This window comes from Thermobia domestica, chromosome 17, assembly GCF_964235325.1.
Source record: "Thermobia domestica chromosome 17, izTheDome1.hap1.1, whole genome shotgun sequence".
In the NCBI taxonomy this organism is placed as follows: domain Eukaryota; kingdom Metazoa; phylum Arthropoda; class Insecta; order Zygentoma; family Lepismatidae; genus Thermobia; species Thermobia domestica.
Genome location: NC_137470.1, coordinates 171844951 through 172133308, shown reverse-complemented (window position 1 = coordinate 172133308; position 288358 = coordinate 171844951). Strand labels below are relative to the sequence as shown.

The following is a 288358-nucleotide window of genomic DNA, read 5'->3' as shown; positions in this document are numbered from 1 at the left end:
ACCAAAGTCATGTGAAAGGATAATAAGAAAGAGTTGAGTGATTCATGACTGTCACCTTTTTGGAAGAAGATATAGGCCTAAATACCGGTGTCAAATCACCTACAACAAAATTTCCACGTTACCCATCCCGGAAGTGAAAGTTGCTACTGTTCTGTGTGTGTGTGGGGGGGGGGGGTTTGAAATTGTGTGGTCCTGTGGCAGTATAAGAATTCCAAAATAAAAATCTAGGGCCATTTGGTTGTAGTGCGACATCTTCAAATTTGAATTTAACTAGCTCAGAATCTTATCCAATTTTTGCCCATTTTTGTCCATCCAAGAAAAAACAATTGTACCATTCAAATAAACAAGAGAGGGCTATTTCAAAATTTCGGCCACTTCGATCACCTGTGGTGCGACATCTTCAAATTCGAATTTTAATCAGCTCAGAATTGTGTCGAATTTTTGAATATTTTTACCATGTCAATAATTCTGTACCACCAAAATTAACAAAGGAGGGTCATTTAAAAATTTAGCCATTTGGATCACCTGTAGTGAGACATTTTCAAATTTGAATTTCAACTATCTTGGTTTTACAAAAATTTACAAAAATAGGAAAAATTCTAATCTAGTTGGAATTCGAATTTAAAGATGTCACATTACTGGTGATCGAAATGACCAAAATTTTGAAATAGCTCTCCTTTGTTAATTTGAATGGCACATTTTTTATGGTACAAAAATGTAGGGAAATTGGACAAAGTTCTGAGCTAATTAAAATTCGAATTTGAAGATGTCGCACTACAAGTAATCGAAGTGACCAATTTGTGAAATGATCTTCCCTCGTTTATTTTAATGGTACAAAATATTTTGTTGGTGGTACATGAATGCACAAATATTGAACAAGATTTTAAACTTGTTAAAACTCGAATTTAAAGATGTCGCACTACAGGTGATCTATGTGGCCAAATTTTGAAATCACCCTCCGTCGTTTATTTGAATGGCATAAAAGTTTTTCTTGGTTGGACAAAAATGGACAGAAATTGGACAAAAATCTGAGCTAGTTAAAATTCGAATTTGAAGATGTCGCACTATGAGTGATAGAAGTGGCCGAAATTTCGAAATGGCCGACGCTCGTTTATTTGAATGGTACCAATTTTTTTCGTAGGTGGATAAAAATGGACAAAAAAATTGGACAAAATTCTCAGTTAATTAAAATTCGAATTTGAAGATGTGGCACAATGAGTGATAGAAGTGGCCAGAATTTCAAAATGGCCCTCCCTCGTTTATTTGAAAGGCACAATTTTTTCTTGGTTCTACAAAAATTGCACAAAATTCTGAGCTAGTTAAAATTCCAATTTGAAGATGTCACACTACAGGTGATCGAAGTGGCCGAAATTTTGAAATGGCCGACGCTCGTTTATTTGAATGGTACAATTTTTTTGTTCTTGGGTGGAGAAAAATGGACAAAATTCTGAGCTAGTTAAAATTCAAATTTGAAGATGCACTACAGGTGATCGAAGTGGTCGGAATTTTGAAATGACCATTTTTTGTTAATTTGAGTTGAATTGAATTTAAGTTTAACGTCCCTTTCAGCAACGAGGCTATATGATACGGGACCTACTGATTAACGTGCAATCCGAATCACCTGAGCTCCTGTCGGGAATCGAACCCGGGTCTCCCACGACAAAGGCGCATACGCTAACTGCTTAGCCACGAAGGAGCTTTCTTAGTTAATTTGAATCAGGGGCGGATCCAGGACGGACTTCTGGGGGGCGGTGGGTTGTAATACTGCTACTTAGAGCTACTTTTAAGAGCTCCGAACTCTGGGATGTGTTTTATTTATATATAAAATAAGAACGTTTCCTCTTCTGGGGGGGCAAAAGCCCCGATCGCCCCCTGGATCCGCCCCTGATTTGAATGGTACAACTTTTTTCTTGGGTGAACAAAAATGGACAAAAATTGGACAAATATGTTACACTACAACCAAATAGACCCGAAAAATCTTCTGAAACAATGGTTTGAAGTTGAGGACGTTAACAATTCAAAAATGAAATATATTTTGCAAAGTGTATGCTAAACAAGTAACATTTTCAAAGTAAGTAAGCTTGTTTTCAGAAGAGGACATTTCTATTTTGTTCGGCAGCAAAAGCTCAAACTTCAGCAGTGCTCTATTGTTTGGCCTTCTTATATTTTCATAACAGTTTCAAGTCTGGTAAGGAGTTTATACAACTATTAAATAAGCCAGATGTGGCCCCTTTTTTTCATATTCGACAGAGTTCATCCCAAAGAAACCGTTGAAAAATGTATTTCGGGGAGGAATGAACAACATTTTGAAAATGAGCTGTAAATTAATTACAATATTTCCTTTACAAAATCTAAAACCTGTCGCAGCAATTACTTTCTGAGATAAGTTCCCAAGTTCTCCTTTAAGGAATTTATGAGAGTATTTAAATATAAGCTTGTGTTGCTTTGATACGCACCTCGGTCTCTCGAAACGAACTTTCCTACTAAGTCTTCTGTTATGTTTTCGATAACTTTACCTTCTTCCCATTCATACTCCATTTCTCGCTCAAAACACTTTATTCCATTTAAAGTATCAATATTATACATTGTAAATTATTGCTGTTTAATGGACAATGTTACGCCAGAAGAAAATATTCTAGGATTTACACATAATTGGATTACAAAAACTAAGTTCAAGTGGATTTATTTTCTTTTAAACAAGAACATAAGGTTTTTGAATACAGGCTTTTAATACAGTAAAACTGCCTTCAACAGGCTCCTTTTAAACGGAAATTTATTTTAAACGGAAATATTTCACGGTCCCATGAATTTAAAGGTTAAAAAAATGTTAAATTCTCTTGATTAGACGGAACATGTGTTGCGAACAACAGATTTTCAAATATATCTTTAAACGGAAATTTTCAAGTTCCGAAATGCAATGTTTAGAAAAATTTTAGACATTCTGTGAGAGAAGTATATGAACTACGTTGTCTGTAGAGGTCTTCGTTTACTTACTACCCTACTTATACATATAACCTTTAGTACAAAGCTATGTAAGGCCCCAGATACCGTTCGACTTTTTGAACGAACTGCAATGTACATAGTAATTTCTAAATACCAATAACTCGTTCTTTAGCTGGTCTAGAGACATGAAACAAGGAGCACAATACAATAGATCAAAAGGGAGCCAAAAGTAGAGGGAGGAGCGCTGAAAAGGGCATAGTATCTACTTTCTGTCTTGGCCTTTGAAACCGTACGTAGTTTGTTTGTTTACTAAGTTTTATTCGTAGCATAAATAAATACTGTAATTGAATACGGTAGGCCTATGTACATTTTATTTTATCTCACTATGTCCACTATGTACCTTACTGATTTTTTAAGCATAGATCTTTCTTCGTTAGCTTTAAAGCCTTTAACGGAGATTTTTATGAGTCCTGCTCAATTTCGGTAGGCAGGTTTTACTATATGCTTATGCCAAAAATGTTTATTTACTTCTCTGAGTATATTTATTCTTTATTGACAGATACTTGGCGCATTCTTTTTATTTGTAAATTAATATATATATATATATATATTTCAAGACGCTGTGAAAGCTTGCGGAGCTGAAAACATTAAAAGCAAACTTGCGTTTATCAATAATCATTTCAAAGATCATAACGAGATTAGAAGAGCGATGATCAGGACTTCGTAGTCCATTTAAAGTGTTTGATTCAATAACGACACAGACGCCACCAAGACCAACCGGACAAACATTTCTTCGAAACGCACAGTCAATAGACGCAAGAAATCCTGGCATAAAATTCTTGTCCAATGCAAGTACTGGTAAAGTGTTTCTGGGAACAACGACAGACGAATTTAAGATTTATCGGCAAGTAACATTGCTTCTTTGAAATACTGTCTCTTAACGCCCCGTGACACGGAAGGAATATTTTTGATGTACAGTAATGTTTTGACTGATAAATGCAGGTTTTTGTCAGAAAATACAGAAAACTACATAGTTGTGTATTGTAGCATGAATGCATCATAGTTATGCACTAAGTATATGTAGTTCAAGTAATACAACATTTTTCTCTAAAGATAATAAAATTTTTCATTTAACTTTAGCTTTTGATTGGTGCATATTTACAATTTTTAGTGCATATTTGCATATTTTCAGTGCATATTTTCGTGATTTTTAGCGCATATTGGCATGCATATTTTGCCGTTTTTTAGTGCATATTGATCCGAAGTCTACTGATGACATAGCATCGTTAGCGGAGAACGAAAAGGACTTGCATGAAGCAATTTCAAACTTTAACTACCAATTGGAAAAAGCATGCAAAATGAAGATAAATAAGAAGAAAAGCAAAGTGATAAAGTTCACAAGAGCAGAACAGGAAGAGACAAACGTATGGCTAGATGGAGAGAAAATCGAAGATGTTAAGACACGAACGTCTAATATCCTCGGTAAGAAGAAGTGAAAACGACGTATGTTCCAGATAGCGCAGGCTAAACAAGCATTCAATAGAAGAGGCAGACTGCTAACATAAAAAAATTTGTCGTTGGACGTTCGTAAACGATTTCAAGTCTTTTGTGAGGAAAATACGGTGAACTGAGAAATAATAACCTTTTCCATATTGTATTGCACAAGGCGTTTTACTTCCAGTAAACGCTTCTTTTGGAATGGGTTGAGAAATTAACACTTAGTCTGCAAGAGTACTCTCCTAGTACAACTATATTTTAGGCACACACTAAATTTCCTCCCCCACCTCAAAGTGCTTCCATTTTCACACTGGTTCTTTTATTTTCTCTAGTTTTCTCGCTTGTTACGAGCTTCAGAATTCTTTCGTTGTTGTTTTGTTATTTCGGAGATAAGGTTAAGGCGCATAGAGCAGAAATCCTGAATGTGAGGAAACAGGGTTTTATTGCAGAAGATCAAAATTGAGTGATGAAACACCTTAAGCTTGCTCAGTTGTTTTACGTTTCTAGAACAATGGAGACAGTTACTGAAGAGTTGGGAATTAAAGGGCGGATAAGTAAAGAAAATATCAAGCAGCTGTCCATGCGGTACTGATTCGCTCGTTGATCGTAATATTATTCGAGTGCACAGATGCAACCATTGTTTTAAAGTGACCAAAAGTGTCAAGGAAAGATTGATCCTTGAAGGCTTTTAAGTATATGTACGGAGCACTCGTCGCAAACTGAAGTCAGCCTTAGCAGGACAATAGTCCGCGTCACCCGAATTGGTGTGTGGCACCAGCCAATAAGCTAGCAGTGCGCTATTACTAAACCTTCAGAGAGGAATCTAATCACCATTGATTTTGTTCGTGTTTATGGACAATTGTGAATGATTAGATTCCTCCCTGAAGGTTTAGTAACAGCGCACTGCGAGCTTGTTGACTGATGCCACACGCCAATTCGTGTGACACGGACTATAATGACTCGGCGCACAGTCATGAAGCCCTATATTTTGCGGCAAATCATAAGGTTTGAGTTACTTGAGCTAAAAAATATGAGCAACAATATCAAACGTATTGACAGACCTGCTTTAAAGATTTCTATCATAAATTTCGGATCAAATTTCAGAAGCATGAGTCATGGTGAACATTTCTATTGATATATATATACAGTTCCAAAATTATGGGACCTGCTGTACTTCCGTAAAATTTTTATAGAGGCAGTTGGAGAGTACTTGAAATTACATGACCGTACCCAAACTCCCTCTAACCGTACTAAATTTCTTTGTGAGTACCTTACGATTCTGAAACATGTATTTTTGGACAGCGCATATTAGTTTCTAAGTGAAGTCTTGACCCGACTACGGTATGTCCCATAGTTTTGGAGCTATGGACCTTTAAAGTAAAATTTTGATATTTTCGGCAGCCTAAAATTCCGAAAGGAAGCATTTGTGCACCCAGAATGGTCTATACTTTTTGTCTTATCTTGGTGTCAGGAATCACCTCCCAAACGTTGTCGGTGTTGTTTTGTATGTTATATATATATTGCCAGATAACCACCATATACTGCGCTATAACATACTTTACAGCTAGCTGATTACGAAAAGCACTTCCATTGGATATCAATCGTAGCAAATACACTCTATACAATCATTGTTTTCCGCTGATATTCAGAGAATAAAATCCATTTAAGTTCTCTGAATAAGAAATGCGGAAAAGTACAAAGTTGGACAGTGTAGCGTGAACAGTCCAAAACGGTTGTAAAGTATGAATAGTACGGTGAAACATCAAATTTTTTGGCCAAAAATTCTGGGTCTAACGAGGAATGAACTTATATAGGTCCTGAATTGTGGTTAGTAAGAAATTGAACAACTCTTCCTGCAAAACACTCTCCAGCTCCATGAAAGACAATCTTGGAGGAAAACGAGACACCACAAGGTTTTCTAAAATACTATGTAGTGACTCAATGGTGTTAAGAATGGAAATGAAATTTTTCAGTTTAACGTCCCACGTTTAAGCCCTTTAGGCTAAGGGAGACGATGATTTAGAAAAACGAATGATAGTGAAAGTATTGGTGGAATGAGAATGTGGGAGGAAGTGGAAGTACCCTGAGAAAACCCACGGACACGATATTCTTCAAAAAATTATTTGGCCGGGAATCGAACCAGGGAATTTACGCGCCAGAAATAAGCGTTCTGTCATTGAGCCACCGTCCTCCTCGATGCGTTGAGATTGAATGATTGTGGAGCCCCAGGGGAGATAAGAACGTTGCAGGTTATCCTCCGCAAATCACGCTTGACAGTCCTAGCCGTATAACCAAGAGTCAAGTCATCTTGGTAAAAACCATACCTAGGCAGGACAGTGCTTGTGGAATAGGGGAGGACGTGGTTCCATACAATTTGCTCGTAAAAATTGGAATTAATCATACCTTACAAGGATATAATAGGCCCTGCAGATAACCACCATATTGTCGTCCATTTTGTAAAAAAAAAATCTTCATGGTTAGTAGAAGACATTACAGAGTGTAGGCCTCATGTCGTCTCTATCACACGTATAAATGTCCTTTTGGAGGTGATAATGTGAATATCGATAAATCGGACCGAACGACCGTTTAAAATGCTCTATAGTCCAAGCTATTTGGCCCTTTTACTATCAGAATCGTTTCACTGGCATCACCATGAGTTTGACTATAGCAGCGTCAGCACTAATATCTATTTTGTAGAATTCAAGGATGGTAGAAAAGATAGGATCTGCCCATATGTATTTTTATCATGTTAATTAAATAAAAAGAACAACCGAACATCGGTACGTCTGATTGGCTACTTTCGTTTCCGCCATGAATGTTGACTCAAAGCATTGCGATCTTATTGGTCGGAGCGGATTGAATGGGGGTAGAAAAACTGACGTTTGGTTTCACGATTTTGTTCATTATAGGCAGATCCTCTATTTTATAACATCCTTGGTGGAATTCTCTCCGCACTTTTTTTTCTTTGTTTGTGTCTTTTGCAGTAATTTTATTGGCAGTTATCTTCTAGATTCTTTTCTTGACCTGGCCACAATTTGTTTCAGTGACCTTCTGTCTATGTCTGACAGGGTGGCCTTTCGAACACTGTTATAATCCCTAGAAGTGATTTTCTCATTAACTCTGTATGCCCTTATGACATTGGAAACAGTGATTCACGATACTAGCACAAGACTTGCCACTTTCACCATAGACGCTGCCACTAAGCAGAGATAACCAACAATCTGCCCTCGTTAAAAATCTGTAAGGTCTTAAATTTGAACACACCCCTTCACACTACAACATTTACCTACCAAATGAATACTGGAGAGAGTTAAATGATACAAACAAAATACGTGAATAATAAAACACGATCGCTAACCGTAATGCGTGTTATATAGACGACTCCAAAAGTGTATTACTACCTGCAATTCTCCCTTTTTTGCAATACTAGGCGAAACAAAAACAAGGTCGTTCGGGTGGTTGAGAATTAGAAAGACGTTGTACCAAACCTCAATTTTGTACAAATAGATCGGTGTGGCAACCTGCTAAAAAGAGAATAAAATAAATTGTACACATTGACGATTTTATTATCGTTAGGGCAATTAATGACATAAAATGTTATAAAATTAAGTAGTTCAAACAAAATGTATGGTGAGTAAGAGATATTATAGGAAAGCAGTTTCTCTCGTTTTTCAAAAACAAAACACCTCGTAAAAAAGGTTACATAATGTAAATGTTCAATATAAAAGCCTAGCAGCACAAAAGCAAACATCTGCACGAAATGGAAAGAGAGACAAACACAGACTAAGGGACACCATTGGCATAGCAGACTTGCGCAATGTAAGGAGATGGGACCCTAGTTGTAAACACAATTGTTATAATAATAATAATAATAATAATAATAATAATAATAATAATAATAATAATAATAATAATAATAATTATTATTATTATTATTATTATTATTATTATTATTATTATTATTATTATTATTGTAAACTCGTTTCATTTTCAAAATCTCTCACTCTTCCCAAGAGCATGTATGCATATGGCGGTCAGTTATGCACCTTTTTCAATGAGCAGTTCCAAAGGCCAAAAGGGATGGAAATCTCCGAGAGAGAGCATATATATATATATATATATATATATATATATATATATATATATATATATATATATATATATATATATTCTTATGATAAATTCTAGGTCAAAGTTCGTAGCAATGACTTTTGACAGGTGCTTTTTGTTACTTTTCTCGGGAACAGAAAAGTTTTGGCGCCTAAGAAATTGCCATATGTAACATTGCAAATTTGCAAGTGGATTTATTTACATTGCAATTTCTGGTAATAAAGAAATTGTTATTAGTAGACATTAATATAATAAGTTTTATTACTTCATCTATCGCAAGTTTTAGTTGCTCTCTATACCTCCCCACCCACGAAGATCAAAATCAAAAATTTAGGATATGAAATATACTTGAATCAACAATCAAAATCTAAATGTGATCTTCCATTACAGTACCCAAGGCTGAGGGAAAAGGAATAAGCCCGATCAAACATTTTAAGCCAAAAAATTGTTAAAATAAAAGTAGTTATACTTCCCCCTTAATAGAAAACTATCATTCTAATTTATCTTTTACTTCTCTTTCTGATTGTCATCAGAGATCAGCGACAGTACACATAAGCAATATACTCTGTATACTTCACAACTAGGAAAACCGGAAGATGAAATTCCTGTGATATTAAAGTGTCAGAACGCTTTACAAAATAATCAGAATTCATTATCCCTATTTTTATGAGTAATTTTGACTACAAGACAAATAGAACTATAAATTAGAGATATCATTCTTTTTTCTCTCACACTAAAAGACTTCAGCATTTTTCTATGACTGTCATTTTCTTTTTAAATATACGTTACCTATCCCAGACTAATTCTAGCAAATGGAGTTTCGACATAATAGGTACCGGAAAGAATAAAGTTTGTCGACTCTCAAATCTCGACAGTTAGTTAGAAGAGATTCCACAATTCACGTCATTATTTCTTCGTTACTAAATCCCTTCTGGTCTACTCTATTCATGGTGACTTACTGAACTTATACACTCCGTATAAAAAAGGGACAGCTAACACCGTGCAGATAGGCAATCCAATATACAACTTAATATCCCATAATCGTGTCTGGTGAAGAAAACCCCATCTCTGTCCTCTAATCTTCCCTAACATATTAAAATCAGCAACAACATGAGCACAATTCTAGTTTCAAAATATACATGTATTGGTGTCAATAAAATGAAATAATAAAAATGACACGAAACGAGATTCATAAGTTGATTTAGGGAGAAACTTAAACATATCTCAATTTAAAAAATGAAACCAATAGGTACCTCTTATGGGTACAGACAGAGAAAGAAAAGGAGATAGAAGAAGAAAAAGAAAACGGAACACAGATAAAAAACTGTAGGATTTAAACGAAGTAAGAAAATAACCTAACATTATAAAGTTCCGTTTCCAGAAATCCAACAGTAATATACAGTAGAAATAATGGGTCTAGGTCAAAACTCTTACAGTCAAAACTCCCACAATCAAGAAATGTCACAACCCTCACACAATCGGTCATAATTCCCACACAAATGGACAAATCTTCCAAATGCACGAAGGGTCATAACTCCCACAGCCAAAACCCCCACACTCAAGAAATGTCAAAACGCTCACAGAATCTGTAATAACTCCCACATTAATGGACAAAACACCCACACATAGCAACGGTCACAATCACCAAATAAATTGACAAAACTCCCACACAAATGGACAAAGCTCCCACACGCCAGAAATTGTCACAACCACCATAGAAATGGACAAAACTCCCACACAATCGGACAAATCTCCGACACTTTGAACTGATCGTGTTTGAACGTCTTGTAAGTTTCACACGCTGAAAATAATAAAAAGAAGTACAAGAGTGTTTTGACCGTTCGTGCATTTAAGAGATTTCTCCATTTGTGTGAGAATTAAGACCGATTATGTGGGCGTTTTGACATTTCGTGAGTGTGGGAGTTTTGTCCATTTGTGTGGGAGTTATTACAGATTCTGTGGACGTATTTATGTGGCAGATTTGCCCATTTATATGGGAATTGTGACCATTGAAATGTGTGGGAGTTTCGTATATTTGTGTGGGAGTTATGACCGCTCTCTTTGTAGGAGTTATGATCGTTCGTGCATTTGGGAGATTTTTCCATTTGTGTGGGAATTATGACCGATTGTGTGGGCGTTTTGACATTTTCTGACTGTGGGAGTTTTGGCTCTGGGAGTTATGACCGTTCGTGGATTTGGGAGGTTTATCCATTTGTGTGGGAGTTATGACCGTTTCTGTGGGCGTTTTGACATTTTCTGAGTGTGGGAGTGTTGGCTGTGGGAGTTTTTACATGCTCCCGAAATAATGTCTGTTTTTTATATATTTTTAAGACTATTTCAATATATAGGGGAAGTTTGAAAAATTCATTAAGTCACATTCAAAATTAATACCAAATTTGGTGGTCAAGTTAAATAATCAATTTCCAGTGAAACAGTAGAATTCTGAGACACCTAGGATCATGCAAAAAGTGGTACACACACACCCTTTCTTTGCGCGTGCTCCGGTCGAAAATCCGGTAGTTTTCATTAAACGTACTGATTCGAATCTAGTAGGGAGCAAAGGCTATACCTTCCACTCCAGACTACTAATGCAAACTGAACAAAAAACAAAAGTAAGAACAAAGAAAAAAAGAAAAATGAATGAGTGCTATTTTGCTCCTAAATTTCTATCAGAAAGAGCCTATATTAAAAGTCCACAGTGTATCATAATGAAAAGTTACAAATGTTTAAAAGGAAAATTGGATGTTTGTTCCTTATAGACGAAGCAAATTTTGCATAATTACCATTTCATAAGTGGATAAAACAAATGAAATTATAGAATAGAAACGAATTAAAATAAATAAAATCTCTCTTGAATTAGTTAAGTAGGTGGCCATTTTCTAGTCATTTCTCAACATTTGTCTGAACGTATATTTTTAAAAAAATGAATGTCTCAGCAAAATGCAGAAGTCTTCTATAGTACAAAACATACAACGTCGTTGGCTTCCCGCGCTTAAACCTGTTCGTCACTGGGGGTATGGTAAGAGGATAGCCAATCACCACAGACCATTTACCGCGCTCAGCGAGCCACTAGTAAAAAAGCTAGCAACTTCCCATAAACATTACTATAACTTCTCGCGGGAAGCGAACGACGTTATACCTTCCGTAAATTAGTCTCAGAGAAAAAGAAAAGAAATCTCTCATTTCTAGTTAACCCAGAATTTATCATAAGAGAGCTTTTTTTTCTGTCTCGGAGATTTACATCCCTTTTGGTTTCTGGAGCCGGTCATTGAAAAAAAGTGCACAAGTGACCATTATATGCATACATGCTCTTGGGAAGAGTCAGAGATTTTGAAAAAGAAAAGAGTTTATAATAATAATAATAATAATAATAATAATTATTATTATTATTATTATTATTATTATTATTGTTATTATTATTATTATTATTATTATTATTATTATTATTATTATTATTATTATTATTATTATTATTATTATAACAAGTGGGATTAAAACTAAGGTCCCATGTCTTTTGCTTGCAAGTCTGCTACGACAATGATTACTCTTAATCTGTGTTTGTCTCTTTACCCGTTTCGTGTGGATGTTTGTTCTTGTGCTGTTAGGCTTTTTTATTAAAACTTTACATTATGCCCTTTTCTTTTTAAACGAGATTTTTTAAAAGAAGATAAGAAACTGCTTTCCTCTGATGTCTATCGATAATTTAACTAGGAAATAATTATACTATGATAATTTTATTGAAATTTATCGTAATTTGGCAGATGGCAAACACTGTGGTAATTGAAGAAGGAGGGAAATTCCCATTCACCTCTGAACAATTTCCAGGAACCTCGTTCCCTTTCGCTTTCTAGACGGGGTGAGGGAACTTGGTAATGGCATGTGTAATAACCTTCATGTGTAATTACAAAAATTCTTTTTATAAACAAATAAGAAATCATCAGTTTATTAGGCTTTAATTGATAATTTATTCACAAGATTCCCTATCGAAGGTGTGGTAGATGAAGTTACTAATCTCCATGAGTCGACATTGCCAACTGACATGGTCGAAATGGAAAAGGTATTGCATGGTGATAGATAGATGATACTTCTTTCTGAGTATTTCAAAACTGACCAAGAAAAATCGTTATCAGACTTAAGTCTAACAAGCAGACTGTCGATGAGGAGTTGCAGAAATCGGGTAGAAGTATTATCAATTTCCACGACAGAGTGCGAACGAGGATTTCCCCTTATGAATTTACAGATGACATATTAGAAATAGACTAAGTGCTCAAACATTGTCTAACTTGTTGTTCATCAATGTTAATGGCGCACTACTAGACAAGCTCAAAGTAGACGAGCTAGTTATTTCTTGGCTGAAGGTTGGACATCATTCCGCTGCGGATGATTTACTACGAAAAAGTTACAAACAGGAAATAAACCCTATTTCAGGTTTATTTTAAGGTGGAAAATTACGAGTTATGGAAAATGTATACTTGTATTACTAATGGCTTATTTGTGTTATTCAACTTTGTACCTAATTTTTAGTAAGTCTCTTCTTTGCTTTAGGTAAACTACGTTGAATAAATATTCATAATAATTGCAATTATGCATATTTGTAACTTAAATTTAACGTGGTGTTTTAGTGATTACACAAATTACAATTATGAGCACACTTTATGGAGATGCTCTCACATAGGGTACCCAAGCACCTTTATACACTATGGAAAACTGATTTTTATAGTTTTTTGTGAGAAAAATACTGTGAACTGAGAAACCATAACCTTTTCCATATTGTACAAAGGTATTTTCCTGCGAATAGAAGTTTCTTTTGGAATGCGTTCAGAAATTAACACTTGCAAGAATACTCTCTTAGTACAAGTATATTTTAGGCACACACTAATCCCCCCCCCCCACCTCGGACTGTTTCAATGTCTTCACTGACAAACACTTTACCATATTATATCGTAAAGGTCAGATCCACCGTTATTGTAACAGATTAGTGTTTGAGCCATTGACTAGAAATACAAACTCCGATTAGTGACAATTTCACAGTCTTGTTTTATTACAAGTGTAAACTCTTTAGTCAGTACAGAAGAGGCCGTGGATCGTGTTCACAGTTGATGAAAATGGATTTTGGTGAGTCAGAGTAGGTTACAGTGGATAAGATTGGTTCATGGTGGGTGGTGGGTCACGGTGGGTGGTGGGTCAGAGTGGGTCACGGTGTGCCAAGGTGGGTCATGGTGGGTAGTGGGTCAGAGTGGGTCACGGTGGGTAGTGGGTCAGTGGGTCATGGATCACGGTGGGTGCTGGGTCAGTGGGTCGCGGGTCAAGTTTTCATTAACCCACGCCAACTCTGCCCAGAACACACAAGACAAGAAATTTCACGGTAGCTAAAAAAAAGTACACCGTGAAGCATTCACCTCTGATGCGTGTGGTAGTCGGTTCGATCTCGGTTAGTGCCATGTGAGCTTTGTGGTGAAAAAACGAATGTGTCTGTTTTCTAGGAGTTGCCTCGTATCCTACCACTTTCTTCATTCTACTAATTTTCCCATCATCATTCATTCAGCGTGAGCCAAAGTTGCCTAAACGTCTTAAAAGTAAATTCAGAAAAGATCACAAGGCAAGAACAAATAGTTTGCAAGATAATATTTCTCTGCTGTTCGTTGTCTGATTCTCCTCGACCCTGACTTCTTTATTTGTTTATTTATTTATTTATTTATTTACATTCTGAAACATTGAAATTTATTTGACGAGTTTCAATATACGAATATACAGTAAATTGCTCATAGGTACATCGAAGACGAAGACACCTGATTTCATATATTCCAGAAAGATATACCTAGGTATATACTTTGATTTCATATATTCCAGCCTTTAGGTTTTGCAGTGTTAACCCAGGCCAATCCAAAGACTACTTTCCAATTTAGCATGTTTAGATTTGTTGCAATTACGAGGGTCACTACGAAAGTTTTGAGATGTGAAATAACTTACATGCTTAAAATCAATTTAACACTTACATTTTCTCAAAGTATTCACCATTACACTGTACACACTTTTGCATCCTCGAAAACCACTTTTGGAAGCAGTGTTGCCAGTCTTTTTTTCAAGTGTTGAAATTTTTCTCTCGTAAGCCACTACAGCTTCTTCAGGGCTGCAAAATCTCTTCCCACACATGCGATCTTTGATCCTGGGGAACAGAAAAAAATTACACGGGTCCAGATCAGAGCTATACGGCGGATGAGTCATAAGTTTGATCTCCGTAGATTCTAAAAACTGAACTGTGATGTTGGCCGTATGTGCGGACGCGTTGTCATGATGATGCAGGATCTCACGCAATCCAGTTCTTGGACGCCGTTCCCGAAGCTTCTGGAACACTTTTGTTAGGCAAACAGTGGTGTATCACTGAGCAGTAACAGTCCTTTGTTCTTGAAGTGGAACAGTTGCAACTTGGCCAGATTTGGAGAAGAAAGTTGCGACCGTCTTCTTCCCCATACATCGCGGTCGCTTCACTTTCGTGAGTGGATTTTCGTCTGGAAAGATCAAACTGTACACTGGCGTTTACTTTAAGATTCAAATTGATAGATCCAAATCTCATCACCAGTAACAATGTCAGAGACGCGTCGAGAATTGCTTCCATCAAATCTTGCAAGCATTTCTTCACACCATTCCACACGCATGTTCTTCTGCTGTTCAAAGTGTGAGGCACCCAACGAGATGAAACCTTCCTGAGCCGAAGATGATCATGAAGAATCTTTTTTTTTTTTTTTTTTTTTTTTTACTGTTGGCGATCCAATGTTCACTGTGGATTCAATGTACTTAAAAGTTGTTCGAGGATTTTCTCGAATTATTTGTTCCACAGCAGCAATGTTTTCATCTGACAAAGATGTTGCCGGACGTCCAGCTCTCTCTTAATCTTTAATGATGTCCGGCCTCTTTTGAATCCACCAAACCACCAAAAAATTGTAGCACGGGAAAGAGCAAGGTCCCCAAATGCCCTCTCCAAACGGTCAAGGCTTTGTGTCTCGTTCAAACCAGTTTTGAAATCGTAAAGGTTCATTGCCCGAAAATGTTCCCTTTCGAGCTCCATTCTAGACAGCCGAATATTGCTCACATCAACAAACAAGTGAAGGCGATACGGCCTCGCCGATAAGCGAGGCGAGTTGAAACTTTCTTCGCTCTGGATACCACTCCGAACGCAATTGTTAGAATTCAAATACTGTGCCACAATAATGCGTATCTCAAAACTTCCGTAGTGACACTCGTAAAAAAAAAAAAAGCTTAGAACAAAATAGTTTTATTGAGTAATAAAAGTAGGATCACTACTAACAGAGGAAAATCACACTCACGAAGAAATTAAATGTCGACTGAAAGCAGGGAATTCGTGTTACTATTCGGTTCAAAATCTCTTGTCGCGAATTCTGTCAAGGAATCTGAAGCTTAAAATATACAAAATGATAATCATGCCTGTTGTTCTCTATGGTTACGAAACATGGTCGCTTACTCTGAGGGAAGAACATAAACTGAAAGTATTTGAGAGCAAAATCCTGAGACGAATATTCGGACCCAAGAGGAACGGGGATAGGGAATGGCGGAAACTTCATAACGAGGAACTACATAATTTACACGGTTTATTCAACATTGTTAGGGTCGTCAAGTCTAGGAGGCTTAGGTGGGCGGGTCATGTAGCTAGAATGGAAGAAAGTAGAAACGCTTTCAAAGTCTTGACTGGAAGACCAAACGACCATTAGAAAGATCTATGCGCAGATGGGAGGACAATAGTAAGATGGATCTCGCAGAGATTTGAATACAAAGTAGAAACTGGATTCAGTTAGCTAAGGATAGAAGTCAGTGGAGAGCTTTTGTGAACGCGGCATTGAACCCCCCGGGTTCCATAGGCCATGGAGTTAGTTAGTTTTTAATAAAAGTACTTAATTCAAATTTTATTGGTTACTGCACAATAAGCTCTATTTAAAATGCCATAGTACTGGAAGCTGAATGACACGTCGGAGGAAAGAATGCTTGGGGGACATTCTACATCCCCATTTTACAAATCTGTCCCCATACCCGCGGGGTCTGTGCCCCTATATGGTGTTCGCCCCGTTTGTGTAACATACTCATGACGGTACACCCAGATTAGCTAGTAGTGTAAAAAATGATTTTTGGGTGGCCATTTTCGATTAACGATGGCGACTTTTTAAAAACATTTTCTTATATCGTCATGATCTATTCGTGATCGTACAACGTACACTTTCATACCAAGCCGAGCGGTCTGCGGCGATATACCATTGGCTCGAAGACCCCGGGTTGAGTCCCGGAAGAGTCATGTGTATGGATTTTAACAGCACTTGTCTTTTCATATCAGTGTCAGGGGGCGAAATCGTGCAGGAAAAGAGGATTTCAGTCTGAAAAATTTGGAGAGAATATGGTTTGGTATCCTATTTCTTTTTTGTTAATTATGTTCTTCATTGTTCAAATTTTGCCCGTTCTCATGATATTTTCTGCTTTCGACGGAGTTCCATGAATATTATACCAAATGTTCTTTACACTTATCAAGTTCGAAAGGTTTTATGTGTCTGTAGGAAACCGTTTCTGAAGATAATTCAGGTTCTAATTAATATTATTCATTAGGAAAGGGAAGTATTCCCCTCCTCTCAACATGGAAGCGGAGGACAATTTCGCACTCTGGTCAGATCCAGCATTTCCGCGGAACAAAACAAAGACCCCCTGTAAAACATCTTCACCTTTAAGTGTTATCGCTAGTATCGTAAATTTACTGAATGCAGATAACAATTTAAAGGGTTCGTCGACAATATCTTGGCTTTCTTTGTCCTTCGCCCCGCTTCCAAACGAAGAGCTGAATTTTACAACTGGTAAAATGGTAAAAGTATGTGTGTATGTGTGTGCACGCGCGCGCACGAGAGAGAGGGAGAGAGGAGAAAAAATTTTAGTTGCAATATGACGTGCTTCAATTGCCGTTTTCGGTGCATTTAGCAAAAAGAATAAAGACCACTGTGAAGAATGTACCCAGTTTTCAAATTGAATGGATGATGGTGGTAGTTCGGTTTCTTGAGCTTGTAAAAATCTTCCCTGTCTTTGTTTTGTTTTCATCATTCCAGCCAGAAATGAAAAATAAATAGACAATTCCTCAGTTTACAGCAAGGGGAATTTGGGACAAGACATTAAGGATGATATTTCCGGAAGCTCATGTATCACGATTGTTTCATTCAATAGACAGATGACGACACTTTTCTATGAAGGTCATTCAAAATCTTTTCTCACAAAGGGGATTTTCCTTTTGCAATCTATATGACCACTGGCAACTTCAATCTTTGCCTTTCCCACCAGCGTTTGCATTTTCGAAACACGAGACGTCTCGTCTCGTGTCTCGTCAAAAAGGGTTCCGTCTCGTGTCTTGTCTCGTGGCAACACTAGTCTCCTTAGAAAAAGTACACCCCAAAATAACATTTTTGGAAGAAACAATGCTCCAAACTAATATAAAAATTCTCTAATCGTTAACTTTTGAGACAAGTGCCGTCACGAAAAGAACATGATAACTTCACATTTTCCAATTTCGGGTTTAGTAGTGATAATGTTGGTAGGAAATGATGAAATCTTTACGATAACTCCGGTTCAGGCAAGAATGTTATAAAACAGGCAAGGATGCTATTTTATAAAATACTTGGGTTCAGGAGAACAGCATGGTAAGCGACGATGTTGTTTTATCTCTCGTGTAAAATTTATAAAATACCGTAAGACTTTGCACATCAGGGGTTACTTTGCACAAAATATGAAAAGAGTTGCACAGTCCTCTCACGGTAAAACAATGAACTGCAAGGAGGAAGTTTTAACTGCCATCGTAAACTAGAGCATCTAACTGTATTTTAGCTTTGATGTTGGGGGTTAACATCAGTTCTAATTATCCGGTGGGTTTTCTGTTGTAGAGGTATGGAAAACAGTCATTGTAAAGGCCGAAAAAAATTGAAAAATATCACCTACAAGAATTTCCGTCAAAGGGTCTGTCCTAGTAACATAGTGAAATCGGCCCTTGATCCAAATTGGGTCACTATTGAAATAAAAGGTTACACTTGACCTAAAACTACCTTAGAAAATGACCCCCTACCCCCCCTTACCGAATTATTGTATCATACATGTCAAAATTCAATATTTTTAAAAAAAAACAGTGGAGGTGGTCGAAAAAGTTTGAAAGTTTCACAGATTGAAGATACTATCTAGGTGTAAAGGTGCATTTTTTTTTAAGACCATTGATGCATATTTTCTTTATTTTTCTTTTGCGTGTTGAAAATTTCTAAAAAAAAATATGGAAAAAAAATTGGGGGTGACACGTCGCTGATTTTTTGGTTAAAAAATTTGTTATACTCTTAGCAACAACATATATTTTTTCGGGGTCTGAAAGTGATGGCAACATTGTCAAAAAGAAACAATTTAACCAAACGTTTTTTCACACAGTTTTTCCTCCATTTTAGGGCCTCATTGTGAAGGCCCCTTCAAACAATCCTTTTCCAAAGTTCATAATTTTCATTTCTCTTGTGTCACTTCCGCTTCTGTCGTTTTTCGGCTGCTTTGATTGTGTCCATTTTGGAATAGAAACACCAAATATATCTCCATAACAGTTCTTCCACTTCAACCGACTCTTGCAGAACAAAGTTACATAGCTCGCGGTAGAGAGCGTCACTGTGTGCGGCCAGGCTACTGAAGCAAGCACTGATAGATACGAGGAACCGGCGCGAGGTGTGTGTAACTTCGCTGTGCAAGAGTCGGTTGAAGTGGAAGCACTCTTACGGAAATATATTTGGTGTTTCTATTCCGAAATGGACACAATCGCGGTACGATAGTTCGGTACGGGGAGGGGGCAGAGGATCATTTTTTTCTTTTGAGATAGCTTTAGCGCAAGGGTAACCTTTTGGGTTACTAGCGACCCAATTTGGATCAAGGGCCGATTTCACTATCTTACTAGGAAAGACCCTTTAAGTCAGCTTCGTAGAATACTACTGTGTATAATGGAACTTTGATGCAATAGTTGAAATTGAAATTTGAAACGTTTTAAAGTCATAAAAAAGTAAATCTGAGAGAAGGCCTGTAATCGGGGTTACTTTTCACCGGTCCAAAATACCTCTTAGAGATTAAATTGTTACCTGCATTCCAAATTTAGGCAAATTTCCTATTTAGGTAGATGCCGGAATGAATTTTCTTGTTGGAAAATAAATTATGAACAGTGGCGCATCTAGAAAAATAGTTTAAAAGGGGTTCACTCACAAAGGATTGTTTTTTTTTAAAATCACTAGAGTTTTTGGGGGGGTCTTGAAGCTTATAGCAAGGAATGACTAACACTACGTTTTTTAAAAAATCATACGATTTGGTTGGGCTTCAGCCTAAAACCTCAAACCCCGTAAATCTTCCACTGATTACGGTTGGGATGATATTCTTGGACATAAGGAATAACCAAAACAAATCAGTTCACGTGAATTTTCTTTTCCTGAGTTGGTATTTTTGTGGGACAGATGCTAAACTATCAGAATGTAGTTCCTGTGCCGGTACGAGAAAATACATAATTTTCTTTACAAATATTGGTAATTCATAGTAAGTATCGATACCGGTACCATCATTCTAATATCAATATTTGTAGATTACATGCATTTTTTTTTGTGTAGAAAATGAAATGTATAAATACTGAAGGGAAAACATTGCACAGAAACATTATGTTCGTTTGTTCAACATACTTTTTTGTATGTTGTGCAAAGTACTCTCACCTATGGGGTTACTTTGCATCAGAGTTTATATTTCAATAACTATGGCCACACTAAGTCCTTACTAATGAACTTTCACTAATATTTTCCTATATATCTGGCTATTATATATTTAAAATACGGCGTTTTAAATCATTACGTTGTTACATGCGATTTTCTTTAAAATTGCTTAAATCTTGTGGGAAGTAACCTCGTCTTACGGTAGTGGTTATTAAGTTCCATCGATGATCCCTTGTGTACTGTATGTTCAGATGGTATTATGGATATTGGTTATTTCATCCACCTACACAAGTATGTATGATCAGGTGACATTTGGAATATACATGATTATATCAACCTAGAAAATTATATATGTTGGATGACATTTTGAATATTTGTGATGCCATCTATCCATAGAGTTATGTTTGTCTGACGTTTGGAATAATAATAACCTGATCCACCTGATGCTGTTATGTATATTCAGCTGACACTTGTAATATTCTTGTTTTCATCCATCTATATGTTTGGGTATATTCAGGTAGCATTTGGAATATTCACGATCCCATAGACCCAAACAATTATGAATGTTTGAGTGACATTTGGATAATAGTATACTAATCCACCTACATAAGTATGTATGGTAGGGTGGCATGTGGAATATTAGTAACCCCACCAATCTACTCAATTATTTGTTGGGTGATGTTTGGGGTATTGAGTGAGGCCATCCACCTTCCCAATTATACATACTCGTGTGACATGTTGAATACTGGCGATTCCTTCAACCTACATAATTTAATGTACGTTAGTTGATATTTGCAATACTGGTGATCCCATCCAATTACTTAATTGCGCATGCTCTGCTGATATCTTGAATATTAGTGATTTTGTACACCTACACAATGATATATGTTCACATGACATTTGGAATATTAATGATTCCATGCGTCTACAAAATTACGTACCTCCGGTTTCTATTAGAAAAACTACTGAGATCGTTAACCTTCATATTTGCTTGCATGCTTATTAGGGTCTTATTTCAAAATTCGAGTGCTAATCTATTTTCTTTCCACTTACGCAATTGCTCTGAAAGGAACAAACCATGAATCTAAAGTAACATTAGAGTATGAGCGTAGTTGTTCTTAAGTAAAAAGCTAAGATTTTCTTTAGAATCTGATGATTTCAAAAGGTTTAATCATAGTTGATTTCTTGGAAAGCCGCTCTTAATCTAAATCAACATGTACGGCAGTGCATGGCAGCTAAGTTCCGCGGAGAAAATGAAAATTGGCCTGCACCACCGTAAGCAAGTTATACACGAACAGGAGTTTTGGGTAAAATCGCCGATTTCGAGGCTCTGTAAACACGAACCTTTTAAGGATAGAAACATGAGATTTAGAATTTAAGGAGAAATCCCAGAGATGTGCTCATACACAAAATCCTACATTCCTACCTTCAACCATATTTGATTACTAGACCCCTATAATATGCAGTTTTCAGGCTTACTGACTCACTCATCAATTTGATTAGGTACTTCCCAATAAGATAGAGACATGAAACTTTGCATAAAGGTACCCTATAATGACTTGAGTATGAAAAAGTCCGAAATATGAAGAATGTGAAGACACGGATTAAAATAGTACTTAGCGTTTTCAAATAAGAGTACTAAAAATGAATAAGCTAGTATCCACTTTTGATGGCAACTGTATGATACTTGGCTTTTAAACATTTAGCAAATCAACATATGCTAAATACTGATTGCTGACAAAACAAAGAAATAATTCGATGAAGTTCCCTTTCATATGTGTATAGCATGATGCTTATAAACGATACCTTCGATTCCCGATGGGAACTCATATGGTTCCGATTCCACATTAATCAGTAGGTTCCGTCTAATATACCCTCGCTGAAGAAAGGGACGTTAAATTCAAAATGAAGTCAACTCAAAATTATTGAAAACCATACTTTAGACCAGACTGTGGTCCTGTCAGCCTGTGGTGCGCGTACTACTGGTGATAAGCGAGCGTCAGTTCCTGGTACATACGACTTATGGTGGTATTAACAATTAATATGCTTTGGTGGTACATCGGTGGAAAGGGTTGAGGACCCTTTAGATGTGCACTTTCAAGGTTATACAAATATGTAATAACATAATAACATAATAACATAGACATTATCATAGACAAGGACGCGAGAGAATAGCTAATAGAAGAGGAGCAGATAACAACAAGATGGAAGAAATACACTGAAGAACTCTACAGAGACAGAATGAACGAAGAAGAGATACAAAAGGAAGAACACGTCGATGAAAATGAATTAAAGCCATCAATTTTATACTGCGAATTTGACAACGCTTTGGAGAAAATGCAACATGGTAAAGCACCAGAAATAGATCAAGTGCCAACGAAAATGATTAGAATCTCGGAATAGCAACAAAGTAGCAACTATTTAATCTTATTAATGAAATGTACTTCTCGGGAGAAATACCAAAAGACTTCGAGAAAAGTATATTGGTGCCTATAACGAAGAGAAAAGGCGCACAGAAATGCGAAGAACACAGGACGTTAAGTTTGCTTTTCCATGCATCAAAAATACTGTGCAAAATTATTTCACAACAAATGGAAGGGAAAATCGAGAAACTATCGGAGGACCAGTTTGGATTCAGAAGGAAAAGGGAAACAATGGAAACAATACTAAGTAGACGGTTGGTCATGGAATACCACATCAGAATAAAAAAAACAAATTGTGATAGCATTTGTAGATATTGGAAAAAGCTTTTGACAACGTAGATTGGAATATCATGTTCAGAGCGTTGAAGAATCTGAAAGTGGTTTACAGAGACAGAAGAATAATATACCAACTTTACAGGAACCAGACCGCTGTTACAGGAAGAGAGCAGAAGGAAGCAAGAATAACTAAAGGATTAAGAAAAGATGTAGACTTTCATCCCTCCTGTTCAACGTCTATATAGAAGAGGTTATGGGAGAATTCTTTGATAAAAACGAGAAAGTCGTAAAAGTAAATGGCAGGTTTTCAGAACAATAGGGTATGCTGATGACATAGCATCGTTAGCGAAGAACGAAAAGGACTTGCATGAAGCAGTTTCAAACTTTAACCACCAATTGGAAAAAACATGCAAAATGAAGATAAATTAGAAGAAAAGCAATGTGATAAAGTGCACAAGAGCAGAACAGGAAGAGACAAACGTATGGCTAGATGGAGAGAAAATCGAAGATGTTAAGACACGAACGTCTAATATCCTCGGACAGAAGAAGTGAAAACGACGTATGTACCAGATAACACAGGCTAAGCAAGCATTCAATAGAAAAAGCAGACTGCTAACATAAAAAATGTGTCGTTGCACGTTCGTAAACGATTTCAAGTCTTTTGTGAGGAAAATACGGTGAACTGAGAAATAATAACCTTTTCCATATTGTATTGCACAAGGCATTTTACTTCGAGTAAACGTTTCTTTTGGAATGGGTTGAGAAATTAACACTTAGTCTGCAAGAGTACTCTCCTAGTACAAGTATATTTTAGGCACACACTAACTTTCCTCCCTCACCTCAAAGTGCTTCAATTTTCACACTCGTTCTTTTATTTTCTCTAGTTTTCTCGAATGTTATTAGCTTCAGAATTCGTTCGCTGTTGTTTAGTTATTTCGGCTATAAGGTTAAGGCGCATAGAGCAGAAATCCTGAATGTGAGGAAACAGCGTTTCATTGCATATGATCAAAATTGAGTGATGAAACACCTTCAGCTTGCTCAGTTGTTTTATGTTTCTAGAACAACGGAGACAGTTACTGAAGAGTTGGGAATTAAAGGGTGGATAAGTAAAGAAAATATCAAGCAGCTGTCCATGCTGTACTGATTCGCTCGTTGATCGTAATATTATTCGCGTGCACAGATGCAACCATGGTTTTAAAGTGACATAAAATGTCAAGGAAAGACTGACCTTTGAATGCTTTTAAGTATATGTACGGACCACTCGTCGCAAACTGAAGTCAGCCTTAGCAGGACGATAGTCCGCGTCACCCGAATTGGTGTGTGGCATCAGCCAATAAGCTCGCAGTGCGCTATTACTAAACCTTCAGAAAGGAATCTAATCACCATTGATTTTGTTCGTGTTTATGGACAATGAAGGCATGAAAATGACAACCAGATAAAGACCAAAATGCTAATTTTACAAGAGACGTAGAAAACAAAACCAGATAAAAATATTAACTGAGTGAGAGTGATAACAAGGTAAAGACCAAAGAATACTTACGTATATCCAATATAATTGCTACAACATGGTTGGAATTAAGTGTAACTCTTAACTGTACAATATACTTATAGTTAATAATAAAAAAAACTTTATTTTTTATTATTACAGAACATTATTACAGAAATATAAAAATGCAAATGGAGATATCTGTTTTTCACACTCACTAAAAATGTCTGCTACTTGTTCATATCTGTATCAATATCACTCGTGTTATTTTCAATTTCTACACAGTGAAAATTGACATACCATCCTTTATAAATGTTTGGAAGTATTTGGAACACAATTTGCGCACATCTTGCAATTTCTTTGCGCTAATTGGAAGGGAGTTGTAGTAAGCTCGAGGTGCCTTGCTCAGATTTACTTCACTAATGTCTGCAATCTTCTTGACTCCGATAAAACAATCATATTCTATTTCCGGAGAGTGTCCGTGGTATACGCAAATGTTTTTGTCTTCATACTGGAAAACCTTGTAAGTAGAGATTTTGAACGCCTTGTCCGCATTCCTTATTCCTAACGAACCAAGGTGCCAAGAAATTATAAAAGTCATTGACCATGTTTTGCTGAACTTTTATGACGCAAAACTTTTTGGATGCTCTCTGAACAAGTGAATACCATTCCTCCAGTAGTTATATACTCTTTTTGGCGTCTGAGTTTTTCAATCTGTGCAAACTGTCTGTCACATGGGAGAAACGAGTGTGCTCGTTCTGGATTGTGATGAACAATATTTTCAAATTTCTTAGTAGTAGCAAGTAAGGACAAATACTGGACAAGAGTGTCCTCCACAGTTGTCTGTAAAAATGTATAGAGTTTTTACACTAGGGTCCACGAAATTTTCGATGTAATGGTAGGAAAGACACACTTTCATTTGCTCCCTTTTTTGTGACTGTTTCATCATACATGTACATTTTTGATGTTCCTGTCTTCGCAGAATAAATGCACTGGTTATAAATCCATATTTATCTATTGTAGAATATTTCTCCAACAGGTAGAACAGGGAGAAGGAAGTTCTGCTGATAGTCTAAACACAAAATATCGACTGATGGATCTTCCTGGGCTTGCTTGCTTTTTTCTTTCAAGTCATCATAGAATTTTTGTGCTTTTAACAAATGCACCTCTCACACTGCAAGATCATTATATCCTCATCGATTGCTCTATCTATTTTGACTTTTAATTCGTCGCAAGTAGGACACACATCACTGCGAGGTTTACCAAAAGCTAATTTGAATGTGATGCTAAAACCATTATTATAATATTCGTACGAAATTTCTGGCTTACATTTGATCCCTTGAGAAATATTATGGAAAACCTCTGGTTCATGTTTCTCCAATTAAAGTTCATACATTTTTTTTACAGTAAGGTCCGGTTGTAAATATTCTCTCTGAGAATCTCTTCGAGAATAGTGTGATTTCCTGGTAGGAAAAGATTTGATGTATTCTATTACTTGACGCGCAACATTCTCTGGCTTTTTACTAACCCTGGAACCAGTGTTTCTTCCAGACATGATTTTAGGGGGGCACTGCCTCCCCGGAGCTCTGAGAGTGCCCCCCCCGGGAGGAGACCAAAATAATACGTCTATAATATAATAATAAATAGAATAATACCAGCAATGACCCCCCCGGAATACGAAATGTGCCCCCCGGAACATTGTTTCTGAAAGAAACACTGCCTGGAACCCTCAGATTTCCCTCTCATATCCATCGGAGGCGTGCTACCGACCATTTTGTATAAGGCAAGCCTTTCAACCAAGCCAGAACATATTTATTCAGAAACTGAGAACGAAAACCAGATACATCCGGTCTTTGTCTGGTTGTCATTGTCAACAAAAAAACGGGTAAGTTTAAAAGCCCTCTGGTGGGGGAATGGGTAAGCATACAACTCTTGTTTTCACACTCACTGATAGACCACTGAACATAGATTTCGAATATATGGAAATCTCATTTTTGAGAAATTGGTCTTTATCTGGTTGTCATTTTCATGCCTTTAATTGTGAATGATTAGATTCCTACCTGAAGGTTTAGTAACAGCGCACTGCGAGCTTCTTGACTGATGCCACACACCAATTCGGGTGACGCAGACTATAATAACTCGACGCACAGTCAGGAAGCCCTATATTTTGCGGCAAAACATAAGGTTTGAGCTACATGAGCTAAAAAATATGAGCAACAATATCAAACGTATTGACCGACCAGCTGTAAAGATTTCTATCATAAAATTCCGTTCAAATTTCAAAAGCATGAGTCACGGTGAACATTTCTATTGATATATATATATACAGCTCCAAAACTATGGGACCTGCTGTACTTCCGTAACATTTTTATAGAGGCAGTTGGAGAGTACTTGAAATTACATGACCGAACCCAAACTCCCTCTATAAAAAATGCTTTGTGAGTACCTTAGGATTCTGAAACATGTATATCTGGACAGCGGATACATTAGTTTCTAAGTGAAGTCTTGACCCGACTACGGTATGTCCCATAGTTTTGGAGCTATGGACCTTTAAAGTTCAATTTTTGATATTTTCGGCAGCCTATAATTCCGAAAGGAAGCATTTGTGTACCCAGAATGGTCTGTACTTTTTGTCTTATCTTGGTGTCAGGAATCACCTCTTAAACGTTGTCGGTGTTGTTTTGTATGTTATATATATATACTGCCAGATAACCACCATATTCTGCGCTATAACATACTTTACAGCTAGCTGATTACGAAAAGCACTTCCATTGGATATCAATCGTAGCAAATATACTCTATAGAATCATTGTTTTCCGCAATAAAATCCATTTAAGTTCTCTGAATAAGAAGTGCGGAAAATTGCAAAGTTGGACAGTGTAGCGTGAACAGTCCAAAACGGTTGTAAAGTATGAATAGTACGGTGAAACATCAAATTTTTTGGCCAAAAATTCTGGGTCTAACGAGGAATGAACTTATATAGGTCCTGAATTGTGGTTAGTAAGAAATTGAACAACTCTTCCTGCAAAGCACTCTCCAGCTCCATGAAAGACAATCTTGGAGGAAAACGAGACACCACAAGGTTTTCTAAAATACTATGTAGTGACTCAATGGTGTTAAGAATGGAAATGAAATTTTTCAGTTTAACGTCCCACGTTTAAGCCCTTTAGGCTAAGGGAGACGATGATTGAGAAAAATTAATGATAGTGAAAGAATTGGAGGAATGAGAATGTGGGAGGAAGTGGAAGTACCCTGAGAAAACCCACGGACACGATATTCTTCAAAAAATTATTTTGCCGGGAATCGAACCAGGGAATTTACGCGCCAGAGATAAGCGTTCTGTCATTGAGCCACCGTTCTCCTCGATACGTTGAGATTCAGTGATTGTGGAGCCCCAGGGGAGATAAGAACGTTGCTGATTATCCTCCGCAAATCATGCTTTGACAGTCGTAGGCGTGTAACAAAGAGCCAAGTCATCTTGGTAGATACCATACCTAGGCAGGACAGTGCTTGTGGAATAGGGGAGGACGTAGTTCCATACAATTTGCTCGTAAAAATTGGAATTAACATACCTTGCAAGGATATAATAGGCCCTGCAGATAACCACGATATTGTCGTCCACATTGTAAAAAAATTCTTCATGGTTAGTAGAAGACAGTACAGAGTGTAGGCTTCATGTCTCTATCACACGTATAAATGTCCTTTTGGAGGTGATAATGAGAATATCGATAAATCGGATCGAACGACCGTTTAAAATGCTCTATAGTCCAAGCTATTTGGCCCTTTTACTATCAGAATCGTTCGGAACGATTCACTGGCATCACCATGAGTTTGACTATAGCAGCGCCAGCACTAATATCTATTTTGTAGAATTCAAGGATGGTAGAAAAGATTGGATCTGCGCATATGTATTTTCATCATGTTAACCAAATGAAACAAAAAACAACCGAGCATCGGTACGTCTGATTGGCTACTTTCGTTTCCGCCATGAATGTTGACTCAAAGCATTGCGATCTTATTGGTCGGAGCGTATGGAATGGGGGTGGAAAAACTGACGTTTGGTTTCACGATTTGGTTCATTATAGGCAGATCCTCTATTTTATAACATCTTTGGTGGAATTCTCTCCGCACTTTTTTTCTTTGTTTGTGTCTTTTGCAGTAATTTTATTGGCAGTTATCTTCTAGATTCTTTTCTTGACCTGGCCACAATTTGTTTCAGTGACCTTCTGTCTATGTCTGACAGGGTGGCCTTTCGAACACTGTTATAATCCCTAGAAGTGATTTTCTCATTAACTCTGTATGCCCTTATGACATTGGAAACAGTGATTCACGATACTAGCACAAGACTTGCCACTTTCACCATAGACGCTGCCACTAAGCAGAGATAATCAACAATCTGCCCTCGTTAAAAATCTGTAAGGTCTTAAATTTGAACACACCATTTCACACTACAACATTTACCTACCAAATGAATACTGGAGAGAGGTAAATGATACAAACACAACACGTGAATAATAAAACACGATCACTAACCGTAATGCATGTTATAAAGACGACTCCAAAAGTGTATTACTACCTGCAATTCTCCCTTTCCTGCAATACTAGGGAAAACAAAAACAGGGTCGTTCGGGTGGTTGAGAATTAGATACGCGTTGTACCAAACCTCAATTTTGTACAAATATATCGGTGGCAACCTGCTTATAAGAGAATAAAATAAATTGTACACAATGAGGATTTTATTATCGTTAGGGCAATTAATGACATAAAATGTTATAAAATTATCTTACTTAAGTAGTTCAAACAAAATGTATGGTAAGAAAGAGATATTACAGGAAAGCAGTTTGTCTCGTTTTAATAATAATAATAATAATAATAATAATAATTATTATTATTATTATTATTATTATTATTATTATTATTATTATTATTATTATTATTATTATTATTATTATTATTATTATTATTATAAACTCGTTTCCTTTTCAAAATCTCTGTCTCTTCCCAAGAGCATGTATGCATATAGCGGTCACTTGTGCACTTTTTTCAATGAGCAGTTCCAAAGGCCAAAAGGGATGGAAATCTCCGAGAGAAAGCATATATATATATATATTCTTATGATAAATTCTAGGTCAAAGTTCGAAGTAATAACTTTTGACAGGTGCCTTTTGTTTCTTTTTTCGGGAACAGAAAAGTTTTGCGCCTAAGAAATTACCATATTGCAAATTTGCAAGTGGATTTATTTACATTGCAATTTCTGGTAATAAAGAAATTGTCATTAGAAGACATTAATATAAAAAAAATTACTTCATGTATCGCAAGTTTAAGTTGCCCTCTATACCTCCCCACCCACGAAGATCAATATCAAAAATTTAGGATTGAAATATACTTGAATCAACAATCAAAATCTAAATGTCATCTTCCATTACAGTACCCAAGGCTGAGGGAAAAGGAATAAACCCGATCAAACATTTGAAGCCAAAAAATTGTTAAAATAAAAGTAGTTATACTTCCCCCTTAATGGAAAACTATCATTCTAATTTATCTTTTACTTCTCTTTCTGATTGTCATCAGAGATCAGCGACAGTACACATACTTTACATAGTATAGCAATATACTCTGTATATTTTTACAACTAGGCAAACCGGAAGATGAAATTCCTGTGATATTAAAGAATCAGAACGCTTTACAAAATAATCATAATTCATTATCCCTATTTTTATGAGTAATTTTGACTACAAGACAAATAGAACTATAAATTAGAGATATCATTCTTTTTTCTCTCACACTAAAAGACTTCAGCATTTTTCTATGACTGTCATTTTCTTTTTAAATATACGTTACCTATCCCAGACTAATTCTAGCAAATGGAGTTTCGACATAATAGGTACCGGAAAGAATAAAGTTTGTCGACTCTCAAATCTCGACAGTTAGTTAGAAGAGATTCCACAATTCACGTCATTATTTCTTCGTTACTAAATCCCTTCTGGTCTACTCTATTCATGGTGACTTACTGAACTTATACACTCCGTATAAAAAATGGACAGCTAACACCGTGCAGATAGGCCATCCAATATACAACTTAATATCCCATAATCGTGTCTGGTGAAGAAAACCCCATCTCTGTCCTCTAATCTTCCCTAACATATTAAAATCAGCAACAACATGAGCACAATTCTAGTTTCAAAATATACATGTATTGGTGTCAATAAAATGAAATAATAAAAATGACACGAAACGAGATTCATAAGTTGATTTAGGGAGAAACTTAAACATATCTCAATTTAAAAAATGAAACCAATAGGTACCTCTTATGGGTACAGACAGAGAAAGAAAAGGAGATAGAAGAAGAAAAAGAAAACGGAACACAGATAAAAAACTGTAGGATTTAAACGAAGTAAGAAAATAACCTAACATTATAAAGTTCCGTTTCCAGAAATCCAACAGTAATATACAGTAGAAATAATGGGTCTAGGTCAAAACTCTTACAGTCAAAACTCCCACAATCAAGAAATGTCACAACCCTCACACAATCGGTCATAATTCCCACACAAATGGACAAATCTTCCAAATGCACGAAGGGTCATAACTCCCACAGCCAAAACCCCCACACTCAAGAAATGTCAAAACGCTCACAGAATCTGTAATAACTCCCACATTAATGGACAAAACACCCACACATAGCAACGGTCACAATCACCAAATAAATTGACAAAACTCCCACACAAATGGACAAAGCTCCCACACGCCAGAAATTGTCACAACCACCATAGAAATGGACAAAACTCCCACACAATCGGACAAATCTCCGACACTTTGAACTGATCGTGTTTGAAGTCTTGTAAGTTTCACACGCTGAAAATAATAAAAAGAAGTACAAGAGTGTTTTGACCGTTCATGCATTTGAGAGATTTGTGGATTTGTGTGGGAGTTATGACCGATTGTGTGGGCGTTTTGAAACTTTCTGACTGTGGGAGTTTAGGCTGTGGGAGTTATGACCGTTCGTGGATTTGGGAGATTTATCCATTTGTGTTGGAGCTATGACCGTTTGTGTGGGCGTTTTGACATTTTCTGAGTGTGGGAGTTTTGGCTGTGGGAGTTTTTACATGCTCCCGAAATAACGTTTGTTTTTTATATATTTTTAGAATTATTGCAATATATAGGAAAAGTTTGAAAAATTCATTAAATCACATTCAAAATGAATACCAAATTTGGTGGTCAAATTAAAAAATCAATTTCCAGTGAAACAGTAGAGTTCTGAGACACCTAGGATCATGCCAAAAGTGTAACACACACACCCTTTCTTTACGCGTGGTTCGGTCGAAAATCCGGTAGTTTTCATTAAACGTACTGATTCGAATCTAGTAGGGAGCAAAGGTAGTAGGTACCTTCCACTCCAGACTACTAATGCAAACTAACTAACTAACTCTATGGCCTATGGAACCCGGAGGTTCAGTGCCGCGTTCACAAAAGCTCTCCACTGACTTCTATTCTTAGCTAATTGGATCCAGTTTCTACTTTGTATTCCTATCTCTGCGAGATCCATCTTAATATTATCCTCCCATCTGCGCCTAGGTCTTCCTAATGGTCGTTTTCCTATGGGTCTACCAGTCAAGACTTTAAAAGCGTTTCTACTTTGTTCCATTCTAGCTACATGACCTGCCCACCTAAGCCTCCTAGACTTGACGACCCTAACAAAGTTGGGTAAAACGTATAAACTATGTAGTTCCTCGTTATGAAGCTTCCGCCATTCCCCATTCTCGTTCCTCTTGGGTCCGAATATTCTTCTCAGGATCCTGTTCTCAAATACTTTCAGTCTATGTTCTTCCCTCAGAGTAAGCGACCATGTTTCGCAACCATACAGAACAACAGGCATGATTATCGTTTTATATATTTTAAGCTTCAAATTCCTCGACAGAATTCGCGACGACAAGAGATTTTGAACCGAATAATAACACGAATTCCCTGCTTTTAGTCGACATTTAATTTCTTCGTGAATATGATTTTCGTCTGTTAATATTGATCCTAAATATTTGAAAGTATTCACTTTATCAAAAGTATTATTTAATATTTTAACGCCTCCACAATTTGCCGTATTAGACTACTAATGCAAACTGAACAAAAAAGAAAAGTAAGAACAAAGGCAAAAAGAAAAATTAATGAGTGCTATTTTGCTCCTAAATTTCTATCAGAAAGAGCCTATATTAAAAGTCCAGGTTGTATCATAATGAAAAGTTTCAAACGTTTGAAAGGAAAATTGGATGTTTGTTCCTTATAGACGAAGCAAATTTGGCATAATTACCATTTTATAAGTTGATAAAACAAATTGAATTATAGAATAGGAACGAATTAAAATAAATAAAATCTCTCTTGAATTAACCAAATAGGTGGCCATTTTCTAGTCATTTCTGAACATTTGTCTGGACGTATGTTTTTAAAAAATGACTGTCAGCAAAATGCAGAAGTCTTTTATAGTACAGAAGATACAACGTCGTTGGCTTCCCGCGCTTGGACCTGTTAGTCACTGAAAGTGTAGTAAGAGGATAGCCAATCACCACAGACCATTTACCGCGCTCAGCGAGCCACTAGTAAAAAAGCTGGCAACTTCCCATAAACATTACTACAACTTCTCGCGGGAAGCGAACGACGTTATATCTTCCGTAAATTAGTCTCAGAGAAAAACAAAAGAAATCTCTCATTTCTAGTTCTGTTAGTCTCGTAGCTCTGAGTCTTTGGCAAAACTACTTATAGAAATAAGAACAATGAATTATGATTATTTTGTAGAACATTCACTTTAATATCACAGGAATTGCATCTTCAGGTTTGCTTAGTTGTAGGAAATTATATAGTATATTGCTATACTATGTAAAGTATGCGTATTGTCGCTTATTCCTGATGACAATCAGAAACAGAAGTAAAAGATAAATTACAGTAATAGTTTTATGTTAAGAGAAAAGAATAAGTACTTTTATTTACAATTTTTTGGATTAAAATATTTGTTCGGGTTCACCCCCCTCCCCCTCAAACTTGAGTACGGAAATGGAAGAACATGTTTAGATTTTGATTCCAGTATATTTCAAGCATCATCTCTCGGATGTAGGCATGTGCGATACGTCGATATCTTCGATATTGATATTGACACACACCAATATTGGATACAGAAAATATATCAACATCGATATACTTATATCCTAAATTTTTTATATTGATCTTCGGTGTGAGGCAAGGTAAAGTAGGTCCCTAAGACCTGCGATGGGTGAAGAAATAAAAAAAAATACAATAATGTCTTCTAATGACAATATCTTTATTACCACAAGTTGCAATGTAAATAAATCCACTTGCAAATTTGCAATATTATATACGTTCATTTCTTAGCCGCCAAAACAATTTTGATCCCGAAAACAAAATAAACCGAAAAGCACCTGTCAAAATCAAGTGGTTCGAACTTTAACCCAGAATTTATCATAAGGCAACTTTTCTTCTGTCTCAGAGATTTCCATCTCTTTTGGCCTTTGGAGCCGGTCATTGAAACAAAGTGTACAAGTGACCCCTAATGCATACATGCTCTTGGGAAGAGTCAGAGATTTTGAAAAAGAAAATAGTTTATAATAATAATAATAATAATAATAAATATTATTATTATTATTATTATTATTATTATTATTATTATTATTATTATTATTATTATTATTATTATTATTATTATTATTATTATTATTATTATTATTATAACCAGTGGGTTTACAACTAACAACGGAACCTTCCGAAAATGATAGTTGCAGTGAAAGATATGGCCTATGCCAATTGAAAGAGCTGTAACAGAGATGAGCATTCCCAAAAAATTAGCTGCCCATAGCAATAGGTTCAAGAAATATAAGGGCTGGAAGTTAGGGAAACAGCAAGGTTGGACAAAGGGGAAAGTGTAAATTCCGCAAGAAAGGAAGCACGGCAAAATAGAATGCTGACAAGTGATGTATAGAAAGAGACTTGCCACAATAGGGAACAAATGGAGGCCACCAGTGGGGTTAACAGTGTTGCCAACTGCAATGAAAAGTACATGTTTTGCAAAGAGCAATATATGTAGTGAGTGTCATGTAGAACAATATTCAGTGTCATGTAGAACATAAGATATGACGTGTATAATCAGTGGTACAATCTAACAAAAGAGAATAGAAAAAAACAGAAGTACGAAAAATACGGAAAAGACGAAATTGACCATAATGATCACGAGCTGTGCATATTAGAATGAAGAAAACAAGAAGCACCGACTATGCAGGAAACCGAAGTACCTAGAGTCGAAAAAAAAACGAGTTCCAAAGTTGGCAGCACTGGCCATGAAAATTCAGGCAATTCTAATATAGTTAGGCCACTCGCTTCACTAAAAGAAAATTCTGGCAAGAGGCATTAGCCTTCGCATCATTTGTACATGCTCGTCCACATTGCACGTGCAATTGTTCGATGAGACAATGGTCCAAACATAAGATACATTTGCAGTGAGCACAGCGGAATACTGCCAATCCGTCGTACATGGTACAATGATCGCCTGTGAATGTCTCGAAACAGTACTCTAGAGGTGTCGGAACCTTTGGTGGTCTTTCCATCACATATCCACACCAGTAGAAAGCAAACATAATCAAAGGCTTGATCTGCTGTGTGTTGCTGTCTGCAGTACTATCACCGCCTATATGATGTATCCAGAGTGTCCCACCTATCTCTGCGACTGAAATAGTTTCAAAGCGAAAAAATGTGACACATCCAGTTGTGCAGTAATGTACCCATGTCAGCGGCCGAGAAACTTCTGTGAGACGCAAGTGCCCCCAAGTCCCCCATCATAGGGTCCCAGGGGCCAACTTCAAACTTTCAAAAAGCACCATCGGTCGAGTTATATTTGTTTCGATAAATCATGGAATATGCAACAACGCATATCAGAAATATTTACTATATGGGATTTCAAAATGGCCGCCAAAAGTATCTGCTCGGCGACAAGAACAACGTGCATTTTTGGCGACCATTTTGAAACCCGTGCTTCATATGTCAAATGTTTCTTATAGGCGGTGTTGTATTTATCCAGAAAAATATCATCCGCCCCCTGTTCTCATTTGAAATGTTGCGATTGTCCCCTCGAGCCATATGACGGGGACCCTGGGGACTTGCTTCTTACAAAGTTTTCTTGGCCTTCGACATGAGTACATTCCTGCGCAATTGGATTTGCAAAATCTCTTTTTGCTTCGATGCAATTTGAGATCACAATGTTCGATGCCATGTTAAAACACAACATATATTTATGGCGGCCATTTTGAAAAACATGCTTTATATAGCAAATGTTTCCTATATGTGTTGTTGCACATTCCATGATCTATCGAGAGAGGTACCACTTGGTCCCTGTTCCCATTTGAAAGTTTGAAGTTGGCTAATGGGGCCCTATGTTGGGGATCCTGGGGGCACTTGTTTTCACAGACATTTATCATCCCCTGACATTGGTACATTCCTGCACAACTGGATCCGTCACATTTTTGTTCGTTTCTCAAATCTTTCAGGTCACAAAGTTTGGTGGGACACCCTGTATATTCCCACATAAGACCGAACCATGACATAATGTTTACTTCTGTTATAGGTTGTTGGCTCAACCCAACCATTTCATTTTCCCCGACTTGGCATTGCCTCAATCACTCTAGCATTGATGCATTCCGAGTGATGCCTGTTGCCGGAATTTTCTTTTTGTGAAGCGAGTAGCCTAACTATATTAGACTTGTCTGGATGTTCATGGCCAGTGCTGCCAACTTTGGAACTCGTTTTTCTTTTCGACTCTAGGTACGTCGGTTTCCTGCATAGTCGGTGCTTCTTGTTTTCTTCATTCTAATATGCACAGCTCGTGATCATTATGGTCAATTTCGTCTTTTCCGTATTTTTCGTACTTCTGTTTTTTCTATTCTCTTTTGTTAGATTGTACCACTGATTATACACGTCATATCTTATGTTCTACATGACACTGAATATTGTTCTACATGACACTCACTACATATATTGCTCTTTGCAAAACATGTACTTTTCATTGCAGTTGGCAACACTGTTAACCCCACTGGTGGCCTCCATTTGTTCCCTATTGTGGCAAGTCTCTTTCTATACATCACTTGTCAGCATTCTATTTTGCCGTGCTTCCTTTTTTGCGGAATTTGCACTTTCCCCTTTGTCCAACCTTGCTGTTTCCCGAACTTCCACCCCTTATATTTCTTGAACCTATTGCTATGGGCATCTAATTTTTTGGGAATGCTCATCTCTGTTACAGCTCTTTCAATTGGCATAGGGCATATCTTTCACTGCAACAATCATTTTCGGAAGTTTCCCTTGTAAGGTCCCATGTCTTATGCTTGCAAGTCTGCTACGACACTGATTTCTCTTAGTCTGGGTTTGTCGCTTTTCCCGTTTCATGTGGATGTTTGTTCTTGTGCTGTTAGGCTTCTATATTAAAACTTTACATTATGCCCTTTTCTTTTTAAACGAGATTTTTTTTTAAAAAAAAAAAGAGAGAAACTGCTTTCCTCTGATGTCTATTTCTTACCATTCATCTTGTTGAACTGCTTCAGTAAGATCATTTTTTAACATTTTATGTAATCCATTGCCCTCCCGATAAAAAATCGTAATTCTTAACAATGTATTTTCTTCTCTTATTACCAGTTTCCCACACTGATATATTTGTAACAAAATTCAGGTTTGGTCCAACACCTATCTAATTCTCAACCACCCCAACAACCCTCCTTTGTGTTACCTACTATTGCAGGAAAGGAAGAATTACAAGAGATAATACACTTTTGAAGTCGTGTATACAATAAAGCTCGAAACTGTTCACTTTATTCTGTACTAGCTGAAATACCCATTCTTCGCATGGGTCAGATAAAATATCTATGTAAACAAACTGAACAACGAAAGAAAAAATATCGGTTAAAAATCTGCTACTTTCACTTATTCCAGTAAATGCCCCCTGCAAGTGACTCTCAGACCGCATCCAAAGGTGCCTGAATTTGAAAGACATCGCTAATGGAAGTGTCACCATTGATCTCAGCTACCGCGGAAAGTATGAATTCGAGACTAATATGGGTATTTTCCTACTACTTTCCAGATGAACTCCCCCTTCCCTGAGATCCCTGTTTCGAATTTAGAAAAGAACGCTTTGTCTTTGTCTGGGGCCTGGACACAGGTACCTGTGTCCAAAATTTGGAACCCCTCGGTCCACTCGTGTAGTCTCCAGGCCGCATAGAAACAGACAAACATACAAACTCTGTATTTTATTTATATTAGAATATATAAAAACTTAAATAAAAGATAAGTACCACCGTAATAGGATTTCTCGTTCCCATTCCTTAAATTAACTACCATTCAACAGTATGCAATTACTGAACAAATTATTTGTGCATTGTGAACAAAATTGTTATTACTCATTTGAAGAACATTTCCTGATACCCTCCACCCTGAAGTTTAAATTAATCCTTCCAGGCTTTCTTTAAAAAAAATTGCTTAAACCATACAATAGATTTATTAGTGTTACATTTATGCATCACGAACAACATTGCCTGCGTAGTTTGATAAAAAGAAATCGCCGAAATGAATTTAACCTCACAATTTCTAAGGGACGTTTCAAAGAAGAATGATTTAAGTTCCTTTTCCTTTTAATTTTTCGCTTCTGTGAAAATAAAGTATGAAGGGTACACGCAATAACGATCTAAGTTCATTTTTAAACTTTGTGAGAAAAAGCGATTTAAAAGTGTTAGGACCATTTTAAGTTTGTTCTCGACAATTATTACGTCTGCTTTTTTGTTCTTAAGTGATTCACAATTTTATTGAATAATACAGTCATTTAGATTACAATGATTAACTGTTACAAATAAAAAAAAAAATACAGAGAAAAATACAGAATCTTTCTTGAATAAACAATACATGCTTAGAGATATTATTTCACCTTGTCTCTTGTTTGTGGGGGATGTCTTTACTGAAACTTACTCACTGTCTTCGCCCACCTTTTTTACGCGTGTTCTCAATAAACTGCGCTTCTGGCCCACAGATTTGCTTCAAAAATTGCAAGTCTTGAAATTTTGTACGGGAAATTCGAATCGGCTATCCCTGCTTCAGCGGAGGCATTAGATCTCCTTTCAGTTCTCAAAATTGAGAGCTTTCTATGATCTTGTATGTTTTTTGAAGGTGAACCAGTATATCCATCTTCTTCAGAAGAAATTGTAAAATTGATATGAACAAAAACACCAGAGGTGCAAAAAGTGCAGCCAAGTTCGTCAGCCTCAAAAAGTGTTGAGATGAGGATGGATGAGCCAAGTTCCTTGGCCACTGCATCTGAAAGGAACACTGGGACTTGGCGCGAGGTGTCTAAGATATTAGAATACATTAAGATGTCTGTTCCTAGTTTCACGGCCGGAACATTTCAGCTCTAAGGCTAGTGGTGACCCCCAAATCCACCACGCTCACAAACACCATCCCTAAGGCTCGTTAACATCATTTACTTTGACACTTCGTGGAGGAATATAAGTTTTCTTGTCTGGGTTTCGAACCACCAATCTTACTGCAGTATATTGTATATGTGCCTTAGCGCCTTAGCAAAGTTGATATTCCTAAGGTTGATGGTGGTTCCAAACCCACCACGCCCACCACCATTATCCCTAAGGTTCCTTAACATCATTTTCCTTGACACCTCGCGCCAAGTTCCAGTGTTCATTTCAGATGCAGTGGCCAAGGAACTTGGCTCATCCATCCCCATCTCAACACTTTTTGAGGCTGGCGAACTTAGTTGCACTTTTTGCACCTCTGGTGTTTTTGTTCATATTTCACTTCTTTTTGTAGTTCACCATGTCAATATCGTATATTGGGATTCTCAATTGTGGCATATTGCTTGATTTAAATTTAAAATTGTACATTTTTAAAGGAGTCATAATGTGTCACATACAACATTAGTTCCCAAGGGCTCTCCCACCGGGAATCGAACCCAAGACCCTGTACAAGAAAGTCGCACATGCTAGCCACTAGAACAGCGGGGAGGATTTATTCTAATAAATATCTGTCAGAGCGTTATATCCAAACGAGATTCCAATTCATTTACCGGAACTACAAAATCACGATCGTTAAAATCTCATTTTTCATTACCTAAATGCGAAGAGTATCAACAGGGCCCAAAACCCTTGATCCTGAATCCTCGCTGCTACATCACTAGGCATGGCTGATGTTTCAATATACTTAGTTGTTCTCTACCTTTTCACATTGCGAAATTACGGAGTTCGTTACATGACGCGCATGTTGCGCAGTTTCATACTGCCTCAGGTATTCTTTCCAATGATATACACCTTTCAAATAGCTTGTAAACTTAATAATATTTGCCACCAACATATCCTAACTGTATATAAAACTACATGAACTGACATAAATTAAAGAGGTGCTTCCGGTTGACGTGGAAAGTTGAAATGATGAAGGGGAATGAAGAATTTTCCCATGTTATTTAAATGGGTCTTTTTTCTTTACATATAATCTCATGTTTTAGGAACTTGGAATTGGAATAAAAAATTCGGTATGCTTGTACGTTTTCATTAGTATTACCTAAGTAAATCAGTAAAAAAAAACAATTCCAAATTTAAAGTGGTTTTATGGGGAACTGAAAATCTTTCCCATGGTACGTATTTATATGGGACACCTTTTACACCCCAAAATTATACGGCACTTCCTGTAGGGCTACAATGATTAAATTTGACATGATTGTAGTTTTTCGGAACTAACCGACAGAAAAATTGAGGAAACTGAATATTTTTAATTTTTAGGGAGTCTAAAGGGAGATGAAGAAATTCCCCATGCTACAGGCCCTTTTTTTGGACTTATAATATCATATTTTAGGTACTTGAAATTGGAATACAAACGTGAAATTCGGTATGCTTCAACGTTTTCGTTAGTATTACCTAAGTAAGTCAGTAAAAATTAAAATTTCCAAATTTAGAGTGGTTTTATGGGGAACAGAAAAAACCTTTTCAATGTTATTTATATTGGACGTCTTCTACACCTCAAAATGTTTAGGCACTTCCGGCAGGGTTAGAATGATGAAATTTGGCATGATTGTAGCCTCCCAGGACTAACCAACAGGAAAATTGCTAAAATTGAATATTTTTAATTTTTAAGGAGTCTAAAGGGAGATGAAGAAATCATCATGTTATTTAAATAGGCGTTTTCCTAGAATACAGAATCTTATTTTTTTAGATAGTTGAAATAGGAAAAGAAACTTGAAATTCGGGAATTGTAAGCTTAAGAGGTGTGAAGAAGTAGGCCAAGCAAAGGTGAGGGTGTGGGGGGCGAACCTCCGATGGGCAAATTCAGGAAATATGAAGAAAAAGGCACGAAATTCACTGTTGATGAAAAGGCTGATACGTAAGAGATTTTCACACTGTTCAGAGATAGAGACACGAAGTATCAAGAACATTTTTACATAACGACTATGGTAACTATAATATAGCTCTGGTACCAATATATTTACGAAATCGGTTACATTTTGTTGCTAGTCTCACATAAATTCGAACAATTGGATTTCTCATTTCTTCGAAAACTTCATTAATTTTAAACATTCTCACCTCTACATTATCTTACATATCAAATTAATTTCAATATGTATTTAATACCAATGACTGCAATAAAGGAAAAATATTCACCGAAAAAAGACAAAATATTGGCTTTCCTTTTCTGGGTTTCCAACCACAAAATTTACGGCAGTATGTACGTGTCTTAGCCGACGTTTTTAAAAGTTAACTGATTCACAGAACGTGACTCATTAACTTCCTTAACTACTTATTACTAGCTTTCACTTATTTTACTCGCACACTGAGAAAAACTGTATGTGGCGTACGTATAAAACATTTATTACATGTGTAAATCCTGTAGTTGTTGGACTTAACGTACACTAAACGTATGACTGAAAAAGTATATTTTAACGTACTTTCCGTATAAGTGTTCCGAATAAACGTACTTTCCACACGAAGGAAAAGACTGTATGTAGGCAGTCAGGATCTCACATACAGATGGCCGTATGTAACTTATAACTGACGTACGTAATGTACGGAAGACTATTAGATGTCAGACATCCTGCAACGACATTGTGTAACATCTAAGCGGGAAAGAGGGCAGTACGTATGTACCATATGGATAACGTATGTTAAGTATTGACTATGGGAAATTTGATGAGTGAGTGAGTGAAACTATTTTTTTCCTGGCTAAGGGCAGTTTTTTGCCCAAAAAAAATTTTCATAGTACATTCCTCAGATTTCGAACTTTTTCCATATTCAGGTCGTTATAGGGTACCTTTATGCAAAGTTTCACGTTTCTATCTCATTGGGAAATACCTAATCAATTTCTTGAGTGAGTGAGTGAATCGATTTCTTGCTTGGCTAAGGACAGTTCTTTGCTTATAAAAAATTTCCCATAGCACATTCCTCAGATTTCTGACTTCTTCCATACTCAGGTTATTGTAGGGTACCTTTATGCAAAGTTTCAAGTTCCTATCTCATTGGGAAGTACCTAATCAATTTGATGAGTGAGTGAGTGAAACGATTTTTTCCTGGCTAAGGACAGTTTTTTGCCCATAAAAAACTTTCCATAGTACATTCCTCAGATTTCGGACTTTTTCCATACTCATGTTGTTATAGGGTACTTTTATGCAAAGTTTCAGGTTTCTATCTCATTGGGAAGTACCTAATCAATTTGATGAGTGAGTGAGTGAAACGATTTTTTTCCTGGCTAAGGACAGTTTTTTGCCCATAAAAACTTTCCATAGTACATTCCTCAGATTTCGGACTTTTTCCATACTCATGTTGTTATAGGGTACTTTTATGCAAAGTTTCAGGTTTCTATCTCATTGGAAAGTACCTAATCAATTTGATGAGTGAGTGAGTGAAACGATTTTTTTTTATGGCCTAGGACAGTTTTTTGCCCATAAAAGTTTCCCATAGCACATTTCTCAGATTTCGGACTTTTTCCATACTCAAGTTTTATAGGGTACCTTTATGCAAAGTTTCACGTTTCTACCTCATTGGGAAGTACTTAATCAATTTGTTGAGTGAGTGAATGAATCGATTTCTTACTTGGCTAAGGACAGTTTTTTGCCTATAAAAACTTTCCCATAGAACATTCCTCAGATTTCAGACTTTTTCCATACTCAAGTCATTATAAGGTACCTTTGTGCAGAGTTTCACGTCTCTGTCTCATTGGGAAGTACCTAATCAATTTGATGAGTGAGTGAGTGAAACGATTTTTTTTCCTGGCTAAGGACAGTTTTTTGCCCATAAAAAATTTCTCATAGGACATTCCTCAGATTTCGGACTTTTTCCATACTCAAATTGTTATAGGGTACCTTTATGCAAAGTTTCAGGTTTCTATCTCATTGGGAAGTACCTAATCAATTTGATGAGTGAGTCAGTGAGTCAGTGAGCCTGAAAACTGGATATTTTAGGGGTCCAGCACTCGAATATGGTTGAAGGTAGGAATGTGAGATTCAGCGTATGAGTACATCTGTGGGATATCTCCTTACATTCTAAATTTCATGTTTCTATCCTTAACAAAATCGTTTTTATAAAGCCTCGAAATCGGCGATTTTACCCAAAACTCTTGTTCGTGTATATTATGCTTACGGCAGTGCAGGCCAGTTTTCATTTTCTTCGCGGAACTTGGCTGCCATGCACTGCCGTGCATGTTGATCTTTGAGCGAAAGGGAATTTTTTTTTTCTTTCTATCTCTTACCCAAAAAAATGTCCATTACCGGAAAAATTCCGACTTGCAGCTTATCACAATGAAAGGCTCTGGTGTTTTCCGTGCGTGTTCAATGACCTCATGCTAGTCATTACGTGTTTCACATTTTGATCGGGTATTTAATATGCTAACGATTTTGTCACATTCTAAGTATGAATGGCCCGTCACTGGAAATGTAACCCCAATGCTCTGAAACCATTCCGTTGTGTGGACCCGAAAGTGAAACAATCGAAATATTGTTGTAGTTCTTATTCTGCCCTGGGTAGGAATCGCAGAATATGTGCAAGTCACTAACAGTGTTTGAAACAATTTACGTGCAGTAATACCACAACATGGAGTAAACTTTATCCGGATTTCATCATCAAACTTTGTGCAATCATCTCCAGTGACATGACTCATGGCTCGAATCCGTTTTGATGCAACCGAAACTCGCCCATATGCTTTTATTTCTTTCCACTGAGCTCAGCCTTCGGTGCAGGCTGTTTATCCGAACCAGAGTTTTCCATTGCAAAGCACAGCACTCGATGGTATACGCTAGCAGAACAGAAGTCAACTGACAAAACGAAGGTGAACTAATGTTATGCACTGATATTGTGTTATGTTCAAAAGCATGAAAACACACAACGAAACGTAAAGACAAACGAATTCAACTCGTTTTTTTATTGAATCAGTGGCACTATGGAATTGAGGATTTCAATCGTTTTACCGATGGACCTGTGGACTTTGATCTTTTTTCTAAAGTACACGATCCTTCAGAAGCTAAATTCCAGGGACATTGCTCACGTTTTCGAAATACAAAGTTTACTATGGATTTGATACTAAATATCGGTTATTATGGATTATTTTTACATATCTTGGTAACCCTTCCCGCAGGTGAACCACGGCCCGTACACAATGTTAGCTGAATTTCAAAGTCATTGCTAATGGAAGTGTCACCATTGATCTCACCGACCGCGAAAACTATGGATTTGACACTAATATCGGTCATTTTGGATTATGTATATATGTCTCGATATACCCTCTTCGCTATTCACCCTCGGCCCGCAGATGAATGGGGTGAATTTGGAAGTTAATGCGTTCAAAGTTTCACCATTGATCTCATCGACCGTGAAAACTATGAATTCGACATTAATATCGGTCATTTTTTTACTACTTTTACATGTCCGCGGCCCCCCAGAGACCCCATGGTTCCAATTTTTAAAAGAAGGGCTTAGTCTTGATCTGGGGCCTGGACCAAGGTACCTCTGACCAAAGTTTGGTAACTCTCGGTCCACTCGTCTCGTCCGCAGGCCGCACACAAATAGACAGACAAACACACAAACTCTTTCTTTTATTTATATTAGATTAGATGAAATTCGATTTTTTTCACGATTGCCATACTTTGTTTTCTCTTGGCCCATATCCCTCGAAACTAATTAAACCTAAGTTGTGCTTCTTCCACCGTATCAAAAATCAAGCACCAATCAATCCTAGTATAGTGTTGTCATAATGTCTTGAGCAGTGGCGTAACAAGACGGGGGCAAGGGGGCATTGCCCCTCAAAGTTCTGGTAGAATTTATTGAGAGCGCTCAAAACGCCTAATGATTACTTTGCCTTTTTTAAAGACGATTGAAGAATGAAAAGTTTATGTACAAACGCAGTGTTTTGTATGCATTGCCAAATCTTCGACAAAATATAGAGTGCAGTGCTTTGTATTATTAGGGTCTATAACTAATGGACAATTTTTCTGTTCCTTTTGTGCTGATCGTCTAGGACACCTTTGATACAATAAAATAAAGAAATAAAAATTATCTATATGATAGTCAAGCTGCAAAATAAACATTTTGTTAATCCTTTCTCGCCCCTCATTATGTACGGGCGACATAATGCTTCGATAGAATAAAAGAGGAAATAATGTTACAATGACGGAGCATTGTAAATATCTTAATTATTCCTTTCTTCGCCCCTGACTGTATAGGGGCGCCTTCAATAGAATAAAAAAGAAATAGTATTGCACCAAGGGCGCTGTAGATATATTAATTATTAATTTTGTCGCCCCTGATTGTATAAGGGCGCCTTCAATAGAACAAACTAGAATGTAATATTGCACCAAGGGCGCTGCAGATTTATTAACTATTTATTTTGTCGCCCCTGATTGTATAGGGGCGCCTTCGATAGAACAAAAAAGGATATAATATTGCACTAAGGGCGCTGTAGATATATTAATTATTCATTTTGTCGCCCCTGATTATATAGGGGCGCCTTTGATAGAACAAACAAGAGTGTAATATTGCACCAAGGGCACTGTAGATATATTATTTATTTATTTTGTCGCCCTTGATTGTATAGGGGCGCCTTCGATAGAACAAAAAAGGATATAATATTGCACTAAGGGCCCTGTAGATATATTAATTATTCCTTTTCGCCCCTGATTGTATAGGGGGGCCTTCGATAGAACAAACAAGGATCTCCTCAGCTACCGCGCAGGGAACAGACCCCGAAAAGACTAGAACACTCGCAGACACCCGCGAAAAGTTACCAATTCAACAGCGCAGAAGAGAAATTACGCGCAACCTATTATGTATGTTTGAACAGTATCATTTGCAAAATTGAGTCGATTCCATCAGCCTGAACTGAAGAAATATCGTGCAATAGAGGATGTAATTGTGGAAGATAACTTTTCTCAAGACATTAGTGACATTTTAAAAGTATACTATGTCAATCCGGACCGACTACAACTACAGATGCAACAGTTACTCACCACTATTCCCACTTCAAAAAATCTGAGAGGCCTGCTTGAGAACTTCAAGAAACTTTGTAAAGAAACAAGAGAGTTGTTTCCTGAAGCGTTGAAAGTCCTTCGTCTCCTGCTTGACATCCCGGCGACATATGCAACTGCCGAGAGAAGTTTCTCAATGTTGCGGCGTCTCAAAACTTATCAGGCAAGATTGAACCATTTTGCTGTTCTTAATGCATACCCAGACAGGCTTGGCTTACTGGACCTGAAGAAACTGTGTAGAGAATTCACAAATAGCTACTACCGCGGGACTATCTTCGGAAAAGTATGAATTCTGCTCTTTGAAGTGTGCAATTTTTGTGTCGAAATGAGCTATAGGATCACAGTAGGTCGTTATTTTTTACATTGAACATTTAATCAAATTGAAACTATATTATTCCGTTCTTCTTAAATATATTAAAAGTTGGATGTTATGTACGCAAGTGTTGAAAAAACGGCTTTCAAAAAAGTTTTTTCCACCGCTTTTATGCCTGTAAAAAAATTTGATTTTTTTTTTTTTTAATATTTCAACTTTAATGAAGAAAGTACTTTCCATCTTTGTTCCCCATTATAAGAAGAAAAAGAGACTTAATTACTGCATTCTGAAAAAAAATAAATGTGAGTTCAACAATCAAGAATAATCGATCACTCATAAGAAAAAGAAGGGTAAATATATTAACCCTTTGGGAACTTTTGGTACAGATCTGAACCATGGCGTCGACTTTAGGAATTTGCTTTATAAATCTCTAGTAAAGCTTTTCACACAATGTTTTTTGCATTCATTCAAGCGAGGAAGCATCAAAAAATGTGTTTCATGGGCATTTTGCAGTCACGCTTGCGATGCCTGGGGGCAGTGATGTTTGAAAAATGGACGAAGAAAAAAAGAAAAGGATAATTTTTAGAGCTCTTTTTTTTTTAAAATCCTAACACATCGCTATTAAACCTAGGATCATGGCCTATACCCAGTTGTGTTCATAATAAAGAAATGTTTTCAACTGTACCACTCAAATTTCCCTATTATGTACCAGAAGCGGGAATCTCCCGCCCAAAGTGAAAAAAGGGGATTTTTCAGACCTTTTCCTTTTTTGGGGAATTCCTACCACCATTTCAAACAAAACAAGGTACAAACCATGATCGTAGGGTAAACAGAGATTTTTCAATATATATATATATATATATATATATATATATATATATATATATAAATTTTCCCGCTATTACACATTTTTAGCAATATGTTTAGTAAAGTAGCTACAACTTATCCCTATTTGTCGTAGGATCATGGTTTGTACCTCATTCTGTTCGTAATGATGCAACATTTCCAATGGTACCATTACCATTGCTCTGTCATTTACCTGAGGAGATAAATTTCCGAAAAAGTTAATTTTTGAAAATTTGAATTTCCCGCTTTTCTTTATACATTTTAGGCGTGAATTTCTCCCCTCAGGTTCATGATAGGGACATGCAAGTGATACGATTTAAAACGATGGTTCATTACAAATAAAAAGGTACAAACCATAATCCTAGAATAAATAGTCTTGGTGCTAGAGCTGATTTACTAAATTTCCCTCCCCATTTTTGAGTAATAGTTACTAATGTGTTGTTATTCAATAAGCTCTAGCGTCAAGAGTGTTCATTGTAGAACCATGGTTCGTATCTCGTTTTATTTGTAATGAAGTAACGTTTCGGACTGTACCACTGTCATGGCGCTAACATGTATCTAGGGGAAAAATCTCAAAAAGGTTATTTTTCCTGACAAAAATCTCTTTTTTCCAATTTGAGCGGGATTTTTTCACCTCTGGTACATAATGGGGAAATTTGAATGGTACAGTTGGAAATGAATTTTAGCACCAAGACTATTTACCCCAGTATCATGGTTCATACCTCGTTTTGTTTGGAGTGAAGCAAAGTTTTCTTTTCTTATTTGGTAACATTCGCATGTCCATGTTGTGTACCGGAGGGAAGAAATTCGCAGGAAATGGGGACTTTTTAAAAAAAAATCATTTTTTTCCCAATTTGGACAAATTTTATTGTCTTAGGTACATATTAGGAAAATTTACAAATTAGGAAAACACTGTTTCATCCCGAACAAAACGGGGTGTGAACCATGATTCTACGATAGTCTCGACGCAATAGCTGCTTGACTGAAAGTCTAAAATTTACCTTAAAAAATGGAAATCCCAAAAGGGTTAATGTATAGGGTTTTCTAGTTCGAACGAATTGTTTGTACAGCTCTTAGAATAATATTTAACGACGAAAAAAGTTTTAGTGAAAGTTAGTGGTAGGAACATCTGTTCAGAATAGTGGTTTAAAGTCTCGAAAAAAAAGTTTTTTTTTAAAAAAAAAACATCTTTTCCATGCTTTTTTGGCTTGGGATTTTTTTCTTTTAATATTTCATATTTAGTGAAGAAACAACAGTGTGTTCCAGCTTTCTTTTCCCATCATAACTTAAAAAAAAATACTGTATTCTGAAGAAAAATAAAAGGTAAGAGCCACCACACTAAGCTTTGTTGCTCCAGTTCCTTAAACTAAATAATATTATGCACCTGCTATTAGTAAAACATTTTCTTCTGAAATATGAACAAATTAATTATGAACCTTTTCAGCTCTAATATTAGGTATTGAAGAATATCTGAAACAATAGTGTGATACTTTTTCTTGTCTGCCAGTTTGACTTTAAGCAACCCAAACAACACATTTCAATATGTATAAATGTCAAGAACTTGATATCATGGTTAGGCAACCAACGTGGGACTTATGAGATGCTAGTTCTGTCAAAAGTGCGAAAATTTCCGTTTTCTTTCCAAAAGCAGTTTTTTTAAATGAAAATAAAGCACGTCTCAAAAATCCGGCTATTTTGCATCTCAAGTCCGGTATATCAATACAAAGTGCAGTTCAATCATGTACTAGTAAAATAAGAAAAGTGTGCATGTAGGTGAATTGTGAGATTCTATTGATCAATTTAAAATTTTTTTTGTGGTTGTGATATGTCTTCAGTCTATGAGTTCTGGAGAGTGAGAATGTGGCTTTAGTGCCGGACGTATACGGAACAACCATGTCGTACTATTTAGTGATTAACTAATAGTAAACTGTACTTCATACGTATCCTGAGGTCTACTAGTTTTACTAATGTACGACTCTTGTGTTAAATGAATACATTGAGTTGGTGAAGAAGCTGTCTTTACTTCAAGTAAGTCTAATATTTTAATTTTTTCAAATGTATAGCTGATTTCGTAAATTGCAATTACACCCCCCACACACACACACACATACACACAAATACACAACAGTAATACTGTAAAGATTAGTGGAAATTACGCGCTGTGATGGGGGGCGCTGTTGAGAGAGGGGCGCAACAAAAAGACTTGCCCCCTCCTATATTTGAAATGTTATTACGCGGCTGGACTTGAGCCGTGGCAAAAATGCGAACTAAGGCTCACACCCTCGACACATTCACGCGTTGAGCCAATAAGGGTTCAGCTGTTGCTAAGCAAGAGAGCCTTAGCTAAAGGGAGTGGAATTCCTTCAGCCGATAACACCGCCTGGAACGGAAGAGTAGGTGTTAATTCAATGTGGTATATCTATAGCATTCATCCATCAATTGCAAATATTAACAACAGATGGCTTCTTCAAAAAAGTGTACTGCAGAGTGCTGCCACCAACGTCCTTTCCCTGTACTAAGAAGCTGAAATGGAAGCAGTCGTTATTACGTTTATGGTATTATCAACGAACTTAAAAAGTTCGTTACTGAATTCTGTATGTCTGTCTGTCTCTCTGTCCGTCTACCTGTAATTTGTGATTTTTCTCTATTTTGAACCCTGCATTCAATGGAGGATCATGGGGCCACGGTGGCTCAGTGGTAGAGCGTTCACCTTTGGTGCTTGGGGTCCCGGGTTCGATCCCAGCTCCCGCCAAGCGACCTTTGTGGTGGACAAACACCGTGTGCATGGGTTTTCTCGGGGTTCTCCCATTTCCTCCCACTTTCTTCATTTCGCCATTTCATTCCTTACTCATCATCACCATCTCCTTTAGCCTAACCGGCATAAGCGTGGGACGTAAAACTCGAAAATTTCATTTCATTTTTTCGATGGAGCATCAAAAACTATCTGAGAACGGGATTAAATTTTTCGCGTCACTTCTACCGTTCCCGAGATATTGGCAAAAAAAATATACTCGATTTCGGGAGATTTAAGGAGCCATATCTCGGGAATCATAAGTTACTGACTGTATAGAGAGATGATATTGGTGTTGATCAATACCTAAAAGGATGGTAAATATTTTGGTACCAAATAGTAACCGATGGCCACCGATCAAATGGCTACTGGCCAACTGGCCACCTTTCCATAGATATTGTCCAAAATTTTTCGAATTTCGGAATATTTAAGGAGCCATATCGCGGGAACTGTATAATATTTTGCGAGAAACAGAAGAAGGTGCGGATAAAAAGATTTATATGTAAAGAACAATCAGTTATCTTTCCGCTCCATCTCTCCATTCTTTTTTTAAGTTCTTTCTGCCAACGTTCTTGGAGCATTCTCAACTGGTTATAATATTGTATCCTATAAATTGACCATGTTCTTAAAGTACCGGTATAAGTTGTATGGCAGCAAGACATGTTGAAGAGTACAACGAATAGTGGAAAACAGCAATATTATTTTGAAAAGTAATATTGACTGACAATGGCACTGAGAATTGACATCTGACGTAATCAAGACTTTATTTTGCGGACGTGTTAGAGACGAATGAGTGCTTTGTTACTCAAGTGGACTTAACTTAAATGGGGGTTAACAGGTGGCGCTAGAATGGAAAATTTGAAAGTTAAAAAGATCGCAACTTCTGGCAAATACTTATATTTTCTTTGTTTCAGAAGTTGAAATTTTAAATTTTAGAGAAAGTTTCTTGTAAACATGAATATTTCTCAGATTTTCTAGTAATATAAAACTGATATAGCACCACAGTTCTTGCTCTAATTCCTCGAACATCATATCACTAGTAATCTGCTGTGTGCGTGATCAATGACTGGTGAACAATTTGTCATTTTGATTTTATTTTTTAAAGGGCATTTATGGGCGAAGTATGCTCGTGTCCCTGGAAACAATTTCTTGAAAATCTATGGATCAAGGAAAACCTTTACCTGTTCGTTCAAATAGCTCAGAGGAATAGCACGTAAGTTATTCTCTAACTTTTTTGCTGGCATCTCATTGATAAATAAATTCAGTTTTTTTTTACATGTCATACAGAAAGGAAATAAGTTACTTTCTGAAGTATCTTTCGTGAATATACCCAGAATACGGGATCCTTAAGGGCATCCAAATACAATGCTTTTTTTTTTTTGTTGTTGTTGTTGAAAACTTTCTCCGAATCTTGCATACGAAAGAGTCACGTTTGAAAAGCCTAAATTCATTTCCGTCGTGCATCCAAAGCAGTCGTTCTTTCAGAAAAAAATGTTCCGTGGGTAGCACACTTAGTATTCCGAGGGGGGACAGCTGGTACTGATCTATTTATTATTATATTATAGACATATTATTTTGGTCTCCTCAGTGGCAGTGCACCCCAAAAAACATTTTTGGAAGAAACAATGCTCCAAACCTATATAAAAATCCTCTAGTCGTTAATTTTTGAGACAAGCGTCGTCACGGAAAGAACATGATAATTTCACATTTTCCAATTTCGGGTTTAGTAGCGATAATGTTGGTAGGAAATGATGAAATATTAAAGGGTAAAGTACGATAACTCCGGCTCAGGCAAGATTGTTATAAAACAGCAAGGATGCTATTTTATAACATACTTGGGTTCAGGGGAACAGCATGGTAAGCGACGATGTTGTTTTATCTCTCGTGTAAAATTTATAAAATACCGTAAAACTTTGGACATCAGGGGTTACTTTGCACAAAATATGAAAAGATTTTCACAGTCCTCTGACGGTAAAACAGTGTACTGTAGTGAGGGAAGTTTTAACTGCCATCGTAAACTAGAACATCTAACTATATTTTGGCTATGATGTTGGGGGGTAACATCAGTTCTAATTATCCGGAGGGCTTTCTGTTGTAGAGGTAGGGAAAACAGTCATTGTAAAGGCCGAAAAAATCAAAGATATCACCTACAAGAATTTCCGTCAAAGGGTCTTTCCTAGTAGTATAGTGAAATAGGCTCTTGATCCAAATTGGGTCACTATTAACCCAAAAGGTAACCCTTGACTTAAAACTACCTTTAAAAAATTGACCCCCTATCCTCTCCTCTTACCGAATTATTGTATCATACATGTCAAAATTCAATATTTTTTTTAAAAAAAATAGTGGAGGTGGTCGAAAAACTTTGAAAGTTCCACAGATTGAAGATACTATCTAGGTGTAAAGGTGCAATTTTTTTCAAGACCATCGATGCATGTTTTCTTTATTTTTTTGCATATTGAAATTTTTAAAAAAAATGTAAAAAACATTTTGAGGGAGGACATCGCTGATTTTTTGGTTTAAAAAAATGTTATACTCTTAGTCACAACAGATATTTTCTTCGGGGTCTGAAAGCGATGGCAACATTGTCAAAAAGAAACAATTTAAGCAAACGTTTTTCATACAGTTTTTCCTCCATTTTAGGGCCTCAATGTGATGGCTCTTCAAACAATCCTTTACCAAAGTTCACAATTTTCATTTCTCTTGTGTCACTTCCGCTTGTGTCGTTCTTCGGCTGCTTTGATTGGGTCCATTTTGGAATAGAAACACCAAATATATCTCTATAACAGTGCTTTCACTTCAACCAACACTTACACAACAAAGTTACATAGCTCGCGGTAGAGAGCGTCACTGTGTGTGGCCAGGCCAGTGAAGCAAGCACTGATAGATACGAGGAGCCGACGCAAGGTGTGTGTAACTTCGTTGTGCAAGAGTCGGTTGAAATGAAAGCACTGTTATGGAGATATATTTGGTGTTTCTATTCCGAAATGGACACAACCGAAGCAGCCCAAGAACGACAGAAGCGGAAGGGACGCAACAGAAATGAAAATTGTGATCTTTGGCAAAGGATTGTTTGAAGGGGCCCTCACAATGATGGCCCTAAAATGGAGGAAAAACTGTGCGAAAAACGTTTGTTTTCAGTTTTATTTCTTTTTGACAAAGTTGTCATCACTTTCAGACCCCGAAAAAAATATATATTGTACCTAAGAGTATAAGAAATTTTTTAACCAAAAAATCAGCGACGTGTCAACCCCCCCCCCAAAAAAAATCTACATTTTTTGAAATTTTCAACACGCAAAAAAAAAAATTAAGAAACTATGCATCGATAGTTTTGAAAAAATGCACATTTACATGCAGATAGCATCTACAATCTGTGAAACTTTCAAAATTTTTCGACCAACACACTAAAATTTTTAAAAAATCAATTTTTAGCATGCATGATACGATAGTTTTTAAGGGGAGAGGGTAGAGGATCATTTTTCTTTTTAGGTAGCTTTCGCTCAAGGCTAACCTTTTGGGTTAGTAGCGACCCAATTTGGATCAAGGACCGATTTCACTATCTTTCTAGGAAAGGCAGTTTAAGTCAGCTTCGTAAAATATTACTCTGTATAATGGAACTTTGATGCAATAGTTGAAATTGAAATATGAAACGTTTTAAAGTCATAAAAAAGTAAATCTGGGAGAAGGCTTTCTCAGTCCGTAATCGGGGTTACTTTTCACCGGTCCAAAATACCCCTTAGATAGTAAATTATTACCTGCATTCCAAATTTAGGCAAATTTCCTATTTAGGTAGATACCGGAATGAATTTATTGTTGAAAAATAAATTATGAACAGTGGCGCATCTAGAAAAATAGTTTGAAGGGTGTTCACTCACAAAGGATTGTTTTTTTAGAAAACACTAGACCTTTGGGGGGTGGGGTTCTTGAAGCTTATAGCAAGCAATGACTAACATTACATTTTTAAAAAAATCATACGATTTGTTGGGCTTCAGCCTGAAAGCCACAAACCCCGTAAATCTTCCACTGATTACGGTAGGGATGATATTCTTGGACATAAGGAATAACCAAGGCAAATCAGTTCACGTGGATTTTTTTCCTGAGTTGGTATTTTTGTGGGACAGATGCTAAACTATCAGAATGTGGTTCCTGTGCCGGTACGAGAAAATACATAATTTTCTTTACAAATATTGGTAATTCATAGTAAGTATCGATACCGGTACCATCATTCTAATATCAATATTTGTAGATTACAGGCAGTTTTGTGAAGGAAGGGAAATGTATAAATACTGAAAGGAAAACATTGCACAGAAACATTATGTTCGTATGTTCAACATACTTTTTTGTATGTTGTGCAAAGTATTCTCACCTATGGGGTTACTTTGCACCAGAGTTTTTATTTCAATAACTATGGCCCAACTAAGTCCTTACTAATGAACTTTCACTAATATTTCCTTATATATCTGGCTACTATATATTTAAAATACAACGTTTTAAATCATTACGTTTGTTACATGCGATTTTCTTTAAAATTGATTAAATCTTGTGCGAAGTAACTCCGTCTCACGGTAGTGGTTATTAAGTTCCCTGGCTGATCCCTTGTGTATGTTCAGAAGGTATTTTGGATATTGGTTATTTCATCCACCTACGGAAGTATGTAGGATCAGATGATATTTGGAATATACATGATTATATCAACCTAGAAAATTATATATGTTGGATGACATTTTGAATATTTGTGATGCCATCTATCCATAGAGTTATGTATGTCTGACGTTTGGAATAATAATAACCTGATCCACCTATGCTGTTATGTATATTCAGCTGACACTTGTAATATTCTTGTTTTCATCCATCTATATGTTTGGGTATATTCAGGTGGCATTTGGAATATTGATGATCCCATAGACTCAAACAATTATGAATGTTTGAGTGACATTTGGATAATAGTATACTCATCCACCTACATAAGTATATATGCTAGGGTGACACGTGGAATATTAGTAACCCCACCAATCTACTCAATTACTTGTCGGGTGATGTTTGGGGTACTGAGTGAGCCCATCCACCTTCCCAATTATACATACTCATTTAATGTACGTTAGTTAATATTTGCAATACTGGTGATCCCATCCACTTACATAATTGTGTATGCTCGGGTGATATTTTGAATATTAGTGATCTTCTACACCTACACAATGATATATGTTCAAATGACATTTGGAATATTAGTGATTCCATGCGTCCACAAAATTACGTACCTCTAGTTTCTATTAGGAAAACTACTGAAATTATTCACCTTTATATTTGCTTGTATGTTGATTAGGGTCATATATAAAATTTGAGTGCTAATCTATTTTTTTTTCTACTTATGCAATTGCTCTGAAAGCAACAAACCATGAATCTAAAGTAACATTAGAGTATGAGCGTAGTTCCTCTTAAGTAAAAAGCTAAGATTTTCTTTAGAATCTGATGATTTCAAAAGGTTTAATCATAGTTGATTTCTTGGAAAGCCGCTCTTAATCTAATTCAACATGCACGGCAGTGCATGGCAGCCAAGTTCCGCGAAGAAAATGAAAATTGGCCTGCACTGCCGTAAACAAGTTATACACGAACAAGAGTTTTGGGTAAAATCGCCGAATTCGAGGCTCTGTAAACACGATTCTTTTAAGGATAGAAACATGAAATTTAGAATTTAAGGAGACATCTTAGAGATGTGCTCATACACAGGATCTCACATTCCTACCTTTAACCATATTTGATTACTAAACCCCTAAAATATGCAGTTTTCAGGCTTACTGACTTACTCATCAAATTGATTAGGTACTTCCCAATGAGATAGAAATATGAAACTTTGCATAAAGGTACCCTATAATGACTTGAGTATGAAATAAGTCCAAAATGTGAAGAATGTGAAGACAAGGATTAAAATAGTACTTAGCGTTTTTAAATAAGAGTAGTAAAAATGAATAAGCTAGTATCCACTGTTGATGGCAACTGTATGATACTTGGCTTTTAAACATTTAGCAAATCAACATATGCTAAATACTGACAAGGCAAAGAAATAATTCGATGAAGTTCCCTTTCATATGTGTATAGCATGATGCTTGTAAACGATACCTTCGATTCCTGGTGGGAACGCATATGGTTCGGATTCTACGTTAATCAGTAGGTCTCGTCTAATACAACCTCGCTGAAGAAATGGACGTTAAACTCAAAATGAAGTCAACTCAAAATTTTTGAAAACTATACTTTAGACCAGACTGTGGTCCTTTCAGCCTGTGGTGCACGTACCACTGGTGATACGCGAGTGTCATTTCCTGGTACATACGACTTATGGTGGTATTAACAATTAATATGCTTTGGTGGTACATCGGTGGAAAGGGTTGAGAACCCTTTATGTGTACACTTTCAAGGTTACACAAATATGTAATAACATAATACCAAAAAGTACTGCAATATTTTTTCGGTAGACAGCAAGTTGGTATTCTCTTGTTCTCAAATTTTCTCAAGGTTTATCGTGAAAAAGAATGAACGTAGCAAATGAGATGTTACATACGAAAACGGAAAATATCCATTTAATTATCATTACCTGCTTCTCCAAACTTCTTTTAGTTTGTGTTTAACTCAGTATAGCGTGTCCAGTGATTCCAACTTTGGCTGTTATAAAATTCCATCTCACGAGGCAGAAATTCCCATTTTGCTTTCCCATGCTATATTAATTACAGAATATTCAAAACTTACAAGATATAGAAAGTGAAACTACTGTATGTCATTCACTTTCTTCAAGATATGAGTTAATTGTCAGCAGATTCCGGTCTTTCATGTTTATTAAATAGTTTGGGAACAAGTATCTTTCTTAATTGAAAGAGATATTTGAAAATAATGACGAAAATATGTATATTTTGTTATCGAAATTTATGGTTTATGTCCACAAAGCACATCAACAGAGAAGTAAAGAAGGCCAGTGAAAACTGGATAAAGAACTTGTGCAAGGAAATTCAAGAAAATATGGTCAAAGGCAACACAGAATCGGCATATAGAAAGGTTACAAAACAGGTCGGTTAGAAAAAGAAATGCATAGACTTTATCATAGACAAGGACGGGACAACGATAATAGAAGAGGAGCAGATAACAAGATGGAAAAAACACATTGAAGAACTCTACAGAGACAGAATGAACGAAGAGGAGATACAAAAGGAAGAAGACGTCGATGAAAATGAATTAAGGCCATCAATTGTACACTGAGAATTTGACAACGCTTTGGAGAAAATGCAACATGGTAAAGCCCCAGAAATAGATCAAATACCAACGGAAATGATTAGAATCTCGGAACAGCAACAAAGAAGGAACTATTTAATCTTATTAATGAAATGTACATCTCGGGAGAAATACCAAAAGACTTCGAGAAAATATATTGGTTCCTATCACGAAGAGAAAAGGCGCACAGAAATGCGAAGAACACTGAAAGTTAAGTTTGCTTTTCCATGCATCAAAAATACTGTACAAAATTATTTCACAACGAATAGAAGGGAAAATTGAAGAACGACTATCGGAGGACCAGTTTGGATTCAGAAGAAAAAGGGAAACAATGGAAACAAAACTAAGTAAACGGTTGGTCATGGAACAGCACATCAGAATAAATAAACAAGTTGTGATAGCATTTGTAGATATAGGAAAAAGCATTTGAGAACGTAGATTGAAATATCATGTTCAGAGCGTTGAAGAATCTGAAAGTGGATTACAGAGACAGAAGAATAATATACCAACTTTACAGGAAGCAGACCGCTGTTACAGGAAGAGAGCAGAAGGAAGCAGGAATAACTAAAGGATTAAGAAAGGATGTAGACTTTCATCTCTCCTGTTCAACGTCTATATAAAAGAGGTTATGGGAGAATTCTTTGATAAAAACGAGAAAGTCGTAAAAGTAAATGGCAGGGTTTCAGAACAATAGGGTATGCTGATGACTAGGCTTCGGATTTTTGCATATTTGCATGTTTTTTTCCTGATGTGATATTGATATGCTCTTTAAACAGAAATTCATTTCAGCTGTTTTGGGGTAAAATAGCAGAGTTTTATAGTGCATATATTTTCATATTTCGGAGGTTAGTGCATGTTTATGTCGTTACTGCATATAAATGCATATCTAAAGGAACGACCAAATTGATAATTTTTAACGTCCAACAACTTTCCTCATAAATAAAATTTCAAGTTTCTAATATAAATGCACTCAATATCTTGAAATAATTTATTGTTGTCGGTTTAGATTATCTACCAAAGTCATGTGAAAGGATAATAAGAAAGAGTTGAGTGATTCATGACTGTCACCTTTTTGGAAGAAGATATAGGCCTAAATACCGGTGTCAAATCACCTACAACAAAATTTCCACGTTACCCATCCCGGAAGTGAAAGTTGCTACTGTTCTGTGTGTGTGTGTGGGGGGGGGGTTTGAAATTGTGTGGTCCTGTGGCAGTATAAGAATTCCAAAATAAAAATCTAGGGCCATTTGGTTGTAGTGCGACATCTTCAAATTTGAATTTAACTAGCTCAGAATCTTATCCAATTTTTGCCCATTTTTGTCCATCCAAGAAAAAACAATTGTACCATTCAAATAAACAAGAGAGGGCTATTTCAAAATTTCGGCCACTTCGATCACCTGTGGTGCGACATCTTCAAATTCGAATTTTAATCAGCTCAGAATTGTGTCGAATTTTTGAATATTTTTACCATCAAGAATAAATTCTGTACCACCAAAATTAACAAAGGAGGGTCATTTAAAAATTTAGCCATTTGGATCACCTGTAGTGAGACATTTTCAAATTTGAATTTCAACTATCTTGGTTTTACAAAAATTTACAAAAATAGGAAAAATTCTAATCTAGTTGGAATTCGAATTTAAAGATGTCACATTACTGGTGATCGAAATGACCAAAATTTTGAAATAGCTCTCCTTTGTTAATTTGAATGGCACATTTTTTATGGTACAAAAATGTAGGGAAATTGGACAAAGTTCTGAGCTAATTAAAATTCGAATTTGAAGATGTCGCACTACAAGTAATCGAAGTGACCAATTTGTGAAATGATCTTCCCTCGTTTATTTTAATGGTACAAAATATTTTGTTGGTGGTACATGAATGCACAAATATTGAACAAGATTTTAAACTTGTTAAAACTCGAATTTAAAGATGTCGCACTACAGGTGATCTATGTGGCCAAATTTTGAAATCACCCTCCGTCGTTTATTTGAATGGCATAAAAGTTTTTCTTGGTTGGACAAAAATGGACAGAAATTGGACAAAAATCTGAGCTAGTTAAAATTCGAATTTGAAGATGTCGCACTATGAGTGATAGAAGTGGCCGAAATTTCGAAATGGCCGACGCTCGTTTATTTGAATGGTACCAATTTTTTTCGTAGGTGGATAAAAATGGACAAAAAAATTGGACAAAATTCTCAGTTAATTAAAATTCGAATTTGAAGATGTGGCACAATGAGTGATAGAAGTGGCCAGAATTTCAAAATGGCCCTCCCTCGTTTATTTGAAAGGCACAATTTTTTCTTGGTTCTACAAAAATTGCACAAAATTCTGAGCTAGTTAAAATTCCAATTTGAAGATGTCACACTACAGGTGATCGAAGTGGCCGAAATTTTGAAATGGCCGACGCTCGTTTATTTGAATGGTACAATTTTTTTGTTCTTGGGTGGAGAAAAATGGACAAAATTCTGAGCTAGTTAAAATTCAAATTTGAAGATGCACTACAGGTGATCGAAGTGGTCGGAATTTTGAAATGACCATTTTTTGTTAATTTGAGTTGAATTGAATTTAAGTTTAACGTCCCTTTCAGCAACGAGGCTATATGATACGGGACCTACTGATTAACGTGCAATCCGAATCACCTGAGCTCCTGTCGGGAATCGAACCCGGGTCTCCCACGACAAAGGCGCATACGCTAACTGCTTAGCCACGAAGGAGCTTTCTTAGTTAATTTGAATCAGGGGCGGATCCAGGACGGACTTCTGGGGGGCGGTGGGTTGTAATACTGCTACTTAGAGCTACTTTTAAGAGCTCCGAACTCTGGGATGTGTTTTATTTATATATAAAATAAGAACGTTTCCTCTTCTGGGGGGGCAAAAGCCCCGATCGCCCCCTGGATCCGCCCCTGATTTGAATGGTACAACTTTTTTCTTGGGTGAACAAAAATGGACAAAAATTGGACAAATATGTTACACTACAACCAAATAGACCCGAAAAATCTTCTGAAACAATGGTTTGAAGTTGAGGACGTTAACAATTCAAAAATGAAATATATTTTGCAAAGTGTATGCTAAACAAGTAACATTTTCAAAGTAAGTAAGCTTGTTTTCAGAAGAGGACATTTCTATTTTGTTCGGCAGCAAAAGCTCAAACTTCAGCAGTGCTCTATTGTTTGGCCTTCTTATATTTTCATAACAGTTTCAAGTCTGGTAAGGAGTTTATACAACTATTAAATAAGCCAGATGTGGCCCCTTTTTTTCATATTCGACAGAGTTCATCCCAAAGAAACCGTTGAAAAATGTATTTCGGGGAGGAATGAACAACATTTTGAAAATGAGCTGTAAATTAATTACAATATTTCCTTTACAAAATCTAAAACCTGTCGCAGCAATTACTTTCTGAGATAAGTTCCCAAGTTCTCCTTTAAGGAATTTATGAGAGTATTTAAATATAAGCTTGTGTTGCTTTGATACGCACCTCGGTCTCTCGAAACGAACGTTCCTACTAAGTCTTCTGTTATGTTTTCGATAACTTTACCTTCTTCCCATTCATACTCCATTTCTCGCTCAAAACACTTTATTCCATTTAAAGTATCAATATTATACATTGTAAATTATTGCTGTTTAATGGACAATGTTACGCCAGAAGAAAATATTCTAGGATTTACACATAATTGGATTACAAAAACTAAGTTCAAGTGGATTTATTTTCTTTTAAACAAGAACATAAGGTTTTTGAATACAGGCTTTTAATACAGTAAAACTGCCTTCAACAGGCTCCTTTTAAACGGAAATTTATTTTAAACGGAAATATTTCACGGTCCCATGAATTTAAAGGTTAAAAAAATGTTAAATTCTCTTGATTAGACGGAACATGTGTTGCGAACAACAGATTTTCAAATATATCTTTAAACGGAAATTTTCAAGTTCCGAAATGCAATGTTTAGAAAAATTTTAGACATTCTGTGAGAGATTAGGTATATGAATACGTTATCTGTAAAGGTCTTCGTTTTCTTGTTACCCTACTTACACATTTAACCTTTAGTACAAAGCTATGTAAGGCCCCAGATACCGTTCGACTTTTTGAACGAACTGCAATGTACATAGTAATTTCTAAATACCAATAACTCGTTCTTTAGCTGGTCTAGAGACATGAAACAAGGAGCACAATACAATAGATCAAAAGGGAGCCAAAAGTAGAGGGAGGAGCGCTGAAAAGGGCATAGTATCTACTTTCTGTCTTGGCCTTTGAAACCGTACGTAGTTTGTTTGTTTACTAAGTTTTATTCGTAGCATAAATAAATACTGTAATTGAATACGGTAGGCCTATGTACATTTTATTTTATCTCACTATGTCCACTATGTACCTTACTGATTTTTTAAGCATAGATCTTTCTTCGTTAGCTTTAAAGCCTTTAACGGAGATTTTTATGAGTCCTGCTCAATTTCGGTAGGCAGGTTTTACTATATGCTTATGCCAAAAATGTTTATTTACTTCTCTGAGTATATTTATTCTTTATTGACAGATACTTGGCGCATTCTTTTTATTTGTAAATTAATATATATATATATTTCAAGACGCTGTGAAAGCTTGCGGAGCTTAAAACATTAAAAGCAAACTTGCGTTTATCAATAATCATTTCAAAGATCATAACGAGATTAGAAGAGCGATGATCAGGACTTCGTAGTCCATTTAAAGTGTTTGATTCAATAACGACACAGACGCCACCAAGACCAACCGGACAAACATTTCTTCGAAACGCACAGTCAATAGACGCAAGAAATCCTGGCATAAAATTCTTGTCCAATGCAAGTACTGGTAAAGTGTTTCTGGGAACAACGACAGACGAATTTAAGATTTATCGGCAAGTAACATTGCTTCTTTGAAATACTGTCTCTTAACGCCCCGTGACACGGAAGGAATATTTTTGATGTACAGTAATGTTTTGACTGATAAATGCAGGTTTTTGTCAGAAAATACAGAAAACTACATAGTTGTGTATTGTAGCATGAATGCATCATAGTTATGCACTAAGTATATGTAGTTCAAGTAATACAACATTTTTCTCTAAAGATAATAAAATTTTTCATTTAACTTTAGCTTTTGATTGGTGCATATTTACAATTTTTAGTGCATATTTGCATATTTTCAGTGCATATTTTCGTGATTTTTAGCGCATATTTGCATGCATATTTTGCCGTTTTTTAGTGCATATTGATCCGAAGTCTACTGATGACATAGCATCGTTAGCGGAGAACGAAAAGGACTTGCATGAAGCAATTTCAAACTTTAACTACCAATTGGAAAAAGCATGCAAAATGAAGATAAATAAGAAGAAAAGCAAAGTGATAAAGTTCACAAGAGCAGAACAGGAAGAGACAAACGTATGGCTAGATGGAGAGAAAATCGAAGATGTTAAGACACGAACGTCTAATATCCTCGGTAAGAAGAAGTGAAAACGACGTATGTTCCAGATAGCGCAGGCTAAACAAGCATTCAATAGAAGAGGCAGACTGCTAACATAAAAAAATTTGTCGTTGGACGTTCGTAAACGATTTCAAGTCTTTTGTGAGGAAAATACGGTGAACTGAGAAATAATAACCTTTTCCATATTGTATTGCACAAGGCGTTTTACTTCCAGTAAACGCTTCTTTTGGAATGGGTTGAGAAATTAACACTTAGTCTGCAAGAGTACTCTCCTAGTACAACTATATTTTAGGCACACACTAACTTTCCTCCCCCACCTCAAAGTGCTTCCATTTTCACACTGGTTCTTTTATTTTCTCTAGTTTTCTCGCTTGTTACGAGCTTCAGAATTCTTTCGTTGTTGTTTTGTTATTTCGGAGATAAGGTTAAGGCGCATAGAGCAGAAATCCTGAATGTGAGGAAACAGGGTTTTATTGCAGAAGATCAAAATTGAGTGATGAAACACCTTAAGCTTGCTCAGTTGTTTTACGTTTCTAGAACAATGGAGACAGTTACTGAAGAGTTGGGAATTAAAGGGCGGATAAGTAAAGAAAATATCAAGCAGCTGTCCATGCGGTACTGATTCGCTCGTTGATCGTAATATTATTCGAGTGCACAGATGCAACCATTGTTTTAAAGTGACCAAAAGTGTCAAGGAAAGATTGATCCTTGAAGGCTTTTAAGTATATGTACAGACCACTCGTCGCAAACTGAAGTCAGCCTTAGCAGGACAATAGTCCGCGTCACCCGAATTGGTGTGTGGCACCAGCCAATAAGCTAGCAGTGCGCTATTACTAAACCTTCAGAGAGGAATCTAATCACCATTGATTTTGTTCGTGTTTATGGACAATTGTGAATGATTAGATTCCTCCCTGAAGGTTTAGTAACAGCGCACTGCGAGCTTGTTGACTGATGCCACACGCCAATTCGTGTGACACGGACTATAATGACTCGGCGCACAGTCATGAAGCCCTATATTTTGCGGCAAATCATAAGGTTTGAGTTACTTGAGCTAAAAAATATGAGCAACAATATCAAACGTATTGACAGACCTGCTTTAAAGATTTCTATCATAAATTTCGGATCAAATTTCAGAAGCATGAGTCATGGTGAACATTTCTATTGATATATATATACAGTTCCAAAATTATGGGACCTGCTGTACTTCCGTAAAATTTTTATAGAGGCAGTTGGAGAGTACTTGAAATTACATGACCGTACCCAAACTCCCTCTAACCGTACTAAATTTCTTTGTGAGTACCTTACGATTCTGAAACATGTATTTTTGGACAGCGCATATTAGTTTCTAAGTGAAGTCTTGACCCGACTACGGTATGTCCCATAGTTTTGGAGCTATGGACCTTTAAAGTAAAATTTTGATATTTTCGGCAGCCTAAAATTCCGAAAGGAAGCATTTGTGCACCCAGAATGGTCTATACTTTTTGTCTTATCTTGGTGTCAGGAATCACCTCCCAAACGTTGTCGGTGTTGTTTTGTATGTTATATATATATTGCCAGATAACCACCATATACTGCGCTATAACATACTTTACAGCTAGCTGATTACGAAAAGCACTTCCATTGGATATCAATCGTAGCAAATACACTCTATACAATCATTGTTTTCCGCTGATATTCAGAGAATAAAATCCATTTAAGTTCTCTGAATAAGAAATGCGGAAAAGTACAAAGTTGGACAGGGTAGCGTGAACAGTAAAAAACGGTTGTAAAGTATAAATAGTACGGTGAAACATCAAATTTTGTGGCCAAACATTCTGGGTCTGACGAGGAATGAACTTATATAAGTCCTGAATTGTGGTTATTAAGAAATTGCCAACTCTTCCTGCAATACACTCTCCAGCTCCATCAAAGACAATCTTGGAGGAAAACGAGACACCACAAGGTTTTCTAAAATACTATGTAGTGACTCAATGGTGTTAAGAATGGAAATGAAATTTTTCAGTTTAACGTCCCACGTTTAAGCCCTTTAGGCTAAGGGAGACGATGATTTAGAAAAACGAATGATAGTGAAAGTATTGGTGGAATGAGAATGTGGGAGGAAGTGGAAGTACCCTGAGAAAACCCACGGACACGATATTCTTCAAAAAATTATTTGGCCGGGAATCGAACCAGGGAATTTACGCGCCAGAAATAAGCGTTCTGTCATTGAGCCACCGTCCTCCTCGATGCGTTGAGATTGAATGATTGTGGAGCCCCAGGGGAGATAAGAACGTTGCAGGTTATCCTCCGCAAATCACGCTTGACAGTCCTAGCCGTATAACCAAGAGCCAAGTCATCTTGGTAAAAACCATACCTAGGCAGGACAGTGCTTGTGGAATAGGGGAGGACGTGGTTCCATACAATTTGCTCGTAAAAATTGGAATTAATCATACCTTACAAGGATATAATAGGCCCTGCAGATAACCACCATATTGTCGTCCATTTTGTAAAAAAAAAAAAATCTTCATGGTTAGTAGAAGACATTACAGAGTGTAGGCCTCATGTCGTCTCTATCACACGTATAAATGTCCTTTTGGAGGTGATAATGAGAATATCGATAAATCGGACCGAACGACCGTTTAAAATGCTCTATAGTCCAAGCTATTTGGCCCTTTTACTATCAGAATCGTTTCACTGGCATCACCATGAGTTTGACTATAGCAGCGTCAGCACTAATATCTATTTTGTAGAATTCAAGGATGGTAGAAAAGATAGGATCTGCCCATATGTATTTTTATCATGTTAATTAAATAAAAAGAACAACCGAACATCGGTACGTCTGATTGGCTACTTTCGTTTCCGCCATGAATGTTGACTCAAAGCATTGCGATCTTATTGGTCGGAGCGGATTGAATGGGGGTAGAAAAACTGACGTTTGGTTTCACGATTTTGTTCATTATAGGCAGATCCTCTATTTTATAACATCCTTGGTGGAATTCTCTCCGCACTTTTTTTTCTTTGTTTGTGTCTTTTGCAGTAATTTTATTGGCAGTTATCTTCTAGATTCTTTTCTTGACCTGGCCACAATTTGTTTCAGTGACCTTCTGTCTATGTCTGACAGGGTGGCCTTTCGAACACTGTTATAATCCCTAGAAGTGATTTTCTCATTAACTCTGTATGCCCTTATGACATTGGAAACAGTGATTCACGATACTAGCACAAGACTTGCCACTTTCACCATAGACGCTGCCACTAAGCAGAGATAACCAACAATCTGCCCTCGTTAAAAATCTGTAAGGTCTTAAATTTGAACACACCCCTTCACACTACAACATTTACCTACCAAATGAATACTGGAGAGAGTTAAATGATACAAACAAAATACGTGAATAATAAAACACGATCGCTAACCGTAATGCGTGTTATATAGACGACTCCAAAAGTGTATTACTACCTGCAATTCTCCCTTTTTTGCAATACTAGGCGAAACAAAAACAAGGTCGTTCGGGTGGTTGAGAATTAGAAAGACGTTGTACCAAACCTCAATTTTGTACAAATAGATCGGTGTGGCAACCTGCTAAAAAGAGAATAAAATAAATTGTACACATTGACGATTTTATTATCGTTAGGGCAATTAATGACATAAAATGTTATAAAATTAAGTAGTTCAAACAAAATGTATGGTGAGTAAGAGATATTATAGGAAAGCAGTTTCTCTCGTTTTTCAAAAACAAAACACCTCGTAAAAAAGGTTACATAATGTAAATGTTCAATATAAAAGCCTAGCAGCACAAAAGCAAACATCTGCACGAAATGGAAAGAGAGACAAACACAGACTAAGGGACACCATTGGCATAGCAGACTTGCGCAATGTAAGGAGATGGGACCCTAGTTGTAAACACAATTGTTATAATAATAATAATAATAATAATAATTATTATTATTATTATTATTATTATTATTATTATTATTATTATTATTATTATTATTATTATTATTATTATTATTATTATTATTGTAAACTCGTTTCATTTTCAAAATCTCTCACTCTTCCCAAGAGCATGTATGCATATGGCGGTCAGTTATGCACCTTTTTCAATGAGCAGTTCCAAAGGCCAAAAGGGATGGAAATCTCCGAGAGAGAGCATATATATATATATATATATATATATATATATATATATATATATATATATATATATATATATATATATATATATATATATATATATTCTTATGATAAATTCTAGGTCAAAGTTCGTAGCAATGACTTTTGACAGGTGCTTTTTGTTACTTTTTTCGGGAACAGAAAAGTTTTGGCGCCTAAGAAATTGCCATATGTAACATTGCAAATTTGCAAGTGGATTTATTTACATTGCAATTTCTGGTAATAAAGAAATTGTTATTAGTAGACATTAATATAATAAGTTTTATTACTTCATCTATCGCAAGTTTTAGTTGCTCTCTATACCTCCCCACCCACGAAGATCAAAATCAAAAATTTAGGATATGAAATATACTTGAATCAACAATCAAAATCTAAATGTGATCTTCCATTACAGTACCCAAGGCTGAGGGAAAAGGAATAAGCCCGATCAAACATTTTAAGCCAAAAAATTGTTAAAATAAAAGTAGTTATACTTCCCCCTTAATAGAAAACTATCATTCTAATTTATCTTTTACTTCTCTTTCTGATTGTCATCAGAGATCAGCGACAGTACACATAAGCAATATACTCTGTATACTTCACAACTAGGAAAACCGGAAGATGAAATTCCTGTGATATTAAAGTGTCAGAACGCTTTACAAAATAATCAGAATTCATTATCCCTATTTTTATGAGTAATTTTGACTACAAGACAAATAGAACTATAAATTAGAGATATCATTCTTTTTTCTCTCACACTAAAAGACTTCAGCATTTTTCTATGACTGTCATTTTCTTTTTAAATATACGTTACCTATCCCAGACTAATTCTAGCAAATGGAGTTTCGACATAATAGGTACCGGAAAGAATAAAGTTTGTCGACTCTCAAATCTCGACAGATAGTTAGAAGAGATTCCACAATTCATGTCATTATTTCTTCGTTACAAAATCACTTCTGGTTTACTCTATTCATGGTGACTTACTGAACTTATACACTCCGTATAAAAAAGGGACAGCTAACACCGTGCAGATAGGCAATCCAATATACAACTTAATATCCCATAATCGTGTCTGGTGAAGAAAACCCCATCTCTGTCCTCTAATCTTCCCTAACATATTAAAATCAGCAACAACATGAGCACAATTCTAGTTTCAAAATATACATGTATTGGTGTCAATAAAATGAAATAATAAAAATGACACGAAACGAGATTCATAAGTTGATTTAGGGAGAAACTTAAACATATCTCAATTTAAAAAATGAAACCAATAGGTACCTCTTATGGGTACAGACAGAAAAAGAAAAGGAGATAGAAGAAGAAAAAGAAAACGGAACACAGATAAAAAACTGTAGGATTTAAACGAAGTAAGAAAATAACCTAACATTATAAAGTTCCGTTTCCAGAAATCCAACAGTAATATACAGTAGAAATAATGGGTCTAGGTCAAAACTCTTACAGTCAAAACTCCCACAATCAAGAAATGTCACAACCCTCACACAATCGGTCATAATTCCCACACAAATGGACAAATCTTCCAAATGCACGAAGGGTCATAACTCCCACAGCCAAAACCCCCACACTCAAGAAATGTCAAAACGCTCACAGAATCTGTAATAACTCCCACATTAATGGACAAAACACCCACACATAACAACGGTCACAAACACCAAATAAATTGACAAAACTCCCACACAAATGGACAAAGCTCCCACACGCCAGAAATTGTCACAACCACCATAGAAATGGACAAAACTCCCACACAATCGGACAAATCTCCGACACTTTGAACTGATCGTGTTTGAACGTCTTGTAAGTTTCACACGCTGAAAATAATAAAAAGAAGTACAAGAGTGTTTTGACCGTTCGTGCATTTAAGAGATTTCTCCATTTGTGTGAGAATTAAGACCGATTATGTGGGCGTTTTGACATTTCGTGAGTGTGGGAGTTTTGTCCATTTGTGTGGGAGTTATTACAGATTCTGTGGACGTATTTATGTGGCAGATTTGCCCATTTATATGGGAATTGTGACCATTGAAATGTGTGGGAGTTTCGTATATTTGTGTGGGAGTTATGACCGCTCTCTTTGTAGGAGTTATGATCGTTCGTGCATTTGGGAGATTTTTCCATTTGTGTGGGAATTATGACCGATTGTGTGGGCGTTTTGACATTTTCTGACTGTGGGAGTTTTGGCTCTGGGAGTTATGACCGTTCGTGGATTTGGGAGGTTTATGCATTTGTGTGGGAGTTATGACCGTTTCTGTGGGCGTTTTGACATTTTCTGAGTGTGGGAGTGTTGGCTGTGGGAGTTTTTACATGCTCCCGAAATAATGTCTGTTTTTTTATATATTTTTAAGACTATTTCAATATATAGGGGAAGTTTGAAAAATTCATTAAGTCACATTCAAAATTAATACCAAATTTGGTGGTCAAGTTAAATAATCAATTTCCAGTGAAACAGTAGAATTCTGAGACACCTAGGATCATGCAAAAAGTGGTACACACACACCCTTTCTTTGCGCGTGCTCCGGTCGAAAATCCGGTAGTTTTCATTAAACGTACTGATTCGAATCTAGTAGGGAGCAAAGGCTATACCTTCCACTCCAGACTACTAATGCAAACTGAACAAAAAACAAAAGTAAGAACAAAGAAAAAAAGAAAAATGAATGAGTGCTATTTTGCTCCTAAATTTCTATCAGAAAGAGCCTATATTAAAAGTCCACAGTGTATCATAATGAAAAGTTACAAATGTTTAAAAGGAAAATTGGATGTTTGTTCCTTATAGACGAAGCAAATTTTGCATAATTACCATTTCATAAGTGGATAAAACAAATGAAATTATAGAATAGAAACGAATTAAAATAAATAAAATCTCTCTTGAATTAGTTAAGTAGGTGGCCATTTCCTAGTCATTTCTCAACATTTGTCTGAACGTATATTTTTAAAAAAATGAATGTCTCAGCAAAATGCAGAAGTCTTCTATAGTACAAAAGATACAACGTCGTTGGCTTCCCGCGCTTAAACCTGTTCGTCACTGGGGGTATGGTAAGAGGATAGCCAATCACCACAGACCATTTACCGCGCTCAGCGAGTCACTAGTAAAAATGCTAGCAACTTCCCATAAACATTACTACAACTTCTCGCGGGAAGCGAACGACGTTATACCTTCCGTAAATTAGTCTCAGAGAAAAAGAAAAGAAATCTCTCATTTCTAGTTAACCCAGAATTTATCATAAGAGAGCTTTTTTTTCTGTCTCGGAGATTTACATCCCTTTTGGTTTTTGGAGCCGGTCATTGAAAAAAAGTGCACAAGTGACCATTATATGCATACATGCTCTTGGGAAGAGTCAGAGATTTTGAAAAAGAAAAGAGTTTATAATAATAATAATAATAATAATAATAATAATAATAATAATAATAATAATAATAATAATAATAATAATAATAATAATAATAATAATAATAATCAGTGTTTACGGTGAAACTAGAAAAGACACACAGGGAAAAACCAAGTGAAAATTGATTAGTAAATTAGTGCATTTTCTAGTGAAACACAGGAGAGAAGCCCAAAACCATACAGGGATTAACCAAAAATCATACAGGGAGAAACCGAAGAAAGAAGAGGAGACCAAAACAAATAAATAATAAATAAATAACAAAATGAATAAATAATATATAATAACATAATTAATGGAAGAAGTATAAATATGGAGAACTAGTACACAAAAGAAGGAAATGAAATGGAAACTAAATAAAAATAACTAATATTGTAAATAAATAAATAAATGCGAAACAACAAATAAATAAAGAAAAAACTAAATATGCATAAACAATCTAAAAAAAAATTTAAAAAATATTAATAAATAAAACCATAGAATATTTAAACACTAGCAAAAATAACAGTCATGTTAGGCTAGGCTTAATTAGGTAAGATAGTTTAGTATTTGGTCTAGGAATTAATTCGTGCGGGTGGACAAGAGATGGCGCAACGAACGGAGCGTCCCACAGTTCCGTGTATCCACACATGTGTTGCAAACCCCTGTCATCGCGTATCGTTCGTAGTATAGGGCAGTGGATTAAAGCGTCAACAACACCAGTTTGTAGTTAAGTGAACATGGCGCAATTTGTGCCTGATAAAGTGTTTTTGCGGGGTGTCCTTCTGCATTACTTTAACATGCAGAAAAGTGCGACTGAAAGTCATCGTATTTTGGTGGAAGTGTATGGTGACCATGCTCTAGCTGAGCGAACGTGTCAGAAGTGGTTTGCACGGTTTAGAAGTGGTGATTTCGGCTTGGCAGACCAAGAGCGAGCTGGACAGCCAAAAAAATTTCAAGACGAAGAATTGACAGCATTGCTCGAGCAGGATTCGTGTCAAACGCAGGAACAACTTGCAGCAGCATTAGGCGTTGATCAAACAACAGTCTCCAAACGCTTGAAAGCCATGGGAATGATTCAAAAGATGTCACATTGGGTTCCACATGAATTGAAAGACAGAGACGTTGAAAGACGAAAAAACATTTGCGAATTGCTGCTTCAACGACAGAGCAGAAAGGGGTTTCTGCATCGAATTATTACGGGTGATGAGAAGTGGATCCATTACGAGAACCCTAAACGAAAAAAGGCCTGGGTGAAACCAGGTGAACCAGGTCCATCACAACCAAAACGAGATATTCACTGTGCAAAGGTTATGCTGTGCATATGGTGGGATATGAAAGGTGTGGTGTACTATGAGCTGCTGCAACCGGGTGAAACTATGAATGGAGAACGTTATCGACGACAATTAATGCGTTTGAAGCAAGCTCTGGCCAGAACACGACCAGAATGGGAGAACAGACATGATAAACTTATTGTTCAACATGATAACGCTTGCCCACATGTCGCAAAACCGGTCAAAACCTATTTAGAAAATGTCGGATGGGAAGTTTTACCCCACCCGCCGTATTCACCAGACGTTGCTCCTTCGGACTACTACTTGTTCGATTGCATGAACAACGATTTGATTGGACAGCGGTTTACTTCTTCAGAAGATATCGAAACATGGGTCTCTGACTGGATCACTTCCAAGGATGAGGACTTCTTTCGCCACGGAATCCGCACATTGCCTGACAGATGGGCGAAAGTGGTGGCTAGCGATGGACAATATTTTTCTTAAGGTATTTATGTATTTTGTGTTTGTACTACAGCTTCAATGTGTGCGTACCAACCGCACGAATTAATTCCTAGACCAAATAAATAATAAACATTAATAAATTTTGATAAACTATTAAGATAGGAATAGGAAACAATTAGGAACTAAGGTAGGCAGTTAAGGGACATGCAAATGAGCACTTAGGGAAATTATTGTTTTTTGTTTGTTGTTTTCTTTTTTTGTGTGTGTGTGTTGTGTGCTGTGGTTGTTTTCCTTTTTCCCTTTTCCTTTTCCCTTTTCCAGAAATATAATGGATAATGAATAAAGAAAAGAAAAAAAATGGCAATGATGATAACCCGTTCCGGTTTAATTTTTCAGATACCGGATCTGAAAGACGGGCCTGAGCCAAAAAAAAAAAAAAATAATAATAATAATAATAATAATAATAATAATAATAATAATAATAATAATAATAATAATTATTATTATTATTATTATTATTATTATTATTATTATTATTATTATTATTATTATTATTATAATTATAATTATTATTATTATTATTATAACAAGTGGGATAAAAACTAAGGTCCCATGTCTTTTGCTTGCAAGTCTGCTACGACAATGATTACTCTTAATCTGTGTTTGTCTCTTTACCCGTTTCGTGTGGATGTTTGTTCTTGTGCTGTTAGGCTTTTTTATTAAAACTTTACATTATGCCCTTTTCTTTTTAAACGAGATTTTTTAAAAAAAGATAAGAAACTGCTTTCTTCTGATGTCTATTTCTTACCATTCATCTTGTTGAACTGCTTCAGTGAGAACATTTTTTAATATTTTATGTCATCCATTGCCCTCCCGATAATAAAATCGTAATTCTTAACAATGTATTTTCTTCTCTTATTACCAGTTTCCCACACTGATATATTTGTAACAAAATTCAGGTTTGGTCCAACGCCTTCCTAATTCTCAACCACCCGAACAACCCTTCTTTGTGTAGCCTACTATTGCAGCAAAGGAAGAATTACAGGAGGTAAAGCACTTTTGAAGTCGTGTATACAATAAAGCTCGAAACTGTTCACTTTATTCTGTACTAGCTGAAATACCCATGCTTTGCATGGGTCAGATAAAACATCTATGTAAACAAACTGAACAACAAAAGAAAAAATATCGGTTAAAAATCTGCTACTTTCACATATCCCAGTAAATGCCCACCGCAAGTGACTCTCAGCCCGCATACAACGGAACCTGAATTTGAAAGACATCGCTAATGGAAGTGTCGCCATTGATCTCAGCTACCGCGGAAAGTATGAATTCGAGACTAATATGGGTATTTTCCTACTACTTTCCAGATGAACTCCCCCTTCCCTGAGATCCCTGTTTCGAATTTAGAAAAGAACGATTCGTCTTGGTCTGGGGCCTGGACACAGGTACCTGTGTCCAAAATTTGGAACCCCTCGGTCCACTCGTGTAGTCTCCAGGCCGCATAGAAACAGACAAACATACAAACTCTGTATTTTATTTATATTAGATTATATAACAACTTAAATAAAAGATAAGTACCACCGTAATAGGATTTCTCGTTCCCATTCCTTAAATTAACTACCATTCAACAGTATGCAATTACTGAACAAATTATTTGTGCATTGTGAACAAAATTGTTATTACTCATTTGAAGAACATTTCCTGATACCCTCCACCCTGAAGTTTAAATTAATCCTTCCAGGCTTTCTTTAAAAAAAAATTGCTTAAACCATACAATAGATTTATTAGTGTTACATTTATGCATCACGAACAACATTGCCTGCGTAGTTTGATAAAAAGAAATCGCCGAAATGAATTTAACCTCACAATTTCTAAGGGACGTTTCAAAGAAGAATGATTTAAGTTCCTTTTCCTTTTAATTTTTCGCTTCTGTGAAAATAAAGTATGAAGGGTACACGCAATAACGATCTAAGTTCATTTTTAAACTTTGTGAGAAAAAGCGATTTAAAAGTGTTAGGACCATCTTCAGTTTGTTCTAGACAATTACTACATCTGCTTTTCTTTCTTTCTTTCTTTCTTTCTTTTCTTTTTCTTTTTCTTTGTTCTTAAGTGATACACAATTTTATTGAATAATACAGTCATTTAGATTACAATGATTAACTGTTACAAATAAAAAAAAATACAGAGAAAAATACAGAATCTTTCTTGAATAAACAATACATGCTTAGAGATATTATTTCACCTTGTCTCTTGTTTGTGGGGGATGTCTTTACTGAAACTTACTCACTGCCTTCGACCACCTTTTTCTACGCGTATTCTCAATGAACTGCGCCTTTGGCCCACAGAAATTCTTCAAAAATTGCAAGTCTTGAAATTTGTACGGGAAAATCTAATCGGCTATCCCTGCTTTAGCGGAGGCATTAGATCTCCTTTCAGTTATCAAAATTGAGAGCTTTCTATGATCTTGTATGTTTTTCGAAGGTGAACCAGTATATCCACCTTCAGAAGGAATTGTAAAATTGATCTTTGAGCGACAGGGATTTTTTTCTTTCTATCTCTTGCCAAAAAAAATGTCCATTATCGGAAAAATTCCGACTTGCAGCTTATCACAATGAAAGGTTCTGGTGTTTTCCGTGCGTGTTCAATGACCTCATGCCAGTCATTAGGTGTTTCACATTTTGATCGGCTATTTATTATGCTAATGTTTTTGTCACATTCTAAGTATGAATGGCCCCTTACTGGAAATGTAACCTCAATGCTCTGAAACCATTCCGTTGTGTGGACCCGAAAGTGAAGCAATAGGAATATTATGTAGTTCTTATTCAACCCTGGGTAAAAATCACAGAATATGTGCAAGTCACTAACAGTGTTTGAAACAATTTGCGTGCAGTAATACCACAACATGGAGTAAACTTTATCCGGATTTCATCATCAAACTTTATGAAATCATCTCCAGTGACATGACTCATGGCTCGAATCCGTTTTGATGCAACCGAAACTCGCCAATATGCTTTTATTTCTTTCCACTGAGCTCAGCTTTCGGTGCAGGCTGTTCATCCGAACCAGAGTTTTCCATTGCAAAGCACAGCACTCGATGTTATACGCTAGCAGCACAGGAGTCAACTGACAAAACGAAGGTGTACTAATGTTATACACTGATATTGTGTTATGCTCAAAAACATGAGAACACACAACGAAACGTAACGAAAAAACAAACGAATTCAACTCGTTTTTGCATTGAATCAGTAGCACTATGGAATTGAGGACTTCAATCGTTTTTCCGATGGACCTGTGTACTTTGATCTTTTTTTTAAAGTACACGATCCTTCAAAAGCTAAATTCCAGGGGCATTGGTCACGTTTTCAAAATACACAGTTCACTATGGATTTGATACTAAATATCGCTTATTTTGGATTACTTTTACATATCTCGGTAACCCTTCCCGCAGGTGAACCTTGGCCCGCACACAATGTTAGCTGAATTTGAAAGTCGTCGCTAATGGAAGTGTCAGCATTGATCTCACCGACCGTGAAAACTATGAATTCGACTTTAATATCGGTCATTTTCTACTACTTTTACATGTCACGGTAAACGGATCCCCTGAAACCCCCTGGTTCGAATTTTTAAAAGAAGGGCTTCGTCTTGATCTGGGGCCTGGATCAAGGTACCTCTGACCAAAATTTTGGTAATTCTCGGTCCACTCATCTCGTCTGCAGGCCGCAAACAGACAGACAGACAAACACAAAAACTCTTTTTTTTATTTATATTAGATTATATGAAATTTGATTTTTTTTCACGATTGCCATATTTTTTTCTTTTGGCCCATATCCCTCGAAACTAATTAAACCTAGGTTGTGCTTCTTCCACCGTATCAAAAATCAAGCACAAATCAATCCTAGCATAGTGCTGTCATAATGTCTTGAGCCGTGGCAAAAATGCGAACTAGAGCTCACTCCCTGGACAAACCCACGCATTGAGCCAATAAGGGTTCAGCTGTTGCTAAGCGAGAGAGCCTTAGCGAAAGGGAATGAAATTCCTTCAGCCGATAACAGCGCCTGGAACGGAAGACTACTATCCATTTCATAAAGATAGGCCCCTGATTTCGTGGTGCTGCCTTGACGTTCAGTCAAAACTTATATTGCATTGTCGTACCTCGTAGGAATTCCTGAAATGTTGTCTTTTCAATACTTAAGACATAAAAATTTTCCTTGTACTATGTAGTGAGAAAAAAATAAAAATTAATGAAAAGGTGTGTATTTTTTCGTACTTTTTTGGTAGATCAATGTTTATAGTACTATATCTCAGAAAAGAGATCACGTGAAATAATTTCCTGTATACAATATGTAGATGCATCCATTAACTGTAAGTTGTGAGAATTTCAATTTTCATCACTTGATACTTTTTGTGTAATTAAAACAAATGTACGACGCTCTGATCTCCTTTACCATGGTAGTTAGAGAAACGTACAAAACACTGCTCGAAAATTTGGAAGTCTAGTGTTCCAAATATTTGGAACTATTAACAAAAAAGGGTTTAGTTGTAGAGTATTTATTTTTTAAAAAATTCTTTTACTTCAACATGTTCTCTGCGTTAAGCGGTGAGCCATGTTGCAGCCCAATCTTTAAATTCCCCGCGCTTATATGAAGAAACAGCATACAGTAAGTGGAAGTGCGGCAACGCTGTCGTGCAGTGTTGTCGCGTTCAGGAAGCTTGTAGCGCGAAGCTTACTTCATAAGAATGTAATAGGAAAAAGTATTTATTATAACCTTTCACAACATCATAAAAATAATAATAATGCATTACACATCTCAATTTAATCGAAATAAAACGTTGAAATAAAACATCCAAAAACTCATCTCTTAATCTATTTACTTCATTCACTTTCGTAATGGGTTTGTTGACTCATCGCTGCTCCTGTTATCTTCCTGTACACTTATTAGCAATGGCTCCATTTTTACCTCAAGATCTATCAGTATACACACTTTCCAGCTTACGAACATGTTAAAGGTTAAAAAGAAATGTATCCTTGGCAATCACGTGTTCACCCAAGTTCTGCGATCAATTCCCCTGCCGAATGTATACAATAACACAGAATGGGTCCTTTGTTTTCTTTCAACGAAAGAAAACTATGCAATGTGTAGGTGACGAGGGCTGTATTTGCGTCTAATCACGTTGCACTGATTACGCCTTCAACACTTCCCTTCGGTTCGTAGGCGTCAAAAACTTAGACATGCACTCACACCATATGGGTTCATTGCAATGAGACGGACGAATGGCCATTTATATTTTCCTTACTATATGTCGTGGTTTTTGATTAATATATATATATATATATATATATATATATATATATATATATATATATATATATATATATATGGATATTCCTTTACGAGCGGCGGTATTACAAAAAGAAGAGGCAAAATTTTTAGCGATAATGAAATTGCAGAACTGATGAATGACTCCGACTCAGACGGTTATGAGTTAGTAATGAATAGTAATGACATTGATTATTCTGTGCTCAGTGGCGTATTCAGGAGTGAACAAGATAGTAACTCTGTTTCAAGTGAACCTGCGGCTGCGCCGGGAAAGAGAAAAAAACGTGTCGTTCCTATTCAAAGACAGATTCTGATGTAGTTTGGAGCGATAAAATTCAAGTAAATGCAAAACCCCTGTTTAGTGGTATCCCGGGCATTGATCAAAATGCTGGGTTATCTACAGAGTATTCCGCATATAAAGTGTTTCAGCTGTTTTTACCGATGAAGTTTTAGAAAAAAAAAAGTTGAATTGATTTTGAGTTGAACGTCCTGTTCAGTAGTGAGGCTATATGAGACGTCGACCTACTGATTAACGTGAAATCCAAACTACATGAGCTCTCCCAGGAATAGTAGTAAAAGTTATGAATCAATACGCAAAACAGCAGATTGAGAAAAAGAAAAAATACTAAAACAAAAATCTTTGTTTTCTAAATGAAAGCGTGTTACTTTAATTAAAAACCAGGAACTTTTTACACTAATTATTCACATAAGCCTTGCACGGAAGCCAGCTTTACGCGATTTTTACAAATCAACTACGCAAGAGCTATTAGTATGTCTGTCAAGTGGTGGAACAGATTTTATGTGAAGTGTAAACTCAATATTACATATCAACTAAGGTTGTATCATATAATAAAGTTTATGCTTGTATTTGTTTCTGTGCAAGTGTATTTTGTACTGCGTGCAGTAAGTGAAAAACTGACAAAAAGCAACAAATTTTCGAAGACCATCACATGCAAATCCAAACAAAATAAGAGTTCGCTTTTCTAATTTTGAACATTTGGCACATTTTCTGTATATCCTGTTAATTTCTAAGAAATTGGTTTAAAATCTGTGGAGACATTACATTTTAAAAATATCTCTAAAAAGTGCCGGAAAGTGTGCGTGACAAGTTTAAATACCCGTCCGTCTGAGAGTGTATACGCGCCAGGAAAATGTGGCAACGTAGCACCCCGTATAAACTGCGATAGCGAAGGGCGCAAAGCTGAGAAAATCATAATGTCATATTTGTGATTGTTTATCTTTTAAAACAAGTCAAAACAGTTTGGTTGAAAAAGCTACTTTAAGATCTTTCTAAAAGTTTTTTAAGATTGTTAATACACCGCAGCAATTCAGAGATAATGATGTCTCACTTTTTACTGAATAACAAGAAAACTACTACGTGTTCAGACATATGGTGCACAGGAAATTATTTTATGTTATTTCCTTTCCGAGATATAGTCCTATAAACATTGATTTACCAAAAAAGTACGAAAAAATATGCACTTTTTCATTAATTTCTATTTTTTTCTCACTACACAGTACAAAGAAAATGTGTATGTCTTAAGTATTGAAAAGACAACATTCCAAAAATTCCAACGAGGTACGACAATGTAATATAAGTTATGACTGAACGTCACGGCAGCACCGCCAAGTCAGGGGCCTATCTTTATGAAATGGATAGTAGGTGTCAAGTCAATGTGGTATATCTATATTATTCATCCATCAATTGCAAATATTAACAACAGATGGCTTCTTCAAAAAAGTGTACTGCAGAGTGCTGCCACCAACGTCCTTTCCCTGTACTAAGCAGCTGAAACGGAAGCAGTCGTTATTACGTTTATGGTATTATCAACGAACTTAAAAAGTTCGTTACTGAATTCTCCATGTCTGTTTGTCTGTTTGTCTCTCTGTCCGTCTGCGTGTAATTTGTGATTTTTTTCTATTTTGTACCCTGCATTCGATGGAGGATCAAAAACTATCTGAGCATAGGATTAAATTTTTCGCGTCACTTCTACCGTTCCCGAGATATTGGCCAAAAATGGCCGATTTCGGGAGATTTAAGAACAGTAAGTCATAGAGAAATCATATTGATGTTGATCAATACCTAACAGGATGGTAAATATTTCGATAGCAAATATTAACCAGTGAACACCAATTAATATGGGTACCAAAATGTTTACCATCCTCTTTAAGTATTGATTAACAACCATATCATCTCTCTATGAATTGCGTGGGAGCACAGTGACTCAGTGGTAGAGCGTTCACCTCCGGTGCTTGGGGTCCCTGGTTCAATCCCAGCTCGCGCCGTGTGGACTTTGTGGTGGACAAACACCGTGCTCGTGGGTTTTCTCGGGATTCTCCCGCTTCCTCCCACTTTCTTCATTCCACCATTTTAATCATCTCTCATCATCACCGTCTCCCTTAGCCTAACCGGCATAATCGTTGGACGTAAAACTTAAAGATTTCATTTCATTTTTTTCTCTATGACTTACCGTTCTCGTAATATTGGCCAAAAAATGGCCGATTTCCTGATGTTTAAGGAGCCATATCTCGGGAACCATAAGTTACTGACTGTATAGAGAGTTGTGTTGAGTTGATTTTAGTTTAGCGTCCCTGTCATCAGCGAGGCTATATGAGACGTGGACCTACTGATTAACGTGGAATCCGAACCACATGAGCTCCCGCCGGAAATCGAACCGGGGTCTTCCACGCCAAAGGCGTCTACGCTAACCGCTTAGCCACAATGGAGCTCTGACTGTATAGAGAGATGGTATTGGTGTTGAGCAATACCTAAAAGGATGGTAAATATTTTGGTACCAAATAGTAACCGATAGCCACTGATCAAATGGTTACTGGCTAACTGGCCACCTTTCCATAGATATTGTCCAAAATTTTTCGAATTTCGGAATATTTAAGGAGCCATATCGCGGGAACTGTAAGGCAAGTTTTAGACGGAAGCATTTATCGTAGCATTTCTCGTAGCAAAAATCCTATCATCGATATCCTACCTTGTAAAGTAGCAAATGCTATAGCATTTCCCATGCCATGGAATATCCTATGGCATCAGGGGTGTAGCAAAGGGAGGGCACATCGGGCCCAGGCCCCCCCAAATGATTTCCTGCCCTCCAAATGACCAGCTTTTAAAACATCATAGTAATATTATCTCGCTTCAGTCATTTAAAAGTAACAAAGTTTACTGACAATTAATAATTCCCAGTAAAATTTTGTTTTTCCATATACCCTACCGATCGGAAAATAGGATACTTTTTTGTGACAGCAGATTACACAATTTACTGTGATTTATATTTGACAGTTTGGAGACAAACGTTTTAACAAGGTACTATAAATACAGCCCTAAAATAAAGGTACTAAACTCATTTGTAAGTACAGTATATTTTTTATATGCTTTAACAAGTATTTTAAAAGACATATGTTTATCAGATGGAAAATTTGGTGAGAAACAATGTTTTTATTCAGTTTGGATTTCATTCGCTCTCTCTTTTATTTCTACTCAGTATAATAAAATAATTATGTTTTTTTAGGCACGAATAATAAATAAATATTTTTGTCAGGTAACCGTAAAGAAATGAAGTGAAATTTCAAAGAAAATCAATCTTGTGTAGATAGGTTCTGTATACAAGGTCTTAAATTTAAATATAAAGGTAACCAAGAAAAGTTGTATTGCTTTTTCACTCACCACCTTCGAACATCGATATGTCACCTAAGACGTACCTGGAAAATCATAAAATATTCCCCATCAACATCGACGACCTTCTGCCAACGCCTTAAAGGCCATGGAACTTGGTGGACCGTGAAACGAAGAAGGTATCAGGTGCATTTTGCACTTTTACTACGGATTTGAACTGGCGTCCTCTAAGGCGATTGTCCAAAGCATAGAACAGGTAATAATCGGACGGTGCAATATCCGGTGAATATAATGGTTGCAATATTGTTTCCCATCCAAGGCGTAGAATGGTATCCAGAGTCATCCTAGTTACGTGGGACTTAGCGTTGTCCCGTAAACGAGGACCTTTTTGCGATTCAGAAGTGCTAGCTCCAGAGTTTTGAGTTTTTCTTGAACACACCTCAACTGCTGACACTACACAGTTGCATTCATAGTCTGACCAGCTGGTAGCGTTCCCGATGCACGATGCACCAAACCCCCAGAGGGATCTTCTTCTGGTGCAGTGATGGTTTCGGCTGATTTGAAATCGGTTAATGGGATGCTAACCAATGATGATGGCGCCGTGGAGAATTCGTATAGGACCCACTTCTTATCACACGTCAACACCCTGTCTAGAAATGGCTCCGAAACAGTAAGTAAACACAGGTGACTGCTGCGTTGCCTTTTGGCCCAGAGTCAAAACGTGTAGGACCCATCGACCCAACTTGTAGTGCTTTGGAGTTGCTGCCGAATGGTTTCTCCAGTTTCACTGAATTGTAGTCCTATAGTTCCACACATGTGTGGACATTGTTCGCCTCAACTGCTGCCTGAAGATCTTTATTTTGTACATGTGTTGGTCTTCCGGCACGTGGTGTTTTCGAGTGTTTCGTCATTGTCCTTAAACTTGTTAAACGATCGCTGTACTGTTCGTGTTTTCACGACACCCTGACCAAAGGCCTGGCATATATTCTCTCCCGCTGCAGCGGCGTTTGATTTCCATTTAAATTCGTTCAACATACATGCCCTTATGACGCTCTATGGATGTCCCACGTTCCCTCTATCCTCTCAAGTTCACGTTGTATTTGAATTGCCACAACCAGGTAGTATGATGGATATACCCACATCAACAATTGACCTTCGCGTTATCTCCACTCGCATTCAACTCACGGTGTGAGGTCCAATTGAACACAGACCTCCACGAAAATGTACTGAACTTTCTTGGTTACCTTTATGGTTATGCACAAAAGTATAGCGTTTGGTCCCGGTTAGTAGTTCTTGTTTAAGCATAATAAAACCTACCTTGAATATAATTTATGGAGGAAAAACATAATAATAATAATAATAATAATAATAATAATAATAATAATAATAATAATAATAATAATAATAATAATAATAATAATAATAATAGGCTAAAATAGTGTTTTTAGTTTTCCAGAAAGAAACCAAAATTTTCCGTTTCTTTCAGGTCTCTAAAATATTAGCAGCAACACATTTTTTGCCTTTGTACATTGTAGCTGCCCCCCCTCCCCCCCAAAAAACGACGGGCCCCTCCTACATAAACCTGCTGGCTACACTCCTGTATGTCATTTCTTTTCGAAAGAACCTGCTCTATTTCGCAGCATCTCCCCCAGCATTTCTGCTCCGATTGCTGCACCGTGGTGTGTTAAAAGGAAGCGAAAGATTTTGTGTCAAATATCCATGCTCTTTGTTTTGTGTGGGAAATTGAATTGTAGTAAAGAAAAATGAGTTGGAGTAGGGATACTATTATTATGTTGATTAAAAAATATGAGGAACATCCTTGTTTGTACAATGTTAAAAGCGTGCAGTTTCACTATACGGATCCACACAGAAATTCATTTAAAAAAAAAAACTTTCTCGTTTCATTTATTGTACCTTCAGCAATCATTTCTGAGGTGTGCTCTTGCATTCTCCGGTGCAGGTTCACTTTAACAGGTTGCAACGTGTAGATTTACTATACGGGTTCATAGTATAAGTAGTAGTAGTAGTAGTAGGAGGAGGAGGAGGAGGAGGAGGAGTAAGTACTAGTAAGTGCATTAGTAGTAGGAGGAGTAATAGTAGTAGAAGTAAGTAGTAGTACTAGTAGTAGTAGGAGGAGGAGGAGACGTAAGTAGTAGTAAGAGTAGAAGTAGGAGTACTTAGTAATACTAACAGTAGCAGTAGGTGTAGTAATAGTAAGAGTAGTAGTAGTAGGAGGAGGAGGAGGAGTAGGAGTAGGAACGGGTAGTAGTAGTAGTGGTAGTAGTCAGGGGTGCCCACAAAGGGGAGCTATGAAGCAAACTGCATCATTGAAATATTTTGGGGGGTTAAAATCTATATAAATATGTTAGACGGGATGTAAAAATTAATCGAAAATTTTTTTCATGGAAAAACACCTACGGAAAGACAATTGGGGGGGGGGGGCGTCATGGACATAAGAGTGGGTGAGTACCACTGTAGTAGTAATAGTACTGAGAACGGGTTAGAAGCTACGAAAGGGTTGGTAGGGTTCTGTTCTCGATACAAAATGGGGAAATTAGACTCTTGACAAAATTTTATGGCAGCTTATTGAAGATACGTGCATTTCAGGTTTGACTTTAATTGCTATATTTCCACGTAAATACGCATCTCATATGTAAGTGTACACCATATTTCCATATTAGAAATTTCTTCTGTAAATTTTAAAATCTATGGATCTGTATAGTATAACTGCACCGTTAAAAGTCCTTTGTATCATAATAAGCATATGCGAAAAAAGGCCTTAGAGGAAATAGTGACTGAAATATCTGTTTTTAGTTTTGGAGCTAATTGTGCTCTTCTCCAGTGATTTGTTTGCTACGTTACGACAAAATGCTTATCAAAAAGCTACCGTGTAAAAGCACAATATACTTTCGATGCCATAAAATATTATACAAGATTTTTGGCAGCACATCTGCTACAAGAAATGCTACGATAAATGCTTTCGTCTAAAACTGGCCTAAGTCATAGAGAAATGATATTTTGCGAGAAACAGAAGAAGGTGCGGATAAAAAGATTTATATGTAAAGAACAATCAGTCATCTTTCTGCTCCATCTCTCCGTTTTTTTTAAAATTCATTCTGCCAACGTTCTTGGAGCATTCTCAACTGGTTATAATATTGTGTCCTATTAATTGACCATGTTCTTAAAGTACCGGTATAAGTTGTATGGCAGCAAGACATGTTGAAGAGTACAACGAATAGTGGAAAACAGCAATATTATTTTGAAAAGTACTATTGACTGACAATGGCACTGAGAATTGACATCTGACGTAATCAAGACTTTATTTTACGGACGTGTTAGGGACGAATGAGTGCTTTGTTATTCAAGTGGACTTAACTTAAATGAGGGTTAACAGGTGGCGCTAGAATGGAAAATTTGAAAGTTAAAAAGATCGCAACTTCTGGCAAATACTTATATTTTTTGTTTGTTTCAGAAGTTGAAATTTTATATTTTAGAGAAAGTTTCTTGTAAACATGAATATTTCTCAGATTTTCTAGTAATATAAAACTGCTATAGCACCACAGTTCTTGCTCTAATTCCTCGAACATCATATCACTAGTAATCTGCTGTGTGCGTGATCAATGACATGAACAAATTGCTCAGTTTGATTTTATTTTTTAAAGGGCATTTATGGGCGAAGTATGCTCGTGTCCCTGGAAACAATTTATTGAAAATCTATGGATCCAGGAATACCTGGTCGTTCAAATAGCTCGGAGGAATAGCACTAAATTATTCTCTAACTTTATTGCTGGCTTCTCATTTATAAATAAATTCAGTATTTTTTTACGTGTCATACAGAAAGGAAATAAGTTACTTTCAGAAGTATCTTTCGTGAATATACCTAGAATACGGGATCCTTAAGGGGATCCAAATAGAATGCTATTTTTTTTTTTTTTTTTTTTTTTTTTGAAAACTTCAGGAAAGTGCCCAAATTTCTCCGAATCTTGCATACGAAAGAGTCACGTTTGGAAAGCGTAATTTATTTCCGTCGTGCATCCAAAGCAGTCGTTCTTTCAGAAAAAAATGTTCCGTGGGTAGCACACTTAGTATTCCGAGGGGGAACACTGCTGGTACAGATCTATTTATTATTGTATTATAGACATATTATTTTGGTCTCCTCAGTGGCAGTACACCCCAGAAAACATTTCTGGAAGAAACAATGCTCCAAACCAATATAAAAATTCTCTAATCCTTAACTTTTGAGACAAGTGTCGTCACGGAAAGAACATGATAACTTCACATTTTCCAATTTCGGGTTTAGTAGCGATAATGTTTGTAGGAAATGATGAAATATTAAAGGGTAAAGTACGATAACTCCGGTTCAGGCAAGAATGTTATAAGACAGGCAAGGATGCTATTTTATAAAATACTTGGGTTCAGGAGAACAGCATGGTAAGCGACGATGTTGTTTTATCTCTCGTGTAAAATTTATAAAATACCGTAAGACTTTGCACATCAGGGATTACTTTGCACAAAATATGGAAAGAGTTGCACAGTCCTCTCACGGTAAAACAATGAACTGCAAAACAATGAAGTTTTAACTGCCATCGTGAACTAGAAAATCTAACTGTATTTTGGCTATGATGTTGGGAGGTTAACATCAGTTCTAATTATCCGGAGGGTTTTCTGTTGTAGAGGTATGGAAAACAGTCATTGTAAAGGCCGAAAAAATTAAAAGATATCACCTACAAGAATTTCCGTCAAAGGCTCTGCCCTAGTAACATAGTGAAATCGGCCCTTGATCCAAATTGGTTCACTATTGACCCAAAAGGTTACCCTTGACCTAAAACTGCCTTTAAAAGATGACCTCCTACCCTCTCCCTTTACCGAATTATTGTATCATACATGTCAAAATTCAATATTAAAAAAAAAATAGTGGAGGTGGTCGAAAAATTTTGAAAGTTTCACAGATTGAAGATATTATCTAGGTGTAAAGGTGCAATTTTTTTCAAGACCATCGATGCATATTTGCTTTATTTTTCTTTTGCGTGTTGAAAATTTCTATAAAATGTGGAAAAAATTTGGGGGGGGGGGGAAACGTCGCTGATTTGTTGGTTAACAAATTTGTTATACTCTTAGGAACAACATATATTTTTTCGGGGTCTCAAAGTGATAGCAACATTGTCAAAAAGAAACAATTTAAGCAAACATTTTTTCACACAGTTTTTTCTCCATTTTAGGCCCTCAATGTGAAGGACCCTTCAAACAATCCTTTTCCAAAGTTCACAATTTTCATTTCTCTTGTGTCACTTCCACTTCTGTCGTTCTTCGGCTGCTTTGATTGTGTCAATTTCGGAATAGAAACACCAAATATATCTCCATAACAGTGCTTCTACTTCAACCGACTCTTGCACAACGAAGTTACATAGCTCGCGGTAGAGAGTGTCACTGTGTGCGGCCAGGCCAGTGAAGCAACCACTGATAGATACGAGGAGCGGACGCGAGCTGTGTGCAACTTCTTTGTGCAAGAGTCGGTTGAAGTGGAAGCACTGTTATGGAGATATATTTGGTGTTTCTATTCCGAAATGGACACAATCAAAGCAGCCCAAGAATGACAGAAGCGGAACGGAAGCAAGAGAAATGAAAATTGTGAACTTTGGCAAAGGATTGTTTGAAGGGGCCCTCACAATGATGGCCCTAAAATGGAGGAAAAGCTGTGCGAAAAACAAGTTTGTTTTCAGTTTTATTTCTTTTTGACAATGTTGTCATCACTTTCAGACCCCGAAAAAAATATATATTGTACCTAAGAGTATAACAATTTTTTTAACCAAAAAATCAGCGACGTGTTAACCCCCCCCCAAAAAAAAATTCTACATTTTTTGAAATTTTCAACACGCAAAAAAAAATTAAGAAACTAGGTATCGATAGTTTTGAAAAAATGCACATTTACATGCAGATAACATCTACAATCTGTGAAACTTTCAAAATGTTTCGACCAACACACTAAAATTTTTAAAAAATCAATTTTTAGCATGCATGATACGATAGTTTTTAAGGGGAGGGTGTAGAGGATCATTTTTCTTTTTAGGTAGCTTTCGCTCAAGGCTAACCTTTTGGGTTAGTAGCGACCCAATTTGGATCAACGACCGATTTCACTATCTTACTAGGAAAGGCCCTTTAAGTCAGCTTCGTAAAATACTACTGTGTATAATGGGACTTTGATGCAATAGTTGAAATTGAAATTTGAAACGTTTTAAAGTCATAAAAAAGTAAATCTAGGAGAAGGCTTTCTCAGTCCGTAATCGGGGTTACTTTTCACCGGTCCAAAATACCCCTTAGATAGTAAATTATTACCTGCATTCCAAATATAGGCAAATTTCCTATTTAGGTAGATGCCTGAATGAATTTCTTGTTGGAAAATAAAATTATGAACAGTGGCGCATCTAGAAAAATTGTTTGAAAGGGGTTCACTCACAAAGGATTGTTTTTTTTTTTTTAGAAAACACTAGACTTTGGGGGGGGGTCTTGAAGCTTATAGCAAGGAATGACTAACATCACATTTCTTTAAAAAAAATATACGATTTGGTTAGGCTTCAGCCTGAAAGCCACGAACCCCGTAAATCTTCCACTGATTACGGTTGGGATGATATTCTTGGACATAAGGAATAACCAAGGCAAATCAGTTCACGTGGATTTTTTTTCCTGAGTTGGTATTTTTGTGAAACATATGCTAAACTATCAGAATGTGGTTCCTGTGCCGGTACGAGAAAATACATAATTTTCTTTACAAATATTGGTAATTCATAGTAAGTATCGATACCGGTAACATCATTCTGATATCAATATTTGTAGATTACATGCAGTTTTGTGTAGAAAATGAAATGTATAAATACTGAAGGGAAAACATTGCACAGAAACATTATGTTCGTTTGTTCAACATACTTTTTGTATGTTGTGCAAAGTACTCTCAACTATGGGGTTGCTTTGCACCAAAGTTTATATTTCAACAACTATGGCCACACTAAGTCCTTACTAATGAACTTGCACTATTATTTCCTCATATATCTGGCTATTATATATTTAAAATACAGCGTTTTAAATCATTACGTTTGTTGCATGCGATTTTCTTTAAAATTGCTTAAATCTTGTTCGAAGTAACCCCGTCTTACGGTAGTGGTTATTAAGTTCCCTCGATAATCCCTTGTGTATGTTCAGATGGTATTTTGGATATTGGTTATTTCATCCACCTACACAAGTATGTATGATCAGGTGACATTTGGAATATACATGATTATACCAACCTAGAAAATTATATATGTTGGATGACATTTTGAATATTTGTGATGCCATCTATCCATAGAGTTATGTATGTCTGTCTGACGTTTGGAATAATAATAACCTGATCCACCTATGCTGTTATGTATATTCAGCTGACACTTGGTCACGCAAAATACAGTTTTGTTTCTTTTCTTAACTCTTTCGAATTCCTATATAAGAGGCAGATGTTCTGTATTTGTGACTGGACACAAAGAAGCATAGATTCGCACGATTTGTTCTTGGAGGTCAATGGCCAGAACACTACCCTCATAAAGGGGTGGTGAGGGAAGGTGTGAATAAGAAAAAGCACGTACAGGAATTCAGGAAATGGTTGTACGTATTTTTTTACCCTGTCTGTTTTTGTAAAAATCATCAGCTATACCAACTCCTCTCATCAGTGGGGAGCTTTAGTAATTCCGGAAAATTCTCAAGGTTAAAACTAAGCATCTCAATTGTGATTTATTGGCACCTGTCGGCTTGTCAAAAAATAGCGGAGTTTTTGAGGTATGAATTCACTGAAGATTTTCTCAAAACATATTTTGGTCCGAGGGAAACGCTTCTAGCTTATTACCAAGAGGTAGTTAACTACAATATTAGATTGTGCATATCTGCCAAAAAGAATAAAACAAATACGTCTAGAATCAACCACCATTCAGTAACAACTGAAAAGAAGTCATATAAATTGCATATGAATTTCTCAATTTATAACTTATCTTTTCTTGTTTTCGATCTGAATAACTCAGTGTGTTATAATATGAATTTCAATAAACTGCGTACATACGCTTCTATTTCATGGTTGTTTGTGTTATTGTGTTTTCAATCCGAATAATCCAATGTACCGGACTAGTTTTCAGGAAGAGAAAGGTATGCACATATATTAAACATACAATAGTAATATTTTCTAGTACTGTATATTTTTATGATTACTCTATATACATTATTTATAAGTAGCTGTCGTGCCACTGATTATTTAAATTTTACATCAAGTAGAACTAGAAATCCTATTTTAAAAATACACAAATCACACTTATATTCTGTAAGTTGGCCACTTTTCGATGGAACCGATGGTGGCCAACATAGACAGGTTTCACTGCATCATATAATGACTTGAGTATGAAAAACTCCGAAATGTGAGGAATGTGGTATGGGAATTTTTTATGAGCGAAATCACTCATCTCGCTCAATCCTCGTGTGCCATATACCTGACGAGGCTAATAGTTATATTGATAAAGAAATCCTGAAACGTATAAGCACCCGCCAGGCCCATATCCAGGGGAGTCTAGGGGGCCGGGTCCCTCCTAAATATTCGCCGGCTCTCCTAATATTTTCACGGTAGGCTTGCAAATGAACTTCAATACGATGATAAACTATAGTATGGTTGGATCGCCCCCCCCCCCCCTACATTTTTGGGCTGGCTACCGCCCTGGCACCCGCCCATGAAATCATACTAGCGGTCATATGCACAAATTTTAGTCAATGTCATGAAAATGTTATTTCGATATTAATTTTTTGAGCACACATTAAAAATTTCTAACAGATGCTTGAGCCTTGGAGCCAAGGCCATACCCATATAGTCGGCACCTAACGGAATTATCGATGTTCAATACTACATTTCTCTTTAGCTTTGGAAGAAGAACAGCACTAATATATTTCGAAATTAAGTAATATTTAGTTTTACGTGCCACGATTATGCACCGAGGCTAAGAGAGGGATGGTGATCATGAGAAATGAATGCAATGCTGGTATGATGAAAGTAGGAGGAAACGGGAAAACCCCGAGAAAACCAACGCACATGGTCTCTGTCCACCAAAAAATCTCACATGGTTCAAGCTGGGATCGAAACAGGGACCCCAGCACCAAAGGTGAACGCTCTACCACTGAGCCGGTACTTGTGCAAGACTCTTGCGCAAGTCTTGGTCTTGGTCTTGGTCTTGCAGATATGGTCTTAATCTTGATCTTACATGCAAGACTCTTACAAAAACTGCAAGACCAAGACTCTTGCGCTCATCACTAGCAGCATTGCATTTACGGTACATGTTTTTCTGGAGTTAGTTGTTAGTGATCGTAACCACCACTTGAAAATGAACTCACGTCCCCACTCGTATAGCTTTTTCTAAGAATATTATTTAAATCTTTTGATTTGTCGCTACTTACTTTATTCTGCATGTGAAACAGAAAAAAAATCTTTTTCGTGAAATAAGATTTTCCGCGACAGAACGACATACGATTAGCAGCGCAAAATAATATATTTTAAAAAAATAATTCGTTTGATATTAATATCGCATTGAATTTTTTCCATTTTTCAATTTGAATATTTCTGAAGAAATCCAATTTATTAGGACAAGAAGAATTGAAAAGGTGTAAACTGAAGTCCAAATTCCAAAGATGTTTGAAAGCTTGTTTACAAACGATATGTTCCTGCTGTTTCACGTGTGCAGCCTCTTCGAATCTATGGTCAGAGGCGTCATTTAGGTAGGGCAGGAAGGGACAATTCCCCACCAAAGTTTGAGATTTATATAGATTTTATCAATAGAATAGTAGAAAATCAGTGAAAAACGTGAAATTTTATTTATATCAAGTGGTCTTGACCCCCCAAGCAAAATCTGAAATGACGTTCCTGTCTATGGTCGACAAGGAAGAAAACTTCTTTGCATCGTCCACGAACTTCAAATACACGAAGCATCCTTTATCCCGAAAAAGAGGTCGATGTCAGTTCTTTAGGTCTGTTTCACCTATAATTTCCGGCAGTATTTTCTCTTGCCGATCATCGGTGACCTAAAAGGATGGGTGCGATCTCCTTGGGAAAACGGCAGTAGGGCTATACAGGTTCAAAAAATTAGGACTGGTTAATTAAATAACTTAATCGGGTTAAAATATTATTACGGTACTACCATTTTCTAATACTTTAATTTGTTGGGGTCAGAACACAAGCATTGGGTAATAAAAAGTACTACCATTAGAAATAGCCTTTTATTATAATAACCCCAAAATAAGCATAATTGATTAAAAATAAAAATAAAAAAGTGTCATGTAACAAAGGAAGTAGGTGTTCGCCTATGTGTTATGAAGTGTGACAACTGGGTATTAGGGGGTAAAAATTGTTCAAAAATAGCGTTACGTAATATGTGGACGGTCCCTTATTTCATTAAATACAGTTTCAATAATAAAGACCAGAATTGCTACTAATATATATCAGTTTATACTGTTTTCTTTCATTATCTCCAAATATTGAAAAGTAAGGGAGAGGGGGTACATTTGAACAGGGGGTACCTTTGAACATTTGAGATAACAGGCTAGAAATAATAGCATATCTGGTGGTTTCAAAATCTTTGGTTTGGCAAAACTGCGTTGCGTGACGGTCAACTGTTATCTGTCATTTTAGTGTAACTGTTGATGAACAACAGTACTTTGTTACATTTGTGGGGTGGAAAGTTCGAATTTTTCTGAAGTTTTGTAAGATTTTTGCCAGAAGCCTGTGTTTTGATATTATCTGCCATTCATTGCACAAACAAGTACATTAATTTACTTATCTAATGTTGCCCTTTGTATTTCACAAGAGTTTGTACTATCAGGGTATTACCAAATTCTGGGTATTACCAAATGAACAAACATTAGGGGGCACATTTGAACATTGTTCTGCCTATATTTTTCTGAAACTTGTAAGTACCAGCAACATGTTTGTGTTTTCAGACAAGGAAGAAAAATGTTCAGTGCCTACTGCTGATATTGTGTGTAGACTTTCTAATCCCACAACTTCTGGAGAGACAAAGCGTACTGCAAAAATTCTGACATTTCATGTTGATTTGCAGAATTTTAGGGTAGAATAAATTTCGTGTCCAGTACCCGGTTAGTAGTGAAAAAAAAATGTAATTTCTTAGATCTCTAAGATTGCTAGTAGTAATAGGTTTTCCATTAAGCCTATCAGGTATGACGAGCTAAATTAAAAAGTCAATCATAATCATATTTTCACAGATATGCTACGATGATCATTTTTTTTTTTTTTAAGTTTTCTTCAGATCACACCTACGCCTATAGATATGTTGTCCACATATCTCTGTGTGTGTGTGTGTGTGTGTAACGTATAATGTACAGCATATATGCAGGCCCGTATTAGTAAGTGCTATTCTGTGCTCGAGCACAGGACGTCACAATTTAGGGGGCGGCAAAATTTTGGATTTTTTTTTAAAAAAAAGAGTCACAATAAAGTTATATTTAACACTACCACCTCAGAGTCCCGCCCAAGAGCGAGAAAATGTTTCGCTCTAATTACAGTAGCTACTAATTAGCTAGCTTATCTGATTATTTTTTTTAAAAAAGTCCTCCTCTCCTACTCCCACCCCAAGGGGTCAGGATGAACATGAACATCATGAAAACTGATACCGTTAAACTCAGCGACCTCGAAAACAATGAATTCAACACTAATATCTGTCGTTTTCGATTACTTTTAAACTCTCGCCCGCCTCACTCGGGAGTTGAATATGACCTTGAAGTTGAATTGGATTAAAATTGTCACTATTCATCTCAGCGACCCCAAAAACTATGAAATCAACTCAATTCAGATGTGTATCCGAAGGGGGAGGCAAATTATCTAGAGCACAGAGGCGCACAATATACAAATACGGGCCTGTATATATGTTTCAGCAATTATTACTATTATTATTATTTCCTTGCCATACGCGATTGGTTAATTCTTGTGCCTTAAACCGTTAATGCTGCTTTGTTACATTAGCCTTGTTGTTCGCAAACGAATTCATCCTGAAAGTAACTATTATTGTAGTAAAATAATGGTTTGTTCAAAACTGCCCCACGTAAAATATGTTCAAATCTACCCCATGCTTGTTTCAATCTACCCCCCAAGGGGGTACATTTGAATGACACCCCCTGCGCCCTTGCATAGAATGACAAGATCAAACAAAGTACTCTATTTTATGGCAAATAATGTATATTATATTTAGCTTTTGCTACAGTTCTATAAGGAAATTTACTAAGTGTTTGGAAGCAAAAACGAATATTCGAAAACAGATGTTCAAATGTACCGCCCTCTCCCCTATTTGAAGAAATATTGGTGCAATTTTACTATACAGACACACAGATTCTAAAATGTACGGAAAATTCTGGAGAAGTCTTTAATTTGCCCATTTTATGTCGAGAATAGATCCCAACTAACCCCTGAGAGCATTCTAACCTGTTCCTACTGCTACTGCTACTCCTACCCCTACTACTACTTATACTATGGATCCGTATTGTAAAACTGCACGGAAATATGTTGAGACGTCTCATATCAATGGTTTAGAATTATGTATGAATTAAAATATTAAATCTATATTTTAGTTCACATCCCTGTTAGAAGATGATGATACGCGTAGAAATGTCAGAAACGGCACAGAACGGTGCTTATACGACTTTAGTGATGAGTTCATATTTCTCGTTTATTTTGTTGTAACAAATGAGCATCAAGTCGCGATAAGTAAAATGTTTACAAATTGTGGCGGCACTACGGAGTTTCGGCACCAGAGTACTAAAAGAACCAGTAAGTACTCCTGGAAAGGAAACATATAGGCTATGCTCTTACATCCAGCATTGGCAAATGGAAATGGAACTTAAAAAATCATATTATTAGTTATATAAAGTACTGTCAAAGAATTTTAAATTTTTTAATCTCCAAATTCTTTAAAACCTAGAAGTAAGTTATAAGATATTAAAATAAAGTAATTAGTCATAGTTCTTATAATTTGGAAGATAAAGTAAAGAAATGGAAATTAATTCCTTCCCGGGAATTTATAGGGCTTTTTAATGTCCACTAGCATATAGTGTTTTTTTTTTTTTTTTAATTACCATCAAGTGATTTGGCGGAGAAAGTAAATAATACCCATTTTTAATTTTTTTCTTCTCATTATAATTATTTATTTATCCAGGTCAAGTAGGCTATTAGCACACTACTCGAAATAATTGTTGAAAAATTATAATTCTTTCACTAATTTCCTTATTATTGTTCTTCAAAAGATTTGTGCTCAGCGACACCATAAATTTGCGCTGGACAACATAGATAAAATTCGAGGGAGCCGCCAGAAGTAATTCTTCAAAAATAATGATTATTTTATGTTTTGCGTATAAATACTGCGTCCATATATATGGCATAAAAACTATAGTGGAGAAAGTAGTATTTAACTTGTGCTAGGTGGCCACTATAAAGTACGAATGCTAACTAAAAGAGTCAGAACAGGGAGAAGCTTTTGAGACCGTGCCATAACCCGAGCTGCAGCCGGAGCGAGAAGGCGTGTCAGCGACGGTGTGTGTATGCGTAAGCCTGGGTAGTGAAGACAGGTAGATTCTGGGAATCATAAAGGGTTTGAATGTCACTTGTCATTGTTTCATTCTAGTAACGCTTCACTTGGAAACATAGAGCTTCTCTACATTGTGCAGAAATGCACCGCCGGTGGAAAATAATATTTAATACAGTCGTCTTTCATATTCAGTCACTTATTTTATTCGTCATCAAGTACTTGTAGTGGTTTTACACTACCAACCCTACAATTTTAACCTCAAATATAGCTGTATTGCTTTGTATTTAATTCTGTCTCTTTCGGAAGTTTGTTCCTTATAAATATACCTTTTCATGCAGAGTATGGAATTTTAACTGTAAATTTTCCAAAATGTGATGTGCCCCAACTTGACCAGCACATATTTATTTTCTTACTCTGATTTCTGTGTTATAATTTTGTATTAATGTTTTACTGACAAGAAAGAAAAATTTATCTTATTTACACTTGCCCTTTACCAGACTCATCGATCACCTTATTGTGGTGGAAATGTGTCAAGTGTAGCAATGGAAAGGAAATGTTATAAGATAGGTAGTACGGTACTTTACAATGCTTATGTGCCTATTCTAGCCTACGTGATGCGTATATTTGTGTTATATATATTATCGGTACCTTATCATGTATAGTGGTAACATAACTTGTTGGTAACCAACAATGTACCATGTTGCCCCCTCCTAATATATATCAAGAAACGCCCTTTATGCTGCTGAGTAAGTCCAGTATTTTCATGCTAAGAAACGTGAATGTTTATGGAGAAATTCATTGTCATTTGCGTGTAAATACTGCGTCCAGAATTATGTCCTAAATCTCCAGTGTAAAAATCACAAATCAATGTGTGCTAGGTGATCTGAACATGGGCGCAGCAAGCGGAAAGAGCGGCAGTGAAGAAATGCGTCCGTAGGCACCAGGCGCGTCAGCGATGGTCGGTATGTGCGTAATCGAAGATGTTGGTAAAACGTTAGGTTTATCTTTTCTAATTCCCTGTCGACAACTTTGTGTCCTCGAGAAAAGTACCTTTCACTACCGACTTTTGTCAGTTATATCTGCTTAATTTCAATAATCCGTGCCGCTCCACAAAATGATAACTCTTTTCTTCACCAATATAGGTTCTTATGAAACTCACAATTGAAATGCCACATCCGTGACATACACCTACCATCTTTGAATCCTGGAAATTAATTTCCTTATTATACCATAATGTGTGATGTCAGCATCCTTCCAGTCAAAATAGTACCAACACGTAGCTTATAACCCCTGACAATTCCACATTACACACTTCTCTTGTTAATATAAATTTCATGAAAAATAACCAATTTACCTTTTCTTTCCTGTAATTTTACGTATTTTTCATATTTCTCCGGTACTTTACCCCAAGAAGCCAAGAATATATACAACGTAAGGATATGGAATTTTCACGCATGTAGAAACTGTGACAATAACGAAAGAAGTAAATCCTCGGTAGCACACATACAAAAAGCCACTAAGGCGCTAGCTACTCACGGACGTACCTCGAGCTAATGCGCAGGTCACCCGGATTCGCCATGTCCTGAGCCCAATTAGATACAAAAGAAGTTTCTAGTGACTCACTAGTAGACGCTGACCAAATGGTCATCGTAAATTCATTTGAGATACTGAAAATGTCGGCGTTGGGAAAGAATATACCAACAAATTTTAAGGTGAAATATATAGAGATTACGTTTCACAGATGGGGTTCTGGCTTAATTTATCCTAATAGTACCCTATTATGCTCTACCGTATCCTAACTACTTTACTCAAACGTAACTCTACCCTAATTTAAACTTATTTGATTCTAATACGGCCCTACTCGACTCTAGATTAACCTAACCTTACTTTTTTCTTTTCTAAACTCTCTTTACTCTACCCTGACGTTAGAATACTGTACCTAGCCTAACCCTACTTCACTGTTCCTTGCTCTGCTCTACCCTATTTTTCCATACTCATCTCTATGATAACCTAACTTCACTGTACCGTACTTTACTCCCTCCTATCATAACCTAACCTTAGTTTTCTAGCAGTTCCTTGTATTCTAATATTTTGTCTTCTTTCTGCATTTTATTTTGGTAAATGATTTTCAGAAACATGATTAATTGGTTGCTGTTCACACAGCCGATTTAAAGTTTTAATTAATTAAAATATATTCCAAGTAAACAGTTTACCAAGGTAGAATCAAAACCACTATTTGATCCAAGGCAACTACCCTGTAGAAGATTGAAGCCAAAACCACGGTCAAAGAAGCTCACTCTTTAGTCATTCTACCATATAACCGCATACAAAGCTTACCTTCAAACAGTAGATAAGTAACTAACCTTGTCTGGGTAACTTGATGTAACGTTCTTTAGCCAAAGACAACAAAAATAAGCATAAAATACCACTTTTTGCTCGGAGATACAATGGAGATGTGACACAGAAGTAATACCGCACGATGAAAAGGTTATAAGCAGGTAAAGTTGAAGTATGCAATGTCATCCCAACAGTTTAAAATTGTATAGTAGAATTAGTTCTTTCGAATGGTGTGCACCATTCTACTCAATCGTATTTTCTCTGATTTTTAACATTTGCTTTCTTGTAGTAGCGTGGATCGATAGTTAGATTGTATTAAACCGAAACGTAGTGATTTTGTCTTTAATGTACACGGCAAGCTATCAATAACACATATATCTTGTAATAAAAAACATTTAAAAATTACGATTTGCGTAAACATCTAAGCGCAATACGTAGATTATATTAATAGACTAGCTGGGGCCCCATCCTCAATCCACCTTGTTTGCTCATCCTATGGCCTGGCATCTCTTAGGTATCAGCCTTTGCATCAAGGGTGAATTTCGTGCATTTACTTTTAATACTTCCTGAATTTGGCCAGCTGGGGACTTGGTCCCCAAACCGCGTTTGCTCGGCCTATGGCCTCACACTTCTTAAACTCACAGTTCTACCGAATTTCAAGTTTCTTTTCCTATTTCAACTACCTAAAAGATATGATTTTGTATCCCAAGAAAACGCCCATTTAAATAGCATGGGAATTTGTTCATCTCCCCTTTAGACTCCTTAAAAATTTTAAAAAAAAAAATCTCTTTTGGCAATTTTCTTGTTAGTTAGTCCCAAAAGTCTACGATCATGCTAAATTTCATCATTCTAATCCTGCCGGAAGTGTCTAAACATTTTGGGGTGTAGAAGACGGTCGTTAGAAGTAACATGGGAAGATTATTCTGTTCCTCATAAAACCACTCCAAAGTTCGAAATTTATACTTTTCATGATTTACTTAGGTAACTAGATCTGATCGTGTACAAAGACGTTTTCTCAATTTCCAACTCTGGGGACTAGTCGGGGAGATTCAAAGTTATGCACGTTTCTTCCTAAGAACGCCTTCTCTGTTTGCAATCCATATTATTTCTTTCTTCTGCAGGCTTGCATAGCAGCATAGGATAAATACCCGGAAAATGGGACAAAAGCATTCGTCTTTTCCACTTTTTATCCGAGTTCTGAACTAATACTCAGCAACGACGTGTGCTTACAGCTAGTCTTAAATACCATATCTTCACATAAAATTAATAAACATACAGAAAGCGGCGTAGTATTCTTATCATTGAGTGAAATTACTGAAAGTTGCAACAAACAAGTGACTATCTTTCATACATAATTTTGGTTCCTTCATCTATTATTACATAACAAAAGGAAAACGATATTAATTCGAAACATTCACTTATGCTTGTCACCGAAGCCAGAAAATTGACAACAGGTTCCAGCCTGTGAAGCCACTATTTGTCCGCTACATATCAGGCAAATTATTTATTCCTTTTGTAGGTGCAATCCCGAAAAAGTTTTCCACGCAACCGACAACCGCAGTAGTAACTGAGAGACTCATATGTAAGATCTAACCTAGACTCGTGCTTCATCTAGTTTTATTAATGAGATGCTACGACTCTACTTAGACTTAGGGCTAAAAGTTTTTTTTTTTTTTTTTTTTTTGTATTCCCTAGAATCATAGTTATTGAATTGAATTTTTGGCCAAGTCTGCTACCACCATCTTCCAAGCCTATAACTGGGAATAGAGCAAGTTTTAATTTGTTAGAAATACATTCTGTAAAGAAAAGCAATATCTATACTTATGTATAAAATAGTGTGTGTGTGGTCAGATTTCCGGATGAAAAGAACTATATACCTGCATTCTTCACATCTAAATCGTTTTCATATTTATAACGTTTTGCCATATCTACTACCTAAGCGAAAAAATAATTTAAAATTATTTGAGTATTTCTTCGCGGAAGAGCCTTCACTAGTTTTTGTCAGTGAAACTAATATGGACAACCAGTATTTTACTTTTGTTTCGTGCTATGAGTAGTATACAGTATTAAAATAATACGAAACTGGAGTATTAAAAATTAAACCTTGTTTCTTTTTGTATTATCGAGAAACGAATGTCGAGGAGTCGATGTACATTTTTGGAAAAGTTACCAATCAAACTTCCATTACATCATTAATTTCAGTTAAAAGGCTGCAAAGATCTGATACTTTTGTCCCTCCACACGCGTCATAACTCAACGTAGATGAGTAGTAATTAAGAAATCGCGAGTGTTGAAATGTGAAGTTTCAGGTAGATTTTCCGTCTTGTGTTGCTTAATTAGGCATTCTTGAACTTGACACAATTACAGCCATAATAGAAAAACTTTCTTCCATTCACTGATCAGGGAAACTCACCACTTTATTTCCTTCAGTAAAACATTGCATTTCTTGATCTTACTTAAACAACAACCTGTATATTTCCATAGACAATTGCTTTAATGTGTGTATCACAAATAGCAGCACAAATTGTAACCCGCTCTTGATAGCAAGTAAAGCAATAGAAAGATACGAACTGGCCCTTATTTTCAATTCGTCGTAAAATCTTAGGAACACCGCCCATTCATGTGCTTTTTTTAAGTAAGACAATCTGTCGTCCTAACTATTCGTCTAACGTTGCCACCCAGCCACTGGCGTACAGAATCGCGATATTATTGCTTATTTCTTTCTTGTCGCTTGTGACACATTAGGTGGATTGACATCCTTCCAGTGTGTTACTGGCCGCGAATCAATCCAATGTTTATCTGGCATAGTAACAAAATCAAGATCAGCTAAACTATGATTTTGTTGTGTTGATGATGATTGTTGGAAAATGTACAGAGTTTTGGGAGATGGTTTTGAAATATACACGTTTGTGTTCACAGCTGCTCCTTTTCGCGTTTGAACGAAAGAACTGGTGATACCTTTTGCGGATATAGTACCATGCTAAGATCTTTGGCTCAACTTTTGATTTACGGGTACACTTTGCACTCACAGGTGTGGTTAACTAGGTGCATATTGTAAAATTTCTGGTTTATTACTGTTTGCAAACGAAACGTTACTTTTCGTCATTCATAATGACAGTATCATCCTTCAGTAGTGTTTGGCGTAATGCGTGGTGTCTAAAGCTTGTTCGCTCAACAACTTTCATCTTCCTGCACCACACGGTACTGCACATAGCATACAACTAGAAAGACGAGCTAACTCCTGCAGAATGTTGTCTAGCTATGGTAAACCCTCTTTCAAACCACGATTTGTGATAAGGATTACCAGACGTCTTCTTTTACCTGGACATATCCTCTTTTGGGGCATTACAAGCAACTGTTTCAGCTTCAACGTCACCTGAGCTTAAGAATGCTGACAAAGGCGATTGACATATTTCATTTCGTATTTTTGTTCGGTTGGTGGGACTTGCTTCCATAATAATATTGAACTTGGACAACTTTATAAACTACCCTAAAACTAGCTAGGGGCTCTCAGGGGAATTGATTTTAGAAGAAAAAAATCGTGAATAATTCAGGGAAATCGATCATATCTAGTAAAAAGTCTGGAAATATCAGGGAAATTGAGTTCAATATTTTTGTATATTTTGAATGTATTCAAGTATGGAACAAAAGTATTTACGTATTAATTCCCTTAGTAGGCTTCTGAACTTAATATTTTTTTCCACTTAAATTTTATTTATTTATTTTCTTGTGACTCAATATTTAATTGCAATCGTTCATTGGGGAGAAGGGTGACCGTTCTTAAAAAAATAAATAAAGTGTGTGTTATGTGTTCTCACACACAGTAAATAATTATGTGTTCTCTTACTGCAAGTTTCTTCCACTAGGCCTGTAAATTGCAAAATTGATACCTGGAAAACCTTGAAAATTCAGGGAAATTGAGTTCAATATTTTTGTATGAGCCCTGTAATAGAAAACATCATCGTTCACCGATATCAGGGTTGGCAAAAACCATGGTTTTTATTGAAAAAACCAAAAAAACAGTTTTTTTTTGGTTTAAACCCTTTTTTTTTTGTTTAAACCAGGTTTTTTTGGTTTAAATAATTTGCTCTATGTATTTATATCACATATGGACAGAAATAAGTTTGTTTCGCCTTGGTGTTATTATACAACAATCGGGTTATTCTGGAAGGGGTCACATAAGCTTAAAGTGGAATCCAAACCGTTTCTCGGCTTACGTCCGAGAGAAATTGTCCATTTGAACTCGAAACCGAACTCGACAGTCTGCCGACTCACTCACGAAAAACTCCTGATAAAAATACGTTGTACTGATCTTGACATACTTCTTAATATAATTGTCAAGAGCCATTTCACAAGGACAAAAAATAAACAGTTGCACAAGTGAAATCATTATACGGAATTACATATGGACAATTTCAAAATACTGCAGAGTACAGAAGAACTAATTTAGTCCAAGTTAGTTTTCTACAACTTTTATTAGTCCGAGTTAAAGAAATACAACGACTTAATTTGCTTATCAGTAAGAAAAGTGAATAAAGATAGGAATTATTTGAATCCACTTTGGTTCTGACCCATTTATACATAAATAGATACCAAAGATACTTCTGATTTCGATAAATGCCTCGTGTGGGGTTTTGTATGACCCTCTTCCCCCCCCCCCCAAAAAAAAGTACGGCACTTCGATGTATTTTACCAACAGTAAACATTATTAAAACGAAACAATATTTAGAATTTTTCTTTGATCGCAATTGCATAACAATAATAACAAACTATTAAAAAATCACAAAAGAAACATTCATAAAGTTATAAAAAGAACAAAAGTTGCTTTTGTAGCATAATTTCTTTGAGTGCTGAATGGGGAATTTAAGTCTGAATATAATACGAATAATATATGGGAAACGTGATAACCCACAAATATGTGTTCATCAAGATTTTACGGGCAATTTTTGTTTTTTGGTTTAAACCAGTTGTTTTTTTTTTTTTTTTTTTTTTTTTTTTTGAAAAAACCAGCTGGTTTAAACCAGCCAACCCTGACCGATATTACTCTGTATTTAAGTAAACTACTTCCAGCAGAAGGATAATTATCCTTCGATGATAATCCATTATCAGATTCTTCTACTATAAAACAGGTTGCGTTTCTTTTTGTGAGTTCAACATAAAATTACATCATACAACATATCAGTTAAGCTTCAATACGTTTATTTAATTTTGCACTGGTAATGAATGACATTTACATATATGTAGTATTAACTATTGCCTATGGAAAATATACTAGAAACACAACCCTTACTTCATGAGTTCAAAATATCTTACGCTTTTTACCTTTCCACTTTCCTTTAGAGCCTTGCTCGTGGAGGACAAAATAGAAGAAATAATAGAAATATCAAGGAAAAAAAAGGAATAGCGTGTCCATTCCTCCTTATTTCCTTGATGTTCTTATTATTTTTGCTATTACTTTTATTTTCCATGAATAAGGCTCCAGGGTAGAGCCGAAAACTAAGAAGTGTAAGATATTTCCAGTAAATAGATTTATTTATTTATTTAACTATTTAATGCATTGACATCTAAAGTATTATGGATAGAGATGACATTTCAGCGTTAAAATATGTTCCACTGATGTTGAAGCATAATGTCAAGAATGTGAATACCCTACAGCATAATAATATTTTAGTTGTTGTGAACCTTGAAAAAGGATAATCAATCAACTTACCCGAAATATAGAAACCACTTCAGTCTATAAGGAACAAACAAGGCTAGTACAAGTTTAATTTGAATATAGTCACACACATTACAAATTATTATTTGTACTATATCTTCAAGTTTTACGTCCCATTTTTATGCCGGCTAGGCTAAAGGAGACGGTGATGATGACGAATGAAATGGTAGAATGAATAAAGTGGGAAGGAACGGGAGAACTCCGAGAAAATCCACGCACACGGTGTTTGTCCACCACAAAGTTTATTTGGTGCAAGCTGGGATCGAACCAGGGACCCTGTGCACCAGATATGAACACTCTATCACTGAGCCATCGCGGCCCTATTATTTGTACTAGTAGATACTATGAGTAAGACAGAAAATTCTAGGTATCACTTATTTTCTACATTTATAATTATAGAAACGTTTTCTAAAGATAAATTTCTGAGGAAAAATGCAGTTTCTTTAACCTGTTTTAAATGTGATGCACTACTGAGTTATGTATGCTCTCTGTGAAATCTGTTTTATACAGAACATGGGCTTTACTGTTCATCATATCAAAAGGACAGTTATTTGATTGTTAAATGGAAGAGCTTAAAAAAGCAGCAATAGTGTCTTAGCCAGTTGAGTTGGTATGTCGCTTTCACGTTGAACTTTTACCCGTCAAATGAACAACTGAACTTCATGTGCTTAGAACTGTTACCCGTCAAATGAACAACTGAACTTCATGTGCTTAGAACTGTTACCCGTCAAATGAACAACTGAACTTCATGTGCCTAGTAAAAAAGGCACTGAGATCCAGGGGCGGCTTTAGGATTTTAATTTTGGGTAAGCCTGCTCCCTTGCTTACGGGTACATATACACATTTGATTGATTATGACAGTAGGAAATTACTTTTACAGTAGTGGTTGATGCTACTTGTTAAATAGTTATCTACCATTAATATAAATAGTGGAAAAGAGATTTACTCTTTATTGTATCTTTTAGCGTTTATGTATTTTTCAAAATTTTTGGGTAGCCCCATGCCTACCCGCTAAAGCCGCCACTGCTGAAATCTGAAATTTTATCTTTAATACAATTGTGAAGAGCGAAAAAGAGAAAGTTATAAGTCAAAGGATAATTGCTCATAGTGTTTAATAAAGGTACGTAATTATATTACTTATATTTGTATCAAATCAAATAGTAATATGTAAAGAAAATTACACTAAATATAGAAGCTTTATACACTAAGATCTTTCTTTCAATTACAATTACCAAGCTTATGTAGATATGAAGGTTGTACTTAATATTTTGTATTAATTTTTTCTTTCTATCTTAAGCCGGAAATAAGATTACGTTACGGGAATCGCGTATCCTAAGGGGACTTAAATAGTATGTTTGGCGTTCGCCAGATCTGTAAGGCACAGGACCTTGAAATTTTGTATGAATATTCTCCTTGCATCGTGGGCTGTAAATAGGAGAAGGTTTTGGAAATTGCGTATCCTAAAGGAGAATTGGGAGCCTTAATTATTATTATTATTATTCCGTTCGCCAGATTTACGAAACTATAAGCCGTAGAATCTTGAAATTTTGTATTGATTTTCTCCTTGTACCCTGAAGAAGGGGTTTCGAGAATTGGGTATGCTAAGGGAGGAAAGACGGGCTTGAATGATTTTTTTGCCGTTCACCAGATCTCTGATAAGTATTAAACGGTGAACACTGAGATTTTTAGTAAACTTTATTTTTGCACCTAGGATGCAGTCGGTTTTGCGAACACGACTCCTAAGCGAGGTTAAAGCTTGAATGATTTTTTGTCGTTCGCTAGATCTAACACACTGTCAGGTGTGTAACCTTGAAAATCCGTATTAATGTTCTTGCAGTCTAGCATCTAGATTAGACAGGATTTCGCAAATGCAAATATAAAAGGGGAATGGAAGTTCTTTGGCCAAACCACCGAAACTATTGACCTCAGAACCATGAAATTGTGTTAATCACTTGTATTCAATATCGAAGACGAAGACAAATGCGCAGCAAGACGAAAAGATTATAAATATTGTCCGCTGTAATACGCAAGGCAGACGCCAGTTTCATAATAAAATACACGTACATTGTAAGTGTTTTTATAGTATTCATTTTTCTAATTGATTATGGAAAAATATATTATTTGTGTCGTCGTTGTCGTATTTTCTTGGTCTTGTTTTTCCATCAACGTAGGAAAGTCTGAATGGCTGATTACTTGTCAGAGAAAGTTTAAAAAAAATGTTCTGGAAAACTGGAAAAAGTTAGAAAATTCTTTCCGGTACTTCTTGTTGACACTCTGTTACACAATTTCTCCTTTTTTCGCACGCAGTATGTAAACAAGTGTTCCAGGAGACCCTCGGGTATGTAGAGTTCACGAAACGTGTAGACTATATCCATTAAATTTCGAGTTCTATTTTTTAAAAGGTAACAGGACTCTGTCCATTCGTATTGTAGTTTGGTAGTAAAAATAAAACACTCGAGAATAAAGGTAACTGTCAGAAATCAATTTATAATAGCGCTTTTCTGTTGTTCGCAGAATTATGAGACATAAGCGTTAACACGAAACACTGCATAATGCTAGGGTAATCATCATATAACCAAACAAGGGGGCGCGGTAGCTCAGTGGTATAGCGTTCACCTCCGGCGCTTGGAGTCCCTGGTTCGATCCCAGCTCGCGCACTGTGGATTTTGTGGTGGACAAACACTGTGCTCGTAGGTTTTCTCGGGGTTCTTCCATTTCCTCCCACTTTCTTCATTCCACCATTTCACTCATCTCTCATCATCACCGTCTCCTTTAGCCTAACCAGCATAACCGTGGGACGTAAAACTCAAAGATTTCATTTCATATAATCAAACACCTACATTTTCTGTAAACTTACCAAATAATGCCTCCGAACAGAGGTTCCCAATTCGATCGAAATTCATGCCTCAGGCTCACTCGAGCTCATTCTGAACATCATTTTGACATCACGTTCACATTACCAGTCTAACATCAATTTATTCGACCTCACGCTTACAATATTTCGACATGATGCCCACTCGACATCTCAATCACGTCTCACATCAAATCGACATTACACTTATTCTAATGCCACATCTATTCGATTTCACGCTCATGTCATTTTGACATCAGGATCACTCTACATTCACATCATTTCAACATAACGAGCGTGACTTCCGAACTCATGAGCGCCGACCTCATGAGTTCGGGTATCTTTGATTGTGAATAGCACCAGACCGTCCCCTTTCGGCTCTCAAACCCAGTACTACTTAATTGCCTTCATTCTGGCTGCAACATTCCCTGTTAGGTAGGGAGAGAAAGTTTTTTCTTATATCATGCCTAGTGAAAGTGTATGGTCGCGAATGGAATTTGTCGAATTGCAAAAACACTATGTTTATCATATGTATGCCGATCTATTGTCAAGATATACAAAAAGTAGATGAAAATTATAAAGACGTTAATGCGATATTTAAAGGCATTAAGAACTTTTTTTTTTTAAAGTGCCATATTTGAATCACTTCTGGCAAACAGTCGAAGTATTTGTAGCCATAATATACATATATACTGATGTATAATAAAAGGGGTGTAAATTCAAATGCAATTACAGAATATAACCTTTGAAACCACTGAACTTTTAACTTTAGAACATACTTCACATATAACCATGATACGTTGGATGAGATATTAGTAATCTGTATATTACCAACTGTCCAAGGTGAGAAGGCTACCATTCACGCATTCGATATCCGGTAAGATGTATGGAACTCAATAGATCTATGACTGACGTAGTGAGCGATAACTGACATCACATCGTTTTACCGGCTACGGAAAGCGCAAAAAGGTATCGTTCACATAGGTACTGCCTATATCAGACCATAAACCCCAGTTGCTTATGCAACCCTACCAGCTACGGTGTTAGTGTGGTTGCATATGCTTCTGCTTTCGTTATATGAACCGTTTACTGCAGAAAGCAAACATGTCCAACATTTTCACATTTCGGTTTTTTTTTTTTTTTTTTTTTTTTTTTTTTTTTTTTTTTTTTTTTTTACGATAATGGTTTGTAATAAGTCAATGGATCGTTTAGCACCGAAATGACACTTGTCCACTCTATAGCAATGGTCATCGCGACGCCTTCAATTTTCTGTTTACTGCAGAAATGAAACTTGTCCCGGACGAGTTCTCTATCTGCAATAAATGAGACTTTGTAGTTTTCCTGTTAGAGGTCACTCCTTCATGCCCAATGATAGGGGTTTCTGGATTACACGGAAGAAGCTGAGGAGGGTGGAAAGGTCAACAGTGGATGACGTTGTTGAGCTCATTCAAACTTCCTCGACCATCTTCAACTAGTTTTCCATTGTTTAAAAGAAAGCGACTGATTTCATTCACTAGAATTCCTGGTGGCCTGAATTTTACACACACACACAAACACAAGGAAAGTGTGTCTGAGTGATGACTTATGGCAAAAATTTCCCTAAACACCTAAAAACGAATTTCAGCATTTCAAAATACCATGAGATGTATTTCTCATCTTGACTTGATAGAAGATACTTTTAAGCTGAAGAACTCTACTAAACACTTTGACCTGCCTTCCAGACAAGCCTAAACTCTGTCCTTCTCCTAAACAAGAAAATAGATGACATCAAAAAACACTTGTCTATATATCTCAAGAAAATATACTATTTTGGAGTTCAATAGTATCCTCCTCCATCATAACGGAAACACGTTCTGATGACAAAGATGTCTGATTAATTAATAGTTACATGTCCAAATCACATATTATTCAGAAATGTTTAACAGCTATGTTTTCTTCCAATAAAGGATATTTATCAATGTTATGGTCGTTTTCGTTAATCATGTTAATCCACAATATGTTTGAACAATGCATTTACTGCGGAAAGGAAACGTGTACAAAACACAAAATAGTGCCCCCTCTATCCCCTTAGGTACGTGATATACAAATTTTGCATGTGTATTTAAATCACGTATACGTCTATCATTAAAGAAAAAAATCATGTTATTGTGGAAACATCGTAAAAATAGTTTTCTTCAGTTTTTTTTTTTCTTTTCGTCTCTCCTGTAAAATTACGAAATGTGGACATGTTTGCTTTCTGCAGTAAGCGGTTCATATATATATTGGTTTTACTCGGTTAACGTTGCAATTTATGAAATTTTTTGGCCGGAAAACTTAAGAATGGCATATTTTAAATTTGGCAGGTTCTGTGCTTTCCTCACGTTTTATTTCTAGTTGTTGGAATCCGTAGAATCCAATTTCGTGGTCCAAGTCGCCAACAGTCTTTCAGTTGTCCAAAATTACTCTGGGGATGGCAACACCTTCAGATTTGTATCGGTGTCCGTGTTGGAGAAGCCGGACCTAAAGTCAATTATCCTGATATTGTCCTATTCCAATAGTTTTGATTATTTTTCTTTTGCCACTAGTGTTGTTTTTTCACTGTGTAAGTACGTGGTTTATATGTAACTAGCGTATGACCCCGTGTGTTACTTTGGACAATATTTCCCATCTCTTCCTATTCGTTTTCGATATTGAATGCAAGTGAATAACACAAACAGAATTTCATCGTTCTGGCCTCAATAGTTTTGGTGATCTGATGAAAAAAAAAAAAAAATAATTCTCTTTGTGGGTTCGCAATTACAAAATACCGTTCGGCGAACAAACAAACAAACAAACAAAAAAAAACTCCGTTAGGATATGTAATTACCAAAACCCTGTTTTATTTGACACCTAGCGTGAGAGAAAATATTTATGGGAAATTTTACGCCTTATAGTTTCGATGATCTGATGAACACAATAAATAAATAAATAAATAAACGAGCACATATGAAAGATAAATAAGAATAAGAAATAAACCAGTTGAGAACGCTTCAAGAGCATTGCCGGAATTAACTTAAAAAGAATGGAGAGATGGAGGACGAAGGATAACTGTCATTGTTCCTACATGTAAAAGTAAATAATTTTATTCGCACCTTCTTTTCCTTCTCGCAAACACTAGCAAAACATCATCTCTCTATGCCTTAGAGTTCTCGAGATATAGCCCAGTAAACAAAGACCAAAAAAAGGGCTCGAGCTGAAATAATTCTAAAAGAGCTGGAATTTTCAGGATTTGCTCTTTGTGTCAAATACAATCAAATCTCAAAAGTCCCAAAATATCCCATGTGAGCTTCATCCTCAAAATGGCCGCCATCCCATACGCACCTGCTTTTCTATTTCAGCCTGTATCTGCACTCTAATAACGATATTTCAATTTAGAAAACACCACTTTACTCTGCAGGAACTGTACTTTAATTTGGTATATTTATTTAAATAAAATCACACCCAAAACGGTTATTTGTGATCAAAATTGATAATGTCGGCATTTCAGAAAAGCATTCTGTAGTATTTTGCACTTAAGCTCCTAAACCATTAGAGAATCATAAAAATATGTTCATATATTTTCGATTGTGTGTTTCATAAGCTGCATTTTAAAGAAAAGATAATCAAAATCGGATCATAACTTTTCGAGATATTTACTGTGTTGTGAGTCTAGCTGTTAGCGGTGATTTAAAAGAAAAGCACTAAGTGATGGTTAATTATCTTATATTTTCATATTTATTCTACAAAACATAAAAAAATTACAAAAATGGATTTAGTGAACGATTGATCGTTTCAGAGAGATACATTAGTTATGGGAGGAAATCCATCCATTCTAGAGATGCAAAAAAGCCGACTTTTTTGAAACGATGGTTTTTTGCACATAAAAAGCCGGTTTCTTTCTCGTTTGGGAAAAAAACGAGAATTTTGGAAATTTTGGCTTTTTTCATTTTCATGATTTTTCTATTTAAATAGCTTTCTTATAGTATACACTAAAGTTAAATAAGATTTCATGACCTAAATGCAATATTTCGCTCTGCAATTCACCATCATGATGGATGGAACACATGTTTTATGAATTAAAGTAAACATAAAGTTACGTAGTATTTGAGGGCAACTGTAGAAGATATTTAACTTTATTTTAACTTCTGAGTTATCGAGATTTTTTCCTATTCTACATCATTTCTTTTTAGTCATCCGTGTTTCATTTCCTAGAGATTAGTAGGCCCACTCTAGCTTCTAGCACATAAGTTAAACTTTTGTTTTTCAATATATCCGTCAGAGCGTATGTTTGTCAGTATATCAAAGCGTACTTCCACATTCTTGTTATACTGTAATTGTGCAATGATTTAGCAATAATCTTCCGGATACAAACTTAAATACCATTTTATACTGATAATCAGTGGCGGATTCAGAAAAGTATTTTGGGAGGTTTTTCTCTGCTTAATGTTTGGTTTTTCTAAAATTTCCTAATTTTTATTTGGGAGTTTAGTACAAGCATAACTAATATTTCGTTTTGTTTGTATATTCAGCAGTAACCTTCCGGATACAACTTTGAAGACTATTTTATACTGATTATCAGTGGCGGATTTAGAAAAGTACTTTGGGATGGATTTTTCTTATTAATGTTTAGTTTTTCTTAAAATACCTAATTTTTATTTGAGAAGAGCTTGAAGTTTATGAGTAAAGGCATAACAAATATTTCGTTTGTTTTAGAAATTCTGTAATTTCGGGCTACAAGCTTCACCCGTAAAACATCCCCACCCTAACCCCCTTCGCAAATCCGTCACTGCTCGTAATTAGTAATAACAACGATTTAAAAACGATAAGAAAAGAAGTCGGCCAGAACTCACAGTACACGCATTATCTCTACATTCACAGATACAATTAAGAAACACTTTTGTCAAAATGGTCGAATGCTGGGTTGAATCCCGGACATCCCGATAAAAGTGCAAAAGCTAACCACTTACTCATGGTTGTTGTGCAGTTGTGCTTAACTTAAATATATTCTCTCTCTCTATGGCCTATGGAATCCGAAGGTTCAATGCCGCGTTCACAAAAGCTCTCCACTGACTTCAATTGTTAGCCAATTGGATCCAGGTTTTACTTTGTATTCCCATTTCTGCGAGATTCATTTTAATGTTGTCCTCCCATCTGCGCCTAAGTCTTCCTAATGGACGTTTTCCGATTGGATTGCCAGTTAAAACTTTGAAAGCGTTCCTACCTTCTTCCATTCTGGCTGCATGACCTGCCTATCTGAGCCTCCTAGACTTGATGACCGTAACGATGTATGGTAAACCGTATAAATATGCAGTTCTTCGTTATGAAGTTTCCCTCATTCCCGTTCCTCTTGGGTCCGAATATTGGTCTCAGGATTTTACTTTCAAATACTTTGTCTGCGTTCTTCCCTCAAGCGACCATGTTTCACAACCATAAAACACAACAGGCATGATTATCGTTTTATATATTTTAAGCTTTAAATTCCTCGACAGAATTCGCGACGACAAAATACTTTGAACTGAATAATAACACGAATTTCCTGATTTCAGTCGACATTTAATTTCTTTGTGAATATGATTTTGGTCTGGTGAAATTGATCCCAGATATTTGAAAGTATCCACTTTGTCGAAAATATTATTTGATATTTTAACACATCCATAATTTCCATATTACGACCCCGGTGAACTTCCATGTATTTAGTTTTCTCTGCATTTACTTCTAAACCAATGTCGCTGCAAGCGTTTAATAAGGACTCTGCACTTCTTTCTATTGTTCTCCTATCATCCCCTATTAAATTTACATCATCAGTATACGCCGTAAACTGGTGAATACAAGTCAGCTCTAGGGCCTGGTTGCTATCTTCTTATTTTCCTTATAGCGTACTCCGGAACAAAGCTCAACAGTAATGGCGACAACGCATCTCCTTGTTTCAGGCCATTCTCGATGTCGAAGCTCATGGACAAGAATTTATCTGCTCGGACTTTACTTTGTGATTCATTTAAACACATTTTAATTAATCTAACTAGCTTTCTCGGTATTCCGAATTCTGTAAGAATGTACAATGTTTCCCTCCTATCCGAGTCGTAAGCCTTTTTAAAACCAATAAACAGCTGATGTACTGGGTAATATATTCCCATTTCTTTTCGAGTATTTGGCGAATGGTAAATATTTGGTCGATAGTTGATCGATGTCCCTAAATCCACACTGATAATCTCCAATAATTTCTCTGCGTATGGAATCAATCTTGTTAATAGAATGTTAAGAGAAATCCCTCGATAATTCTTACATTCAGTTTTGTCGCCTTTCTTGTGAATTGAAACAGTGATTGATTCTTTCCACTCTTCTTAAATGTATTCCATAATTTTTCACTTTTTTTAAAAATAAAAAAAGTTTCGTAATGATATGTTGAATTCCTGTCGTTAAAAATTCAAAAACATTCAGGACTGGGTAAACCGTGATGGCGGTTATAAGTCTAGGAAACCGCACGATCAGATGAACAGTCTATTACGCATATGATCCATTGACAGAAAATTTTCCCGATTTTGAACAAGCTTAAGGAACAGTCAGTGCATTATAGAATTCGGAATTTTACCGATTTTGCAGATTCCAAGCACCTGATAGGTGGTAACATTATTACGTATGTGATCAATGAATGAAAAATTTGTTCGAAATATTCATACAATGTATATGAAAGTTAAAACTTAAAAATTTCAAGAATGTACGGAACCACCCGAAACCAAGCTCTTGATGTGCAGCTTTTAAGATTATCATATAAATGTATTTCTCTCATGTTTTATTTTTTTGTTTCAAAAAGAGGGGAGGGGGTGATATTTTGAAGTAAAAATACTACATACAATTTTGCTAGTTATTTCTGTATCTTTTTTATAAAAAAAGGTACTTATTTTTGTGTATAAGAAGTTAAAAAATTATTATATATATATTGGTTAATCCTTTGGAATTCATAATGTAAATATGTTAAGAATTTTTAAAAAAATCTTTTCGAAATTCATGGTTTAGTTTAGAGGTTCTACATTATTATCTACATCAACCACTAATCAAATGAGTTCTTGTGCTATAGAGAAGCGAAACAAAGTCTGCTTTATCAATTTAAAGCAAAATTTTCAAAAAAGCCCAAAATTTCCCAAGCAAAAAAGCGAAGCAGAAAAAACAGTTTTTTTCGAAAAAAGCAGTTTTTTTTAAAAAAAAAGCCGTTTTTTTTAAAAAAAAGCCGTTTTTTTTCGAGCCCTTGCATCTCTAATCCATTCTAACCTTCAGGGGTACAAGTGAGAGACTGCTTCACAATGCTTGGTATTGGAAAAGGAAAAAAAAAACGAAGAAAGTGAAGAAACTTGCATTGTATTAATGGCAGCGAAAATGATTAAAGAAAATATTGAATCAAAAGTATATGATAATGTGTCATATCCTGAAGCAGAACAAATCTTTGAGGGGCACAATGATCTTATCCCACCATCACTAAAACCTATGGTCAAAGAAGTGACATCACCAAAGAAAAATGATCCCAGGATAGCCCGAAAACAGAGCATATGTAGTTCTGTTATTTCGTTATGCAGACCGAGAACTTTTATATTTTCCAATGAGCTTGCTATGGGAGTATTTCTTCATTTTGGTCCTCGGCAACCAATTAATGTCTTTCAAAGTATTGGAATTTGTGCAAGTTATAATGAGATTCGACGATGCGAGCATATCATATTGTGCTCCACACATGAGCGAAACTCGAGAGCAAACTGTGTCTATCAAACAGTTGTAGCTCTTCGGTAGAATTGTAGCTGTGCTTCATTTGAGGGAGAATCTTCGTGAGTGTCTCAAACATGAATTAACACCAATGGCTCCATCTCTATTTGATGAGGTATCAATGAGAAAGAGTGCCAAATTCACTCTTTCGAATGTAGTTGAAATTGTTGAGCCATGTGTAAGAGCAGCGCAAAATTTTATGTCTATAGTAGATGGAGGATATCTTCTTCATGCAATGGTTGGAGCAAATCGGACACCTACGATGCGATATGTGAAAAGTATGTGGACTTAAAAAAGTATAAAGTCCACTTACAACGACGTTTCACTTCATGCAATGCAGTAGTGTTTAATAACTATGCTTCTAAAACTGTACTATGAGTACCAAGAAATAGAGGACAATGTTGAAAATGTCTGCAACTATCGCCTATCACGAAAACGTGGAGACAACAATAGATCAATCTGAGTTTTTACGGAACTCTGAGAATAAGGATCCACTGCTTAACATGCTGAAATCATATTTTAGTAAGAGTGGGATAACAGTGTACCGATCAGATGGAGATGTTGATACTCCAAACGGTACTAGATTTTGAGCCAAAATCATAGTTCTGTTGCAGCTGTAGGAACTGGCTCAGACTTTCTAGCCAGTTTAATCGCTCACGGAAATCTTGGAACGTCATTATTTTTTGTAAAGCCGAAAGTGGGCAACATTGAAGAAAAATACTATCACATTGGCGAAATACAAAATACTCTTGGACCACTGAAAGACTACCTTCTTTTTCTTCATTCGGCTACTGGATGTGATGCCACACATCAGTGATCTTTAAAAAAAAAAAAAAAAAAAAAAAAAAAAAAAAAAAAAAAAACTTCGAGCTACTTCAAAAGGATAGTGTGCTCGGAACTTCTGTTTTGGCCTTCAATGAAACCATCTTACACTACAGGATGTTTCTGAAATTGGAGAACTTTCCTTGCTACGACTTTATGAAGGTGTTAAAGCATCCTCCTAGACACTCTCAGAGAAGTTGGGAAAAGCTTTCTTCTAATTTTCAGCTAGCAAATTTACCACGGGCTTATCTGCAAGTGCAACAGTAGTTGGGAAACAGGAGACCAACTGAATAAAAATGGTGCGTCAAAGAAGACAGACTCTCTCTCTCTATCCCAACGAGTTTTTCACCAGCTCCTGAAGTACTTAATTTGATTGCTTACTAGTGCAAAATACCTCCTCGCATAGCTTGTGACGTTGAAACCTGTGAATGTAAGCATGTCAACCTTACTTATTCCAAGTTTTATCCCTTTTGTGAGGGAATTACTTGCACAAACTCACAACCGAATAAGAAGTCTCTTAAGGAGCATGACGATTAATCATTTTACCTATTATATTTGAATCAATGTTTTATTTCACGGGATTTTATTCAATACGATACATTCCGTTTTAAACTATTCCAGAATACTGACACGTTTAGCTTTGTTAATATTCATGTAAAAGCTACTTAAATGAAATGTTTCGAAGTGAAAATGTGATTTTGATGATTTTTGATCTTTGAGGCTCTCAACGGAGTAAATATCTCGAAAAGTTATGATCCGATTTTGATGAACTTTTCTTTAAAATACAGCTTATGAAACATACATTCAAAAATAAATGAACTTATTTTCACGATTCTCTAATGGCTTAGGAGCTTAAACGCAAAATACTACAAAATGTCTTTCTGAAATGCCAAAATTATCAACTTTGATCACAAATAACCGTTTTAGGTGTGACTTTATTTAAATAAATATACCAAATGAAAGTACAGTTCCTGCAGAGTAAAGTGGTGTTTTCTAAATTTAAAAATATCGTTATTAGAGTGCCAGATAGAGGCTGAAATAGAAAACCGGTGCGTATGGGATGGCGGCCATCTTTGACCCCCATTTTGAGAATGAAGCTTACATGGGATATTTTAGGACTTTTGAGATTTGATTGTATTTGACACAAAGAGAAAATTCTGAATATTTCAGCTTTTTTAGAATTTTTTCAGCTCGTCGAACTATTTTTACTGGGCTAATATGGCTGCTTAAATATCTAGAAATTCGAACTTTTTGGCCAATATCACGGGAACGGTAAGACATAGAGAGATGATATTGGTGTTAATCAATCCCTAATAGAATGTTAAACATTTTCTTACCGATATTAATTGATGGCCACCATTTAATAGACCACCGGCCAAACCATAAACATGTTTTAAAAATTTTTGTAATGATATTAATTGATGGTCACTTGCCAACTGGCCATTGACCAGTTGGACAGTGGCCACCGGTTTCTGTTTGGTACCAAAATATTTATCATCCTCTTAGATATTGATGAATATCAATATCATCTCTACAACTTATGGTTCCCGAGCTATGGCTGCTTAAATATCTAGAAATTGGCCATTTTTAGCGGGAACGGTAAGTCATAGAGAGATGATATTGGTGTTAGCCAATACGTAAGAGGATGGTAAACATTTTGGTACCGATATTAATTGGTGGGTTTTTTCAATGACCAGTTGGCCAGTGGCCACTGGTTACTATTTGCTACTAAAATATTTACCACCCTCTTCCGTATTGATCAATATCAGTATCGTGTCTCTACAACTTATCTGGGAACCGATTTCCGAGCTATGGCTCCTTAAATCTCTTGAAATAGGCCATTTTTTGCTCAATATCTCGGGAACGGTAAGTGTGACGCGACAAATTTCCTCGCTTTCTCTGATAGTTCTTGATGCTCTATCGAATGCAGGGTTCAAAATTTAAAAAAAAAAGAAATCGCAATACAGACAGATACACAGACATAGGGAATTCAGTAACGAACTTTTTAAGTTTCTTAATAATAATAATAATAATCAAGTCCCCGATCCCTTGTTAGGATAGGATTTTGCCAAATCCCATCTTATGTACAAATTTGGGTGCTAGGAGAATATTACAAAAAATTTTAAGGTTCTAAGCATTTAGGGGTTGCCTTTCGCAAAATTACGCCTTATCTGCAGCTTACGACTCAAGGGGAGCATTTGTGCAAATTTTCAATTATGTATCGGGCTCCTCCTGGAAAAAAACTCGTAAGTCCATACAAGGGCGCCCATCAGGGGGGACAAGGTAGAGCGCTAACCCCCCTAGAGGTAATTGTACTTAAGAATATCGAAAATCCAATAGAATTTTTACATTAGTTACAGCAAAATCTGAAACTATTTTTGAAACGTCGCTTATACTTGCTTCCCGTTGGAAACCACAACATGGGCGCCCTGGAGTCCATATATGTTGCGATAATTTGCTGCTTCCGTGCAACATGCACCTATGTCCGTATGCCTGAGTACTTGCTTCTGCTTGTTATAGCTTTTTCCTATTTTTCTCACACACAAATGAATACTTCTTCGCTCACTTTTTATTGCCAGTGACGACGTAAGAAGGGCAAAGGACCCAGTGTCCCCTTCCCCCGGTGGCTACATCTGCGTCCCAGATATGCTGTAATGTAAAACTACTCTTTTCTATGTACAAAATAATAGCAGCCCCAAAATGTCTCTCCTTTTGGTTTGCAACCCGTTCCCCAAGGAATTAAAGCTATCTTTGTCACTGTTTACTGCCCACAATAGCCACATACCATACTCGTAGTAACGTCTATTACGCACTATTTTTTTCGAATGAAAATATTTCTTTACACTGAAGTTGACTCTTTTTGTTTTCCTTGAACCTCTTGTATTCAGCAAGAATGCAATTCTTTTTTCATACATGTTTTTCTTTAATTTGTAGTTCAACCGTGCCCTGACTTAATTTACATAAGAACTGAAAATTTTATAAATTCATTGTATATGCTATGAGAGCTCTGCTTATGATTTTTCTTTTCTTTTTTTTTCTTTCTTTTCAGTCACGCATAGATAGATTTTTAAAAAAAACTTTCTTGGAAATAACTTTTTTTTTTTTACTACCTTGTAGAACGATTTGTTTTGTTTTGTTATCCTTTTAAGAAAGCACTAGCTGAACCTGCATTTTCTACACAGCCAATCATTCACATCTGAGAATGAATCTCCTGGTCATTCCTCACAACATATGTACATGTCCCTTTACAGACACAAGTGAAAGACGTCTTGATAAAAGTCGGTAACGGGTACCATAAAGAGGAGATTTTTTTCGATTATGTTTGCAAGATTGACCTTACTTCCGATTGGAGTTTCTAATTCATGTGTGACCAGTGTTTTCTTTCTTGCGTGCAGTGTGTAATATGCAAGTACATTACACACACAATTAATTATAGTGTCAGTGATATATGGTGTTCATTGGACAAAATACTCCAAATAATAAATATTCATCTTAGACTGGAGAAATGGTTATCCTTCGTTTTGCATTATCATTTGCCCATGAAACAAACATCTGAGAGATATACAACCCCTGTACACAACTATGTGGTGTTGGAATGTATAACTCGTATGGTATGATCCTTTATTAAAAAAAAAAAAAAAAAAATCAACACCTCCAGTATACCCCTGCACAAAATTTGGAATCGATCAGTGAAAACGGCACGTTTCTAGCACTTGTGGATCTCATTATCGAAAGGAATCGAGACAAACATATAAACTTTTCTTTGGGGACAAACATATAAACCTAGCATTTTAATATATAGAAGTTTCTGAAAAAATACTTTTTATTTTTATTTTTTGTTTTTGTTCTATGTAGGATTCTTTCACGCCTTTGCATTCCCAGTTCTAAAGTAGATTGCAATTTTATGAAATCATTCAATATTTTCGTTCATATTATTATATTCAATATTCAATATAATAAGAACTATGAAATCATTCAATAGTTCTTATGTAGAGTCGTGCCCAAGCTTCACCTCTCAAGTGCTTGGGCACAATTCCTCCAGATTTACTATTCTCCCTCCACCCCGCAGTCCCCGAAAAAGTAGTAGAGGAGACCGAAGTTGGTTGTGTCAGAGCCAAGATAACTTCCTTTGCAGACTACGTGTTGTTCCACTTTCGGAACTTTCTCCTTCGTAGTTAGCGTTGTTGAAAGCATTATTTGATTGTGTCGTGTTCAATAGAAGATTACCTTACAAGCATTCAATAGGAAAAGAGGACTACTAACATCAAGAAATGTGTCGTTGGAGGTTCGTAAACGATGTATTAAGACCCTGGTATAGAGCGTGGCGCTTTACGGATCAGAGACGTGGACATTGAGAAAGGCTGAAATATCCAAGCTAGAAGCATTTGAAATGTGGTGTTGGCGCAGAATGCTGCGCATATCATGGACCGAAAGGAAAAGGAATGAAGACGTATTAAGGGAAGCTAACGAAGGACGACAGATCATGAAAATAATAGGAAAAAGAAGAAACAGCATCCTTAGCTATCTTATTCGGCACTCCGATTGGATCACCGTGCTGATAGAAGGAAAGGCAGAAGGAAAACCAGGAAGAGGAAGGCCAAGGATAGAATATCTAGACGCAGTTACGAAGAAGAGGCCTTATCAAAGTATAAAACAGCTGTGCCAAGAGAGAAAAAAGTTTTAAAATTTCACTGTTCCTGATCTCTGCATTTTCATTTCCATCCTCGAACCTTCAATTTTTCGAAATCACTTTCTACCCCGTCCAGCCATCTGGTTTTTGGCCTTCCTTTCCTTTTGCTGCAGTAGAGTCTTTCTTTCATTATTTTGTATGGCATCCTGTCATTTTCCATTCTTATTACATGCCCTTAGTCGATTCGATTTTATAATCCTAACTATATCTTGATTATTTATTATGTTGTTTATCTCTTCGTTAGTTTTGATTCTCGAGGTTTCTTGTTCTTTAATTGGACCGTAAATTTTCCTTACTATTCTTCTTTCGAATGGTTTAAGATCTTTCTCAATTTCTTTTGTCAGTGGCCATGTTTCCGAACCATGCGTTACTACCTGTCTTATTAACGTTTTGTATATCCTTATTTTTGTCCTACTTACGTTTTTACTTTTTAGCAGCCTCGTGTTTGCGTCGTATGCTTTTGTTGTCTAGTTGTGTTCTTCCCTTCATTGTGTCTTTTAAGGAGTTCTTATCTGTGATTGTCAGGCCTAAATATTTAAAATTATCCAATTTTTGGAATTCTTTACCTTCTATTATAATTGATTTTTGGTTTCTTTCTGTTGTGTAAGGTGTTATGACCATGTACTTTGTTTTCTTTATATTAGTTCGCAGTCCTATCTTGCTAACCTCTTTCTCTAGCTGTGTGTATGTTTTCCTCGTCTTTCTCTCTCTCTATGGCTTCTATGGAAAATTAAGTTCCCAAAAACGTGAGCGGCGTACTTGCAACTTAAAACTCACCTAAGTACTCAAGCTTCCCCTACAAACAAAACTTTTCATACACTTTTATATGTCCACTCACGCTTTCTTCAATGTCCTTTTTTAAATTAATTGAGAGGTAACGATCTTCAGTTTACAAGATCAGAAATTGACGACGCGAAATGACACTCTGACCACGCACCACCTTAAGTAAAACGCTCTTTTTGTAGGTCTTAACACCATAATTTAGTAATTTAAAAAAGGACCCTAATTTATAGCCCGAAAATTTGCTCATTCCGAAAATTGTCATTTACAAGTGACGTGAAATTGTTATTTTTATTTTACTATTATTATTAGTAGTAGTGGTAGCAGTAATAGTATTTCAGCAATGATAGGACCAAGTGTTCAGTGTAAAAATACATCTTAATGCTCGGTTGCCAGCACTGTCCATCTGTTGGTATTCCAGAGTATGTCGAACAGTTTCTCCTTATCAGCGTTTTTTTTTTAATCTATCGTTTTAGAAGTTATATAGGCGTATCAAATTAAAAAAAAAAAGAAAAAAAAAAACTTTATATTTTTTGACAACGATACTTCGAAGCTGAAATGGGGAAGAAATTACTTTCAAGAAAATAGCCAAAACATTATTACACAATATTAAAGAAGGAAAGCAATAAGAGTTTTGGCTGATAGCCTTTTCATATAGTAGCCGTTTTCCAAACCCTTTTATTTATTTTTTTAAGGTAAATTATAGACTTTCAGTCAAGCAGCTACAGCATCATCCCTATTAATCATAGGATCATAATTCGTACCTCATTCTCTTTAGAATAAAACAGCCTTTGTAACGGTACATTCACATTACCCTATCCTGTTCCTGAGGCGGAAAATTTTTAGGAATATCGGGATTTTTCTTAATTTTTTTTTTTTTTTCAAATTTTGATCCCTTCTGGACTCCTCTGTGTTAACGCACAGATCTTAAAATCAACTGAAAAATACTAAGGGGCGTAGTAAATGTGTGAACAATAAGTTTAAAGCACAGTGCACAGCTGATAGTACGTTAATACCTATCAATTGTGGAAGTATATCAGCAATGGTGATAGACGGAAATGGAAACGATTGTGAAGGTGATCAAATTTCGTCTGAACAAAGGAGACACAGTTCGACTTACAACGGAGCGAATCGGGATGAGGGTGAAGTGTTAAAATTGACAGGAAACTCACACGTAAGCCATGATAAGGGGCCAGGAGTACTTTTGGCTACTGAAAGTGAAGAAATTGATCGAATATCGTTAATACAAGGCCCACATAATACAAATCACGGTACGAAAGAACCTGGACTGGATATTAACAGATCGCAACAAGTATCCACAAATGGTATAGAACAAAACGATCTATCTAGTACAACTCAGCGAAAATCAAATAGAATAAGAAAGGTTCCTACAAGGTATGATGATAATATTTTTTTTAATGCAAGTCCCAATAAAAATTCCAAGCACTTAGCCAATAGAGGTAACAGTGACTACAATGTAATAAATGTATATTACCAGATCGTGCAAGGTTTAGCTAGTAAACTTGATTTTTTTGATGTATTAGTTGAAGAGGATCTTAAAGGTATGCATGTCATTTGGTTTAGTGAACATTGGTTATCTGCTAATCACATGAATATGGTACACTTAAATAACTATCAATTAGCCACAAACTATTCACGCGCTAGTGGGCAACATTGTGGGGTATGTATATTTGTAGGTGACCATTTACGTTTTAAGGAAATAAATGTAAGTCAATTCGTTGTTGAATTCCATTTTGAAATAGTTGCTATTTCAATTGAAAACGTGTATAATTTGCATCTATAGGTCATCAGCGGGAAATATTAATGTATTCTTTAGGAATCTTGAAACTGCTCTTGAGTCTCTGTGTAAGAAATATAGTACGTTAATAATTTGTGGTGATACTAACATTGACTGGCTGGTTCAATCAAGAGAAAAAACAAAATGTCAAAATATATTAGATATGTTTGGGTTGCAGCCCCTTATCAGGGAACCAACTAGAGGGAAAACTGCGTTGGATCAAATAATAATAAGTAAACAATACACAGAGTCAGTTACCTCTTTGAATATCTTTAAGCCAGGCTTTTCTGACCATGATGCAATAATAGGGCAAATACACACATCTCAAATATTCGTAACTACTCAATCAGAAGTTATAACAAAAAGATGTTTCTCAAAAACAAATATTAATTACTTTCTACACTTGCTAGCACAAGAAACCTGGCACAAAATATATGAAATTGGTGATACGGATGGTAAATTTAACTTTTTTCTAGATACATTTCTCTTTCACTTCAATATTGCGTTTCCCAGAAAGAACTACAGTAAGGTTAGGATGGGGAAACCATGGGTCACTATAGGAATTAGGACTTCTAAACTCAAACTACTTGAATTATCAAAAAAAAAAAAAAAAAACTAAAAACGTGTAAAGATGTAACACCTCAATTTATTGAATATGTAAAATACTATAGAAAGACATACAAAAGAGTCATACGAACAGCAAAACTTTTACACAGTACAAATTACATCTTAGCAGCGAGAAACAAAAGTAAAGCTATGTGGAAGTTAATTAATGGTAAGATGAATAAGGTAAAAACAACAGGAATTGATGCAATAAAAATAAACTCTCAAGTAGTATGTAACCCAGATAAGATTGCAAATCATTTTAATAAATATTTCTTAACTTTAGAAACATTTCACCCAATCAAAATAGCTCATCAAGAAAATAACTCTAAACTACAGAGCGGAATACCTAAGTCGCTTTTCCTGAAACCAGCTACACCAGAGGAAATCTTACAAATAATAAAAAGCTCCAGCTCTCCAGGTTGGGATGAAGTGCCATCCATGATTGTAAAGGAAAGTTCTCTTCTTATTGCACATCAACTCTGTCATATAATAAATCATTCATTTTTGACAGGAATTTTTCCTACGCGGCTTAAGTTAGCTAGAGCTACACCTGTGTATAAAAAGGGAAGTAAATTGGAGTTAAATAATTATCGTCCTATTTCAGTTTTGTCGTGCTTTTCTAAAATATTTGAGTTAGCAATGAAAGCGCGACTAAATAACTTTTTCCTTTTAAATAATATAATATCCACAAGTCAACACGGGTTTCAAAGCCAGAAGTCAACCAACACTGCAATCTTTAATTTCGTCTCTGATGTAGCAATGGATATAAATAAAGGAAAGCATGTAATTGGTATTTTTGTTGATTTATCTAAGGCGTTCGATTCTATAGACCACGGTATTTTGCTAGAAAAATTGTATTCTTATGGCATTAGAGGTGTGGCAAACAATTGGATAAAGTCGTATTTATCTGGACGTAGTCAAACTGTTGGCATCTGTAAAGAGGTAAATGGCAGAAGAAAAATGTTTAAATCATCTTTAATGAAAGTAACAAAAGGAGTACCACAAGGATCAATATTGGGTCCTCTTTTGTTTGTTGTATATATTAATGATTTGGTTAACAGTCTAGGCTGTGTGAAGTCAACATTGTATGCTGATGACATAAATGTTCTTGTCAGTGGAGACTCAGTAAATGAAGCAGAAAGGCTCACTACAAAGACGCTAACAAAAATTATTAGTTGGTTAAACATAAATAAATTAACTATGAATTTAGGAAAAACTAACATTGTCAAATTTCGATTCCCGGGCCAAAAAAATGAACTTGTACCAATAACTGTAGACACTGTAGAATTATGTCGAACAACATCTATTAAATTTCTAGGAGTATATGTTAATGAAGATTTAACATGGAATACTCATGTTGAATACATTAATACTAAACTCAGTTCACTCTGCTTTGCATTCCGTAGGTTGCAAGGTAGTTTGTGCAAGGAAGCTGTCATGTCCTTATACTATAGCAAAGTTTTTTCAATAATAAACTATGGTGTTATATTTTGGGGAAATTCGAGAATAAGTGCTAGCACATTCCGAATACAGAAAAAAATTATTAGAATAATGTTTAGTATGCCTGAACGATCCTCATGTAAAAATATTTTTAAAAAATATAAATTATTGACATTACCTAGTTTATATATATATCGCACAATTATGTATGTAATCGAGCACAAGGATTTATTTACTTTAGCTAATACGATTCACTCATACAATACTAGGCAGAATTGCAATATGTGTATTATCCAACAGAATTATGCAAATTTTAGCAAAACTGTGTATATGAATTGTATAAAATTATATAACAAATTACCAACAAAGTATAAGGACATTAACGAGAAACGGATATTCAGAAATACTCTGTTAGAATTATTGGTAGAAAAAAGCTATTACTCTGTGGAAACTTATCTTACTGATAATATATAGAAAATGTAAATCATATCTGACAACTGTAATGCTTAATTGAGGATTGTCCTCATTTGTAAGCTATGAACAGGCAAATAAATATGAATATGAATATGAATATGAACAAAATTTCAAGCTTCGATATTGAACATTAAGGGCGGGAAAAATATTTACCAATGAGCTAAGAACATCCCCACAATGCACAGTGGACCAGAAACCCCGAAAACCTAGCCAAAATAGGAAGTCGTGTTTCCATTTTTATGAAACTTGGTATACATAGGTCTAGAAGATCACTTAGTGCGAATTTGATACCAAAAGTGGCAAATTCAAAATGGCGGATCCAATATGGCGGACATAAATTGCAAAAATATGTATATATATGTTTAATAACGGTATAGACAGTACAGAACAATCGGATGTGAAAACAAGAACAAATGAAATTATATTTATCATACATTATTATGTCTCGAAAGATCACAAACTATCGCAGCCACTTTTTATACGATCTATATCATAAAACAGTCTGTCTTTTCTGTGCGAATTGTCTTTAAATTATATTTTTGGTTCCTCACGTCTTTCCCATGTTAATTCTTTTTAAAACATGTTGTCTAATTTCCCGTGCTCCCTGTTACACATTCTTATTTCACATTGTAGAATTCAGATTGCTCATTACTGTGTACTGCCCTCAAGGTTGAATGTAAAACAAAGTGGAAAAATTGTTACAAAGGTAGTTACATAGTTAGTTATGCAGAGTCACACTCAATAGTTGTTGCATGCATGGATTGCTTCAGGAAGGAAAGGACTTCCCGACATAGTGCCTTTCTTTTGTTTTGTTGAGACATGTGCTGCCGGAAGATCTAAAAAAAAAAAAAGAAAAGAAAAAAGAAAAAGAAAAAAAGAAAAATCAGGTGTCACTAAGACATGGAGCATAACATCTTTCATGGTCTTCCCTCTGGAACACTTCCGTGACCAATGCTCTCGATGCTGCTTAATGTGCTTATTTCTAACCTCCTGAGCCTCTTCGGTCATTTATCCTATCGAAAGCAAGCAATGAGTAGTGATGGGCTGGCCATTAGCAAGAATCTTATGAAATGATGTCGGCATCTAGAACCACGGATAATTTGCAATATACAGTTTCTGGATATTATTTGCCCACTCTTCAAATCTGTCTGCGTCGATGTCCAGCCCTGAGGATAATGCCTGAAATAACACAGAGCACTTGTCGATTAGTTTCGTGTGGAGACCTTTTATTGTGGCTACCGTTTCCGCATTCTAAAAAAAAAAAGTTCTAGCCGTGTTGCCTTCATTTGATGTTACGCTGCCGCCCGTTCTTGTCTCATCAATAATCAGACGTAACTCGGCTTTCAGTTTCTTATGGATGTCTTTCTTCCTTTTCTTCATGGCTGACTAATCTTTCCGGACTTTCCATTTCTTTATGTCTAGTCTGTAGGGTACACGAAGCAGCCACTCCGTGAACCTAATCCATACATGTAATGTAGAAAGACCAAATCTGAAGAACTTGGGATTTTCAGGCTTGCTCATGGGTCATCTTGTAACTGCTCATATCTTTAGATTTTGTGCAGCTTTTGCCGTCTACCATCGTTAAATGGAGGCTGTGTTACGTCCCATACGTGATTACAAGCGGGATAAATATCATGGCCCAGTTTCTTTGCTTCACTCCTAGGAAGTTGGTACTGATGTTTAGTTAGATTCGTTTCCTAAACAATGCCAGAGGCTTTCTGAATCGTACGATGTTGCAGTGTGTCTTTCGGATCGTGTCCAGGACTTCCTAATCTTGGTCGCTCTAGTTGGACTTGCCTCGATTTCTTGTAGTACTTTTGACTTGTTAAGCTCTTTTTGCTCTCTGTACTTCATCGCGCCCCTTAAGCAAGAATGGTTCCACGCTTGGTTAACCGAATTGTCTCAGTTTTTCTCCTCTTTGATATTTCACTGCTTTCTACGAAGTCTGTTTGTGGGAGTCCGACTTTTGCCGAGGTCGATGGCTGTGGTTCACTATCACTCAGATTAATATCAGTATCAAGCCAGTCTGCGTACTTTTCCTCTACTTTACCGCATTCGGGGTTGCATTTGTTGAGCTTTGGAACATCTGATAGCAAAAAGCGACTACTGTGTCTTAGTCAGCACTACATAACATCTCTCCACCTGATATTTTAATCTTCCCCGAAGCTCAAGAGCTGCTGCTTTTTGGCTTCTCTGTTCCCTTCTGCATTCTTCAGAAACGCAAATAGCTTTCTTCTAGTTATTTTATGTAGTACTGCTTTGAAGAAAGAACAAACTTGCTATTAATATGGTGTATTTTGGTTAGAAAATTTCACACACAATCCACATAAAAATATGCACTTACAATCTAAACGGGCAAAATTGGTTCACTGTTCCAGAAACATAAATAATTCAAGTACTACATTACCAAAAAACCCTGTGTTGTATCCGCTTTTCCCGGATTGAAAACCTACGAAACCATAAAATTTTTTGTTTTTCTTCGTGATTTACAACCTACTTCTCCATAAGTATGTATAGAATTGATAAATTACATATAATGTCGTAACTAGATGTGTATCATTGAATTATAATCAGGGATATAATGGAGGGTGTACGCGGGTATATGGCGTATACCCCCTCTAATTTTTGGAAACTATCGTATAGCCACCTAAATTTAGAAAGTACGCGGGTATACGCTACATTCGATGCATAGCGTACTCACTTCATCAGAACAAACAACTGCTTTTCATGTAAACAAAAAGAAAATCTCATTAGTCGTCAGGCTGTTACCGGGAGTGATGTCTGCGTTTTCGGGTGTGTGAATCAAGTTTTCCGAGAATCTCTTCTATAATGAAAAAAACACTCTGAACCTGCAATGGTTTGCTTCAAATGTCACATGTGCTGCCCCTACCTTCTGAAAGCTGACCTCTGGTGTTACAATAAAATAAAGCTGAACTATTTCCTAATGTTTTTCTTAGGAACTCTTTTGTTTATAAAGATCAGTGGGAGATAGAGTTGAGTTGTGAAGAGGGAGGGTGAGGAGTAGGACATATATTTATAGTTGTTCTGTTTTGACCACTGCGCTCTGGAGTCACTCACTCTCCTCTTGCTCTCTATAGAGGATGGAGTGGGCGGTGGTTTTCACATAGCAATGATCACAGTTTTCACGCTGTCTTTGATCCAAATTCAAGGTCTGCCGATTGGATACAATTTGAGCGAGACGAGCTCTTTTTTATTTACGGAAGGAGGTTCTGAGTAAAATATGATCTTTAGGTCAAAAGCTAAGAATAAATGAACATATTTACCCAAGAAATCGTTAACCTCCACAAAAATAACAAAACATGTGACTTATCGTCGGTCCAGTTTAAAGCTTTCACCGTCGTTCCCAAGTGCTCAACTGCTCATTTGTAGCCGCAATTGCCATTAAAAAAAGCGATGATTGATTTCAATAAATACTAAGCAGCTAGTATTATTAGCGGTTTCTCCACAACGTACTGGGTAAAGAAAGAGAGGGGGTAAAAATAAACATTTTTCTGTTTCGTTTTCGTTCAGATAAAAAGAATAAGAAAATTTGTTAACAGAAGGGGGTAGAAATAAACATTTTTCAGTTTTGTTTTTGTTTAGATAAAAATATATATATATATATTTGAAGAAAATTTGTTAACAAAAGGGGGTACAAAACAAAAGTCAGGAAAGATTTGTAGCGTATGAGCATGTCACAGCGATATTTGATCATTTCGATACAACCGTCACTTCGAAAATATTTACTTAGTAGTGTTTAAACTTTCTTTGTGGGTTGACGAATTAAAAGGTGCTTCGCAATTCGCAAGATGTCGAAGAAGCTGTTAGAAAATTGGTTAAAAAGAAAAAGAGACAATAGCTATGGAAGTTCTGTTGATGAAAATGTAAAAGCAAAGACATCGAGAAACAGCGAAGCCCAAAGAACATGTTAATTTGCCAGCTACTACTTCAAAGAAAGACATAAGTATATTTATTTATTTATTTCACACTGTAAAGGTTGTTATGGCATCTCAGGTTGATGACGAAGATGTCAGAGGGATAAGGTCCTTTGTTAAAGGTATTGGAAAGGAGACTACTTGAACCCTATAAGTTAGGTACTATTCAGGCATTTGCCTGATGCGAAATGATAGCTGATCTGCAAAGGCTTTTTCATACCTTCTTGATTGATTTTTTATTATTATTTTTATTATTATTATTATTATTGCAATTATCTATCTAAACGGCCCCAGGTTTAAATTTCGCTCAAAACATCTGCTAGAGTAATTCTGTTTTTTTAAAAAATCAGTCAACCATCTTAACTGGTCCTTCCAAGCTTTTCTTTGACAGATTAAGTGAATGCTGGAATAGTACATCAGCTTATAAGTCCAGACAGCGTCGTTTTCAAATCCTTTTATCTGACAGTGTGCTCAAGGTTTAATAATTTAATAAGCAGTGATGAAACACCTACCAAAATCTGAGAAAATGTCTCATCACGGAAATTGTAATCTACCTAGAGGAGCAAGACTTGCGGGTTTTCTTATTTACCTCCTCGGTTTTAATAATAATAATGATAAAAATTAAAAATTCAAATTTGAATTTAAAAAGTGGAAAAGCTCCAATTATAATTTAAAACTTTTATTTCTTTAAGGAAAGACTCTTAGGAGGATCACTTTTTACCTTTGTCTATTTTTCCTTGTTTTTTCAGGGTGCGTATTTATTTTATTTTATTTAACAATCACCAGACAACTCAGAGGCCATTTTATACTGGATATCTAACAACAACAATAACAATGGAAAGGATTTGGGAAAGTATCGGTCAGAGCCTGTTTAGTAGGTACCATCCCGGCATTTGCCTGGTAGTACTGAGGAAAACCCCAGTCATAATGATCGGCAGCGGGAATGGAACTCACGGCCACTCGAAAGCGAAGCCAACGCTCTACCTCTTGAGCTTCTTCGCTTGGTAAGATTTTCGATAGTAATTTTTTCTTTTGGAATTGCTCCTAGCGGTAAACCTTAACTTCGAATCGAAAGAAATTATTGGACTAACGTTTTAGATGGGTATACCCATACTACTCTACTCTAACTTCCGCGCTGGCATCAAGGTACAACGACTTATCAAAAAGATAGTCGTAAACCTGGTTCGTTTGCTGAGATAAAAATCCGAAGTGGTAGTAATTCTTTGTCATAGAAATATTAGCTTCGATATATTAATATCATTAATCTCACCTTTTTAATAAAACTGACAACGTCTATAAGCGATGTTAAACTGGTTTATTATTTGACATAACTTATAATATCCTTTTCTTAAAACTGTTAAGTACACACACTCACTGACTAGGTAACCATAAAACATGTCCATATCATCCACTATATCATAATAATCACTTACATATATTAACAACATTCTTCTTTTGTTAATATGAAATGAACATTCTACTAAGTATAGTGCATATGTATGAGTACTTTCTGCCCAAGGTACAGGTAAATATTACACAAACCAAAGTATTTTGTTGTATAAAAATGTCGCTCGACAAAGGGACTGAATATAAAAGTCATGAGTAGGCTTGACTTTTATCTTCAAGAACCACTGGTCCGTTTACATTAGTGTTCTTATATTATATATGTCCATCATATTTTGATCGCACCTTGTATATCTATTCATTATATTTCACATATACATATATGTATAAATACATTCGTAACAATTCTTTCATTTCATCAATATTTATCTTTAATTACATTAATTATATTTATTTAATTATTATCCACTATATTATTAATATATTTCCTTATTAAAATATCGTCGCTTATTTAATTAATCGTCGACGGGTGCGATTTCGAAAAATGTAAAGGACAAACGTGGGTTACAAATAATATTCATCTTTACGGGCGCATTAAATAACAAATAAGTCGGATGTTGCCTTTAAAGGTATACATAGTAGCACTAAGATGTTATAATAAAGAAGAATTTCTTTCAAGGTATTCGTTGGATAATTGATATTAACACATAAACTTAAAATGAAAATTTACAAGAGTCTACAACTAACATGAATTTAACCTAATTTCAGTAACGGTAATCAGGTTACATTCGAACTTGCATACGGTTCTAATAAAGTACACTGTACTGCGCTATCATGATTAGGTTCTACATTGTGTTGTACATGTCTTTCATCGTGATTCTGACTTTGGTATGAAGTCCCATCTCTTGATCTCCAATTACGTCTATCTACGTAGTTCGCTGCATTTCTGGAATTTCGCTCAGTACTTCGATTATTTTTATATCTACTTTGACTATATGGTCTAACATACGAATTGCTACCATTAATTAGGTTAGGCGGATTCTCTACATAACCTTGCCTATTGTGCGCATTTTGATTGCTAGAGCATACTCGACTTAGGTTAGGTCCTGTATTATTCACACTCCGAATATTTAAATTCCGAACAGGCACCAAATGATCTGAATTATTCTTATTTTTACCCATTCCTGATTGTGGGTTCATGGCATGGTATTGAGTTTCGTAGCATTGGACAAGCATCAATAAATGGCTGAAACTCATACACTGTGTGGAAAATAAGATCTGTTGCAGTTTAAATGGAAGCAAATTTCGAATCGATGCTATTATTCTCGATTCCGATTGCAAAGGATTAACGACCTTTAATTCGTTGTAGACATTTACAACAAACTCTACAAGAGATTTGTGCAATCGAGGATTGAAGTGTTGATTTCTAAGGGTGGCATCTCTATTTGCCAACAAAAAGTCATTTTCATAATTTGCGATCAATGCCGCTTTGAATTCCTCATAGGTACTAATGTGATCACGTATGGCTTTAAACCATAAGGAACAAGGTGGGAGTAATACATGGGGTATTAATTTCAGATATTGTGATCGATCGATAGACATTATATTGCATTCGTCTTGGAATTTCTCTAAGAAAGAAGTAGCATTCTCATTACACTTACCACTGAATTTGCTCATAGCTCTAATTTCACTCATTTTAACACTTAATTTTACCTTCCTTTTCTCATTCCTTGTTCTTGTTGAGTGATAGTTCCTATCCGTGACGTGCTGTGTCATGACACCATCTATGTTTCGCTCATCAGTGTTCTTCGGACAACTTTCTTCTAGTATAATATCCTCATCAGATCCGGGCAAAGGCGAGTTCATCTCTGGTGAGTGGGGCAACTCAAAGCAATCACTACCCAAGTTATTACGGTTAATGTTGTCTTTAGCCTGTAACGTTCTAATCTCTTCCTGAATAGTAGCTAACAACTGTGTATTTACACGTATGTTATTAGAGTTGTTGCTGACCTGGATCTTTTGCTGTTTAATGGAAGATTCTATTACTTCTAAATCTTTTTTTACAGCACTAATTTCTTGGTTTTGTTGATTGTGCTTTTCTTGACAATCATCGGATATCCTTTTTAACTTTTCCTCGAACTGTGAGGAAATGTCGTTCACCACCTGGACAATTGTCTGTTTCGTTTCATCTGATTTCTGTTCTATCCGTCTACTTAATTCTTCATATTGCTTGTTAGCTTCGTCAAACTTCAGTTCTATCTTATGCTCCATGGTCTTGTTAGATTCGTTGAATTTCTGTTCCATGGTCTGCTTTAATTCTTCATTTTGTTTGTTAGCTTCGTTGAACTTCTGTTCCATGGTCTGCTTTAATTCTTCATTTTGTTTGTTAGCTTCGTTAGACTTCTGCTCTATGGTCTGCTTTATCTCGGTAGACATCTGCATTATTTGTCGCTGTAAAGCCAACAAGATATCTTCCGATGCCAATCCTGGTGTTACACTAGTCTCATCGCTGTCACTAGTATTTGATTCCTGCTGCATTGTTTCGTTGTCCATTTTTCTTATGATTACTTTACCACTTCGCAATATTGTTAAGTTCGTATTCATTAACTGTAATATGAAAGTAAATTCAGCCTTACTCTTCTTCGGGAATTGAATTTACAAAGTCCCGGGTGAGGTAAACCAAATTTTTACAACGACTTATCAAAAAGATAGTCGTAAACCTGGTTCGTTTGCTGAGATAAAAATCCGAAGTGGTAGTAATTCTTTGTCATAGAAATATTAGCTTCGATATATTAATATCATTAATCTCACCTTTTTAATAAAACTGACAACGTCTATAAGCGATGTTAAACTGGTTTATTATTTGACATAACTTATAATATCCTTTTCTTAAAACTGTTAAGTACACACACTCACTGACTAGGTAACCATAAAACATGTCCATATCATCCACTATATCATAATAATCACTTACATATATTAACAACATTCTTCTTTTGTTAATATGAAATGAACATTCTACTAAGTATAGTGCATATGTATGAGTACTTTCTGCCCAAGGTACAGGTAAATATTACACAAACCAAAGTATTTTGTTGTAAAGGCATAATTCAGCCATAAATTGGCCTGGAAAATGTTCTCCAAGATGCTTTTTATTATTTTTTTTATTTTTATTTTTTATTTTTATTTATTTATTTATTTATTTATTTATTTATTTATTTTTGTCGAAGCGGCTATTTTGAATCGCATCTGATGAAAAAAACTTTTAATTGAAAAAAAAACTTAACGGACTAAAGTTGCAGACACGAAATATATTCGATCATAGTGCCGCCGCTGGTCATATGCTTAATTCAGTCTAAATTTGTGTTGAAATTGGCATCCAGAGCAAAAGAAACCTTCGTATCTGAAGGTCGCGACAAAGCACTAGACTTGAACTTACGACAGCCAGTGTGAGCCAGTGAGCCAGTGTGAATTGCCTATAAGCAAGAATATTTCATAACTTCCCGAAGATATAACTATCTGATAACTATAAGGACCAATTTTTCATTAGTATTCAATAAAAAGACACTGATTAGTAATACAACCATAATGCTTAAAAAGCATAACAGAATATTTCACCCATGGTTGGTACCTTAGCTCTGGTTGTGACAGTTACCTATGTGTTTGTATGTTTGACATTTTTAAGAGTATAAATAAAGCATAATGCTTGATTCTTTCATTTGAGAACAGTGTTTTCAATTACTTTCTACAAAAAAAAAGAAAGTTTATTTAAAATGGCTTGGTAAAAAGAATGCTTCAAAGATAGAAACCACTTGCCAGTTGCTTTCATACGCAAGTATGGAGAGTGCAGACTAGATTGTATAATTTTTCTGTCTGTGTTTTCCTTCTGGAGGTAGCAGCTGAATAAGATGTCAATTTTGAAAGGAGTGTTGTCTGGCAGTATTCTCCAAAAGTTTTCATAACCACATTTTAGTCCTCTCTGTAATATAAGGGCCTAAATGTTACCAGTATTATAAGTATTTGCAAAACGCGAAGCAAGAAATATGTAAGATCGGACATTGCTTCTCAATTGAATGCATTACCGTACTTTTGCGACTTGCTTCTCACATAATTTTCACTTAACATTAGGTAATGTTACATTATTTTGCATTACAAGAAAATACAGTGAAACCTGTCTGTGTTGGCCACCATCGGTTCCATTGAAAAGTGGCCAACTTAGATAGCTGGCCAACTTACAGAAAATAAGTGTGATTGTTGTATTTTTAGAATAGGATTCTAGTAATACTTGATTGTAAAATTTTAATAAGCAATGGCACAACAGCTACTTTTAAATAATGTATATAGAGTAATCATAACAATATACAGTACTAGAAAAAAATACTACAGTATGTTTAATAATGTACTAGTATGGTACATAGAATTATTCGTATTGAAAACACATTAACACAAACAAGCATGAAATTGATATTGTAGCACATTGAGTTATTCAGATTGAAAATAAGTTAAGCAAAATTATAAATTGGACAACTTATATCCAATTTATATGACTTTTTTTCGACAGTGACAAATATTTTATGTAGATACCTTTCGAAAAATAGCAAATCATTTATTGCACAAATTTATTCATGGCGATTCATTCTAAACGTATTTCTTTTATTCTTTTTGGCGCATATGCGCATTCTAATTTTGTAGTGAACTACCTCTTGTTAATGAACTACAAGTGTTTCTCTCGGAGCAAAAGATGTTTTGAGAATATCTCAAAGCCTCTGCTACCTTTTGACAACTTGTCAGGTGCCAATAGTTGACAATTGACATGGTTAGCTTTCATCTTGAGAATTTTCCACGATTACTAAAGCTCCCACTGATGAAAGTAGCCGATATAGCTAATGGTTTCAACAAAACAGATTAAGCAAATACGTACAACCATTTCCTGAATTCCTGTACGTACTTTTTCTTATTCACATCTTCCTTCACCCCCCTTTATCAGGGTAGCGTTTTGGTCCTCACCTCTAAGAACAAACCATGGAAACCCATGATTCTTGTCTCCAGTAACAAATACAGAATGTCTGCCTCTCACATGGGAGTTAAGAAATATAACAAAACGGTATTTTGAGTGGCCAAGATACGCAGGTAAATTTATTATTATCATCATAGGGTAAACATTGCTTCAATGCGGCCAACTTCCAAGATAGACAGGTGGCCAAGTTCACAGGTTTTACTGTACTTACGATGCGAGTAATGTCTTTGGCCCTTTTAATTTAAAAATACTGTAGTGATGTCATGACATTTTGAAAAATACTATCAGAGAATACTTCTATTTTGACTATCCAGAACACGAAAATATAACACTGACTCTCTCTGCTGCTTAGAATGAGAGAAACTTTTCACTCGTATAAATCTCTAGAGATCTTCATTTATAGAATGAAGATCTCTTGCAGTTTGCTTCCAGTCAGGGAGATATCAGCAATATTGGAACCATCACAGAAGGTGGCGAGAACGAAGAAAAAACGAAAGTGAAAAAAAATAGCTTGAAGTTGTAGTATGATTAAATAACTTGTTTTTATTATGCATTTACGAAATATGATTGTAAATATAACTCTTTGAATTTGAAAATATCTGGTTTAGTGCAGAATTCCCTATTCAAATTTTACACAGAGAACTCGATGTGTTATTCTTAACTTTAAGGTTCATTATTAAATAAAGCATAAATATGTAAGAAAGATTATGTGTATGTTAAGCTTATTAGTAACAAAAACGACGGTATCCCACACAGCACATTTAATAATAATAATAAAAAAAAAAAAATCTGAACATGAACATTGCATCATCTCAGCTTTTCAAAAGAATGTTGCTTTGGCACGTGGCCCCCGAAATATATTATTTCAATCCTGACAAATTATCTAATGGTAAGAGTTCATTTCAATATGATTAATTCGTAGAAAACAATTTATTTTCTAGATCTGCATTACTTCTTTTCTAACGTTTCTTCTTCCTTTTCGTTTTAGGTCTCCAGTGAATATAACTGTACTCCGCAATGGCCTCAGCTATGGACCTTAGAGCAGTGGCAAGACAAAACAGCAACGCATCCATGGCTTTCATGCAGAGAAAACAATTGAGGGTGTTTAGTTTGCATTGAAGCTCATTCCGCCGTAGAACCAATGAAAGAAAAAGGTGTGTCGTTGTCAAGTGAATGGTTTAATTATCAAATTCAGACTTCATGTGGAAGTAACAGAACCAGTTAGCTAGTAATTATTCGAAACAAAATTTAAAAAACACGAGGATTCAAAAGCTCATGAAATAGCTCAAAAAAATTTGCGATAAGAAGGAAAAGAAAGAACTTCGAAACCAGTTTGAAGAAATGAACAAAAGGTCAGCAGACGCAACTGAAAACATCTTTCACACTGCATATTATTTGGCTAAAAAGAACCGCCCTTCTGCTGATCACGAATCTTTTGTGGAACTTCAAAGTCTTAATGGCACGAATACGGGAATTATATTACATTCCAGAAATACATGTTCTAAGATAATTGAACATATTTCCAGAGAAATGGAAAAACGCATTGTGTCCAACATAGTGAGTTCTTCAGCGAAACTTTCAGTTTTAGTTGATGAATCAACAACCATTAGTTAAAAACCGGTGTTTATTGTATATATTCATGCTTCAATAAACAATGAACCACCCACATTTATGTTTCTCAAATTACTAGAGTTAGAAGGACATACAGCGAAATCAGTTTGTGATGCGCTTCTATCATGTCTCAAATTTTCAAGCTGTACAGAGGAGTATTTACGGAATAATTGGGTCTCTTTCGTCAGCGACGGAGCCAGTGTAATACTGGGAAAGAACAGTGATGTTGCCAAGAACATGATAGAACTTTACCCGCGTATTTTCACGTGGCATTGCATGAATCATCGACCTGAACTAGCTGTAAATGATGCTTTGTCAGAACTTACAGCAACAAATCATTTCAAGACTTTTTTAGACGTCATATATGCTTTCTATAGTCAATTCCCCAAAAACATGCTAGAAATATCAAAAATTTCTAAAGATCTTAATGTTCAAATCCTACGTATTGGCTAAGTGATTGACATCCGTTGGGTTGCAAGTAGCTTTAGAACAGTTAAGGCTGTATGGGTTTCATTTCCTGCTTTTCATGCTCATTTCACGACCCATGCAAGAGGAAACTCATCCACTAGGAAGACAAGTCATGGTCTAGTAATGAAGTTAGCCAGTCCTGAATTCGTGTGCGATCTCGGGTTGATGTACGATGTACTACAGGAATTATCTTTATTATCTCTTTAACTACAAGAAAGTAATGTCTCTCTAGAACGTGCAAAATTATCTGGTGAAACGATCCATTAGGGCGCTGGAATCCTTCAAATATCAACCAGGGGAGAAACACGAGCAGGCTCTAAAAGCTAAGGAGTTGGGTATCTTCAAAGTTGTGCTTCTTCAGAGCAACAAAAAGCACATGAGCATCGACCCTAACCAGTTTCTTTAAAGTGTCGTCGACAACATGCGCCACCGACTGTGTGAGGATACACCAACTACAGCACAACTTTTATCTGATAAGAAAATTCTTGATGATGACTCATGGCCGGCTGAAATGGATGTGCGTTATGGACAGAAAGAAGTAAGAAGATTGTGCGCACGATTTAATCTGGACGTTCAGGAAGCTCAGATGGGTATGCAGGATTACATTGACAATTCGCAGTCAATTCCTAATACATTGAAACCTCTTCAAAATTGCATTTTCACATTCCCTTGCAGTACAGCAGAGTGCGAAAGGGATTCAGTGTAATGAATCTTGTGGCTTCTGATCTTAGATCAAACCTGCAAGTGGGCAGCATTTCCAATGCAATGTTTATTAATATTAATGGACCACTTTTAATAAATGGAATACAGAATCATATGTAAAAACTTGGATGTGTAATCACAGAAGTGCTGAGGACAAAAAAAAAAAAAAAAAAAAAAAAGCCAGTATATGAAGACAATGGAAAAGCCTCTCTTTGTTTTGTCCGAGCAGGAACAGTGTGTATATATATTATTAGTGTGCGTGATTGTATATTAGTGACTGATTATATATTAGTGCTTATATTAACAAAAAAAAAAAAAATCTGCTGGATAAACATAAGTGCTTTCGTAAAAATTAGAGAAATGCATGAAGTAGTAATTTGTGTATATGTATATACAGTACAATATAAATTGTGTTTGTGTACTCAAGAGCGGATCAGACTCACAGAACAGCGCTGTTAGTGTCAATGCCAAAATATTGATGATATTAGCGGCCTGAACCTTGATGTACGTACAGTGGTAAGTACAATAGTTCTTTCTTGTTTCCTTGATCTTTGATGTTTAAAGATGTTTGATTTTTGCTTACAGTGACTTTACTCGGTTGATAGAGCGTTAGCTTCTTATTCGAGAGGTTGAGTATTCGATTCCGACCGCCAACCATCCTGATACAGGTTCCCTAGTCCTAATAGAGAAATGACAGAATGGTCCCTTGTATACAGGCCCTGGCCGATGACTTTCCAAGCCCTTACCTTTGTTTTTGTTATCCAGTGCAAAATGGCTAAGAGCCGTATCTGAAGTTGATAATCAATAAATATAAATCTCCACCATCAGATCAGAGCTTCAAAGCCGTAACTTCTCGTACCAAAGACGAGAAATAGTAATAAGATAATGTGATGTATCTCGAAATGAATATTGAATGACATCACACACGTACACACACATGCGTGCATATATACAGGATGTTTCATAATTTCTATTACAACGCTCGGAGGTTGAAAGTAGATACGAAAACAGGCGAACAAGTTTATTACACCGAAGTTGAAGCTGTTTCCTTTGCGAGTTATGAGCGCGGGAAAATGCAGAAAATTGAACTTGAACTTTATAATAGCACAAAGACTAATAGTGTTAGAGGTAGCAGTGTGGTGAATTTCTGAGGAAACCTCACCTGTGTTTAAGAGTATGGGGAAAGTAGATACAGAATTTCATAAATTAAGTCAAGATCTCATAGATAATGGGGCAAGGTTTAATAAAATCTTGCGTAATCTTGAAGTGGCATTTTTCGAAAATACAAGTATGGTTTACTCTTAAATTCACCTACCGCGCGCGTGTGTGTATGTGTGTGTCGTAAGGGATGGAGCATATACCCACCTACAAAATTAGCATTACATCACTGATTATAATATACACAGATGAAATAAACAATAGTTATCCACTCGTAGATATGACACTAATATCCGTAAAAATATCGCAAACTTAACCTTCTCTAACATAGAAAATACACATGAATACAGAACATTTACAAAGTTTTGTTTTGACTTTCACTCCTGACCAAAGCAGTGAACCTATGTCAATAACACTGATAATTGTATACGATTGGGACCTTCCTGGATCATATACGTTAGGCGATAGACCATTCCATGAACTTTCAGTTTTGGCCACGTTTTCGGGGTTCCTGGCCCACTGTGCAATACCCCAAATGACCTGGATGTCATATAAACATTTCCTGAGACATCCCTATGTATCCAGGGATCATGGTTCAAACATCTTTCTCTTCAAAATAGAACAGACTTTCAAACGGTACCATTCACATGTCTCCATCATGTATCTCAGGCGGTAAAATCATGAGTAAAGGGATTTTTTGTTAAAAAGTATCCCTTGTTTTACCCCTCTGGACACCCCGTTCTAACGCAGAGATCTGAAAAATTTTGAAAAACACTAAGGGGTGCACTGAATGTGTGTGCAAAGTTTCATTCTTCTAAGCATAAAATAATATCTCCACAATACCCCAGATTCCCGTATAAAACAGGATCTCAGGTAATAATTTCCTGAGACATTCCTATTTATCCTAAGATCATGCTTCGTACGACTTTCTCTTCAGAATAGAACAGCCTTTCAAACGGTACCATTCACATGTCTCCATCATGTATCTGAGGCGGGAAAATTGCGAAAAACTGGATTTTTGTTAAAACAAATCCTTTTCTTTAACCTTTTTGCACCTCTGAACCCCCGCTGTTTTAACGCACAGATCTGAAAATATCTGAAAAATACTAAGGGGTAGACTGAATGTGTGTGCAAAATTTCAGTCTTCTAGGTGCAAAAGTAAACCCGCCAAAAAATAATAAAAATAGGCATAATATTTTTTTAAAAAAGTTACAACGTGATCACGCCCTATGTCTAGACGCAGAAAGGCGTGAAAACGTATGTAACGTGTTCTACAATGCTCCAGGCTTGAAAAACAAACAAACAAACAAACAAACAAACAAAAACAACGAAGTAAAAAGGTTTATTGGTACTTTTTTAATGGAATAATGAAGATTCTACCCTATGACCCTAAAATAGGTGATATAATTTAAAAGGGTTAAAGAAGGTAAGCAATAAAAGCTCTTGCTAGTAGCCTTTTTATATAGTAACCGTTTTCAGTGTTCTGTTAGTAGTTAGGTGTAAGAGAGGGTTATGGCCCTAACCTCGCTGCTGTAGAAAAATAGCAATAAATAAATAAATATAATGAGGAGAAGTAGAATAAAAATAGAGTTGCCAGATTTTTCAGAAAGAGGGGAAAAAAAGGAAGATGTATGACATTCAGAATTCACATATAACAACCACGTGTATGGTTTCACTTAGTAGCATAGAGGAATTGTAATAGGAAACACAGCCAATTTCATTAAAAATAATAGGAATACATAAAACACAAATCTCTGTTGCCGTTTATTTGTATTTTAGTATAGACTTCGTATCTCTTGTCCCCCACTCATTTATATACGTTCAAAAACTCTTTGCACAAGATATCGAAGTGCATAGCCTGTTGGAGTTCTGCTTACGTTAATTTACAGTAGCTCTGTGCCTGACATCAATAAATCACAATGGATTCAAAGTGCGATATGATAGACACGTCGTTGACAGACAAAAGCTATTCTAAACCCAAATTATTCTTAAGCATAAGTTTAAGGTGCTGGCTAGTTACAAGACAAGAATGCATCCTGTTGCATTTTCCTTGTGAATACTAATTTACATGATTGGGTTGCGTTGTCAACAGTGTTGGAGAAATCAATTCCTCTAATTAACATAGAACCCCCACTTGGTCTAGTGGCTAGCACGCTTGACTTTGGTTCGCGTGGTCCCGGGTTCGATTCCCGGTGGGGGTACAGTTGAAAAATCAAAGTGGTTCGGATTCCAGTATAATCAGTAGGTCCACGTCTTCTTTAGCCTAGCAGGCATAACCGTAGGACGTTAAACTAAATCAAATCAAATCCTGTAGACATTTTTTTTCGGTCTAATTTATGAAAACATTTTAAAATAAAAAGGAACACGTAAGAAATCGTTTTACAGGAAAAATCAAAATGTATAACGTAAAACGTACCACTAAAACATACCAAACTTGTACACATTTTAAATTATTTCATGTGCATTATGTTTGTATATATGTGCTTAATTACATCGTATTACTGTGTTCGTATATCTATCTATATATATAAAAGAGAACGCACAAATCCTTTGTTACCTCATCACGCTAATACGGCTGAACCAATTTCTTTTATTTTTGGGGGGTTATTAGGATTTGGACCCTAGATGGTTTTTATCATATCACTTTAATTTTTAATTACCAGTGTCTTGAGATAATTGACCATTCAAGTGTCCATAACGTACAAATCCTTTGTTAGTTCATCATAGGTAAAAATAAACGTATTTATATGCAACCCGCATGACCGTGTCACTCGGCGGGTTAACATAAATGACAGGCGATATAATGTTAACATTTACTGCAATCTACTATGGTTTTTATCATATCACTTGAAAGCGAAAACTTCCGGGGTGACCGCAGCGAAGCGGGGCGGGTTAACATAAATGACAGGCGATATAATGTTAACATTTAATGCAATCTTCTATGGTTTTTATCATATCACTTGAAAGCGAAAAAGTAAAAATTATCTAAGTAACAAAGTTTATTGCGTTCCGGGGTGACCGCAGCGAAGCGGGGTGAACGCTGCTAGTCTTATATATAAAAGAGAACGCACAAATCCTTTGTTACCTCATCACGCTAATACGGCTGAACCAATTTCTTTTATTTTTGGGGGGTTATTAGGATTTGGACCCTAGATGGTTTTTATCATATCACTTTAATTTTTAATTACCAGTGTCTTGAGATAATTGACCATTCAAGTGTCCATAACGTACAAATCCTTTGTTAGTTCATCATAGGTAAAAATAAACGTATTTATATGCAACTCGCATGACCGTGTCACTCGGCGGGTTAACATAAATGACAGGCGATATAATGTTAACATTTACTGCAATCTACTATGGTTTTTATCATATCACTTGAAAGCGAAAACTTCCGGGGTGACCGCAGCGAAGCGGGGCGGGTTAACATAAATGACAGGCGATATAATGTTAACATTTACTGCAATCTTCTATGGTTTTTATCATATCACTTGAAAGCGAAAAAGTAAAAATTATCTAAGTAACAAAGTTTATTGCGTTCCGGGGTGACCGCAGCGAAGCGGGGTGAACGCTGCTAGTCTTATATATAAAAGAGAACGCACAAATCCTTTGTTACCTCATCACGCTAATACGGCTGAACCAATTTCTTTTATTTTTGGGGGGTTATTAGGATTTGGACCCTAGATGGTTTTTATCATATCACTTTAATTTTTAATTACCAGTGTCTTGAGATAATTGACCATTCAAGTGTCCATAACGTACAAATCCTTTGTTAGTTCATCATAGGTAAAAATAAACGTATTTATATGCAACCCGCATGACCGTGTCACTCGGCGGGTTAACATAAATGACAGGCGATATAATGTTAACATTTACTGCAATCTACTATGGTTTTTATCATATCACTTGAAAGCGAAAAAGTAAAAATTATCTAAGTAACAAAGTTTATTGCGTTCCGGGGTGACCGCAGCGAAGCGGGGCGGGTTAACATAAATGACAGGCGATATAATGTTAACATTTACTGCAATCTTCTATGGTTTTTATCATATCACTTGAAAGCGAAAAAGTAAAAATTATCTAAGTAACAAAGTTTATTGCGTTCCGGGGTGACCGCAGCGAAGCGGGGTGAACGCTGCTAGTATGTACATAAATGAAACTCACTTGTGTTTGTGACTTCATACCTGTTGAACCACACGACCAATCTCGATCAAAGTTTCAACGTAGGTGAGGTTTGGGCCTGGTATGGTTTTTATAATTTCACTTTGACGGTACAATTTAGGGAAGGGGGAGGATATATATATATATATATAGATATATATATATATATATATATATATATATATAACAACTCCTGAACCACGAGATTGATCTCGATCAAATTTGTCAGATAGGTGAGATTTGGGCTAGGGATGATATTTATCATTTCACTTTGACGGTTCAACTTAGGGGAGGGGACATATTTAAAAATGACCGATATTGAGTCGAATCGGGGTCGCTGAAATGAAAAATGACACTTCCAATAGTAAAAAGTGTCTGACTAACAGAACATATTCTATTTTTTTCTTATTTTAACGCTTCGGATAATTGACGCTAGTAATAAATATTTGTATCCTGGTGTGCGTATGTTGTTTGTCCTCTCTCGATAATTTCGGCTTCTAATGGTATCTGAACATTTAATTGTAACTAAGCACACGATAAACTGGTTAATAAACACTACATAAGACTTGTTTACCAATTGAGAGGTCTATTTACGAATCATATTTTGTCAGAGCAAATAATCAAGACTAAACTTGGATGAAGGCATACTGGATAAGCAATGAGTCTATGTAATTTCTTATTAGCGTTAATGAAAAAAAAAAATGTATAAAGGTCAGATACATAGCAATTGATAGATCTCAATGAGCTAAATAAAATAGTATGGCTAAATTTAAATCCTCATGCGCAGTTTCTGAGAAAATCCAGAAAGAGAAATTTTCCTTCAAAATTAAAAATTAGTGCTGTACGATAAGCACTATCCTAATCCTATCCTAACTATATATAAAACTACATTAACTGTCATAAAATAGCGGGTACTTTTGGTTGACGTGGAAGTTGAAATTGGGTATGGATTTTTATCTATTCTAGACTAACCTACAGGAAAATTGCCAAAAGTGAATATTTTTAATTTTTAGGGGGTCTAAAGGAGGGCGAATGAAGAAATTGCGCATCTTATTTAAATGGGCTTTTTCATTGGATCTAGAATCTCATATTTTAGGCACTCGAAATTGGAATAAAAACTTGAAGTTAGGTAGTCTTGTACTTTCTCGTTAGCATTAGCGGAGTAAATTACTAAAAATAAGTATTCCCAACTTTAGAGTGGTTTTATGGGGAACTGAAACATCTTCCCCATATTATTTATACGGGACACCTTTTACACCCCAAAATTATTGGGCACTCCCTGTAGTTCTACAATAATTAAATTTGACGTGATTGTGGCTTTTCGGGACTAACCGACAGGAAAATTGCCAAAAGTTAATATTTTTAATTTTTAGGGTGTCTAAATAGGGAATGAAGAAATTTCCATCTTATTTAAATGGCGTTTTCTTCGGATCCAAATCTTATCTTTTAGATCGTTAAAATAGGAAAAGAAACTTGAAATTTTTCAGAATTCTGGGTTTAAGAGGTGCAAGACCGTAGGGCGAGTAAACTTGGGAGTCGGGGGCCGAAGCTCCCAGCTGGGCCAAATTCAGGAAATGTTAAGAGCAAATGCACGAAATTAACTCTAGATGCAAAGGCCGATACATAAGAGATGCGAGGCCGAGCAAACGCGGGGGTCTGGGGGTGGAGTCCCCAGCTAGCCAAAGGCTAGTTAAACTATAAAACTATTAGGATGAAACTGGTACTGTAATATCTACTCTTTTAAGCTCTTCATTCTGACAGCATGACTACAGCATATGGTATTGTTAATGAGGTGTAGTCCAACATTATGATTAGGTATTAAATATTAATTCTTTAACTATAATATTGTTCGAAGATGAGGCATTTTTAAATTGATAGAATACATCGAGCTGAACTAAATGGCATATTTTTATGGTAAATTTAATTTGGAGAAAATCAAGAAAAACGAAATTTTCGTACGTTTCATATGTCATTCGTTACCTGTCTGTTGCAGTTCGTAGTTTTTCTTATTTTTTATTCTGCTAGAATATACTATTAAGGAGCTCGAAGCTCTGTAGTCTGTACTTATGAACACGTGGACCCTTCTGGGGTACCCCAATTTTTGGCGTCTACCGAGCGTCGTGTGAGGCAAATTTGGGAGTCACGTAAATAAAAAACGTAACGGCCACTCGGTCCAGGAAGTTCCCGATACGCCTGTTAGAGGCAGAGCAGCGCAACATACCACGCACACGTTTGTCGCTAGGCTAGATGTAGTTCCAGCAGATACTAATAGATGGCGTTGGACCAGGCACAAATCCATAAATGACTGTTACGCCGGTGGTTAGTCAGTTTGAATAAGTTATTTACTCATTTCTATATGTATTTATGTATGAGAAACATACGCTGTTAAGCACCAAATTGTATATATTATTGCTTTATATTTCCTAGCAATGATGTACATAGTACTTGTAAACCGTCAGATGAAAGAAATACAATAATTTCTAAATATTTAAGGAAATCAAAATTCAACGTAAGTTTTCTGTACACCCAAAAATGACCGGTTAATCTTGTAAAATAGGTACAAGTTACAATGTGAAGTTGTTACTGGTTGTCTGTAAGATTAAATCGTTATACTTTTTCATTATAATGCTCTTTAATAGCCATAGAACAGGACATACAAGGGACCTACGTGTTCTTCGGAGTAATTCAAAAATTTCTATAGATTTATGTAAATATGCAGTTTAAGACGGACAAAATGGCGGTCGAGTTAGCAGTTCAAGATGTTCTAATACGTATATTTATGCTCTAAATTCAGTACCATTCGAAGCCGAAATAATCGACAAATAAGAAGTAGCATATCCACACCAATTAAAATAATATATATAAAAAAGAATGTTTGTTTGTTTGTATATATGCCCGATAGATAAATCCACACCATTCATACTTGAAAGTAATTATAAAATAGAGACCGAAGTTTGGAAGAGACCGTTCAGAACTTTTTGATGCGTATCTTAATAGGGAGTTCAAAACGGGATGAAATAGTTTAAAATGTATGGAAAAAATTAGTATCTCATGAGTTCCTTATATTAGGAAGGTCACACTCACGCCACTATATAAACTGATTTTTAGAAACAAGTGGGCACACACAAGTGGATTTTACAATTTAAGAAAAAAATGCTGTGGGAGTTAGACACGCCTAATACCCGTCGGGGTTGGGGAAAGGATGCCTTGTAAAGAAAATCGAAAATACTAGTGTCAAATCGTGGTCGCTGAGATGAATAGTGGCTCCGATGTCGTTAGTTGAAGTTCAACCCCTGTCGCTATGAAGGATAAGAAAGGTTGAAAAATGAAATATCCAGAATGACTGAGTGTCAAACCCATAGCCCTCGGGATCGCTAAGCTGGCTGGTGTCAGTATTCATGACTCTTAAGTTCAAAATGAAAAAAATGAATTGAAATCTTCGAGTTTTACGTCCCACGATTATGTCGGTTAAGCTAAAGGAGACGGTGATGATGAGAAATGAATGAAATGGTGGAATGGAGAAAGTGGGAGGAAACGGGAGAACCCCGAGAAAACCCACTAGCACGGTGTTTGTCCACACGGCGCGAGCTGGGATCGAACCAGGAACCCCAAGCACCGAAGGTGAACGCTCTACCACTGAGCCACCTCCCCCCCCCTTCACTTAAGCTCAAGTTTAGTCAAGAACGTGCATGTCTCTGGTCCGAGCATTGACTGGGGCAGCACCTCGGCGTTGCTCTGTTATTTATTGTACCCGGTTATTCATTTTCAAACATTGGGCATAAACATTAAATGGGCACTTCTGCTATTATTTAATAAATATAGGAGTGCGCACAATCAAAATGAAAATATTATCATTTTATGTTGTTTTCATTTGCATACTGATACCATTCATTAAACGTGTGACAGAATTAAAGATCGAACTGGATACAATCCTTTGGTTTCTGGAGTAGGATACTCGTTCACTGAAATTTTTGGAACTCCATCTCCTAAATGACGTTTTCCCTTCAGCTGCTTTTATCCAGTAACTCTAGAGGCACCCCATTTTATTAACTAATCTTTAGGTAAAATTATTAAAACTCTCAAGTTTCCCTAAAATGAGTAACTTCTCACTCACTTTATTATTATTATTATTATTATTATTATTATTATTATTATTATTATTATTATTATTATTATTATTATTATTATAATTATTATTATTATTATTAATTTACCTTAACGTCAAAGAAAAATCACTCCATTATATATATATATATATTGTGATACTGTTTTAACGAAAAAGTTTCTGTATGCAGCTTATGGATTAACAATAAACCTTTACAATTTCAACTTTGAAGTACAGTTGATATTGTTTTAGTGATTAAATTAAAATCGCTGATCGGTTCGGTTGGTGATAAGGCTGTCTCATTTCTTATCCATATTACCTTTGTCAAAATTCAATGTAGATAGTGTGGGTCCTAATAAAGTACGATTCATAGACTGTTGTGTTGGTGTGAGAAGAGATCATGTGTAGAACTTGAACCTCTTTCAGGTTTCGCTAAATAGCTTCAAGAATTTATTCATATTTGTCTTATTCTTCTGAGCTCAGAAATGTTAACATTAGCAATTCCTTTTCTTCAGTATTTTGTTAGTTTTTGCTTCTATACGTTTGATCATTTTTCCTCTGAATTTCCATAAGGCATTTTTCTCTCTTGGGAAGGTAGAAATAACGATAGTGTGTATTGCAATATTTTGTGTAGGTAGAGACAATCATAGACCGAGAATCTAGACCTTCACCTATTTTATTTTATAACAAAACAAAATAATCTTTGTGTCTACAAAGTTTGATGAAATCTTCCTTATGACCAAAAGTGAAGGAAGTAATGTTTCATACGGGAACTATGGTTAATTAGGGTCCGAACTATGGAGGTTTAAACTGCTAGTTTGACCCTTGATCCGTTCGTCCTGAAAAGGTTAAACTGAAGTTCGCTGCAATGACATTTTACTGTAATCTCTTGTTGATATCTCGTAATTTTTTCCTATCTGCTAAAGTGTACCTGAAAATTAAAAAAAAAAAAAAAAAAAAAAATCAATTATCTTCGGCAACATTGCCATTAACAGGAGTTTAATTCTTTCGGACGAGCTCTTCGGTAAGTTTAAAAGTCATATTTGGTGATCATTTTTAGAATGAAAATATTTTTATATCATGTTAATGTTAGCCCAGTGCTGAAAGTACCAGTACTTCCGTACGTGAGTTTCGTCGTGGCTAAGCGGTTAGCGTACGCGACTTTGGTGTGGGAGACCCGGGTTCGATTCCCTGCAAGAGCTATGTAGTTTGGATTCCACGTTAATCAGTAGGTCCACGTGTCATATAGCCTCGCTGCTGAATGGGGCGCTGAACTTAACAACCACTTCCATACGTTTCCAATCCTATACCTAATAGCAATAACGAAGTAGTATTTTGTAGTAAGATGTGCATCTAGGTATAGGAACAGAACTCGAGAATAATCTCTGCGATCCCTGGTTCGATCCCAGACCATGCTAGTTTCTGGTGGGCAATATCGTGTTCGTAGGTTTTTCCTTTTCCTCCCACATGCTTGTCTCTACAGTTTTTCATAACCATTCAACCGTCTTCTTTAACCTCAAGGACACACCTGTGGAACGTGTAACTTTTATTTCACTTCATTTCAAAAGTCCAGAATCTTCGACAATACTGTATGTTATTAAAAATACTTTAATTCCTTTGTTATGTTAATTAACAGTGAGTTGCCATCCCCCTTCGAAGAAGGAAGTCGGCAATCTCTCTTCCAAAAAGAAAAATCAAGGCAACACATTACTGCGATTTGTGGATATCATTAGAAACCCTTCGAGCTGTTATTCAGCAAAGTGCATATTAACTAACTGAGAGTACTAAAGATAAAATCTAAAAACACGCCACTACAGTATATTTCAGTGTACAAAATTTATTTTATTGTGGAGCTTATTTAGGGTCCTAATTACCATGTGCATATTTCTTCTATACCACATCTAATCTCCAAAATTATTCACCTGTACCTATAACAAAACTTATGCCATCTATTAATTACATAGAAAGCTTATTACATATCAATACTATTAGAATTCTAATGAAGAGTACGTATATTTGTCCTTTAGTAGCTCAAAAACTACCTGGTCGATTTCAGTGAGGCTTTTACCAATACGTTCAATGAAACGTAAGTGTTGTTACAGTCCTTCTATCAATTTCCTTTTGTTCCATGGAAATGACCAATAACATGAAAGGTAGAACAAGGTATTGGAAAAGCGTGTATTGTTACTGTTACATGGACTATTTTATTAGTATTACATTAGCTACTCAATCGTTAAATGTGAAGTCAAAATTTATTTAAAGAGAACTTTTTGAGGCACAAAATACATATTTACAGGAATTTAATATGGCGGCTACAGGGAGAAGGGAAGAGCTTGTTTTCAACCGATAGATTTATGGTCACGAAACTTTGTATATGAGGGCTTTTCGATATAGAAACCTAATATTACACTCATTACACTATGTTTTGGGGAATCCATCCCCCAAAATGAAGAGAAGTAAAATCAATATGGCGGATTCGCAGAAAAAAATGTTGTTCCTAATACAAATGAACAAAATTTGGTACATAGAAGCTTTTGATTTACAGAACTCAAATATCTCATTGATTTGAGAAATTCCTCTCGAAAGGGACTTATAGGCGAATTCAATATGGCGGACACATGGATTTAGGTAAACACCACGTACGAAATTTTGTGAACTAAGGCTTTCTCTGTATCCTGAATAGGTACACTTTTCTATTCCCATGAATTAAAGAAGTTCAACAGGTCCGTGGTGAAGGACGAATTCAATATGGTGGACGCAGCGGAGAGATGAAAGGTTTCTTCTGAATCGTTGGAAATAAAGACAAGAAATTACGTGGATTACAGGGTCATTGATTACGCGATAGTCATCATATACAGGGTATGTCCTGCAAGTAATGTCAGTGAATTTATTGTGACGCGACTGTACGTCGGAGCGCGGTCTAACCGGTTTAAACTGATAGTGATGGAATCCAGCTAAGCAGCGCTCCGTCTGTGTGCTCCGAGCATCCGGAGAGTGAGGACGGGCCTGTCTGTTAATTATTTTTTGATCTTTTGCAAGTGAAGATGCAGCGCTCGTTAGAACAATGATTCGTCGTCACCGACTACCTGGTCAAAGTAGGGATGCCAACGATCTCCCAGCCCCCGTACAGCCCGGACTTGGCTCCCCCGACTTTTTTTTTCTGTTTCCACGCTTCAAAACACTCCTGAAAGGCAGGCATTTTGAGACAGGGAACGAGCTCAAAGCAGCTTGCACCGCAGCATTAAAGGACATTCCGGAGGAGAACTACTGCAACGCATTCAAGAGCTGGAAGTTCCGCTGGAGCCAATATATCGGCGCAAAAGGAGACTATTTTGAAGATTTTTAAATACTTGTAACGATAATTTCAATAAATGATTTTTAATAGACTTACTGACATTACTTTCAGGACAAACTCTGTAGAGATTGACACAACTCGTTTCCGCATTATGGTCAAACAGTTCAAACATGGAGCTTAGCAAGTTGTTCGTATACAACAACTGCTAGTGCCAACAATGGTCGTAATGACAGATAGATTTTGGAGTTGGATCGTTCTAGATGATTAAACATGGATCTTTTTTGTGATATTTTGTCGCTATTCATCAGTGGCTACAACCAGGCCCAGAGTAGTTAAAAACAACAACAACAAAAACTGCAGTTTCTTTGAATTTGACATGGTGGAAGACGATCTGATGGATACTGAGTGGACGGTACTTCGCCTCAAACGTTAATCTTTCTTCCTATTATTACTATTCATTGTTATTATAATTTTTATCTATTGTTACTGTTATTACTACTTTTTATTAATGTTATACAGGGTGGCCCAAAAGTAGGTATACAGTCCTGTACTGATCAGCTCACTGTATTTTATATCATTTCTTATTGTTATCAAACAGATAGACCTAGCTTCTTTATTATTTGTTCTTAACGTCTTTTTACTTATAACTTAAGCCCAGAACAGTCGAAGCAAATAAATCCATAAACTAGAATGTTATACTTGATCAATGCAGGGGTGTATATCTACTTTTGGGCCACCCTGTATATTCGTTATTTTCATATTTATTTATCAACACAACAGGCATTACTGCCCAACGTTTTATTTCTAATTTGCAGCAGTTTTCTCCTTATATTTTACTATATTCATTTTAAATGTTATTTAAGGCAGTTCGTTTTTGAGCAGTTCTGTTGACCGTGATGTGGAACAAGTAGTCTCAGTGCTGACGTCCCCGTTAAGCCCTACTCAATCAATCAGAAAGGAACTTTGAAACGAAGGTAATGTTATGCACATGATTGAGTATCGATAACGCAGTGTTCTGGAAACTCGATTCCCGGCGGGAGCTCATGTGGTTCGGATTCCACATTAGTAGGTTCCGTGTCGCATAGCCTCGCTGCTGAAAGGGACGTTAAACTCAAAATCAACTCAACCAGTGTTGTGAAACTCGATCCAGGTGACCGTGCTGTGGGTGGGAACCTTTGTGCTGAACAATTACAGCGGATCCATATATATATATATATATATATATATATATATATATTTGGCTTACATATTTTTCTTCAATTTTGGAAACTGTTATCTCTTCGCGTATATTTCAATCTTCAAAATATCCCGCCATTGGTATCCAATGGACTTATGTTGGAGAATGGACAATTTTTGCGGTAATGAACCCTGGGACATTGTCCTATTTGATCCGAGCCTGGATTGGGCGCGTTTTTCTTGAAATCTTGAGTGTTCTTCTCGAACATGGCATCACTCAACAACTTTTCAGCACCCTTCAACATATCCTCTTGGTAACACACTCTAAAACGAAATTGCGCGCATGTTTTTCTTAAGTTTACTAATAGGAAACATAACAATAGCTAATAGAGAAGTAGTTAAGCATCGGGTTATATTTCTTTATTCAGGATGTGGCTACTATAAATTATATGTAAATGGTATAATGAGTGTACAAACAAGTCCTTTGGATGCCCGTATTAATTAGTGAAGATTTATGTTCGGCACTAGAGTGCCCAATAGAACGCTACATTTCAACGAGATACAGAACTCGGTGTTACGATGTTTCAAGAAAACATTAATAACATAGTGAATTTCTTTCTCGCACTTGAGTTAACTAGCTCAGTACTGCAAGTGCTGGATGAAAAGTAATGGCGACATTATTGTAATTTGTGCAAGGCTTTTTGCGTTGAACAACATCTGTTTAATTCCTTCAATTTAATGACCTCCCATCTCTATCATTTTCTGCCACATGTGTGGAAGGCGTCGCACACTCATTGCATTGATGGCTCCTCTTTTGTCGTAGTGCTTACTGCAAAGTGTTACCTCCATTTTGGCGGAAAGGTCGTTACGAAGTCCGAGGAAATTGTGCACTGCGCCCACTTGCAACGTCGATCTCGATTCACGCAGGTTGTTCGCCTTTCCGAAACATATTGTTATGACTCTTCCACTTTACTCCTCTACATTACGGGACTGCAGCTTTTGACTAAAGCCAGGTTGTCATTTTACAAGAATCTTGTAGCTGTCGTTAAAAAGTCTTGAACCCGATCTTTCTATTTACTGTTTACACATTACAACTTTCTGAAAGCAAGAAAGATATCTCCACCCATGCAGCACTGTATTCTAGTAGACAAATAGTGAACCTCCTCATTAAAAACGTATTTTGACGCGCTTCTCCTCCCCTTTCAAAAGAATCGGTTGTTTCGGAAGCGGCAAAACAGTTTTTCTCTTTGTCAGCGGGAGGTCGATAGCAGGTAGGAAGCAAGACGTCCCAGAAAGTTGCACATGGTTTGATTCCTTGCAAGATGAAGAAAGAAAAAAAAAAAAAAAAGTTGTGTGCCCCTTTCAAGACAATGGTTACATGGAGAAATATTGTAGGGTTGCAAGATTTTATTAATGACAGCTACAAGATTCTTGTAAAATGACAATCTGGCTTTACATACAGTCGTTACCATTCGCCACACTTTATCACCTCATATTTCGTTATCGTATACGTAATTCTTGTAGTGCTGAGACACACCCCTCTGACGTGGGAACAGTGTTGCCACGACTTTTTATCCAATCTGTAAATTTCATTTCTATTTCATAAACCTCTCTGCGACTATTTTATCATAGTAAGAAATGTACTGGGTGGTTGTAAAGTCAGTGCCTATTTGTAACAATGAATATTTCAAAAAGTAAACAGCCTATCACAGTTCTATTTCCATTGAATACGTTATTAGGGTGTACCATTTGGTTATTAAGTTACATTTCAACGCATGCACCCGCATTTTCTACACACTTCTGAAATCTTTTAGGAACACAATTTATGGCTCTTCTTAGCATCTCAACTGGAACATCTGCAAACACTTTAGAAATATTTTGTTCAATACTGTTAATAGCCCTTGGTTTTAACTTGTACATTTATTCCTTAGCCCGACCCCAAAGGAAGAAGTCGCATGAGATTAGATCAGGACTGCTGCGACCGACTTTCAACCTCCAAACTTCATACTTGGCGGCAATCTTAGCTCTGTCTTCTACGCTGCATACACTAGCCATTTTGCGGTTTTCACTAGATCAGCTTCTGAAATCATAAATGGTAAACCTCACATTAGTAAACAGTATTAGACGCTAGCTGGAGATAATGCTAGTTTCTAGGATAATATGAATTAAAAATAGGTATTGGATTTACAACCATCCTATATATCTGATTCTGAATGTGACTTGTTAAAAAAAATAAACTTTTAGCGGATTTTTTTTTCTGCTAATTACTGGTTGAGAAACTGATTATTACGTTGTTACTGAAATATTTCAGAAAATTAAAATTACAACTTCAGAAAATAAGTGATCACTGGGGTCTGCTTCAGTCTTTAAGCAATAGAATTCGAATTTGAAACAACGCTCAGCCTAACTTTTATTACTGTACATTTTTGCACTGTTTTTGTGACTAGACAGTTTCCCGTCACAATGTCTTGTTGACGAGTTATGATAGAGTTCGTACGAAAGTCAAACAATAAAAGACTGGCATGCAAACGTACAGCTACTGAAACACGTGTAGTTGTATGTCACGCATTTCTTGAAATAAAATTAAATGAAATATTTCACAGTTTTATGTCCCATGGTTATGCCGTGTTGGTTAAAGGGGATGATGATGATGATAAAGGAATAAAATGGTGGAATGAAGAAAGTGAGAGGAAACGGGAGAACCCCGAGAAAACCCACGCACATGTGTTTGTGAATTTTTTGAAATCTTTCAGTTTATAGTGCCATGGGTATTCCCTTTAGGCTAAGGGAGATGGATGATTAAGGCAAGTGAATGATGCTATAATGCTACTAAAATGTCTTGATCTGTGACAAAAATGCGAACTAAAGCTCACACCCTAGACACACCCACGCGTTGAGCCAATAAGGGTTCAGCTGTTGGTAAACAAGAGAAAGGGAGTGGAATTCCTTCAGCCGATAGCAGCGCTTGGAACGGAAGACTAGGTGTCAAGTCAATATGGTATATCAATAGAAATAATGGCGGAATGATAATGTGGGAAAAACGGGAGTACCCGAAAAAAAACACGGACATGATGTTGCCCACCACCAACTTACTTGGTGGAGGATCGAGCTAGGGCCCCCTTGCACCACAGGTATATTTTTAACTGTGAATATATAAGTAAAGAAGGTGTTAATTTGGAAATGTTCTCCTGTAGTTCGAAATTACTGGTACTGATTATTTCCGTTATTAAACACTTGGATATACTATTTTACATATTTGTGCTGTTCCTGTCTGGTGCTTTATGTTCTGATTTATTTTTTCAGGATCTCCATGTCCGCCTCTTCAAAAGGACAAATTACGAATGTACAGCATGAGATTTTGCCCTTACGCCCAATGTGTTCATCTAATATTAGACGCCAAAAAAAAAAAAATACCGTAAGTATTTATTGAAACTTTGGCTCTATATAGTGTGCCTCAAAATATAATGTGCATCTAAACTGACTTCTAAGTTTTTTTTCTTTGGGTCGAATGTATATTATGGTTTATATTTAATTTTATGGATTCATGTGTACTGCATATTTTATTGATTGATTTTACGTTATCCTTTATCAGCAGAGAGACTATGTAGGTACGTGCACTAATCACTAGACAAAGGATGAGGGCTTGCATATTTCGTGAATTCGGAATATAAAGTTTCTAATATATATAAAATAACCTTAAATTAAAAAAAAAAACTCGGGAATGGGGTGAGGACACAGTTGCTCAGTGGTAGAATATTCACCTTGTGGTACGCTTGATCCCTGGTTCGATTCCAGACCATGACAATTAGTAGGGGGCAACATCGTGTCCGTTTGATTTTCTCAGAGTTCTCCCGTTCCTTCCACATTTCCGTTCCACCAACTCTTCCATAATAATTCAGCTTAATTAATCTTCCATCTCATTTAGCGTAGAGAAATATTTTCAACGAACTAAAAAAGTTCGTTACTGAAGTCTCTATGTCTGTGTGTCTGTAATTTGCGCTCTTTTCTATTTTGAACCCTGCATTCGATGGAGCATCAAAAACTATCTGAGAAAGGGATTAAATTTTTCGCGTCACTCTTACCGTTCCCGAGATATTGACCAAAAAATGGCCGATTTCCGGAGATTTAAAAATCCATATCTCTGGAACCATAAGTGATAGAGAGATGATGTTGGTGTTCATCAATACCTAGGAGGATGGTTAACATTTTGGTACCAAATAGTAACCGGTGGCCACTGAACAGCTGGCTACTGGCAAACTGGCCACCTTTCCCCAGATATTGGCCAAAAAAGTTATAATTTCAGGAGATTTAAGGAGCCATACCTCGGGAACCATAAGTCGTAGAGAGAGATTATTTTGCGAATTTTGCGAGAAAGAGAAGGTGCGGTAAGAAAAATGCTTTTGAATGTATAACACAGTTATCCTTCCCGCTCCATCTCCTCATTATTTTTAAGTTCGATCTGACAATACTCTTGGAGCATTCTCAACTGGTTAAATATGTAGGTTAAATGAAGACGCAGAAACTCTTTATTAATACATATCAAATTGAATAGAACTAAAGAACTGAATACTACCTATAACAGCCGGTAGTGTGGAAAAACAAATTCAGATCCATTTTTTAGTAAGCTAATTTAAGTAAGAAATTCATTTTACATCATTTAGATTAATGAAAATTTAAATAATGAATAAATAAATTGTGAACATGATATAGAATTTTCAAGTTTGAAAATAAAAAAAGCATCCTGTCTACGGAAGACTTCGTATTCAAGGATATTCTTGTTTTATGTCTTTCAACATAGTAAAAAATACAGGTTACACTTACAATATACAAGAAACTGATCCTGGATTAATAATAGCCATTATCCTTATGCCAAAATTCTTTCTCGATGTGTGAAGATTCAAGATCAAGGCAAAACCTAGTGACCAAAGTGAGCCCAAAATAAGCCATCTTGTTTACAATGAAGCCAGTTCATATTTTCATCGGCTTTGGTTTTCGCCTGTATGATTTCTTAATTTAATACTTGTTTTCATACTTTCGCTTATGTTTGTTATCTTTTGTTTTAGCTTTCCAGAAAACGAACTTCGACTATTTGCTGTCTAGAGCGTACATAGGTTTTCTCTCAAATTTAGATCACAATATTGATCTACATACAGCGAAAACGATAAGAGAGCGAGAAGCATGGGCGCCCGCAGGGGAGGGCATTCCCCCCCTCTGAGTTTGATTTCCTGGCTTTACTGTTCTCTGGAGACCACGCATGTTCACCTAATACTCACCTGTGAGATTCCAAATACACTACTAACAGAGCTCAAATTAATATTATATAGACTAATACTATGTTTGCAGTAAAGCTTACAGGAATGGTTGGATTTTAGTTCCTTACAAGGCATCTACTAAATATAACCCTTTCAAATATGAGAGTACTGTGAATCATGATACAAACCTTCGCCCTCCCCTGAAAATTTTTCTGTGGGCGCCCATAGCGAGAAGTATTTATTTATTTATTTTGAATCGCTTTAGCGTTCTGATGTGTTTCGTAACTTTAAAATAGAGAGGTTGGTCTACTAATTTGAATAAATGATTGTAGGATATTGCCTATATTCAGATGTGAATTACCGTTATTCTTGAGTCGGAGAATTCTCAATAATATACGTAATTCATGAGAATAACTGAACAATTGAAATGGTTTCTAGTAACCTTGATAGAAAAACACGCTAATTTAGATGCATCTTAATTATTATTAATACAAGTTACATTGAATTGAAAAGGAAGTTACAAATTTAATAAAAATACAGGAATTATGAATTTAAAACAAATTAAGCCTGTTATGGAGGAAGACCTCCATGCACGGAACTTCTTGTATGTCGCTTCTTACCATAATTAAATGAAGGTTACTTACATTATAATTGGCTTGTACAAGCTGAGATCCATCCTGACAAGTATTCAAATCTAGTGGTCAACTAACTTAACTATCACGACGCTGTTGACAACTCTGCCCGTTCTGACCATTTCTGAATACATAGGACCCCGCACAATTCTTATGGGAATTGTATTTTGGTGAAATTGCTTGAAACAGTGATATATTGTAGATATTATGATTCTGAGAAAAAATCTCAATGGGCATAATCATCAATGACTAACCGTTTGGTCACAACGAGGCCAAAAACAACCGAAGATAACAAGATTCTGAATTATGATGAAAATCACTGAAACAGTGATATATTGTAGATCTTGTGATCCTTAGGAAATGTCTCAGTGGGCACAACCATCAATCAGTGACCGTTCGGCCACTACGAGGCCACTTTATATATATATATATATATATATATATATATATATATATATATATATATATAACAGCCGAAGATAACGATATTCTGGATTTAGGTGGAATTGCTTGAAACTGTGATATATATTGTAGATATTGTGATCCTGAGAAAAAGTCTCAATGGGCAGAACCACCAACCACTAACCGTTTGGCCACTACAGGACCACTTTTTTGAAAACAGTCAAATATTCTGGATTTCGGTGAAAATGAGTAAAAGTGTGATATGTCGTAGATGTTGAGATCCTGAGAAAAAGTATTGAGTTGTGGCTACCGAGCAACTGTAGGTCAGTTAGTAGACCATTTGTTTGCACTCAGGAGGTTTGGCCCAGGACAGTCATCCTGGCTGGAGTTTTCCGGAGTTTTTCTTTGTTACGGAAAGAAAATATCGGGGTGTTACCTATACTTGGCCGCTACTTTCCCTATCCCTTCTCCAGGTTGTGTAGTCGCTTAGGAAATTCATCCCTCTTACATGACGGGGTAGGTGAAAGTTGCAAATCTGTGTAAGAAAATGTAAATATCACTTGTTGTTAATATCAGAGCCACCCCGGCTCTCTACTATCTGTTGTGCAGTGACACTAAGTTGGCACTCTGAAGACAGGTGGGTTTAATCCCTGCAGCAAACGCTCTGACTGATTTTTTAAAAGTTCTTTTTCACAGACGAATGCCCTGATAAAACTTGAACTAATTGGACTAGTCATCAACCTCCCTATCTCGTACTCGGATCAGTGTAAGCCTAGGGTTATTGTACCCTCAATTTGACACGTGTAATCCATCACAGTCGCCAAAGCAGTCAAAAAATACCAAGGAAACGTCGGTGTAATAATCATACTTTCAATGAATAAAATTGCTTTTTAAGGAATGTGTTACTTTTGTCTTGTCTAAACAGTGAAGCTTACAAGAGCGTGATAAATTTTATTCTAAAGTTGGACGTAAATACATACACCACCAACTCAAAACCCAAGTTCAGATTGTAACGTAACACATGTTTGTGCTTTACAAATGTAAACGGTGTCATATATGTAACCATTTGCAATAAATGTAAAGTGGAACTACTTGAGAGGTTTCAGTTATTAGTTTAAAGTATTAATTTAACTTCAGTAGATATAGTGTAATAATTACTTGAAAAGAGCGCGGGAAATTTTACTCCCCTCAACCCCTTGATACTACGCATAGCAGATATGGACTTGTTAATTGTACGGTTAATGTAATATTAAAGATGTGATTTGATACATTTTTTATAGTTTGTTAAAAATATGTTATATCGTCCTAATGAACTTTGATTGTATGTAACTGTTTGAGTAGTCCTTTTTTGCCTTCGTCAGTAGCTGTGGGAAACTCACATCAACATTCTTTTTTTTCTGCACTTTTTAGAATTTCACTTTTTAGTTCTTTACTGTTTGTTGGTATAGTTCGTTAGAACACCTTTTTACATTTAATATTAGCCTGTACTTCAAAGTAAATTCGATGATTAAATATTATAATTATATACTAGCTGAACCTGCGCTCTGTACCCATCGCATCATTCAGTAAGAGCTTGAATTTCCTTGTCATTCCTCACGACATCTGTACATGTTTCTTTACAGATACAGGTGAAAGACGTATTAATAAAAATTGGCAAGGGGTACCATAAAGGGGAGATTTTTTTGATTATTTTTTTTCCATATCTCGCACCGTTTGCAAGATTTGAAGCTACTTCCGGTTGGAGTTTCTAATTCATGTACGATCACTGTGTTCTTTTTTCTTGCATGCAGTATGTAATAACCAAATACATTACATACACAACTAATTATAATGTCAATGATATATTGTGTTCATTGGCCAAAACACTCCAAACAATAAAGATTGATCTTAGATTGGAGAAATGGTTATCTTTGTTTTTCATTATCCATAAAAAAAAAAAAAGCTTGATAGATATATACGACTATGTGGTGTTGAAATGTATAACTCGAAGGATATGATGATATACTTTTTTAAAATTTCAGCACTTCCAGTGTACCCCTAAAAACTGTAATAAAGAAATATATATTTTTTTAAATATTCAGTTAGAACTGGACAATCTGCAAAAAAATTGTAATTGACCAGTGAAAACGGCACGTTTCTAGCACTTGTGGTTTTCGAGATCTCATTGTCGAAAGGATTGGAGACAAACATATAAACTTTCCTTTGGAGACAAACATATAAACCTATGTTGAATATATAGATAACAGTGCTAGTCTCCAGACCACCTCATTTCCTTGACCTACAACCTCACATATCAGATTTCAGCCTTTGCTTCATAACACTTTGTTCACTCACATTTTATTTTTACAGCAGTCTTTATCATCCATAAAATTTCAGCTTATTGTATGATGTTGACGTGGGTTCTGATTTTGTGAGCTTTTGCTTAAAACTCCCATTTTTCTCTAGGATCAATGGTAAGGAACGTACAGATTCCTTATTAATTACCTTAGAACTTTAACTAATATCGTTTCTACTTTTTGTTCAAACACTTTTTCACTCTTTCTCTACGGTCAGTAGTTATGAACGTTATGTACTTTTAGATTTGACAAGATCTCAATTTTAAAAGATGATGGGGTATCGAAAAAAAAATATCGAAACAGAATTGTAGAGTTACTTACGAGGATTAAGAAGCATTTTTTATTTTTCTTTTGAGGCATTAGGATTAAGGATAAAAATACATAACGTCTAATTTTAAAAGCTCATGGAACCCCCTGAAAACAGGAGACGATTTTCTTGTTTGTCAATTTCAAAAATCTACGAGCGTGCCAAATTTTAAGTTTCTATTCCAACTGGAACTATTTTTTTTTTTAATTTAAAAATCTCATTTGATTCACAAGGGCATTTTTTTCTTCTCTCCTTTGAGACCCCTACAAACCAAAAATATTCACTTTTGGCAATTTTCCTGTGGGCAATTTCTGGGAGGTTACAACTTGCCTAATATTTGGATAACGTGGGGAAAGATTTTTCCGTTTCTCATAAAACCCCACTTAACGTGGAAATTTTTATTTCTTGCGACTTGCTTAGATAACGCTATCAAAAATTACAACCATACAGAATTTTTAAGTTTTTATTCCAATTTCCTAAAACATGAGATTTAATGCAAATAAATAAATTAGTAGAGTATGCATTAATTCTAAATTTGGAGCGAAGCGATTGACCTTTATTGGCTATTCATAGAATTTGTAGTGCATCAGGACTTTGAAAAATGGTTCGCAGAACAAAACGAGAATGGCTTCGCCCTAATTCTAATGCTGAAAGTTATACTTTCAATTGTTTACAACGAGAATTCGCGTGCCAAATGGTTTTCCAATGTTAAATCTGTGGGCATCTCGCTTTTCGGTGATTATTTCTTTAATGGTATGTCCGATCGGAACATGCCACCTCCTTACAACACTCAGCGCGCGCTCTCGAATCGTCATGTCAAATTTGGTGAAGAACGTTCAGGATTTCGGAGGAGTATCCGAACAGACGAAGGCGTAAATCGAGTAAAGAGGAGTTTCATTCCAATGAAAAACAAAAATAAATAAAAAACGCCAATTTAAATAATATGGGTACTTTTTATTCTTCCCTTTTTACCTCCTAAAAATGTAAAAAAATATACTTTTAACAATTTTATTGTTGGCAAGCTATAAGCATGCCAAACTTTAGCTTTCCACGTCAACTCGAAGTACCGTGATCTTATGTCATTGAGTTCATGTAATTGTATATATTACAGATGCAATATTAATGAAGTAATAACATTTAAACAGATTTGAAGAAATTAATAAGATCAAATATAAACTAATTATTTGCTGAGCAAAACTATATATTTTCAATAAAATTCAATACGTGTTACAGTTTCGCCAACTAACTCTTTGGCTTCATCAGACACTATGTGATACAGGATAACTGTACAATCGTATACAACAGCTAAGATATCTTTCTTCTGATTGGCTACTGGCAGCAGCAAATCCCTTTCAATTATACTTATTTGAAAATTTCTATATAGATGCATTCTATTGTTGCTAATTACACAAAATAACGATCTTAACTAATTTAAACTAACAATTAATTAACTTAGTAATTACACACACACACACACACACATATATATATAAAATTAAAAAATAGACATTAAACACTATTACACCTAAATATGCACACACATACACATATATAACATGTACAACAATCAATATATATATTCACATTTTATACTTTAAGCTTTTGTGACAATTTATTCCACTGTTGGGCTATGTTAAGTCCTGAGTTCCAGTTCATTACTTTATTACCCTTCATTTCAATACATCATGCCTCCTTCCCTTTGCTGACAATGCTTCTATCTTCATAGCCTAGAATTTTCACTTCTTTCCAATTTACTGCATGTCCCGTGCCCCTTATGTGTTTGTAGACCGCATTTTTGTTCCTCTCTAACCTAACATCATCTTTATGTTGTTTTATACGTTCTCTAAGTTTCTTTCCAGTTTCTCCAATATAACACGTATCACACTCGCTGCACTGAATTTTGTATATCTCTCCTTTTTTTCTTCATCAATGTCCCTTGCTCTTCTTTTCTCTTCTTCCTTCTTTTCTCCCTTATTACTTCCAGTAGTCTCTTGCTTCCTTTTCTGTATGTTGATATCAGTGTCGTCTCCTGACGTGGATGTTAGGGCGTTGGCAAGAAAGGAAAAATATGTTAACCCTCCCAACCATACGCGAAATTAGAGGGGAAACCCCACTCCCCAGAAGCAAAGATGGGCTCATCCACATTTTTTTTACTGCTGAAAATGATGTGATGAATTTACCTCAATTTACGCATAACTATTTTAGTAGCATTTGCATTCGACATACGAGTATTTAATAGTGACTATACTTTGTCGACCCATCGGTTTCTTGAATATAGTATGTGCCTGGAAGTTCTCGCAATTTTCGAAAGTAAGGAACCATGACCGTCTCTCCATAATACGCCAACCTATAAATAGCAATTTTCTTCTAACAATTTAGTCTGCAAATTATAAAGATGAATCAAGGAGGATGTTATTATGTAAGGAATAATTTAATTATAATCATTATATAAGTAAATTTTGATGTTTTTATTTCAATTCCAAGTACCTAAAACATGAGATTGTAAGTCCAAAAGGGCTCACATATATAACATGGGGAATTTCTTCATTGTTCCTTTAGACCCCTAAAAATTAAAAATGTTCACTTTTGGCAATTTTCCTGTGTGTTAGTCCCGGAAACCTATACTCATGCCGAATTTCAACTTTCCACGTCAACCGGAAGTACCCCTTTAATTTATGCCAGTTCATGTAGAGTTATATATAGTTAGGATAGTCCATAACCTCAAAATATGAAACTTAATTTTTACTTACAATTAGTACTTGAATTCCAGCTCGGGTCGTCTTTCTTTGCTTAGAAACCTCTGGGTTACTGTTTTAGAAACAGTAATAGAGTGCCCGAAAACGTAAGTCTTGAGGATGACCCACTAACGACAAAGTTAATTAAAATCAGGGAAAGAGAAATGGACAACCGTTTTGTAGCTTAACGTCCAGATTTTTGTTTAATGTATACAACTGATCCTGCGAACGCAACTTTATTGGATCGAAAAAAATATAATTATATTTCTTTTCCCCGTATTCCTTACATGTATTTTAGCAAGAAGTCAATTGCACCCTTAACTTATGAATTGAACGATATGTTTAACAATAAAAAAAGTGCGTAGATCATACACCCCCCCCCCCAAAAAAAAAAGTCCGTATTGCTATCTTTGCATCCACTGATAAATCTACAGACTTAGCAACGCTTGAGACAAGCAGAAAACTCAATACGTTGGTTTCCTAACCAACGCCTTGGATCACAGAAGCACGAGGTGGGAAATACGAAGCGCATGCGCAGAATGAGTCTTCTAAAGCAGTGAAAATTCAGCCAAAGCGCTGCCAACGACTTACTCGCAGAGGTGCCTCCTCATATCATGACGGGGATCGCACATCACTTCTCGATTCTTCTGCATTTCAACAGTTGATTCTTCCTCGTTAAAAATAAAAAATAAAAAAAAATCACTAGTTCTGACGATCCGTTTAATTAAATTAAAATACTCTTTTCTTCATTTTTCGTTGGGCGTTAACACACGACTTTCACAACCAGAGAAGACTCTTCTGGTTGATATGTCTCCCACCTTCTTCAACATTCTTTTAATAATTTCTGTTTCTTCGCCCAAACTTTCCATCTTAGCTGTTGTATACGATTGTACAGTTATCTTGTATCACATAATGTCTGATGTTGGCGAAATGTAACACGTGTTGAATTTTAATGAAAATATATAGTTTTGCTCAGCAAATAATTAGTTTATATTTAATTATAACAAAGCAAAACTTCTACTTATGGATAATAAAATCAATCTTAAATTTCTTATTTATTTTAAAAAATCAGAAAAAAGTAATTCCACATATAGAGTAATGAAGAAAGGGAAAAAAAAAACAATGTTCAATCAGGAATTCAATATCATTCAACGAAACTTGAAAACCGGAAAATATGTAAGATGTGACCAACTCCGAAGTAGCCAGAAAGAGTGAAAGTATAATGAATACACTGCTAGTGTATTGAAACGGTTACGTGCTTGTGTTTTTATATATTTTTCACATAGCCTTGCTTAGTATCTTGTTGTGTTTAGTTTGAAAACTTAGTGTGTACTAGGAAGTATCTTATATTTAAGTAATCTTAAAGATACACTTGAAATATTTTTCTGATCTACTAGCAGCGTTCACCCCGCTTCGCTGCGGTCACCCCGGAACGCAATAAACTTTGTTACTTAGATAATTTTTACTTTTTCGCTTTCAAGTGATATGATAAAAACCATAGAAGATTGCAGTAAATCTTAACATTATATCGCCTGTCATTTATGTTAACTCGCCCCGCTTCGCTGCGGTCATCCCGGTGCTGGCATATTGTAAAAGTGTCTGTAAAAATAAGCAAATCAATTAAAAAATTTTAAACAGAAGATTCAAGCTATTTTCCGCTGTATATCGCCTGTCATTTATGTTAACCCGCCGAGTGACACGGTCATGCGGGTTGCATATAAATACGTTTATTTTTACCTATGATGAACTAATAACAAAGGATTTGTACGTTATGGACACTTGAATGGTCAATTATCTCAAGACACTGGTAATTAAAAATTAAAGTGATATGATAAAAAACATCTAGGGTCCAAATCCTAATAACCCCCCAAAAATGAAAGAAATTGGTTCAGCCGTATTAGCGTGATGAGCGGACAAAGGATTTTGTACGTTCTCTTTTATATATATAGATAACGGAACTAATTCGGTACATATTTTATCTTTTTTAGGTACGATGTTGTGAACGTGAATCTCACAGAGAAGCCAGACTGGTTGTTTGAGATGAACCCATTGGGTAAAGTTCCGGCGTTGGTGGTCGATGGTAATGTTATCTATGAGAGCCTAATCATTTCCGATTTTCTAGAAGAAAAATATCCTCAGCGACCTCTATATCCAAAGGACCCATTGAAAAAGGCAAAGGATAAAATTTTAATTGAGCACTTCAATAAGGTATTACGATTTTTTAATTAAATGTATATTTCCGCTAGTTAGGATGGGTAAGAAGTCGCTCCATATGCAAAGTAACAGTGAACATTTCCTTACTATCCGAAGGTAAAAGCCGTATGTGCCGAAAGTTGGTTTTGATAAGATAATGTTTCCGTTTAGCTAAAAGCCATAAGCTTAACCTTAGAAATCACAAGTTATTTTAGATTACAAGTCATCCCAAGGGGGCTCCTCGAACCTAGTCAGTATTTTATATATACATATAATTAAAAAGAAAGGAGTTATTTTAAATTTTGTTAGCCCATATGCTTGAATGTACTCTCGTACATAAAACACGGAAGCCCTTATTTCATTTTCTGTACAGAAAACTGCAATATTCTTTGTTGATGTCGAACTGACGAGAAAGTCTATAAAAATAAAAATATCTGCCACCAACACTAAAAAACCGTTGCCAAGTTGAGGAGTATGGTCACATACATACTTTACATATTTACATAGATACATACATATGAAAAATCCATGGAGGTAGTTTCTTCTTGGATGTTTCATTAGATACAGTTTTCCTAAAACGCGTATTATAATTTTGTACATACTTCACAGATAAATGTTTCTATAATAATGACAACTTAATATTGTTGAATTTAAGATGTGAGAGCGAGAAAGTTTAATGCGGTAGACCGTACCTTTTATTAATTAATTAATTTATTTATTTATTTATTTATTTATTTATTTACTTGTTTGTTTATTTCGGACGATTTCCTATAAACGATTCAGGCGAATTTGGTAATATACATATGATTTCACTAATAATTCTATAATATTGCATAAATTACTTCTTACATAAATCTACCCAAGGGGTAATTTACTCTTGGGGTGAAATTATTTTCAGAACACTTTCTTAGAAACGACTCAGGCTAATTTGGTCATATTTCATAAATGAATATTCCTATAACATTGCATAAGTTACTTCCATGAGAATACCGGTATCCACAAGGGGTAATTTACTGTTGTGGTGAGATTTCTTCGGACGAAATTTCCCGAAAACATCATTTTTTTTTCTTAACTTCACAAGAAAATATTTCCTTCCAATATTTTAAAGTATTGGAGCGAGAAAATTTAATTGGATGGCCTGTACCTTTTATTCGGTATGTAGGGGCTATGAAACGTATAAACCTGTTGACATTTTGAATTCGATTTTTTCACGATTATCATAAATTCTTCCCTCCTCTCGTCGCTCGAAAGTAAAAGATAAAGAACATCAAGGTAATGAATTGAAGAGCCCTCTGCAATAACAAGGTGAGTGGAGTTACCTCGATTCCTGGTAAAACAGAAAAACGAGGAGGTTACTTTCCTTTTCCGTTGCTTCTAGTGCATTTTCGAAGCGTCAGTTGTGGGAAAAATAGTATTCATCGGTATTGAGTCGCCGTTTTCCGATGCAGAAAACAGAAGGCGCCACTGTCTGTGGCTAGTGAAGCAAGCACTGGTAGATACGAGAAGGCGACGCAACGTGTGTATGTATCTTTGTTAGCAAGAGTCGATTTAAATGAAAACACTGGTACGGATACATACTTGATTTTTTTTTTCGAAATTGACAGAATCAAAGCAGTTGAAGAAGAACGACAGAAGCAAAAGGGACGAAAGGAAAAGGAGAATCGTGAACTCTGGCAATAAAAGGCTGCAAGATGTTAATGTTGAAATGAAAACAGTGCTGTCAAAAATTCGGATTTTGAATAATTCGAATTCCGGCTAGCCGGATTCGGATTTAAATCCGAATGTTTTTTTTAATTATTTATTTATTTACTAGTAATTGGGCAAAAGGGAGAGGGTGAAAATTTCCCTAAAGAATGTAAAAAAGCCCCCACATGGAATATATCTGCTTCGGAAACGTATAGTGGTGTAGGGGAAAAAGTCTATTCGGTGTAGGCACCACCATGAACATCCTTCTGCCCTACTTCAAGAAACTAGTCAAAACGGGAATCAAGGACTCAAAGAAGGATGTGGAAGCTCGTGTTGTCCATCCCGTGCAATGCACAACTGTAGTCGCCGCAAACTCTCTGACTGCACACGGAGGAGAATGTCTCCTGAAATTTGGTCACAGGTTTGTTGAATGCGTTCCTCCAGGTGTCTCAAATCACAGATTGTCTCAGCATACACTATCTGCTTAAGATGTCCCCATAGATAAAAATCAAGGGGCGTTAAGTCAGGGGATCTTGGTGGCCACTCAACGGGACCACGGCGACCAATCCACTTCACTGGCAGTTGTTAATCCAATCATTCACGGACACCAAGTCCATAGTGTGGAGGGGCTCCATCGTGCTGAAAATAAGATGGGAAAATGCCGTCAGCGTTCAGTGTGGCAGGGAACACAAGGTCCTGCAGCAGCATCAGATACTGTGGTGCAGTTAAGGTGTTGTAAATGAAAAATGGCCCAATGGTGTGGGTGTCCCATATGTCACACCACACCATCACCTTCGCTGGACTATGTTCTCGACTCGGGTAACCCAGTTCGGATTTGCGTCACACCAGTATCGGCAATTATGTCAATTAACCTTCCCGTTCAAAGTGAATTACGCCTCGTCGCTGAACAGTATGCCCTTGGCAAACGCGGGATCTAGTTCGTGTTGTTCAGTAGCCCACATGCAGAACGCCAACCGGCGATCAGGGTCATCCTCGTTCAGTTTATGTTGCATGTGCAGCTTGTAAGGATGCCACTGATTGGCGTGCAATATCCGGACAACGGAGGATTGGCTTATTGCACATGCTAGGGACACACGACGAGTACTTCGTTTAGGACTTTTCACAAACAACGCAACAACCGCCGTTGCAGTTTCATCATTGGTGACAGTGTTTGGTCGCCCATTACGTGCCACTCTTGAACAGAGCCCGTCTCCCGGAATTTGGTGATCACGTGAGCCACCGTGCTGTGCGATACCGGTTCTCTGTCTGGGTGCCGTCTGTTGTAGTCAGCTGCTATTGTTCGGTAGCTGCGTTCCCCTGTTATAAGGATGATTTTGATCTTCTGTTCACGTGCCAGACCCATTTTAGATCACCTGGAACAAACAGAGAACTGGGTCAGTATCAAGGTAATTTCCCACCTTTGAACATTAATAACTTCTAAACTGTACAAGATAGAAAAAACAAATTACACCACTAAATTCTTGAGCTCAAGCTAGTGTTATTTGATGTGTCATACACCGCCTTCCCATTTAAAAAAAAAATTGACTTGAATCCAAAGTGGCGAATTTTAAGATGGCGGCCATGAATGATATATACTCCAAAAGTTGTGGCCTCTCATCAAACCTCTGTTCCCATCATCACTTTTTACTTTTCCCGTCGATTTTCACACTTATGCAGGTGTCCAAGGACTTTTGACTCACCCTGTATATTAACATTGTTACGCAAGTCGTTGTGTGTTCCCACTCTCCTTTTTCTTTCCATAACTATTAACGATATGCCATAATAAGGTACATGGTCACTTTCCACCTGTGTTATGTATTATTCCGCAATTTTGGTATTCGCTATTTTATGCTCCAAAGCACAGACCACTTGCTACACCACTTTTTTCCATAGGCATATACACACAGATTTACTACTATTAATTACTACGTTGCACGTTAAGTATAAAAGCTGTGTAACTCAAAACCTCCATTTTTTCACTTACATTGTTATTGCAGAGGGAACTTCAATTCTGTACTTCAGTTAGGTCTATTTCAACTTTTTCTGGAGGCATTTCCTAACATTACTCATTATAATCAATAAATATGCAATTTTTATTTCTTTGTTCTACAGTGACCTCACAAAATAGCCTCACCTTGTAATTGCTAGATACCTGTTTAAAGAACACGATAGATTATTAATATATGACTAGCTGAACCTGCGCTCTCTACACAGCCCATGATTCACATATGAGGATGAATTTCCTTGTTATTCCTCACAACATCTATATATATGTCCCTTTACAAGTGAAAGACGTCTTGATAAAAATCGGCAAGGAGTACCATAAATGAGAGATTATTTTCGATTATTTTTTTCAATATCTCGCACAGTTTGGAAGATTTGAGCCTACTTCCGGTTGAAGTTCCTAATTCATGTATGATCAGTGTTTTCTTTCTTTTTGTATGCAGTATGTAATAAGCAAATACATTACATACACAATGAAATATAATGTCAGTGATATATGGTGTTCATTGGGCAAAACACTCCAAACAATAAAGATTCATCTTAGGCTGGAGAAATGGTCATCCTTCGTTTTTTGTTACCATTTGGCCATGAAGCAAACGCCTGAGAGATATACAACACCTGTATACAACTACAGTTATGTTGGGATGGAGAAATTGTTATCCTTCCTTTTTCACTATTATTTGGCCATGGAACAAAATCCTGAGACACATACAACCCCAATATACAACATTGTGGTGTTGGAATATAACGCATAGGATATGATGCTTTAGTTTTTTTTTTTTTTTTAATTTCAACGCTTTTAGTGTACCCTTAAAATGTAATAAATAAATAATGGCCATGCTTTTTTAAAAAAATATTCAATTAGAACTGGACAATCTACGCAAAATTTCTAATCGATAAGTGAAAACGTCATCTTTCTAGAGCCTGTAGTTTCCGAGATCTCATTGTCGAAAGGATTGACCACAAACATATAAACATAGTTTAAAAGAACTCGGAAGATGGAAGCACAATTCACATGCATTGGTTTTAGAGAAGGCTTATTAAAATACAAAGGGTTTGAACAATAATTTTATATCATAAACTTTATGAAAGAGAGATAGTTAACTAATTTAGACTATTTAAAGTACAAATACTCAAAATGTTCGTATCTGTTAAACGTGAAATCATACATAACCGTAAATGAAAGATTTGATAGCCAAAGTTATAGGTTGGAGCTCAGGCGCTTTTAATTGCTATTGTAGCATTTTAATAGATAGATTCTAAAAGTTACAAGAGTGTGTTCGTGTCACATTATTTTTCATTTTTACCCTAAGAGTGTTAAACACGAGTGTCCTCTAAATAAATCTTATCTACCCCACTTGGGGAGGAGGGTAGAAGATTCAAATGACACCAATAGATATGTACAATCACTTACCTCTGTTTCTTTTGTGGCTCCATCTCTGGATCACCCTCGGCCTCAATAATCTCTTCCAGTGACTGCTGTCTTGATGTTTCCTGTATAACACCAACGTGTCGTGATCTTAAATGGTACCACAAGCCAGTCGTTGAATTTCGATTGTGGATAATACATCGACAGTAATTGCATTTTGAAGAAACACCACCCTTTTCACGAGTGAAATGTCCCCATAGATTCGACTTTCCCATTGTAAATACTTCCCGAAATATCTCTTCTTGCAGTTCTCTTATATAATTCGAAACAAGCTCTGTGTTGGTAACTGATATAATGTACGTCGGTTGGGTATTCCTCATAACGAACTAATGCTTCTCCCACTAGGCCAATAAACACATCAGAAGTGTTGATATCGTAGGACACGTGTCCTTTCTCTAAACAACAATATTTTATTGTTAACAAAATATTCAGTCACAGCGAATACGAAACCACGTACCGTATCAACAAAGGCGAGTACGAGATAGCTAGCTAAAAGCAGTCTCAAATAGCTATTACGATTAGAACACGCCGCATCAGCGAAATAAGATACTATTCAATTTCAGTCAGGGAGTAAAGCTTATCTGTATGTAATGATGCGTTTCTTTTCTTTTGTTTATAACTTCAATCAAACCAGGCAGGGAAGGAAATGTTGCTCTTTCGCAACTTCAAATTTCTCTTCAGTTTCGTTTCGTCCCTTCGTGCTCCATCTCCAAACTTTGTCCTTCTGTTTCGATTTTTTTGTTTTTCGAAATTTCTTTCGTTTTCGTTTTTCGAAATTTTTTTCGTTTTTCGTTTTCCGAAAAATTTTTCGTTTTTCGTTTTCGAAAAAGCCATTTTTCGAAAAAGTATTTTTCGAAAAAATGTGGCCATCTCTAATTTAAATCGATTTTCTGAAGGTTGAAGGAAAAGGATTCGCTGAACAAAGTAACATTCCTCATTCACACCACAGATGCCTAAGGGCATTTAAAAACTTTAAAATTTAAATCAAATGTAGTGGTAGTTATTTGTGCACCCCCCTTCAAGAAATCCTGGATCCGGCATTGCTTGCATTTCCCTCCCACCAAAATCAGTAGGGGGGGGGACACCTTAATATGAAAATATATGTACAATGAAAATTTTCAGACAAACAATTTTAAATGCATGCCTGCTCAGAAAAAGTAGTTTAGTTGTAACAATATGAAGACCTTTATCCTCTAGCGTAGACTTGGAGTTATCCAAAAGAAAATGAAAGTTCATTTGCTCTCTTCATGTACAATGTTTGTCCGATGCCGATACGCCGTAATAAGCCGATACCAGACTCAGTATGGGCTTATTTATGACCAGTCGAAGAAGAGTCGATGAGGATGGTTGAGGCTGACAGTTTTCTTATTGACACATTTCTTTTTTCCTGCTTTTTCTGCAGTTGTTTCCTTGAGATGAACAAACAGTTGCAAAATTACAAATATAGTATAGAGTGCACGTTGGCTTAGTGGCAGAGCGCTCACATCCCGTGCGAGACATTGATATGAAGTTTTTCACATGTTTCGAATCGTGAAATATTGTAGAAAGCTATTATATATTTATTATAGGTATCAAATTTTGTTGTTGTTCGATGTTGCAGTTTAATTAAGATTTCTAGCTTCATTTTTACTTTAATTCTGCTTCCTTTCTACAGAGCTAATTAGAGTAATTTTCCGTTTTTATTGTTAGGATGTACTGTACATATTTATTATTAAGATATATGAATGCTGATTTTAATATTACACAGTGGAACAATACATAACAGAAACAGCCGTACCATAGCATAATGCTTTCCTTGTTCTGTACTGGAGCGTCTCTCCTCTCTCAAAACTTGTGCCAATAAGTAGCCCATTCACAACAGATTAATTAAAAATTATTACAGAGCGATTTATATATCAGTAATGTAGTGTGTTATTGGTTTGGATTGATTTGTATTTAGTGTCCCTTTCCAGCGCCCAGGCTGATTGGGACAGCGCCTAATGTTTAAAGTGGTTTCAGAACTACTACTCAATTTACATTCGAGATCTTTCAGTTTTACGTCTCACGATTATGCCGGCTATGCTAATGGAGACGGTGATGATGAGAAATGAATGAAATGGTGGACTGAAGAAAGTGGGAGGAAACGGGAGAACCCCGAGGAAACCCACGCACACGGTGTTTGTCCACCACAAAATTCACTTGGCGGGAGCTGGAATCGAACCCGGGACCCCAAGCACCAGAGGTGAACGCTCTACCACTGTGCCACCGCATCCCCTTAATTTACATTCGAGACACGAAGTGTGAGAAAAAAGTGAAATCAAAATAAAAGATGTGAGGTCAGAATGAATGTACTGCCTGTTTTGTGTACAAGTGATTCGTGAAACTATGGGTCCATGTCTTATATAACCTCGGTGCTGGAAAGGACGTAACTCCAACCAACCAACTAAAAGGGATTCGTGAGCACCTTTTATTCGTGTTATAAATCACTGGAAAGGAAATATTAGTTTGAGTTCGACGTCACTTTCTGGCACCAAGGCTATATGAAACGTGGACCTCAATTTTAAAACCATCGTAATATACAAATTTCATGTCTACAAAGAAATAAATACTTAACAAAGAAACGGGAATTTCATAAATAATAATGAAAACTATACTCTGACTCTACAGTTCGTGGAAATTTATGGCTGGCCAGGTGGAGCGCTTCAGCTTCGTAGGTTTAATGCTTGGTTAGCACATCGGTTCTCATGCGCCTTTACTTCTGACTTCAAGATCTCATTCCGCTATTATCGTGAATACAGTCTTCAATATGATATTAAGCACAACGGGACTATGAACCCACAGGAATCTAACCCTGGACCACACGCACCGAAGTGTATATTAAATGCAGTACATAAGTGTACCAATTTAGGTTAAATGAATAAATAACATTATTGAAGATTTCTACTACTACTACTACTACTACTACTACTACTACTAATACTACTACTACTACTACTACTACAACTATTACTACTACTACTACTACTACTAATAATAATAATAATAATAATAATAATAGTAATACATGAATATTTCAACTTTTGGGAGCCCCCACTTCATGTGTGAAGCACAGTGAGGAATCAGTGTGGATCACTGAACATCTTCCCCCCACCATTTTCAAACGATTTCGTACCTTGGTATGCCTGCTCCCTCTCGTATGGATCCATATACACATGTGATTGATTAATGACAGTAGAAAATTATTTTTACAGTAGTGGTTGATGCTATTTGTTAAATAATTATCTACCATTAATATAAATTGTAGAAAATATACAGGGTGTTTCAAAACAACACCGACAACGTTTGGGAGGTGATATCTGACACCAAGATAAGACAAAAAGTATAGACCAACCTGGGTGTACTAATGCTTCCTTTCGGAGTTATAGGCTGCCGAAAACATAAAAAAAAAGAACCTTAAAGGTCCATAGCTCCAAAACTACGGATCCTACCGTAGTCGCGTCAAGACTTCACTTAGGAACTAGTATGGGCAGTATCCAAATATACAGGTTTCAGAATCCTGTGGTACTTGTCCAAAAATTTTTAAAGAGGTAGTTGGTGAGTACTTCAAATTATATACCCGTAGCCAAACTCTCTTTATGAAAACTGTTTTGTGAGTGCCTTAGGATTCTGAAACATGTATTTTTGAATAGTGTACATATTAGTACCTAAGTGAAGTCTTGACCCAACTACGGTAGGCCCCATAGTTTTGGAGCTATGGACCTTTAAAGTTCATTTCTTCGTATTTTCAGCAGCCTGTAACTCCGACAGGAAGCATTTGTGCACCCAGGTTGGCCTATACTTTTTCTCATCTTGATGTCAGGAATCACATCCCAAACGTTGTCAGTATTTTTTGAAACACCCTGTATTTACTCTTTATTGTATCTTTTAGCGTTTATATATTTTTCAAAATTTTTGTGTAGGCAAGTGCCTATTCGGCCTACCCGCTAAAGCCGCCACTGTTAGGGTCTACTTAAGAGCAAATGGTTATTTTCTTCAGCATACTTTAGGAATGATTGAGTGAACCTACACAGTTGAGCATTGTAAATTTACTTAATAAGTGACTCATAGATGGCACCACAACCACACGTGACATAAATACAGTCATATGTAACTTGTGGTAGTTGCTTTGATTTTCTTGTAATTCGGATTTATACATAATTTATTTCGGATGTTCAGTTTAGAGAAAGCAGTTCTCCGCGGTTTAATTTTGTAAACATCTTTGCGTCATTCGTTAAATTATACCAAAATTCACAACCATGCTCTCTTATAAATACTATTCTCCTTGTAAACGGAATTATCCATTTTTCATTACTACTTAGTAGAAATTTATATTTGAAGGGGTACATATGGTGAAGTATACCAGTATTCCCAGTTAGCATTGGTCAAATTATGAAAACTCTAATAGGGGAACACACAAGTTATTATTATTATTATTATTTTTACTTGAACCAATGTAAGGACGCTTTCACAGTGTAGAATTAGCATATTTTCATAATGTGAAGCAGGAGCGGACACAGAATTTTTTGTTGGGAGATGTCCAATGCTACAAAGCACTACGTCTCTGTAACATTAAACCAGTGTTATTCTTGTGCCACGGTGGCTCAGTGGTAGAGCGTTCACCTCCAGTGCATAAGGTCCTTGGTTCGATCCAAGCTCGCGCCAAGTAAGCTTTGTGGTGGACAAACACCGTGTGCTTTTGTTTTCTCGGGGTTCTCCCTTTTCCTCCCACTTTCTTCATTCCGCTATTTCATTCGTCATAATCACCGTTTCCTTTAGCCTAGCCGGCATAACCGTGGTAAGTAAAACTTAAAAAATTTATTTCATTTGCAGTGTTATATTTCACTGGAAAACACGATGAGTAACTCTTAAGAAATGCTACCTGTATCTTGTAGAACTAGGTTTGAAAAAATGAAATGAAATTTTGAGTTTTACGTCCCACGGTTATGCCGGTTAGGCTAAAGGAGACGGTGATAATGAATAATGAATGAAATGGTGGAATGAAGAAAGTGGGAGGAAACGGGAGAACCCCGAGAAAACCCACGCACACGGTGTTTGTCCACCACAAAGTTCACTTGGCGGGAGCAGGGTTTTAACCCGAGACCCCTAGCACCAGAGGTGAACGCTCTACCACTGAGCCACCGCGGCCACTAGAACTAGGTTTGTTCTTATAATGAAAAGAACAGATGAAATACAGTACATGATCAGATAGTTATAATATGTCAATCACTTCTCTGTTAAACAAAGTAAGATTATTAAGCAAGGGAGTATAAATTATGCCGAATTACGAGATTGGGAGTGGGTCTGGACTCGAGAACCCCCTGCGTGGGTACGCCCCTGGTATGAAGTATACTCATCCCCAACAAACATTCGGCAAATAAAGAACGTAGTATTTGAACAAATACGGTTGCTTAAAATTTCCATATCCATCACACTGAATTTCCCAAAAAACTAACCTTCAGTCTCCTCGCAGTGTCACAGATCGTCTTCTTGTATGAGCTACAAGGCTGGATTAACCCATCTGGAGACCCGGGGCTAGAAAAAAATATGTGGTCTAAGCTGACTTCACCTAATACAGTTCAGCGAAAGTACAGCAGAAAAGTTAAGGGAATATATTTCATATTTTATTTTATGATGTTGGTTGTATCTTCATGATGCTTTTTAGATAGCCAGTTAAGATTTTGATTCGAGTTGATTTGATTTTTAGTTTAACGTCCCTTTCAGCAGCGAGGCTATGTGAGACGTGGACCTACTGATTAACGTGGAATCCGAACCACATGAGCTCCCGCCGGGAAATTTTGATTAGAGTGGTGGCCCCTATCCATCTGGAGGCCAGGGGCTATAGCCTTCCCTAAGCTTCCCTTAATCCGTCCCTGATGAGGTAGTAGCCGAATTGCCCGTTCTTCGCACGGGGGAATAAGTATAAGAGAAATATTTAAATCCTCTTCCTCCTTATGATGATAAGCATTTCAATGACGTTGTAATGACAAAAATCCATAAACTAGTCTACTTTTAACATAAATTTTGAAAACCTTACCCCATAGTTATGGATGTGTTAAAATATTAAATAATACTTTTGATAAAGTGGATACTTTCAAATATTTAGGATCAATATTAACAGACGAAAATCATATTCACGAAGAAATTAAATGGCGACTAAAAGCAAGGAATTCGTGTTACTATTCGGTTCAAAATCTCTTGTCGTCGCGAATTCTGTCGAGGAATTTGAAGCTTAAAATATACAAAACGATAATTATGCCTGTTGTCCTGTATGGCTGCGAAGTATGGTCACTTACTCTGAGGGAAGAACATATACTGAAAGTATTTGAGAACAAGATCCTGAGACGAATATTCGGACCCAAGAGGAACGGGAATGGGGAATGGAGGAAACTTCATAACGAGGAACTAGATAATTTATATGGTTTACCCAACATTGTTATGGTCGTGAAGTCTAGGAGGCTTAGGTGGGCGGGTCATGTAGTTAGAATGGAAGAAAGTAGATACGCTTTCAAAGTCTTGACTGGAAGACCAATCGGAAAACGACCATTAGGAAGACCTAGGCGCAGATGGGAGGACAATATTAAGATGGATCTCGCAGAGATTGGAATACAAAGTAGAAACTGGATGCAATTAGCTAAGGATAGAAGTCAGTGGAGAGCTTTTTTGAACGCGGCATTGAACCTCCGGGTTCCATAGACCATAGAGTTAGTTAGTTATCCCATAGTTTTTTTAAAATTTAAAATCTCTACATCCCCATGCTATTACCTGTATCTTCAGGACTTATTATAAGGCAGCTGCTACTGCCTCTTACACCTTTTTTTAACAATATAATTCCCTTCACTATCCAAACAAGAAGTTTAGAAATGATGCAAAAATGGATCAAATGATTGCGATCTTGGCCAAGAATTCGTTTTCGGATCAGCGGTCACCAAATTTTGAACGGCCCCTAAATCGAATTTTCGTATTTTCTACGGAATAAGCACATCATAGTGAGTTAAGTGATAGTTTGGGTTTGCCTATAATATATGTGGTTCTCCAGATATAAGGCGTAAAATAACATTTTTAATTGAATGAAATACATGGGATCTTTTGAATCAGGGGCACAACATTTTTGAACGGCCCCTAAATCGAGTTTTCGTAGTTTTTACGGAATAAACACATCATATAGAGTTAAGTGATAGTATTGGTTTGGCAACATAATATGTGGTTCTCGAGATATAAGGTGTACAAGAGAATTTTTGATTGAAATATATTGGATCTTTTCTTCCAATAAAATAAGCATATAAAACAAAGCAAAGCAAAGCAAAACAAAGTTCTTAGTTTTCTATCTTTCAACGGTCGTTCTCAGTTTTATATCTTTGTCTTTGTTTTATGTCTTTTTTTTCTTTGTTACCTTGTTCTTCACCTTTGAGGTATTTCCCTTTATAATTTCTTACTGTAGTTTCTTCCTTTGTGTATGGATATTCAAACACACGTTGTTTAAAGCTTACCTCCTATTTGGTTTTTACCTTTTTCTCTTTTTCAGAACTGGGGGGCGCGGTGGGTCAGTGACAGTGCGCTTACCTCTGGTGCTTGGGGTCTCTGGTTCAATCGCCGGCCAAGTAAGTTTCTGGTGGACAACATCATGTCCGTGGGGTTTCTCGAGGTACTCCCGTTTCCTCCCACTTTCTCATTCCTCCAATTCTTCCATCATTGTTCATTAGCCTTAATCATCGTCTCCGTTAGCCTAGAAGGCATAATTGTGTGACGTTAAACTGAAATATTTCATTTTTTTCTTTTTCAGAACTGATTTAAAACACTTTCGAAGTACTCGTTTTGTACTGTAATTGTTATTTACGCCGTGGTTAGGAATAACTTTTTATTTCTCATATTTTCCCCTTTTTCTTAGTTATGTTTCCCAGTTACGCCATGACGTGAACGACCACTTCCCATGCTTGCAGTTCCACTTACGATGACTGGGGGGGCAAGGTCAATGGAAATGCAAGCAACGTAAGGTTTGTTGTTAAGCTACACGTATAAAGAAAATTAAATATTAAACATGTAACAAATGATAAAGTCACTTTTCGATAAAAGAAATATAATGTTACTATAAGAGCACAAATACTACATGCTTTTATATTTCCAATATGTTCATTATTAACAATTTAAGACTATTGATACGCTGGTGGCTTGACTTTAATAATAAACGACGTGGTGGCGTAAAATGTTAATCGACTCACGTGTTTCTTCGGCTAGCCTGTCGATGTCGCTCCTCCGCTGTCCTGTATTCGAATATATGCGTAGTTTTGAAGTTGAAGTCCTAAGGTTGACTCTTGACCGCTACTTCCTCGGTGAGAGTTCCAAACAGATGTGATGATTGTGAGTCCTGTTTCCTAAAGTAGTTATCGACCATCAGACAATTTCACTCATGTAAATGTTATATCAGACAACTTCACTCATGCGAATATTACTGCACGAAAATACGAACTATCACTGTCATATTCAGAAAACTTCGTTTATTCTGGCTTAACACTGAGCGCGTCGACAAAATATTTATACGTACACAACCTTTTAGTAATATGATAATTGTAGGCAGCTGAAGCGCTGCTCTTAGAAAAAAGAAGGCGCGCCGTGCGCGAGTAAGTGTCGACGAGTCTTTCGTTGATCGTACGCCGAGCAACTGACTCTTTTTCCAGTCAGCTATTGTGTATAAGTTCTTGGTGCTAGAGCGCCCCGATGATGACGTATACTACCAAGTTCACACTCTTTGGCTGAAGAAGTGCGGACATTTTAAATAATCAAATCAGTGTTGAGCAATGACAAGAAGTAAAGTGTTTTTGCGACTTTCCCGTTCCTTTCGGGACTGAGAGCGTTCACAAAGAGAGTCGTTGTTTCTGCGTCGTATGTCCGTATATGGTTACGAAATCTACCGGAAGTCTACTAACACAGATGAAAAGGCATTCCAAAGCGGTGACAAAGAGTTTCTGGAACATTTGGATTTATACGAGGGTTGGTTAATAAAGTTCAAAATAAACCTATCCTTTTTCAATATTTCTTTTAAATTCGTCAAAATGAGCTGTAGGGCGGTGACAACCTATTGGGGCCCGAGCAGTGTCCGAGCAAATTGTTTCAATTTGTGAAGAGAACCCTGGCCGTTGAAGGGTTAATAGTCTATACTGGAGTGTCACTTAATGGTCATTGTATTTTGGGGACGTCCTGTATATAAATCAACTGTCACTGGAAATTCTCCATAGAGATTCAGTATATCGGGACTACACTGTGTACAATAAACTTTACTGGTTCACGAAGTGTTAATAGAAAATCACTATATTATGGAACACTCTGTATATAAATTGAAAATCGTTGGGGACTCACTATGAAAATTCGACATATTGGGACTGCACTGTATATTTTGCACTTCATTTATTAACCGTGAGATTGTTCACCCTGTATGACAACAAGCCACCTTTGCTAAAGCCACCTATTACGTTCTTTAAAGCCACTTTTTATTTATATGAAGCCACCTTTAAGTCCGAATTAAGCCACTTTTAAGTTTTAATTAAGCCACCTTTTGTTTAAACAAAGCCACCTTTATGCCACCATTAGTAAATTGTTCATTGTTAATTTATTTATATTTCCAATTTATAGTTCCTTCTGTTTGTTCATTTATTTATTTTTCCAATATTGGTTTCTCACCATAATTAAATGTATCTTAATTCACTTTTCAATCATCTTTTGCAAAACACATGATATACTTTAAACATGTCAATCCAAATAAATGTACAAATGAACATTAATATAGAAAATACTTAACTACTAAACAATAGCAAAATGTGTATACCGATTTCGAAAGTGTAGCCTAACAACGGAATGAACGTTAATATCGGAATTCCTAGTATAGGTATTGTGTAGTGTGGTATGTGTATATATGCACCTTTTACAACAAACTTAATTAATACTCAAATTTTCTAAAATAACATCAAAATGATTATGTCAACTAATATATATCCATACATATAAAGTATTATTAATCCAAAAGAATTTTCAAAACAAGAATTCACAAAATAGATATACTGTAAGTCACATACTAATCATTCAAAATACTATATTTGAGCTTATTAAACATCAAAAGTACTAAAAGAATGCAAAATCAATTATACTATCAAGTCTCAATAATCGTATTGCTCAAACACCAAACAAGAGATTCATCGAATTGTTTCAAATAAATTTAGAATCACATGTCAACTCTTTTTTTTTTTTTTTTTTTTAAATCAGCTTTACTCACAGCAAACGTAAACTTTTATTTTACTTATTTATTTATTGCAATAAGTATGTGGGCATCAACACTAGTGCACGGATCTTGTATAACATTGGCGAACATATAACTTTTGGCTGATACAATCATTTTCTACTCTCATTTTCAACAAGTGTCTTATTGGCAAAGGCAAACTACAACTCCATTATACGGGCATTAAACGCAAGCACCTATCGCATAATAAGAGGGATATACAATCCACCTCTAAACACATTAAACACTTAGAAAAGACATTCCCTACTCGTCTAGGAACTAGCTAGGTATTCGGGAAATAATAAGGAGTATCCATCTCCGAACGTGAGTCGCCCTTTAATGGCCTTTGACATCACGTCAAAATACACGTACGTAGTAACAATAAATTCATATAAGAATGCCGCTCTATACAGCCTTTGGCATCTTAAATATAGCCCTAATTCATCCGTACTGCCCAATTGCCATTCAGTTGAACTCAAACGTATACAGCTCAAAATACTTTGCACACAATCATTTTGTTCGCTCGACGACCATTATCAATATCAACGTGCCAAATAGATTTAAATCTGATTGCCTCAACATACTATAAGCAATGGAATCTGTTAATTACTATTAAATTGTACAATAAACCAATTTCTTTCTGTTATTTATTTATCTATTTATTTATTTATTTTTTCAAATTCTCCATTCTCAAAATTCTCAAATTCAATCTAAAATTTGTTATAATCGTGTGAGTTTATTGACAAGTGCTGATTTGAAACGATATTCTCTCCTTTTAAACTTTTGAACATGAAAATAATCGGATAAATAACAAAGTAGTTTGTTAATCATGATCACTCTGTTCAAGTGAACTATGTAGCGAAAGCTCCAACTGATACTTTTCTCATATCGAAATGAATAAAACTCTAATAAAGTGAATTAAATTAGATTTTTCCACCTGTATGAATTATTTAAAACAAACAAAACATAATTAGGTATTCTCTCCTTTATGTGAGTCGTTGAGCAATAGATAAATTTGTAAAAAACTGTGAAAGCAAACTTTTTTTTTTTTAATATGCTTTCCGCATTAAAACTACTCCTTTGTGTCTAAATATCTGTTTTCCATAATAATAATCGGAATATACGAATATACTAGATAAATATGATACGATATATAAACAAAGTTCAAATTCTAATTGTACTTTCTCACTAAATATGCAAAATATATTCATAAAACTAGTAAAATTCAAAACTGGACAAAATTTGTTTATATACTAACATTTTTACGTATTACATCATAATATGCAAAACAGTTAAAGTATCAACCTATATATTTGCATTACATAACCTAACTAGTGAACTTTAAAACATTTTAATATATACATAAGTTAAACGGCGGTTAGGCCTTTCGAAGCACCATCCTGCGTGCCATTGATTGACAAAGCAGGTCGTAAGTCATAAATTAAACAAAAATATAGGTTAATGAGTTGATCCCGAAGATCAATGAGCGCTGACTTACTATTTTCTTACAGCTCGAAGTATGCGGGATCGCCAACCTTCCCGACGATTTGGATAAAATCGCTTCTGCATGAAAGCCTAATCCCTCCCAGCTAGATGCTTTACGCATCGTAGCTATGTCATAATCGGGCAAAATTTTCCAACCCCAATTGGGCCGCCAGTATCTAGACCTGCAGAAGGTATTGAGAAAAAAAATATGAAAAGGACAAGAAGAATACCCTGGGGAGGGGAAGTTCGATACTACAGCCCTGCATCTCAATATCATCAACCATTTATTAATTATTAATAATTTTCGGCCCGCTCATACCTACAAAATTAGTAGGTTTACAATTGCATTCCTTTAAAGAGCGCTAGCCAAAAAATGTGCCGGCCTCCTGGCAAAAGTGCACTTATCAACATCAGTAATATCGTCACATCCGGGAATAAGTCATAATCGAGAATAAATCATCACATTTGATCATATCACTTACAATCAGAATGTCATATTCGTTATTCAATTAATTTTACTTTAATAATTATTCACATTTCCTCAATTTCTGAAATACGCTCATTTCAAAATTTAAAACAATATTTCTCAAATTTTGTCTAAGGTCAAACCGATAATGTTAATGAATTCAAAATCGATGATGAATTTAATTATTAAATTTCCATAATATTTATAACTCATTCATTAAATATTAATACAATTTAGCACCTGCTGTTCCATAATAAAGTTGATGTATTCTCATAACATAAATTTAATTCTGAAAAACATTACCTAAAATCCCAACTTAATATCTTAAGTTTATTTATTTATTTATTTTTAACATGGCTATAACAACTTATTAACAACAATTTTGTGATAGACGTTTAATGGGAACTAACTGGGTTATGGGCACTTATAAAACTGAGCTAGAATAATTCATATTGCGGTTGTCTTTAAAAGACAATTTACACAACATAAGAGGGATAACTTCACCTCAAAGCATGGGCGTTTCTTAGAAATATCTTCTGAGCATTCACAACATCGCACATAAAGGGATATACATATCAACCTTGTGGACCATTATCATTTAATACTATAAACACACAAAAATATAGGCTTCTTGCCTCCTTCAGCACCCTTGGCTGGTAACTTAACAACGATAACGAGGGAAAATCAACCTCGAAAAACACAGATGCGGCCTTTCATTGCCCTTTGCATCGTGTATACTTCGCAATATACATAATTCATGGTCCTCAGTACAAGCGTTTGCCTCTCCATAGGCCTTATACGCTATGATCGCCTTGTATGCGAATATTATCGCTAGTATCCTGAAACGCAACATCGGTGTCGCTCTTCAAAATAGCCTTTAACACCGGCATTAACCCGCAACATGGGAACTGCTTATTAGCTCCTTTTAATTCATTCTTGCCCAATCATAGTTCTTAAATTACAACTGGCCTTTTGCCTTACATATCTCAATTACTTACTGCCACTATACGTCTCTTTTTTTTTTTTTTTTTTTTAAACGTTTCAAACTGAACAAAACTAATTTCGAAAACATTTCACTAAGCTGAAACAAGTTTCTGATTCAAACTTACACAAATAACGAGAATACTTCAACATTGGATTCTTTACGATGCAAAATATTATTAATTTTTTTTTTTTTTCATTTCCGAGAATAAATTTATTTTCAAAATTAAAACGACACTTATCAAATTTCGTTCAAAATTACCGACATTAATGAACTTCAAGGTTGATAATACTTTTGATTATTCAGTTTCCATAATATTTCACGGCCAATATATATATATATATATATATTCCCTTTTTATAAGCCAATTTTATCACAATTCCAATTTTACAATCCAAATTTATTATAGGTAATTGCTACCTAATTAAAAGAAAACATTTTATACTTCGATACCAAATTATATCGGTGATCATTGGTAGTTCAATTTTCACGAAGCGTTATTAGAAATACACGTAACCTTTCGTGAAAACTGAACTACAGGAAGGAGAGAAGAGAAAAAGTCATTTACCAAAATCCCAAATAAACACAATTTATAATCTCTTTTTCGTCAATTAAAAACGAATATCTAATAAAATGTGATATTTTAAGCGTCAAATTAAATATCTTGTTCTTAAATATATACATTTAGAATGTCACAAGCCGAAATAGAATTTAGAAGTGTGTGTGTCTAAAGGCCAAATTCACACACTAGCTGAGGCCCAACCGGACGCTACCCCGATTTCGTCACTGTAATTTTGAAAGAGGATAGTAGTGACGCCTCTAAGGGTTGAATCATAATTTTCAACCTTTTGCCTCTTCTTAACTTGCAAAACAGTTTTTGTAATTGAATTCAATTAAGTTCAAAACTTCATTAACATCATAACAAGTACCAATTGACTTTGCATAACGAACATCACATGTGAATGGATTCATAAACAGATTTGTTAAATTCGACATTATTTTCAATTACTTTCAAAATAATAGTAAATAATATTTAGTTTTCAATGTTTCGACGCCTAACCAGTCTTATATTACAAAACTCATTATGCTTTTGCACATGCTTAATGACAAAGTCAGATGAAAAGATTCATTAACCAAGGAAAACACTGTTTTTTTTTTGTTTTTTTTTTCAAAATCCAAATTTCATAATTAATTGTAACATTCATTAGTATTTCTCTAATTGAATTTTAAAATATGTCTAATTGCCTATCATTTCTCTAAATGCCTAATGGTATGGGGACAACTAAATGTTCATATAATCATACAAAGTAAATGAATAAAACTCAAAGAAAATAAAATAGTAAAATTTTATTAATGACATTTGGTTCCCAAGACTGGAGGCACCTGAAAAAAAATAAAACATACAAAACATAAACATCCTAACAAAATTCAATACAGAAGTTCTGTATCCAAAGCGGGATAATCAAAGTTTCCAAAAGTGGAGGGGTATTATCAAAATTTCAAAGTCCGAGATCGCGATCTAAGTTAATTACCTATTTAAAATTTTTCAATACTGTCCTTCCTCTGCTTTTCACATTCATCTCTCATCTCCAAAAGCTGCAAAGAAAGAATAAAACATGATATTTAAATGAACGTACCTGATTATGAATGGATGCTGGTGTTTCCTCTGGATGGGCGCGTCAGTGACGGCATGCACACACTTGAAGCTGAAAAACAAATTCCTAACTTTCGAGATTCGGTGGGGAATAATTGAAGTAAACGAGTAATAGTCTTTATTTTCATTCTCTATAAAAGCTTAAAAGTTGTATTCGGTGTTTAATTTTTCGTCTCTTCCGGGATTCAGTCCAAATTCGGGCAAAGTTCGTGCTTTGGTTACGCTACAACTTTCATTTTCCACCGGTGCCGATTACACTTGTACGCCTGCAATTTCATACGCTTACGAGTACTTTTCCAATTACCTTTTATGATTCGCCGGGCTTTTCTCCTTTTTGCAGCGCATCTACTGAACTTCCACATAGTAACGCGTTTTCGTTTACGGCGCTTAAATTTAGGATCATGCACAACTTTTCTTTTAAGTTTACACTTACTACTACTGTATTTACCATGTAACTTGCTGCACGATACTCGTACGTATTTACACTTGCGCTTCTTAGTATTCTTCGGAGTCGACATGCACCTTTTTCGCGTCTTGGCTTTCTCACGAGTTTGTTGATATTCCACTAACTTCGATTTACACTTAAATTTCTTTCTCCCACGATTACTTTGTGCCAACTTTCGTTTTCGAGAACGCTTTTGTTTTACTTTTGCCCTGCTGTTCGCTGCATACCTAATGCGGGATTGTGCGCGCTGTAAATACACTTTGCATTGAAGTTGACAAGCATGAACATAATCACGAACAATCAGCTGTTTTCGAGTAAATTTACATTTGAACCTTCGTTTTCGACAATTTCGCAATGATGACGTACTAGCTTGATAAAAGGTGACCATACTAGAATCTAATTTATGCCCTTCTACAGCATGTTTATTATTGGTGCGCATTGAGACCGAATTCAGATAAACTACCAAATCAGCAAAAGTCAACTGGTTACCGTGGACTATCTCACTATTCTTCTTGACCTTGGTGTTATATGTTAGCTTTTCTACTGGTGGCAATTTTCCTTTATCTGCATGCACTTGAGTAAGAATGTTACTTTTAGGCTCAGTTACCGTAAACGTTTCTGACAAGTTATCCACAAATAAAGCGCTTAGCACATAAAACACAATTCGCTGGATAGGCCTACACTTCAAACTATCAATCTGGAGCTGTTTCTTACTGCCATATTCAAAGTTAGTAAAGTCGGAATGGATCTGCAGTATAAAAATGCAATTCACGTTGGCCATGTATGGTACCAAAGACAAATTTGAATCTGTTAAGTCGCGCAAGACCACTTGCCCGTGACGTAAAAACGACAACACTGTAACTACATCTTCACACAAAAACAACAATTCAACTCGCAAGCCTTTCCTGGCTTCTTGGCGAGGGTGGGTACGCGTATTCCCAACGCTACCATTCGTTGTGTGTGAGCCATCGGCATCCCTAGCCGGTAAATCAATAACGTTAAGTATACTAGAATCACAATTGTCTACAAATACGCAAAACAAGCTTTTGCTTACTGCTACCTCCACACTACGTATTTCCTTTTCCTGACTATAACTAACTCTCTGACTTATGAGGCATCTATCTTCCGCAATGGGGGCCTGCGCGAATTCAAGAGTATTTACGATTTCACTTTCGCCTTGCACTTTTTTGCATTCAAGTCGTGCCGTCTGCATGCATTCATGAAACTCAACGAAACTTTCCTTACATTTTGCTACACTATTTTTAAACTCAACAGTTCCTGCTTCAACTTGATTGGTAACATCGATTAGTCCAGAGTGTACCTCGATAATGGAATTATTGGTGGTTGTAATACCGGTACTTAGTTGATCGAATTTGCAATCAAACTTATTTCCTAGCTCTAACTTATTGTTCGCGCACTCGTTTACCAATTCCTTTATTCGCTCGTTATTAGTGTCAATTTTATGCTCTAATTTCTCAGACTGTTTCTCTAATTGTTCTGTTAACATTGCCTGAAATTGTTCTAAAATATTCGCTTCCATATTTACTTAACTTGAAACAAATCAAATCACAATACAAAACATGCAGCAACGAACACTTGAAGTAAATAACAATGTAAACAAACACCTTTCTCAAACTATTACATCATGTCAGTTACACAAAATTTTTTATTTTGCTTCAAAATTTCATTTTGTAAAAGTGTTTCAATAGACAGTTAACATAAACAAACAAATTATTATTCATTCATTATTTTATCGAGGTGCATACTACTATGAGTGTGTGTGTGTGTGTGTATGTGTGATCAGCTGTTCGACATGTTCGCTCATACATACTATGAAAAATTTAGCGGAAGAAAAGTTCGCGAACAAACAAAATGTTTTAATTTCGCACAAAACAAATTATGCTAAAGATATTTCTGTGCTGATTATATTTACTTTCTGTTTTCTTAAATCCTACTCATTATTTTCTTTTTCTTTTCTTTCTTTTCACAAGTTGGGACAATCTACTCATAATTCTGCACCAAGTTTGCTACTTGCAACTACGTGATTCAAATGTTGACTATTTTCGTACTTTAATAAATGAACGCTGAAATAATTAAATGCAGTTCTATCCGAAGATTAAAGTAGGGTCTGTCACGGTTTAGCCATTTCGGGTGTAATTGTTATTTACGCCGTGGTTCGGAATAACTTTTTATTTCTCATATTTTCCCCTTTTTCTTAGTTATGTTTCCCAGTTACGCCATGACGTGAACGACCACTTCCCATGCTTGCAGTTCCACTTACGATGACTGGGGGGGCAAGGTCAATGGAAATGCAAGCAACGTAAGGTTTGTTGTTAAGCTACACGTATAAAGAAAATTAAATATTAAACATGTAACAAATGATAAAGTCACTTTTCGATAAAAGAAATATAATGTTACTATAAGAGCACAAATACTACATGCTTTTATATTTCCAATATGTTCATTATTAACAATTTAAGACTATTGATACGCTGGTGGCTTGACTTTAATAATAAACGACGTGGTGGCGTAAAATGTTAATCGACTCACGTGTTTCTTCGGCTAGCCTGTCGATGTCGCTCCTCCGCTGTCCTGTATTCGAATATATGCGTAGTTTTGAAGTTGAAGTCCTAAGGTTGACTCTTGACCGCTACTTCCTCGGTGAGAGTTCCAAACAGATGTGATGATTGTGAGTCCTGTTTCCTAAAGTAGTTATCGACCATCAGACAATTTCACTCATGTAAATGTTATATCAGACAACTTCACTCATGCGAATATTACTGCACGAAAATACGAACTATCACTGTCATATTCAGAAAACTTCGTTTATTCTGGCTTAACACTGAGCGCGTCGACAAAATATTTATACGTACACAACCTTTTAGTAATATGATAATTGTAGGCAGCTGAAGCGCTGCTCTTAGAAAAAAGAAGGCGCGCCGTGCGCGAGTAAGTGTCGACGAGTCTTTCGTTGATCGTACGCCGAGCAACTGACTCTTTTTCCAGTCAGCTATTGTGTATAAGTTCTTGGTGCTAGAGCGCCCCGATGATGACGTATACTACCAAGTTCACACTCTTTGGCTGAAGAAGTGCGGACATTTTAAATAATCAAATCAGTGTTGAGCAATGACAAGAAGTAAAGTGTTTTTGCGACTTTCCCGTTCCTTTCGGGACTGAGAGCGTTCACAAAGAAAGTCGTTGTTTCTGCGTCGTATGTCCGTATATGGTTACGAAATCTACCGGAAGTCTACTAACACAGATGAAAAGGCATTCCAAAGCGGTGACAAAGAGTTTCTGGAACATTTGGATTTATACGAGGGTTGGTTAATAAAGTTCAAAATAAACCTATCCTTTTTCAATATTTCTTTTAAATTCGTCAAAATGAGCTGTAGGGCGGTGACAGTACTTTAAGGATATTCACTTATTTTCATTCGACACTCACTAATTTCACTTTTGCTTTTAGTTTTCCACCGAATTATTTTAAAGATTTACAACCACTCTCTATTTCCCACACACAAACTCAAAACCAAGTACTAGTGATATGCACTACAAAACAACGTTTACAAACACCGACAAACACTAGCACTAACACTAAAAGAGAAAAGTGTTCATCTAGTTCTTGGTTATTACCACAATTGCTTTCTTGTTATTTCGGAACTTATGCCTTTTTATGGAACCTTCGCAAAGTGTTGCCCTCCGATTTTCATGAAATTTTGTTGGTAGAAAGGAGACTTAAAATAACCAACTGATTCATATTAGCTTTGCTAACTCGAATAACTTACACTAAAATTACAGATCGCTGAGGAAAAATACGTTTATTTATAAAATAATAAATGTGTGACAGTTACACCAACTAACTGAAAATATTGGCTTCATCAGACACTGTGAAAACAAGAGAGAGTTTCTTCTAAATATAGCAGAATCCCAGGAAATAGTTCTGAACGTTGATTGGCTGATCAAAACAGATTCAGCCAATCACAACAAAGGTTGACAAAAATGAAACTAAACACCGCAGATCCATTTCCCTCCCTGGTCCTGTGGAAAACTAAGCTACAAATTAAGTCTTAGAAATTAAAACTGTTATGAATTGGAATACAGGACTTAAAATTGACGATCGTTGGGGCAAGTTAGTGGAAATACTTAATTTGTAGCTTAGTTTTCTACTGGACCAGGGAGGAAAATGGATCTGCGGTGTTTAGTTTCATTTTTGTCAACTTTTGTTATGATCGACTGAATCTGTTTTGATCAGCCAATCAGCGTTCAGAACCATTTCCTGGGATTCTGTTATATTTAGATGCAACTCTTTCTTGTTTTCACAGTGTCTGATCAAGCCAATATTTTTTAGTTAGTTGGCGAAACTGTCACACGTTTATTATTTTATAAATAAACGTTGCTTTCCTCAGCAATTTGTAATTTTAAAATAACCGAATTACGGGTCTTTTCTTTTCTGCGGAGAAACGGTTTAAGGGGGCAAAAGTCCCTGCTGAAATTCTTTCTAACCAGTGCTGAAATCCACAGGTATTCTGCCTTAAACTCAATACCTGATTGCGCTAGATAAAACCATCAATTCATCTAATATGTTTATAATATTAAATTTAGAGCCCTTTTTGTGTTTATTTATTTCTCGTTTCATTATTTGTTTGTTACTTTATATAGTTCATCATCATATTCTGGTATCTTTCCTAAAATTTTAGTTATTTTCATTACTCCTTTATATTTTATCCAGGGCTTAATTGAATTTTGTAATACTAAATGTGTGGAAGCTTTTGCAAAGTTAGTGTGTTTAGACTTTCAATTCGGATCGCTCTTAGAATTTAATTAGTTGTTATTATGATTCGTCTTTGACTCTGTTAACTTTTCTTTGGTTTATTGATTTCGAACAAACTGTATGACCAAATTCCAAAACAATAATTTTTTATTGGCATGACCAGTGTCTTATTATATAGTTTTATTGTTTCATTTCGTAGTTTGTTGCCTCTTTCAGTAGGATTAACAGTTTGTTCTTTTTTTTTTTTTTTCGTTTTCTGTTACTTCTGTTTAGTTTCCGAAATTCAAATTCTCATTAATCCATAAAAGTTTTCTCCTGTCGGAATGCTTTTGTGTTCTATTTTCAGTTCGAGCGATGAAAGCAGAAAAGAAAGCATGGTGATCGCGACCAAAATTCCATTCGACATGTACGTTTCATGGCCCATAGGTACTGTACCTAAAAAAGTTATTTTTCGATATCTATCTGTCTGTTTGTCCTAATGTACAATCACCTATAGGCCATACCATTCAAGGTATCTAAACCAAATTTTAAACTTAAAGTTTTTATGTGGTTCTCCAAAGAAGGTCAATTTTTTCCTATCCCTAATAAAATGGTAGTTTACTGAAGGGTGAACATAGAAAAAAGTACAATTTTCTCAAAAATAGATAATACACCTCTATTTATATTTCATAAATCAATTTTCAATAGCAAATCATTTATGTAGTCCTAGTTATTTCTCTGTGAAAAATCGAGAAAGGGTAGTTTACTCTTGGAGGTGTTTTTTAACTATTTTCTCCGGCGATTTTTATCTTGTTTCCTGATAAATATTTAATTAACGATCAGACAATACGGCATAAATCATTTGTCCTAAAGAGCTCTACACAAGGTAGTTATTCTTAAGAGTAAGTTCTCTGGATGATTTTCTCCAGAACGACTCAAGCAATATTGTTTATATTTCATTAGCAACCTGACAATATGGTATGTCATTTGTCCTGAATAATTATAGGAGGGATATCTTATTTTTGGGGAGTTTTTTCGGATGATTTTCTCGAAAATAACTGACGCTATTTAACTCATATTTCATAATAATTATTTGTTTGTATTTCTATAATGGTGTATAAATCACTTTCGTGTGAATATTCATAAGAAGTATCTTACTCTTGGGGTGAATTTCTTTTTGTTTGGCAGTTGTGGAATACGATTCATGAGATTTTGTTGATATTGTGTTATTAAATACTCCATTAAGAATCCTAATATACATCGTAACTCATTTCTTATGCTAACATCTACAAGGGGTAGTTTACTTATGGAGTGAGCTTTATTTGCTCAACAGTTTCCAAAAATGTGTTCGTATTTCGCAAGGAGATGTTGTTAGTAACTGCAGCACAACGTGATTTAGTTTAAAGCACTACTCGCCAAACTTATGAAACTTCTGAGCTACCGTACCGTTTTTAAATCCTAAAGCTACCAACCAAAAGAACTACCATAAAAAAAAAAAAAAAATCTTACATTTGTTTATTGCCTATACAGTGCCGGCAAAAAAATCTTTACATTGTGAAACAAATCAGAAATCATTACAAATTCATAATATTGAAGTATTTTATTGTGGCTAATACTTTACAATTAGTATTTTGTCATACCACCTTTACATTTTATCACCATCTGCAGTCGTTTAGGCATTGATTCAGCCAGGCTGGCGAAGTATGTAGAGTCCATGGTTATCCACAGTGTTTTGATCGTTTCCTTTAGATCCTTGATGTTGTTTGGTCGTGTCTCTTGAATCTTGTTTTTCATGACATTCCAGGCGTTTTCGATTGGATTAATGTCAGGAGAACTACCTGGCCACTCCAAGAGAGGAATATTATGGTCACTGAGAAACTTTTGGACGACCTTGGACATGTGGGCCGGGGCCCCATCATGCATAAAATAATTACACTCATGAATGTCCTAAAAAGGAAGTAAATGTTCTTCCAAAACATTAATATAATTGCTTGCTTTCATGGTTTCATTCTTTGGAAGAAAGTACAGTCCTCCTCTGCCCTTGTTACCACTGAATGCCCCCCACACCATCACACTATCAGGGTATTTAACGGTCTTAACTGTAAATTTCGGGTCATACCGTGAAGCAGTACTCGGACGGCGCACCATCTTGGATCCATCCCGGATCAATCTAAAAGTGCTCTCATCACTAAACATCACTTTTTTCCACTCTTCAGGTGTCCAATCTTGATATTTCTTACAGAAGTCGAGCCTTTTTCTCTTCATTGCTGCTGTGGGAAAGGGCTTCTTCGCAGCACGGCGACTTGGCAAGCCGAGATCCTTTTGCAGACGGTGACGAACTGTCCTAATTGCGACATTCTGGAGGAGTTCAGGATACTTGTTTTTCAATTCTACAGCTGTTATGAAGGGATTTGACATTACTTCACGCTTTAGAAGTTTATCAGTCCTTGGTGAAGTCTTTCTAGGTGCACCGGAGCCGGACTTCCTACATGGTACAGTTCCAGGAGGAAATGACGCCGCTGAACGCTTTAGCTGGCAAATTGTCTCTCTTGACACTCCAAGATCCCTGAATACAGCGATTACTGAATCACCTTTCTCCAGAAGAGTTAAGGCCCGGGATTTCTCTGCCATTGTCAGCTTTTTAGATCCATTGTGTGTAATCAGAACAGTTATAAGACCACTTACTTTCATGAACTTTAACAAAAATCCAGCTGCACAGAGCAAAGAAAGAACTATCTCGCCGTACAACGCTACGAGGCACACTGAGCTTCTGCTGGGTGAGGAAAGATTGCAAGTGGCGCGCTAATCACTGACGTCATCATCAGGCTCCTCTCATATTTTTATGGCGGGAACGGCGCTTGACCCCGTTACGTGGATTATGCATGTAAAGTTTTTTTTTTTTTTTTTTTTTTTTTTTGCCACACAATGTAAAGATTTTTTTTGCCGGCATTGTAAACTTCCATAACCTATAAAAATATGAAATCAAACTATCCAAGTTAGCAAATGTCTAATACACACACGAAAAACATAGCAAATGTCTAATATACACACGAAAAACATAGCAAAAGTCTAATATACACACGAAAAACATAGCAAATGTCTAATATACACACGAAAAACATAGCAAATGTCTAATATACACACGAAAAACATAACGTGCACAACCTCACACGTATACAATCAATTGTGAGATGAGGCTTACAATGGCAGTTGTGTGGGAGAAACAAGCAGTTGTCAGCGCCCACTGTCGTTAGCGTCAGCTCAGTGGAAGAATCAAGGTTAGCTAACCGGAGCATTAACGCGATCCACCGAAAATGTCTCCGCGAGCTGCTAGTAGCTTGCAACCGACGGTTTCATGTTCACTGGTTTAAAGAATTGGAGCATTAAACCTTAATATGGTAAGCCGCACCTTTTATAGGAAATGTTTTTTTTTTACATTATCTCTTACTTTCTTTTTCAATTATAAAATATTTTGTCCCTTAAAAATTTCATATTTTTTTCCAAAGTTTCTTTCCTTACGTATTAGTCTTCTTTTTCAGTGCTTTTACTGATCAACTCGTTCCATTATTTTTGTCCTCCTCCCTACCTAACACAATAACGCAAGTGCATTCCATGAAGGTTCCAACCTGAACTCTTTGCATCTCCTTTACTATTCTAATTTGTGGTACTTGCCGTGTTTACTATTCTAATACGTGGTAATTTGTCTTATATATATATATTTAACACGAATTGATATCAAAGAATTGTCTAAATATTACCACGCAATTTTGAAATATTGCATTAGCAGCAAAACGCTTAATTAGACAGGGTGGGCAATAACTAGGAAGAAAAGAAACAAAAATTTAAAAAAGCAACAACATTAAAATAGCTGTGAATAATCCTGTTGAATGCCATCTTGGAATTCAACCACTACGTATATAACATACATTTTATTGCCATTAATAACAGGATACCCCTCGAAAGACAAATAGAGCCGTTAAGACATCACAAATGCATCACCTGGCAGCAAAAGGAAGATGGCCGCTCGGGAAATCATCATACCAGTGCTAGCAGTCGAAATGAGCCTCGACAAGAGTTAAAATGCAGCTGAAAGCGGCATGGTCGTTGAAACTAACCGAATTGTCCATTCAATGCAAGAGATTTCCGGCAAGTTGCCAATCTCATGTGTTTTAGTGTGTGACGTGGTTGTGAAATGGGAACAAACGAGAGTATTATAACCGCAGCCAATATAATTGTCGGATAGAAACTGAAGATGCCTCAGACCATAAACAAAACATACCAGCAAATGTTGGACACCGTAATCCCGCCCTCGATTCCTGGTGGATCTCTTATGTGTGGTTCGGTTGCCCCTTTAAGCTATAGTCGCACATTTTTCATAGACTCGATTCCTAGAAAGGGTCTTTCAGCTCTAAGCCGACCAACCTACTTTCGAAATATATTATTACTTTCCCCACTTCCAGTAATTTTTGTGTGGTAATATCCATAACAGTAGTGGGAAAAATATATATTTTGTAATAGGTTTTCATAAAAAGAATGTTCGTATAGCAGAAGTGATTGAAAACCATTGGTGTGCTTGAACAGAGAAGTGAACGTGTTATTACTTGTGATGTGAACCAAGAATACTTTTTTTTTTTTTTTATCGTGTGCTAATGAGAGGAGAAATTGTAGTAATCTATACAGTAATTCTCAAGTCGGTATTGTGATTCCCGTTGGGAGTTTATGTGATTTGGATACCACGTTAAGTCGTAGCTCCACGTTTCATATAGCCTAGGTGGTAGACGGAATTCTAAACTTCAAATCAACCAATTAAGTCGGTATTGCGTAGGGTAATAAGAAATCCTGCAATCATCCATTCAGTAATGTCGAAATACACCGTAAGCAACAAGTAAGATCATGTTATTATTACAAGAAATTTATTTACACTCTGTTACCCCAGCACCAGTTAATTTTAAATCAAGATTAAAATCTGCCCAAATATTAAATTACGCAGAGCATTTTGTAACGGTTTGTCCAATTTTTACTTGTTATTTTATAGAGTTTGAAATACCTCGGTAGTTGCCACTATACAGCTAGTCGTGTGTAGTAAGGGAACTTTTCACTATCTTCGCTTATAACATGTTTTTTGATTGGTTGGTTCGTTTTCTTTGACAAGTGTGTACTTCCCAACTTTGATGTTATTGAGAAGTTTCAATTTAAACAATTTGATAATTTTTGTAGAGCTGTTAAGAGAATTTATGGAAATGTTTATCTAAGAAATTTAGAATACTCACTTTTATTGTAGATTTTCAAAAATTGAATATCTAAGGACTTGACGTTTTGCAGTGAAACCATTGTAACTGTCGTCAGAATATTACTCAAAAGTAGGAAGCATCAGATAGTCTTGCACATTGTAATTGAAATAAGGTGTTTTAGCGAACTCTGTCAGAATATGTTAGTATTTGACTAGTAAGTATACTTATTGCGGAAAAAAATATCGTGTTTTATTGACATTTTACAGCAAATATTTGTTATAAGTTTACATTGCATTTACACTGCAATCTTATCAAACCGTCATATCGTTTACTTTCTTTTTATGCCTCACCTTAGCGTTTAATTACTTTTCTTTCACGTAATTTTGTTCCAAATTGCAATTAGAGATCTTGTGTATGCGTCTAAAATTTAACTGCAACTAAATCCCTAATATGATGGCCCGTGAGCGAAAGGCCTGTAGGCAATATATATACTATCCTTGTGATTGACTTATTTAGTTTTATCTTTAATTTAATTTAATTTAGTTTTGTTTGAAAAGTGACATTAAGTTTTTTTTTTTTCTTCAGAATCTCCACTAGGCAACAAAAGTGGACCATGCCGAGCATATTAGTAATGCCTGCGCGCCGTGGACATCATTTGCAAATCAAGTGGAAAAAAAATGAAGAAATGTCACAACCACTGCTTCCAGTAACTTCGTTATTGAGATTGATGTTGGTATGTCTTTTTTTTTTTTTTTTTTTAATGGGGTAGTTTCCACCTACTATAATGTTACTTGTCATTCTCACGATGTTGTTTCTAAACCTAACTTAAGCACGTATCAAGATTGTAGCTTGTTAATGAACAATGGAAAAGCAGTGTTCCTGACACAACTGGAGAAAGTATAGAAAGGGTTCCATACTTAAACTTTTTAGGCTAGAAGATATTACGTTACCACGATTTTTTCCCTGAAAATTTCTCCGATGTTTCTTTGCTTGTTTGTTCCTTATACATATCCACATCGTTGGCTTATCATACTTCTAGCTAACTGTAGAGAAGAGACCATTGTCTATTTACATTTTTTATGTATATCATAAAAAAGACTCAAAATGTGTGCCAAAATGCTTTATCTGGGAGCTCTCCAAGTTTATTTGTCCTCTGTACAAATCGCGCTGTTGGATCCTTTTAAATAAATTTTGGAACATAATATCTACCGGAAACTAGGTTTTTATTATGTCACTTTGATTAAAATGTCTCTTAAGGGGAGGGTTTGTTAAAAAATTTTGTATCAAAACTAGAGTAATTCTGGATTTCCTTAATTCAGAAACATGAAACAGTATATAAACATTTCATTTTAAAATAATAATTGGCCATATATCCCAGTGGTTTCAATAATTCCGCTTCTAAGTGAGCAAGGGTGGCAATTCCTATAATTTTATCTTGAATTTTCAATTTTGTATTCTGAAAATGATAAAAAAATAAAAAGAAAAAGAAATCTTTTGAACTGCTTAAAATTATTTTTTGAAGTAGTTCACACTTGGATCGACCTCGGATTTTATCATTACTTTGAATTGAAATGCGTATTCTAAAGGAGAAGAGGGTTCATTAATAATAATAATAATAATAATAATAATAATAATAATAATAATAATAATAATAATAATAATAATAATAATAACCACTATACCGTTGAAAATGAAATTTCGAACATATTTAGCACTTTTCCGTTCCATTGGCTTGGCATTCCTCAAAATACCTGTTTGGGAGAGAGAGTAAGCTTATTTAGAATTTTTATGTAGTGGTTTAGTACTTTCGCTTTTTAGTTCGCTACAGGTTTCTTGAAAATGGTTCCAACAACTTAAACTAGATATATGAACTTCTGTGTAAAAGAGCTTTAACTTGTTATTATTTTGCCCAAGCAAGCTGGGTACTTCATCAGCTAGTGTTTGTGATAAATAGATAATTTGTATTTAATTTGCTTAAGTTGCTCAAGTCGAGGAAGTTTTCTTACTTTTTTTTTTTTTTTTTTTTTTTTTTTTTTTTTTTTTTTTTTTTTTTAAGCGACGATTTACTTATAAGTACCGTTCATCTGTACACGACACGATTCAGTTTAGGTTTCCATTCTCTTACCGTCAATTTCCTTGCTAATAATAAAAACGTAAAATATTAACTCTTTAGTGGTATGTAGGCATTTGACATCAGTGTATAACAAAAATTGTGAGGAGTTTTACTCAACATACAAGATTCAATTTCCCACAGAAACTTCTAAGATACACATTATGAAAATAAAAGTGACACGTCCACAGTAGTTAAAGTGTCGCTAAATTCCAAAGGAAGCAACTAACGAACAGAAAAGTACTATATTTTGAACATGAGTATTGGAAATTATTAGTGTTCGAAGAATCGTTGTGTTGGGATTCCGGTATTGAGTATCAATATTAACAGAGAAATCTTAGCAACAAAATTCGAAATGACACAGTAAAAAAAGGATACAAAATTTGAAATTGTGCATCAGAATGCTGCTCACTCTAGCTTTGAAACTATGTATAACTTAAATGAAGGTAAAATCTAACCAAAGTATATACTTTTGTTATTAATCTGCGTTTTCGCCAATATAGCATTGCCTTCATCATACATAGTATTAAAGTACAATCTGAGGCTGCAGCTTATATACTTTACAAATGAGAGAAATTCACTTCTAATAACCAATACTATTCTTTCTTTCATTTTTAAAGTGATTTTTATATTCCGTTGCAGCCTTCTAAAACAAACCGCGTAACTTGATGTTGTATCAGTGTACTGACGAGTATTTACTGATTGGTGAAAAGAAAGTTATTTTGTCTGTTTCCGGCAATATTTCTGCTGCAGTACGTGCTTATACTCGTGTCATTGCGACGTGGACTACTCGCCTCACTCTCACACCACCGTCCTCACATGGGGCAGATTAGTCAAGTCCTGTAAGAGCGACCGAACATTGTTATTTTTTCCAAATTATAATTACAGCCGAAATTACAAGAACATATCGCACCACGGCTGTAATACCGCCACAACTCAAAAAAGTTAGTTTTGAGTAGATCACATTTGAAAGTGTTGATAATACAATTACTTTAATGTCATTCACTAGCGAAACTAGCGCTCTCACGCAGCTTCTATAGATATACCACATTGACTTGACACCTAGTCTTCCGTTCCAAGCGCTGCTATTGACTGAAGAAATTCCACTTCCTTTTGCTAAGGCTTTCTCGCTTAGCAACATTTGAGTTGAGTTGATTTCGAGTTTAACGTCTCGTTCAGCACCGAGGCTATATGAGACGTGGACCTACTGATTAACGTGGAATACGAACCACATGAGCTCCCGCAGGAAATCGAACCCGGGTCTCCCACGCCAAAGGCGCGTACGCTAACTGCTTAGCCACGAAGGAGCTCTTAGCAACATTTGAACCCTTATTGGCTCAACGCGTGGGTGTGCCGAGGGTGTGAGCCTTAGTTCGCATTTTTGCCGCGGCTCAAGACATTTTGGCAGCACTATATTAAAGCTAGAGCCATGACTCTTATATTGCCGGGTAGAAAGCAGGTTCACAAATCCGAATATATGCATAACTTAAAATTGACAATATTTCAGTTGTGGCGGTGTTGCACGCGTGGTGCGATATGTCAACATTATCAGCTGAAAGGCTAAATGATGGCGCTGATATGCAAGTTCAAAATCATTTATCCGTATGGCAAGTTATTTCTTTCTGATCTATGAGTATCACCTAATCAATCCATTTATGCAGGTGATACCTTTTTCCCTTAAGTTATATTTCTTCATATGTTTCCTCAGATTGTATAGCGTGCAAACATATAGATAGTAATTTCAATCGTACGATTTAAGTAAATAAATAATGTGTACGTTCTATTCTATAAGAACATGAAAATTAGCTACTTAAGGTCTTAATTTTCTTCAAGACATTAAACAAAATTGACACCGCTAGACAAGCTATTTCCTTTTCTCCTGCACTTATGGCTTTGCCTTGTTTATGTTTATTAGAGGAATCTGAGCAGCTGGTAACCTACTTGCTTGTTTGGGTGACATCTTTAAATAGTGGCGCTCGCTCCGCGTAATTTGTCATTGGTTGTAACTGTTTTCTCGTAAAATTCTGATTTTGACGAAAAATTTAATTCCATATAGATATGTGCTTTTATTTGGATCCTAAATGTTCTTACTGTGCCTTAACAATAAATTAATTACTAGAATATATATTATCCGGTGTGGACTATTTTCTTATGGAAGAATCATCTACTATTTGTCCCATTCTCAGTCTTGCCAATTCACAATTATTTTTCATTTTTCGTTACAGAATCGTTGTTAAACAGATGCGTCATTTCAGGAAAAAAGGCTGGAATTTTCAGTATATCTAAGGGATAAAGAAAATAGAAAAAAGCAGTTGTATTTAAGATATTAATTTCCTTATACTTCATATCATTGCTTGTCCTTTCATTAGAGGTTAGGAAGTTGTTAAAATAAAATAAAAATAAAATTTATAAAAAATGAGAGACATAAAATAAAAAGGATAATAACTATTTCACTGATTCATTACGAAGTAGCGGTGTATGAGAGTTTTTCTCAACGTGGCTGTAATAATTCGTATGTTGCGTTTTAAAAATGTGATTAGATTAAATGAATATTTAAGAGATGCGAAAACAGAATGTTCGAGTCATGATTGTGAAAACATCAGAATGGATTTTTAAGAGGGAAGAATTTTATAATGTTGGATAGGATGCTGCATAACTTTTGTACCCTTTCCCACCCGGATGCGGCTAAATTAAAATGCAGGTGTTATATGCATGTTAGATTTTGTGTTCATTTATTCCTATGTGCAACCTAAACGATTTCTTAGAATTTCGTGAATGAAATATGGATAAATTCATCATAGTCTGACAAATGACACTTGGGATATGGGGTCACATTCTTTGTTGGATATCAAATGAAAGGATAAGTCATGGGGATTCAAGCAATAAGTTATGGCTATTCTATTATGTATGAGAAAGAAAATAAATCCTTTGTTCAATAAATAAGTAGTCAGTAGTTTTCAACTTCTTAAGAAATGAACAATTGCTTGTTGGGAAATTTTTCTCGTCTCTCATGGAAAAGTACAAGGCAGTGCAGACCCTAGACAGGGCAAGCGGACGGGTGCCACTTGGCGGCATCGTCCGCGCCTGGTAGCTGAACCTGCGCTCTCTACACAACGCATCATTCACATATGAACATGAATCTTCTTGTCATTTCTCACAACATCTGTACATGTACATTTACAGATAAGTGGAAGACTTATTGATAAAAATCGGCAAGGGGTATCATAAAAAGGGGAGATTATTATTTCAATATCTCGCACTGTTTGCAATATTTGAGCCTACTTCCGGTTGGAGTTTCTGATGAATGTATGCCTTTTTCACCGTATGTTCATATGGACTTTTTTTATTGTTTAGGTGTGAGGATTTCACCAGTGGATTTAGGCTACATAATAAATGAACAACACCCTCTATATAAATATTTTTTATTTAATTTGTTGGCAACACTTCCACACTGCAGGCTGAATTATTTACAGAGCTTCGTAATAATAATTTATGTTCTTAGATTTTTAACTAGTTACAGACCTCAACTTTTAATTACGTTGAATTTTTCTTTTTTTTAATTCTCAGCTTTTCATTAGGCACACACCTGCGTTACCTCGTCCTCATATCTTATACTCTACTCCATGTTGTGTTCGTTTTTCGCCCTTCACTTGAGTTTTGCCTTTAAAAATAATCACAGGTGTATATTGTACGTTATTGATGATATTTGATTTTCACCGAATTTGGAATGGTGGTAGACCTTTACGTCCCAAATAGGCTAATGAAATATTATGATGCTTTTATGTATAAGATCCCCCTGTTCCTTGCTAATCTGTGTACTTGTGTGATAGTTTAGTCCTGTATTGTATTTGTTTTGTCTGATGTTACATGTATAAACTTTGAACCAAAAGAATTCATTGAGTAATGTAACTTCACGTTTCTGTTTTCCCGAGTCATTATCACATTTTTCATTGTGTTTAGATCAAAATTATTCTGAGTTTTCGTTACCTCAATCCCAAACCCCATCGGGAAAGTTTATAGAAGGCCTGCCCCGAAATTAATGTACCCCATTTTCTTCAGCCGCGACTATCCGTCACACAGCGTTGCCGCTTACACGGAAGGGTGGCTGGAGTCTTGTGATCACCGCGCGCCCAGCGCCAGTCGACTCCGAGCTCCTGGGGAGTCACAATGCCTGTTTCAGTGAACCCTTGTGTGAGTGCTCGGTCGAAATCAAGATGAATAAAACTCTGGAGCGGCCTTTATGACGACCGACTACTTGACCCAGGCCCGCATCTCAACGCTCCCTCAGCCTCCTTACAGTCCTGATTTGTCCCACTCGACTTCTTTTTGTTCAAGAGGATACAAAAATCCCTCAAAGGACAGCATTTGGGGACCCTGGAGAACATCAATGCGGCCGCGACCAGGTTACTAAAGGACATCCCTGTCACGGACTTCCAGGACGCATATAAAGCATGGTATTCGCGTTGGAACAGGAGGAATGGAGGAAGAGGCGCGTTATTTTCGGAGCAGACCTTGTAATTCTGCATTTGTAAGATGTAGTATGCATGTATTCCTTTCTTCTAAATCTATATATTTCTCTTCTACTGTTTAACTCTCATGATTATTATTATTTGCTATTTCATTTGTTAGCCAATTGTTAAATTTATTTTTTTCCTTCAATTTCTATTTCTTATTACCGTTCTTCTTTTGTCGGATAGCATTATTTTGCATTATTAGATTTTCTAGACTTTTTGACTATATTATATATGTTTTCTCTTTCTTTCTTTCTTAAGCTTCGGGTGCACGGTGGCTCACTGGTAGAGTGCTTATCTCTAGTACATCGAGTCTCTGGTTCGATCACCGGCCACGTAAGTTTCTGGTGAACAGCATCATGTTAGTGAGTTTTTTTTTGTAGTACTCCCGTTTCCTCCCACTTTCTCACTTCACTAATTCTTCCATCATCATTCACTTGCTTTAATCGTCGTCTCCCTCACCCTAAACGGCATAAACGTGGGACGTTAAGCTGACAGATTTCATTGCTTTCTTAAGCATCCATTTTCCTTGCTGTTACCTGTAATTTAAGGCTTACTATAAGGCAGACACTACTGCCTTTTACTCTATTTAAACTCATCTCTTTTTCGTTTTTACCTCTTCTTTCTTTTCTATATATTTAACCTTACCTTGGTGCGAGGAACTTCTTAACACATTAACTGATCATGCTTAAACGTGCCCTATTATTTTCGCATTTTTTTATATGTTCTTTTTAATTCCTTCCATCATCAAAACACATTACATAAAGAAAACACACAAATAATACAAAGATTGATACCTAGTGTTTAGTAGTTTTGTCAGTGGTCTTTGTCTTACGTCTCTGCATTTTACAGGTCTGTCTTCCCTTGTGTTCTTTTTCTTTCCTTTTATCTTCTGTGTCATTTCCTCGTTTCAGATGTGTAATCTTCCTTGTGTTTTATCACGATTCCCTCTTTACTAAGTTCTTAGGTTTCTGATCATAGTTCTCTTCGTGGTTTCTCATTGTACCTTGTATTGGTATTTTCATTTTCCACCTGTTTTCTTCTTTTCACGCATTGTTTATTTATTTTCATTTCACTGATCTACAACATTCTCTCCTCACTATACTTCTACTTATTCACCATATTTTCTTCAAATTCAATTTTCACCTGATTTATTCACTCATGACAGTTTTCCTTGTACAGTTTTATTATTTTGTGCTTGTGAAATAAATTTCCATATTAATTTGTCCGCTTCATTTCGCTTTGCGTCTTCATCTGTTTTAATTTCATCTATTTACTGCCACAACTTTTGCACTTACACAATTTCACTGATGTTAACCACCATATACTTACTCCACACATCACGAACACTAATTCATTATAAAACTAACACTAACCCTAATAAACGTGAGTACATTCCGAATTCTTGAGAATTATCAGAAGTATTTATCGATTGTTATGGAGTCGTTTTATTTATTTAGTCGTATTAAGTAGCTAATTTAATTATTGTAATTGTTTCTTCTTTTGTTCCGTATACTACTGGTTACATGTTTTATTACTTTTTTTTTTTTTTTTTTTTTTGAAATACTGTATTTTGTGGTAGCATCTCGTTAACTCTTTTTCTTAATTTGTTTAATTTCCCCACAATCCATAAAGTTGTCATAAGTTGCTAGGATATTTTCTGGATGTTATGTATCTATACAATGACATATTTTTAGTCAGGGGCCGCAGTGGCTCAGTGGTAGAGTGTTCAACTGTGGTGTGTGTTGTCCCTGGTTCGTTTCCAGGTGGATCCCAGTGCGCTTTGTGGTGGACAAACACCCTTTGTGTTGGTTTTCTTCGGATTCTGCCGTTTCCTCTCAATTTATTCATTCCACATTTCATTCGTTGTCATCACCATCGTCTCTTGTAGCCTACAGAACATAAGCATTTTCATTTCTATGTTTATTATTTTAAAGTTTTAAAGGAACTATGTCCTAATAAGAATTCCATTATTTCTGTTTCCATATGACCAATTCTTTTTCTGAGCTCCAATGTATGTTTTTGTCTTTTCCTTGTCTGTCACCTTTGACTGTTTATCCCTCTTGATTGCATTTATCGCATATTATGGTGTGTAGACCTTTCATTACCGAGTTATTTGAGGTTTATAATCTTTTTTTATTTCACGTATAGACAAACATACTAGTCTATCTTTTCTAATACCGTGTTCTATAAACTATAAAAGTAAACAAGAAAATTCTATCGCCTTGCGTGGAGGTCTGTGTTCAATTGACCCTCACGCCGTGGGTTGAATGCGAATGGAGATAAAGCGAAGGTCAGTTGTTTGTGTGGGTATTTCCAGCATACTACTTGGCTGTGGTAGTTCAGTTACACTGTGAACTTGTGTAAGGACAGAGTGAACATGGTACTTCCAGAGAGCGTCATAAGGGCGTATATACTGTACGAGTTGAAACTGAGGTCAAACGCCGCTGCTGCGGGGCTTAAGATATGCCAGGCCTTTGGTGAGAATGTCGTGACTACGCAGATCGTGCAACTGTGGTTTCACAAGTTAAAGTACGGTGACGAAACACTTGAAGACGCACCACGTACCGCAAGAGCAACACATGTCCAAAGTGAAGATCTTCAGGCAGCAATTCAGGCAAACAGTGACCACACATGTCAGGAACTGGGACTACAATTCAGTGTGAGTGGAGAAACCAATAGGTAACACCTCCATCAACTTGAGAAGCACTATTAGTTGGGTCTATGGGTCCCACATGATTTTACTCCGGGCCAGAAGGCAACGCGAGCAGACACCGATGTTTCTTTGCTGTCTCGTCTGAGAAAGGATCCATTTCTGAACAGGGCGTCGACATGTGATGAGAAGTAGGTCGTGTACGGAGCTCCACGGCACCGTCATCATTGGTTAGCGTCCCATGAAGCTGTTCCAAAACAGCCGAAACCAGCACTGCACCAGAAGAAGGCCCTCCTGTGTGTTTCTCTTCGGTGACTTCTCGCGCCATCGTGCATCGGGAACTGCCACCAGCTGGTCAGAGCATCAATGGAACTGTGTACTCTCAGCAGTTGAGCCGTGTTCAAGAAAACTGAAAACTCTGGAGCCAGAAATTCTGAATCGCAAAGGGGTCCTCCTGTTCCAGGACAACTCTAAGCCCCACGTGACTAGGATGACCTGGGATACCATTCTACGCCTTGGATGGGAAACACTATTGCATCCACCATACTCCCCGGACTTGCACAGTCCAATTATCACATGTTCCATTCCTTGGCAATGATCTTAGAGGACACAAGTTCAAATAGAGTTGCAAAAAACACTTGATACCTTGTTCGCTTCACGGCCCATCAATTTCCACCGCGATGGAATCCCTGGCCTTTGAGAACGTTGGCAGAAGGTCATCTATGTTGATGGGGACTATTTTTGATCTTCCAGGTATGTCTTAGGTGACATATCGATGTTCGAAGGTGGTGGGTGAAGAGCGACAGAACTTTCTTGGTTACCTTTGTATGTATAGTTTTTATAGTCCACTTCGTTAACGTTTCTCTTACTATGAATATGAGCGTAAACGAATAGTTTGAAGGCTGCTTACACTTTTATTTCTTCCTTCCACTCATCCCTACATTAGCATTTTACCTAATGACTTGTGACAGTCGCATGTGCTCCAGAAAATTTTTCATAAAATATATTTTTCTTTCTTTCTTTACTCTCTCTTTTCTTTTCCTAGATATCACTCCTTGGTATATTAACAGGAAAATCAATTCAAGCTCTATTTTTATACTTTTTAAGTGCGTTAATTAATATTGGATTAATATATATATTTCATTTTTATTTTCAAATAAAGTAAACAATTATTATCACTGTACCTTTATACGTTATTTAGTATATACAGAACTTCTATACCGATGTTGTTGAACAAGAGAGAAATATCGGGGAGTGGTAGCTCAGTGGCAGAAAATTCACCTCAAGGACATGAAGTCCCTCGTTCCAACTCCCACCAAGTAGGTTTTGTGGTGGACAAACAATGAGTATGTTGATTTTTTCCCATTTTCTTCCGGTTTATTCATTCCACCATTGTCATCCATCCCATCATCAGCATCTCCTTTAGGATCGGTGCGTAGTTGTTGACCTTAAACTAGAAATAATAAAAGATAAATACAGTGGAGTCTCGTTAATTCGAACTTGGATAATTCGAACAGAAGTCCATTCCCCTTGAAAACTGTATTGAAAACAATTGTAAAAAATCGTGGATAAATTGAACTTTTGAACCTATGTTTTGGATAATTCGAATTAAATATAGTTGAAAATTTTTAATGTTGGACAGATGTAAACAGAGAAATACAGTTTTAACGTGTTTTCAGTTATCCAGATGCAGCCATAGGAAAGAGTAATACAAAAGATAAATAGAAAATGTATGTAATGATAAAGATGAAGGTAAATTGGGGAAGAAATAAAGATAGAGAACATGTGCCAATCACATCTTGTTTCAGAATTGGTTGAAAATTTAAGATGAATTTTCGATAAAGTCAGCCAAATGTTATTGATATTGTATTCCACATAATACATGAAATTCAAGATTTATTCACCCTACAAAAACAATCAAATTTAAGCAAATGAGGTTTACGACTTCTTAAAAGTGAGAACAGAATATTTAAATTGTTACTGGTATTTAACTGTTTGGGCTATTCAATGTATGTTGTAGTGTTATACGTAAATATATTTTCCATTGTACACGTAGTTTGAATTATGTGGAGTCAATGTCGTTTGTTAGTTTGCGGTATACGATCACGCAAATAATAAGCTGCTTTAAAGGTAAAGTCTACACCATGTGAATATGTTTTTGATGCACAGTACTTTGATTTGATTGTTGTTACATATGTGAAAATGAATGTTGTTGGATAATTGGGATTTTGGATAATTTGAATTTTATTCGTGCCCCCTTGGACTTCGAATTAAAAAGAGTCCACTGTATAATATATAGCATGCGTTGTAGTGCATGAATGAAGACATTACAGAAAAAGGAAAACCAAAAAAAAAATGCATATATTCATGCACGAAGTTGGACAAAATTATTTAATTAAATAAACCATACGTCATTTAAAATATAAATTTGTTCTTTGTTTTGTTAGAACTGTAAATTGTTCTATTCTATGCGTATTGAAATCTGTAAGGCTGCTAACCAGTTCTCTCTAAATGGAGAGCATCGCTATCGTAGATAGTATTTCTTTTATCGTGGTGTGCCGAAGGAAGTATATTTTCTTTAGGATTACGAAGAACTTCTCCGATGATCGGAATTTTGCTAGTTTTTTTAATGAATATAGAGCACAAAAATTCAGTTTCTAGTGACCAGCTTTTTTCCCCTTATTTAGTACAAAGCAGTCGTTCGAGACATTTAATAAATATTAATATTTGGGGTGATTTATCGCTTTCAATAAATGGGAATTACCGTGAATTAAAAAACTGTTAAATTTGATGCTTAAATTACTTTGAATATAGGAATTTCTCTTTAGTGAGTGGCAGAAGCATATTTCCAGGTAAGACGGAAATTACGTTTAGCGATTGCAAATAGTAGATATTTCTCTTATCATTTTTTTAAATTTTTTGTTCGATTTTTTATTTATTCTGTAGACCATATTACAGGTACATTTGCGTATTGAGTTTTCCTAATATCAATTCTTAAGTGCAACGATGCTTTAAATCGGGAAAATCGATTAGATCAAAATTCAGATACCCAATAAGCATAAAAAGAATATGCAGAATTCTGTACCTGGGAAGTTTGTTATTAAGATCCCCAGTATCATCTTTTCACTGTTAAAAATTATTTCCTAGATTAAAACTTGCTTGGATACATAGTTCGATCCCAGTTCCTACCTAACGGACTTTGGTGGTCGGAGCTCACCTGTTTCAACTCTACTTTCTCCATTCCACCATTTCATTCACTCTGATCTTTACCGTCTCCTTTAGACTGCTTCTCAATAGCATAGAAGGTAAAACTGAAAGATTTCATTTCATAATAGTTATTTGTACAGCATTGAAAAATATTGTAACAAGAATTTTAGGAATGATTCAAACAATGGATCAAAAGATTGCTACCTTGGTCAATAATTAATTTCTGGATCAGGGGCCACATTTTTGAACGGCCCCTAAATCGAGTTTTCACATTTTTTACGGAACAAGCACATCATACTGAGTAAATTGTTAGTTTTGGTTTGGCTACAGTGTATGTAGTTCTCAAAATTTGGGGCGTACAAGAAAATGTTTGGTTGAATGAAATATATTCAATTTTTTGGATCATCGGCCACAAAATTTTTGAATGACCCGTAAATCGAGTTTTCGTATTTTTTGCGGAATAAGCATATCATACTGAGTTAAGTGATAGTTTGGGTTTGGCTACACTGTATGTATTTCTCTAGATATAAGGCCTACAAAAATTTTTTTCCTGAAATATATTGAATCTTTTGATCCAAAAAATGTACTAGTAAGTGAAATTCGAACTCGAGAACTAAATGTCTGGAGACCATAATACGAGGACAAAGTACATGTAGGTGGCCTCGTCATGGGTTGTTGACATGCAGATTCCGTTCTTTTCTAGTTAAGAGATGCCAGATTTGTAGTAGAGTGGTTTTATAGAACAATTCTAAGTATTCATTGTGGGAGAAACGGAACAATATCAAAAATTAAAATAATTTCATATTTTGTGATCAGTTTGGTGCAGTCTTTGAGAATATTTACTGTCTCAAAAGCTGTCCATCGCCGGATCTCTCTAAAGCAAAATGTTTTCCTTTCTTTTAGTATTATCATACGTATCAACCATCAAATCTGGAGATTCCAACATGAAAAACCAAGAGGTATTTCTAATGAAAAACTGAAGTGTAGCTGCAGCTAACGATGTGCAAAACTACCATGGATTCTGAAACAGATTATGTACGTTCAGCCAAGCTTGAGTGTGTATGAGGCTTCTCGAACGACCACTTTCTCTCGACAATTCTTGATCGTGGCTTTTTTTTTTAATTTTCTTTCCATTCTCTCTCATACTTCATTCTGCCTGTTCTTTGTCTTCCTTGTGACCGTTTTTCTTTCATTTTCATAGAACGAGGAACGATTGGAGAGGAGAAAGTATGGTGATTATGAAAAAATCGAATTCAAGATTTCAATGGATTTACAGGTATCGTGGCTCCTACATGTCGAAAAATAGACTTTTCGAGATCAGTCCCCGTTCGTCTGTTCACCCCTGTATGTTCAGTCGCCTAGAGGCCATCATACTCTTTAACGTATCGAGACATAAATTTACTTCAAATATTTATAAGATTCTCTAAGGTGGAAAAAGACCTCGAATTTTCTTAATACCCCAAAGTTAAGGATAGTTAAATAAAAGGTGAAAATCAAAATTTGCGATTCTCTTGAAAACAGCTCGAACGATTTTATTCATATTTTATAAATCAGTGTTTCATTTGCAACGTGGTAACGTGGTGTAAGTCGTTATTTTCAGGAAAACTACAGAGAGGGTTGTTTATCCTTGGGTTTAGTGCTTTTACGATTTTCTCAGAAACTACTCAGGCAATTTTCATAAATAAATGTTTTTATTATTAACACTACAATACTGGTTAAGTAATTTCTCATGATTAAATCCACAAGCGTTCCACAAGCGTTAGTTGGTTAGTTTACTGTTAGGGCGAGTTTATTTTTGGATGATTTTCTGAAAAAAAAAAATGCATAAGGCAATTTTGTTCGTTCCATTAGTAACCCTATATCACTTACGTTGCGTTAATCACTTTCACAAAAATATCCACAATGGATATGTTACTTTCTTTAATTTATGGGTTTTTATATATATATATATATATATATATATATATATATATATATATATATATATATATATAACAACAATTTTCCCACATACGACTCACGGAATTTTGTTGGTATCTCATAAACAGATATTCTATGAATGACCATGACATATTGCGTAAGTCATTTCTAATGAACCACGAGAGGTAGTTTACGTTTGGGGCTGAGTTTTCTTGGAATGAAGCTTATAGAAAACATCATATTGCTGATATTTCATAAATAAATGTTTCAGTAATAACTGCACCATAACAAATTTTAGTTTGAGAAAATGAAGCGACAAAGTGTAATGCTATGGCCCGTGCCTTTTATTTGCTTCTCCGAGAATGCAATTTAAGAATCTCATCTCTAGAGCCCCGATACCAGGCCTATTTCTTAATATTAGAGATATAAAGTTCCCGAAGGTCTTCTGATAGTCTATGCTTCAATTTAAGTAAAATTTGTTTTGCCTGTCTCGTAACTTAAAAGCAAAAAAATCTTTGCATTTCCTTGAAAATCAGCACAAAATTGACATAACTACATAGATCCCTTGTAATCGTTTCTGTCGCTACCTTTTAAAAAATCCACCACTATTTTCGGGTTCACTTTTTTTTTTTTTTTTTTTATTTTAGTGCATTTGGACTTCTAAAAACAGAAATGAACTTTGTCCAGATCAAGATCAAACTCACGCATACATGAAAGAGATTTTGGCACCAGTAATGTAGGCGAATTATTGTGGCTAACAAGGGCTTGGACAAATTACAGTGACTTGCTCGAGCACCCAGAGATGAAAAATCCACATATTCCTAGTAATTTTTTAAATATGCGCCTTTGAAAATTGAAAGATAGTTTAAGATTTTAACAAGTAGCCTTGTGAAGGAGTTTGATTTATGTGCTATGTTATTGAAATCGAAAGTGGAAGTGAAATTTACACTTGGGACGCTTAAGTCATTGTATGAAGGTAACCAAGAAACTCTGTCGCCTTTTAACCCAGCACATTCGAACATCGATATGTCTCCTAAGGCATACCTGGAATATCAAAAATAGTCCCCATCAGCATCGACGACTTTCTGCCAACGTTCTGGAAGGCCATGGACTCCATCGCGGTAGGACTTGGTGGGCCGTGAAGCGAAGAAGGTATCAAGTGCATTTTGCACCTCTACTAGGGATTTGAACTGGTGTCATCTAAGGTCATTGTCCAAGGAATGAAACAGGTGATAATCGGAGAGTGTAATGTCCGGAGAGTGCAATGTCCGGAGAGTATGGTGAATGCAATAGTGTTTCCCATCCAAGGCTTAGAATGGTGTCCCGGGTCATCCCAGCCACGTAGGACTTAACATTGTCCTGTAAGAGGAGGACCCCTTTGCGATTCAGAAATGCTGGCTCCAGAGTTCTGAGCTTTTTCTTGAACACGACTCAACTGCAGACAGCAGTTGCATTGATGCCTTGACCAGCTGGTAGCAGTTCCGGTGCACGATCCGTCCACCAAGTCTGGACTGGAACTGGAAAATTCCTGATTCACCGTTCCTTGAAGCATTTGATTTACACCTGATACAAATTTTAGACCTGGATGTCTTACAGCAATTGAGTGTGCATTTCGCACAAATGTTTCTTGTATTGTTACTGATTTAAATAGTTCCAATGCGATGAGAGTTCTAAGTCATATTTTTGCGATTGTGTTATTCGTTTCGGACGTTAATTGCAATGATAAATGCTAGCTTTGATAAATGCCAGCTGACATTCAATACTGTCGACACTGTAGGCCTGTACTGTTTATTGAATACACGTTCCGCTACTTCAAATGAGTAGGAACTTTAGTATACTTATGTAAAGTGACAAGGTGAATTCAGAATTATATAATTGTTAGTTTTTCTTTTATATATATAATTCTTTACAATGATTGAATGATAAGAGCTACTGAATGATAATTCCAATTGTTTTGTCGTTTGTTGAAAAGGAACAGACAGTATTTGATCCATATTTACATACACCAGTTATAGAATTTTGGTAGTTTTCAAATTCATTATTTGGTGGGCAAAATAATAATTACTTTATTTTGCTCAGTAAAAGAAATGCATAAATATTACAAAATACGTTTTCGTTGTCAATTGGTGAAGTTTCGTTGACACAATTCACTGTTTGGAGAGAAGTAAATTGCAAAACCTCCTTTTACGTGTTTGAGATCATAAATGCAATGTACACACAAGAGAACAACTTCCTCAACTGGCTTCATTGATTGACAGAAATATACTACTGCAGTGGCCGCGCGTAGCGTAGTCACTAACGCTCTAGCCTTCGGTGCGAGCGGTCCCTGGTTCGATTTCCGGTGGGGGGCATTCGGTCGAAAAAGTGTAACAGCTTTTTCAGACCTGCCATCCTGAATGAGGTTTTCCTGGGTTTTCCTTATTCACACAAAATGCCGGAATGATGCCTAACATCTAGGTTCCAGGCCGCTTCCTTCCTTCCCCAATCCTTTCTTCCTTCCCTTCCCTCGGATAGTGTGCTCTCCGAGGGAGCTCATCCTCAAACGTGACGGGCTAATATGGCCGTAGGTGCCGAAAGCCCAGAAATCTAAATCCTAAATATATTACTACAGTTGAAATGAGCTCGTGTCCACTGGCACACGGGTAACAAGTTTTATTTCGTCACAATCTGAACGTATAGAAGATATTGTAATATTAATTATCTATTAGCCTGAATAATTTTCTTTTGAATTGTACTATTTTTTCTTTCAATATTGCTAATGCACTGACTGGAAATTCTTCAAGATTGTAAGGCTTAACCCTTTGACTATCTTTTTTTTAATGTGAATATTCTTTTATATATACGACTCCTTAAATGTGGGATATTCCTAACATATGTACACAGTTTTGGAAACTAAACATAGTCTCCTGGTCACATCTGACCCGATGGGAGAACAACATGTATTTTTTCTTAGAATTTTCTAAAAACAAATTCCTAACGATGTTTGAATTATTCACGTGGGACACATTTATCCCGTTGATAGTCAAAGGTTTAAGTCGTTACAGTGTTTTTGTATTTCAACAGTGGCGTAACAATATATATATTACACAGTTAAAACTACAGCGAGTAGTTTTAATCGGATTTAAGTCTACTAAAAGCAAAGCTTGTACAATGCAAAATATTACAGTATTTTTATGTATGCCTGAAATTTTGTCTACCTGTCCCAGTAGGTATGTTAAACATATAAGTAGATTTTATAATCGCAATTTTTTAAAAAACTATTGTACTAGCTACAACTAAAACTACTTTTTTTTTTTTTTTTTTTTTTTTTTTTTTTTTTTTTTTTTTTTTTTTTAAAGAAATTCTTGTTTCTTAAAAGTGATGACACTCATCCACTCAACTGACGACTGCTCCAATTTGCTTTATGTACAATGTGGTCAGGTCAGTATTGCATCAGATTGGTGATCATATGAGATGTTGATTTGCTCATCATATGAGGCATTAAAAGTAAGAGTGGACTATGTTACATTTTTGACGTTTTTGAGATATTGGTACCCACAGGTCAGAACAATGTAGACTTATTTGTTGGAAAAGTGGGATGTGTACCTCAACTGACTCAGAAGCTATACAAACAGTCTAGTCTATTCTTGCATTTATAATAGTTCGTTTTGTTTTCCAGCAAGAGTGGTCTATGTAAAAAAAAAAAAAAAAAAAAAAAAAAAGTTGACACTTGCATGATTGTCACAGTAATGAAGCTATATCCATATACAGCTTCATTGGAGCTATTGCTATATCCAGTGGAAGACTTGACAGGGTTCTGAGGAAACAGCAAGCGAACGTTGACATAGTTCTTCATAATATGAGAGGAAGAGCTTCTTCTGTGAACAAGACACCTGACTCCAAGATATTTAAAGTTAGTGCTCACATAAAAAAGTTATATGTCACTACCAGCCATTATGCCAAAGAAAAGAATAATCAAAGACTCTATTTAACAGTGAATTTGAATTTTCGTAAAATATATGATATCTGTCTGGAAAAGAATCGTGATCAGGAAAGCTTCGTTACCGAAAAAATCTACAGGAATATTTTTAAAGAAAAATTCCCAACTCTTCGCTTTCATCTACCAAAGGTTGATACCTGCAAGACATGTGATATGCTTCATGCTAAAATCTCAGCAGCTACATCATCAGTAAAGTCATCTTTGAAGAAAGATCTAGAGCTACACCAACGCGAAGCAGAAACTGCAAGATCTAGCCTCAAGAGAGAGAAAGAAGTTTCATCTACGAACTCCATTAGCATAACATTCAATCTTATGAATACCATGCCTACTCCAAAGTTAGAAGTGAATGAAGTGTACTGTAAACGACAAGTATGGACTTTTAACTTAGGCATCCATGCATACTTTCATGACCAGCAAGTGGTATACATGTATATGTGGCACGAATGCACAGCTTCGAGAGGTTCCCATGAAATAGCATCGTGCCTTTGGCATTTTGTTACGGAAGTGTGTGTTTCAAGAGGAATTCGGAACATAATATCATTTTCAGATTCATGTGGTGGCCAAAACCGGAACTATAATATCTCTCTGCTGTGGGGTCAAGTTGTTGCTGTGATAAACATTTCCAGAATTGATCACAAGTATCTGGTCCCTAGTCATTCATACTTACCAAATGACGAAGATTTTGATGTTACCAAAAAACAGAAACGCTACCATGCTGAAGTTTACACACCTGAAGACTGGATGCAAGTTGTAAAGAAATCCTGCCGGAAGAATCCATACACTATTGTGAAGATGAAATCCTCAATGTTCTTCACTATCACAGGCACCCATGTAATAAATAGCAAGGACAAGGTCAAATGGTTAAAGATTCGATGGATTACCTTTCAAACTAAAGATCCTTTTCTAATGAAGTTCAAGCACATTATCAATGACGATGTGGAATTTCAAGAAGTTAATTTTGCAGAAATGAATGTACACAAGATTTAAGTACGTAATGTCATCAGCTTAAACGAATATATTGCGAAGCCCATAAGCGCAGCGAAACTTAATGATCTGAACTGTCTTATGAAATACATACCCCGTATTAAACAGCGGTTCTTTAAGTCGGTAAAGGCCCAACATTGAAGTCATGTGAAGGAGGAGGAAATGACCTTGATCTAGATATTCTCGGCAGTGACTGAATACTGTTGTCGTTCTTCGCCGCATAATGACTGTCACACCTTTTTTCTACTAACTGTATACACTTTTTTTCTTGGTATATCAATATATTATTACTTATTCATACGTTTTAATTTTCTATGTACTTTAATAAACAGTTTGAATGGTGTTATTTTCTTTTTTCTTATCACTACAGATTTATATTACAACATAATTCCGGTGGCATTCCAAAAGTACGTTCCGCAAGACTGGGCTATGTGCAATCTTTTAGAATATTCAGCATACGCACGCCATGAACATCCAAAATTGTACTAATGAGAAATGTGAAAGAGATTTGATATCTGTGTACAAGGTAACAGTACCGTTTAAATTGGAAAATAGTACTTATTCTAATCATGAGAGATGTAACGCTTTGAGGCCGTTTTTCTCCTAAATGCTTTTGTAACATAGACCACTCTTACTTTCAACGCCTCATATGTAAATCCAATTTTTATAATTTCGAACGTTGTTTTATATCTAGATTCTAAGTGATAACAACACTATTTCTAATCCGTACATTTAGTTTTATCAATATGATTGGTGATAATAATATCCCAGTCCTTATGTGGATTCCCTTTTTAGATATTTAGTAATGGGTTTTTAATCCTTATGTAATAAGCTTCGAATCCGTTTCTTTCGTTATTCGAGGTCGCCTGACGTAAAACTTTAACTTTTTTTTTTCTTTCTTATTGGCTGTTTAGTAGTTTGTAAGTAGTGTAAGTAGAAAAATATAGTGCGGTTGGAAAGACGATTATTCAGGTTAGTAGATAATTAATATTTTAAACTTCTTAACTAGGTCATTGAGTACAAACAAAAGTTTTTCCTTCCAAGAACCAGTGAATGAAGTTTTAAAATGGAGCAATCGTAATGATTCTATGAATTAGACAGTAATTGTAGAAGTATGCACTAACCCCCAAGCGTGCATTATATCCATTATGAAACTTCGTTATTACAGCTTCAAACCAACTGTAATGAATATCTGTTAAAACAGCATATCGATATCACGTAAGAAAACAATCTGCAAAAATTCGAAGTTTAGTGATTAGGCCTGAAAAAAAGACATCATCTAGACAACTTCGAAAACGAAAAAGTACCTTCCGTAATTAACACGACTACAGGATATGATAATGTGTGAAGTAAATGCTAGCATGTTTATACTGTCTTTCATAATACTTTGACTTCATTTAAACATTTAGAACTATACGGAGGAGGTGAACCATTATCCTTGTATAAAAGGAGAAAATGTCAGTGCCGTACTCTAGTTCGTAATAGTTAACATCCACACTAATTTGTGTTGCTGCCTGCCTGTCCGATACCAATAGATGTCATTAGCGTGCAAGCAATTAGGCATTTCAAACTATTTTAACGAATTGATTGCAATTCACAAACCGTGTTCTTTCAATTTCATTATTTGAAAATAGGGCAAGGACCGTAACCATATTAAGAATTGAGCATTTATATTTGTGTAGCCGCAAAGTTAGTTAGTGGACAAACAAGCAAAATAGTTAAATGTAAACATTTAGAATTTTTCATTAAACACGATATAATTTTAACTAATATTGTTCAGCGGGCCAAAGGCTCAGAAGCATCAAGTTGTAATGTAGGAAATATTGTATTTTCCGGTGTATAAAAACTTATTTAAAAAATATGGTTGAAGAAGTACTTTCACTGCATGTTAAAAAGTTTATATACATATATATTTATATATACAGGACGGATGTTTTATCCTGATGCGCCTTTGTAACTTTTAAACTAATGAACAAAACACGCTGAAATCTTGCAGCATGCGAATATCAGCAAGGGGTATTGTTTAGTATACTCCGTTAACAGTGTTGGAACCCATCATATATATATATATATATATATATATATATATTAATGGCACTACGTCAAATTATTACATATTTCACATCTACATATAAACCGAAAACTTACAATACCAAACTTATCATGCAGTGTTGCAAACTAAGAACGCTACAGTATCAGAAACACCAAAATCATTCAAATTGGGGAGGGTTCTACAACAATAATGACGCAAGTGAGACTGATTGGGTTATGCAGATTCAAAGTACCGTCAGTTTGGGATTTTGGGCGACTTTGGCACATTTACCAAAAAAGGTATTCAATTATTTCTACTCCCAAAGACAGCATAATTATAGAGGGCGCGGTGGCTCAGTGGTAGAGCGTTCACCTCCGGTGCTTGGGGTCTCTGGTTCGATCCCAGCTCACACCGTGTGAACTTTGTGGTGGACATACACCGTGCTCGTGGGTTTTCTCGGTGTTCTCCCGTTTCCTCCCACTTTCTTCATTCCACTCTTTCATCATCACCGTCTCCTTTAGCCAAACCGGCATAGCCGTGGGACGTAAAATTTAAAGATTTCATTTCATTTTCACAGCATAATTTTAGTCTAACTGTCTGAAACATATATTATTGTAGCAAACCATGTATATTTATACGAATCAAGATGCTGTTTTGCAGTTCCACACTCTGTTTAAAAACACCTAAGGAAAACGTTATTTTTCAATAGCTGCAAAACTTCAGAGCCTCACGTCACACCACAAAAGTTCTAAATTTTGCATGGTTATTTATTTAGCTGTTCTTTTCACATTCCTCGAAGTACATAATTATTGCACACAAGAGTGAGTATGTATAAGTACATTGTACTTTTTGGACTGGGGTGACTTTGGCATCCTTGGAACTTTAAATAGATTAACTTTTCCCTTAATGTTGCTTCTAAAAATGTCTGCAAATGTTACCAAAGACTTGAAGAGTGGATTTTCAGCAACAGAAATTTGTCCTTTGAACTCCTCAACTGTTTTGAAGAGAATTCCTGGAGGTTTGTCTGAACCAGTTAATAACTCAGGTCAGGAACAAATTCAAGAGCAAGTAGAGTCTACATTGGTAAAGTTTTTACGAGAAAGATGATTTCGAAACTCAAGTCGTGTCAGAACTTGACGGAAAAAGAAACGACTCACTGTTGATCCAGGCAAAAGTGTGACGGCTGCAAGTTATACAGGCACAGACGAAGATGATTTAAACTTACCTTCAGATGATCAGTCAGATGATGATACTGCTGAAAATGAAGCCACTACCAGCATGGACACCTACCAGTATGAAGCTCTAATACAATTTAATCTTCTTCCTGAGAAATTTCTTCTAGTGTCATTCAAAGGGGGTAAAAGAAATGCATAAACCTGTAAGTATATTTGCGTCATCTTAGAGGTCCTTGAGGACGAAGAATTTAGGGTTACAGGAATCCATTCCAGCAATACAAAAAGTGTGTTCAGTGTTGATGAATCAGATCAGTCTACAGTTGGACTACATAACATACTGATAGTATTAGCTGATCAGTTCTCCAAGTCCAAGAATTGGCACGGGAAAGATATGAATTTTCAATAGACATTGATGTAGCAGAAAAGTGACAGTTTTTGTATTCCGGGTTCTACCTACTTTTGTTTTTGGAGGGGATGATAGAAGTGGCTGCTTCTGAAGTTCAAGCTCCACATCTCTGTACATATTTTGTGCATGGAAATTTTCTTTCCCTATCAATGTACTATCTTGTAGCATTTCTACATTTGTCTAGAAGCACAATAGAGCACTCAGTGTCGTACATAGTATTTTAATTGTCTTATGATATGAAATTGAAGGTGCCAAAGTCACCTCCAAATTTGAAAATATCTATAACTGCGCAGTAAACCTTCAGAATTACGTGGGAGTTTTGGCTTTGGCACCTTTATGATGTATTCTGTTCATTTCTGCAAAGAAAAGAGAGGGTGCCAAAGTCACCCCAATACTGTTTTTAAGTTGATGTGGTGTAGTTGTTTCTTTTCCTAAGTAATGAGAAGTACTATTTTTAAGAGTCGAATATCCAATGATTCAGTAGCCTTTCCTCAGTATTGATATATCACTAACAATTCCATAGCTTTATCATAGAAAAAGTTATGTATAAAAGTATGCATGAAGTATGCCAAAGTCACCCCAACTGACGGTACCTTAGTGTCCAATACTCCCATCACCACATGACATATTTCGAATAAGTAGAAACAAAGTTACAGAGAATGATAGCTCAGTGGTAGAGCGTTCACCTCTGGACGTGGAGTCCCTGGTTCGATCCCAGCTCGCGCCAAGTGGTCTTTGTGGTGAACAAACACCGTGTTCGTGGGTTTTCCGGGGGTTCTCCCGTTTCCTCCCACTATATTCATTCCAGCATTGCATTGATTTCTCATCATCACCGTCTCCTTGATTCTGCCGGCACGACTGTGGGACGTAAAACTGAAAGATTTCATTTCATTTTCAAAGTTACAAAGAATTGAAAATTTGACTTTTTCTCAAAGGACTTTATTTTGAAAAAGTGTTTAGATAAGTAGTACATCCAACTATGTAGATGGTCTTCAGTATATATCAAGATCATAATGCTGTTTACAGCAAATTGAGATTGAAGCCATTCGGGAGATAAGGAAAAAAAGTATAATTTGATACATTGTTTAAAATGGTGTATTTGTGAGATCGTTTTAAAACTTAAAAAAAAAAAAAAAAAGAAAAAAAATTGCTGCTACAACATTAGAATAATACTTTTTGATAGGTACAATTACAAGAGGTTCTCAAAATTTCCTACTTTGAAGCAGTGTTGAAAACTTTACCAGTATTTACCATATCTCTAGAACCGTTTGGGATATCAAACTGCTCTAAACGGCATTGTGATGTTTTCACATCAATTGAAAACCATATATGCTATTGGATGAGGTATTTATCTAAACAGTTTTTCGAAATAAAGCTTTTTGAAAAAAGGTAAGTTTTTAATCCCTTAAAATCGTAAATTGTTTTTCGTATTCACTTGAAATTCGTCGTCATATAATGATTATAGTATTAGAGATTATAGTTTTAGTACTTTCGATATGTATTGTCCTGCCTGTTTCATTTGTATTTTTGGTTGTAGGTGCCACCAAAATTTAGATATTCGTGATATGTAGCGTCCTTAGTTTGCAACACTGAATAATAAGTTTTCGTTTTATGTGTAGGTTTGAAATATGTAATAACATGACGTAGTGCACGGTGAGCTCAGAATAATTCTAGTCTGTTATGAACACGTTACTGAAACGTTGCAGGGAAAGAAACTGTCCGAAGGTGGAATAACGGAAGGGTCAATCCAGGAATAATATATGCAGGGACAGAAAAAAAAAAAAAAAAAGAGGTGGTATTATGGAGGTAACCATTGACGGAGGTTTCGCCGAAATTAAAAAGGGATACTTTGTTAAATAATCTATTGTTGATACGTTTCTCGTTGTCTAAAAATACACACTCGAAAAAATTATGTCAGAGGATGAGGTCGTGAACCGGGAAAGGAGGGGGGTGAATTCAAAACATTGATAAGTTTATCAATCTTAATTTGATTTTTCTTAAACAAAAACAAAAGAAAAAAGAGATGAATCTTATCCACTCTTGATCAAATTTGGGATAGTGATAAAACGTGATGCTAGTAAATATATGATGGATATGGTGTGAAAATCTTTCGTTCCCGAATTATAAGCCATCAAATCTGGTCTTCATCGTGTTTATTCTTTGTCAAATTTTCGTTAGATTTATCACTAATTTCAAAACTGCGTGGAACCAATCTGTTATCAAGCGTTTATTTGAGGTATAACGGCGCAAATGATAAGAAGAATGATAATCTCTTGTAAATACAGTGCATAATTATAATAATTACAATAAAGAAACCAATTAGGGACCAGGTTTTACCACAACAAAGAAACTCACTAGTTGAGTAACATTTTGTAGTTTCCAGAAAAATATGTTGAGAAATTTGAAGAAATAAAAATTGGTATATTTAGTGACCAAGTTCGGCCAGGAATAAACTCCTTACACACGGGAGCTTCTCAATTGAATTCACCTCGGCTTTTTTTTTTTTTTTTTTTTTTCGTGCTCGAATGAAATTGTTCTTTAACGAGAGTGTAGCTTTTGATCTACCCTATTTATACCAAATCGATATTGATTGTAAGCCGACTATCCGAAAACCAAAAACAAAAATTAACTTAGCAATAAAATTTATTAATAAAAGATATACAGCATAAGGAATAAATTTGGTTGTTACATGGTAAAAGGTGGTTACTAAGTGCTAATGATTTCTGTTAAATTAATATGCTTTTTAAATAAAGAAATTTGCTGTGAATACTTAAAATATCTGTTAAATCCAAAGATGAAAAATATAAAATTTTAATTTCTTTCTTGGTGAAAACATTAAATTCCACTACAATTAGAAGAAAATTCTCTATTTTGGCAGCACTCAGTTTATAAGATGCCAAGAACTTTCCTTTGGCGGCCTCTGTCGATATTTTTCGCAACCTTTTCCTGTCGTCTTCTATACCAACAGTGTTAACGATACAGATTCTAAGTATTATTCTTTAAACCAAGATAAAGAAGTCGGCTTACGAGTGGATAAGTATAGTATTCCTGCCAATGCTGAACTCATTTTAGATTTTTCGGAAAACCTTCAAGCAATATTGCCGTAGTTTGTTGTATCACAGCCACAGCCTAGGCTTAGGCACATCCACTTTAAGTTCCATTCTACTTTCAAAGGCATCTTGAATAAATTTCTTCCTACTTTCCAACATTTCACGGATACATTTGTCGTTACTCACTTTCCGCATTTTAAAATTCAATATATGCAGGATACACTAAAAGGTTGCAAGAGCATTGAATGTAGAAAGTCCAAACTTAAAATGAGAGTCGTGTTCTGGTATTTGTTTATTTTATTTATTTATTTTTTTCCCCAAATCATCCAATTTCATTCACATTTTATCCAAGGAGAATTAGTAATGGTAATGTATATTTTTCCATCAAGTTGACAATATCAAGGAATAGTGTACAGTTACATTGTTACTTCTTAACGGTTGTAATTGTCCTGTCTCTTTCACGTATTCTTTCTTTGTGGGCAACTGCACTTGTTTTATCAGTCTACTGGAAATTAATAGGTCTACACAATCGATTGATGATGATCGTTCATCCTTCCAGAAATGAGTTCTCGTTTCACCATTAGCCAATCATAAAGGAATCATAGAAATCATAAATGAACTTTTGTCACTACATGCTACTTTGAGCCCACGTATGTTTATATCATGAATGGCCAGAGCTGCTGTCAAGACCCCGTTTATAATGTAAAGGGTGTTTCGTTGCTCGTTCTTTGTTGAAATTTCTAAAATTGAAGTTGCTGTGTACTCTAATTCATCTTATGTTTCCACTTCAGATTCAGTGTCACTAATGCTGGTAGATTGCTTCATTTGCTTACATAATTAAATAGGAACTGGGATAGAGGTCATAATTGTGTTAGATAATTATAATAATAATTCACATTCATTAATTTTTCATCTTCTTTAGCCTGCAGGCCATAAACGTTTGACATTAAACTAGACATTTCATTTGATTTCAATTTTTTCACTTTCAGCCTTCAATTGTTGCATTATAAAGTTTATTTGTAGTTAAATTTTCTTTGACACTTTCTTACATTTCGACTCTTGTCAATTAATTCTTAAATTCTTTTCACGGAAGTTCGTGTGCCTCCCCAGAAGAATAGGTGAAAGGAATGTATATAATTGGTAGCTTTATTGAATCAAAAGATCCAATATATTTCAGGCAAAAATTTTCTTGTAGCCCTTATATCTGGAGAACTACATATATTGTAGCCAAACCAAAACTATCACTTAACTCAGTATGATGTACTTATTCTGAAAAAAAAAAAAAAAAAAACTCGATTTATGGGCCGTTTAAATATCTTGTGGTCCCTGATCAAAAAAATCCAATATATTTCATTCAATGAAAAATTTTCTTTTGCGCCTTGTATCTTCAGAACTACATATAGTGTAGCCAAACCCAAACTACCACTTAACTTTGTGTTTATTCCGTAAAAAAAAAAAAAAAAAAAAAAAAAAAATCGATTTAGGAGCCGTTCAATAATTTTGTGACCCCTGATCCAAAAACTAATTATTGCCCAAGATTGCAATCTTTTGGATCACTCCTAAAAATTCTTGTTTTTCCTGTAACCAGTCTGGATATTTACGAAGAAACGTACTTTCGGTACTGTAACTTGTTCCGGCGTTGATACTAGAGAGGAAACAGAAGTTTCTTTCCACCGCACTACGAACAAAATTATACTTTCTGATAACTTCTTTGCGAAGAAAATCCACTCTCCTGAAAGAAGTAAACTACACTGCGTAGGCTTTTTTCATGACATATGACTTATGCCTTGCTATTAATTTTATTTATTAAATATTTGTTTGTGAGATATCAATACACGTAGACGCTGAGGAAAGATCATAGACTGAGAGTATTTGAGAACAAGATCCTGAGACGAATATTCTTGCCCGAGGAAAACGGGAATAGGAATAGGAGCTTGAAATTTTATAAAATCTCCGTTTTGCATCATTGGTTGTAGAGAAGGCGGAATGAAATCCATAAGTGGCAAGGTCTAGGGGCCTGAATGATTTCTTGCCGTTCCTCGTATCTCCGAAACAAGCAGACGTTAAAACTTTGGGAACGAAAGGTTTGCAGACCAGAATAGTAATATGCATGCCAAGATGGTGAAGGTTTATCCTCGTACCAATTTTTTTAAAGATAGAATTGAGCTCATCAATCATGTACGGTTAATGCGCCTTTCTGATTGGACTTTTAAGAAAGATCATCTCTGGTGCGTGGGATCCTTGGTGCGATCCCAGCTCGCGCCAAATGAGCTTTGTGGTAGACAAACACCGTGTGCGTGGGTTTTCTCGGGGTTGTCCCGTTTCCTCCCACTGTCTTCATTCCGCCATTACATTCATTTCTCATCATCACCGTCTTCTTTAGCCTAGCCGGCATAATCATGGGACGTAAAATATTTCACATTTCATTTTTTAAGAAAGGTAAAATGAAGGACGAAAAGATGTTGAGTGTTCCAAATTCTAGCACATCATGCAAATGTACAGCTAGGAAACTAAAACATTGAGGTTCTTCGATACATCTGCCACTCGCGAATTTCTGTTCTGCCTGTAAGGTTTATAAACGCAGTGAGATGTTGAAAGAGAAGTGTAACCACAAATAAGTAACAACGAAGATCCAGAGCTAGTTTTGATTACCTCTTACTCCACGCTGGTCAACAACTGCCGTCGCCCACTCACACGTTTGCCACCATTTACTCAAGAGGAAATGGCTGTTATTCTTCCACAAACTTTGGAAATGATTGGTTGAGACGCCACAGATCAGCATTGTAACTTTACTTAATAAGCGACTCATAGATGGCAGCACAGTTGCATATGAGAAAAATGCATTCATACTTCCTTGTAATAATTGCTATCGTTTTGTTATGAATCGGAGTTAGGTATAATTTATTCCGGATTACAGAACTTTGATAATGGTTCTTAGGGGTTTTATTTTATATACAAATTTGCCTCTTTCTAAAACTTACACTATCATACATTACCATGCACTCTTATAAATACTATTTTCATCATAAATGTACGCTATATGTGTGTTTTTTTAAATTTCTTGTTGCTTTTGCATTGCACTTAGACCATCTATTGTATAGGTATTCGCACCACAAACATCTGTTGAAACCTTTGCCGACGAGAGGGCGAAACCCTGTAATGCTTTGGGTTAGTTTTTCTGATATGAAGCCAAATATGATGAAATAAACAAAATAGATGATTAAAAAGACTTTCACAAACCTAATCCCTTACCTAAAAATAAAAAATGTACGCCGCAACACATCTTTCTTCGAACATCATGGGTGTCTCCCACTCATTTTAGGGCACGTTTTACCTCCTCTGTGTTCTTCATTCTGCTACTTTCCTGTCCTTCTCTTATCTCTTCTGCAATCTGTTTTATTTCTTCTTCCAGTGGTTCGAAAATGTTGTTCCTACAATCCATCACCGGTCTTAATTTAATTTCTTTTTTAGGTATTTTTGGGAAACCTTTCATATTCGGTATTCTTCCTGTTTTATTAATTAATTTCTTGAAACATTGTTTTTCTCCCTTCTCAATTATTTTGATTCTTATATCATCTTTCACATCTTTATCTCCCACTACTTCATACGTGTTATCGCATAGTTCTTCCAGTTTCTTTTTGTACCATTCCGTCTCCATTATCACTGTCGCGCCTTCTTTATCTGCCTGTTCTACCACGATGTTCTTTCTTCTCCTTAACTTTCTTAATTCTTCTTTCTCTTCTTTCTTAAGGTTTCCTACTTTTCTATTTATGTTCTGTTTTACTATGGCTACTGCTTTCCTCCTAATTCTTTCCCTCTGCTCTGTTTTTTTTTTATTTCCATAATTGCTTGTTCTACTGTGAATACTACCTCTTTTGCTTCTACAGGAAAGAATGCGATGCCGGGATATACTGCCACAAGAGGAGTGACGTAGACAGGGGAACTAAGAAAAAATTTATACAGAACATGAAAAAGAGAATAGAAAATGATAGATAGCAACGAAGAAAGAAGGAAAGAAGACATAGAAATACTGTGCCAATTATTAAAGGGAAACGGATACAGAAGAGAAGATTTAGAAGAAAGGAGAAGTTGATGGATTGGTTTAGTGAACTTGTAATACATGAATTATGGGAAGAGATTATAGACAAAATAGAAAGAAAGAATGAAAAAGGATCAACACGAGCTGTTGAAGCAGGTGTACTACGGAGAACAGCAGATGGGCAATAGCGAATAGAAAGTGTGAGTGACAAACACCTAATTGAGAGTTTCACAACAGATGAGCCAAAACGGAAAATCACTACAGTAATTTAAAAAATTTACTTTTTGAGCCAATTAAAAGTTTACGTTTACAGTAATTAAAAATTTACTTCTTAGAGCCAATTAAAAGTTTACATTTTGTAAAGAGTCTTGCATCCAGATTGTATATAAGCTGTCAAAAATTGGATATTTCTCTCATAATGTGTCTGAGGAAGGCTATGTTACATAGCCGAAACTGTAACACAAATATATCATCTTAAAATATATATACTGCTTTGGTCAGTTGGAGTTTTATTAGTAATTCCAGACACAATCGAACAAAATCCTCGAGCACCCATGATGTCGGTTGTTATTCGAGGAGTGTTGCCTGAAATAACTGATGAGAAAGTGCTTGAGAAATCAATGGCTGAAGGAATTGAGGTGTCAAAGTACATTCTTATCAAAAATAATAACGGAACAACATACATGATACGAGTTTTGACTACTTCCAAATGTGCCATTGATACTTTGTTACAAGAAGGCGCATATATCTCTAAAAAGCGTCACAGGATAGAACCATCTCGTACTAACCTACCTCTTCCAATCAGGTGCGAGCAGCGTCAAGTTTACAATCAACATGCCTCTGCTAAATGTCCAAATGTTACTAAATGTGAATACTGCCACAAGAGGAAATCATGAGACTAAATACTGTCCGAATACACTAAAACCTCCACAGTGTTCTACTTGTTCAAGTAACAAACATCCGACATATAGCTATAAATGTAAAGCTAAACGGCCAGCAAATCCGGATCATCCTGAGATGACCGTCCCGCTCCGTACCACAGATTCAACCGTTCCTGTATCCCAATCTATTACGTCTCCATTAATCGTTGAAAACTTTCTTCGATACATTATTTTTATACTACAAAATATCTTTTCTTTTCAAAGCCAACTTATTCTCGATCATGTTATTGCAGCAGCTTCAGCTATCTTTCAAGTCAATCTGTATGCTACTTACTCAGAACCTTATGTTCATTTTTACATCCTACCCAAAGACACAGCAGTCTAACTCCATAATGTTTTATGTGAATATGACTCTTACACTTCTTTTTATGAACATTCGGTCCCTAGCGTCACATAACATACTATTTGAACATTTACTGTTGGATGAGAATATCGATATATTTCTACTGAAGGAGACTGCGCTCAAGCCAGCCACATATATTCATTTTCCTCGCTGTGACTATGTAGACAATAATGGAGGAGCCCAAGGTGGTGCTGCAATCAAAATATGTAATAAAGTAATTAATAGAGATCACTCTATTGCACTGCATTGCCAGTTTCCAGAGCATTTAGTAGCAACAGTTTACCTACCAAATCTTGCACTAACCGTGGCTACAATCTACGTCGTTCCTGGTCATTTCATTCTTCATGTCTTTTTCACTTACTTCTCAGCGATTTCGACTTCTCTTAATACTAGCTGACATCAATATCCATAATCATTCTGTTCGAGATAAAGAACTTTCTCTCGACCATATATCACTTAATTTGCATGGGCATGTTCATCATTTACCGAATCATACGCGCCCAAGTAGCCAGACGATACCTGATGTCATTATTAGCACTGCTTTAATTGTCGATAAATGCACCATACAAATCCTTGATTGTATCGGTAGCGTGTATTTGTTGCAATACATAAACGTTGTCACACACGTTGTTATGCGTTTCTACTGACCTTTTTCTTTTCACCATTAGTTTAGGCTATGCAATAACAAAGTAAATGCTCACTTTTCCACTTTCGTTTTTTTATTATTCCACATTTTCACTATTCGCCATTTTATGCTCCAAAACACAGACCAGGCGCTACTCCACTGGATTAACAGGATCTACTCCTGTTAATTAGTACGTTGCACTTTAAGTTTAAAAGCTTTGTAACTCAAAACTTACATTTTTCACTTGCCGTGTTATTGCAGAGAGCCCTTCAATTATATTGTTGCTCACAAACGGCTTAACTGGAGCAAAATGTGTAAATATTATTTTGTACAGCCAACAGAGGCGGATCTAGAAGGTAAAAACTGGAAGGGGCAGCCGGAATATGATAGGTATATTATAAGTTTAGTATAAATTTTCAAAAATATGTAAATAATAGCTTCAATCAGTTTTGTCACTCAAAAAACTGGTGGTGGTGGTGGGGTGGAGGCTAGATCCACCACTGGCAGCCAACAGATAGTACATATATTAGGTTATTTTTCAACGTAGTATCCTATCGGTTGAGGCACTTATCGCATCGTTGGATGAGTTTAAAGATTCTCTCCCTGTAAAGATCCTGTCCTCGTGTGTTCAACCACGTTGTCACGAAGTGTTTCACCTCGTCTGAAGCAAAGCGACGGCCTCCTAGGTACTCCCTCAAGTGCGGAAACAAGTGAAAGTCGCTTGGAGCAAGGTTCGGGCTGTAGGGAAAGCGGTCGATAATGTTCCAGCGAAACTCCTTCAACAGCGTGGTGGTCGGCCACTGCGTTCCTCGTCGGAGACGTTTTGTATACCAGCCGCAAACATTCTATATCATTCTGCGACATGCTGGCGAGACATTACAGTCTCTCCGTGAAGCTCTACCAGTCTCTCCATAAACCTCTAACAGCTGCCGGTGAATTTCAACCGCGGTTATATGTTTCGCCCACAGAAATCGAATAACTGCCTAGACTTTTTCGCGAGACTAGTTTTCCAAAAGAGTCGCCATTTGTGTTTACATACAACTATAGCGCCATAGGTAGCGGATGGATTGAACTCCACACAGTTGCCAATTCTATGTATTAAAATTACCGTACACTCTTCATTCCTCTATAACAGACGAAACTCCAGAAATATCAGCCTTGGTTTGGGACCTTAGTTTTGGATTCTCCCTCGTAGAATAGGATGAGCATATTCTCCCAATGTAACGTATACTCATCTCCCACAAACACCTCGGCAAATGAAGAATATATATCTTTAACAAACACGAAGTAACTAACTTTATTGAAGCTAGTGTTATTGCCAAATAGCGGAATGTGCTCATTTTCGCATGTCCTTCTGTAAAACTATGTATACTAAATATTAAGGACATAGACACATGGGAACTTCAGCATCAGATAGCATTAATCACAGATAGCTCCAGTGGAAAAAATATTTTACAATGTACCCCTGCATTACAGTGATACAATTCTCAATATGCCATTAAAAAAAAAAGTATAGTCACAGTCAAATCTCAGATGATAGTCTCTCAGCAGGATGAATAACAATTTGAACATTTTGAGGAATTTTGTATTTTAGAGGTAATGAATTTTCAAAGCCAAGAGTAAACTATAAAAATTGTAGCGTATTTCTATATAGGTGAGTAGAATATAAAAATACTAGCAAAACTCCCAATCTTCGCACACGAAGAGATAGGTTTATGGAAAATATTTGGAAGGTAAACACATTTTTGTTGTTTTAAAATAGTTGTGAATGCAAGTTCAATTTCACTGGAACTACGCTCACTACTGTTTTCTAAGCTGCTCCTAAATAAATTTTCGCAACGTCATGATCGTGTAGAAACGTTTTCTCGGATCTGCAATCAGTAGACTCACTTCAATCTACAGAAATCGTTAGCCAAATTTGCAATAAGTTCTCGTCACCCTGAAATATATTTTTTTAAAGGTGCCTATTAATGTATTTTGTCAAAGTTGTAACCAAATTAAGTCGGTTTCGTACACTCGAATTGGGAAGATTTTCCCCCATTTCCTGGAAATTTTTAATTAAAATTTATATCCTTCGAACTGAATTTTCCAAAAAATTAACCCTTAACAAACCAAACGGGGTCCTCTAGGAACCCCAGAGAGTGATTTTTAGTAGTACTGCTGCAACAATAAGAACTAATTTATTCTTGAGTTTTGTATGTGTCCTGCATCTGTATACTTAGATATAGGGGAGAAATGGCAGGAGTGGGACAGTTTTTTTAAAAAAATATATTTTGCACACATATCGATAATAAAAGAAACACGGTTTTAACTTTATTCGATAGTCTGATACTTTGAGTGTATATATATAATTAACTGCGTCCTAAGTTGAACTATTATGAGGATATTGCTTTTTTTTTCGTACACTATCCGAATTGTCCCATTCCTGCCGACACCAGGGAGGAGTGGGACGAGCGAAAGGAGGACTGGGACAGTCAGAAATGATATTCAGAAATAACACATAGTGGACAGAAATACATTATATTGCTATACTGAAAGTGATTAAACAACATTTTGTATTAAACTAATCATACTAAATGTTTCAGTTTGAGAATAAAAGCAATTGTTCCGTCAATAAACGTAAACAGGCGTCTAACCATTTTCCTGTGGATAATAGTTTCGCTTTTTATTAAATCCAAAATAATAAGGTTAAAGCAGGAAACTAGAATTGAAAAGAAAAGAAAAGAAGCAAACAAAACAATACACCACGTTACTGAAGTCTAGTTCGACTCTTCTAGGACAGCTTACAGCGAATATGAAAGAAAAAAATAATTACAAGACGACAAGAACAATCTCAATTCTAGAGGTTACTGTTTAGTAGATCTAATATGCAGAGAAGTTAAGTTCAAACGAATACGAAGGCTGCATAGATGCTGTTCCCTTACTCATGAGAGGAGAAGGTAATTTCAGAACGATATCTTAAAACTCAACAAAATTATTATCTTCCTGCTCAGGAACATATGACTTTTTTACGCATAAACTTCACTTCGCATCCATTGCTCTGAACATTTTCGACAATTCCTACATAATACACTACAGATTTTTTGGTGCAGAATTTAACAAGTATAAAATCTCCGTTTTGAGCAATGACATCAGTGTTTTCCCAGTCTATTTCGTTCATGGATAGACCAATATCACTAACAGAACTACTAAAGGATACATCAACGTCACTGTCCTCGAGAGAAAATACTATGTCTTCGATTGAGGACTCTGGGTCTGTATCAACCTTTGCATTACTTGTTGGAAATGACTTCTTATACTGACATATCTTTCGGTTTTACTTTGCAAGGGCTTCTTCTTTAAGTTTCATTATTCTTGTTCGACCACTCTTTCTTCCACAGTTGGTTTTATTACGAGGGCAGCCTTCGGATAAGGACGAATATACTCTTGGGCTACCAACGTAGTGGAAGGTATTGCTGCAGAAAAAACAGATGTAGTGGCTTGGATAGCTGATGCCGTACCGGAGCCTTGAGAAAGAAGCTCTGATGAGCCATCGTCCATATCCTGAGATGTACCAGCAAATTCTGTCTGGTAAGGTTACCTTCAACATTCGCTGGTGAAACAGTGCTTTTCTGTTCAACATCTTGTGAGGGATTTGGACGGTCACTCACTGAAGGTATCAGATCTTCTGTAAAAGGAGCACTGTTGAAAGGGTAGACTCCGGTCTTTTTAATCCAGATATGATATTATGTTGTGTCATACCACAGGGATATGCTAACCCTACAAGTTGACCAATAGAATAAATAGAAATAGTTTTTCCTGGATTATTAACCAGTCAGTCATTACACACCCGATTGTAGTGGGACTTCAGAGGTCCATAAACCGATATGTTCAACGGTTGCAGTCTATGACTGCAATACGGGGGAAGTGTAAGCATAACTACGCCATTTTGATAAGCCTTCTCTATCACATTGATATTTACGTGGCTTTCGTGGTTGTCGAGGAGCAATAAGATTAGATTTTCTTTCGAACATTTTGAAATTTGGATAATGTGTTCTAAGCAAACAGCAAATAGCTCAGCAGTCATCCATCCAGTACTACTTGCTAATGCCAAGCTACCAGGTGGTGTTCCTTTCAGGAAGAAATCCTTACACCGTACTCTCGGATATATGAGAACTGGAGGAATACTATTCCCAATCGCATTCACGGTACATAGCCCTGTCACTTGTTCACCACGTTCCGCTGAAGTTACCTGTCCGACTTCTTTCTGTCCTCGTGAAGCTATCACTCGCGGTGGCGTGTGTACGGTACTAAATCCAGTTTCATCACAGTTATAAATACACTCTGGAGTGAAGTTATATTTCTCATATACTACAAATTGTTCAAAAAGTCGTCCGCGTTGTGTTTATTGAAGCTGGTGCTTCTTGCTAAACTTGTTGATTCCGGCGATCGCAGTAATAACTGAGAGTGACGTTCCACAAAACCCTTAAACCAGTCATATCTCGTACTTTTGTGTACAGTCCAAGATTCCGGGATATTCTTCTTCAAGGCACTTGCATATTTGTAAGCCAAAGTTCGTACCTGCTTCGTTGTAAGCCCATAGTTCATCTTACTTGCGGTAAGCAGATAATTTTTCAGTCTTAATTCTTCCTCTTCTGAAAATATCTTCTCTTAAATAAGATTTCCTTAAAATATTACAGCATCTTTATTTGAGGCTTCCTTGTACTTTTTAATATGCCTAGCAAGGGCTGATTTCGATATGTTGTGTTCTCTTGTACCTCTCGTATACTCTTTTTTTTTCTCTATTACTATCTTTACGGCTTGCAGAATATCACTGTTTGTTGTTTGTATTTATCTTCTGGATTTATCTTCTTCCACTTGCGTGGCATTTTTCTGAAATACAGATGTGAAAAAGTACTAAATAAACACAGCGTTAGCCAAGCAGAAACATAGGAATTATAATAAAAATATATTTTCATAATTGTGAGTAGGGAGGAGTGGGGCAGTGTCCCATTCTTCCCCATTTCATCATGTCCCAATCCTCCCTATATAGGCAGTTTTTACTACTGTATAGCGCCACGAACGCTGCTACTAGAATGATACAAAAATGGAGTAAATATACTTTAAATACCTATTAATATTTTCACCTCTTTACTATTATTATTATTTCATTTATTCATTGCTAACATTTACACATTTTAGCACTTTGCTTTTCTTTATTTGGTTTGATTTCACATATTTTCGTTTGATATTTCCACTAATTTCGCATTTGCTTTCGGTTTTCCACTTATTTATTTTATATATTTACAACTTCTTTCTATTTTCCACACACAAACTCAAAACGAAACAATTGATCTGCACTAAACAACACTGAACTCACACAAGACAGTATTTACTAGACCAACATCAGCGTTAACATTAAAACAGAAAGTCTTCAACCAATTCCTGATTATTAGGAGAGTTTTTTTTTTTTTTTCGTTAATTCTGGAACTTATACCTTTTTATTGAATCCTCTTAATAGTCAATTCTAGTTTTGTTAATAATTTTTCCTTTTCTCTTTTTTGCTCTTCTTATTATATGTATTAATGTTTTCAAGACTGTCGAAATTTTGTTTGTTAATCATGATTTCCTTTATGTCCAATTGTTGAGTCTGTTTCTTTCAAATTGTAATTACTTCTAATTCTATAAAGTTATCATAATTCCATAGAATATGTTCTGGGTCCTGAATTTCTCCACATTCACACGCGTAGTTATTGTCGATATTTATCCTCTTAAGGTCTGACTTAGTGGGACAATATCTGGAAAGATTTGCATAGTCTCTGTTTCAATGTGCCCAATTTTCCTTTCTCTGTCCAGAGTTGGTACATATAATAATTTAGGGCCTTTCTGTGTTTATCCATTCCTCGCTTATATTTTTGTCCGGTAGTTGATGAAGTTTATTATTATCTGGTACCTTTTCTAAAATTCCGATCATTTTCGTTATATCTTTACATTTTATCCAGGAGTTAATTGAATCTTCTAATACTAAAGATGTGCAAGCTTTTCCACTATTAGGATGTTTAAGCTTTCAGCTGGGATTGTTCTTATAATTTTACTAGAATATATTACCCTCTTCGCTGGGTTGAAATAAATAATTTAAATGCACACTGATATTGCTCATTTTGGATCATTTTAATGTATATCATCCCTCTTCATTCCCCAAGTGTCAGGGCTGAATAGCATCTGAAGTGTCACTGTTCATTTCGGCAACCGCAAGAACTATAGATTCAACAGTAGTATCTGTCATTTTTGACCATTTATATATATACATATATATATTTCCCCTACCCCCATGTTGCGGGCCATGGCATCGGAAGTGTCACCGTTCATCTCAGCGACCTCAAAAAATGTGGATTCAGCACTAATATCGGTTATTTTCGATGATTTTTAAATATCTCTTCCTCCCCCTCCCCCAAGTTGTGGGTTTGAATTTGGAATTAAACGGGATCGAAAGTACCACTGTTCATCTAAGGGATCCAGAAAACTATAAACTCGACACTGATAGTGGCCATTTTCGATCATTTCTATATATATATATATATCTTTCTTCCCCTCCCCCAAGTGGCGGGGCTGATTTTAGGTTTAAACCGGATCGAAACTGTCACTGTTCATCTGAATGATCCCGAAAACTATGGATTTGACACTAACATTGGTCATTTTCGATCATTATTATATATAGCTCCTCCTCCCCCTCCTCCTTGCTGCGACACACGGCATCAAAATTTTCACTGTTAATCTCAACTACTCCTAAAACTATGGATTTGACACTTATTAGTCATTTTCAATTATTTTTAAATGTTTATCCTCCTCCCCTACGTTGTACCCTCCCCGTCTCCAACAATCAGGGCTGAACTTGGATTCAAAACAGCATCAGAAGTGTCACTGTTTCTCTCATCGAGCCCGAAAACTATGGATTCAACACTAATATCGGTCATTTTTGATCATTTTAAAATTTCTCTCCCCCTCCCCTACGTTGCATCGTCAAACTGAATAGCCTAAAGCAATCCCTGCCCCTAGACTCTTGTATGTTGAAAATTTGATTGAGATAGGTCGGGTGGTTCAAGAGTGATGAAGTCACAAAGGCAGTCATTTTTATTTTATTTGTTTACATATATCTCCCCCTTCCCCTCCGCTACGTTGGCTCGTTAAAGTGAAACGATAAAAAATATCTCAAGTCCCAACCTTCATATATGTTGAAAATTTGATCGAGATTGGTTGGGTGGTTCAAAAGTTATTACGTTTTATTAGTTTTTATTTATACGTCACCCTCCCCTAGGATCTACCGTTAAAATGAAATTGCAGATATGTTTCCAGATCCGAACCTCATATATCTCGAAAATTTGATTGAGATAGGTCTGATAGTTCAAGAGGTATTAAGTTACAAAAATAGTCACTTGCAGTCTTATATAAATTGATTGTTATATATCTCCTCCCTCCCCCTCCCCTAGGTTGCACCGTAAAAGTGAAATGACGAAAACATCTCAGGCCCGAACCCTATCTATGTTGAAAGTTTGATCAAGATCGGTCTGGTGGTTTAAGCGTGATGAAATCACCAAGACACTTTTATATTTACTTTATATATATATATATATATATATATATATATATATATATATATATATATATATATATATATCTTACCCCTCCCCCTCCCGTTCGTTGCACTGTAAAAATGAAATGAATGAAGCACCCCAGGCCCAAACCTTATCTATGTTGAAAATTTGATCGAGATCGGTCGGGCGGTTCAAGAGATTAAGAGTCACTAATATAGTCACTTTCAATTTTATATAGACTATATAGTCACTTTATATAGTCACTTTAATATAGACTAGCAGCGTTCACCCCGCTTCGCTGCGGTCACCCCGGAACGCAATAAACTTTGTTACTTAGATAATTTTTACTTTTTCGCTTTCAAGTGATATGATAAAAACCATAGAAGATTGCAGTAAATGTTAACATTATATCGCCTGTCATTTATGTTAACCCGCCCCGCTTCGCTGCGGTCACCCCGGAACGCAATAAACTTTGTTACTTAGATAATTTTTACTTTTTCGCTTTCAAGTGATATGATAAAAACCATATTAGATTGCAGTAAATGTTAACATTATATCGCCTGTCATTTATGTTAACCCGCCGAGTGACACGGTCATGCGGGTTGCATATAAATACGTTTATTTTTACCTATGATGAACTAATAACAAAGGATTTGTACGTTATGGACACTTGAATGGTCAATTATCTCAAGACACTGGTAATTAAAAATTAAAGTGATATGATAAAAACCATCTAGGGTCCAAATCCTAATAACCCCCCAAAAATGAAAGAAATTGGTTCAGCCGTATTAGCGTGATGAGCGGACAAAATTTTGTACGTTCTCTTTTATATATATAGATTATCTTAGGACGATTTATTTCCCTGAAAATTTCCCGGATATTTGTTCGCTTGTTTGTCCTTTATGCAAGTTGTAACGTGCGTTCAGTATTGACGTTCAAATTCCGCAACGTCATTAGCCGAGGAGACATTAAATATCCCCCTCCACATTAAATATTTAGTCGGTAACAATATAGAAATAGGTGCGAATAGTTGAGCGTTTCAAAATATATATCTAAATTCAAAATTGCAACTAAATATTACTCTATTATTAAAAACTTTTAATAAAGCGAAATGATAAAGCAAATTTTTAAATAATGCTATCCTAATTTATGTGGGAGAACTGAAAAATCTTTCCATGTTATTTATATGGGACACCTTTTACACCCCAAAATTATTGGGCACTACCTGTAGGGCTACAATGATTAAATTTGACATGTTTGTAGCTTTCTAAGACTGACGGACAGAAAAATTGCCAAAACTTTTTTTTTTAAGAGGATCTAAAGGGGAGAAGAAGAAATTCCCCATGTTGTTTAAATGGGCCTTTCTTTGGACTTATAATCTGATATTTTAGGTACTTGGAATTGGAATACAAACTTGAAATGCAGAATGCTTGTACGTTTTCGTTAGCGTTATCTAAGTGAATCAGTAAAAATAAAAATTTCCAACTTTAGAGTGGTTTTATGAGGAACTGAAAAATCTTTCCCGTATTATTTATTCGAGACGTCTTCTACACAAAATATTTAGACACTTCCGGCAAGATTAGAATGATGAAGTTTGGTATGATTGTCACCTTTCGGTACTAGCCATCGGGAAAATTGCCAAACATGAATATTTTTAATTTTTAAGGGGTCTAAAGGGAGGTGGAGAAATTCCCATGTTATTTAAATGGGTGTTTTATTCGAATACAAAATCTTATCTTTTAGATGATTGATATAGGAAAAGAAACTTGAAGTTCAGTAGAATTGTGAATTTAAGAGGTTGCGAGGCCGTAGGCCGAGCAGAGGCGGGGGCGTGGGAGCGAAGCCGCCAGCTGGGCAAATACAGGGAGTATGAAAAGCAAATGCACCAAATTCACTGTTGATGCAAAGGCTGATACATAAGAAGTGCGAGGCCGCAGGCCGAGCGAAAGCGAGGATGTGGAGGCGGAGCTCTCATCTAGTTTTAATATAAATCTTTATTGAAAATTGCAACAAATAACGGTTCTATAACTGGTTTAACAACAAGTGAACGAACACACCTTTTCGATTTAAATTCTCTAACGTAAATTATATCTTCATATATTAATAACATTCAGATTTTTATTTGGCTTCTAACTGACCAAAGTTAAGCTCTATTGGAATACAAGTTCAAGCATGAATTTCTGAATCATCGTACATTCGTTTAAAACACCTTTAAACTACTTATTTCCAGAAAAATATGTAAGCAGTAAAACTTACCCAATACAATTTATAACTGATATCTATCACATTAACAAAAGTTGCTTTTTTTTTTTTTTTTTTTAACACTTGTATTATCGTAATTGCTTTAAACAAGACTTTAAATACAGCATTCACTAACTCATTAATTCAATTCTTTTTTTCCGGCCAGTTTGATTTCACCTTCACAACTGAAGCATATAACGCGTGCCAAAAAATTCGAATAGCTATAGTTCCATACATTGCCACTACGGCGCTTTAGTCAAACTATTTTCCTGACATCTGAACAATTCTATTCTGTTATTTTTTTATAATTATATTAATCCATTACAAAGTTCACATCGTTGGTTTGGCATATTTCTAGGTAACTGTAGGGCATATACCATAGGCTATTTACAATCTTTTCTATTCGTATTCTAAAGATATAGGAGGGAATTTCAAAATTTATACCAAAAATAGGACATCTGAGGAGCCCCTCAAATTTGTTTGTCCTCTTTACAAATCACACTGTTGAATCATTTGAAATGAATGTTGGAACGTAATGTCTACTTCAATCTAAATTTTTATTATTTCACTTTGATTGAATTATGTCTCTCAAGAGAAAAATTGGTTAAAAATATGTATCTAAACTAGAGTGAGTCTGGAACCCTTTAAATTAGGGAGATGAAACTTCATATATGAAGGTCTTATTTTAAAATGATTGGATACATATTCGAGCGGTTTCAAAAATTCCGCTTCAAAAAATGACGATAGGTGGCAATTCCTATAATACTTTTCTTTAATTTTCCATTTTGTATCCATAAAATGAGAAAAAAGGGAAGAAAACATTTGAACAGCTTAAACTTATGTTTTTGAAATAGCATTTGGGTCGACTGGGCTTTGTCATTACATTTTTACTGAAATACGTATCCTAAGGGAGGAAAGGGTTCACATTTTTTACAAAGGTTACGGCTTTACCGTTGGGAATGAATTGTCCTCATCATTGGTTTGGTTGACAATTCTTCATGAATCTGTTGGGAGACACCACAGGTTTATTTAGAGTTTACTATATTTTACTATTTCCGGCTTTTAGTTCTTCGCACTTTTCTCGAGAATGTCTCGAATGACTTAAACTAGATATATGAACTTCTGTGTCAAAGAACAACTTATTATATTTTATCCGAACAAGGCGGTACTTCATCAACAAGTGTTTGGGAGGACTATCTTATTTTCTTTTTAATTTCCTTAAAAACACAGGGCAATTCTTTTAGTACTTTCTTTAAAGCGACAACTTACTTCCAGTTCTAGGTATTTCTGTTGTCTACATTCTCCTTCGTCTTCGCGTGATACAATTCAGTTCACTTTTATTTCTTTTAACTTTAGCTTCGTTGCTAATAATACAAAGGGAAAATATAAATTCTTTAGTGATATACGGGGATTGCAAATCACTTAGTAACAATAACAAGTGAGTTTTGTTTCCCAATTTGAAATTACAGTAGACTTCCAAACTATGGGAATTCAATACTCAAATTTGGAGAAATGTAACTACTAGTTGCAATCTATATATATAAAAGAGAACGCACAAAATCCTTTGTCCGCTCATCACGCTAATACGGCTGAACCGATTTCTTTCATTTTTGGGGGGTTGTTAGGATTTGGACCCTAGATGGTTTTTATCATATCACTTTAATTTTCAATTACCAGTGTCTTGAGATAATTGACCAATCAGGTGTCAATACGTACAAAAAATCCTTTGTCCGCTCATCACGCTAATACGGCTGAACCGATTTCTTTCATTTTTGGGGGGTTGTTAGGATGTGGACCCTAGATGTTTTTTATCATATCACTTTAATTTTCAATTACCAGTGTCTTGAGATAATTGACCATTCAGGTGTCCATACGTACAAATCCTTTGTTATTAGTTCATCATAGGTATAAAAATAAACGTATTTATATGCAACCCGCATGACCCTGTGACTCGGCGGGTTAACATAACTGACAGGCGCTATAAATCACTTGAAAGCGAAAAAGTAAAAATTATCTAAGTAACAAAGTTTATTGCGTTCCGGGATGACCGCAGCGAAGCGGGGCGGGTTGGGGTGACCGCAGCGAAGCGGGGCGGGTTAACATAAATGACAGGCGATATAATGTTAACATTAGTGCAATCTTCTATGGTTTTTATCATATCACTTGAAAGCGAAAAAGTAAAAATTATCTAAGTAACAAAGTTTATTGCGTTCCGGGGTGACCGCAGCGAAGCGGGGTGAACGCTGCTAGTCTATCTATATATATAAAAGAGAACGTACAAATCCTTTGTCCGCTCATCACGCTAATACGGCTGAACCAATTTCTTTTATTTTTGGGGGGTTATTAGGATTTGGACCCTAGATGGTTTTTATCATATCACTTTAATTTTCAATTACCAGTGTCTTGAGATAATTGACCATTCAGGTGTCCATTACGTACAAATCCTTTGTTAGTTCATCATAGGTATAAAAATAAACGTATTTATATGCAACCCGCATGACCGTGTCACTCGGCGGGTTAACATAAATGACAGGCGTTATAATGGTTTTTATCATATCACTTGAAAGCGAAAAAGTAAAAATTATCTAAGTAACAAAGTTTATTGCGTTCGGGGGTGACCGCAGCGAAGCGGGGCGGGTTAACATAAATGACAGGCGATATAATGTTAACATTTACTGCAATCTTCTATGGTTTTTATCATATCACTTGAAAGCGAAAAAGTAAAAATTATCTAAGTAACAACGTTTATTGCGTTCCGGGGTGACCGCAGCGAAGCGGGGTGAACGCTGCTAGTAGATTAATAAGACTAAAGATAGAATCTGTTCCCGAGTCGCTGTATCTATTGCAATATATATATATATATATATATATATATATATAATATAATGTGTGTGTGTGTGTGTGTAAAATAATTAAATAAATAAATAAATAAAAATAAAATAAAAATAAACAATTAAAAGAAGTAAAAAATTGCATCTCGATATTTTTGACAGTTTTTGCTCTGTGGAGATCAGTATTGAAACCGGAAATAATAATTAATTTGAAGCACTTTTGGTTCTGGTATAGCCTTGTGGATAGTCATGACATGTTAGCTTGAGGCGCTGAATTGTTTGTAGCAATCAGCTTTTTAGCTGTATGTTTCAGTTTTCGTTCTATGGCGAGAAAAGTTGAAACTGAAAGTAATAGTAAATTTTAATTACTTCCGATTTCGGTAGAGTGTTGTAGATAGTGATTATATGTTGGCTTGAGACGTTGAATCGTTTGCAAAGCATTGTTTTTTGCAATTTTTACCGTTTTCGTTCTTTGGCGATAAACATTGAAACCAGAAATAGCTAATTTGAATCACTTTCGCTCTGAATAGAGTGTTCATGGAGGAGATGAAACATATTCTTTGGACACTTAATCGATTACTTAAAAAAGTCATCTTACCGTTTCTGCTCTGATACCTGTTGACAGAGGGACGTGCGGACAACAAAACCGTTCTATAAGAGTTGTCATACTTAAGCATAGCATAGTTTGGAAGTCTAATAAAAACTGTTGAAACTTGTCATAGAAAGTTTTGAGTATGCACTATGAAAATAAAAGTGACGCATTTACGGTTGTCAAAGAATCAATAAACAGAAAAGCAAGCAATTAGGCAACAGAATATACTATTATTTCAGCAACTACTTAGTTTTACTAACTTTTGAAAATTATTGATGTTTGAAAACGGTTATGTTGGGATTCTCACGCTGAGCGGTAGAGAAATCTTAAGAACAAAATTGAAAATCACGCAGGCAGTATTATGCAAACAAAGAAAGGATACGAAATTTGAAATTATCCATCAAAATGGTGGTAATTCTAACTTTCGAACTACGTATAACCTAAATAAATATAAAAGCTGACGCAAGTAAATAGTGTTAGTACTAATCTGCCATTTCCCGTATATAGCATTGCCTTCATCAAGCATATTATGAAAGTACAATCTAAGACTGCAGTTTACATATTTTAAAAAATGAGAAGATGTAATTCCTAAGAACCTAAAATATTCTTTCTTTGATTTTTACATTCAAAAATTTTTAAATAGAGTTCACACTTCAACTTTTATTTAGGTTCAGAGCTCATTCGTGGCTAAGAGGTTAGCGTACGCGCCCTTGGCGTAGGAGAGATGGGTTCGACTCTCGGCAGGAGCTCATATGGTTCGGATTCCACGCTAATCAGTCGGTCCACGTTTTACATAACCTCTCTGCTGAATGGGGCGTTAAAACTCAAAATTAACTCGTTTTAATTAGGTTTAATTGTTCCTTTTTTTTTTTTAGCTCTCAAATTTTCATTAGGCACACACTAGCGTTATCTCGTCCTCATATCTTATACTGTACGTTGTGTTCTTGCAAAAAAATTGTTCGTTGATTAATGTAACTTTACGTTTTAATTCACACCTGTCACTACCAAATTTTCCATTGTATTTAGGTTAAAATTATTCTCTGTTTCGCCTAACGTTTTCGCAAGTGCCATCAGGAAAGTTTTTATTAATATGTTCCTTTTTTCTAAATCTATATTTTCCTTTTGTATTATTAGTCTTTTATCAATATTACTATTTGCTGTTTCATTTGTTACCGAAATGTTAAATTACGTTCGTTTTATTATTTTCCTTGAAGTTACCTTTCTTAATTCTCGTTCTTCTTTCGTGCGATGACGCTATTTTGCATCCATTACATTTTTATAGTAAGGTATGTTATATTTTTGTTTGATTGATTTGAATTTTTCTTTCTTAAAGCTCCACTCTGCTTTTGTAACTTTAGGGCTTATTACATAGCAGACGCTACTGTCTCATACTCTGTTTACCATCTATACACTCTTCAGTTTTTTATCCTTTCGTTTTCATCTCGATATATTTCCCCTCAGCAGGAGACAAGTCACTTGTTCTTAGCACATTGCCTGGTATCTGATATATTTAAACATGCCCTTTCATCCTTATTTATTATTTTTGGATCAAAAGATCCAATATATTTCAAACATTTTCTTTTAGGCCTTATATCTGGAGAACTACATATAGTGTAGACAAACCTAAAGTATCATTTAACTCAGTATGATGTACTTATTCCGTTAAAAAAAGAAAAAAAAGAAAAAGAAAACTTGATTTAGGGATTGTTCAAAAACTTTGTGCCTGATCCAAAAACTAGTTATCGGCTAAGATCGCAATTTTTTGATCCATTTTTTGGATCATTCCTAAAATTCTTGTTTATTTATTTCTATTTATTTATTTATTCTAACTCCGTCCATCGGCACAACAATCCATTACATAAAACATATAGAACAAAGATTGTTACGTAGTGTTTAGTCATTTTGTCAGTAGTTTTTATCTGATATACTTGTTTTTACAGGTCTTTGTCTTTCCTTGCATTTTATTTTTTTCCTTTTATCATCTGTGCAATATTTCCCCCATTTGGTTTTCTTCAGCATGGTTCAACAGTGTGGAAACACCCTAATAAGTGGTAAACGCTACAAAATATAACCATAGTAACAATGTAGGTAGGGAATAGGGATGTGGGAACGTGTTTGAGGACATAACACAAAGACGTCCTCCATCTTGAATTTTACGTAGTTGTCTTAAATGGAAACCATAGCATGTTTCACTTTAATAGTAAATTTTCGTAGAAATTGAAAGGCATTATTATATTTGCTAATTATTACGAAGTTATGACTGCATAATCGTGGGACTGTATAATCACTAAAAGAAATGCGACCGCATGAATTTTTGCAGCTTGAAAGGTATACATGATAAATTCCGTGTTCCGAGCTCTCACATCCCGTATCTTTTAATTGTTACCGTAACACAATGCAATTATATTTGTGCATGAAATGTACACAATGAGAATAACATTGTTCCCTACCCAGATGAAAATTATCGCTTTGTAAATGGATGTTAATGTGTTCAAGATGCTTAATAACTTAACTTAGTGAAGGGCTTGATTTTCACCTTTCTTGACTTGCTCTTCCTATCCTGTCTTTCCGCATCCCTGATATATCTTAATTAAGATGTAAAATTGTTAAAATGAAACTTGCTTGATGAATGGAGAAAATACATATATATATTTTTTTTCATATTATATTCCCTATAAATGCAAACTCAAAGAATTTTAAAAGGATATGTAAGTTTTGTAAGGCCAAAACAAACTTTAAGTTATTTGTTCTTCATTTTGTGGTTGTTTCCTCTGTTCTGTGTGTTCTTTGTAAGAGAAAGTGATAAAATATCGTGGCATGAGATTTGGTTTTTGTTGAACGAAGCAGTCACTACAACATGCTTGTATTACCATATTGTACTTCTAATATAAATCAGTTTTGTACGTGATGTTAAAATAAAGGTACTTCTGTTAGGCTTATAATTTTGTTAGGAAGTTCGGCACTTTCTTTACGAGTAATATTGTGTTTTCTTCCAGTAGCTGTGGCGAATTCACATGATGTCAGAACATGAAGTGATGTTCAGTTTCACCGAAATAATGTCGTTTCTTTGCTAAACAAAGTTTGCTGCTGAGCCAACTAGTTTGCAGAATATCATTTGTTTCCCTTGAGATATCAATCACCTTGTCTATATATTACACTTCAATGTAATCAAAAACAAGATAATCATTTAGAGCTATTTCATTTACAATGATCAGTACCCGTGATCCCTCAACTCTGAATATGTTTCGTATGAAATGATGATTTATTTATCAGGAGACTAGATGCGTCGTGAGGATGTAAAAATGGTGGTTCCGTGTTCCATCAAATCTCCAGGATTCCTTGAAGTGATCTTTGAGATATTCTTGTTTTTCCTTGGTTTCGTCTTCAGTTACCAAAACAAGTTCCTTTTATGTTCTGTACACGAAATTCAAGCTTGTGGCTAGGAGTGGATTTATATCCCTGTTGGTCGCTGAAGGTTGGCCTTTGCTGTAAGCCTCTTTTCTGTCCCACCAATTCGATCACAGTGGGCCTTATTATTGCTTGTACCACAGAAGTGCCTCTCAGCTACCATACGAAAATCTTATTTCTTCGCACGCAAATTGAGATCTTCAGACAATATGCTAACAGTTATTTCATTAACATTAAATCCTGATTCCTGATAACGCATTGCACTTCTAAGCTTTCGGCTCTCCCTTCGATCCTTGTATATGGTGAACATTCCACTTTAGAACGTCAGGAATCGACAAGGTGTGTTTAGCACTGATCTACCCAAGTAAATCTCTTCCTTTATATTTCTTTGATGTTTTCTATCCCTTTTGTCGTACTTCTACCACCCGTAAACAAGAATCCTGGGAGGATCTAAAGATTCAAAGTGCAAAGAATTTTCAGGAATCAAAATTTAAACCAGGTGAAGAATTAGAAAAAAAAAATTCATGTTAGAGATGCAGGACCTCAGAAAGAAAAAAAAAACTTTTTTTTTTTTTTTTGCTTGGGATTTTTTGCATTTTAATTTTAGTGAAGAAATAGCAGTAGGCACGTTTCACCTTTTGGTTTAGTACATTCCACGAAAGACGGTTAATTAATATATTTTAAACAAATAAAAACAAGAAAAAAAATCTTGATTCAAATATAATCGGTATTCGTTAGAAAAGAAAAGGGGCCAGTCGATGAAGTTCAGACGCAACTCTTCCTTTACGTCAAGAACTCGTTCTGATATAATTCTCATTAACACAATAACACCTCTGGCGCTTTTTCCTTTCTGGAATCCAAATTGATCTTCCTTCAGTATTATCTATCGTATTTTCCTGTCGCATATTCAGTATGCGTGCAGAAATCTTTCCGGTGTGGGAAATAAGGCTGATAGTTCTTTGATCAGTGCACTTCTTTGCTAGCTTTCTCTTAGGTAATGCAACAATTGTAACAACTCGAAAATCTTCGCCCATTTTTCATTCAAGTATATCTTGTTACTAAGTGAAATCACTATTTTCACTGCATTATCTCCTAATTCCGTGAGCAAATCTGTTGGTAAGTTATCTCCAATGGCGTTCCTTCTTCACATGGCTTTGATGGTGTGTATTACTTCACTTTTCAATATATTTGATGTTCTTGGTTTTCGCTCTTCAGCATTTCTTCATCTTCTTGAGCACTTCTTCAGCTACTCATAGCTTTTTGGTGCTGAGAAAAAAAGTAAAAAAAAAAAAAAAAAAAATCTTATTTCCTTTCCATATCTGTGTGCAGTTAACCCCTTGTGGTTCATTTAGGGCAGTTTTCCATCCTGAGGACAAAAATATGCCCTGACTCCCCTCTCATCCGCCCTCGAAGGAAGCCGTTGGTATCTGGTAGAGGTTTACTCCTTATCCCTAGAGTCAGTTAATCCCTACCTACGTTTACCGCCTAAGTCGTTGGCTTCTCACGAAAATATGTAGGTTGGGATCTTCCCTTCACTGTAGGGGGGCGCGGTGGCTCACTGGTAGAGCGTTCACCTCAGGTGCTTGGGGTCCCGGGTTCGATCTCAGCCCCCCGCCAAGTGAACTTTGTGGTGGACAAACACCGTGCTCGTGGGTTTTCTCGGGGTTCTCCCGTTTCCTCCCACTTTCTTCATTCTACCATTTCACTCATCTCTCATCATCATCGTCTCCTTTAGCCTAACCGGCATAACCGTGGGACGTAAAACTCAAAGATTTCAAAGATTTTTTCCCTTCACTGAGGAAGAGACCCAGAAGCATTAATCAATCGTCGCTGGTATTTTCAGGAAGCTTAAACAGTTACGGCTGCATAATTAAGAGTTATATTTTCTATGATGTGAATACCTCTACATATGTATTTCCATAAAACAAACAGTTTGTAGAGCTATTAGGGTAATACTCAGTAACAAGAATGTTTTGGTAAAATGTTTATGTTTGCTATAACTGTTCTTAAAATGTAATACAAGAATGTTTCGATTATCGTTGTTCTCAATTTGTACTTTGATACAGTGTAACCTTTGAATAAGCAAGGAACACCAAGGGACACAATTATTTACACGTAGATGATATGTGTCGGCTGCACAAATTTGGATTACAGCTTTTTTGGTAATTGTATGTAGTATTCACTAAATACGTTAGTTATAGATTCAAATATACTGTAGGTTACTATAGAAGCACTGTACTTAGTGTTTGAATTATCAGGAATTTTTGAAATAGTTATCTTTGATGTTTGCAGGGGACAAGTCCCAAGAAGAACAGAAATCAATTTGTAAGGAAGTGAAACGTAGAATTCTTGTTCATAGTGTACTCTTCATTGAAGCTTTTGTAGGGTCTCCATCAGGAAGCAGTTTATTGTAGACAGAGAGAAAAGGACTTTTAAGTTCAACTTGGAGCTATTCTGTGTGATTATTCATAAAATAAGTGCAATGCGATTGCTTATGATCTGTAGTGACTATTATGAATTCCATTCTTTTGTAGCTAAATAAAGTAAACCCTTGTTAACACGAATCCCAAAGAACCGAAAAATGAAGAGTTCGTGTTAACCGAACGACCCAAATTTTATTTTTGGAATACAGCTTTTTCTATACATACACACTACAGTATATTAGTATACAGACTACAGTATACAGACCATACATACGCACTACAGTATATTATGCATGTCGTCATAGAAAACACTACAGTACCTGGATTCTCTTATCTTGGAAGATTAAGAAGAAGGTTTATATTACCGCATACATCAATCCTCTTTATAGCATCAGTTTGCAACATCACACAAAATCCACTTGAGAAAAATACATTACAATAATACTGTAACTGTACTTGTAACTTCAAACAATGTAGTCAGATATAATTTTCTCGTAAAAAATTCCTGTATATTGCACTCTCAGACGGGAACGGAAACGTCTGGTAACTTCACGGCACACTATACTCTTGCCTTCAGCAACTTGCTGAAAACTAGGATTTTTAGTTTTGTTTTCAGGTCTATACTTGTCTGCTTCCTCTTGGTCATGACTCCCCTCGTACTAGCTCACTTTTAAACAACAGAAAATCACGTCTAAACACAGAACTGTACTTGTTACCGTATTCGCTCGAAAATTGAATGTTCTCACCCTAACCTCAGAGGTGAAATTTACGAGAAAAAATAATGTCAATATTGTTCACACCCGAAAATTCAAGTGGTGCAAACAGGGAGCATAAACCAAGTTCACGAACTCCGATTCTTGAAAATTTCACGCAGAAAATCCAGGCTAAGTTATAAAATTCGCAACTCCGCTGATAATGGAAAGTTGCATATTTATGACTACTGTTACCAGTTTACAGCCAGAAAGGCGAGTAGAGGAGTTGTTTTGTCTTGTGCTGTCACCACCTCGTCTGCCAAGCAGCTGTAGTGTTCAGCGCTTGAGACAAGAAAGAATTGACATCTCATCAGAATATATATATATATAAAACATTTTTGTTTCTCTCTTATTTACTAGGCAATTTTCTTCTGTATAAATACTGTATTGCAAAAACTGAGCTTGAGAAAATAAATGTTGATAGCTCGTGTTAAATGGAAACCTCTTACGACGCAAGGACTGAAAATGAGTTCGTAATTCTTGCTAACCGAAATTCGTGTTAACCGATAAAACTTCCTATAAGATAACGTATCGCTGCCGGGACCGAAATTTTGTTCCTGTTAACCGAGTGTTCGGCTTAAGCGAATTGGTGTTAAGGGGGGTTTACTGTATATCCCTGTCTGAAAGACAAAGTAATTTCTAAAATATTGAATATATCATATGTTTCATTCTGTAATAGCAACTCTAGCTTGAATCGAGTTTTACTAGAAGGTCATCAATCCACAAAATGAAACGTTTGGAAAATTACAACAAAACGAAGATAAATATACGTACTTGTAATTTTCTTTTTACATGCACTTAGAAGGTAGATATGTAAATACACAATATTATAAGACAGGGTTGGCTGGTTTAAACCATGGTTTAAACCATCTGTTTTTTTTTTTTTTTTAAAAAAACCAACTGGTTTAAACTAAAAAGCGAATAATGTTCGTAAGTGTTCGTAAAATCTTGATGGACACACATTTGTGGGTTATCACGTTTCACTCCCGTATATTATTCGTATTATATTCAGACCTAAATTCCTCATTCATTACTCAAAGGGATTAAACTACAAAAACAACTTTTTTTTTTGTATAAGTTTATGAATGTTTCTTATGTGATTTTTTTATAGTTTGTTATTATTATTATGCAGTTGCAATCAAAGAAAAATTCTGAATATTGTTTCGTTCTAATAATATTTACTATTGATAAAATACATCGAAATGCCGCACTTTGGGGGGAAGGGGGCGTCATACAAACCGCACGAGAGGCATTTTTGAAATCAGAAGTATCTCTGGTATCTATTTATGTATAAATGGGTCAAAGTGGACTCAAATAATTCGTATTTTTATTTACTTTTCGTACTGATACGCAAATTAAGTCGTTGTATTTCTTTAACTTAGAATAACAAAAGTCGTAGTGAACTAACTTGGACATTAGTTCTTTTGTACTGTGCAGTATTTTGAAATTGTTCATATGTAAATCTGTATAATGGTTTCACTTGTGCAACTATTTATCTTTTTGTCCTTCTGAAATGACTCTTGACAATTATATTAACAAGTATGTAAAGATCAGTACAACGTATTTTTATCAGGAGTCCTTCGTGAGTAGTCGGCAGACGTATTGCAGTTGTGGCCAATTAGTCCCAGTTTCAAGTCCAAATGAAGGACAGTTCCCCTCAGATGTAAGCCGAGAAGCGGTTGAATTCCGTGTGTGATCCCTTCCAACATAATCCGGTTGTTGCATAATAACACCAAGGCGAAACAAACTTATTTCTGTCCATCTGTGATATAAATACATAGAGCAAATTATTTAAACCAAAAAAAGCCTGGTTTAAACCAAAAAGAAAAAAAAACGGGTTTAAACAAAAAAAACTGGTTTTTTGTTTTTTTCAATAAAAACCATGGTTTTTGCCAACCCTGTCATAAGATTAATTACATAAGTCATTCCAAAATATTTTACTTACATTTTAAAGTGTTTGGACTGATGCTCTTGTAACAAATAACAGTAATCCGGGGATTAAAAAGTATATTTTTCCCTCAAATTTTATTATTTTATCAAACCAGAATGTTCTTATGTTAATATAGAATATATATGGGAAGTTAAAAAAAAAAAAAAAAATGCTTTAAAAGGTTGTAGCTTTGAAAAATGTATTTTTACCTTTAAAAAGAAATAAATAGAACACATTTAATCATATTCAATATATGACAGTAGATCACGCCAGTTCCTTCAAAATATTAAAGTAAAACTCTTTTTGTTCTTCTGGAACATATTGTGGTGCTATTCTAATGTTATTCATTTATGATTCCCTTATGAGGATTCTTCTTACATGGTACGCAAATTGAGCAGGAGGCGTTACGGGCTCATCATCTTTCACCCCTTTGAAGAAATTATGTTCATTGAAACCACTAATTTTGTTCTAGGCAGTAATATAACATTTAGTTCAAATATGTACACAAAATGATAAATAAAGTTTACTAATCCCGAAGTAAACTTTATCACGTTTTCCCTTTCCTTTTTCTCTTCGTATACAGGGTGTGTTCCATATTAACTTTCCCAACACTTATTGAAGAACAAAATTTCACTACATGTTATTTTTTTAACCAAAATTCCCTGGATTTGCAATTTTATCAAATTTTCTATAATTCCGTAGACACTATGTACCCTATTACTTTGCTGAAACCTTCATTTTACTAATCCAAAATTCTTGATCACAAGGTATGACCCTAACAGGGAATAATTGCTGATTTTTAGGGAACTTTCCAGTCTGTTAACTACATCGAAAATCTACTCAGGTGTTGATTTTTATTTTATCTGTAGGAATTTGTCAGAGAAAACTGTTAAGGTCAAATGAAATTGTCAAGAATATCTTTCAGGTAATCATACAAAACATGCACACTATGTTCTGACTTTCTACCCTTTCCTTCCTGACATACGTATAATGTGCTAATATTTTTGTGTTACTTATAGAAACACACACACAGACACGGAAAAAAATAACTAAGCTGACGCCGGTAGAATAGCTGTTGCACAGACACTGACACATAATAAACCTTCAACTTAGCTCGTGTTGCAAGTACGAGTATTGAAACAAGGTAATAACATATCAAATTATAGGTATCAAATTTCGTAATGGTGTCTGGAACTTTCAAAATCGACTGCAGGTGGTCTATCAAGACCAAAAGGTAATTTTGTAAAGGAAAATTATCAAGTTTTACCCATATTTGGGCTGTACACAACAAAATGACAAACACATATTTCTAATTTTTGTTTCTTTCTGAAATACCACCTTTGAACTAAGCTCAATTCTTAATACACAAGATACGACTTGTTCATCCCTTTAAAGTTAAACAACGTTGCAGTTTGTGGTATTCTTAAGTACTAGATAGCTAAATACTTAATTTTCTATCAAACGATTAAGTTTCCCAATTTCCACAACAGATCGGAGAACCCACCCTGCTGATCTGATGGCTAGCACGTACTTCTTTGGTGCACGAGCCTGAGATTTTATTCCCAATGGGAGAGCATTAAACGAATTACGGTGGTCCGAATTCCACATTAATCTGTACGTCTACGTCTATCATAATCTTGCTGCTGAAAATGGATGCTAAATTTCACTAAATAAACAGGCTGAAGTCGATATTTTTAAATTGAATGTAGTTTTTTTTATTCAATTTTGGAAAGTGTAAAAGAGAATAAAGTACTTCGGTTTCAAAGCATGTTTTTACAAAATTTCTTTTGTCCTTAGATCATCATTAAAAATTAGTGATTTATGTTAAAACTATTCTAGTCACAATTTGCACGTCATTTCTAGGAGAGGGGAGGGAGTACTTTGGGAAAAGTGATTAAAATAATAGTTTCTTGTTTTCTAATATACATTCTAAATCTGAAGCAGAATATCAAGTTCTAATAAAAACATCGACTTCGTTCTGAATAGGCCACTTTCGATGTCTTAGGTAGTTGAAACTTTCGATTTCTTAGGTAGTTGAAACTTTCACCATTTAATAGAAAATTCGCTCTTATCTACCACAGCATTTAAAATATTTGCAAAATTCCGTTCCTCAACTTTGGAAGTGGTGAGCGAGTGACGTTCTGCATATTAAGCTTATTTTTAAGGTACAGTTTCAACGTCTTTTTAGTGTAAAGGAAGTATTAAGAAAATGAAAAAAAAAAAAAAAAAAACTATTCTCACGTAGTGACCTTGTATACAGTTCTTTCACCTTTTGTTTCAAGGTGACAAAGAAGTGAGGTATTATATTAGAGAGTGCACTGCCTTCTAATTTAAAGTTTGTGAACTGCCTAGTTCAGCGTGGACGTCAGTGAAAGCAGATGAAACATGCGAACTGGCACAGCGTTGTATGGGAGTTTTATGTGATTCAACTGTGAGCAAACGCCACAGAAAGAAGAAAAATATGATTATTGAGCGGGCTACACAACAATACATTAACACATTAAAGAAGTGCAAAGAATCTCCTCAGAATACACTACGAAATGTACGCCCTCGAGCAAGCAAGACAATGGGGCTTTTGTCGAGGTAATTGAGACCAATATTGGGAAAAAGGGAGAGGAAGGAAGAAAGGAAAGCAAATATGTGGATTATTGGAAAATGCATTCTGTGCTGAAATCATTCGGCATTACTTGCACCAGCTGGAAAACGGTTGAATGTTGGATGGGATGATGAGTGCCACAAGAATTGACTGCAGTTTAAAAAGCAACATAAGGAGATACATGTGTTTCTTTGTTATCTCCTCAGGGAAAGAATTCATTTCTGGATAGAGCGCTGACGTGCTGCTCCATGGCTACAAAATCAATGTAATTAGTATTCGCAAGAAAAAATATCAGTATCACGTGTACATCACGTGAAGGGGTTTGGTTTGTATGGCTTGATATTTTTCCAATTAATGTTGAAAGCGGAAGTAATAGCAGATTTCTACAACTTCTGATTTTAGTAGAGAATTAAGCATAGAGACGGAATACATTCTTGAAACTATTTAATTCATTGCGGAAGACAACTTATTTCTATCTGTTATCGTTTCTGCTTTGTAGTGATCAACGTTAAGACCGGAAATGGTTGATTTCTATCACACTTCCGTTTCGAATATTACCTTCATCGCGAACTCGATTCTCCTTTTCACCTTTTACATTCTGGCTAAAATTGATCGTGAGCCATCAAGTAATTCTTGGGTTCTTTTTTTCTCTCAGACGGACGGATACACACACACACACACAGGCAGAGAAGATAAACCAAACTCCATAAAAATTGAATATCGTAAAGCCAGTACTTGTAAATTGCAAATGTATTGTTCTGATTCAGCACAACGGAAAGCCACATATTGCTAATATTACCCTCGATACTATTGTCTGATTTGGTTGGGAAACGCTAATGCATTCCCATTTTTAGGGAGCATTTCGTTGCTGACTTGCCATTTATTCCATTCAGTAGACTGTCATCTGCGATGAGGAAGGTTATGAATTCTCACGATGTGTGATCCAGCCATTGGATAACTTCTCTTGTTAAGATTCTGTTGAGTTATACCAGAATAGGATCAGCCCTACCCGGTAGTTAGAAGGACGTTCGCCTTTGTAGGATCGAAACTTGACAGAAGTGTTTCGTTTACCTGAATATTGTATGGTTAGAACAAAGGAATCCTGAAACGGGAATAGACAATGAATTATTTACCAGAAGATCGTGTAAAAACGTAATCAGTACTTTGAAAAGAAAAGTATACTATGAGCTCTTTCGCTAAAATACTTCATCACATAGAGGAAAGATAGAAGCAGAGGGAAACGGATCGAGAAACAGTTATGTGCAATCGATTAAACGTCCTAAGAATATTTCACTTTCACTCTAGTCTCTAGTAAAACGGAAAGTGGCATAAAATCAACTACTTCCTATCTTAACCTTTATTGCTATGAAGTAGGAACGGTAATTGATAAAGAAAAACGGCTTCCTCCGATCGACTAAGCGTCTCAACAATAAATTTCATCTCCATCCTTAAGTCTGTACTAAAACCTTAAATGGTAGAAATCCATTACGTCTTTCGGTTTCGATATTGATCTAGATAGAATAAAAACGCTAAAAGATAGTTAGAAGCGCTATTATGGAATCAATTTAGCGTTCTAGGAATAGGTACTATCTTTCCTCTTAATCCCTATTCAAACATGTTTTAACGTTGATTGTTATACAACGAAAACGATAACCGATACCAAAAATTTGGTTGTATGGTGATTAAGGGTCAATCCATACGAAGTGGTCCAGAGGTGGTTGCTCGACCATCTCCGAAAATTATAAAAATTTGAATGTGACGAATCTTGTGCATGGGAAGGTCAATAACATCATTCACGTTGTCGTATGTACAAGTGTTCCTGAATGGCGGCCATCTTTGTTGTTAGTGGAGTGCCTTTTTTTGCATTTGCAAGCGTTTACGAAAACTACAGTTGCTGAGGACGTACGAATCAGACGAACACCAAACCAAAACGAATGTTTAGGGGAGGGACTGAGGTACACGGAGAATTTATATTCTTGCTTCTAAATAAAAATGCAGGGTGGCAAACCAATACATGAAATCACTAGAAAGAGTACAGAAAATTACACTTTTTAAAGGGGCTGTAATTTGGATTGGCATAAAGTGGAGGGTTCATAAATTTTGTGCAGAATACCATTTCATCTAAGAGTCTGCAAAAATATCCACACCTATATATGGAGAAAAAAGTGAGTACATGGTAAAAATGCGAAGAAAGCACGCATGTTACGATGGTCGTAGCCCGGAAAAATTTAAATATTTCGATATGTTTCATTCCAGATCTCAAAAATTACGCATGGTTTAGCAATTAGGAACGCTTTTGTTTGTGTTCAGTTGTGCAAAACATGGCGTTTGTTCCATCTTTCTACCTCCGTGATCATTGCTACGTCAACAGGGTGGACCATTTTTTCTTGACCATCCGCTATAACGGACAATCCAAAAGAGAGAAAAGCGAAACTTTGCATGAAGCAAGTATAACGAGCGGGACATCTATGTATGTATTAAACAGAAAAACCCAACAAACAGTGTTGCCAAGCCAATATCAAGTTATATTTTTTTTCAAACAGCACTACGCCAGATTATTACATATTTCAAATCAAATTGTCAAACGTAAACTTAAAATATTACTTGTATTATTCAGTATTCCAAACTAAGGATGTTACAGTATCACAAACATCCAAAGTTTGGAAGCCTCTAACGCAAATAGAGCATAACGGAGATGCACAGGATAATGCACATTGAAAGCACTTTAGTGTTGGATACCATGGTCATGGTATGACTTGTTTCGAATGAATAGGAACGAAGTTACCAGGGCTTGAAACTCTCTATTTTTTTTGAAAGTCTTAATTTCGAAAAAGTGCTCAGATAAGTATCATATCTAGTTACTTGTATGGTTTGTAATGGATGTGTAAATTATTTTGCCGTTTGCAACACTTCGATATCTCAAACCGTTCCGAAGATATGATAAAACATTGCTGAAGTTTGCAACACTGCTTAAATCGTGTAATTGCGAGAACTTGTTGTAATTACAGCTACTAAAAGCTACTGTTGTAATACTATAGGAGAGAAGGGAAGCAACAATCATTTTAATTATTTTTAACAAATACGACATTTTCAGCCGGATAGGATAGGTAGGTGTAACCCAACCTTGTGAACATATTAACTTCCGTAACTGGAAATGGATTTCAATGATACTTTGCTGATACATTAAGTGCCTTAATACTGCGGTCCAGTTCAACAATGGGTGTCGTGGATGCAGGGGGCAGATAACCTCCTTACCATATAGACGTGACAATGATCATGGAGCTAGAAAGACGGCACAAAGGCCACTCGCAAGCTTTGGCACAACTGAACACGAACAAAAGCGGACCTAATTGCTGAACCATACTTAGGTTTTGAGATCTAGCATGCAACATATCAAAATATTTAATTTTTTCCAGGCTATGACCATCGTCACGCATCTGCTTTCTTCGCGTTTTTACCATGTCCTTACTTTTTTCTCAACATAATATCAGTCATGATTTTTTGCAATAGTTTATTCACATAAGAATTACTTTGTGGCCTAAGCAGAAATTTTTAGCATTTTGCCCTCCTAAGATATTACTCCCCAAACATGGCATCAAAATCACAAACTTCAACTTTCGGACCCCCATAAATCTACGATGCCAGTAGTATCATAGCTGTGGATATTTCTACAGACTCTTGACGTGCAATAGTATTCAGCATAAAACTTATGGAAACTCCCCCACTTTATGCCATTTACAGCCCCTTTAAAAGTGTGATTTTCTGTACTTTTTCTAGTGATTTCATGTATTGGTTTGCAACCCTGCATTTTTATTTAGAAGCAAGAATATATATTCTTCGTGCATCTCAGTCTCTCCTCTAAACATTCGTTTTTGTTTGGTGTTCGTCTGATTCGTACGTCCTCAGCAACTGTAGTTTTCGTAAACGCTTGCAAATGCAAAAATTGGTACTCCACCAACAACAAAGATGGCCGCCATTTAGGAACACTTGTACATACGAAAACGTGAATGGTGTCATTGACCTTCTCATACACAAGGTTTATCACACTTCAATTTTTATAAATTTCGGAGATGGTCGAGCAACCATTTTTCCCATCTTTGAACCACTTCAGATGGATTGACCCTTAAGGAATGCAATAAATAAATGAATGAAGAAATAGTTACAAAATAAGGTTCTGAACTAAAACCATTAACTCACGTAGATTAATTTACCATTAAAGAATAAAATAACTAATCCAAGCTACAGTATAATTAGCACTAGTTATTTTGTTTTTATTTCAGAGGAAATGTATCTGAATGTTTCCTCTCTCTTCGTAATAACCAAATCTTCTGCTATAATAATTTCACTCACAAAGGAAGCTCTTTTGATTATTTTAGTAATTCAATAACCACCCATCATGTTGACTCAGGAATAATACTGCAAAAGACATAACATTGAACAAGTTGTTAATTCATACATTATTAAGAGTTGATTCTTCGTAACGTGGAGTAAAAAGTACTTTTCCCGTAAATTACATGTAATAGAAATGATATACGTTTATCAGAGGTTCTTCCCAAACTTATTGAGACCATTTTTACATATTGCAGCTTCCACACAACACATCTGTATCTAAAATACAAATGCTTGGGCTCGCAAAGAATCGACATTTTAAAGACAAGCCCGAAGTTCATTGGAAAATATTAGATTTTTTCGAACATTTCAACTTAAATGAAGGAATACAGTACGTTCCACCTTTGATTTCCATTAGAACACGAAATAGCATTTGATTGACATCTCCTTTGTGCCCAAAAAATTTAATTTAATGATTCCATCGAGTAGAACTAATCTTCAATGTAGCACATACCAAAAATCTGATTAAAATGTTTAACTACTGAGATACAAAGCTTCAAGCAACTCCCAAAATGCGCTGCTCACTTCATGGTAACAGAAACAGGCTGTTTGGCGTGACGTGACATAGCGAGTTTGCTCTCTGAGTTGCATTGAGAGCTTCAGGGAGTGCTTTTATATTGCAGTTTCTTACTGTAAACTACAAATAAATTTAATGAAATAGTAAAAGAAAAGTGACAAAATGAGTAAAATACTTCCTGTATGTAAAAATAGCGTGTTAATAAGACCTATTCTCCCAGTATAAAATACGCTAGGAATACTAAAAATCAACTGTAATGTTCTGTCACTACAAATATTTTAGATATACATATATAAGCAGGATTATTTTATTATAATAGATCAGAAACATTAGGACATCACTACATCAAATGAAATTAAAAATAAATCATGCACAGATTGAGAATATTCTGGCCACCATATTATAATCTAATATAAATAAAATAAAGAGTTAATTTATGTGTCTGTCTATCTGTGTGGGGCCTGGTGACCAGACGAGTGGACCGAGAGTTACAAAATTTTGCTCACGGGTACCTTGGTCCATGCCCCAGACCAAGACGATGCGTTTTCCTTTCAAAATTCGAACCAGGGGGCGAGACATGTAAAAATAATCCAAAATGACCGATATTACTGTTGAATTCATAGTTTTCACGGTCGCTGAGATCAATAGTAAAACTCCGATCGCACTAACTTCCAAATTCACTTCATTCTTCTGCGGACTGAGGGTTACCGGGGGGAGGTTCCAATACACTAAAAATAATCCAAAATGGCCGATATTAATGTCAAATCCGTAGTTTTCGCGGTCGCTGAGATCAATTGTGACACTTCCATTAGCGATGACTTGCAAATTCAGATACCATTGTACGCGGGCCGGGAATCACCTTGGGGGAAGGAGGGGGGGGGGGGGGTAACGAGACTTGTAAAAATAATCCAAAATGAACTATATGTTTTTCCTTTCGTTGTTCAGTTTGTTTACATAGATATTTTATCTGACACATGCGAGGAATGGGTATTTCAGCTAGTTAGAAATAAACCTATAGCTTTTCTTTATTTTCATAACTAGGCTCCCAGTGCTTTAACAGTTCATGTTCCATTGGCATTTTTACATTTCTCCCACTCTTAATTGTACACATTGAAAATTTGTAGACATACATATTATAAATGTAGCGAATTTTCATGCTGTTATATACTAAGGTTACAAATATAGCACTTTCTACACGAAAAATCTATAACCTTTAAAAAAAAACATCGCATCCTATTACATTCTTTACATCGTTTCTACCATTTACTGTACATATTAGCAATTGATCACCACATACCAATGCTACCACCAATCGTATATTAAAGTTATAAGGACTCATATTATATAGCATCTTTACTGTTTTACTATATTTCCACAAGTAGAATAATTCGTAGTTACCGTGGTGGTTTGGAGAGGAAGAAAGCTGTAGCAAACAGACAGATAAGTATTACAGATGGTTAAGTTGGCGAAAGAGCACCATGAAGAAAAACCGTGCTAGGAAATTTTTCTTCTGACCTAGACGCCAGTTCTCAAAACTAGGCTCCATAATAACACATATACAATTTTATACGTGGGCCTACATATTTTAGATTAAAATTATGAAGATGCCAAAATTGTATTTTGAGTCGTCACAGCTGGCGTCCGGGATTTTTCGAGCTTAAACGGGATAAATATTAGCAGAAATTCATTATGTATTGCATGTATTATTACATTGAAACTTTCTTAGTATAGAAAATGTATTCCTTACCAGGAAATAGTGCAGATACAATCTCAATATGAAAGAAGTACACTACAAGTGATTTCGCTAAGACACTTCGTCACGTAGACAGAGGAAGCAGCACGGAAAAAACCGCTCGCTCCCTTTCATGTTAGTCTCCATTTACTCGAGAAAGAAGAGTAGCCGTCTTTGGTCTGCAAAACTTAAAATGTGGTCAATAGGTGCCGCTAATATTGTAGGTTGAAATCTTAATCATTGTATAATTGAAATTTTGGTTGCGTTCTTATTAAGAACTTTGGAGATAAGATATTTTTAACAAAAATGTATGAAGGAAAATATTTACCAGGATTTTAAAACTATAAAACGTTGTCTCATACATAGAATTTGGCTATTGTTCCTAAACATTTCTTCATACATATTTCTTACTAGGGGGACAACCTAAGCTTTATGTAAATGCTATGTAAATTGTTGCTGAAGAACTAATTTTTGAAGAGATACGTAAAAATACACAATCCTAACAAGTTTCCAAATATCCAAAATACTACTGGTTGGTGTGATAAATAATGCTGGCATATTTTTGTTCCATGCAACTTTACCATCTATTACTTCCAGTCGGCGGTCACCATTATATGCTGCGGGGCCACACTTTTTCCAGTTATCACCTTACAATTTTTAATTTTATTCAGATATTTTCTTCAATTGACTGTTTTTTCCTACTGCTCTTATAAGTCAAAAAGTACTCTTTTCTCTTCTGAAAGAAATGTATTGCAAATTGAGTAATGGAATGCCGTTGCAAAATCTATCACTCTTTCCTCTTCGTTGCTTTCTCTTGCGCCTTAGCCACCGTGTATTCTCTAAATCCCTTCCCTGCTTCTACCTATGCCTATTCCAGTGACCACCCGTAATTATTGTTTCGTTTATCGGGATGCTGAGAAATTCGTGGTCTAAATTCTCACTCAGTTGTATCTTCCTTCTCCCAGTCTACTTTCGAAACATATGGTCATGCTCCGTTGATCATCTCGTCCCTGCTTACCTTGATACTCTTTACTCTGTTGCTCCTTATATTCATAATTAGCATGTAATATTTCGGGTTACTAGTTAAAACAACCCCAACACCGTTTCTTTCTTGTCAATTTGCTCCACAATACAGCAATTTTTGGGCACCTTCAAGCTCTCTTGCCGTATTACCTTTCCATCTTGTATCTTGCACGCACAGGATCCTCAACTTTCTTCTTTCCATCAGATCTGAAATCTCTCTTTCTTGCTTATTCATCGTTCCAACATTAAATTTTTCCACTCTTAGTGCGTTTGCACACGGCAACGATAATATTGGTGGAAGCCCCGATAATATCGGTGTCGGTGTCGGCGTACTTTGCACACGTCGCCGACAATATCGGTGGAAGCCCCGACAATATCGTTGCCGGTGATGAGCGAAGTAAGCGACACACACAAAAAAATCTCCATATATGAAAACAAATAAAAAAAATAATAATTGGGAAAATTATTTTTTAAAACAAGGACTACAAAAACTGTTCTGAAGAGGTGTGGAGGACGGTACAAAACTTAGAAAAAATAACCCTATGCCTAAACATGTTTAGATTTAACAGTGCCGTTTTAAATACATGCTGTAAACATATTATTTTCGTTTCGATGAGAATTGATGCTGCTGTAAATTGCAAACTATATTAGTTTTAATTTTCGTTGGAACACTGTTACATATTGTAACTGTATATTATTTTGTTTTCCATGCAATTAACATTAATGTCATAATAGATTAAATGATAAGATTCGAATTAGTAATTCTGTTTTACATTGCTCCATACATACACTGGCGCAAATCCCGGGGAGATGAAGGGGACATGTCCCTCCAATCTTGGAACTGGAGAGATTGTCCCTCCCAATAATCCGATTTGAAATGTGTTTTTTGGAAGAGAAATTTGATTGTGTCCGATCGCCAGAAAGGAAAGTGAGATGAAATTAATGTCCACTCAGAATAAGTTTCAAATCTGCCCGCCTCCCAATGTTGAATACAACTGCTCCCCAGATCCTCCACAGCATTGTTTCTCGATTTCAGAAATAGTTTGAACATCGCTATATATATATATATATATATATATAATATGGGAACGATCTTACCCCCCCCCCCCCCAATGTTGAAGACAGATTTGCGCTGTTGCATACATACTTGTCGTTTCTCGTTTCTTTTTGCCCATGAACTCAATATCCTGGCTCAAAATCAAGGCTTGCATAAACTTTTCGCCATGGTTTTTGCTTTTCAATTCTGTCCTTGAAAGAGTCTGTTATCTTATCCCGTATGCAAGGTCTACATTCCACAAGTTCAATAAGGGTTAAAATATCGAATGGAAAAAATCTTGCCATCTCTAAAAATCTAAGCAAAACTAGAAAGATACGAATGCAATAATACACAGCCTTTTCATTCAGTTACTGTAGCTAAACTGCAGAACTCTATCAGGGGGTCGATCCCGGTACAAAGGGGAGAGGGACAACTTGGATACATAGCTTTGGATACTTGGATACTTGGAAACTTGGATACATCTTTGTTTTCAATTGCCATTCCACAAATTATTTTTAAAAAGGGGGAATTTGGGATAGTTTTGGAAATGAGAGAAAAAATTTGCAACAAGTGAAGCATGAAGTCACATCCCTATTGTTGAGATCACAATCAAGAAAATGCCAAATGAGTAACTTGTCCTTGGAGCTTTGGAAAGAGTGTTTGATTGTGCTGGTTTCTTTTGAAAATAATAATAATCCTACTTTGACTTGTCAACAAATATTCTATTCAATCATTGCTTATTGAGTGGAACAGGGAAAAGTGATCTGCACACAATTCTGATGAAAATAAAAGGAAGTAATAATAATCAGGATTTTTTCTATATGCTTATGTTCACAGTGTATCAAACTTTGAAAATTACGCTTAAATTAATTTCCAGAATGTATTAAAATTTAAAAGCATTAATAGATTAAAAAATATACCATCAAAGAGTGTGTGTGAGTGAGAGAGAGAAGGAACAAAAGTAAAAAAAAGAGTGGAAAATAATCAAGAAATTGGATATCTAAATTTCCTATATTCTATTTGGTAATAGCTATTTAGAGGGAAACCAGTACTATTCAGACTTCCCACATTTTATATTTATTTAATAAAGGGAATTAGCTACTCCAAAAAGAGAATGTAAAAAAATAATAAGCTGTTCCGAAGTTGTTTATAGGACAAGATAATGATAATAATAATAATAATATTATACAATTGTAATAGAAAAAATGGAAACAACAAAATTCCAAAGACAAGAAACGAAACAAAAATACACAGCGCCTTGTCACTCACTCTCTTCATCTAACCCGCTGGCCGGCCGACATTATCGGTGGCGTGTGCATCCAATCATAAGAAAACATTGCCCCCGACAAAATCGGTGTCGGCGATACCGCCGACAGTATCGGGGGCTTGGCCGACAGCATCCGCGTGTCGGAGGATCGGCCAATAATATCGGTGCTTCCACCGATATTATCGTTGCCGTGTGCAAACGCACTTACTGTCAATTTCTTCTAATTTCTAATTTCTTTAACCGAGCCCATCCTAAGCTTGGTAGCCCATGCTCAATTCTCTCAGAAGTTGGGCGAAGCTTCTATACCCTGGCATTTTCAGACTCCATTTACACAATCCATCATGGTGACTTTGCGTAGCTTTTACGATCGGATGCTCTTCCTAACGTCAACCTTCCTTATTTTAGCGGACATATTACGTACCCAAAAATATGCTTCCGGGTTTTATGAACGCTTTCTCTACACCTTTCATTTCCAGATGAAAAATTCAATAAACAATAGACGAAGGATTAGTGAATGCCTCCCTTGTAGCATGTTGGCTATGATCGCCACAGTGAAAGCGGACGTTAGTGGGAGCAGGCAAACATGCGAAATCCAAACAGCTTTGCACGTGATTGAATACTTTACGGGTTTGAACTGAGGAGAAGCACTAGTAAAACTGGGGAAATAATTTGCCAGGCATGTAGTAGGAACGTGACAAATAAGAGGCCACTACAACGGTGATTTAGTAAAGGTATGAACAACAATGAATTCCTCTGGGATGCACCACGTGCAGAATGTCATAAACATAGCATAAACAATGAGATACTGAAATAGCACGATAATGGCCACGTTTGTGAGGCATATGAAGAATTAAAGTGCAGAAAACTCTCGTTATCACACTTACCTGCCTGGGAGACGATATAAGGCGAGAGGATAGGTCCTACATGAGTTAAATACGGTTCAGAAAGGGTTAGCATTAAGAATTATATTTCTGCGCATTACCGTGATTTTATGGCCTTCTGAACCTTTCGTCTAAGAAGGACCTGTCCCCCAGCGGTGGCACTACCTGAGGAAGTGGGGAAGGACGGAAGTGCCCTGGTACCTGCATGTTAGGTATCATTTGTTTGGTATGAATGAGGAAAACCTCACTTAAGATGGCTGGTCTGAAAAGCCTTTTACACTATTTGACTGAGTGTCTCCACTGCGAATTGAACCTGGAACCGCTTGCACCAAGGGTGAGAGCGTTAGCAACTACGTTACAAGGGGTCACCGGCTCAAAAAACATCACGAGAATATATCCATGTGTCTTGGTTGTCTCGTCTGAGGAAGGATCTTTTTTTTTTTTTTTTCAGAATTTAATGTGAAATGAGGTGTATATCGTCCTCCTCATATACTCTTTAAGCCAAAGAAGATGGTTGATTAATGAAAGTGGTGACTATGAAAGAATTGGTGGAAATATAGTGTGGATGGGAAAGGGGAAGTCACGGACAACGATATTCTCCAAAACACACTCACATGGACTTGGATGACTTTAATAAGGCTATCAAGATATCTATATAAGAATTTGTTAGTTATGGTTTAGATCACTGGCCTCCCATGACGGTTCAACATACATCTCTTCATATCGGATTAACTAACAAAACTTATATAATGTTACGTGATACAAAGATAATCTAGGAATTTTATTTTCTAATAGTTCAGTTTTAATAATATAGCAGTAGGCTAGCCGCTGGCTAGCTGGGGGTTCCACCCCCAGTCCCCCGCCTTTGCTCGGCCTACGGCCTCGCATCTCTTACATATCTGCCTTTGCATCAATAGTGAATTTCGTGCATTTCCTCTTCATATTTCCTGAATTTGCCCAGCTGGGAGCTTTCCCCCCCCCCTCTCCGCCTTACCTCGGACTACGGCCTCGCGCCTCTTAAACCACAATTCTACCGAATTTCAAGTTTCTTTTCCTATTCCAACTATCTAAAAGATAACATTTTGTATCCCAAGAAAACGCCCTTTTAAATAACATGGAGATTTCTTCATCTCCCTTTACATCCCTTAAAAATTAAAAATATTCACTTTTGACAATTTTCCTGTAGATTAGTCCCGAAAAGCTACAATTATGTAAAATTTCATCATTCTAATACTGCCGAAAGTGTCATGTGTAGAAGGCGGAAGTGGGGTGTAGAAGACGTCCCATATAAATAACATGGGAAAGATTTTTCAGTTACCCATAAAACACACTAAAGTTGGAAATTTTTATTTTTACTGATTTAGTTAGGTAAAGATAACGAAATCATACAAGCATGCCGAATTTCACGTTTGTATTCCAATTCCAAGTACCTAAAATATGGGATTATAGGTCAAAAAAAAAAAAAAAAAAAGGCCCATTTAAATAACATAGGGAAATTGTTCATCCCCCACCTTTAGACCTCCAAAAATTAAAAATATTCACTTTCGGCAATTTTTCTGTCAGTTAGTTCCGGAAAGCTACAATCATGTCAAATTTCAAATTTCCACGTCAAACGGAAGTACCCCTTTAATTTATGTCAGTCCATGTAGTTTTATATGTAGTTAGGATGTTTCATGAACTTCCACTTCTGGAATAGGTCAAAATTATGGTTATTATTATTATTATTATTATTATTATTATTATTATTATTATTATTATTATTATTATTATTATTATTATTATTATTATTATCAGATTTACGTATTTGCATTCCTATGGTTTGTGTATTTGTACCATAAAGTTATTTCTTTACTTCACTTTCAAGAACCGTTTTCCTGCTTTAGGTTAACTGTATAGCTTTTACTTTTTTTTTCTTCTTGTTGTTGTTATCGTTGAGGCAAGAAATTTCATGAAAAGCCATTGACCTTTTTTTTTCCTGTTATGATTCTCAAGTAACGAATTTTCTTTACAGGTTCATTTGTTTACATACTTTGGCGGAGATCGTAAGACAATACTAAGATGAATCTCGAACAAATAGGAATACAAAGTAGAAACTGGATCCAGGTGGCTAAGGACAGAAATCATTGGAGAGCTTTCGCGAATGCTGCATTGAACTTCCTGGTGACGTAGGCCATAGAATTCTTTAGTTATTTAGGTTCATTTATTCACTTATTGGCGGCATTCGAAAGCGATTCTAATATTATCTGAGATAAGAAATTATGTGTTCTTCAATTACCAGATAACACCAGGAGATATTAAGCTTCTGTTAAGACAGTTTTTTTTCAACCCAAAAGCATGCCATAATAAGTGCAAGAAGTCATTTGGATTTTGTGCCTTGTAAGTGACAAGACGTCTTAATATGTGTTAACTTCAGCAGTTTTGTGACATGTATTCTTGAATCGATAAACAAAAATCTAAAGCTTATAATATTACATTTTTGATTGTTCCTGCATTTATTAATATTTTTAATAATATCATTTAAATGGATTGTTGTAGGTTTTTTTTACTTTTTTAAAACTACTATTTTTATATTGTTTTTTAAAGAATGACTACAGTTTGGGGTTTAGTATACAAGTTCCACAAAAGGCCACTTCCTGTTCTAGTTGAGTTACGTAAATGTATTTGTATAGAGTGTAACATTTCTTGACCGTCATTCAAAGATAAAGAGTGCATATCATCGAGGGAATAATATTATTTTTAATGTTAAATCCTTTATTTGACCTTCCTGTTTACAAGCAACATCGATTTCTATTAGATTATACGCATGAACGAGAATTTCCAGCGATCGTTTAATTGGCATCATTGCTTTCATACAACGTTCATATACATGATTTGTGGATCACTAGTTTAGATAGTTGGTCTTTGTCAACAGGGGACAGTCAAATTTAGTACCATAGAAGATATATTTTCCAAGTGCCGCGAAAATTTGTTTCATTGGTGATTTTATTGGTCTGTAGAAAGATATTTCAACGTATCTTCTGCTAATTAGTCGTTCTGACAAATAATTCTAATTATAATTGACCATATTATGAGCGATATTGCTTGCTAGCAAGACATGATTAGGTATATTAGGACCATGTTGTTTAGAAATAGACATCTTGTATATTAGTATATTGTTCATTACAATTTTGGAACTATTCAACATGCATTAATAAAACAAAAACTGATCAAAGTACTCAATATATATTAATTGCAGTTGTGTAACAGTTTCGGTTGTGGATCATCGCCTTCATCAGACATGTTATGGAAGGTCAATCCAAGAATAACAACTGAAATATAAATGGAAAGTGAGAGGAGGTCACACTCGCTGTTCCATAATGTATCAGATGAAGGTGGTATTACATTGCCCAATCTGTTACTCAAGTGTTATCAATATCCTTAGTGAGTGCTTTAGTCAGTCTTGGTTTATTAATACATTATGTATTTTGTATGAAAAATACAAAAATACTTTAAAATTTACGAAAAGATGGTGAGGAAGACGCATTTCAACCATAGAAACAAACGAAAATATTTTTACAGGAATTTCTCAATGCTTGCCAATTAAAGGGTTAAATTTTGCGTTAGTATGCTGTGTTAAATGTTTGAACTCATTCAAAGATGGGAATAAGTCGATGTTCTGAAGCAGGTATTTCCAACTGATTCCTATGTAACGTCACAATTGTTTGCTCTCATTTTCAGTAATCCGCATAGAGAGAACAACTAGAAAACAGGAAACAGCATTGACAAAAGACAAATAAACAAGGCGAGTCAATGATTCTCTACTCGAGGATTCATATACTACTCGAGGATTCATAATTAGTCTTGCACTGTTTTATTTCATTTTCCCCAATCACGTCCTTCTCCTTGTTTGCCCTATTTGTTGCTAACAAAAATTAAAAATAGCTATGCAATACAGGGTACAAAATTTATGAATAGGGTACCAATAGACATCCAAAAGTTACCGCTCACTCATTTTAAAAGCAAACTGTATGATTGGTTAATTACTGTACCATATTATAATATTAAGGAATTTGAAGAAGATAAGAGTATATTGAAATAGGGATTAAAAATCATAGTTGTAAACTGCATTTGACGTTTTCTATTGTCGGTATACAGACTTAACGACACTAAAAATATTCAATTCTATTCTATTCTATTCTCTCTGTCCTGTCTGTAATCGTAAAAGTGAGTTCCTACGTCGTGCATCGGGCAGTTGGAAATGACTGCTCTAAAGTGTGTTGAAGAAGGTTTAAATATAAATGCCTTATTATTATTATTATTATTATTATTATTATTATTATTATTATTATTATTATTATTATTATTATTATTATTATTAAAGGTAGGAATTTTAGATGATGCATCTTTTTTTTCTGTTAAAGTGTGCAAATTAACTTGATTTGCAATAAAAAAAACATTAAATAAACACTCCTGACTGTGTATTGGTTGCACATTTTTACATTTTTTTAATTCATGCGCCTTTTCACACCTTTCTTCAATCTTATCACTAGACTTCGGATCGATATGCATTAAAAAACGGCAAGATATGCATGCAAATATGCGCTAAAAATTACGAAAATATGCACTAAAAAGGGTAAAAATACACCAATCAAAAGCTAAAGTTAACTAAGGAATTTTTATTATCTTTAGAGAAAACAGTTGTATTACTTGAACTACATATACTTGGTGTATAACTATGATCCGTTCATGCTACAATACACAACTATGTGGTTTTCGGTGTTTTCTGGTGAAAACCTGCATAAATCTGAAATTCGTGCGTCATTGTTCCTAGAAACACTTTATTTACATTGGACAAGAATTTTCTGCCACGATTTTTTGCGTCTATTGTTTGTGAGTTTCGAAGAAATGCTTGTCAGATTGGTCTTGGTGGCGTCTGTTTTGTTATTGAATCAAACAGTTCAAATGCACTACAAAGTCCTAATCATCGCTCTTCTAATCTCGTTATGATCTTTGAAATTGAACTAAAAATTAGTCTTGATAAACGCAAGATCGCTTTTAATGTTTTCAGGTCCGCAAGCGTCCAAGGCTTCTTGAATGCACTTAGCATTTGGTTTCTTCGGGTTCAAAGAGCTCTCAGTCAGTATGTGAAATTAAAATACATCTACTTATATAACATATACATTTACAAAAGAAAAAAGAAAAAAAGAATGCGCCAAGTATCTGTGAATAAAGAATAAATATACTCAGAGAAGTAAATAAACATTTCTAGTATAAGCATATAATAAAACTTGCTTAGCGAAACTGAACAGGACTCGCAAAAATTTCCGTTAAAGGTTTTAAATTTAACGAACATATATCTATGCTTAAATAAAATAAATAAGGTACATACATATAATGGACATAGTGAGATAAAATAAAATCTTGTACATAGGCCTACCGTATTCAACAGTATTTATTTATGCTACGAATTAACACACACAAAACTTACAGTGAACTAAAAGCCTACATACGGCTTCAAAGGCCAAGACAAAAAGTAGATGCTATGCCTTCTAGCGCTCCTCTTTCTACTTTTGGCTCCCTTTTGATCTATTGTGTGTATTATGCTCCTTGTTGCATGTCTCTAGACCAGCTAGAGAGCGAGTTATTGGTATTTGGAAGTAACTATGTAAATTGCACTTCGTTCAAAAACTCGCAATTCATCTAGGGCCTTATATGGCCGTGGACTAAAGGTTAAATGTATAAGTAGGGTAGTAAGTAAACGAAGACCTCTACAGACAACGTAGTTCATATACTTCTCTCACAGAATGTCTAAAATTTTTCTAAACTCTGAATTCCGAAACTTGAAAATTTCCATTAGAAAGTATATTTTAACATCCGTTGTTCGTAACACGGGTTCCGCCTAATCAAGAGAATTTAACACATTTTTTTTTTAATCTTTGAATTCATGGGCCCGTGAAATATTTTCGTTTAATAAGGGGTCTGTTGAAGGCAGTTTTTACTATATATATTAAAGACCTGTATTCTAAAATCTTATGTTCTTGTTTAAAAGAAAATAAATACACTTGGAATTACCTTTTGTATCCAATTGTGTGTCAATCCTAGAATTTTTTTCTAGCAAAACATTTTCCAATTCAAACAGCAATAATTTAAATGTATGATATTGATACTTAAATGGAATAAAATTATTTGTGCGAGACATGGAGCGTGAATGGGAAAGAGGTAAAGTTATCGTAAACATAACAAAAGACTTAGTACGAAAGTTACGTTTCGAGAGACCGAGGTGCATATCAAAGCAACACAAGCTTATTTAAATACTGTCATAAACTGCTTAAAGGAAAACTTGGAAACATCTCCTTATCTCAGAAAGTAACTATGACAAGTTTTAGATTTTGTAAAGGAAAAATTTTAATTAATTGTAGAGCTCATTTTCGAAAGGGTTGTTCATTTCTTCCCGAAATATATTTTTCAGCGGTTTCTTTAGGATGAACTCTGTCGAGAGTGAAAAAAAAAAGAAAAAGAAAAAGAGAAAGAAAAAAAAGCCACATCTGGGTTGTTTCATAGTTGTATAAACTTCTTACCAGACATGAAACTGCTATGAAAATACGTATAAAAAGGTCAAAAAATAGAGCGCTGCTGAAGTTTGAACTTTTGCTGTTGAAAAAATAAAATAAAAATGTCTTCTTCTGTAAACAAGCTTACTTACTTTGAAAATATTACTTGTTTAACATACACTGCACAATATATTTTCTTCTTGAATTGTTAACGTCTCTCAGCTTCAATCCATTGTTTCAAAAGATAATTTATAGAAGATTTTTTGGGCCCATTTAGTCCTAGTGCGATATCTTTGGCCAATTATTCTCCAATTTTGTCCATCCGAGAAAAAAAAATTGTACCATTTAAATTAAGAAAGGAGGTCCATTTCAAAATTTCGGCCACTTCGATCACCTGTAGTGCGACATCTTCAAATTTGAATTTTCAGTAGCTCAGAATTTTGTCCATTTTTGTACACCCAAGAATAAATTGTTCCACTCAAATAAACGAGGGAGGGCCATTTCAAAATTTCAACCACGTCGATTAACTCTTAGTGCGACATCTTCAAATTCGAATTTTACTTAGCTCAGAATTTTGTTCAATTTCCGTACATTTTTGTATCAAAAATATTTTTACAATTCAAATTAATAAAGGAGGGCCATTTCAATCAAAGTGTCCGAAATTTTGAAATGGCCCTTCCTCGTTTATTTGAATGGTTTCAAATTTTTTCCTAGATGGACACAACTAGACAAAATTCGGAGCTAGTTAAATTTCAAGTTTGAAGATGTCTCACCACAGGTGATCGATGTGGACAAATTTTGAAATGTCCCTCCTTCATTTATTTGAATGGTACAAATTTCTATCTTGGGTGGACGAAAATGGACAAAAATTCTGAGCTAGTTCAAATTCGAATTTGAAGATGTTGCACTACAGGTGATCGAAGTGGCCAAATTTTAAAATGGCACCCCTCGTTTATTTGAATGGTACACATTTCTATCTTGGGTGGATGAAAATGGACAAAAATTCTGAGCTAGTTAAAATTCAAATTTGAAGATGTTGCACTATAACTAAATAGACCCAGATTATTCTTTTGGTATTCTTATACTGCCACAGGACCACACAATTTCGAATCCACACACACACACAACAGTAGCAACTTTAACTTCCGAGATGGGTGACGTGAATATTTTGTTGTAGGTGATTTGACACCGTTATTTATATCTCCTTCCAAACAGATGACTGTCATGTATCATTGCCGGGAGGATGAATCACTCACCCTTTTCTTATTCTCCTTTCACATGACCTTGGAATATATTCTAAACCGACAACAATGAACCATTTCAAGGTCTTGAGTCTACTTATTAGTCTAGTCCCTGTCCATAAGACCCGTAGGAAAGTCATGTCTGACGGCTGTTCTCTTCAAATCCTGTTAGTACATGTCTAAGCAAGTGTAAATCACGAGGGTAGACTTTTTGACTTATGGGCAGTTTTCTTCTGCAGGGGCGTAATCCTAGGGTAGCGGCGTCCCTGTTGAGTTGTTACCGACGTTTCTTAAAATGATTATAGCTGTTATTGTGATTGTAGCAGAACAATGAATGAGGGTTGTTTTCTTTCTAAATAGTCCACAAAATAAAACTTGATATAGATTTTTACCCGTAGCCGTACAGATAGAGGGAGAAGAGGGGGCAAAGTCCAATTTCGGCTAATTTTTTAAAAGTCTGTTTTATTTTCTTTCCATAATGTCGAACCGTGATCTCTTGTGTAACAACGATTTTTTGGCCAAGACTTACAACAATCCTCTATACAAGGACGCATTTTTTGACAAAAATCTTCCAATAGTTATCTCCACAAAAATATAATATAGTCAGATGCGCGAAATTTTTCAGAATGTAAACTTCCGCGGTTTCGTGTTTGCTTTACTAAACACGTTGCAATTCAAATAGAAGTAGAAAATTATTAACACATCGTTGTATTATTATTCACGATTCTTAGATTAAACAGCACTGATAATGTTCTGTGTGATATTCCTACTCCAAAAAGTACATGATGTACAAGAATATTTCTTGGTATTAAGTCGCTTTCTTTGTGAACCTTTTGCTAACTGTAGATAACTTTGTTTTCATTTTGTGAACTAATAATGAGTTTCAATGTAAAATGTCTCGAATTTTACCTCTAAAATAGAAATTTTGGCGTATGTGAATTTTTCCAGGTTTTCTCTACAGTAGCTGCTAGAAAGGGTGAAGACAAACGTACTGATTTAGTGTGCCTTACTGCCTGCTATCTCCGCTTAAAAAATTTGTTTATGCATTTCAGGTGGTGATGTTACCTTTGCTGCAGGAATAATTTTGAATGTATTCATGTCTAGTCTAGTAACAATGGACTATCTTTATTCGTGCAGATCACTGATGTAATAATTTTCTGAAAGGATTTGAAGTTATTCTGGTGTAGTAGTTATAGCATCAATGTGGAAAGTTCTTTACGTGGAGTGAAATTAACACAAGGAACTAGTAGTGATTTTGATCTTACAAAATGTATGATTTGCCAAATTAGCCCAATACACTGTCAAGTCTTGTTCCGACGGTATTTCACTTCCAAGTCACTTTGTTAGTAATGAATTTACAGTGGGTGCGATGGATAACTTCGACCACGAAGAAGCTACACTTTCAGATTTGCAAGGAAGTCATAACACTGTTCTAATAGTATTTCAAGAGAAACCTAATGAGGCAACAAAAAAGTCCTATTCACTGGATATTGTTGAGAAGAATTTCTCCAACGTGTGACATCTCAACTTTCATGTCAAAGCCCAAAGCAATATCGCAAGCAATCGCTGCCTTTGATGGCATATCAAAATTTAAAAACGTTTGAAGATTTATTTGATGCGGATGTAAGTGAAGTGACATTAAGGAAATCTATGATCAGCATGATGAAAGCTTTGCATTCACTTAGTGATAGGGACGTTAACGTAACCTGGGGGGGGGGGGTCTGTCAACGCAGTGATATCGAAATCTGAAGTCCCTCTTCAGTAAGTTGGGTTCTTACCTATATTGCCATACCCTATTACAACATACGACAGTGTTTATTCTGCAATGAAAAACTTCCAATACCTTCTCAATCATCTTCATCAACCCGCTTTACCTATAGTTTGCGACGAGGGAGTTTACCACATCGCTGCAGAAATACAAATTACTTCAAACGAGTTCCCAGACATCGCCCTATGATGGGATCTTTCCATATGACCAAAGCACTATTGGCGTGCATAGCTAAATATATATCAGGAAGTGGATTAGAAAACATCCTTATTGAAAACTCAGTATTTGGACCAAGAGTAGTCGAAAGTGTACTGAAAGGGAGTAACTACATTCGTTCTACAAAAGCAATGTTCATGCTTGCTGAAGTAATTGAAAGGCTGAAATGGAAAACATTTTTGAAAGGTAATGTCAGTGCACCTAGTAAAATAGCCACAGACACGTTGAGAGCAATTAAAGATAAAAATGTTGAAAAAGCACAACTCCAGTTTCAAGATCTTACTAACAATTTTATAAGCTTAATCTAAGGCATGGAACAGTTCTTTGAGATGAATGCGGTGCGATCAGAAACGTATCAGTATTTGGAACGTTTTTTGTTTCTTGTGTCTCTTCTGAAGATTCTTATTCGAGCAGACAGAGAAGGTAATTGGCGTCTTCATTTGAATACCGTTCAACAACTCCTTCCAGTGTTTCACGTTTTTGATAGAATCAGTTACTTGAGGTGGGCATCCCTGTATTTAGAGCAGATGCGAAACTTGGAATTTCTACATCCACAAGTTTTTGAAAAATTCATGGAAGGATTCTTTGTAGTCCGAAGAACCACAGGGAAATTCAATGCGGTTGGCATGGGCATGGCACTGGAACAGACGATAAATAGATCCCAAAAACCACAAGGAAGAATAATTGGCCAAACAAAAAAAGTACGTTGTTGAATGGCAGTTAATCTACCACGAGATTCTTGAAATAAGAAATGCTTCTCGGTCATTAATAGGTGTTGCAGTGGTTAACTACGATCTTCAGATAAATCACGAATTAGTAGGGAAACAGAGTAAGGTGCTTCAAGCAAGCATCTAGATGATGTGCTCTTATATTGAGGAAGACAAAATCCTTATTATACCACTGAAACGATGAAACTCCAAAATTTTTCGGTAATGAACTTGTACCGCCACATAATGCAAAATCAATACTTACCTTTCCTGCAAAAAGGAATGCACTTTATCTTGAATTTAGGAATGAGAGGTTTGTTTGCAAATCAAAAGCACTATCTGCCCCCATACACAAGGTGAAGTTGCAACCTTTCAATTCTGTTGGTTCATAGGATGCAAAAAATGATAGGTCTAATTCAGTTACAGATATCATCCATGCGCAAAGACTTGTTAATATTTGTAAGGAGAGAGGCATGTTGTTGAGCGAGATTCTAAGTTATGACATTTTACCAGTTACAACATTTGTGGATAAAAAGAGTGCAACCATTATATCGCAGAAATCGGATTTGACGACTGCTTTGATAAGGAAATTAGACGATTCCGAGTGCAGTTCTACTATTGAAAAAAATCTATCGACGTGTTTGATAGTGGATGTTATGAACCAAATCCGCAGGATGCTTCTAAAGGAATTTAACACTTTCGGTTACCTTTTTGCTGCCCTCGTTGAAAGCATAAGTTCCATTTACCAAGGAAAGTCACGAATGGATTTTGTCTTTGATAGCTACGGAACAAACTCGATTAAGAACGGAGAAAGGGAACTAAGAGCTCACGTTCAACCAATAACTGTATCTAACATTTCAACTTCTACTCGATTACCGGTTCAAATGAACAAATTTTGGGCGTCCATTGAAAACAAAAGTATGCTTCGGAGCGCTTTGCGATATTATCTACAAGAACATTCACTTCCTTTGCAAGAAACTGCTGTTCTGAGTAGGGAAGTACGTGATGGAGGACCAATTCCGACTTTAACAATCAAATTTGCAAGTGCAATGAAGATTTAATGAAGTCTATTGAAGAAGCAAATCTGAGAATAATTCCACTTATATATCACGCACTTAAAGAAGGCTACCAGCAAGTAATCGTAGCATCAAATGATACAGATGTACTTGTCATTCTTCTTCACTTCTTCAAGTTCTTTCAAACGAAAGGTCTTCAGGCTCTTTGGCTGCGAAAATCTTCAAAAGAGTGCATACCAATTCACACGTTAGCACGAAAAATTGGCACATTATGTGACGTTATTCTATCAGTGCGTTTCCTCACAGGTTTGGACGTCACTAGTAAAGTGGGGAAGAAGTTTTCGGCCTTGAAAGCAAATCCTGAAAAGTACCTTCTATATTTTGACCAGCAATTACCTGCAAATCCGGATACATTTCGACTAGCAGAAAACTATCCTGTACAGGTGTTAAAGCCTGGAAGTCCGTCTGCAACGTTTGGTCAGCTACGGCTTGAACTATTTTCACATTCAAAGACTCCAAATCTGCTATCACTACCACCTCCAAGCTTTTCATTAAGCGCACATCTTTAGCGTAGCTTTTCATGGTTTACACTTGCTCTTCTGTATTGAGTTCAAACGCGTCACCGTTACCAGAACATTATGGTTGGTCAGTGGATCACGACGGTACGATAATTCCAGACTCTCATTTAAACTTCCTCCCAGAAGATCTCTTGATTATTTGTGGCTGCAACATGAAATGTACAAAACGTTGTCGCTGTATCTCCAACTTTGTGTGTTGCGTAGACTTCTGCAAGTGCTGTGAATTCTGTGAAAATCAAGAGAAAAATTACTTCTAGCTACGTTAGCGCATTTAACAGAGGTGGGTGATTACGTAAACAAAAATAAAAAATTAAATACAGTATGTATATATTTATAAAGAGGTGATTGTTCACCTGATCTATTTACGTAGTTATTCTCCAACAATATAACAACATACTATATCATTCAAAAAGGAAAACATCCCTCTCGAATAATGTCTCCTTGATCCCAAGAACATTATCAGTGCTGTTTATTCTAAGAATCTTGAATAATAATACAACGATGTTTTAATAATTTTCTACTTCTATTAGAATTGCATCGTGTATAGTGAAGCAAACACGAAACCACGGAAGTTTACATTCTGAAAAATTTCGCGCATCTGACTATATTATATTTTTGTGGAGATAACTATTGGAAGATTTTTGTCAAAAAATGCGTCCTTGTATAGAGGATTGTTGTAAGTCTTGGCCAAAAAATCGTTGTTACACAAGAGATCACGGTTCGACATTATGGAAAGAAAATAAAACAGACTTTTAAAAAATTAGCCGAAATTGGACTTTGCCCCCTCTTCTCCCTCTATTTGTACGGCTACGGGTAAAAATCTATATCAAGGTTTATTTTGTGGACTATTTAGAAAGAAAACAACCTTCATTCATTGTTCTGCTACAATCACAATGACAGCTACAATCATTTTAAGAAACGTCGGTAACAACTCAAAAGGGGCACCGCCACCCTAGGATTACGCCCCTGCAGAAGAAAACTGCCCATAAGTCAAAAAGTCTACTCTCGTGATTTACACTTGCTTAGACATGTACTAACAGGATTTGAAGAGAACAGCCGTCAGACATGACTTTACTACGGGTCTTATGGACAGGGACTGTATTATATATTAGAAACTTGTAATTCCATTTACGTGGAAAGTTGTTGGACGTTAAAAGTTATCGATTTGGTCGTTCCTTTAAATATACATTTATATGCAGTAACAACATAAACTTGCACTAACCTCCGAAATATGCAAATATATGCACTATAAAACTCTGCTATTTTACCCTAAAATACCTAAAACGAATTTCTGTGTAAAGAGCATATCAGTATCACATCAGGAAAAAAACATGCAAATATGCAAAAATCCGAAGTCTAGTTATTACCTTTTGGCAGTTTTTAAAACTATCTTTTGGATCCTTTTCACTTGTTATTCCTATAATAATTAGACAGGGGACACCGAGCGTCTGCGGGATCACATTAGCTTTTCTTCTGTACAGTCCGTTAGGAGATAGCTACTGAATAGAATGTTAAAGGGAGGTGGCAACATCAAACTGACCAATTACGGCTATCACCAATCGCTACTGTTGAAGGATTTTGTACATACAAATATTTACTTAGTGATCGAATCGGTTTATTGATTTGTTTGTTTGGACTTTAGCATCCCTTTTAGTAGTGAGGCTATATGAGACATGGACCTACAGCGTAACATGGGATCCAAACGAGATGAACTCCCACCAGGAATCGAACCTAAGTCTCCCGCACCGAGTCGTGTACGCTAACCGTATAGCTACGAGCTTCCTTTAGTGACCGGAAAGCCGCCTCACTGAAAAAAAAGAAAAGAAAAGAAAAAAAACATTGACATGTTAAACATGTATGCTGTAACAGTTTTCTGGACTTGTGACTTTAATAGCACTGTCTTCTGAGACTTGCTTTACGTAGATATTTTAAGACATCAATGAATTTTCGGTTCTAATATATGATGTAATTAGTTTCTGTACTTTTTGTATGGAGATTTACACTTGAAATTTGCACCTAAAATTCCTAGCTCTAATTATTACATTCCAATCTCTTAGTGCGTCACTAAGGCCAGCCGGGGCCCTCTTCCTCACCTTATTGTCAGGAAAACGAAAACTTGCAAAATAAATTAGAGTTAGCTCAAGCGGGAAAATTTGGGTCTGCTACTGTAGAGTTAATTAAAAAGGGTAGTGCTTCTCACCAGGCTAAAGTTGAAGTAAAATTCTGCGTGTCAAAAGTCTTAATGAAGCTGCAAAATTACACGCAAGCAAGTGACGACAATTCTGTGTGGAGAGTTTACGAATAGCTCTGCGAGTTATTTGATTCAGAAATATTTTCACTTCATAAAGATGTAGACATCAACAAAACTGAACTGTTGTTTAAATCGTTGACTGTGTTTTGTGGGGAAAATATTCATGATCTGTTGGTTGCTTACGATGAATTTAAAAGTAAGGTTATTGAAGTTCTCAACAGTGAGGATAAGGAAATTGACATTGAATCATTCTTAAACAGTTTAAAAGTTAACCACAGGTCTTTTGCTGTCAGCTCGTTACGTTCAATATGGTTGCCAGTCTTGAGTGTTGATGCCGAGAGATTCTCTTCTAAGTATAATATGGTTTTACTGACAAGATAACAAACTTAAAAGAAAAATTGGTAATGTCTTGCTGCATGCTATCCTTTAACTAAGAATGAGGTTAGAGGGAGTGTTCAAAATTTGGCATTAACTTTTCTATATTTCAGTGAAAACATTAGATAGAATGAGCACCTAAGGTGTATAAGGTATTAGATACTACACCTTACTACCAAAAATATACTGTTTACAAGTACCATATTAAAAAGAAAAAAAAGTGCTACATTTAAAAAAATAAATGCGAAAATTGTGATAATTAATGCTACAAAATATATAAATTGTTCCGAAAAAGTTTCCTCTCTCTGTTTAAGATATGAAGATGAAAATAGTGAAGTTTTACAATGAGACTGGTATGCCAAATTTTTCAAAAGCCTTTTCCAGATCAATCAGTAACACAGACAAGACTGTTTTGAGGTATTGTAGTAATTTGTTATAGGAGTTGTGAGGCGCAGAAGTTGGTCGGAAATACTGATGTGTAGGCGAAAGCCGGCTTGATGTAGAGGAATGAGGTTACGGTCGGAAAGATGGGTATGCAGACAGCTAACAAGAACGCGTTCAAAGATTTTGCTAAGTACTGAAATTAATTGGATGGGACGATATGATGAGAGTGTTGTAGGAGGTTGGTTTGATTTGATGAAAAGGAGGGTTTCTGAGATTTTCCATTGAGGAGGGTAAAATCCAGTGCGGAGAATGAAGTTGTATATAGTTATGACAAGTGAATACAGGATGGGAAAAGAGGATTTGATGAGTTTATAAGTATTATGGTCAAAGCCAGGGGCCGTGTTTCGTTTCGATCGAATGGTGGAGGAGGTATTTGCAGGAGTCGTGGAATGGCTGAGAGGGAAACGGTCGGTTTGTGTTAAGATTAGGTTGGAATAGGGGAGAGTATAAGATTGCAAGTAGTGATGAGCAGTGGGAATATTCCCTTTAGGAAGAAAAATAAAAAATGGGAATATTCCTGGGTTTTTCCCTGGCATATAAATTCCCGGGAAGGAATTTATTTCAGTTTCTTTACTTTATCTTCCAAATTATAAGAACCATATGACTAATTACTTTGTTTTCGTTTATTGATATGCTTCTAGGTTTTAAATAATTTGGAGGTTAAAAACAAAATTTGTTGACTGTACTTTATATAAATATGATTTTTAAAGTTTCATTTCCATTTGCACTAAAAAGTAGCCAAGTACTAATTTACAAATGACAAAAAGGAACCAGTTTGTAAAGTAATACAGAAATTATGTAGAAATGGAGATGAAACACTATTAATACACCCCGATCCACCGTTAGTAATAGAAGTAGGTTTGTCTCCTGTCTCTGACTAGAATTTCTGAAGAGGTGCAGGGACTTACCTTACATGTGAATTAACGCATGAAATTCCGAGAAATAGGTAGGAAGAAAGGACGTGTATGGCAATGATACGTGCAAAATTCTAAAGATAAGTCAGTATCTTACAAATATTATAGACATAAATATGTATGCGCAAATGTTGATAAAACTGTGTGACATGTGTCTTCTGGCAGTTACCCAACCTAATTTGTTTATAACATTTAAAAATTTAATATGTTTATAATATCAGTAGTAGAATCAAGTTTAGAAAATCCACTTACATATAAATTTAAACTGTTTAGCGGTGTAAAAGTATGTGGACTTACTATACCATTTTTTTTTCCATACATTTACTTGCATAGAACATAATTACTGTAAGTAAACATACATTTATGCGTACTCTCTAAATATAATAAAATAACATAATACCGTTCAGCATACACATTTTAAAGAATTCCTTGGAGACAACAGTAATAATATACTGTGATAAAAAAGGAATTTAACTTTGAAATCATAATGTAGTAACAGAATGCAATTTTCTTTGATTGTATATAAATTCCCATTTTGGGGAATCTTCCCGGAATACTCCCGAAAAATATCTTCCCAGGAATTTGCCCATCAGCAATTGCAAGATGTTCAACACGGCGGGAACATTTGGGTGTGTGGGTTGTATGTGGGGGTAAATATATCTTAGAAGAAAGGGCGAAAGCATTTGTTTTTTCAGTATCGGTTTGGAGAGAGTGATTATGTGAGATGATAGCGTGTGACGTATGGCGGTTTTGACCAGTTAAAATTAGTTTCTAATTTTGGTGCACATGTAGAAATCAATGTGTTGTATTAGATTAAACTTTTCACAAGAGATGGCAGCAGTTCTTTTGTTAGAACCCGGATAACTAATGACAAAGTGATAACGATCCTAACATGATTTTCTTCTGTAGCTAAGGGAAGTAATTTATGAAAGGTGCAAAATAACGCTTCATTTCCTAAAATCATCTTCTTGTTTCTAAAAATTACAAAATGTGCAAAGTTTCCGTAGGCAAGATATCAATCTGTTTACTATTAAATAAACACAGAGTTGTGCTGTATTGCCTTGAGATTTCTCTTGTTCCAGAATAAACTTTCAGTTTACTTTTTGGATGGAGTCAATATGGGTCCTCTATACCCGTACTCCAAGTAATTCCTTCTTCAAATTTTTAATACTTCTCATTTGTAGCAACTTAGAGATAGAAGAATTGTACTCTTAACAATACTTCGGCATGATAGTGTGGAGGGGCTCCATCGTGCTGAAAATAAGATTGGAAAATGCCGTAAGCGTTCAGTGTGGCAGGGAACACAAGGTCCTGCAGCAGCATCAGGTTCTGTGGTGCAGTTAAGGTTTTGTAAATGAAAAATGGCCCAATGATGCGGGTGTCCCATATGCCACACCACACCATCACCTTCGCTGGACTATGTTCTCGACTCTGGTCAACTCAGTTCGGATTTGCGTGTGCGTGGGTTTTCTCGGGGTTCTCCCGTTTCCTCCCACTTTCTTCATTCCACCATGTCATTCATTACTCATTATCACCGTCTCCTTTAGCCTAACCGGCATAACTGTGGGACGTAAAACTCAAAAATTCATTTCATTTCATTTCAGTTCGGATTTGCGTCACACCAGTATCGACAATTATGTCGATTAACCTCCCCGTTCAAAGTGAAATACGCCTCGTCGCTGAAGAGTATGCCCTTGGCAAACGCAGGATCCAGTTCGTGTTGTTCAGTAGCCCACATGCAGAACTACAACCGGCGATCAGGGTCATCCTCGTTCAGTTTATGTTGCATGTGCAGCTTGTAAGGATGCCACTGATTGGCGTGCAATATTCGGACAACGGAAGATTGGCTTATTGCACATGCTAGGGACACACGGCGGGTACTTCGTCTAGGATTTCCTATCTTGAACAGAGTCTGTCTTCCGGAAATTGGTGATCACGTGAGCCACCGTGCTGTGCGATTCCGGTTCTCTGTCTGGGTGCCGTCTGTTGTAATCAGCTGCTATTGTTCGATAGCTGCGTTCCCCTGATATAAGGATGATTTCGATCTTCTGTTCACGTGTCAGACCCATTTTTAGATCACCTGGAACAAAGAGAGAACTGGGTCAGTATCAAGGTAATTTCCCACCTTTGAACATTAATAACTTCTAAATTGTACAAGATAGAAAAAAAAAAAACAACAAATTACACCACTAAATTCCTGAGCTCAAGCTAGTGTTATTTGATGTGTCATACACCCCCCTTCCCATTTTTTTATAAAAAATACTTGAATTCAAGATGGCGGCCATGAATGACATACACTCCAAAAGTTGCGGCCCCTCATCAAACCTCTGTTCCCATCATCACTTTTTACTTTTCCCGTCGATTTTCAAACTTATGCATGTGTCCAAGGACTTTTGACTCACCCTGTATAAACAGATAAGAAAATATCTTTCTCCATGTGTAAGTTAATTACAAATCGTGAAAGTTTGAGAAAAGGAAATTACTAAGGATGTACCTTGTCAGCATTAACGGCAATCAGATCTTGAAACTCTTAATTTTTCTTGCTTATCTGGTGGAGCATGTGAAGCTCTATCGGAGAAAAGGGTTAGAACAAAGGATTGGGTTGGGTCTGGGACGTAACAATGTATTAATGGATTAGGAAACAGATGGTTAACCTTTGATATCTCATACTAAATTTTACAGAAAATTGTACTTATGGGAGCTTTTAATAATCACTTTGCCACGATTTCTAAATTTAATGCAAAATGACTCTTAATGTAGAGTATTAAATTTTGCCTATGAATTTTGCAATATGTGGGTTATCGAAACTTGACCAGAACCCTAAATTCAATATGAGGATAAATTATATTAAAATTTGTAATATCATCCCTAAATTTTGAAATTTTTGTACTAAAGTAATCAAACTCAAATACACTTTCTTCCCTTCAATATTGGAGGTAGTTAAAAGAGAGCAATTACGATTAGTTCTGAATTTTTCGTCGGTTGTATATGTTTTGCTAGCCCATAAATGGCGTATTTGTGTGTTTGGACTTCCCTAGGTGACTTCAAAATAAAATGAGTTTTCTCACCGATCTTTCTCTAGTATTAAAAGGAATCCCGAAATAAATGAAAAAAGTCAAACAGGGTACTAGTGCATTAAACTTATATACATAGATTCATACGCAGGTACTAGAGTATATACTTTTTTCCTCCTGAGATTGTTTTTTTTTCAGATAGTAGAAGTAGATATCAGTGTTTTTTATTGTTGTTCATATTAAACTGTAAACAAGAATTTGAAAAGCTCTGTTGTCGATCATTAACTTCTTAATGCTCAAATTCAACTAAATGCAATATTTGCCGTATAGAAAAGAAATGGCGGTTACTTACAACTTCACTGGAAGTTATAACATGCATACAAAGATAGAGATATTTATAAATCGTTCTCATAATTTCATATTTGTTGCCTTAAGAACTTTCACGACCATCTTCGGTATCTTTCTGCTTGTAATTTGTCGCACACGAACGTAATGAAATCTTCAAGTGCTAGTAACTCATTACTTTAACCGTCTTTATGTAAAAATAAATATGGTTTTACTTGTGGCCTCTTCATTTTCTAAAATTCGGTTTTCTGTAATTTGTGTAATACGTCCATGATAATGCTAAGGTTTCATAGTTTGAGTGCTAGCTATTAAGATATTTCGTATATAACTTCTAAGAATATAGGAAATGTTTGTGTTCCGGATAACCTGAGATAAGATATAAACACATTAAAAATACATATAAAACGTTTCGTTTGACTTAACCTTGATTTTGAAATGTCTTTTTTTTTTTTAAAAAAAAAAAAACATACGTATTGCAGATTTTAATTTTAAAAACTGCTTTATTTTAGGAGTGCACTCTGGTTGGAGGCAGTGAATCGTGAAGATTTAAAAGTCCACCCGACAGAGGTGTTCCATAAGCGGTATCAAATTTGTGCAAATCACTTTGAAGAGTGGTGTTTCACTTCAACCTTTAGGAACAGACTTTCGCGAGCTGCGGTTCCGAATTTATCTATAAGGAGTGAAGAACCCCCTGAGAAGAGGAGGAAGTGTTCTCCCTCACCTAGCACTTCAAGCAGTAACCTTGTAAGTGGTGAACTGTCATCAGCCTGTGTGCTACGTGTAGAAGGGAACTCTCTTGTAAATAGTGTACAAAGTACAAGTTCTATACCCAGTGATGATGTAAATAATAGTTTTGTATATAGTGTGGACAACAGTTTTGCTAATAATGTTGTATATAATATGGACTGCAGTTTTACTAATAACTATGTATATACTATAGACAGCATTGACGTTGTAAATAGTGCCCCATTTACTGTATTCTACGCAGTAGGTGGGGGTGTTACCAGTGAATTTGTAAATATTGTCCCACCTACATTATCCTGCCCAGCAGGGGTCGGTGTCAGTGTACCCAGTGATTGTGATAGTGCTCCATCTACATCATACCCAGAAGGGGCTGGTGGCGGTGAACCCAGTGATTGTAATAATGCCCCATCTACGTCATCAGTCCCAGAAGGAGCCAGTGAACCCAGTGATCGTAATAATGCCCCATCTACGTCATCAGTCCCAGAAGGACCAGTGAACCCAGTGATCGTAATAGTGCACCATCCACATCATTCCCAGAAGGGGGCGGTGAAGCCAGTAATTGCAATAGTGCCACGCCCAGTGAAGTAACTCCCAAAACAAGAAAAATCAGGAGACTTAGGGTAGCATTGAGTAGGGCAAGAAAGAAATTAATAAAGAAATATTCGCACAAAGAAAGAATTAGTCGAGCCTCCGTTTTGAATCGGTTGAAGGAAATTTTGCCATTCAACTTATATCTGCTGATTGAAAGTCAGATAAAAGCATGTAGTAGATCACCACGTGGTCGTCGGTGGTCTTTGAAAGATAAGTCGATAGCACTTTCGATTTATTTGCAGAGTCCAGCTGCCTATCGGGCATTGGGAAGAATTATAGTTTTGCCGAGTAAAAATACTTTAATTAAATCTATATCCAATTTAATGAAAGGTACAGGCTTCTACGCTGTCCTTCTGAAAACTATGGCAATGGTTGCAGGAAAGCTGTCTCCAAGGGACAGAATGTGTGTTCTGTCCTTTGATGAGATGGCGTTACGTACCAGTGTGGAGTACAACTCCAAAGAAGACTCATTTGTTGGATTTGAAAACTTCGGCCCGTATATTAATTCTAACCACAAGCCAAACCTAGCAACACATGCCCTTACTTTCATGGTTCAAGGCCTTTGTACTAACTGGAAGCAACCAATAGGGTATTTCTTTAGTACTAATGGCACTCCGGCTTCTGTGCTTGAAGTTCTTGTCAAGGAAGCCTGTACAAAAATCTCAGAAGCTGGGTTGACATTAGAAGCTGTAGTATGTGATCAAGATGTTCACATTCAGCGACTGTATAAGAATTTAAATGTGTCCCCAGATCATCCATATTTTGAACATGATGGTCGCAAAATTTTTGCACTGCATGATCCACCACACCTGCTAAAATCTGTGCGTAACAATCTCCAATCCCCAAACTACAAAGTACTGTTTGGGGATGAAGGCTGCAAGTCTGCTTCATGGAGTTACATCCGTCAACTCTATGAAGTAGACTCTAAACTTCAATATCGGACGTGTCCTAAGCTTTCAAAGCAACACGTAGATGTTAGTGGGTTGGGGACCATGCGTGTTTCTCTTGCAGCACAGGTGTTTAGTCATTCTGTTGCGGCAAGTATTTGTTTGCTCACATTTGTTGGAGCACTGCCTTCCGAGGCAGCCTTTACAGCCGAATTTTGTGGCGAGATGGATGAGCTGTGGGACTCATTCAACAGTCGCACTTTACATCACGCCAAAGAAATGGCAAGAGGTGTAACTGAAAAGTCGCCCCATGTTGATGTATGGCGTAAGAAGCGTCAGTGGATCGAATCATGGCAATTTGTGAAATCGGATGGAAGTAAAGTTACGCCACCTTGTAAAAAAGGTTGGTTGTTAACGCTTAGTGCTGGTATTCAACTTTGGGAGAGATTGAGGGAAGAGGACCAGGAGTTTTTGTTGACCGGATGCCTTAATCAGGATTGTCTTGAAAACACCTTTTCTTCAGTTCGAAGACGGGATGGATTTAATGACAGTCCTGACTGTATGCAGTTTCAGTTCGCTATGGGAGCTGTTGTTGCACACAATTTGTTGAGACGTTCGGACATGACAAACTGCCAGGCCGACTCTGATGTATTGTTGGCATCAATGTGCCAAAAACAGTCTCGCGACATCGCAGCTTCTCTGCTTCCAAATGCTCAAACAGCAAACACTGGAACAGGAAGTGCTGATGATGGAGAAGGTTCTAGCACTCCCGCTATCAATGCTATATTTCCCGGAGTCCCATCTGTTGCTGATTGCGAGTACAATCCATTTGAGCAAAATGCCATGGTTTATATTGCTGGATACTTTGTATACAAAATATCAGCGATTACGAAGAAATGCACTACTTGCCTCCAGTTGGTAACAGGCCCTAAAGAAGACTTATTATCGTCTGGTCTACTCATTAGCTTTAAGGAATATACAGGGTGTAAACTCCAGTGCCCATCGCTCAATCTAGTGCAAACTGTAGAAGAGTTTGCAAGGAGAGCACATGGGGCAGACATCATTTTGAGTAGACCTGGTGTTGGTAAGGCATTGTATGGAGTCTTGTCTCAGATTGATACTCCATGGCTTGACTCTAATTCCTGCCACAACATTAAGAGGTATTTGTTAGGTCTTTTTGTGAAATTGTATATTTCAAAGAAAGTTAAGGACATAAACAATAGTATTAGAACAACACAGTCCATGGCGAAGCGGCAATGTAAGCAATTAAAGCATGTCAGGCACATGTGAAGCAAATCTTGTTATTTATTTATATTGCCATTTATATATAATGTTATAGTATTTACGTTTAACCTCGATTGCCAATTTTTTTTTTTTCATCATTACGTTATTTAAGATCTATTGTTATTTATTGTTGTATACATGAAAATATTATTTTTATTTATTTAATATTGATTGTTACATTATTTATTTTACCATATTTGTTAGTACTATTTCAGTTGATATACATATTTATTAATATCGTTGTATTTATTTTATATTTATTAATACCGTTATAGTTATTAATTTGTTATATTTATTTATTTATTTTATATTTATTAATACAATTCTACTTATTTATTTATTTATATTAATACCGTTATATTTATTTATTTATTTTATATTTATATATTTTATATTTATATAATATTTATTTATTTAACGTAATATTTATTTATACCGTTATATTTGTTATCATTTTCTTTTATTTTGGATAACAGTGATATTGATAGGCAGCTGGCTCTAATTTTTATTTATTATTATTGCTTCGTTATACCCTACTGTTTAATTTATATTAGTATTTTATTATTTTGTTTCAATTTTTGTTTATTTATTGCTTAATAGAATCTGTTTTTTTTTTTCGAAAGCCTTAAAACAATGTAACCATGGTGGACTTGTAGATTATTAGTGAAATGATTATTTCCTGCATTGTAACTTAGTGTTATCGGATTGTAAGCAGGGATTGTCATGTTCGGAAAAAAACACATGTGTTTCTGATCTTTTCATTACTATATTATTGGTACAACCAAGCTCTGTTGCATTTTTTAATATATGAACATGTGAAATAACACGAAATTCTCATTTAAAAAAAAAAAAAAAAAAAAAAAACTAAAATTGGTTTGAGCAATTTGGGTTTAATTTCATTTTCAGTTTAGCGTTACTTTCAGCAGCGAGGCTATATGACACATGGACCTACAGCCTAACATAGGATCCGAACTACATGAGCTCTCGCTGGTAATCAAAACCAGGTCTTCCATTTCAATGGCGAAGTTACGCCTTTGGCGTTTAACATTATCAATAATAGTACAGGGTACAGAACGGGGGGAAGGGTGAACTACGATTTAATATGAGCAACAACATAAAAAGCGGTTTGCTCAATTTGCACATGGTCACAGCTTCAAAGAAAAAAGTTTCATATGTAGACAACTGGCAAAGAGACATGGAGTTGGGGGAAATTAAAATTTTATTGCTTTAACATAGCGTCAATTTAAAATTTGAAACTGAAGAACTCTTCAATTAACCCTTTTAGGTTGTACAGCCTATTCTTAGGTACTAAAGTAGCGTCTTCATTACTCAATTAAAGAAAGTATCAATAAAGCTGTTTACTTCCTTTTTTTTCTTTCCAAGCATAGAGGCATTGTAGAAGACATTACCTGTGGTTGCACGCCTTCCTGCGTCGAGACATAGATGATGACGTCATAACTTTATAAAAAAAACATATTTTTCCGTTAGGCCTTTTTTTCTTATTTTTGGTGGGCTTACTTTTGCACCTAGCGGATTGAAATTTTACACGAACATTCAGTCCACCGAGTACTGTTTATCAGATCTTTTACACACCTCTGCGTAAGGAAGAGGGGCTCAAGAGAGGGAAAAATAGTAAAGGCGATTTTTTTCAAAAAAACGTCCTTTTTTACTCGATTTTGACCTCAGATGTATGATAGAGACATGGAATGGTATCATTTGAGAGGCTCTTTTATTCTGAAGAGAATGATGGACGAACCATGATACTGAGATTAATGGGGATGTCTTTACCTGAAATCCTGTTTTATAGGGGAATCTGGGGTATTGTCGGGTATTTTTTCGCAGGCTTACTTTAGCACCTAGAAGATTGAAATTTTGTATAATCATTCAGTCCACCGAGTAGTATTTACCGGGTGTTTTTTTTTTTTTTTTTTAGATCTATACGTTAACACAGGGGGGGTCCAGACGGGCAAAAGGGTACAGAAAAGAGATATTTTAACGAAAAATCCTTCTTCGCAATTTTCCCGCCTCAGATACACGATGTAGACATGTGAATAGTGCCACTTGAAAGGATGTTCTTTTCTGAAGAGAATGATGTACGAACTATGGTCCTAGGATAAATAGGATGTCTGATTTTTTTTCCTTTTACACCTATTTTTAATATTTTATAGTGAGCTTACTTCTGCACCTAGAGGATTGAAACTTCCACAAACATGCAGTCCACTAAGTAGTATTTATCAGAATTTTTGAGGTCTCTGAGTTAACACAGGGGGAGGGTAGTACAGAGGGCAAAAATGTAACAGGAGGGATATTTTAACCAAAATATCCATTTTTTCGCTATTTTTACGCCTCATATACATGATGGAGGCATGTGAATGGTACCGTTTGAAAGGTTGTACTATTATGAAGAGAATGAGGTAGAAAACATAAAGTCCCTAGGATAAATAGGGATTTCCCAGGATTTTTTTCCTGAGATCAGGGTCTATTCCGGTAATTGGGGCATTGTGGGGATTATTTGTAAGTATTTTCCCCAGCCTTACTATTCAAGATAGAAGCTTGAAATTTTGTACACGCTTACTATTTTTCAGCTGATTTTCAGATCTCAGCTTTAACACAGTGGGGTCCAGAGGGGCTCAGAGTTTAGAAAAAAAATCGGGGGAAAATTCCGATTCCTGTCAGTTTCCCGCTTCATGGACATGATAGGCAACTGTGAATGGAACCGTTTGAAAGGCTCCTCTATTTTGAAGAATGTGAGGTATCAACCATGATCCTACGACAAATAGAGATGGTGCTGTAGCCTCTTGAATTTACCTAAAACAAAGGCCAGAACCTAAAAGGGTTAATTTATTTATTGTTAATTTCTTTATTGGTATAGTTCGTTTCGTGTTATATGTATCGTATCCATCTAAGGTAATTTGCATGCATATTGTGCTCACTTATAATTTATGGTCGTTAAATCCCACTTAAGATGCTAAAATACGATATAATATGTGTTTCGTATCGTTAAATATAATCTTAGTGGTAACATCTAAAAGCTGACAGAGAAGTTTTTCAACAGTTTTTTTTTTTTGTTACTTTTGTGTGTGTGTGTGTTGTTCGCTGGGGGGAGGGGGGTATGAAGAACTAAGTTAAATGCTTGATTCTGCTACTTGTTTCCGGTGATCGCTACTGTCATCTTTTGAACTACAATGGTGGGATGTGAGAAAAGCTTGTTAGACAAGATTAGAAATTTGTTGTGTACCTGCACCTACATTCAAACTCGCTTTACAAAGTAAATGCGGGTATGTCTCTCTGTTGGCACGAATAATTTTTAAAGATTTTACATAACAATGGTTACAATTGATGAGTTGTATATACATTTCAAACTATTTTAATGTGTGCTATGTATTTACTAACATTGTAATTA

General features: G+C 35.9%; 1 protein-coding gene across 1 annotated transcript; it reads left to right on the top strand.

The window, feature by feature from the left end:
* Positions 1–136873: 136873 nt before the first annotated feature.
* Positions 136874–265381, top strand: LOC145673813 (pyrimidodiazepine synthase-like). The gene is made up of 5 exons (XM_081743579.1): positions 136874–137245; positions 153922–154033; positions 164271–164490; positions 195472–195619; positions 264062–265381. Exons 2-4 carry the CDS (start codon positions 153960–153962, stop codon positions 195481–195483), a joined length of 306 nt encoding a protein of 101 aa, XP_081599705.1. The 5' UTR covers positions 136874–137245; positions 153922–153959; the 3' UTR covers positions 195484–195619; positions 264062–265381.
* Positions 265382–288358: the final 22977 nt, after the last annotated feature.

Coding starts and splice junctions, on each gene's coding strand:
- LOC145673813 (XM_081743579.1), top strand. CDS start 153,960: ATGTACAGCATGAGATTTTGCCCTTACGCCCAATGTGTTCATCTAATA. Junction 154,034..164,270: donor GCCAAAAAAAAAAAAATACC/GTAAGTATTTAT, acceptor TATCTTTTTTAG/GTACGATGTTGTGAACGTGA.